This window comes from Lepus europaeus, chromosome 5 (genome assembly GCF_033115175.1).
Source record: "Lepus europaeus isolate LE1 chromosome 5, mLepTim1.pri, whole genome shotgun sequence".
NCBI lineage: Eukaryota > Metazoa > Chordata > Mammalia > Lagomorpha > Leporidae > Lepus > Lepus europaeus.
The window spans coordinates 6,175,424-6,452,667 of record NC_084831.1 but is presented as its reverse complement, the minus strand read 5'-3'; the positions used below and the strand labels follow the sequence as shown (position 1 = coordinate 6,452,667).

The following is a 277,244-nucleotide window of genomic DNA, read 5'->3' as shown; positions in this document are numbered from 1 at the left end:
AAGACCACGCTGAGCAAAGAAAAGTTTATTAGGACAAAGAACTGCTGGGAGCGGCCTCAGGAGCTTGGGGCTCATGTGTAGGGCTGGGGTTTTATAAGCAACTTGTGTCGAGGGAAGTGGGAGACAGGTGGGAGATGAATTGGAGCCGCGGAACAAAGGGTTGTGGGATGCGGCTGTCCCTGAGTCAGTCTCCGTGGCTGCCTGACTCGTAGCTGGGGCAGAGATAGGGACCGGAGGCACAGGATGTCTGCCTGATTTCGGGGCAGCTGTGGGAACCGTGAGGCACAGAAGGTCTCTCAGGCCTGATCTGCAGCTGGGACAAATTGTGGGAACAGTGAAGCCAGGCACCCCTGCTTTTGACGCCAGGAAAGTGTGGGGGAGATGTCTCGGACGCGTGTGGATTCAGGACTTTCACAGATACCATTCCACAGCCACACCTCCATTTACAGATGGAGAAACTGAGGCCGGGTGCGAGCCAACGGCGTGGGGCCAGCGCAGCCCCGGCCCTCATTTAGGCTGGGACTAAGGTAATCGGATCAGGGAGCTGGGGTGTGGGTGGGCAGCGAATCTGTGCGCGCACCTGAGGTCGCCTCGCGCCAACCTCTGAACCCACTGCGGGCAGGGGCCGGGTGGGCTCTCAGGGGTCCTCTCCCGCTCAGGACCCGGAGGGGAAGTCGGAAGCCGTCTGGAGAGTTAGATCGCCGCCTACCGCCGCCGCGCCCCTGGGCACCTGCGGGACCCGCCTCCGGCGCAGCTCGCCGGAGCCAATGCGCACCACCAGCCCCGAGCCCGCGCTGGAGGCGGCTGGGGCCAAGGGGTCCTGACAGTCCTGACGGCGGCTTCGGCCTGGGCTCCCCCTCTTTCCGGCTGACACCTCTCGGCCGCTGAGGGTCCTACCCACTGGCTCGCGCCTCCGCCTCCTTGGAGGTCTGCAGGGCGGACGGGCCGGCTGGGGCCCGAGGGACCCCGGGTGCGAAGGGATGGGCGCAGGCGCGAGGGCAGGCGCGGGGGTGGCCGGGCCGGGGGACAGGCGAGGACGACGGCGGCACCTGCGGGGACCGACGGGCCGGGCTCCCGCCCTCCCTGGGGCCGGCAGTGGCCCTTTAAGTCGTCGCTGCGGAGCAGGTTCCAGGCGCGGCCAAGGTCTCCAAGGCGTGGCCGGGGCCCTGGGCGATCTCCTGTGGTCAGCAGGGAGGGTCCGGGGCGGGGCAGGGAGCTGGGGGCGCGCGCCAGGGCTCCGCTTCCTCGGGGCCTCAGATCTGCGGGCCCAGACTGCGTTCTGTTTTGCACCACGCCGGGGTCTGAGTTCTTTTGTTCGTCTTTTTTTTTTTTTTTTTTTTTTTTTTTTTTTTTGACAGGCAGAGTGGACAGTGAGAGAGAGAGACAGAGAGAAAGGTCTTCCTTTTGCCGTTGGTTCACCCTCCAATGGCCGCCGCGGTAGCGCGCTGCGGCCGGCGCACCGCGCTGTTCCGATGGCAGGAGCCAGGTGCTTCTCCTGGTCTCCCATGGGGTGCAGGGCCCAAACACTTGGGCCATCCTCCACTGCACTCCCTGGCCACAGCAGAGAGCAGGACTGGAAGAGGGGCAACCGGGACAGGATCGGTGCCCCGACCGGGACTAGAACCCGGTGTGCCGGCGCCACAAGGCGGAGGATTAGCCTGTTGAGCCACGGCGCCGGCCCGTCTTTTTCCCTGCCTAGGTGCCAGTGGCCGAGGGATGGCCTGCAAACGCCTGGCAGGAAATACCTTGTCAATGATAGAGCGATAAGCCCGCTCCAGGGGCCCCCGGGGTAGGTGGTCTCTGGTGATGCTGGTGGCGCCTCTGTGGGCCTGGGGGCCTTTGATTCCTGCTCCTGTCGCGTTTCCAGTCAGGACGCCCAAGTTCAGAATCAGGGAAAAGCACCAGGGCCACTCCTGGGTCATCAGAACCCTCCCAGTGGACTGTGTTTGTGTCCCACTGGCGGAACCTGTGACACAGCCCACTGTGGGGACCTGGGGGGTTTAGTCTCTGGCATCTAGGGGAAAGGAGCGCGAGCACCACCTGTGTATGCCGCCCCCATGATCCGCGTCCATGTTTTTAAAAAAGATTTTATTTATTTATTGGAGAGGTAGAGTTACAGACAGAGAAAGGGAGAGACAGAGAAAGGGTCTTCCATCCGCTGGTTCACTCCCCAGATGGCCACAATGGCTGGAGATGAGCTGATCCGAAGCCAGGAGCCGGGAGCTTCATCCGGGTCTCTCACGCAGGTGCAGGGGCCCAAGCACCTGGTTGATCTTCCGCTGCTTTCCCAGGCCATAGCAGAGAGCTGGATCAGAAGAGGAGCAGCCGGGACTTGAACCGACGCCCATACGAGACGCCTGCAATGCGGGCGGAGGCTTAGCCTACTGTTCCACAGTGCCAGCCCCGCGTCCATTTCTGACCTCTCCCCTGAGCTGAGCCTGAATGTCTTCAAAGCCAACACGATTGAGACGTGGTCATTTGTCACAAAAGCCTGCTTCTCCAGTCTCTTGATTTTATTTGACAGAGATAAGAACTGAAGCATCCAGAAGTTAAGAAATTTGCCCAAGGCTGTGGGAGAGTCTGGCTCACGGCCTCTGAAACTTGACGCGTCCAACATAGACAGCATAAGAACGCGCTTTCCCCAGCTCTCATCTCCATAATGCCACCATGGGTCACCTGTGTGCCCAAGCCAGGAACCCAAAGTACACCATGGGTTTCTCCTTTTTCTGCTCACCCAAATCCACTCCATCCTAGGGCCTGGCAGCGTCGTGGTGCAGTGAGTTAAGCCACCACCTGTGTCGCAGCATCCCATGCAGGAGCACTGTTTGAGCTTTGGCTGCTCCACTTCCGATCCATCTTAGTCACTAGGCCAAAGGTCCAACTCAAAATAGACTCTGAACTTGAGACAGACAATGGTGACTCTAGGAGCTCCTCCAGGAACCCTTCCCCAGGGACAGTGCCTTGCTTGGGTGGATGCCTGCATGATTGGTCCTGGAGATCCCGTACCAGTGTCTAAAACCCAGCAGTTTTCTCCCTCTGTGGACTCAGCAACTTGGTGGCAGGGGCCACATCATTTTTTTTTTTTTTTATAGATTTATTTCATTTATTTGAAAGGCAGAGTTAGAGAGAGGGGAAGAGACAGAGAGAAAGGAAAAGAGAATCTTCCATCTGCTGGCTCACTTTCCAAATGGCCTCAATGGTCAGAGCTAAAATCAGGTGAAGCCAGGAGCCAGGAACCCCATCTGGGTCTCCCACGCGTGGGTCCAAGCACTTACGCCATCTCCTGCTGCCTTCCCAGGCACATTAGTAGGAAGCTGGATTAGAAGTGGAGCAGCTGGGACTCAAACCAGTGCTCTGATACAGGATGCTGGCATCACAGGTGGCGGCTTACCCCACTGCGCCACACCAGCCCCGAGGTGCGGCGTCTCGTGTGCCAGTGCTGCCCCAACAGATGCTCCCTGGGTAAGCAGAGGGGCTGCTCGGAGTGCTGGGAAGCCAGCCCCAGTGCCTGCCCTGCCACAGGATGGTGATGTTTCAGCGCTGACGGGGACCTCAGAGGTCCAGGGACCCCGGGGACAAGCAGCTCAGTGGCAGTTGTGCACAGGATCCCGGGGCGAGAGAAGAGAGCAGACAGAGCTGCCTCCCCTGCCTCCTTTTCCCCTCAGACCGCCTCCTCCCTCTGATGGGGCGTTCCCCACCCTGACTCAGAGGACCCTAACCTTGGGCAAGTCTCACGAAGTCCCCTTCTGTGTGGACAGAACACACGAGTGCTGAAAATTCAGTTTCGCACTCATTCACTTAGGGCTGATGGCAATGTGAAGCTTTGGCTAAAACTTTGTTCTTTGAGGAGTAAGGGTTTAAATATGGACCGGTAAGAGCACAGGCTCTGAGGACACTGCTCGGATGCAAGCCCCGGCTTCCCCGGTCACACCAGTCCCTTCGTCGTGCTCAGCAGGTGCTCAGCACACAGCGAGTGCTCGGGAGATGCTGGAGTCAGGGACCCAGGCAGCACCTGGTGAGCGAGGCCGATGCCGTGCTTGCGCCCTCACGGTTGAGTGGATGCGGTGGCAAACATTTTAAATTTTGAACTTATTTATTCATTTTTTTAAGACTGATTTATTTATTTGAAAGTCAGAGTTACACAGAGAGAGGAGAGGCAGAGAGAGAGAGAGAGAAAGAGAGAGAAGGAGAGAGAAAGAGAGAGAAAGAGAGAGATCTTCCATCCGCTGGTTCACTCCCCAGTTGGCTGCAACAGCCGGAGCTGCGCCGATCCAAAGCCAGGATCCAGGAGCTTCTTCCAGGTCTTCCAGGTGGGTGCAGGGGCCAAGGACTTGGGCCATCTTCTACTGCTTTCCCAGGCCATAGCAGAGAGCTAGATGGGAAGTGGAGCAGGCGGGACTAGAACCGGCGCCCATATGGGATGCTGGCACTTTAGGCCAGGGCGTTAACCCGCTGTGCCACAGCACCAGCCCTATTCATTTCTTTATTTGAAAGGCAGAGAGAAGAGAGAGAAAGAGATCTTCTCCCACACCAGCTGGGGCTGGGCTAGGCTCAAGCCAGGAGCTCCTACTTGGGCTGCAGGCACCCAAGCACTTGAGCCACCCACCCCCTGCTGCCTCCCAGGGTGCACACTCGCAGGAAGTTGGATCCAGAAGTGGGGCCAAGCCTTGAATCCAGACCCTGTGATACGGGATGCGGCCCTTAACCACAGCATCAAAAACCTGCCCCCGATCAAGAGGCCTTTGAGAACTGTGCTGACGGCAGGCGGATGGGCTGCCTGTGACCTCGACAGAAATGGGAAAGGAGCCCGTTTCCTAACACGGCAGCTTCCTGGCTCCCAGAGAAGCGAAGCAGAGAGGCTGGTAGTGAAGACAGGCACAGCAACCCAGGGCCACTTCCTGCCACTCTGGTCAGACCCTCCCATGTCCACAAAAGAGAAAGATTAACCAGTCGTTCTACACCCTCGTGACCAAGGACGGCCCATTTCTTCTTCTTTAAGAGTTCAACCAATGGTATTAAGTAGAAAAAGAAAATAGTAAAAAAAAAAAAAAAAAAAAAATAAGCTGTTTCTCCACGGTCAGGACAAGGGCTGATCAAGTCATTGCTTCCCACAGTGTCCATTTCACTTCTACAGGTTTCCTTTTAGGTGCTCTGTTAGTTGTCATGGATCAGGGAGAACATGTGGTCCCTTTGGGACTGGCTTATTTCAGTCAGTATGATGTTTTCCAGATTCCTCCATTTTGTTGCAAATTATAGGATTTCTTTCTTTCTTTTTTTTTTTTTTTTTTTACTGCTGTGTAGTATTCCATAGAGTACATGCCCCACAGTTTCTTCATCCAGGCTTCCGCTGTCGGGCATTTGGGTTGACTCCATGTCTTGGCTACTGTGAACTGAGCTGCAGTACACAAGGAGCTACATACAGCTCTTCTGTTTGCCGATTTCATTTCCCATGACAGCCCACTCCTAGCAGCCTTGCTGCTCGCACACCGCGTGCCGTCTGTCCATCACACAGACGGTGCCAGCCAGAGTTCACTGCGAGTCCACTTGCTGCCTTCAAATCATACAGTGCCAGGCACGGCACACCCAGACATCTGCTTCTAACAGAACACCAGCACCACGCACTCCTTGAGCTGAGTTCACATTATGAAAGCGAATTATGACAATGGCGTATTTTCTTCTTCATCCTTACACAAGGCACAACAGTAATGTATCATTCTAAAAACCATTTTCCAAAGAGGAAGCTCTGGGGCACTGAGACCCCCAGAGCTAAGTGACTATTACCTGTGGCACTAGCAGCACGGCCGGGAGGTGGGTTCTGTGCACCAGGCTGTTGACACAAGAGTGTAACAACAGTGTAACAGCAGGGTCAGTGCTTAGAGAACAGGGATCCTGGGAGGGTCCTCCCTGTCTCGCCCAGTGCAGGCTGAGCAGGGCACCGGCAATTGGAACAGGACAGCACAGTCATGTGACAGCCAGTACTGGAGCCTTAATACAGCTCACACAACACGCCAGGTGTAGGTGGCAGACAGCACTGGGGCACTATACAGCTCACACAACACGCCAGGTGTAGGTGGCAGACAGCACTGAGGATCTAATACAGCTCACACAACACGCCAGGTGTAGGTGGCAGACAGCACTGAGGATCTAATACAGCTCACACAACACGCCAGGTGTAGGTGACAGACAGCACTGGGGCACTATACAGGTCACACAACACACCAGGTGTAGGTGGCAGACAGCACTGGGGCACTATATAGCTCACACAACACGCCAGGTGTAGGTGGCAGACAGCACTGAGGATCTAATACAGCTCACACAACACGCCAGGTGTAGGTGACAGACAGCACTGGGGCACTATACAGGCCACACAACACACCAGGTGTAGGTGGCAGACAGCACTGGGGCACTATACAGGTCACACAACACGCCAGGTGTAGGTGACAGACAGCACTGCGGCCCTAATACAGCTCACACAACACGCCAGGTGTAGGTGACAGACACCACTGGGGCCCTAATACAGCTCACACAACAGGCCAGGTGTAGGTGACAGACAGCACTGGGGCACTATACAGCTCACACAACACGCCAGGTGTAGGTGGCAGACAGCACTGTGGCCCTAATACAGCTCACACAACATGCCAGGTGTAGGTGGCAGACAGCACTGAGGATCTAATACAGCTCACACAACACGCCAGGTGTAGGTGACAGACACCACTGGGGCCCTAATACAGCTCACACAACACGCCAGGTGTAGGTGACAGACAGCACTGGGGATCTAATACAGGTCACACAACACGCCAGGTGTAGGTGACAGACAGCACTGCGGCCCTAATACAGCTCACACAACACGCCAGGTGTAGGTGACAGACAGCACTGGGGCCCTAATACAGCTCACACAACACGCCAGGTGTAGGTGACAGACAGCACTGGGGCCCTAATACAGCTCACACAACACGCCAGGTGTAGGTGACAGACACCACTGGGGCCCTAATACAGGTCACACAACACGCCAGGTGTAGGTGACAGACAGCACTGGGGCACTATACAGCTCACACAACACGCCAGGTGTAGGTGACAGACACCACTGGGGCCCTAATACAGGTCACACAACACGCCAGGTGTAGGTGACAGACAGCACTGGGGCACTATACAGCTCACACAACAGGCCAGGTGTAGGTGACAGACAGCACTGGGGCACTATACAGGCCACACAACACGCCAGGTGTAGGTGACAGACAGCACTGCGGCCCTAATACAGCTCACACAACACGCCAGGTGTAGGTGACAGACAGCACTGGGGCACTATACAGCTCACACAACACGCCAGGTGTAGGTGACAGACAGCACTGGGGCCCTAATACAGCTCACACAACACACCAGGTGTAGGTGACAGACAGCACTGGGGCCCTAATACAGCTCACACAACACGCCAGGTGTAGGTGGCAGACAGCACTGGGGCCCTAATACAGCTCACACAACACGCCAGGTGTAGGTGACAGACAGCACTGGGGCCCTAATACAGCTCACACAACACGCCAGGTGTAGGTGGCAGACAGCACTGGGGCCCTAATACAGCTCACACAACAGGCCAGGTGTAGGTGACAGACAGCACTGGGGCACTATACAGCTCACACAACACGCCAGGTGTAGGTGACAGACAGCACTGGGGATCTAATACAGCTCACACAACACGCCAGGTGTAGGTGACAGACAGCACTGGGGATCTAATACAGGTCACACAACACGCCAGGTGTAGGTGGCAGACAGCACTGCGGCCCTAATACAGCTCACACAACACGCCAGGTGTAGGTGACAGACAGCACTGCGGCCCTAATACAGGCCACACAACACGCCAGGTGTAGGTGACAGACAGCACTGCGGCCCTAATACAGCTCACACAACACGCCAGGTGTAGGTGACAGACACCACTGGGGCACTATACAGCTCACACAACACGCCAGGTGTAGGTGACAGACAGCACTGGGGCACTATACAGCTCACACAACACGCCAGGTGTAGGTGACAGACAGCACTGGGGCCCTAATACAGCTCACACAACACGCCAGGTGTAGGTGACAGACACCACTGGGGCCCTAATACAGGTCACACAACACGCCAGGTGTAGGTGGCAGACAGCACTGGGGATCTAATACAGCTCACACAACACGCCAGGTGTAGGTGACAGACACCACTGGGGCACTATACAGCTCACACAACACGCCAGGTGTAGGTGACAGACAGCACTGGGGCACTATACAGGTCACACAACACGCCAGGTGTAGGTGGCAGACAGCACTGCGGCCCTAATACAGCTCACACAACACGCCAGGTGTAGGTGACAGACAGCACTGGGGCACTATACAGGCCACACAACACGCCAGGTGTAGGTGACAGACAGCACTGCGGCCCTAATACAGGTCACACAACACGCCAGGTGTAGGTGACAGACAGCACTGGGGCACTATACAGCTCACACAACACGCCAGGTGTAGGTGACAGACAGCACTGGGGCACTATACAGCTCACACAACACGCCAGGTGTAGGTGACAGACAGCACTGCGGCCCTAATACAGCTCACACAACACGCCAGGTGTAGTTTTCCGGAAGAAATCCAGGTTCCATCTGATAGCTCCCCTGCGTCTGATCGTAGACTCCAAAGGTGAAGGAGGAAGAACCCCCCTGTTTCTGTGACCTGAGCTCTACCTTTGCATCCACTCAGTGAAACAGGTGCCGGGACGCCTACCCTGCGCCAGGCTTTGAGAGTCGGCCGGAGGCTTCAGAATTAGAAGCTAGAGAAAACACATTTGTCAATTTTATTTAACGTCTTCCTTGACCATACTCTAGATTCAGATCCACTTATGCAACTGTGTAATTATAAGCAGTTTTTTCTTCTGCAGAGTTACAAACACATCAAGTGCGTGGTGTAGGTAGGAAATATAAATTGCAAAAAGGTAAAAGTTATATTTTCATTGGAAACCCAATTTTAGTGCTGTTTCTATCATAGAATGATCTTTGCAAACTATAAAACTATTCTGTAGGAAATTATCTTCTTTTACCACTGTGTGGTAGCAAATTTCTATGCAAGTTTAACCAGCAGCCAGTCATGCAATGAGTTTGTGTTTTTAATATAAAACTATGACTTTAATTATCTGAGTGTTCTGCTTTGTGAAACGTCACTAAAGAGGACAGGAAGGAAACCGTGTAGGCCACCAGAGCCTCCCCTGCTGAGAGCCACGAGGGGCGGTACAGTGTGCGGAGCAGCCAGGCAGGGAGCTGTAGAACTTGAGTTTTCCACGGAGCACGGGGTTTTACCCCACACGGCACCCATCAGTTCCCACAATTCTGGGCTGCAGGAAACCGGGCCAGCCCGGTGCGCTCCTTCTCTTGTCCTCTGGCTTCCCACTCATCTTGATTTTTCAGCTATCAATGAAGACTAAGAGCATTCAAACTTGTACGATCCTGAAATGGGACCGCTCACAGCCCTGTGCTCTCCTCACTCAAGGGAGTATGATGTCTGTGATGTCACCTCGAGCGGCCCCGCCCTGAACCCCACCCACAGCAACGCAGTGCTGGGCAGTGGCTGTCCACCTCAGGTGGGCATCAGAAATGTCTTTCCAGGCTGGCGCCGCGGCTCACTAGGTTAATCCTCCGCCTTGCGGCACCGGCACACCGGGTTCTAGTCCCGGTCGGGGCACCGGATTCTGTCCCAGTTGCCCCTCTTCCAGGCCAGCTCTCTGCTGTGGCCAGGGAGTGCAGTGGAGGATGGCCCAAGTCCTTGGGCCCTGCACCCCATGGGAGACCAGGAGAAGCACCTGGCTCCTGGCTTCGGATCAGTGCGGTGTGCCGGCCATAGTGCGCCAGCCGCGGCGGCCATTGGAGGGTGAACCAACAGCAAAGGAAGACCTTTCTCTCTGTCTCTCTCTCACTGTCCACTCTGCCTGTCAAAAAAAAAAAAAAAAATGTCTTTCCAGACATTCCAGGGCTTAGGCCTCACTCCCTACCTCCAAGGGTGGAGCTCCAGGCTGTCTCGGGAGGGCGTAGTCAGTCGTCCTGGTGTGCCCCGGAGGGAACCGACCGCTGCTGTAGTGTCTCTGCCAGCACTGGCACAGCTTTACTTTGTACAGCCAGGGATGACCAACCAGCGGCTCATTTTATGAGATCACCAACTTAAGAATCTCTTCCTAGGGCGAACGGTTCTTAAGCAGCCTGTGTGTCCGGACCTGAGCCCTGGCTCCTGACTCCGGCTTCCTGCTACTGCAGAGGGAAAAGGCAGCGGTGATGGCTCAGGGGACTGGGTCCCTGCCACCCACGTGGGAGACGTGGATCGGGTTCTTGCCTCCTGGTTTCAGCTACAGCCTCGCGCTGCCATTGTGGGCGCTGCAGAGCGACCCAGTGGACGGGAGCTGTCTATCTGTGTGTGTTTCCGTCTTTCAATGATTAAATAAAAATGAAAAACAAGAATCCCCTCCTTTGTGTGTCCAGCAACAGGAATACCTAACAACATCAGTCCCCCTCATCGCCACAGCAGGGCCCTGTGCTTCTCCTGGGAGGCAGAGCCGGGTTCTGTGCAACTCGCCTGTAGTTTCACCGAAAACCCTGCTGACTGTAGGGTGCTGCTAGTCCTTGTGTTAAAGGGGACTTGTATGGTCTTAAACAGTAAAGGCCACATTAAAACATCCACCTCAGCTACTTCTGATAAAAGAGGAAAACAGGACTTTAATTCACTCCTGATTTTCACTACATTTCTACTTTATGAAGCGGGACCACAGCTCCGTTCCCCAGTCACTAACACGCAGATCGCCCCGCTCCCTGAAGGAAGGGAGCTCCCGTGCAGACGCCCTACGATGGCGCCCCTGCAGTGTTTCTCTGCAGAGGCGCCAGGACGACCCCGACGTTCCTGTCTTCGCTCTCCGAGCTGTACAGATCGTGCCTTTCGATATATTCCCGGACGAGGTCCGGCACCAAGTAGCGAATGCTCTGGCCCCTCCTGAGCGCCCTCCGGATCTTCGTGGACGAGATGTCATTGGGGATCCACTCGTTCACCAGGTCAATGTTGCTCCGGTGCTTCCACAGCACGTCGGACTCGTAGATGAACCTCTGGGCGTCATTCCCCGCCCGGGCAACGCAGACGAGCCCGTAGTCGGACACAATGTGGGCGATGTCCTCACTCTTCCACAGATTGGGGACACCGAAGGACTCCAGCAAGTCTGCCCCGCACAGCAGCTTCACCTTTGGCACACCTGGGGAGAGGGAAACAGCCCTCAGGACCTGCTTTGTTCTTTAAAGATTGATTTGAAAGGCGGAGCATCAGCAGGATGGGAGGGTGTGGTGGGGAGACCTTCATCCACTGTTCACTTCCCACATGGCCACAATAGCTAGGGCTGGGCTAAAGCCAGGGGCCAGGAACCCCATCTGGGTCTCCCACACGGGTGGCAGGCGTCCAAGCACTTGGGCCATCTTGCTTCCCCATAGGCACGTTAGCAGGAAGCTGGATTGGAAGCAGAGCAGCCAGGCCTTGAACCAGTGCCCATGTGGGATGCCAGCTAAGAAGTGGTGGCTTAGCCCACTGCGCCACAATGCTGGCCCAGAGTCGGCTCTTCTAACAACCCCTGCATCAAAATATGTGTGTGCTAGGGAGGAAGACGTGCACTTTTTATCAGATTCACACTCCCAAAGGAAACCCACGATTAACTCAGAAGTTAAGGACCACTGCGGGAGAGAGAAGTTGGGGGCCAAGGGGGGTTTTCAGGCACCTCCAGGAAAGAAACTTGAACTGGAAAAGCCCAAAGGGGCCGGCCCACCTCCGAGTCCTACCAACTCCAGTTCGGGGATCCTGGTAAAACAGGCCAACCTTTTGTTTTCGGCTCCAGGGGTTTCTTCTGACCGGAATCTGGTCTCTGGTCTGCCCACTTCCTCTTCCGCCCAGGCCTCTCCAGCACAGGGGAGCTCTGCTGCTGATCGCAGTGGCTGGCCGCCAGCTTCTCTCGATGGTGTCTGTAAAACACCAGACCCCCGTTCCTGCTTCTCACAGCGCTCCTCGGAGCTGTCGGCCCTCTGGAGATGCTAAGAGCCTCTGCCCCAGGTTTCAGAAATGTTCAACCACACGAGTCCAAACAGTCGGAACGGCCACCCGTGGGAGTGCTCAGCTCTATCCAGAACAGAGAGGAAGGAGAATCCTGAGAAGTGGTGGCTCCCATTACCCGAAGCCCTGGGTGCCTGCCATCACCATCCTAACTACAGAGTTACCTTTCATTATTTACAACATACCACATACCACACTAAATTCTTTAGGTGGATTATCTCATTAAATCTTCTCGACATCCTGGCTCATCAATATTATTATCCCCATAATGGAGGGGAGTGGGTGCTGGAGTTGCAACCCCAGCTCCAAGCAGAGCCTCTGGAACACAGGAGGCAGCAGTCACCATTTGTTATTGTGACTGCTGATGACAAAGCAGCTACACTGGGGCAGTGCTGTGCAGCCGGTTAGGCTCCTGCTTGTAACACCAGCATCCCACATCGGAGAGCAGGTCTGAGTCCTGGCTGCTCTGCTTCTGATCCAGCTTCCTGCTCACGCACCTGGGAAGGCAATGCAGGGTGGCTCAAGTGCTTGCATACCTTTTTTTTTTTTAATTATTTTTGACAGGCAGAGTGGACAGTGAGAGAGAGAGACAGAGGGAAAGGTCTTCCTTTGCCGTTGGTTCACCCTCCAATGGCTGCCGCGGCCGGTGCGCTGCGGCTGGTGCACCGCGCTGATCTGAAGCCAGGAGCCAGGTGCTTCTCCTGGTCTCCCATGGGGTGCAGGGCCCAAGCACTTGGGCCATCCTCCACTGCCTTCCCGGGCCATAGCAGAGAGCTGGCCTGGAAGAGGGGCAACCGGGACAGAATCTGGCGCCCTGACCGGGACTAGAACCCGGTGTGCCGGCACCGCAGGCGAAGGATTAGCCTAGTGAGCTGCAGCACCAGCTTAAGTGCTTGCATACTTGACACCCATGTGGGAGACCAGGATGGAGTTCCTGGCCCTTGGCTTTAACCTGTCCCAGATCTGGCTGTTGCAGCCATTTGGGGAGTAAACCAGTAGTCAGAGGATCTGTTTTTCCCTCTCTCTGTCATTTTACCTTTCAAATAAAACAAAATAATAATAATAATAAAGGAGGGGCTGGCATTGTGACACAGCACGTTAAGCCACTGCCTGCAATGCTGGCATCCTTTATGGACACTGGTTCAAGTTCTGGCCACTCTACTTCCAATCCAGCTCCCTGCTAATGCACATGGGAAGGCAGTGGAAGACGGCCCAAGGCTTTGGGTCTCTGTACCCATGTGAGAGACCTGGATGGAGTCCTAGCTTCCTGGTTTTGGCTTGTCCCAGACCCAGCCTTTGTGGCCATGTGGGAAGTGAACCAGTGGATAGAAGATCTCTTTCTCTGTCTTTCCCTCTCTCTCAGTAACTGGTTTTCAAACAAATACATAAATTTTTTAAAAGATTTATTTATTTATTTGAAAATTCAGAGTTATACAGAGAGAGGAGAGGCAGAGAGACAAAGGTCTTCCATCTGCTGGTTCACTCCCCAATTGGCCACAACAGCCAGAGCTGCGCTGATCCAAAGCCAGGAGCCAGGAGCTTCTTCTGGGTCTCCCACTCTGGTGCAGGGGCCCAAGGACTTGGGCCATCTTCTACTGCTTTCCCAGGCTATAGCAGAGAGCTGGATCAGAAGTGGAGTAGCCGGGACTCAAACCGGCACCCATATGGGATGCTGGCACTGTAGGCGGCTACTTTACCTGCTATGCTACAGCGCCGGCCCCAAATACATAAATCTAAAAAAAAAAAAAACTAAAAAAAAAAAAAAGACTCTATGATGACTGACAACTGAAAAAGAAAAGAAATAACACAACTATATTACTGCCAGTTTTATAGCAGAATTGTTTCCTATCCCCGCTGAGAGAGGAGGACACTGACTACATTGCATAGGTCATTTAGCTTAGCAGGGGCAGGGCCAGGACTTGAACCCCAGCAGTCTGGTCCACAGCCCACACTGCTGACCACTGATGAGAGTGGCTGACCCAGTAACAAAGAGCCACAATAGCAAGGAGGACCCAGAGGCCTACAATGGAGGGACAAAGGGCAGGAGTCGTGCAGGACGCCCACTGCTCTGACCTGGGCAGCACCACCACGTGACATGCGCTACACTTGTGGGGGCCAACTGTGGGCCCTCTGTGCCCTCAGTCCCTTCTCTCCTGAAGAGCAGGGGTGTACGTGTCCTGTACATGGACACTATGGACCCTCAGAGACTTGGGCAAGACTGGGGCCCAGGAACCTGGTCTCTTTTGTAACAATCAGTAGGAGAAATTCTGCTCCCTGCCCAGCCTGAAAAGTCAGTCCTCTTGGCAAGTCACTATGCCATCTGCGCTCCAGGTTCAGGTTGTCCAGCCCTAAACACACTGCCCAGCAGTCCTCCGGGTGGACCCTGGATGGGACCGAGATTGTGTTGGTGAGATTCCCTTGTGAGAGGTAAGGGAGGCTACTCTGCTGCTGAGACCCTGGGGGCCAGACCCCACAGTCATTGTCAACCACCTTTAGGACTCTGAGCTGTCTAACAGCAGCAGAAGCAGTGTCAGGTTCCTGAACTCCAAGTACAGCTAAGAATCGTGACCCTGAAATGCCCTAGCTTCCACGTCTGCACTTTTAACACTTTGCCTAAGCACTCACACCCCTTCCTCTCCACTGGGAGCGGGTGTGGTGGTGGGAAGGGCAGGCATTTGCCTGGTGGGCAGGAGACCGTGTCCCCTATGGGAGTGTCTGGACTGGAGGGTCATCTCCATGCTGATCCCAGCTTCCTGCTAGTGCACACCCTGGGAGGCGGCGCTGACGGCTCAAGCAGTGGGAGACCCGGACTGAGCTGGCTTGTTCCTGGCTTCAGGCCCAGCCAGGGGTCGCAGTGGGCACTTGGGGATTGAACAGCGGTTAGGGCCTCTGTCTAGCTCTCTGCCTCTCAAATAAATTAAAGTTAGGGCTGACATGGCGCGCAGTGGGTTAAGCTGCCATTCGTGACACCATCCCATATGGGTGCCAGCTGGAGTCCTGGCTGCTCCACTCCTGATCCAGGTCCCTGCTAATGTGTGACTGGGAAGGCAACAGGAGGTGGCCCAAGTATTTGGGTCCCTGCCATCTACACGAGAGACCCAGATGGAGTTCCTGGCTCTTCACTTCAGCCTGGCCCAGAATTGGCTGTTGTGGCCGTTTGGAAAGTGAACTGGTAGATGGAAGACCTTTCTCTCTCTGCTGCTCTACTTTTCAAATAAATAAATAAATCTTTACAAATAAATAAATAAATAAATAATTTAAAAATACCCAAAGTGGCTTCTGTTTCCTACTCCAAACCCTGACCAACACACAGAGACAATAACTGGAAGGTTCGGAACTCTAACAAGAGACTTTGGACAGACATGTTTTTCAGAAGCCTTTTATACTCAAGATAATAATATGAAGACGTAATTAGATGTGATGTATTCTGGTTTCGGAATCCTTAACTGAGCTGTTTCAAAGCTATGAGCAGAGAGGGCCATGGTAACCCCCAAAGGTTGTCATGGCAGCGACACACAAATTCACAAAATCAGGCCTGTGCAAGCTTAAGCATCCCTGACCTTCTCTGGTTTACACGGAGGAGGACTGATGACAATAACACCCTCTCACAAGCCTGTCCTCGCCACCTGGAGCCCAGGCAGACCTGGTAGCGCCCTCCGTTTTCTTTTTTTTTTTTTTTGGACAGGCAGAGTTAGACAGTGAGAGAGAGAGACAGAGAGAGAGAGACAGAGAGAAAGGTCTTCCTTTCCATTGGTTCACCCCCCAAATGGCTGCTACGGCCGGCACACTGCACGATCTGAAGGCAGGAGCCAGGTGCTTCTCTTGGTCTCCCATGCGGGTGCAGGGCCCAAGCACTTGGGCCACAGCAGAGAGCTGGACTGGAAGAGGAGAAACCGGGACAGAATATGGCGCTCCAACTGGGACTAGAACCTGGGGTGCCGGTGCCGCAGGCAAAGGATTAGCCAAGTGAGCTGCGGCGCCAACCATGTCCTCCATTTTCTAACAGACACACCCCACAGCAGACATTCCAGCCTCACAAAACATGAGAGACACGAAGGCCACGGACACCTGCTCGGTCGCTGTGCTCTGCGTTCTAGGACTTCACCCCGGAGCGGCATAGCCGACACCCTCCAACCCTAGCGACGGTCTTGAGAGTCTGTGCGTTCATGCGAGCTGCACTGAAGCATGGAGCTCCCCAGGCCCTCCCGCAGCGGCAGAGCCAGCTTCGCTGTACGTACCTGAGCACCTTCACGGTCTCCACCCACTCCTTCTGAAGGCTCTCCCAGGTATCGACTTCCACCCATTCTGAGTGCTTGGTGGCCAGCTCCGCCATGACAACTCGGTGGTGGGCAGGGATGAGTCCTTTCTTCTTATATGCATCGCCCACCGGAGAAATGATGCCTTTGACAACCTTATATTTTCCTGGATAACAAGTCAGATTCGATATTAGGCATAACAGGTTAGATTTTATGCACAGATGTTATGATCAACACTGTTTTATAATCACAAATTATTTCTTTAAAATGAAGATTCAGACTTACTGATTACTTGAAGTTATGAGATATATATATATATGTATATGTAATTTATATATGTATATATATGCCATAAAATCAGCCACTTTTGGGTATTTGGCACACACACGCACACACTGTGGCATCCATCTCCAGAACTTTTCACCTCTCCAAGCGAGACTGCACCGTGCTCCAGTGTGGACAGGACTCGGCTTTAGACCCCAAAATCATGGGCTGATTCAGGTGCTGGAGGTCTGACTCAGTTGTGGTGTTCAGAGGTGGGCCTAGAGGGAGGCCCTTGGCAGGCAGGTCTCATGAGGTGACAAAAGCTGGGGGGGAGGGGCCGGGTGGCACTGTGGTGTAGTGGGTTAGTCCTCCACCTATGCCGGCATCCCATGTAAACACCAGTTCAAGTCCCAGCTACTCCTCTTCTGATCCAGCTCTCTGTTCACTGCCTGGGTGCTTGGGCCCCTGCACCCATGTGGGAGACGCAGAAGAAACTCCTGGCTCCTGGCTTCAGCCTGGCCCATCCGCAGTCATTACAACCATTTGGGAGTGAACCAGTGGATAGAACCTCTCTCTCTGTCTCCCCTTCTCTCTCTCTGTAACTCTGCCTTTGAAAATAAATAAATAAATAAGACTTTTTTAAGACTTATTTTTTATTTATTCAAAAGGCAGAGTTACAGAGAGGAAGGGACAGAGATCAGCCATCCGCTGGTTCACTCCCCAAATGGCCACAACGGTCAGGGCTGTGTCAGGATGAAGCCAGGAGCTCGGAGCTTCTTCCAGGTCTCCAGTGTGGGCACAAGGGCCCAAGGACTTGGGCCATCCTTCAATGCTGCTTTCCCAGGTACATTAGCAGGGAGCTGGAAGTAGAGTAGCCAGGACTTGAATGGGTGTCCATATTGGATGCCAGCATTGCAGGTGGTAGCTTAACCAGCTACGCCACAGTGCCAGCCCCTAAATAAAACTTAAAAAAAAAAAAAAAAGTACTTGGGTCCCTGCCACCCTCCCATATGGGAGACTTGGATGGAGTCCAGGCTCCTGGCTTCAGTCTGGCTGTTGGGAGCAAACTCTCTTTCTCTCTATGGTTCTACCTTTCAAATAAATAAAACTTAAAAAACTTGTTTTGAGGATTGCTGCTAAATCTTTATTATTCCTTATACTGCACCCTAAATCGATAAAACTTTTTTTTGACAGGCAGAGTGGACAGTGAGAGAGAGAGACAGGGAGAAAGGTCTTCCTTTGCTGTGGGTTCACCCTCCAATGGCCACCGCGGCTGGCGTGCTGTGGCTGGTGCACCACACTGATCCGAAGCCAGGAGCCAGGTGCTTCTCCTGGTCTCCCATGGGGTGCAGGGCCCAGGGACTTGGGCCATCCTCCACTGCACTCCCGGGCCACAGTAGAGAGCTGGCCTGGAAGAGGGGCAACCGGGACAGGATCGGCACCCCGACCGGGACTAGAACCCGGTGTGCCGGCGCCGCAAGGTAGAGGATTAGCCTATTGAGCCACGGTGCCGGCCTGATAAAACTTTTTTTTTTTTTTTAATATTTATTTATTTGAAAGGCAGAGTTAGAGAGAAAAGAGAGACAGAGAGACCTTTGATCTGCTGGTTTATTGCCCAAATGGCTGCAATGGCTAGCGCTGGAACAAGCTGAAGCCAGGAGCCAGGAGCTTCTTCCGGGTCTCCCACGTGGGTGCAGGGGCCCAATCACTTGGGCCATTCTCTGCTGCTTTCCCAGACAGATCAGCAGGGAGCTGGATTGGAAGTAGAACAGCTGGTACAGGAACCAGCACCCATATGGCATGCTGGCACCACAGGCAGCAGTTTAACCTGTTAGGCCATGATGCTGGCCCCGATAAATACACATTTTTATTTCAATGGGCCATTAGCTGGATGCTGAGTCCTTCCGGGGCACAGCTTACTCCTCTCACATCTGGGTGCCTGCACAGGGAAGTCAGGCTGCAGGTCTGTGCCCAGCTGATCACATATGTATTCTGAAACCCACCTAGCCACACAGGTCTCCAGCTTATGCTGCGTTTGGTTACTGAGCCTACCTGTCCCAGTCAGGTAGTCCTTGGCCAGCTCAAACAATCTGAGGTGCATGTTGGTTATCGGATTAAAGGAACCACAAGCAAGAAGAACCACTTCTGTCTTCTCTGAGTTGGCCATGGTAAGAACTTGAAGTTGTTGATCTAAATGGAAGACTCCAGAACCTCCCTTGTTGTCTACAAAAGAAAAGAAAACTAGTTATAAAAGATTTTTCAAATTTTTTTCTTAATAAAGGATTTATTTTATTTATTTGAAAGGCATAGTGATGGAGAGAGACTGAGATCTTCCATCTACTGGTTTACTCTCCAAATGGCTACAACAGCCAGGGCTAGACCAGATTGATGCCAGGAGCCTGGAAATCCACCCAGGTCTCTCACTTGGGTGGCAGGGGCCTGACCACTTACATCATCTTCCACTGCGTTCCTAGCACATTAGCAGGGAATTGAATTGGAGGCAGAACAGCTAGGACTCAAACCAGTGCCAGATGGAGTTCCCAGCTCCTGGCTTGGTCGTGGCCTGGCCTTGGCCGTTGTGGCCATTTGGGGAGTGAACCAGTGGAGGGAAGACCTCTCTGTCTCTGTAACTCTGTTCTTCAATAAATAAATAAACCTTTAAAAAAAGCATTTGATTTAAAGATTTTACTGAAGTCTGTACAGATTTAGAACAGCTCCCTAAAGGCAACCACCGTCGGCTTTCTCGCCATTTCCTCAGGTAGATCCTACCAGTAACTTGGTGCTTTCTTAAGTTACACAACTTGAGTGGTGCCTACTGACCTACAACAGTCAGCTCCCATGCTCCCTCACTGTCCTTTCCCATACTTCAAACTACAGTTATCTCTAGTTGTTGAAGTTTAGCTTTTCCCAGAATTCTTTTTTTTTTTTTTTTTTTTTTTTTTTTTTTTGACAGGCAGAGTGGACAGTGAGAGAGAGAGACAGAGAGGAAGGTCTTCCTTTTGCCGTTGGTTCACCCTCCAATGGCCGCTGCGGCTGGCGCGCTGTGGCCAGCGCACCGCGCTGATCTGATGGCAGAAGCCAGGTGCTTCTCCTGGTCTCCCATGGGGTGCAGGGCCCAAGCACTTGGGCCATCCTCCACTGCCTTCCCGGGCCACAGCAGAGAGCTGGCCTGGAAGAGGGGCAACCGGGACAGAATCCGGTGCCCCGACCGGGACTAGAACACGGTGTGCCGGCGCCACAAGGCGGAGGATTAGCCTAGTGAGCCGCAGTGCTGGCACTTTTCCCAGAATTCTGAAGCATTGCTTCTGGATGCCAGCATTAATGGTGACAAACCCAAAGTCACTTCTAATTCTGGAGTCTTTGAAATGATTTCTTCTCCCTTCTGGAGGCTGATAAGCCCTTCTCTTTGCTCGGTCTTCTGAAACTCTGCAATGGTGTCTCCTACTGCAGTTCTATTCCCACCCATTGTGCTGGGCGGCCAGCGAGCCCTTTCAGTGTTGACACTCATAAGCTCTGGTTCTGGAAAAGTCCTTGGATTGTTTCACTGAAGACTTCCTTCCTTCCAGCTTCCCTGAGGTCTTTGGAAATGCCAACGACTCGGAGTGGCAGCACACGGACTATCCTATGTTCTCGCATCTTCTACTTTCCAGCCCTGTCTTCACGCTGAGGTTTCTACACAGCCTCAGCATCATCCTCCAAGCTGCCTATTGAGTTTTTCACTGCTGCTTTCAAATTATTTTTTTCCCATTTTATTTGAAAGGCAGAGAGACAAAGAGAGACACACGGGGATCCATTCCATCTGCTGGTTCACTTTGCAAATGGCTGTACTAGCCGGGGCTGGGCATCCCAGATGGCAGCTTAACCTTCTGTACCACAACACCAGCACCCAAAGAAGTCTAGTCTCGAGTGCAGATGTCATTCTGAAATCTTGTGCACTTCTCTCCTGAGTTAGACCCCCTGTTTCTTGCTTTTCTTCCTAACTCCTCCACAGCACATCCTCAAGGAGCTTCCTAATAAAGGGTGCAGGAGAGAAAGTCTATGTCTTCATTCCTCCCACAGTGAGAGAATCCTTTTCAATTCAATAATCCCCAATAGTTTTTGAACTTATTTTCTCTTACAATACAGAGGTGCTTCTTTGTTGTTTCCTAGCATTCTACACCACCGTTTAATCTGTTGCCATTTGATTCTTTCCCTTGGCGTGTCACCTGGGTTTCCTCTCTGGAAGATGTGCAGAACGTTCGCTTCCCCTCAGCGCTCTGGAAGGACACTGTGGTGTGCTTCAGCGGAGGCCCCCTGCACTCATGTGCCAGGCCCTCAGAGAGCCTTTCCACCCCAAGCCAGATCGCTCGGTTCTGAATTATCTCTTTGAAAAGTGCTCCATAAATAAAATACTACTGCCATTATGAAGGTTTTTAAAAATAAATATTCATATGTGAACAAATCATGCTTCAAAATAATCTTTCTGAGAATTTATAACAGCAGCAATACAATTCTGCTCAAAGTATTTTAGGGAGTTCTGGAAGGAATTATTTGTAGAGCTTGAAGGATTTTTATAATTATTGTAGAAACATAACAAATGACAATAATTAATGATAGCATGCTTCTTTTCAGCTTTTAAAATACATTCATACACATTATCATTTAATCCTTACCACAAAAAATTTGACCAAAAGCATTCAACATGTTCCAATGATCTATATTATACTTAGATATTTAGATTCTCCTGTTAATCTTCTACCATTGAACATCTAACCTTTTTTAATTTTTCACTATTACCAACATCCCCCACCAAAAAAAAAAAAATAATGATTAAAGTGAATTGGAAACAAAGCTCAGAAGGCCAGCATCAAGGATTATGCATGGCCCAGCAGTTCTCGGGGCAACTGCTGGCCAGGCCAGCTTGCTTTAGCTCAGGTTTTGTGCTCTCAGTGGGCAAAGCTAGTGAGCAGCATAACCAGGGCCAGATTTTAGGTTTCCTTTTAAGCTCATTCACCAAGAAGAAAAAGGGAGATAAAGTGGGGCAGGACAGCCTGGGAAAGCACTCTGCAGCTAAGGAGTTGATGGACGTGAACTTCAACACCTTAGCATTGGGAACTTCTGAAGGCCTCTGAGCAATGGAGAGACAGCAGGGCTCTAGACACGATGTTCAAGCCCCTTATTTGGTTGTGTCTCCAGTTTCTTCAGCTGTAAAACAGGGTCATGACAGACCCCACCCCGGTGACGCTGAAGGTTGATTCTGAGGACAGTGCACGGCACCGCACCGTGCCTCTGTGCATCTGAGCACAGTGCTCGAAAGGATGGCAGCTGCTCTCTGGGAGGAGGGTGACGCCGATGGCGATGTCACAGGACTGACAGGCAGGTATCTGAGGCGGAGCATGGGGGAATCACAGGGATGCTGCCAAGTGTTGCGAGGGAACAAAGGAGAGCACAGGCCGTCATGCTCAGCGTGGCATCAAGAAACGAAGGGGAACAGTGACTCCAACATCAAACCTTTGGGCTGTCATTCTAAGGGTGATACCACAGTCGTGCGGGGCTCATACCCCTGCCTGACTCACCTCTCCCATCCCTACACCCCCCACCCGATTTCCATACGAGGTCCGTGTGGTGTTACCGGGAGGTGGTGAATCCCACACCCCCACAGTGCCTGGGGCCCTACGGGGAAATCAGGGCATCTGCCAGCCACTGGGCATCCTCTCAAGGACTGTGTTGGCGGGGCTGGGTCCCAATGATGCTTGATGACAGTCCTGACCCTGCCAGTCTCATTTTTCTGGCACCATTCTCCAAGAGACAGTGAGATGGGAGAAGGTTAAGGCCGGTAAGGCCGAGCAAGAGATGCCAGGCCTGCAGGGAGCAGCTGTGGTCCTGAAACAACACAGAGCTTTCAGCACCCCCTGTCCTCAGGGATATCGGGTTTCCAGGTTATCCTCTGAGGGATGCGGACGGGAGGGGGAGCTGATCACTCAGCACAAAGGAAGCTGTCTCAAATACCCAGCTCAGTTTCTTGGATTCACTGTGGACACAGCCAGCTTGAGCTCAGACTAGACACTCAACCCTCAATGCCTCAGGGAGTTAAGGTAGCAGCCGTGAGCTGCTGCAGCCCCGGGTGGGTTTAACAGAAGCAGGACCCAGCCCCACGCAAGCGAGAGCACTTCCTCTGCATCCCTGGGGGCGGTGGGTGCATGGGGGGGGGGCCAGCAGTTACGAATGGGAGCAGGAGCCCGGAGGCTCCAACAGGACCGCTCGGATCTCCCCTGCCTCGCTCCGGGTGCTCCAGGACCCGTGTCCCCATGATTCACTTCTGCCTGGCCCACACTGCCTATCACTTGCACTGCCGGCTGCCGAGATCTCACTGGCTCAGGCTGTAAGTGTCCCTCCCCTGCTCGTGGTGACCAAAGGGAGGTCATGTCTTGACGTTTAACTAAAATTTACTTTTAAGTTTAAAAGCACTGATCTTTCAAGTTTTAAAAACACTGAGATGTAAACATTAATATTTGGTAAACACCGAGCTAGTTTTTAAACATCAGCCTTTAAAAACAAAGACAATGGATTCTGTGTGGCTTTCCGCACCCCATCTCAGGATGCTCCGTTTAAGGACATCTACGCTGACTGTGGCCGTGGCTGTGGCTGTGACTGACTGTGGCTAGCCAGCCTGCCTCACCTCTAAAGGGATGCTGTCCCCTCCACCATAGCAACTTTAAGCTGTAGCTAGCTCTATGCTTGTTTTAACAATGCTGCCGTTGTTTTAAATACTCTTGAGTGTATATTTTGATATTATACATTCTTTTAAGTACCTTTATTGGGGATAAATCCTGGTCTTGCAGGGTATATCTGATTCCTACAAATACCTTAGTCATTTAGTGCTAAACCCAATTAATAAACAATCACGGTGAATAATAACAGTTTACAGTAAGGAAAAGAGATAGAACTATGGAAGGTTTTCTTATATGTCATGAAAACCATGTACATGTGAACTCAGGAAAACAAAATTTTCCATTGAGCAGCAAGAGCAAGCCACACTGGTTGTGTGAGCTGCAGGAGGTAGGTTACCTCTCAGATTATTACACTCAACGCAAATCACCTGGCTGGAGGCAGCGCTAGCAGAGCCCAGGGTATGGTTCAGACTCCCAGACCTGGGTTCAAATTCTAGCTGTACCACCTAGTTCCACCAGCTGTCTGTTCTTGGACAAGACACTTAAAACTTTCTGAGACTCAGTTTCCTTGTTTGTAAAATAAGGACCCACAGTCCCTACCTCACAGGATTTTGTGCATCTTAAATGAGACTATATAATAAAATATTAGCACATTTGCTCATGTATTATAATAACCATTACTTGTGGGTTGTCTTATAGCTTTACCTCACAGCCATGGTAAGGCAATCACCCTAGCGATTTCCCAGGGATCAGCATCAACAATGCCTGCTACCTGGCAGGGGCTCAACAGTGGTAGCTAGTTGTCAACACCCTCAATGAACTATTACCAGACATAACTCTGCCCTAAAAGGATGGACCTCAGGTTTAAAACTTTAGCTCCGTGGTTTAACGTCACATTATCACGAAACAGAAGCTGTACGAGACAAGGAACGAGAATGTAACCACTGTGTCCCATGCAGCCAGGTGACGGTGTTCTTGTTCGGGATCGCCACTCTGGCCCTCCAGTTCTACGTCCTGCTCAGGTGAGTTCCTACGCCCAGCGGCTTAGCATGCATGGCTTACCTGCGCAGGTGGTCGGGGAGCTCTCTGTGACTCCTCTCACCTGTTTAACTGCAGCCTGCCCCATGGTTTCTGTCCCTATTGTCAATGGCAGTCACTCCGCCTCTTTGAAAAGTCAAAAATCCTAACACGATGAGGCCAGCGGAGATCTGGGCAGATGGAGTCTCGCTTCTAATCCACACTTACTTCTTACGGTGGAAGAAGCCATTAAATGGGAGACAAAGAGGGCACGGATGTCTCAGTTTATGGGCTCCCCAGAGGCCAGTGCCAAACGTCTAGCACTGGCCAATGTCTGCAGTGGAGAAAGCAGCAGAGGCCCTCAGGGGAGAGGGCGGCACAGGCCCAGGCGACAGGCTGGGCTTCATAGGTTACTTCAGGTTCATGCTGGAAACAAAGTCTTGGTAGAAACAGTGTAACAACTGCCACTGAGTAAATAAAGCAAACACAACGTAATTCATTCAAAATGAAAACAGATGTGGAATTTCTAAAAAAAACGTGAGAACTGAGAGTCCACTTAAAGCGATGGGGAAGCTGGGGGGAGATGGGCCTCTGGGAACCAGCCTAACTCTAACTGGCCAGCTCCTGGCACAGGAGGTTTTGTCCAGTAAGCTGCCCTTCTTTACCCAAGAAGGCCTGAACTGCAGGGCCAGCACCGTGGTGCAGTGGTCAAGCCGCTGCTGGTGACATCAGCGTCCCATGTGAGTCCTGGCTGTTTCATTTCCAATCCAGCTCCCTGCTACTGTGCCTCGGAAAGCAGCAAATGATGACCTTAGCGCTTGGGTCCCTGCCACTCACGTGGGAGGTCCAGATGGAGTTCCAGGCTCCTAGCCTTGGCCTAGCCCAGCCCGGTCATTGCAGCCATTTGGGGAGTGAACCTGTGGATGGAAGCTCTCTCTATCCTTTCCTCTCTCTGACTCTGCCTTTCAAATACATAAATAAATCTTTAAAAAAAAGGTCAGAAATGTCACAAAACAGTTTCACCAAAATATCAAACTAGAACAAATTAGAAAAATGGTAAATATCACTTATCCATCAATTATGAGTCTTAGCAACGCTCCCTATCACTTGCAGACTTTTACAGTGTTAACTTGCAATCATGGTGATGGAAGCAAGGTTCTACGGTGACAGGAGTCACCCAGAGCCCAGTTAATGCTGAGTCAGAATTCAGATCAGAGTTCAGGGGCCAGTGCTCAGACTTCCTGTGATCAGTGCTAAAACAGGCTGTCACCCAGTGTGCTGATTTCTAGGCCCCGATCTTCCCGATACTGCAGCCAACCTCTCCTGACCAACCTGGTTGCTAACATCATCTTTACTTTCTTCACAATCGGTAAGTGTCCGGTCGTCTGGCACGCACGTACGAAGTGTCTGCTATTTGCCAAATCCCGCTAGGACAAAAATGTCTAAGATCGGGCTTTCTGGGCAGACGTCTGTCCTAGGGCCAAGACGTCAGTCAGGACATCTGCCTCCCGCGCCAGGGTACCTGGGTTCAGTAACCGGCTCTGACTCCTCAGTCCAGCGTCCTACTGATGCGGGCCCTGGGAGGCAGCAGTGTGGCTCAAGTTACTGGATTCCTGCCGCCCTTTGGGAGACCCCGACTGGGTTCCCGGCTTCCAGCTCAAGCTGATGCAGCCATCTGGGGAGCAGATGAGAGATCTTTAAAAAAAATTTTTTTTTAAAGATAAAGATTTCTGTTCTTCAGCTCACAGACTGAGCATACGAAAAAGTTCATATTTAAAATTCAGGTAAAAAGAATTTTTTAAAAAGTTCCTGAGGATTGGGGTAGGGGATGGGGAACAGGCATGTGCCTAGTGATTAAGATATCTGTGTCCCACACCTGAGAGCCTGGGTTGGAGCCCTAGTGCCTGACTACAGCTTGCTATTAATGCAGACCCTGGGAGGCAGCATGCTAGCCCAGGTGGCTGGGTCCCTGCCCTCCATGTGGGAGACCTGAACTGAGCTCCTGGGCTCCTGGGTTCCGGCTTCAGCCTGGCCTATCCAAGGACACTGTGGGCATCTGGGGGAGTGAACCTGTGCATGAGTGGTGTATCATGAATGGGAGGCATCTGCTTGTTGTCTTTATTTCATTTATCTATCTATCTATCTATTTATTTATTTTTGACAGGCAGAGTTAGACAGTGAGAGAGACAGAGACTTAATAATAAATAATATTATAAATAAATAATAAATAAATAGAACTGGCCTATTTATTTATTTATTTATTTTTATTTTACTTGAAAGTCAGCTACACAGAGAGAGGAGAGGCAGAGAGAAAGAGAGAGAGAGGTCTTCCATCTGTTGGTTCACTCCTCAGATGGCCGCAACAGCTGGAGCTGAGCTGATCTGAAACCAGGAGCCCTCGGGGTCTCCCACATGAGCCCAAGGACCTGGACCCTCCTCTACTGCTCTCCAAGGCCACAGCAGAGAGCCAGATCGGAAGTGAGGCAGCCAGGTCTCGAACCAGCGCCCACAGGGGACACCGGCACTGTAGGCGGAGGCCCTAACTGCCATGCCACAGCGCCAGCCCCTGTTTGTCTTCCTCTTCAAATAAATAGATAACAAATCAATAATGTTTAAAAGAATATGGGGGCCGGCCGGCGCTGTGGCTCACTAGGCTAATCCTCCGCCTGTGGCGCCGCCACCCCAGGTTCTAGTCCCAGTTGCTCCTCTTCCAGTCCAGCTCTCTGCTGTGGCCCAGGAGGGTAGTGGAGGATGGCCCAGGTGCTTGGGCCCTGCACCCGCATGGGAGACCAGGAGAAAGCACCTGGCTCCTGGCTTCGGATCGGCACAGCACGCCGGCCGTGGCAGCCATTTGGGGAGTGAACCAATGGAAGGAAGACCTTTATCTCTGTCTCACTGTCTAATCTGCCTGTCAAAAAAAAAAAAAAAAATATGGGGGCCAGTGTTGTGGCTCAGTGGGTTAAACTGTTGCTTGTGATGCCAGTACCACATGTCAGAGCGCCAATTTGCCTCCAATCCACCTGCTCTGCCTCCAATCCAGCTTCCTGCAAACACGCCTAGGAGGGCAGCAGATGATGGTGCAAGTGCTTGGGTCCCTGTTACCCACGTGGGAGAATAGGATGGAGTGCCTGGCTCCTGGCTTTGACAGGGCCCAGCTCTGGCTGTCAAGGGCATTTGGGGAGTGATCCAGCAGATGGAAGATGTCCCTGTCTTTCTCTCTGTGATGCTCTGCCTTACGAAGGGAGGGAGGGAGGGAGGGAGGGAGGGAGAGAGGAAAGAAGGAAGGGAGGGAGGGAGGGAGGGAGGAAAGAAGGAAGGGAGGGAGGGAGGGAGGGAGGGAGGGAGGGAGGGAGGGAGGAGAGTGTGCTTCTGAGATGACTGACCCAGGAACCAACGCCGTTCCCCGTCCCTGTCCATGTAGGTTTCACGGTGCTGCTTACTCACGTGGAGCTGGCCGCACAGGCACTAAAGGGGGTGTTCTCGGTCTTCGGTGTGGGCTCCTTCGGTGTGGGAGCCTGCACCGTGGTGCTGACGGGTTTGGCTGCTGACTGCGTACGTATTAACTGTAGCTACCTGAGGGCTCATCCTAATCTAAAAGCTGAGCTGTAAACAATGAATACACCATTAGTCTTCAGTATTTATTTGCCCCTTACACTAAAACTGGAGGGCTGTAGAAACAGAATTCCTAATCAAACACGTGTCCCAGGTAAAACACTTCTCTGGGGAAAGTTAAAAAAAAATCCACCAGAGATTTTGCTTTTGGAGGGTAAGTTCCATTGTTCTAGAATTTTTTTTTTTTTTTTTTTTTTTACAGGCAGAGTGGACAGTGAAAGAGAGAGATAGAGAGAAAGGTCTTCCTTTTGCCGTTGGTTCACCCTCCAATGGCCGCCGCGGTAGGCGCACTGCTGCCGGCGCACCGCGCTGATCCGATGGCAGGAGCCAGGTGCTTCTCCTGGTCTCCCATGGGGTGCAGGGCCCAAGCACTTGGGCCATCCTCCACTGCACTCCCTGGCCACAGCAGAGAGCTGGCCTGGAAGAGGGGCAACCGGGACAGGATCGGTGCCCCGACCGGGACTAGAACCCGGTGTGCCGGCACCGCAAAGCGGAGGATTAGCCTAGTGAGCCGCGGCGCCGGCCCATTGTTCTAGAATTTTACAAAGTAGTTAGGATGTTAATCGGGCAGCAGAGCACATTAAGCAGTGAGCGTTCCAGCTGGCACATTTACTTAAATCCTTGTGGCAAAAAACATTTTTAATACATGCTCTGATTATAAGGCAAAATATTCTTCATGGTTTTTTTTCTCTCAAATATAGGAAAAAACAACCCCTGAACTTTACTATTTGTCTGTGCTCCTGTCAGTCAGCAGCCTGGCTTCCACAGGTAAGCAAAAAACCTTCCCAAATAACCTGTCCTCGTCAAAGGTTTACCCGTCCTGCAAGGTGCACAACAAGCCATCATGGCTATTAGACGGCAAGGGGCAGCTTCAGGAGGGGAGCTGAGCGCCGAGCCTCCTTCAAAGCAAGAGGTCCAAGAAGCTAAGGAACACGAAAAGCAAAGGAGACACAGGGGAGGGGTCGGGCTGGCGGGAAGCAGCCCTTCTCGGGTTACCCCCAGCTGTTTAATCACCCCATTCTCCATCTCCCAGTGCTTTCCTCGGGCATGGGGCTGATGTGGCTGTCCAGGGTGACCTGTCCAAAGCCAGACGCCAAGCCAACAGTCTAAAGCTGGCCTGAGTCCTGCTGGTCCCCTGCCGCAGAGATGTGCCTTGGGCTGGCTGTCCCGGTCCCGCAGCATGACGACCCACCGCAAGCACACAATGGTCTCCTACCCTGCTATGCCTAGGGGATCTACAGCTGAAGCTGAATATAAGAGCAGACAACAGAGAGCACTTCAAGACCAGACATCTGGAACAGAGTTGCCTTTAAGGATTAACAAGCAGGGACAAAAGTTAAAGAGGAACTGAAAACACAGGATCCATACTAGAACCAAACTCACTGCAAATAAGGACTTCCTTTTTTTTTTTTTTTCTATTATAGTTTTCTGTTTAGATTTTATTTGAAATCAAGTTCAAATTTTCAAAGTTACAAAAGGGAAGAAGATAGTTATATTATTTTTGCTAAGTCTCAACATCCTAAAATGAAATATTACCACTGCTAGCAGAAAAGGATCCCCTATTAAATACTTTCAAAATCATTACTTGGACAGTGAAAGGCCCTGGAAGTAATTGTTAGGATTGGAAGAAACAAGGTAAAAACAATACACTCTTGCACTCTCTCGACCTCACCAACCAAGATGTTAACAAGTCAGATAGATTTCAGGTTATCTCAAGGCAGAGTTTCTATTGGAAGTTTCTTTTTCCCCTGAACTTTCTATCTTGCTCCCCACAACCTTAATCGACTTGAAGATCTTAGTCCACGAAAATTCCACCATCCCATTTGCTGAAGCCCAAATACCTCAAATTATGCTTTTTTTTTTTTTTTGACAGGCAGAGTGGACAGTGAGAGAGAGAGACAGAGAGAAAGGTCTTCCTTTTTCCGTTGGTTCACCTCCCCCAATGGCCGCTGAGGCTGGCGCGCTGCAGCTGGCACACCACGCTGATCTGAAGCCAGGAGCCAGGTGCTTCCTCCTGGTCTCCCATGGGGTGCAGGGCCCAAGCACTTGGGCCATCCTCCACTGCCTTCCTGGGCCACAGCAGAGAGCTGGACTGGAAGAGGGGCAACCGGGACAGAATCCAGCGCTTTGACCGGGACTAGAACCCGGAGTGCCGGTGCCACAGGCGAAGGATTAGCCTAGTGAGCCGTGGCGCCGGCCCTCAAATTATCCTTAACGTCTTTCTGTTTTTCCTCCACCCCTCATCAAGAAATTCTGATGGATCCACCTTCAAAATATATTCAAAATCCAACCAATATTTGCTCCTTGGAAATTTTTATGGCATTGTGGCACAGTGGGTTAAGCCACGTTTGCAATGCCTGCATCCATGTGGGAGTGCTGGTTCCAGTCCCAGCTACTCTGCTTCCAAGCAAGCTTCCTGCTAATGAGCCTGGGAGAGGACAGGATGGCTCAAGTGCCTGGGACTCCGCTACCTATGCAGGAGACAAGGATGGAGTTTCAGGCTCCTGGTTCCGATCTGGCCCAGCCTTGGCTGTTGCAGCCATTTGGGAAGTGAACCAGCAGATCTCTCTCTGTCTCTCTCTCTCTCTGTAGCTCTGCCTCTCAAATAAATAAATCTTTTTTAAAACAGCAGGGATGGGGATGGGGGCCAGTATTGTGGTGCAGTGGGCTAAGCTGCCACCTGCAATGCCGGCACCCCACATCGGAACACTGGTTCGAGTCCTGGCTGCTCCAATTCTAATCCAGCTCCCTGCAAATGCACCTGGGAAAGCAGCAGAAGGCCCAAGTACTTGGCTCCTGTCACTCATGTGGGAGACCTAGGAGTTCCAGGTTCTTGGCTTCAGCTTGGACCAGCCCTGGCCACTGTGGCCTTTTGGGAAGTGAACCAGAGATTGAAGATCTCTCTCTGTCTCTCTTTTAAATAAATAAATAAATCTTAAAGAAAAAAAGGTGTGGTGGGCTTTGTGACACAGCAGGTTAAGCCATTATTTGGGATGCCAGCATCTGAGTGCTTGGGGTTGCGTGCTGCCTCCACTTCCGATCCAGCTTCCTGCTGATGGGCACTCTGAATGGCAGCAGATGACGGCTCACGTACCTGGCTCCCTGCCGCACACACGGGAGACCTGGATGGAGTTCTAGTTCCTGGCTTCAGCCTGGCTCCGCCCCAGTCCCGGCCATTACTGCCATTTGGGGAGAAAACCAATGGATGGGAGATTTTTCTCTCTCTGTGTCTCTCCCTTTCTCTCTATAATTTTGCCTTTCAAATAAATCTTTTTTTTTTTTAATGATAGCTTAAAATAATAGAGAGAAATGAAAACATATACCCACACAAAGCAACAACTGGAAACTCAAATGCTGATCAGAAATGAATGGGGGTGAGTATGTGGTCTAGGCGTTCAGACCTGGGTTGGAATCCCATGTCCTGTATTTCAGTGCTTGTGCTGGAGTTCGGGACCTGCTCTGGATTCCAGCCTCCTGCTAATGCACACCGGAGGAGGCAGCAGTGCTGGCTCAAGTGGTGGAGTCCCTGCCACCCATGTGGGAGACATGGACTGGGGTCCTGGCTCCCAGATGCAACCTAGATGTGGGGAGTGAACCAGCAGATGCTATCACGCCTGGCAGGAAGCAGATGATGGTCCAAGCACTTGGGTTCCTGACACCCACATGGGAGACCGGGATGTAGTTCCTGGCTCCTGCTTTCAGCCTGGCCTAACCTTGGCTGTTGCATTTGGGGTGTGAACCTGCAGATGTAAGGTCTCTTCATCTCTGTCACTCTTCCTTTCATATAAATAAATAAATAAATAAATCTTTAAAAAGAAAATACAAGTTCATACTCTTACTCATCATGCAAGATTTACAATGGTATAAGCAATCCACTAGCAGGCATTAAAAAGAGGCCCAAGGGGCCAGCATTGTGGCACGGGGGGTTAACTGCTTGCAATGCTAGTATCCCAAACCAGAGTGCCAGTTTGAGCCCAGGCTACTCCACTTCTGACCCAACTTCCTGTTAATATACCTCAGAAGGCAACAGAAGATGGCCCAGGGGCTTGGGCCCCTGCTACCCATGCGGAAGACCTGATGGACCTCCTGGCTCCTGCTTCAACCTGTCCAGCATGGCTGGCTGTTGTTGCTCCTCGGGGAGCCAACCAGCAGATGGAAGATCGATCTCTCTCTCTCTCTCTCTCTCCCTCCCCCCCCCCCCCCGCCTTTCAAATCAATCAATCAATCTTAACAAAAACAACAGAGGTCCCAGAGTTCAGAGAGCCTTTGGCTAATAGTACTTCTTGTTAGCCTTGTTTCCCCTGCCCCAGCATTCTCTCTACCTAGTTACAACAGTCTGCATTCCCTGGGCTCCCATCCCAAGTCCAAGCAAGCTAAAGTGTCCTAAACTCCTCCAGCTGCCAAGCAGGATGTATCTGATTTCCTAGTAATGACTCCCAACTCTACTTGCATCTCTGCCACCCTCGTGGGAGAACCGGATGGAGTTCCTGGCTCCTCAGTCCTGCCTCCTATGACCACAGAACATATCATTCCTCATTCTCCAACTTCTTCTGTCTCTCATTTGAAGGCTTGGAAAATTGGAAACCAAACCGATTTCTTACTTAAGCACTGGAAATACTCATTATCCATTAAACCTTAAAAAAAGAACCCTGGTATGTAAGAACATCCAACAACACAGAACCACTGATCAGTTAAGAAAGAAGGTGAATACAGGGCGTACACGGTAAGGCCTCTCCTCCACAGCTTTCACGACTACAAACACTAAAGTGAGCACAAGGTGCCAGCTCTGGCGCAGCAGGTGATTTCCTGCTTGGGACGCCCCAACCCCGCATATGAGTACCTCGGCTTGAGACTTGGCTCTGCTTGAAATTCCAGCTTCCTGCCAACGTGCATCCTGGGAGGCAGCAAGCCAGAGTGACTGGGTTCCTGCTGCCCATGTGGGAGAGCTGGACTGAGCTCACAGCTCTGCTTCAGCCAGGCACAGCATCAGCCAGCATAGCATCAGCTGTTGTGGGCAGCTGGCGAGTGCACGAGTGGATAAAAGACCTCTGCCTTTCAAATAAATAAAGCTGAAAAACCAGCACAAATGCCTAAATCGAATGCTATATTATCATCATCAACATCAGAGAAGCACATGGTGACAAAGTGTTTACTCAGCAAATTCTTTCAATGTTTCCCGTATTTTCCAGTTCTGTTTGGCACTAGAGTCACTGAGTTCCATTTTACCGTCAACATTGATACTTTCCCTCATATTAACCTACCAAAATTTAAAGCTAATCACATTAATGTAACAGGCACTTACTTTTACAAAGGAATTCTTTGAATCTGAAGTGTTTTGTAAGGTAGGCTACTGGAATCATTCCAACCAGTGTGTCACCATTCTTCTCTAAGAAAGTAGCTTCGTGTCTAATTCTGAAAAACAATGCATAGTGATAAGAAATTCTGTGATCAGACACAAGTGACAGAACAACTCTTTCTGGTAGAGTTCTATGACGGTCAACTTTGGAAGTCTGTCCTGGGCAGCAGAAATCTAACTGCAGTGACCGGACCTCTGAAATGACGTCTTTGATGTCCCGTGGATTGCTGGTTTTTCAGAAGGGTGGGTGGGGAACAGAAGTTTCCACCCAGGACAGGAATTTGGCACAGTGGTTAGGATGAAACTTGGGATGCCTGTATCCCATAGCAGACTGCCTGGGTTAGAGTCCCGGCTCCACTTCTCTTTTCTTTCCTCCCCTCCCTTCTTTCTACTTTTCTTTCTCTTCCTTTCTTATTTTAAAATTTATTTATCTGAAAGACAGAGTTATAGAGGGGCAGAGGCAGAGAGATTAGTCTTCCATCTGCTGGTTGACTCCCCAAATGGCCACAACAGCCCAAGTTGGGCTCAGTCGGAACCTAGAAGCCAAGAGCTTCTTCCAGGTCTCCCATGTGAGTGGCCCAAGCACTTGGACCATCTTCCACTGCTTTCCCAGGCCACAGCAGAGAGCTGGATCGGAAGTGGAGCAGCGGGGACTCGAACCCGTGCCCATAGGGGCTCCACTTCTGATTCCAGCTTCCTGGGTGCTCCCGGGGGGCCCAGCAGGCTCCAGCACCAGAGTCCTTGTCACCCAGGAGGGAGAGCGGCGTTGAGTTCCCAGGCTCGTGGCTCCAGACTGGAAGACACGTTCCCAAACGCCTTCCCCTTCCCGAGAGGGGCCAACCGGCTTCCCGGAAGGTGGATCCACTCCTCCACGGACTCGGCAAAGGGCAGGCGTTGAAGACGAAGAATTCCCTCGGCCGCCTCATCGCCAACCCTCGAACCCCTCGCGTGACGTCAGAGGCAAATTTCCGAGGTTTTGGGTTCCACGGGAAGGAGGAAGGGTGACCACAGTGACCTTGCCTCAGGGCCGCAGTATCCGGCCCCAGAAGTCCACCCCAGCTCGGGCTGGCCAGCGAGTCCTGGGCTGACTGCCCCGCGAGCCGGCGTCTCAGGGGCCGCGGGCGGGGGCTCACCCCTGACTCACCCACTGCCACGGACGCCACGCGCGGCCCGGGCCCGGGCGGAGGCGGAACACCGCGGCCGCACCCTCGGTGGCTCCGGGGGACCGGAAGTGGGGGCGTCGGGCGGAAGTGCTCCTCGCGCGCGGTCGGGCCGGTGTGGCCCTCAGGTAGGCGGGGCTCGCGGCTCCGGGCTGGGATCGGAGGGGCCCGGCGGGAGGCGAGAGGGGACCCCGGGGGCCCGGGGAGGAGCTCTGGGGTCTCCTCAGAGAGGACCGGAAGGCGTGGCGGGGGCGGCGGGGGCGCGGCGACCTCCGGGGGCAGCCGGGGCCTGGTGCGGCCGGGCCGCCGCCGGAGCTCCGTGCCGGGCGGGGATGGGACCCGCGGCCTCACGGGCGTCGTCGGGAAGCCGCCGCTGCCCGCGGGGAAGAGCCGTGCCCTCCGCCCTCCCCTCTCCGTGCGTGTCCGGTTGCGGGGTCTTCCGCCGTGGAGGTCCGCGGGCCGTGTCCGGCCGGGTCCCCGGAGTGAATGAAGCTCCGAGCTGATGCTTCCCCTCTCCCCAGCCGCCGCCGGGCCTGCGTGGTTTGAACCTTGAGCCTCCCTGGTCCCGATGAGATTGCGCCTTCTCCAAGTGTCTGACGCTCGGAGCTGCGGCCGCCGGACGGTGGTGCGGACGGAGAGCGGTCAGCGGGGCGCTGAGAGGCAGGTGAGCGTGGACCGGACTCCAGGTTCCCGCCCAGGACCTGAGCCGCTGCTCCGTCTTCCGTGCACCTGCCTCACCGGCAGGGAATACTAGGTAAGACCGGCGAGTTAGTCTTTCCGGAGAAATCAGCGTTTAATGCCAGGGGTGTGAGCTTTTCTTTTCTTTTCTTTTCTTTTTTTTAAGATTTATTTACTTATTTGAAAGTCAGAGTTACACAGAGAGAGGAGAGGCAGAGAGAGAGGTCTGCCATTCACTGGTTCACTCCCGAGTTGGCTGCAGCGGCCGGAGCTGTGCCGATCCAAAGCCAGGAGAATCTTCCGTGTCTCCCACGCGGGTGCAGGGGCCCTATGTTCTGGGCCATCCCCTACTGCTTTCCCAGGCCATAGCAGAGAGCTGGATTGGAAATGGAACAGCCAGGACTCAAACCAGCACCCATATGGGATGCCGGCCCTGCAGGCGGTGGCCTTACCTGCTATGCCACAGTGCTGGCCCCCATGCTTTATTTTTTAAAAAGATTTATTTATTTATTTAAAAGAGTTAGAGGAAGAGACACAGAGATCTTCCATCCATTGGTTCACTCCCCAAATGGCCATAGCAGCCAGGGCTGGGCCAGGCTGAAGCCAGGAGCCAGGAGCTTCATCAGGGCCTCCCACGTGGGTGCTGGGGCCCGGGTACTTGAGCCATCTTCTGCTTCTCAGGCACGTTAGCAGGGAGCTGGATAGGGAGTGGAGCAGCTGGGACTTGAACCAGTGCCCATACTGGGTGCCAGTGTAGCAGGAGGTGGCTTACCCCCCTGCACCACAGCAGCAGCCCAAGCCTTTGTATGCTTGGAGTAGTTTTTGGAATGTCCCTTCTGTGTGAGGTGCTAAGAAGGCTAAGACAAGAATCAGACTCATTTTCAGCTCTCCAGACAACAAATAATATTTACAATAAAATTACATATAGTGCGTGCAGAAATCAGTGCTAAATAGAGAATAGCATGTGGTCTGCAGAGGAAGAGGCAAGCAAGTCTCATTATGCAGTTACAGTTATTTACCCAGTGCTTGTGGTCTGCTCAGGCGTGTACTACATGCTGATGTATAAATAAAAGATAAGGCCCCTGCTCGCAAGTAATCCACAAGCTCGTGACTGGCAGGAAATCGAGGAAGGCCTTAGGAAAAAGGTGACGCTTGAACTATACCTTGAAGAATGGACTTGATAGAAAGTGCAGGCTCGGAAGGGGAAGAACATGCCACGGTATCTTTTAGAATAGCAAGTAATCCATTATCTCTAGGAAATTAACTCTGAAAAGGTGTGTTCATCTTGGGTTTGCCTTGACTTTTACAGGGAATTTCAACAGACTTAAAATATTAATGGGAGGGGCCTGTGCTATGGCACAGTGGGCAGAGCCTCCGCCTGTGGCTCCTGCAACCTATAATGGCATCAGTTCTAGTCCCTGCTGCCCTATTTCCAATCCAGCTCTCTGCTATGGCCTGGGAAACCAGAGGATGGCCCAAGTGCTCGGGCCCCTGCACCTGCATGGGAGACTGGGAGGAAGCTCCTGGCTCCTCATGGTTTCGGATTGGCCCAGCTACAGCTATTGTGGCCGCTTGGAGAGTAAACCAGTGGATGAAAAACCTTTCTCTCTGTCTCTCATTCTGTAACCTCTCAAATAAATAAATAAAATCTTTAAACAAATATTAATAGGAAGAGACATTTTCAGGGGAAACTCACTAAACTTCCACATGAGCATAGCTACAATAAATCACATGTGAGGGGCAGGTGTTTGGCGTAGTGGTTAGGACATCACTCGGGGTGCCCACATCTGGTACTGGAGTGCCTGGACTTGAGTTCTGACTCTACTCCCCATTCCAGCTTCTTGCTAGTGTAGACCTTGGGAGGCACCAGGTGATGGCTCACATGGGATACCTGGATTGAGTTCCCAACTCCTGGCTTTAGCCTGGCCCAGCACCAGTTGTTGTGGATATTTGGGGAATAAACCAGTGGGTGAGAAATTTCTCTCTGTGGCCACCTGCTTCTGTCTCTTTTGCTATCTCTCTTACAAAATAAAAGAAATAACCCTTCCGGCTATAACGCAGCTTTTAAAATATTTGCATATTATTAATGATCATAGATGACTTAAGTCAATTTTAAAAGATAAGCTAGTAAGACAAGATTTTCACTTATTCGTTTTTTTTTTAATTCTTATTTATTTGAGAGACAGACACAAAGAGAAAGGGAGCAGTTTCATCCTCTCATTCACTCCCCCAAATGCCTGCAACAGCCAGAGGGCAAAGCCTACAGTGGGGAATCAGTCAGGGGCTCCCACTGTGTGGCAGGAAGGAGCCCAACCACATGAACCTCCCAGGGTGCTCATTAGCTGAACGCTGGGAATTAGACGCAGGGACTCTGTTGTGGGATGAGGATGTCCTGACTGGTGACTTCACGGCAAGGCCAATCTATTTTGAATAAACAGTCATACAGGAATCATTTCCATTGAAGTTCACGTGTGATATCAACGGGTAATGATTTCTTCATGTGCAGGAAGATAAAAATGCTTTAATAAGTGACCCTACAATTTGAATTTTGATGAGTGCCTGATGTTAGGTACTTCCTAAAGTAAATGTAAATTCAATTTTTGTAAATGGCAGACTTACTTGCTGTAAATGTTAAGGTATGAATACAATATCAGCAGCTTTCCTCTACACCAGAGGTAATCAGAAGTTATAGGGGCAGACATTTGGCACAGCCATTAAGAGACCACTTGAGGCCGGCGCCGTGGCTCAACAGGCTAATCCTCCGCCTTGCGGCGCCGGCACACCGGGTTCTAGTCCCGGTCGGGGCACCGATCCTGTCCCGGTTGCCCCTCTTCCAGGCCAGCTCTCTGCTGTGGCCAGGGAGTGCAGTGGAGGATGGCCCAAGTGTTTGGGCTCTGCACCCCATGGGAGACCAGGAGAAGCACCTGGCTCCTGCCATCGGAACAGCGCGGTGCGCCGGCCGCAGCGCGCTACCGCGGCGGCCATTAGAGGGTGAACCAACGGCAAAGGAAGACCTTTCTCTCTGTCTCTCTCTCTCACTGTCCACTCTGCCTGTCAAAAAAAAAAAAAAAAAAAAGAGACCACTTGAGACACCCACATCCCTCGTCAGAGTGCCTGGATTCAGTCTCCGCTCCACTTCCAGTTTCAGCTTTCGACTGATGTGGACCTGTGAGGCAGCAGGTGTCCTTGCAGCCAGCCAGGAGAGCTGGGTTGAATTCCTGGCTCCCAGGCATTTGGGGAGTGAACCAGCAGATGGAAGATCTTTGTCTTTCCAATAAAAATGCATTATTTAAAGGAAATTATAATAGCAAAAACCTTATTTCCAATAATAAAAAAGGCAAACACTGAAGAGTCAGTGTTTAAGACCTTTGTAAACGGGCAGGCATTGTGGGGCAGCAGGTTAAGACTGCTTGGGATGCCCACATCCAATCCCAGAGTGTCTGGGTTCCAGCCCCAGCGCTGCTCCCAATTTCAGCTTCCTGGGTTTTTTTTTGTTTTTTGTTTTTTTTGACAGGCAGAGTGGCCATAGGATTAGTGAGCCGCGGCGCCGGCTAATTTTTTTTTTGACAGGCAGAGTGGACAGTGAGAGAGAGAGAGACAGAGAGAAAGGTCTTCCTTTTTGTCGTTGGTTCACCCTCCATTGGCCGCTGCGGCCGGCGCATCGCGCTGATCCGATGCCAGGAGCCAGGGGCTTCTCCTGGTCTCCCATGCGGGTGCAGGGCCCAAGGACTTGGGCCATCCTCCACTGCACTCCCGGGCCATAGCAGAGAGCTGGCCTGGAAGAGGGGCAACCGGGATAGAATCCGGTGCCCCGACCGGGACTAGAACCCGGTGTGCCAGCGCCGCAAGGCGGAGGATTAGCCTGTTAAGCCATGGCGCCGGCCTCAGCTTCCTGTTAAAGCACACTTAGGGAGCAGCAGATATCGGCTCAAATGGTTGGGTCACTGCCATGCACCTGAATGACCTGGTTGGAGCTCCAGGCTCCTGGCTTTCCTTAAGCCTAACCTTGACTGTTGCAGGCATTTGGGAAGTGAACCAGCAAGTGGGAGATTCTCTGTTCTTCTTTGTTCCTCTGCCTTTCAAGGAAAGAAATACATCTTTAAAAAAATCTATGTAAATAAAACAATACATATTTATATATTTTTTAAAAGATTGATTTATTTAGGAGCTGGCACTAATGTGATGTATTGGGTAAAGCTGCTGCCTGTGGCACTAGCATCCCATATGAGTGGTGGTTCAAGTCCCAGCTGCTCCTCTTCTGATCCAGCTCTCTGCTATGGCCCGAGAAGGCAGTGGAGGATGACCCAAGTACTTGGGCCCTTGCGCCTGCGTGGGAGGCCCATAAGAAGCTCCTGACTCCTGGCTTCAGATTGGCTCAGCTTGTGGCCATTTGGGAAGTGAACCAGAAAATGGAAGACCTTTCTGTCTGTCTCTTCTTCTCTCTGGATATAGCTTTACCTCTCCAATTAATAAATAAATCTTAAAATAAATATTACTAGAAAAATAAAAAATAAAGATTTATTTAATTAGCCGGCGCCGCGGCTCACTAGGCTAATCCTCCGCCTTGCGGCGCCGGCACACCAGGTTCTAGTCCCGGTCGGGGCACCGGATTCTATCCCGGTTGCCCCTCTTCCAGGCCAGCTCTCTGCTGTGGCCAGGGAGTGCAGTGGAGGATGGCCCAAGTGCTTGTGCCCTGCACCCCATGGGAGACCAGGAGAAGCACCTGGCTCCTGCCATCGGATCAGCGCGGTGCGGCGGCCATTGGAGGGTGAACCAACGGCAAAGGAAGACCTTTCTCTCTGTCTCTCTCTCTCACTGTCCACTCTGCCTGTCAAAAAAAAAAAAAAAAAGATTTATTTAATTAATTGAGAGGCAGAGTTACAGAGAAAGAAGGAAAGACAGATTTACCATTCACTGGTTCATCACCCTAAATGACTGCAATGTCCGGGGCTGGTTCAAGCTGAAACCAGGAGCCAGGAATTCCTTCCGGGTCTCCTACGTGGTGTAGGGGCCCAAGCACTTGGGCCATCCTCCAGTGCTTTCCCACACACATTAGTAGGGAGCTGAATCACAAGTGGAGCAGCTGGGACTCGAACCAGCACCCATATGGGATGCTGGCATCACAGGTGGCAGCTTAACCCGCTATGCCACAATACCATCCCCAACAATACTTTTTTTTTTTTAACTAAAGATCATAAAAGAAATTTTTGCTCAGCATTGTGCTGCTTTTTGAGGGGAGAGGATAAGAGGAAGAAGGAGCAAAAACTGTGGAGCCTCTGACGCGTATGAGAATTCTGATGGTACTGGGATGGGATGGGATGGGACGGCTGGATAAATCAGAAGGGAGGCTTCTAGAATCTTTTCTTCTATGGATTCTTTAAAAATTTTTATTTATTTATTTGAAAGGCAGAATTACAGAGAGCAGAGACAGAGAGACAGGTCTTCCATTCGATGGTTTACTCCCCAAATGGCCCCAACGGCCACAGCTGTGCCAATCTGAAGCCAGGAGCCAGGAGCTTCTTCCAGGTCTCCCATATGGGTGCAGGGGCCCAAGGTCTTGGGCCACCTTCTGCTGCTTTCCCAGGCCATACCAGAGCTTGGATTGGAAGTGGAGCAGCCAGGACTCAAACTGGTGCCCATTTGGGATGCCGGCACTGCAAGTAGCAGCTTTACCTGCTGTGCCACAGTGTTGGCCCCTCTTCTACTGATTTTTATAGTTAAAATGATATGATGTGTCATGTTTAACACATCATGTCCTGTAAATGTCAGCTATCTTTTCTAACTCCTCACGGGCTGGGTTCTATCTAAACATCATCTTCGTTTCAGGGAATGAAGTTCACCTGGAAGGCTAGGGAACTGAGAATGCAGTATGGGGCCAGCATTGCGGCACAGCAGGTTAAGCCATGCTGGCATTCCACGTCAGAGTGCCAGTTTCAGTCCTGGCTGTTCTGCTTTTAATCCATCTTCCTGCTTATGTGCCTGGGAAAGCAGTGGATGATGGCCCAAGTACTTGTGTCTCTGCCACCCACATGGAGGACCTAGGTGGAGTTCCTGGCTCCTGGCTTTATCCTGACCTCGCCCTGGCTGTTGCAGGCATTTGGGGAGTAAACCAGTGGATGGAAGATCTCTGTCTTCCCCAGCCCCTCTCATTCTGCCTTTGTAATAAATAAATATTTTTTTTTAAAGCGCAGTACAGTTTGGGTAGCACAGTTGGCTGTCTTCTCGTCCTCCCTACTTTTCTATGCAAGGAGAGACAATAGAATTCCCCAGGTGGCTTCCCTGGGGTCTCTCCGGCTCATCCTGGCAGATTCCACATGGAGGATTGTGGCTGCAGCTCTAGGCCACAGTCTGCTTTGTGGTAATAATTGTAGAGACATGCACAGTGATTTCAGAAGCTGTCCTCAGGATCTCAGTAGCCTCACTGTGCTCAGTAACTTGGAGACCCCCATTGTCCACAGATAAACTTCGTCCCCTGCCTGAGTCCTGCTCAGGGCCTGTCAGTCAGGAATCACCCCCGAGGTGGTGCCTAGCGCTGGGGCCTTTCCTTCTCAGATGTTAACTCACAGCTGAGGGGCCAGGGCTGTGGCGCAGCAGATCAAAGCCACAGCCTGCAGTGCCGGCATCCCATATGGGCGCTGGTTTGAGTCCCGGCTGCTCTACTTCCCATCCAGCTCCCTGCTAATGTGCCTGGGAAAGCAGCGGAGGATGGCACAAGTCCTTGGGCCCCTGCACCCATGTGGGAGACCCAGAAGAAGCTCCCAGCTCCTGGCTTTGGCCTGGTCATTGGAGAATGAACCAGCGGATGGAAGATCTCTCTCTCTCTCTCCAACTCTGCCATTCAAACAAATAAATAAATCTCTTAAAAAAAAAAAAAAATCACAGCTGAGCTCCAGGAGGTGTCTTCAGTGTGATGATTCAGGGCAGAAAACTTGATTGACTGATTGTTGTGGATGGTTGTATCTCTCTCAGGAAGAGAATTCCGTGCTAGGGGAGTCTCACAGACAAGCAGGAAAACTACTGGAATGTGGCTGTCCATCTGGATAAGGTCCTGGAGAGGAGAGTGCATCAAAACCGAGAAAGTGGTTCAGAAGGCCAGCGGTCGGTGGGCCCAGGCACATCAGCAGGCAGGCCTCAACACTTCATTGTCTATATACAACGAATCAGGTCTCATTAAAGAAACTTTTAAATTAAAAAGCCAGAGCTGATGCAGTGGTATAGAGGTTAGGTCTCTACCTTCAATACCAGCATCCCATAAAGGCACCGGTTCAAGCCCTGGCTGCTCCACTTGTGATCCAGCTCCCTGCTAATGTGCCTGGGAAAGCAGCAGATGATGACCCAAGTACTTGGGTCCTTGCTACCCACGTGAGAGTCCCAGGTGAAGCTCCTGGCTTTGGCCTGGCCCAGCCTCAGCTGTTGCAGCCATCTGGGGAGTGAACCAATGGATGGAAGATCTCTCTCTGTCCTCTCTCTGTAGCTCTGCCTTTCAAATAAATAAATCTTTAAAAAAATTAAAAAGCCTAGGTAAGGAGAGCAGTGCATTCTTTGATAAGAAGATTCAAATTTCTCCCTTTTTGGTAATTTGTAAATCATTTTAATTGCATGTTTTTATTTTTTAAAAAAACTTTACTTGAAAGGCAGACTTAGAGAGGTAAAGACACAGAGAGAAAGGTCTTCCATCCGCTTGTTCACTCCCCAAATGGCCGCAACAGCTGGAACTGAACTGATCTAAAAGCCAGGAGCCAGGAGCTTCTTCTGGGTCTCCTGTGTGGTTGCAGGGCCCAAGCACTTGGGCCATCCTCTGCTCTCTCAGGCCATTGCAGAAAGCTGGATTGGAAGTAGAGCCTCCGGGTCATGAACTGGTGCCCATATGGGATGCTGGCACTGTAGGCGGCGACTTTACCCACTATGCCACAGTGAGGGCCCCTAGTTGCATGTTTTTATCAGGTAAGAAATTAGCTAGTTTCTCACATCTTAGTCTATTTGAGAGGCAGGGAGAGAGAAAAAAAAGCTCGCATTCTCTGGTTGCCTCCACAGATACTCAGGGCTGGGGCAGTCTGAAGCTGGGAACAATGACCTCAATCTAAGTCTCCCATGTACATGACATGTACAGCTTCCTAGGGAAGCTGGAGTAAGAAGTTGAGCTGGGGGGGCTGGTACCACGGTGCAGTGGGTTAATCCTCTGCCTGCGGCATTTGCATCCCATGTGGGCACCAGTTCTAGTCCCAGCTGCTCCTCTTCTAATCCAGCTCTCTGCTGTGGCCTGGGAAAGCAGTAGAGGATGGCCCAAGTGCTTGGGCTCCTGCACCCATGTGGGGTGCTGGGAAGAAGCTCCTGGCTCCTGGCTTTGGATTGGCGTAGCTCCGGCCGTTGCGGCCATTTGGGGAGTGAACCAATAAAGGGAAGACCTTTCTCTCTCTCTCTCTCTCTCTCTCTCCCTCTCACTGTCTGTGGCTCTACGTCTCAAATAAATAAATAAAATCTTTAAACAAAAAAAAAAAAAAAGAAGAAGAAGAAGAAGAAGCTGGAGCTGGGCACTGGACCCAGACAATCCGAAGTGGGACACAAGTGTCTCGTCTAGCATCTTTTTTTTTTTTTTTTTTTTTGACAGGCAGAGTGGACAGTGAGAGAGAGAGAGACAGAGAGAAAGGTCTTCCTTTGCCGTTGGTTCACCCTCTAATGGCCGCCGCGGTAGCGCGCTGCGGCCGGCGCACCGCGCTGTTCCGATGGCAGGAGCCAGGTGCTTATCCTGGTCTCCCATGGGGTGCAGAGCCCAAGCACTTGGGCCATCCTCCACTGCACTCCCTGGCCACAGCAGAGAGCTGGCCTGGAAGAGGGGCAACCGGGACAGGATCGGTGCCCCGACCGGGACTAGAACCCGGTGTGCCGGCGCCGCAAGGCGGAGGATTAGCCTGTTGAGCCACGGCGCCGGCCTCGTCTAGCATCTTAACCACTAGGCTGAACACCCACCCCTCAATAGAACTTTGTTTTTTATTTTCATTTACCTGAAAGAATAATAGAGAAAGACACAAAGAGGGAGGTTTCATCCACTGGTTCACTCCCCAGATGCCTGCAACTACCAGGACTGCCAGACCGAATCAGGAACCTAGAACTGCAGGTGACAGAGGGAGAGGAAGAGATCAGCCATTCAATGGTTCACTTCCCAAATGCCAAAGCCTGGAGCCAGGAACTCCATCTGCGTCTCCTAGGTGGCTGGGAGGAACCCAAGCATGTCAGCCATCGTCCCAGGCACATTAGCAAGGAGGTGGATGGGAGATGGAGATGGGCCTGGATCCCCAGCACTTTGATAAGGGATGTGGGTGTCCCTGTTGCACCGTTGTCTCTGCTCCATACAGCTACATCTGATATGATTTCCTTATATGTTTTCCACTATCAAATTTGGGTTTTTTTAATAGACTTATTTTTACTTATTTGAAAGGATGAGTGACAGAGACAGAGAAAGAAATCTTCCATCTGCTTATTCACTCCCCAAATGGGGCTGGGCCAGGCCAAAGCCAGGAGCCTAGAACTCTATTTGGGTTTCCTATGTGAGTGGCAGGGCCCAGCTATTTGGACCATCTTCTGCTGCTTTCCCAGACATGTTAGTAGGGAACTGCTTTTCCTAGATACATTAGCAGGAAGAGGAGCAGCTGGGACCTGAACTGGCTCTTTGACATGGGATGTCATAGACATCACAGGGGGCAACTTAGCCCATTGCACCCCAACACTGGCCCATCAAATTTGTTTAAAGTAAGATAAACCAAAAGTGAAAACATCTTATCTATTTGTTAGGCCAATTAAGAAGGTCATCAGGCATTTTTGTGGGGTGTTGTTCTTACATGAATTTAAACTTTTATATCCACATTGAGATTTTCTTCACATAACTGTCTCTACCTGTAGCTAAGAAATAGTATAGCTTATTTTTTATTGCATCGATATGTTGAATCTCTTAAAATGACAAATTATAATATACTATATGTGGGTTTATCGGTCTATCTAGAGATTAAAATGGCTTCCAGAGGAAAGACAGAGACAAGCAAATTAAAGCAGAATTTAGAAGAACAGTTGGACAGACTGATGCAGCAGTTACAAGATCTGGAGGAATGCAGGTAATAGTCTAATTGTGTGCTGTTGTGGTGTGATGGCTCTTCCCTGCAGCTACACTGAGAGCTCCCTGGGTGCAAGCCATGTGTGATTTTGGTTTCTCTTGCAGGGCTCCTCACAGTGCTTTGTCTGTTGGAGAGGTGACCTCAGTGCAGGCCTCACAGTCATAATGACTGGGATGTGAAAGTGTTCTGATTACTGAATAAGTGCATGTGAACTTGGGCAAAATATTTAACAACCATCAAGTGGAAATAAAAACACCTACCGTGTCTTTATTGCAGTATTTAAAACATCCCTGGAGCCGGTATTGTGGCACATTAAGGTTAAGCCACTGCCTAGGACTCCGGCATCCCAGATGGGAAGCAGTTCAAGTCCCAGCTGTTCCACTTCCAATCCAGCTCCCTGCTAATGCACCTGGGAAAGCAGCAGAAGTTGGCCCAAGTACTTGTGCCCCTTCAACCACATGGGAGACCTAGATGAATCTCCTGGCTTTGGCCTGACCCAGCCCTAGCTGTTGTGGCCATTTGGGGAGTGAACCAACAGATGGAAGATCGATCTCTATGTGTGTGTCTCTTCCTCTCTCTGTAACTCTGGCTTTCAAATAAATAAATCTCAATAAATAAAACATCCTCGCCTGGTGTGACGCTGAGAAGATGCTACTTGAACTTCTAGTGTGTGGTTTTAGCTTTTCCTGCTCGACAGACTAAGACTGTTCATTGCAGTTTTTTGGTTTACCTATTTTTATTCATTTGAAAGGTAGAAAGACAGAGATAATCTGCTGGTTCACTCTCCAAATACCTGTATAAGCCTGGGCTAAGCAGGCTGAAGCTAGGAGCGCAGAACTCAATCCAGGTCTTCCTGGTGGGCGGTAGGCCAGGTACTTGAGCCATCCCGTTACCTTCCAGGTGTGTATTGGCCGGAAGCTGAGATCAAACTCAGATCTGGGACTCAAACCCGAGTACTCATATATGGGATGCAGGCATCCCAAACAGCATCTGCATTGCTGCACCAATTGCCCACCTATTTTTTTGTAGTTTTTAAAAAGCTTGCAAGATTGTTGCAGTCTTATAAATCTATAAATGAAGGGGCCACACAATGCTTGACCTAGGGTAGGCATTCAATAAATGGTAGGTTGTTTGTAGTAAGGTTTTTTGTTTTGTTTTGTTTTGTTTTGTTTTTTTGACAGGCAGAGTGGATAGTGAGAGAGAGAGAGAGAAAGGTCTTCCTTTTTTGCCGTTGGTTCACCCTCCAATGGCCGCTACGGCCGGCACATCGCGCTGATCCGAAGCCAGGAGCCAGGTGCTTCTCCTGGTCTCCCATGCGGGTGCAGGGCCCAAGGACTTGGGCCGTCCTCCACTGCCTTCCCGGGCCATAGCAGAGAGCTGGCCTGGAAGAGGGGCAACCGGGATAGAATCCGGCGCCCCGACCGGGACTAGAACCCGGTGTGCCGGCGCCGCAAGGCGGAGGATTAACCTGTTAAGCCACGGCGCCGGCCTCTAGTAAGTTTTATAAATGACTTGTTCAGGGAATAAAAACGGCTTCTAATCTGGCAAGTACTGCATTACTGTTATATTGCAAGGAACACAAAATCTTTCCTACCATTGATGTGATGATGATTGTAACAACAGCCGTCTATCACATACCTGTTTGCCAAGCAGTTTCCGTCTCCTTTAATGTGCATAGCAACTGTTCGTTGGTGGCATCACTCTCCAAACCCTTATAGATAAAGGAACTAAGGCATTGCTATGTTCAGTATCTTGTCTAAAGCCATAGGCTGCATAAGGGAAGTCAGAAGTGTTTTGTTAAGTGTGCTTTCATTGTAGGAAAAGAAATATATGTAATTGTACATGGCAGGAATATGCCCCCACTACCTTGTGAACACATCTGTGATTAGCATTGTGACATTTCTGTCCAGCCTTTGTCTAGTGTGTAAGTGCTAAGATCTGCTTTTTTCACTTGGAACTGTGTATCTTTCTATGTTACAATGTTTACTGTACTTTAGGGAGGAACTTGACACTGATGAATATGAAGAAACCAAGAAGGAAACTCTGGAACAACTAAGTGAATTCAATGACTCGCTGAAGAAAATTATGTCTGGAAATATGACTTTGGTAGATGAACTAAGTGGGATGCAGCTGGTAAGCATGACTTACTTAGATCAGTGGCAAAGTTCAATTCTTGTTTTCTTTTGTAAGTGTATTTCATATAGAAAATGTGTCCTTTTGGGCTGTCACTTCTAGATGAGTGTCTGCTTATGTATAAAACAGCATATCCTTCCAGATCTTCATTGAGTTAAGTGTTGGCTCCTGTAACGTGCACAGAAATGTTTGCAAATGAAAATGGCAGACTGAGCATTAAAGACCGTCTGAGAGTTCCGGCCGTGCGGCGGCCGGCTTGTTGGAACGCTTTCCTTAGTTTCTGCCTTCTTCTGCGTCCAGGCTATTCAGGCCGCTATCAGCCAGGCCTTCAGAACCCCCGAGGTCATCAGATTGTTTGCAAAGAAACAGCCAGGTCAGCTTCGGACGCGGTTAGCAGAGGTAACGTTTCTTTAAATTGTTCTGGTTTCTGTGTGTGCTTTTTTTCCTAGCCTAATAATTTGCTGATTATGATAGTTTACAGTTTAAAAATTGGCCTCTTGATTTTTAAAGCCACAACCCACAATTTTCTGACAAAATGAGCACTTTGAGCAATTACAGTTGGTAATGAATGCAGAGGTAAACAGTCGCTGGCAGTTTCAATGGCCACTCACCACTTCTACTTAGACCGTTTCTTTGATGCTTTGCCGTTTACTTCTGCAGCTCTAACTTGAAGTCCCTTTGAGAATTCATTAGCACCATTGTTTCTATGCATGTGTGGCCTATCTCATCTGAGAATTTCAAGCATTTTTATAAATCTGATACTTCCACAAATGTCTTTATAGACTTGAATGTAATTAAGGATTAACAAATAAGGGGATGATGTTGTAGTGTAACAGGTGCAATGCTGACATCCAATATGGGTGCTGGTTTGAGTCCTGGCTGCTCTGCTTCCGATCCCGCTCCCTGCAAAGTGCCTGAGAAGGCTTTAGAAGATGGCTCCAGTGCTTGGGCCCCTGCACCCATGTGGGAGACCTGGACGAAGCTCCTGGCTCCTGGCTTCTGCCTGGCCCATCCCTGGCCATTGTGGCCATCTGGGGAGTCAACCAGCAAATGGAAGATATATATCTCTCTGTGTGTCCTTTTATGTATCTCTGAATTTCAAATAAATAAGTAAATCTTTTTTAAAAAAACATTAGTTGTACCTACATGTATTTCAGTAGCATAGTCTTTAAGGACATAAGGGATAGGTGTTTGGCCAGTGTTTAAGTCACGGTTTGTGATGCCTGCATCCCACGTTGGAGTGCCTGATTCGAGTCCTGCTTCCAGTTCCAGCTTCCTGCTAATGCCCATCCTGGGGATCAGCAGATGGTGACTGAATTACTTGGGTCTCTGCCACCCACATGGGGGACCTGCACTGAGTTCTGGGCTCCTGGCTTTGGCCTGGCCTGCCCCAGCTCTGTCTGTCGTGGACATCTGGGGAGTAACCAGAGGATAGACGTTCTATCTCTGCCTTTCAGATAAAATGAAAATAAATAAATAAAATTTTTTATAAATACAGGGTATAGATTTGGGTCAGGCTGACTGGATTTCAGTCCCTGTTCCACTTGCTAAAATACGTGACCCCAGGCAAGTTATTTTATTGAACCTCTTGTACCTCAGTTTTCCTGTCCAAAAATGATTATAAGGATCAAATGAAGTAATGTACAAAAACACTTAGAATAGTACCAATGTGTAGAATATGCTATTAGTGTTTTTTGGTGGCAGGAATAATTTACTAGTTTTTAAATTTATTTGCGAGACAGAGATAGATACAGCTCCCAAACACCTGTAGTGGCCTGGGCTGGGCCAGGCTGAAGCTGGGAGCCCAGGAGTCAATCCAGGTCTCCCATGTGGGTGACAGGAACCAGATCACTTGAGCCATCACCGCTGCCTCCAGCATTAGCAGGAAGCTGGAGTCTGGAGCTGGAGCCACATATTGAGCCCAGGTGCTCTGATGTGGGACACAGGGGTCATCACCAGTGCCTTAGATACTAGACTATGTACAAGCCCACGTATGGGTAAACCAGTTATGTCATTCACAGACCACATTTCTGTTTAAAAAATGTTTTTTAAAATAGATTTTTAAAATGTATTTGTAAGGCAGAGTGACCAGGAGAGTGGAGAGAGAGATATTCTCCATCCAGCACCCTGCTGAAGCCAGGATCTCCGTCCAGATCTCCCGTATGTGTGGCAGGGACCCAAGTCTTGGGCCATCATCTGCTGCCTCCTAGGCACATTGGCAGACAGCTGGTTGGGAAATGGAGGTGGGACTTGCTTGCATCCCAAGCAGCAGCTTAACCTGTGCTGCAGCACCTGCCCCAAGAAATGAGTTCTTAGAGGGTAGCTTCTCTAAAGGAAGCTACTGACCTGCCGACTCCAGGGGAGTTTATCACTAACACAGTAGTTATGATTAGCATTAAAATTCATTAGAACTGCATAAGAGCATTTCTATCATGCTTCCTTTGGGTTATTTTTGTAGTTCTTTATATTAATCAGCTAGAGGATTCTTTCTAAGGAATCTGAAAAGCTGATTTTGTGCACTGGATGTCTTTCACTGAAGTCACACATGTCTTGCTTTCATCTGTTGTAGATGGATAGAGACCTGATGGTAGGAAAGCTGGAAAGAGACCTGTACACACAACAGAAAGTGGAGATACTAACAGCCCTCAGGAAACTGGGAGAGAAGGTACCAGTATTTCATTTCATCATGGACTTGAAGAGACGCTGCTAAGTATCTGTGCAGAGGTTCTCCCTCCGTGATCACAGTGGTGGTCTTCAGACATTCTTGACTGTGGTTCCTAGAACCACTTCTGACATTTGAACCCTGTCTATGAGGCTTCGTTTCCTTTTCAGCTAACTGTAGAGGATGAGGCCTTCTTGTCAGCAAATGCAGGTGCTCTGCTTAGCCAGTTCGAGAGAGTCTCTGCGGACCTGGGTGAGTGCCCTTGTGTACTGCAAGGTGGACATGTGCTCGTGCTCCACATGGACACAGGTCATCGCTGGGCTGATGTGGTGACCTTGCTGGAGCCCACCAGTGAGGCCAAGATTGTTTCCTTATAAATCCATTGTGTTGCTTCTATTTCCCAACACTTTTTAATTATTTATTTACTATCTTTTTTTTTTTTTTTGACAGGCAGAGTGGATAGTGAGAGAGAGAGAGACAGAGAGAAAGATCTTCCTTTTTGCCGTTGGTTCACTCTCCAATGGCCACTGCGGCCAGTGCATGGTGCTGATCTGAAGCCAGGAGCCAGGTGCTTCTCCTGGTCTCCCATGGGGTGCAGGGCCCAAGGACTTGGGCCATCCTCCACTGCACTCCCGGGCCACAGCAGAGAGCTGGCCTGGAAGAGGGGCAACCGGGATAGAATCCGGCGCCCCAACCAGGACTAGAACCCAGTATGCCGGCACTGCAAGGTGGAGGATTAGCCTGTTAAGCCACAGCGCCGGCCTATTTAATATCTTTTTTAAAGATCTATTTATTTATTTGAAAGTCAGAATTAGAGGGAGGGAGAGACAAAGAGCCATTTGGTTCATTCTCCAAATGGCTGCAATGGCCAGGGCTGGGCCAAGCCAAAGCCAGGAGCCAGGAGCTTCATCCGGCTTTCCCATGTGGGTGCAGGGGCCCAGACTTGGGCCAACCTCTGCTGCTTTCCCAGGCCATAGCAGAGAGCTGGAACAGAAGTGGAGCAGCTAGGACTCAAACCAGTGCCCATGTGGGATGCTAGCACTGCAGATGGTGGCTTTACCCACGTGCCACAGTGCTGGCTCCCCCAAAATTTTTTAATTAAAAAATGTGGGGCCAACGCTGTGGTGCAGTGGGTCAAAGCCCTGGCCTGCCTGCATCCCATATGGGTGCCAGTTCAAGTCCCAGCTGCTCCTCTTCTGATCCAGCTCTCTGCTATGGCCTGGGAAAGCAAGTAGAAGATGGCCCAAGTCCTTGGGCCCCTGCACCCACATGGAAGACCCGGAAGAAGCTCCTGCCTTCGAATCAGCGCAGCTCCGGCCATTGCAGCCAACTGGGGAGTGAAGGAGCGGATGGAAGACCTTTCTCTCCCCACCCCCTCTCTGTCTCTGTCTCTGTCTCTGTCTCTTTGTAACTCTTTCAAATAAATAAAATAAATCTTGAAAAGAAATGCAGCCTAAAGTTTTCAAATGCTTGTCAGCAAAATATATCAGTGAACTAAAATTTTATTCTATTTTATAGAATTTTATAACTTTATATAATTTTATATAGAATTTTATAGTATTTTATAACTAGTGCCGGAGCAGGATTTGTAATCAGTCACCTCGTTGCTGGACTGTTTGTGCAGAGGAGAGGGAATCGAGGTGGCCGTGGGGCGTCTAGGGGTCAATGCACTGATCATGGCGGCAAATTCTAATTCCTGTTTTAGTGCCTGTGTGTCAGATTTTTCCATCTTTACCTGAGATTTCAAATAACCTTTTTGTTTATTATGTGTCTTTCTTCAGGCTCTGGAGATAAAGTCCTTGCACTGGCAAGTTTTGAAGTCGAAAAAACAAAAAAATGACATGGCATGGAAGCTCATGACATGGGTCACATCCTTATTAAACATTGTATTTTCTTCCTGAGGAGTTTGAGTCATTGCAAAGAAACAGATTCTCTAAATGCATTAATTGCCCAAGAAAAGGTGACATAAAAACACCCTTGTGACTTCTGCTTGTGCTTACTGTTGTGCTTCGTGTAGGGCTACCTGTTTAGGTGATCCCAGATTTGCTGGGACAGAGGGACCACTGGGCTTTATTTGTGATGGTTTTTCTGCTTAACAGAGACAACAAAAAAATGGACTTCCCGTTTTTATTTAGGCTTCTTGTTTTTCAGTGCTTTTAGTGGATGAAAAGATGTGAACTATGGATCCTTTGGTGGTCCTAGCTTACCCACTCATGGGAGTAAACAGCACGGAAGATGGGCCTCATGTGTGTTCATAGAATTTTAGAGCTCTGTTCCATCTTAGAAGTCATTTTCCTTTTACAAACAAGGAAACAGACTCAGAAAGCAAGCTGCTTCTTAAAGTCACTCTAGGAACGGAGCTGGAAGTCAAACTCAGGTGTCCCGACTAGTATCTATTGAGTTTTATTTCTTTATTCTGTACCATCATTTTTAAAAATAATTACATATTTGTGATTAGTGTTTCTGAAAACCCAATGTCCCAATCAAAAGTTGAGTCTACACTAACGGACCTTCTGCCTGTAAACTCTGAATGAATGGGGCCCATTGTGTCTGTGAATTTTGGAGTTTGGAACAATGGGAGCCCTGTTGAGTCTCCTGAAGTAGCTTAGCCTCCTGTGCTGTTTAACCAGAGAAGCAATAGGAAGTGGCAGGAGAGGAGAGGCCCCCCAGTGTGTGACCTCCTGCCAGACTCAGAGGGTGGTAACAGGCAGCTGCTATGTGCTCTTCAGTTTTTGGAGAAACACAAAGTAAGTTATTGAGGAAAAGCCGAGTTTCTCTCCCGAGCATTGTCCCTGCATGATGAAATCCATAGATAAGTCTGAATGCGTGTATATTCGCTTATTTCCTAGCTGTGGCCACTTTAGAGTCCTTCAGTGTTTCTCAATATTATTTGACTTTGTACAAATTAAAGACATTTTTAAAGTTTCTTAAATAATATAAGCTCTACTAGGTGCTTTGCCAACAGACCAAATTAGGGGACCTCAGCTACACTAATGCCTTATTTGGAACTTGGAATAGGTAAATTTTTTTTTTTTTTGAAATTTTTTTTGAATTTTTGACAGTGGACAGTGAGAGAGAGAGACAGAGAGAAAGGTCTTCCTTTTGCCATTGGTTCACCCTCCAATGGCCACTGCGGCCAGCGCATCGCGCTGATCCGAAGCCAGGAGCCAGGTGCTTCTCCTGGTCTCCCATGGGGTGCAGGGCCCAAGCACTTAGGCCATCCTCCACGGCACTGCCGGGCCATAGCAGAGGGCTGGCCTAGAAGAGGGGCAACCAGGACAGAATCTGGCGCCCCGACTGCGACTAGAACCCGGTGTGCCAGCACCACAGGCGGAGGATTAGCCTATTGAGCTGCGGTGCCGGCCAGAATAGATAATTTTTATGTGTTGGTTATGACCATCAAAAACTCACTGAAATTGTGACAAACTAAGAAAACTCAAATTACCTGCTTTTCATTTTTGACTTCATGGTAAAGCATCATTATTTTACTTATTACATTTTTAAATGGAAGTGAAACTCATGTAACACAAAACTCACTATTTTAAAGTATCTAAGTCAGGGCAGGCATGCTGTGGCAAGTTAAGCTGCTGCCTGCAATGCCCGCATTCCGTATCAGAGTGCCAGTTCCAATCCCAGCTCCTCTGCTTCCGATTCAGGTTCTTGCTAATGCGTCCTGGAAGGCAGTAGAGGACAGCTGCAGTCCAAGAGGCAAGAGAGACAAATTAGAGAGCTCACATTCACTCGTTCACTCCCCAGATACCTAGGTCAGCCATGGCTGCAGCCAAGGGAACTCATTTGATGTCTCCCTCATGGATGGGAGGAACCCAGTCACTTGGTCCATCAAGATTGCTTCCAAGGTCTGCATTTTCAGGAGACTGGAATCAGAAGCCAGAGATGGGTACCAGACCCACGCACTCTGACATCCCCCCGGGACCCCATACTTAAGAAAGCAGTTATTCCCCCGTCCTCCCTCAGCCTTCCAGCAACACCAATCTGCTCTCTGTCTCTGGATTTACTAACTGCAGATATTCATATAAATGGAATCATACCATACCTAGCTTTTTTGAGACCGACTTTTCACTAGTGTATTTTCAAAGTTGATCCATATTGTAGCATGTAATCCATTCCTTTACATGCTTGAATAATATTTCATCGTTTTGGATGCTACATTTTGTTTACCCATTTCATCTGTGGGTGAACATTTGAGTTGTTCCACCTTTTGGCTGTTGTGAAAAGTGCTGTTCATGAATAGTAGTGTACGTGTATGTGTTCTCAATAGCTGTTTTCAGTATTTTTGGGTATATACCTTGTAGTAGAATTGCTGTGTTTGTTTTTTAAACTATAGCAAGATTCTTCCTCCCCTAACTCCTGCTCTCCCCCTCACCCCCAGAAGTATACCAGGATATTCTGGATTATTTTGCATCTGAAAGGGGCCTATGAATCCGGAATCCTTAATCTTGGTTTCCCCTTAACCTTCCTATGAGATTTGCATCAGTGAAATACTTGGTCACTGGTGGATCACATTCATGCATTCAGTGTCAAGTTATCTTTCTTTCCAAGAGGCCCAGCTTGCAGTGCCCCGCGTGACACCGAGTCATGGCTGTGGCCTTTGAGAGGCTTCTTAGTGTATGAGCCTCGTTTTTCTTTTCTGCTCACTGGGGACATAAGACCTACCTCATAGGGCTGTTGTTCATTCCCCTTCCTTCCTTAGTACAGAAAAAAGTTCTGCATTGGAGCTAATCTATCACTAAGCGCCATAGAAAAACAAGTTGAAAAGTGAGTAAATTCTATGCAATTATAATTAGTATTAAATGACTTATAAACTGTGTTTCCTGTTCATATTTTGCTACATTAATCTTCTAGTTTTTATATCTTCAGAGACGGAAGGTTGCAGTAAAGCTAAGGCAGCTAACTGTTCAACAGGCTTGGGTCAATGCTTATTTTGGTGAAAAAAATTCCTGCATTTCTAAAAGAACTGGGGCTGAGACAGAAGTAGTTCCAATGGGCGAGTGTCCAAATTGGCTGTTTAATGAAAAACTAATAATTTGAAACAATTCCTGTGTTTGAGTGTTTTGTTTTTATCCTTTGAGTAGTAAAACAGCTATTCTGGGTGGTGGTTTTTCATGAAAAAGTTTAAATATAGAATGAGAAGTTACTCCTAGGAAAAAGCTGGAGATGGGACAAATGGACTGTTAACCTTTGTTAGATCTTTTATTGTGGACTTTTAGCCATGGAAAGATCATTTTTTAGCAAAATAAAAGGCTGTGCTATTAGCCATTGAAATGATATCTTATTACAGCGAATGATGGACAATTTGAAATTATTACAGAAAAAATAAACCAAGACCATGTTGCCTAGAATCAACCACCTTCCTGTCCATGTTTGTTTTTTCTTATTCTATTCATTGCTACCACCAAAAAATGCTCTTCTTTGCCTCTCAAAATATTTCCCAGCATTAGTATGTAAATTAAAACTGTCTGCATTCCCACAGACCCCTGTGAACAAGTTGCAGGATAAAATTGACTGCATTGTCTGGCCATGGAATTAAAAAGATTTTAGAAACTGGAGAAACTAGTATTTAATATTTCATCAAGTTGCAAAAAGAAGTAAAAATAAGGCTTTTGTAGATTCCCCTGGAATATGGCCTTTTGACTTCCTAACTCACCTTCTGACTCCCTGGTTACACTAATTGCAAAGTGGAGACTGTATCACAGGGGGCTGCAAACACACGGGGTTAGCAGTGTTCTCAAAGAGTTCACAGTGGAAGGTTCTGGAAGGTTTGTGCTGTTCCAGTCAGCCACGTTGAGAGATTTGAGGTTGTCCTTTGGAAGCTTCCTAATGTTTGATTGTTGCCTCAGACAGTTGACTGCAATGCAAAACAACTAAACACCAAAACAATTATTTTCTATAACTTTTTTTCAAAGTGAAGAAGTGAAGACGGCAGTGATACAGGGTTATTTCTAGTCTTATGTATCAGTCAGCAATTCTCTGACTCAGCTTCTGGCAGCTGTGACCAGGAACTTTTTTTTTTTTTCTTTTAAGATTTATGTATTAAAGTTAGGGAGAGAGAGATAAAGAAATATCTTCCATCTTCTGGTTCACTCCCCAAGATGGCCACAATGGCCAGGGTCGGGCCAGGCCAAAGCTAGAAGCCAGGAGCTTCTTCCAGTTTTCCCACATGGGTGGCAGGGGCCCAAAGATGGGCCAAACTTTCTCTGCTTTTCCCAGGCTATTAGCAGGGAGCTGTATGGGAAGTGGAGCAGCCAGCAGTTGAACTGGTACCCAAATGTGATGCCGGTGTCACAGGTGGCAGCTTTCACTGCTGCACCATAGTGCTGGCCCCAACCATGAACTTTTGAAGTTTTCCTACAAAATGCCACTGATAAAACTGTGTTTTGGTTATGATTTTTTTTTTTTTTATTTGACAGGTAGAGTTAGACAGAGAGACAGAGAGAAAGGTCTTCCTTCCGTTGGTTCACCCTCCAAATGGCCACTACGGCTGGAGCTATGCTGATCCGAAGCCAGGAGCCAGGTGCTTCCTCCTGGTCTCCCATGTGGGTACAGGGGCCCAAGCACTTGGGCCATCCTCCACTGCCTTCCCGGGCCACAGCAGAGAGCTGGACTCAAAGAGGAGCAGCCAGGACTAGAACCCGGTGCCCATATGGGATGCTGGTGCTGCAGGCAGAGGATTAGCCAAGTGAGCCATGGCGCTGGCCCCTTGGTTATGATTTTTAAAAAATATAAATGGTGGCCAGCGCTGTGGCACAGTAGGTTAAGCCTCCGCCTATAGTGCCAGCATCCTAAATGGATACCGGTTCTAGTCCCAGCTGCTCCTCTTCTGATCCAGCTCTCTGCTGTGGTCTGGGAAAGCAGTGAAAGATGATCTAGGAACTTGGGCCTCTGCATTGGCGTGGAAGACCTGGAGGAAGCTCCTGGCTCCTGGCTTCAGATTGGCACAACTCCAGCTTTGTGGCCAATTTGGGAGTGATCCAGCGGATGGAAGACCTTACTGTCTCTCCCTCTCACTGTCTGTAACACTACCTCTCAAATAAATAAATAAATCTTTTAAAATATTATAAATATTTGTTTTATTTTCATCTGCTTGAAAGGCAGAAAAGATATCTTCCATCTGGTAGTTCAGTCCCCAAATGCCTGCAACAGCCAGAGCCGGACCACACTGCAGCCAGGAGCCAGGAACTCCATCCAGGTATTGCCTGTGGTTGGCAGAGGCCCAAGCACTTGAGCTATCATCTGCTGCCTCCCAGCCTGCATTACAGGAAGTTTATTGAAAGCAGAGGAGGCTGGGCGTTAACCAGTGCTCCCACGTGGGATGTGAGTTCCCAAGCAGTGGTTTAACCTGCTATAATACCTTTCCATATGGTTTAAAATTTTATTTTTGGATTATTTGAAAGGCAGATGGACAGAGGAGGAGACACAGAGTGAAAGAGATCTTCTTTTCACCAGTTGACTCCCTAGATGGCTACACACAGTAGCCCAGAGCTCTGTCCAGGTCTCCCATGTCAAAAGCAGAGCAGCCAGTCCTCAAACTAGCACTCCCATATGGGTTGCCAGTCAAGATTTTAATGCATGGGTGGAGGGAATAAGTTGTCTTTTCTATCTACTCAAAAATGTTTTAGCAGGTTGAGTACTATTTTTTGTCACTGTTAAAATGCTACATTACATGAGATGGTTCTTTAAGAGGAGTTTATTTCATTTTATTATTATTTTGGCTCACAAAAAAAACTCCTTTAGGACTGGCATCATTCCTCTAATACTCATTAACCGGGCCAAATTGAAAACTGAGGCACCTAACCCTCAGTGATAATCAAGAAGATAGGTAGTAGTTTAAGTGCAAGCAAATATTTGGATGGATTAGATTGTAACTGATTCCCTTAACACTGTGGTTTGGCCATGATCTTAGAAAATGTGCTTTTATTATTTCAAATTAAAAAAAAAAAGCCTGTTAGCATGTCATTTTATTTTAGGTCTTGGCAAATTATAGCTTAGATTTGTTTTACAAAGCTCAGAACTTCTTTAAATATACTTTTTTGTGTTTACAGGCTCTCCTTTTTACAATTTATTTGTTTATTTGAAAAGCAGTTAGAGCAAGACCTTCCATCCACTGGTTCACTCCCCAAATGGCCGCAACAGCTGGAGCTGGGCCAGTCCAAAGCCAGGATCTAGGAGCCTCTCCTGGGTCTCCCAAATGGGTTCAGGGGCCCAAGTACTTGGGACATCCTTCACTGCTTTCCCAGGCCATTAGCAGGGAGCTGGGTCCAAAGTGGTGCAGCCGGGACTCCAACTGGCAGCTGTGTGGGATGCTGGCAGCACAGATGGCTGCTTTACCCACTACAGCACAGCGCCAGCCCGTACGCTAGGCTCTTTGGCCTTGAAAAACTCAAAATGTACCTTTCCCTGGTAGGAATTAGGTATTTAAATTGAAGAGATAAAAATGTGCTTTGGGGGACCAGTGCCAAGGCTCACTTGGTTAATCCTCTGCCTGCAGCGCCGTCATCCCATGTGGGAGCCAGGTTCTAGTCCCAGTTGCTCCTCTTCCAGTCCAGCTCTCTGTTGTGGCCCGAGAAGGCAGTGGAGGATGGCCCAAGTGCTTGGGTGCCTGCACCCACGTGGGAGACCAGGAGGAAGCACCTGGCTCCTGGCTTCGGATCGGCACAGTGCTGGCCGTGGTGGCCATTTGGGGGATGAACCAATCGAAGGAAAACCTTTCTCTCTCTCTGTCTCTCTCTGTCTAACTCTATCTGTCAAATAAAATAAAAAATAAAAATAAATGTGTTTTGGGAAAATCTTGATGGTGTTACTATGTGGGGGTGGGAGAAGTTTCTATTCGCCACCTCTTCTGATTGTGATTTTTTAAAAAAAGATTTATTTATTAGAAAGGTGAACATACACAGAGAGAGAGAGAGATTTTTCATACATTGGTTCACTCCCCAAATGGCTGCAGTGGCTAGGCTGGGTCAGGCCAAAGCCAGGAGCTAGAAGCTTCATCTGGTTCTCCCACATGGGTAGTAGGGGCCCACGTACTTGGGCCATCCTCTGCTACTGTCCCAGGTACATTAGCAGGGAATTGTATTGGAAGCTGAAACAGAGCAGCTAGGACTTGAACCAGCACTCCAGTCTGGGATGCATGTGCCAAGTGGGGTGTAAGCTTCTGTGCTATAATGCAGGCCCCCAGTTGTGATGTCATTTAACCCTTCATCAGAAATTTATTGAATGCTAATATGTGCCCCGCATTACTTGGCTGTTTTCTGTTAGATTTTCTAACATGTGGGCAGGCATTTGGTGCAGCACTCAAGGCGTCACTTGGAACAACCATGTCCCATTATCAGAGTCCCAGCTACTCTGCCTCAGATCCAACTTCCAGCTAATGTGCATTGGTTGAGGCAGATCATGGCTCAAGTTGTTGGGCCCCTGCCACCATGTGGGAGATCAGATTCCTGACTGTTGCAGGCATTTGCAAAGTGAACCAGCGAATGAACTATCTATTGGCCTCTCTGCTTTTCAAATAAAATAAAAATAAAAAATAATTTTTCCCCAGAAACCTTTTATTTAAGGAATACAAACTTCATGCTTTTCATATATACAACTTTAGGAATATAGTCCCACCCCTCTTCCTCTTCCCTCTCCTATTCCCATTCTTATTTTTTACTAAGATCTATTTTCAATTAACTTTACACACGTATGATTAACTTTACTAAGTAAAGAGTTTGACAAGTAGTAAAAAAAAAACCTGTTCTTCAACAGTCAAGATAAGGGCTATTTCAAAGACGTTGCATCTCAAAGTATCAATTTCACTTCTATAGATTACCTGTTAGGTACTCCATTAGTTATCACAAATCAGAGAGAACATATTGTATTTGTCCTTTTAGGACTGGCTTATTTCACTAAGTATGATGCTTTTTAGTTTCATCCATTTTGTTGCAAATGACAGGATTTCATTTTTTTTTTTTAATCTGGGTAGTATTCCATGGTGTACATATTCCATAATTTCTTTATCCAGTCTTCAGTTGATGGACATTTGGGTTGATTCCATATCTTAGCTATTGTGAATTGAGCTGCAGTAAACATGGGGATACAGATAACTCTTTCATATGTTTTTTTCATTTCCCTTGGGTAAATTCTCACGAGTGGGATGGCTGGGTCATATGTTAGGTCTACATTCAGATTTCTGAGGTACCTACATATTGTCTTCCGCAGTGTCTGTACATTCCCACCAACAGTGGATTAGGGTGCCTTTTCCCCCACATCCTCACCAGCATTTGTTGTTTGTTGATTTCTGTATGAAAGACAGTCTAACAGGGGGAGGTGAAGCCTCATTATGGTTTTGATTTGCATTTCCCTGATGGCTAGTGACCCTGAGCATTTTTTTTTTCAGCTGTCTGTTGGCCATTTGGATTTCCTCTTTTGAAAAATACCTGTTGGGGCCCGTGCTGTGGCATGCCGGTATCCCATATGGGCGCCAGTTCAAGTCCCGGCTGCTCCACTTCCAGTCTAGCTCTCTGCTGTGGCCTGGGAAAGCAGTGAAAGATGGCCCAAGTCCATCGGACCCTGCACCCACATGGGAGGCCCTGAGGAAGCTCCTGGCTCCTGCCTTCTGATCAGTGCAGCTCCAGCCATTGTGGCCAATTGGGGAGTGAACCAGCAGATGGAAGACCTCTCCCCCTCTCTCTGCCTCTCTCTCTGTGTAACTCTTTCAAATAAATAAATCAATCTTAAAAAAAAAAAAAAAGAAAGAAATGGACAAAGGATGTAAACAGGCATTTTTCTTTCTTTTTTTGCCAGGTGGTTGGAGAGAAACATGAGCCATTTTTTCCCCCCTTTAGGTTTGCAGGTACACTATCCCCCACAGGCTCCAAGCAGGACTCCCACCAAGCTCTTTCTGCAACTTTATTGCCTGGTCTCACCTCACTCCAAAGCTGGTGCAGGGCTCTCAGCTGCTGGGGTCCTGAGCTGTGTACGTCCACACCCTCCATGTAGATCCACAGTGTCCCTCTAATCTGCCCGGAGCTTCCTCTGCAGTTTTCTCTCTATCTCTTCCCTGAAACTGCACTCTCTCCACTTTTTTAAAACTTTCTTCTAGACTGGAGCAGTAAGCTCCCTCCCTATTCTGCCATCTTGACTCTCCATGTCCCCAATAAAAATTGTTTTAAAAGTTTTCTAAATGGGTGCAGTAGGTTAAGCCACCACTTGCCGTGCTGGTATCCTATATGGGTGCCGGTTCAAGTGCCAGCTGCTCCACTTCCAATTCAGCTCCCTGCTGATTAGCCTGGGTCCTTAGGCCCCTGCTGCTCATGTGGGAGACCCAGAAAAAGCTCCTGACTCCTGGCTTTGGCCTGGGCCAGCCCTGGCCATTGCAGCCATTTGGGGAATGAACCAGCAGATGGAAGATTTCTCTTTCTGTAGCTCAGTCTTTCAAATAAATAAATAGATCTTTTTAAAAAAAAAAGGATTTTTTTTTTTGACAGGCAGAGTAAACAGTGAGAGAGGGAGAGAAAGGTCTTCCTTTTTGCCGTTGGTTCACCCTCCAATGGCCGCCACAGCTGGCGCACCACGCTGATCCGAAGCCAGGAGCCAGGTGCTTCTCCTGGTCTCCCATGCGGGTGCAGGGCCCAAGAACCTGGGCCATCCTCCACTGCCTTCCCGAGCCGCAGCGCCGGCCTTAAAAAAAGATTTCTAAAATGTATATTGGGTAGAGTTCCCTTTTTTTCAAGTAAGGCTCTTACTTTTTTTTTTTTTTTTTTTTTTTTTTTTATTTGACAGAGTTATAGACAGTGAGAGAGAGACACACAGAGAGAAAGGTCTTCCTTCCGTTGGTTGACTTCCCAAATGGCTGCTACGGCCAGCACTGCGCCGATCTGAAACCAGGAGCCAGGTGCCCCTTCCCAGTCTCCCATGTGGGCATGGGAGCCCAAACACTTGGGCCATCCTTCACTGCCCTCCCGGGCTACAGCAGAGAGCTGGACTGGAAAAGGAACAACCGGGATTAGAACCCAGTGCCCATATAGTATGGCGGCGCCACAGGTTGAGGATTAACCATGTGAGCCACGGCGCCAACCCCATAAATGTTTTTATCAATAATACAGGTTTAGATATATAGAACTGTGTCACCATAGAGGTTCTTTTACAGCGATAAAATTTTGACTTACATAGACTTAACCATAGCTGGGTCCTTAGAAACATTTCAAAGACAGATCTGTGTATTAGAAAGAATAGCACACATGGAGATAGTCCTGACACTGTATACAGTGTAATTAAATGTTGCTGTATCTATAATTTCTACCTCATCTTAAAGTATATATCCTTCAGATATTTGTCTTATAAGTTGTTCCTTCTTACTTTTTCTTTCCTTCCTCTTTCCTTGCCATTTGAAAGCCAAGAGAGAGAGATCTTTCACAGGGTGGCTCACTCTCCAAATACAAGCAATAGCCAGGGCTGGGCCAAAGGGAGGAGCCTAAAAATCTCATTTTCCCACTGCAGCAGCAGAGACCCAAGCAGTCGAGCTGCCTCCCAGGGTGCACGTTAGCAGGAAGCTGACATCCGAGGCAGAAGCAGAGCCTGGACTTCAACCCAGGCCCTCTGATACAGGATGCCGACTGCTGCTCCACCAAACACCCACCCAGAATATTCCATGTCTAACCTTGTCTGCCACTCGCACATACCTACGTTTTGGCCCACTTTTTCAAGAAACCGTATTTACATTCATTACGTATTTTGTGAAGAACAGTTATTTAATGTGCAAATTGCTTTAAAACCACAGTATAAAGTTCAAGGTGTCCGGCTGGTAACAAATCTCCCCAGGCAGACAAATCAGTTAATTCACAAGCTTTTACTGGGATTCCGCTCCCAGGCGAGGTTCCCTGGTCCCAACAGAGCGGGGGCTGGGGAAGTCGCGTGTCAGAGATTGGGATGGCTCCTTTTATAGATTCAGGGCATGGGGGTTAAAGGTTGAGGTGGGTCTGATCCTCATTGGTTGACCTTTAGGCACCTGCGGGACCTTGACAAGGACTTTTCTTGAAAAGCAGGGACTCTGCATTCCCGGAAGTATAGGCCTTCTCTCCTTGCGGATCCCAAAGCTACCATAAAGACCTGTTGAAAGCAAAATCTCAGGCCAGTGCTGTGGCACCGCAGGTTAAAGCCCCAGCCTGCAGCACCAACATCCCATATGGGCGCCAGTTTGAGTCCTGGCTGCTGCTCCGCTTCCAATCCAGCTCCCTGTTGATGTACCTGGGAAAGCAGTGGGAAATGGCCCAAGTCCTTGGGCCCCTGCACCCATGTGGGAGACCCAGATGGGGTTCTAAGCTCCTGGCTTTGGTCTGGCCCAGCTGTGGCCATTGTGGCCATTTGGGGAGTGTACCTACTAGCAGATGAAAGATTCTCTGTCACTGCCTTTCAAATAAATACATTTTAAAAAAATCTCTACCTTCACTATCATAAAGTATACATTTTAATTTTTTTTAATTTTTTTTTTTTTTTTGGACAGGCAGAGTGGACAGTGAGAGAGAGAGACAGAGAGAGGTCTTCCTTTTGCTGTTGGTTCACCCTCCAGTGGCCGCCACGGCCGGCGCATCGCGCTGATCCGAAGCCAGGAGCCAGGTGCTTCTCCTGGTCTCCCATGGGGTGCAGGGCCCAAGCACTTGGGCCATCCTCCACTGCCTTCCCGGGCCACAGCAGAGAGCTGGCCTGGAAGAGGAGCAACCGGGACAGAATCCGACGCCCTGACCGGGACTAGAATCCAGTGTGCCGGCGCCGCAGGCGGAGGGTTAGCCTATTGAGCCGCAGCGCCGGTACTCCAGGTTCTAGTCCCGGTCGGGGTGCCGGATTCTATCCCGGTTGCTCCTCTTCCAGGGCAGCTCTCTGCTGTGGCCCGGGAAGGCAGTGGAGGATGGCCCAAGTGCTTGGGCCCTGCACCCCATGGGAGACCAGGAGAAGCACCTGGCTCCTGGCTTCGGATCAGCACGATGCGCCGGCTGCTGCGCGCCGGCCACGGCGGCCATTGGAGGGTGAACCAACGGTAAAGGAAGACCTTTCTCTCTGTATCTCTCACTGTCCACTCTGCCTGTCAAAAATAAAATAATAAAAATACTAAGTATAGGCCGGCACCGCGGCTCCCTTGGCTAATCCTCTGCCTGCAGCACCAGCACCCCGGGTTCTAGTCCCAGTTGGAGCGCCGGATTCTGTCCCGGTTGCCCCTCTTCCAGTCCAGCTCTCTGCTGTGGCCTGGGAGTGCAGAGGAGGATGGCCCAGGTCCTTGGGCCCTGCACCTGCATGGGAGACCAGAAGTAAGCACCTGGCTCCTGGCTTCAGATCAGCGTGGTGCGAGGGCCACAGTGGCCATTGGGGGGGGGGGGGTGAACCAATGGAAAAGGAGGACCTTTCTCTCTCTCTCTCACTGTCCACTCTGCCTGTCCAAAAAAAAAAAAAAAAATACTAAGTATAGTGGAGGGACTGTATTTGGTTTGACTAAGGGAAGTTCGTATGTTTCCAGTCGAGGTGTTTGTCATGGGAAATGATCATAAAATAAAATTAACTGGGAGTATCTAACGTAGGGGAAAAGCCAGTAGTTCTGTTACTCCTGTCTTTTCCTTTCTTGGAGGGGAGGTAAATTGCTTTTCTGGTGTATTGCCTTTTAATGGTGCAAGTTGGGCTAAAGGGATTGTATAATAGCTGGAGACATCCCAATGAGAGAATGCTACTGAGTTTGTGGGAATTCACGTGTTAACACTGCAAGTCTGTCTCAGCAGGGTGTCATTAGCAGCAGAAATGGGAAGCAAATTAAAACCAGTCCCTTTATCTTCTCCAGACACTGCAGCCCCTGTAGCACACCACTTCTGAGTGTCTCCAACTCTGGAAAGAAATTAGATGGAAATTGCTCGCTCAGTTATTTCTAAAAACCCTAAGTGTCACCTGTATGCAAGCTTGAGGACTCCCTGCCCCCTCCTCTCTGAGAGCCTGTCTGCTTCTTCCTAAGCTTTTCTGCTTGTTAGTGAAATAGCGTCCTTTTCTCTTCTGTCCATACTTAGCCACCAATTAACAAGATGAGCAGAAATGCTCCCATGCTGAGCACAGTGCTTGGGGCAGGGAAGTAGCTGACGGGTTTCAGGATGGGAGCTTTGTAAGCGCCTTTTTATCTCCCAGGAGAGGCCCTCAATAGGTTTGCTCTACCCCCTGGAGCCTGTAGCTATTTCAGGCTAACTACTCATTAAAGTCAATTTAAGATATTGCTAAAGCCTTTGGATTCCTTAAGTGAATTGCCTCCACTTGAATTCAGCTAAAAATGGTCCACTTTCACTTCCTAGGGCTGCCCCCAGGTTCCAGGCACCACCCCCCACCTCTGCCTCACCACAGCACAAACATCGTCGTCCCTGGCAAGCCTGGCTTCCTGTTACAGCCAGGCGACTGGACAGTGCTGCGCATGCTCCTCAGGTTTCACAGTTTATTACTTAAGGGAAGAGAAAATCTGTGCTCCCCTGAAGTCCATAGGAGGCAGCAGAGGATGGCTCAAGTACTTGGGTGCCTGCCACCAACATGAGAGACCTCGTTCTTTCAAAATCCATCAATAAATATGTTTAAAGTGTATATTAATTGGGGCCGGCGCTGTGGCACAGTGGGTTAACACCCTGGCCTGAAGTGCCAGCATCCCATAAGGGCTCCAGTTCGAGACTCGGCTGTTCCACTTCCGATCCAGCTCTCTACTGTGGCCTGGGAAAGCAGTGGAAGATGGCCCAAGTCCTTGGGCCCTGCACCCACGTGGGAGATGGGGAAGAAGCTCCGGCCTCTGGCTTCAGATCGGCGCAGCTCTGGCCATTGCAGCCAATTGGGGAGTAAACCACCGGATGGAAGACCTCTCTCTCTCTCTGTGTGTGTAACTCTTTCAAATAAATAAATATGATATCGGACAAGACCCCCTAAAATTCACACTAAAACGTGACCCCTTAAAGTTCCATAGAAATGCTAGCCGGGGTGCCACATGTACTACCAGAATTTGGGGTGCCTTACGATTTTACCACGGGCTTATTACTAAATACCCGATATTAATAAGCCCAAGAGGGTTCTTGCCTAATATTTAGAGAAGAATTCTAAATACCGGCACAGATAAACGAGGCAGCATGGTACGTTTTAAGCTTTTATTTAGTAAGAAAGGTGCATAGGAGAGTGAGAGCTTTATTTAAGAGAGAGGGGTAATTAGGGGTTCATACCGAGCACCAGGAACCAGCCCCGTGGAAGAGCATCTAGGCCAGGAAGCCTAGAGCACATGGCCCGAAGGCCATGCGCCCTGGAGGCGTGGGGCTACAGCAAGCCCCTTCCTAGCAAGAGGTCAGGGAAAAAGCTCAGGCTGGGCACACTGTGCCCCAGGCTTTTAACCCACTCCAAAGGGGAGTGGTCAATAACCTGATTGGCTGGTGGGCACCCCGGTACGGCCAGGTAGGGGAATGAGGCCACACAAGGGCGTGGCCAAGGCATCAGGTAGGCGCATGAGGTCACACAGGGGCGTGGTCTTCCAGTTGACAAATCCGATCAACTCCAACCTGTATGCCTGCCTACTTCAAATATATCTTTTAAAAGGTTGTATATTAATTTGAGAGGCAGAACTTTCATTTGCTGTTTCACTCCCCAAATGCCCACCATGGCCAGAGCTGGGCCAATCTGAAGCTGGGAACAGGGGCTCTCAATCTGGGTCTCCCATGTGAGTTGACAAGAACCCAGTTACTTGAACCATCACCACTGCCTACCAGGGTTTGCATTAGTAGGAAGCAAGAAACAGGAGCAGAAGCTGGGTGTCAAACTCAGGTACTCTGATATAAGACCCATATTAGACAACTTTAAAAAAAAAAATTTATTTGAAACAGAGAGAGATTTTCAATCTTCTGGCTCACTCCCCAAATGGGTGCAACAGCTGGGGCTGAGCCAGACCGAAGCCAGGAGCCAGGAGCTTCTTCTGGGTCTCCCACGTGGGTGCAGGGGCCCAAGGACTTGGGTCATCTGCTGCTTTCCCAGGCATATCAGCAAGGAGCTGGATTGGAAGAGGAGCAGCTGGGTCTCGAACTGGTGCCCATATGGGATGCCAGCGCTTCAGGCCAGGTGTTAACCCACTGTGCCACAGTGCCGGCCCCTAAAAACAAATTTTTAAAACAGTTTGTGTGAGAAATGGAATTAAAAGATAAATTTGCTGGCGCCGCGGCTCACTAGGCTAATCCTCCGCCTTGCAGCGCTGGCACACCGGGTTCTAGTCCCGGTTGGGGCCACCGATCCTGTCCCGGTTGCCCCTCTTCCAGGCCAGCTCTCTGCTGTGCCCAGGGAGTGCAGTGGAGGATGGCCCAAGTCCTTGGACCCTGCACCCCATGGGAGACCAGGATTAGCACTTGGCTCCTGCCATCGGATCAGCGCGGTGCGCCGGCCACAGCGCGCCTACCGCGGCGGCCATTGGAGGGTGAACCAACGGCAAAAGGAAGACCTTTCTTTCTGTCTCTCACTGTCCACTCTGCCTGTCAAAAATAAAAAAAAAAATTAAAAAAAGATAAATTTATTTTAGTGTAAAAAATTGAAATCCATGGGGCCAGTGCTATGGCACAGTGGGTTAACACCCTGGCCTGAAGCACTGGCATCCATATAGACGCTGGTTCTAGTCCTAGCTGCTCCTCTTTCAATCCAGCTCTCTGCTATGGCCTGGGAAAGCAGTAGAAGATGGCCCAAGTCCTTGGGCCCTTGCACCCACGTGGGAGACCCGGAAGAAGCTCCTGGCTCCTGGCTTCGGATCAGCACAGCTCCGGCCGTTGTGGTCATCTGGGGAGTGAACCATAGGATGGAAGACCTCTCTCTGCCTCTCTTTTCTCTGTGTAGCTCTTTCAAATTAATAAAGTAAATCTTTAAAAAAAATTGAAATCCATGCATAATTTTTTTCATAATACACCATTTCCATGAACTTTTTGAGGTAACCTCATATTCTCCAACTGTGTCACTCATTAATATCTGTCTTACTAGCTATTAGGGCAAGGACAGTATGTTTCTGATTTGCTGATACATATGTAAATTGCTTCATTATTTTTTAGTTTATTTATTTGAAGGCAGAGTAATAGACATGCACAGAAAGAGCTCTTCCATGTGGTGGTTCACTCCCCAAATACCCACAACAGCCAGAGTTGGGCCAGGCTAGGAGGCTGGATCTCCAAGTCTCCCATGTGGGTAGCAGGGACCAAGCACTTGAGCCGTCATCTGCTGCCTCCCAGGATGCACTAGTAGAAAGCTGGACCAGAAGTGGAGTGACTGGAACTGACCTGTGATGCAGGAATCTCAAGCAGCCGCTTCACTTGTATAGCACAGTGCACACCCATATTCTACTGCTTTAGCCTCTGCCAAGCACGGCACGACACACCTGCAAAGTGCTCCATGAGTATTCTTGAGTAAGCATAGGATGTTGCTCAAGACGGGTCCCATGAGGACTTAGTGCAAGGTAGTTTGACTGCTGGAACCAGGTCAGGAAAGAGACACACAGAAAACATGTTCTCTTGTTTGTCACGGAGCCAGGTCAGCTAGAACGATGGGATTTAGATTTCTAAATACCGATGAATCAGAAATGAAAACCGCGATAACAGGAGGAGATGCCATCAGCTGCAGGGAGGTCGGACGTCTGGGAAGATGGGACTGGGATAGAACTAATGGTGTACAAACAGGTGACAGTAATCCCAGAATTTGAGAGTAAGATAAAAACTGCCTTTTTTGGTTATTTAAATAGCATCACAGCTTACCTAGTAGGAAGAACGGATCTGCGTCATGACATAAGCAGGGAAAAGGAAAAACATGCCAGGAGGGGGTCAGCATTGTGGTATAGTGGGTAAAGCCACGGCCTACAGTGCCAGCATCCCATATGGGCATCGGTTCAAGTCCCGGCTGCTCTACTTCCGATCCAACTCTCTGCTATGGCCTGGAGAAGCAGTAGAGGATGGCCCAAGTCCTTGGGCCTCTGTACCCGCATGGGAGACCCAGAAGAAGCTCCTGGCTCCTGACTTCAGATTGGCCTAACTCTGGCCATGGCGGCCATTTGGGGAGTGAACCAGATGATGGAAGACCACTCTCTCTGGCTCTGCCTCTCTGTAACTCTGCCTTTCAAATAAATAAATAAATCTTAAAAAGAAAAGAGAAATGTGCCAGGAATGACACCAGATTTGAGACTGAGATTAAAAATCTCATGAAGGTGTCACCCCCTTCTTTTGAAATGGCGTCACAGTGGGGAGCCCACGGCAGCAAATTCATATTCAAATTCCATTTTGTCAGCAGTGTATAGGAGTAAACCTGTTTTTGTTTTTTTTTTTTTTTTTAGGGGAAAGTGGTGGGAAAAAAATTTAAAAACTTGCTACTAAGTATCTTGGTCTCTTTCCCTTGGCTCCAATAGCTTGTGCTAATTAAAGGGATTTCAACAGAGGATTCTGGGGTGTGCTTCCTTTATTCTGCCTTTTAACTGCCTGTGTTGGCGCTCATGTTCTTTGCTTAAATAATTAATAATCATTACTATCTGTGGTGCAGCGTGTGGAGAGGAGTGAGTCATCTTAGATCCCAGGGCATATGCACCAGGCCCGTCCCCTTTGCCTCTGCTTTCATGTGAGGGGCTTCATTAGCTTGCACCAGTGTGTAAATCTGCCACCCTCAGCCTTTGGTGTTTATTAACCATAAAAAAGAGCCCCCTCCAACTCACCAGCAGGGGGCAGACTGCTGATGGGAAGTAATCTGGAAGCATGAGAAGAAGAAAATTAGGTGACGGTAGGGGTGGAGGAAACAGAAGGACAAAGTTCATTTAGACTGAGCAGTCTCTGCTGGACTGGGTGGAAAAACCTAAGCGCCTGTCACTCCATGGCAAAGTCACAGCTGAGTCTTAAACAAACAGCAAAGCATCTCAGAAAAGCCCTGGCTAATGCATGTCCAACAGGAGGGTCGTGTGTTGCAGTGGTGAAGTGAAGGGTAGGAGCTAAGGAGTAGCCACTAGGAACAGGCTCTGCTACTTGTTTGCAACAGCGAACTACGGAGCAGTGTGTGGCTCAGCAGGATGGAGAAGGACCTGCTTGTCTGAGATGGTCTTTCCAGTCCCACCCGGATACACTGAGAGCATTGCAGCTGCACTTATGAGACGCGGCGGGGCAGGACAGCCAGTTTATCACTCCTAGCCAGTGAGGGCTGTTTGCTTTTGGGGACAGTCATTTTCTCTGTCCTTAGTTGGGCAATAACCAGCAGGAAGAAGATGATAAATAGACTGCTATGCTTAATGGCTGACAGGCTAAATATCTGGACTCCTGTTGCTTTGTCTTTACTCTGTGATGAGAACACAAAGATAAAATACACTGATGAGACACGTCGGTCAGTGAGAACGCTTGGCCATGGGGCTGGCGTTGTCGCATAGCAGGTTAAACCATCACCTGCAACGCCAGCATCCCATATGGGCGCTGGTTCATGTTCCAGATGCTCCACTTCCAACCCAGCTCCCTGCGAATACACCAGGGAAAGCAGTGGGAGATTAGGCTAAGTATTTGGGACCCTGCATCCACATGGGAGACCTGGATGAAACTCCTGGCTTCAGCCCAGCATAGCCCCAGCCATTGTGACTGTTTAGGGAGTGAACCAATGAATGGAAAATCTCTCTCTCTCTCTCTCTCTTGCTTGCTCTAACTCTTTCAAATAAATAAATAAATCTTTAAAAAAAAAAAAACTGGCGACAGAAATTAATAACTTTTACACTACTCCCAAGTTCATGCAGCAGGGTTCTTTTTTTTTTTTTTTTTAAGATTTATTCAAATACAGTTGTTGAAAGTCAGAGTTACACAGAGAGAGGAGAGGCAGAGAGAGAGAGGTCTTCCATCCACTGGTTCACTCCCCAAGTGGCCACAATGGCCGGAGCTGTGCCGACATGAAGCCAGGAGCCAGGAGCTTCCTCCAGGTCTCCCACATGGGTGCAGGGGCCCAAGGACTTGGGCCATCTTCTACTGCTTTCCCAGGCCATAGCAGAGAGCTGGATTGAAAGAGGAGCAGCCAGGACTTGAACCAGTGCCCATATGGAATGCTGGCACTGCAGGCAGTGGCTTTACCCGCTGTGCCATAGCGCTGGCCCCAGCAGGGTTCTGTGCCGTCAGGAGAATCAACCTGAGGCTGCAGAGACTAGCGTGCCAGGGGCAGGCTGGCAGGGAGCCCAATGTTCCCAGCTGCACATAGACCACTCATGATGCACAATATGCATAGTCCCTGGTCTACAAAACACTCATCGCCGTGAGTAATAATTCCTTATTATCTCCGAAGTACAATTAGATGACAGGTACTTGGCCAGGGCCCAGCACACAAGGACGGCAAGTGACGGGGGCCCCAGCCTCCTACTGTCTGTCTGTCCTCAGAGACCTTAGAGCCGCACCGGATGCAAACAGGATGACATACAGGAACCGAAGCAAATGAATTATTTCTCTTCTTATATTACTGGAAATTATTGATTCATGTTTAAAATTTGGTTTTCAGAAAACAAAAGGAATTTTTTTAAAAAATAAAAGACATTTTATTTGAAAAGCAGAATGAAAGACAGCAGGAAGAGAGGGAGAGACAGAGAGCGAGGTCGGTCTTCCATCCACTGGTTTACCCCTCAGGTCTGAGCCAGGCCCAAGCCAGGAGCCTGGAGCTCCATCCTGGTCTCCTATTTGGGTATTAGGGGTTCACGTACTTGAGCTGTCTCCCGCTGCCTTCCCAGGTGCATTAGCCAGAAGCTGGATCAGAAGTGGAGCAGCCAGGACTCAAACCAGCACCCCAGTACGGGTTGCTGGCATTGCAAGAAGCAGTGTAACCTGCTGCCCCGTGTGGCTAGCCCCGGCTTCTTTTTACTAAAAACAAAAAGACTCTAAAGTCCCTTCCTTTCTCTCCCACTCTCACTTCTCACCTGGCACCTGCTCAGCTCACGAGCAGGACGGCTCAGAGGGGGTAAACTCCCAGGACCACGTTGCCATCGGGCCGCACCAGCTGGAAGTAGCTCTCACTCCCTGCAGCCTACTCCCCGTTGTTTCATATTCAGCCCGAAAATATTCCTGTCATACTTATCCCTTTGATCTAGAAACAGCTGTTTTTGCTTCAAAAAGCAACTATCTAAAGATACATGTGCATTCTGGGCCCAGGGAGGCCCTCCCCAAAGTTAAAAGGAAGAAATGTGGAATAAATGTAGTTAGGGAGGTTTGAGAGCAATGGAGCTGGCGGGAACAGACAGTAGAAGGGGATGGCAGTAGCAGTGGCAGTCCTGGGTGAGAATTCACACATTTACTTATTCATGCAATATTTGTTAAGCCAGGGACTACTGTGCTCGGTGGAAGTGGGCCAGGGTGACGTGGTCCTTGCCCTTCTCGAGGTGTGGCCATGCTGTAGGACTGGGACCAGTATACACCGGGAAGTCTCCTTGAAGACCAAGTATTCAGGCAGGTGAAGGGGCCACCGAGGCCCAGAGAGTACCACACTTGTTCTAACAAGAAGCTCCTGGCGATGATGGCTGGGCAGATGGCCAGGGCGTGGCTGGAACCCAGCTGGCAAAAGTGGCTAAAGATCAGGCTGGATAGAAAATGGCCTTGCTACCTATGCGTGGCACCCAGATGGGGTTCTAGGCTCCTGGCTTCAACCTGGCCTACCCCTGCCATTGCAGTCATTTGGGGTGTGACTAATCGATGGAGGATCTCTCTGTCCCTCCCTTTCTTCCTGTTAACTGTTTCAGATAAGTAAATCAATTTTTTTTTTTTTTTTTGACAGGCAGAGTGGATAGTGAGAGAGAGACAGAGAGAAAGGTCTTCCTTTTTGCCGTTGGTTCACCCTCCAATGGCCGCTGCGGATGGCGCATCACGCTGATCCGAAGGCAGGAGCCAGGTGCTTCTCCTGGTCTCCCATGGGGTGCAGGGCCCAAGGACTTGAGCCATCCTCCACTGCCTTCCCGGGCCATAGCAGAGAGCTGGCCTGGAAGAGGGGCAACCGGGATAGAATCCGGCACCCCAACCGGGACTAGAACCCGGTGTGCCGGCGCTGCAAGGCGGAGGATTAGCCTGTTAAGCCACGGCGCCGGCCTCAATTTTTTTTTTTTTTTTTAAAGATCAGGCTGGAGGGGTGAGTGGTTGGTACAGAGGCCCACCACCATATATTTATTTATTTAGACAGGCAGAGTGGACAGTGAGAGAGAGAGATAAGAGAGAAAGGTCTTCCTTTTTTCCGTTGGTTCACCCTCCAATGGCCGCTGCGGCCAGCGTGCTATGGCCGGCGCACCACGCTGATCTGAAGCCAGGAGCCAGGTGCTTCCTCCTGGTCTCCCATGCGGGTGCAGGGCCCAAGCACCTGGGCCATCCTCCACTGCACTCCCGGGCCACAGTAGAGAGCTGGACTGGAAGAGGAGCAACTGGAACAGAATCTGGCGCCCCGACCGGGACTAGAACCTGGTGTGGTGGCACCACAGGCAGAGGATTAGCCTATTGAGCCGCAGCGCCGGCTAACACCATCATATCTTTAAAAACACATCATTTGGAGCAGGCAATGTGGCACAGTGGCTTAAGCCACTGGTGTCCTGTCAGGATGCCTGGGAGCCAGTTCGGCCTCCGCTTCCTGCTAATATACACGCTGGGAGGCAGCAGACGATGGCCCAAGGACTTGGTTCTTGCCACCCACATGGGAGCCTGGGATGGAGCTCCTGGCTCCTGGCTTTCAACATGGCTCAGCAGGCATTTGCGAAGTGAACCAGTGGACGGAAGAATCCTGTTGGTCTGCCTTTCAAATATGTAAATATAACTTTGGAAATTAAAAAAAATCATTTATACACTATGTCTTGAAAAACCAAGCAACATACTCGTTTTTTAAAAATTTTATTTACTTGAAAGGCACAGTCACAGAGGCAGAGAGCCATCTTCTGATCGCTGGTTCACTCCTCAAATGTCTGCAAGGGCCAGAGCTGGGCTGATCCGAAGCCAGGAGCCAGGAACCTCCTCTGGGTTTCCCACGCGGGTGCAGGGGCCCAGGGACTTGGGCCATCCTCCACTGCTTTCCCAGGCCATAACAGAGAGCTGGATCGGAAGTGGAGCAGCTGGGACTTGAACCTGCGCCCATATGGGATGCCGGCACTGCAGGAGGCAGCTTCACCACCACACCATAGCGCCGGCCTCCAACGTACTCAGTTTTGATTTGTTCAAACATCAGCATTTACAAAGAACACCGTGAATGAGTGCTCTCCTTGCACCGGCGCTCTTCACTCTGGGAGGCTTGCAGGCCGGCGCCTGCCCTGTGCGTGGGACCTCTCTGGGCACGGATGGGGACACAGACATGGCTGCGGAACACTGCTGGCCTTTCAGAGTGAACAATATCATGATTTTGATTAAAAACGAAAATATTCCTCAAATAACTCAAACACAGTTGTTGAAAGAGTAAAGCGTTATATGGAAATTTCAGAAGATAAACAGAAAAAAAAAAAAGTATTTCCTATTCTTGCCCCAGGAAGGGGAGAGGTGTAGGGGTGGGGGGCAGACACGCGGCGGGGGGCTCAGGGCAGCAGGCTGGGCCACATTACGCAACCGGCACGTCTGCGTGCTGAAAACGAGGCCACACCTGGAGAAACGCGTCCCTTTAAAAGGACGGCGGATGTCAGCGGCAGCTCCGCAGAGCCGGGCCCGCACGGGAACGCCCTGCGCGCCGACCCCCGCCCCCGGAAACGCGCCCGGCGCCAGGACCCTGCGCTCCGAGCGCCCCGGCGCGGCCCTGACCGCCGCCCGGGCAGCAAGGCCCCAGGCCCGCGACGCCGCAGGGAGGAAGGAGCCCACGCCCGCACCGCTCGGGGCCACGTCCGTGCGGGGGCGTCCGGAGGCGCGGGCTACACCGGTCCGTGGCGGATTCCGTCGCCTCGGGCCGCAGCCGGTTGGCTATACAGATGGTGCGTGGGAGAGGCCATTATCTCCACGGCTTCACCGGGCTCCTGGAGCAGCTGAGCCCGGGGAGAGTCGCTCACCGCAGAGCCAGCTCCATCCAAACCCGCGCTCCTCCCTCGGGCCGCCTCCCCGCCCACCGCGCCCGCTCCGCCCCTTTGCTCTTCGCGCGGACTCGGTCTCTACCGGGACTTCGTTCGGCCCGCCCACCTCCTGACCCCCCCCACCGCCCCAAGGAGCCCAATCAGTGTCTCCGCCTGCCGATAGGGCCCCGCCCCTCCTCGGGAAGACCCCGCCTCGCAGGCTGCGTCAGCCAATGCGCGGCCCCGGGCCCCGCCCCTCCCTCAGGCCCCGCCCCCGGCGCCCGGCCCTCCGCGGCCTGCCTCCCTCCGGGGCGTTGCCGTCGCCGCGCCTCCGCCGCCCGCGCGGAGCCGATGCCGCCCCCTCCGCCGGGCCCTCCTCCGGCGGCCTGGCGCCTCCCTCCCTCCCCGCCGCGGTGACTCACGGAGCGGGAGGCGGAGGCTGAGGCGGCCGCTCCCGCTGCTGCTGCTGCTACCGCCGCCGCGGCTGCTCGGGCTGAGCGCGCCCCGGAACAGGCCGCCGCGCGCCGCGCTCCGGACCCCCAGCCCCCGCCGGCCCGGCCGGGTCGGGCGGCCCAGGTAAGCGCGAGGCCGGCCCATGCTCGCAGTGCCCGGGCCCGCGCCGCGCCGGAGCCCGGGGCAGCCGCCGGCCCTTTGTCTCCCGGGGAGGGGCCGCGCAGGGCGCCCCCGACCCCGCTCGGACCCAGCGGCCTGGCCTGGGCCTCCCCGCCCCCGCCCGGGGGTCGCCTCCACAGGTGTCCGAGCCCCCGGCCCGGCTCACCCCTCTGCGCCCGCGGGGCTGTCGCCGTCTGGCCCCTGGTCTCTTCCCTCACCTGCGCGCGGCTCCCAGCATCCTGACTCCAGGTTTCCCCAAACTAAATGCAGCCGGGGTCTGATTGGGGTGCGTCCCAGTGCCAGCCCTCCCCGGTGGGTGTTCCTGGAAGGGACACCTTGGAGGCGCAGGTCTCACCTGGATGGCGGGGGCGTGTGTACGTGAACCTGCAAAATTAACCGCTTGGAGCCCGGAACTCCACTTCTCACCTCTGCCTCGTCCCTCTCACCGCAGCCGCCTTCCTCGTTAAACCTGGGAACCAAGACCCGCAGGTGTGGACGCCCGGGCTCTGTTAGGCCCTACGTCCCCGCGTGTCTTTTGGGTGCTGAACTTGACCCAGCCGTACCTGCTGTCTGGTTGGCCCCTGGGGAGGCCTGAGGGGCCCGGGTTGGCATCAATCAAGAGTTTTAGGAATAATGAGACGTGCGACTAGCAGCACCTCCTATCTGAGTGTGCCCCAGCTGCTAATTGTTTTGTCTCCTGTCACTCACAGTACTCAGGGAGGCCTGTCTGGCCGGCTGCTGGGGAAACTGAGGCACGGGGTGTGTTGGTGAGGGACCCGGAGCAAGTTCAGAGTTTGTCTTGCGGTTCCGTTCTCAGGTTCCTTGGCTCCTAGCTCCCTGCTACAACCGCTGGGCTCTCGTTCCTGGCTTCAGACCCTAGGTGATAACTGATCTCTTGGGCCATTAAAGTGTCCAGGATGCCAACAGCTCCCACTGATTTAAATCAGGGCACTGAATCATAAGTAGAGGTGGCAGCTGGTAGATGCCCGTGCGTCACTGATGGTTTCCTGGGGACTTCAGTGGTCCTTGTAAGTACCTCCGTTGGCTGCAGACTCACCCCTTCGAGGGTGAGCACCTACTGTGTGCCAGGACCGTTCCAGGCACGGGAGCTTCTGTGGGGCAGACAGACAGGACGGTCCCTGGCCACCTGTGGGTGAATTCTAAAGAGGAAGGAGGAATAGGCAAGGGGACAATTTCAGGAGTGGTAGGGGCCAGAACAGGAAGCATCTGTCGGTGGTGGTGGGTGAAGCTGCGTGCCTGGCACACCCACATCCCATGGTGTTAGGCTGGGTCAAGTCCTGGCTACTCCACTTCCAATCCGGTTTCCTGCTGATGCATCCCAGAGGAAAGATATGACAGCTCAAATGCTTGGGCCTCTGCCTCCCACATGGGAGACCCAGGTGGAGTTCCTGCCTCCTGGCTTTGACCTGGTCCAGCCTGGCTGTTCATTTATGGAATGAACAAGTGGAGGGAAGGTTCTCTCTCTCTCTCGCTCTCGCTCTCTCTCTCTCGCTCTGCCTTTCAAGTAGATGAAAAATAAACATTAATTTTTTTTTTTATATCTGTAGAACAACAAAAGATTTTTTAGGTCGTAGTGAAGAGTTTGGATTTTATTCCAAGTGCAGGTAGAAACCACTGGAGTGTTTTAAGCAGAGACGTGATAAGATCTGATTCAAGTTCTATAAGGTGTTGTGGCTGCTGCCTAGACTGGGTGGGGGGAACAGGAGTGCAGGCAGGGGTATTAGTCAGGAAAGCTCCCGGTGGGCGGGAGCCGCAGGGCAGCAGCAGAACTGAAGCCGTGGAGTCTGCGTGCTCCCCAGGAGAGGCTGAGAGCCGTAAAGCGAACCTTTGGGGAGCACCGACTGGGGGTTCTGTGTCTAGTCAAGGATCCCTGGAGTTGATCGCGCTCAGGTGTAGTTCAGGAAGTCTCATCCAGACTCTTCGGTGACTCAGACACCGTGCTGGGGTCTAGGACCAGGTCAGACACCTGTCTGAGCCCACACACAGTCTGGCGGACCTGAAGGTTTAACTCAGAGCAGTGTCCACCTTGTAACCATGTGCACTCAGCGATGGGAGAGGTCTGTGGGTCTCGGCCGCGGTCAGAGGCGGAGGAGGAGGGCAGAACACACCAGACTTCATTCCTGCGTTGCTTGCGTGGAGGCGTTATGCCCTGTCTGAATGGGAAGACGCTCACTAAGAACCAAGAGTTGAAACGGTCCTCGGGGGAGGTGGAGAACAGCTCCGTGGCTGTGAACTTGAACTGTTAAGCAGAACAAAACTTGATTTCTGTATTGCTCCAAATGTGTGCTGTCCAAGCATGTCAGAATGAGGGGACCTTGGGCGTTGCATAGCTAGCCCCCTCCTCTGTGGTGGAGTAGACATGGACGACTCCTTGGAAGACCCACTGTGGTGTGGACATTTTCCTAGGCTGCCCATCCTGCTTGTGTTTCTGCTCCCTGTGTATGGGTAGGCGGCTGGGATCGCCACGGGATTCGTCTGTGTTCCCCGTGGCGTCTGGACCCGCACCTGCACGATGTGTACGCTCAATCACATACATGCTGGGTGTCTGTCTCATTGACCTAAAGCTAGAAGCAAGGAGTCCTGGCCCTGGCCCTGTGTTTTCCTCACTCCACTCCCTTGCAGACTGCCCTCCAGGGTCCGAGTTGGGGGTCAACCCGCAGTCTCGGGTCCCTATGCTCATGGTACAGGATGGCTGTGCCTTGGTGGGGCTGCTCCCTTCCCATCGCTGCCTACAGGGAACAGCTGCAGAGGGTGCTGACCGAGGAGTTATTTGACACTCAGCAAATGTGAGGTGCAGCTCTTACCGAGAGCACGGACTTTGTACCAAGAGCGTCTGGGTTTGGATCTTGGTTCTGCCGTCATGAGCTGCAGGATCTCCGCCGAGTAACTTGACCTGTCCGTGTCTGACTTCCCCATCTGTAAGAGAGTAGTACTTCCCCCGAGGCGTTGTTGGAAGCGTGAACGTAACCCTTACCTGTTAGATGCTTAGAACAGAACCTTTGTTGAAGCATTCATTGTTTCACCTTTTTAGTCAAGGCTTGGTGCCTTTCACCAGAATTTAAGCTCCTTGGGAGCAGAGATAATGTCTTTTGTTTTTATTTTAAATATTTTTATTTATTTATTTATTTATTTGCAAAGCAGAATTACAGAGAGAGTCTTCCATCTGCTGGTTCATTCCCCAAATGGCCGTGATGGCTGGAGGTGGGCCGATCCAAAGCCAGGGGCTTCTCTGGGCCTTCCACGTGGGTGCAGGTTGGGCCATTCTCCACTGCTTTCCCAGGTACATTAACAGGGAGCTGGATTGGAAGTGGAGCAGCTGGGACTCGAACCAGCGTCCATGTGGGATGCAGGAGGAGGTTTAACCTACTACACCATAGCACCAACCTCAATAATGTCTTTTTACTTTGTCTACTATTACGGTCCAGTGCCTCAACTTTGTTGGTACTCAGTAGACATTTGTCAACTTGAATGACTTTTTGAGTACTCAGTATGTGTCAGGCACTGTTGTAGACCCTGGGGATCCAGCCAAGAACTTGGGGGTCAAGGTGCGTGGTCTTATGACGTTTCTCTCCCAGTGGGAGGGAACAGGCAAACAGCTGCACACAGAAGGTACGATGTGGCAGACTTTCGGTACACAGCTAAGATGCCACTTGGGACGCCTGTAGCCCATAAGGGCGCCTCTGAATTTGAGTGCCAGCTCCACTACTGCTACTTCCTCCTTTTTTGTTTTTAAAGATTTATTTTATTTATTTGGAAGGCAGAGTTACAGAGAGAGGGAGAGAGAGAGAGAGATCTTCCATCTGCTGGTTCACTCCCTAAATGGCTACAAAGTCCAGAGCTGGGCCAGTCTGAAGCCAGGAGCCAGGAGCTTCTTCTGGATCTCCCACGTGGGTACAGGGGCCCAAGCACTTGGGCCAGCTTTTATTGCTTTTCCAGGCACATTAGCAGGGAGCTGGAACAGAAGTGGAGCAGCTGGGACTTGAACCAGCACCCATTTGGGATGCCAGCATCACAGGCAGTGGCTTTACCTGCTGTGCCACAATGCACACCCCCCCCACTCTGCTTCTGATCCAGTTTCCTGCCAGTGCGCACCTGGAAGGCAGCAGACGCTGGCTTAGGGCCTGACTCCCTGCCACCCAGATGGGAGACCTGGAGTGGTTACCAGGCTCCTGGCTTGGGCCTGGCCCAGTCCTGGCTGTTGCAGACATTTGGAGAGTGAAAGCAGAAAGGCAGATAGGAGATCTCTTTCTGTCTCTCTGGTTTTAAGATAAATAATTTTTTTTTAATGTAGGATAGTGGAGAGACCCCGGGGGAAGAAACAGCCGGGGTGGCCCGGCTGAGGGTTATGGTAATGACATTGGGCTTCCAGGAATGACTTTGGTTTGAGACCTGGGTGATGATCAGAGATGACAGTGAGAGGTGAGCCCAGTGGGACTGAAGTGTGAACGAGGGGACCCCCGGGGCCAGATCTGCAGCCGAGGTGGGGATCTGGATTTTACTCTCCAGTTCTGAACAGTGGGGGTCACTGCTTGGAAAGTCCCCTGGGGGTCTCAGAGAATGTAGAGCAGGAAGCCAGGGAGAAGCGGGAGCTGGCTGTCCTTGTTCTGGGAAGGCTCTGGGGGCCAGCAGGCCTGAGCTGATTCCTGTCTGGTCACTCGTTTCCTGGGCTGGCGAGAGCCAGGTCGCACCTGCACGCAGCTTACGTTGGGCTCGCTCTCCTGCCTGAGTCCGAAAGCCATCACCAGACATTCTTGAGCAAGTGAGTGCTGCGGTCTCTTGAGCACCTTGTCCTCCTTGGAGGGATGTCCCATGGTCTGTGCGCCTCCCTGCAAGGGCTAAAGCCACTTCTATTAAGAAAAACTAATAAACACAACAATTTTATTTTATTTATTTGAAAGGCAGAATTAGGGAGATGTGTGTGTGTGTGTGTGTGTGTGTGGAGAGAGAGATTTTTCATCCACTCGTTAGCATCTTCTAATAACAGTCAGGGCTGGGCCAGGCTGAAGCTAGGATTCTGCAGCTCTGTCCAAATCTCCCACGTGGGTGCAGGCAACCAAGCACTCAGATCATCTTCTGCTGCTTTCCCAGGTGCATTAGCAGGGAGCTGGGTTGGAAGTGGAGCAGTCGGGACTAGAACCTATGCCCATATGGGATGCCAGTATCACAGGTGGCGACTTTACCCCACCTCGGAGTTTTGCTGCTGCTGTTCTGTGTGTGTTGAGGTTGTGTGGGATCAGAGCTTCTTTGCTTGGAGTATACCAAGGTTGCCCAGACAGCTTCCATACTTCTGCTTCTCTCCCAGGTTCTCCATAGAGCATTGGACCACACTGCCACCTCTTAACACCTCCTGATTGATCACTTGATAGAAATGAGATGCTACCTGGAAAGCATTGCTGTCTTTGGTGTGGGCCGAGTGGGGTCAGGAAGCTCAGTAGAGCCCCAGAGACCCAGGATGGCAGAGGCGGCCACTTTGGCAGCTTTTTCCGTTGTCACCTCCCCCAAGGCCGGCTGCTCCACCGGGAGTTAATGGGAGCCAAACAGGACTTTTTTGCAAGTTGCATTCAGGGTCCTGGGGCATTCGGTGGCAGAATCCTAAACACCTGTTGGTCCCAGGTCCTGCAGCTTTGTAAAGCTGAAGTGCAGAGAGGGCGCAGCCTTTCCTCTGCGACTGGCTTTCTCGCCACGGAAGTGATGTGTGCCCTCTAAACGATGAGAGTGACCGTGGCCTTTTGCGTGCGTGGTCTCAACCACGCTGTAGCTTCTGGGCCGTGATTACTGTTGTACACGTTCAGAAGCTGAGGCCTGGCAGGGGCCGAGGTCCAGCTGGCTGGGAAAAGTCAGAGTTCAAACCCAGGCAGCGTGGCTCTCTAGGAGCTCTGAGCACCGTGTTATGGTGGTTTCTCGGCAGACGATTGGGAAGAAAACAAAAATGTGCCTGAAGCCCCGTGGAGGCGATGAACGTTCCTGTAGTCGCCGGGGTGAACGTGTCGGCTGCTGCAAAGGGCTTGCATCTTAGGCCTTTCCCTGCCTTTTCTGACCTTGGGCAAACTAATTAACCTCCCTTTTGCCTCGCTTTCCCTGGCCGTAAATGGGGATAATGATACTGGTACCTCCCTAGTTCCCAGGGGCGCTATGATGTTTGAGCCAAAGTGCTTTTGAACTTCTTTTATGAAAAGGGAACTGGGCACCAACTGCTGTTGTACTCAGTCATTAAAGACCCATTAGGCCCCGGTCCTCCTCGGAGCCTTGGCTGAGGTGGCAGTCCCCGGAGGGGAGGGGTCCTCCTTGGTGGGCACGGCCCAGTCAAACCACTGCCTTTCCCTTCTGGGCTTCTTTAAGGGTTGACGATCAGGAAAGTGTCTCCGCTTTCCTTGGCTGCATTGCACGGGGTAAGCTCCCGTGCGCAGGCGTGTACGTGAGAACAGGGCCGAGGGCCACCAGTGGCAGGGCTTGGCTTCTCGTCCTCGTGCTGAGGTCACGTCGAGAAGTGTTGGCTGGCTCCGTCTGCACTCTGTCCCTTGCCCTCCTGTCTTCCAGTGGCTCATTCAGTCGATTAAGATGTCATTATTGAGGCCTTACTACAGTGCGGGCACCGTCACGGGTCCTGGGAATCCTGACGGTGGTGAGCAAGTCAGACCCTTTCTGCCCCCTCCCGCCCCCCACACAGCCTGCGTCCTCCAGCCGAGAGGCTTGTCATCCAGCCAGGTCGTGTGAGTGAGGAGAACATGCCGGCCAGGGTGTCCCAGCTCTCAGGAGAGCCAGCACACAGTCCACCTCCAGATGTGTGCTTGGTCCAGCGCGTCCCTGCCCAGCGTGGCCGTGCAGGGGTGGGGTGAGGGCTGCGTTGGCTTCCCTGGAATGCAAGGGAAGATTTCATAGACTGGAGCCGCTTGGTGCCGCATGTGACGAAGCTGCACGTGGTACAAGCATCTTTTTTTTCAAGATTCATTTATTTATTTGAAAGGCAGAGATACAGAGAGGGAGGGAGTGAGAGAGATCTACCATCCGCTTATTCACTCCCCAAATGACTGCAGTGGCTGGAGCTGGGCAAGGCCGGAGCCAGGAGCTTCTTCTGGTCCCCCATGTGACTGCAGGGGCCCATCTTCTGCTGCTTGTCCAGGCACATTAGCAGGGAGCTGGATGGGAAGTGGAGCAGCTGGGACTCGAATTGGTGCCCATATGGGATGCTGGCACCGCAGGTGGAGGTTTAACCATCTATACCACAGCACAATCATCTTTATTTATTTATTTATTTTTTGACAGGCAGAGTGGACAGTGAGAGAGAGAGACAGAGAGAAAGGTCTTCCTTTTGCCGTTGGTTCACCCTCCAATGGCCGCCACGGCCAGCGCGCTGTGCTGCTCCGATGGCAGGAGCCAGGTGCTTATCCTGGTCTCCCATGGGGTGCAGGACCCAACCACTTGGGCCATCCTCCACTGCACTCCTGGGCCACAGCAGAAAGCTGGCCTGGAAGAGGGGCGACCGGGACAGAATCCGGCGCCCCGACCGGGACTAGAACCCGGTGTGCCGGCGCCGCAAGGCGGAGGATTAGCCTAGTGAGCCGCGGCGCCGGCCTAAGCACAATCATCTTTAAACAGGGAGCATCCTGGGGTAGGCCTTTGGCTCAGCGGGCAGGTTGCTGCTTAGGACACCTGTATCCTGGCGTCCACTTCCTGGCCCGTCCACTTCCCATCCAGCTTCCTGCTAATGCACCCTGGGAAGCAACAGATGGCCCAAATACTTGAGTCCCCCTGCCCACGTGGGAGACCCAGATAGAATTCTGGGCTTTTGAGTTTGGCCTGGCCCCGCCTTGGTTTTACGGCCATTGGGAGTGTCAGCCAGCAGATGGAAGGCCTCTGTCTCTCTGCCTTTCAGATAAAATAATAAAAAAAAAAGTTAAACGATGAACACCCAGCAGCTGAGAGCCCCTCCCTTTGCCTGTTACTGAGTTCAGGGAGGGAAGAGTGATCGCACTGAGCGTCTGTTTGCAGAGTTTGTGCTTGGAGGACTGTGATGCCACCAAACTGGTGCGTAGCTTACGTAACAGCTGCCAGACCTTGCCTCTGCAGAATTCTCTTCCTGCCGGTCAGGCCTCCCCCGCCAACTGTGGGCAGCAGGTGAGGGGCGGCTGGCGGGCTGTGGGGCTGACTGCCCTCTGCTGTGTCCACAGGGCTCCCCAAAGGGCTGAGGCCTGTGGACACCCGTGTTCTTGAGCCCTCATGTGGGGTCAGTACTTGCAGAATGGGGTGGGGGCAGGTTCTCTGTTCCATGTCTGCCCAGCACCAGGCCTGCAGTGTCTGCAAAGGCCAAGGTCACGGAGGCCCAGTGCAATTCATGTGGAAGCACACGTGTCCTTCCTGTCTTCCTCTGGGGGGCTGGAGAAGCCCAAGGCCGCCGAGCTGGCTGCCCACCTGCGGAGGGAGGAGCAGAGCTGGGGCCTCGCCTGTCCCTGGGGATGTCACCTTCCCCCAGCCCCAGACACGTCCTGCGTGTGGTGCCCCTCGTGCTGATGGGCCACCCTTCATTCTGGGCGGCGGAGCAGGGTCCCTCGGGCTGAGCGAGAGGAAGCCTGGCTCCGCAGTGCTCCTGGACTAGCTCAAGTGTGCCGGAGCCCGCGTGAGGCCGTTTTGGGGGGGGATGTGACCCACTTCCATCTCCTCCCCAGCGTGGACGGCTGGGTGGGAGGCTTTGAGACCAGCTCCAATTAAGCTTCTCTCAGGCCTGCATGTTACCCAAGTGTGCAGCCCACGTGTTTCCTGCTGCTGGAACCCCGTGGTCCACGGCCTGGCTGTGTGGCAGTCCTGCTTCTGCCGGCGGGCTTCGTGCCAGATCAGGGTCCTGGGCAGATCAACAAACGCCTCTCACAGCGCGGGCCCCACCCCTCTCTTCCTGCTGAACCGCTGGGCAAACCAGGGACCCGTTTCCAAGGAGATGGGTTAGCTCTGACCAGCCAGGCTGCCCTGGCTCCTCCCAGAGACCGTCCTGACCCTGGCTTCACCCTCCCGGAATCCTTTCCTGCAGGGACAGGAAATAAAACCTGTTGTGGACCCTCTAGGTTTCTTGCAGGTGGAGGACATTTTAGTAATATCCGGTTTTATGATTTTTTGTTTCTTCGTGGGTCCGTGGGGACTGATGTATGCCACGAAGCCGTACGTGCTGCTGGGGGAACCAGGGTGTTCACTGTGTGCTTTAGGTAAAGGGACAGTTCCAAGCCCCGGAAGGATACAGTTGTGTTGATGAAGGAGGGGGCGGGGTGGGAAGGCCGTGTGAGCCAAGGTTGGCTCTGGGGAAGCTGTGTGAGCATGTTCCCGACCCCGCACTCCACACTCAGCTTCTGGACCAAGGCAGGGGCCCCACCCCGGGTGTGTCAGCACCGCAGCACATGGCCTGCCTTGGCTGACCGCCAGCGCGGTGGGCAGGTGGGGGGTACAGGCAGGCATGCTGGCTTTGGGGCGTCTCTCCCAGGCCTGCTTCCTGCTGAGAGCTTGTGGTGGGTGCTGCCGAGTGCAGCCGGCTGGAACCCGGCACACTCCCTCCTGCCCTCCCTGCCGCTCCACCTGGGGGGTGGCGTCTGCCCGTCCGCCCTGTGCTGGCCGCGCTCTCCTTGCTGGTGGCCTCTGCAGAGGCCAGGTCTTGCAGGCCCGTGAGCCTCAGAGCAGGTGAGGAGTGAATTGCCCAGACAGACTCTGCACGGGGCTGGCCCAGCCCCCCGAAGACCCTTCTTTTCTTCCGAGCTTCTGGCCCCATCCCTTTCCCTACTCCACCCTGTAGGCAAAAGACAGCGCAGAACCAAAAGGCGGCCTGGTCTGCATGGTGACGGCTACATCCCTCCCTGGACTCACAGCCATTCAGCTCCTCCGAAGTGCTGCTGTTAGCAGGGCCCCTCAGATCTCAGGCAGGGCCGCTCTGCGTTTCTGTGAGCACGGTTTTCCACAGGCGTGACCGCGTGTGTCTCCATGCGCATACCCTCTGGATACGGTATTTTTTATTTACTTTTTAAAGATTTATTTATGTCATTTTGAAAGAGTTACAGAGAGAGCCCATCCTCTGGTTCACTCCCCAGGTGGCTGCAACACCCAGCACCACTCCAGGCCGAAGCCTGGAGCCAGGAGCCAGGAGCCAGGAGCTTCATCAGGGTCTCCCATGCGGGTGGTGGGGGCCCAAGCACTTGGCCATCAGCAGTGAACTGGATTTGAAGTGGAGCAGCTGGGACATGAACCAGCTCCCATATGGGCTGCCGGTGTCACAGGCTGCGGCTTTACCTGCTACGCCACAGCGCTGGCCCCTACCCTGTTTTTAAGTCAGAGACACTGCGTTATGTGAGCACAGTTTCCACAGGCATGACACACACGTGTCTCCGTGGACACACACTGGAGACGGTACTCTGCTCAGTACAGTGCTCTGCACTGCAGTTTTTCCACTGGTTAAACACCAGGCCATCGTCATTGTCCTTCTGCTGCCATGTGGCTGATGGCGTGAGTGTTCACTGTGTGCTGACGTTCACCTCGCTATCCACACAACAGCCCTGCAGATTCAGTACTTTTTTTTTTTTTTTTAAGATTTATTTATTTGAAAGAGTTACAAAGAGACAGACAGAGAGAGAGACAGAGAGGTCTTCCATCCACTGGTTCACTTCCCAATTGGCTGCAATGGCCGGAGCTGTGCTGATCCGAAGCCAGGAGCCAGGAGCTTCTTCTGGGTCTCCCATGCGGGTACAGGGGCCCAAGGACTTGGGCCATCTTCTACTGCTTTCCCAGGCCATAGCAGAGAGCTGGATCGGAAGTGGAGCAGCTGGGACTTGAACCTGCGCCCATAGGGGATGCTGGCCCTGCAGGTTGCAGCTTTTCCCACTATGCCACAGCGCTGGCCCCCAGTACTGTTCGTGTACAGTTTGTAATGAGTCAGCTGAGGCACAGAGATCCAGTCATTTTTCTAAGGTCATCTGGAACCACCTCACTTGTTGTAATGGCTCCATGGCATTCTACTGATTGGCTGTGTTTTAATTATTTTTTTAGCCAATCCTGAATTGGTAAACATTTAAGTTTGGTCTTTTCCTCTCATTTATTTCCATGGACTGGCATTGTGGCATAGCAGATTGAACCACTACTTGGGACACTAGCATCCTTTGCTAGGGTGCCTGGGTTCAAATCCCACCTCTGCTTCTGATCCAGCTCCCTGTTAACGTGAACCCTAGGAATCAGGTGATAGCTCAAGTATTTGAGTCCCTACCAACCACTGAGAGACCCAGTTGGAGCTCCTGGCTCCTGTCTTTGGTCTGACCCAGCCCCAGCTGTTGCCAGCATTTGGGGAGTGAACCAATGTTGGAAGATATCTCTTTCTCTCTCCTTTTCTCTCTCCTTTCTCTCTCTCTCCCCCTCCCTCCATCACTTTGCATTTTAAATAAATAGGGGCCAGCATTATGGCATAGTGGGTAGGTTGCCACCTATGACACCCATATGGGTGCTGGTTGGTATCTCGGCTGCTCCACTTCCAATCCAGCTCCCTGCTGATGTTCCTGGGCAAGTAGTGGAAGATGGCCCAAGTGCTTGACCCCCTGCCACCTACGTGGAAGACCCTGATGACGCTACTGGCTCCTGGCTTCAGCCTGGCTCAGCCCTGGACATTGGGCAGTGAAACAGCAGATGAAAAATATGTCTCTCTCACTCTCCTTGTCTCTCTGTCTCTATTTATAACTCTGACTTTCAAATAAATAAATAAATCTTAAGAAAGGACAAACAAATGAACAGACTTGGATAATAAACAATAAAAACATACTTTAAAATCTTTTTTTTTTCCTTTTTTTGGATTTGAAAGGCAGAGAGGCAGAAACAGAGATCTTCCATCTGCTGGCTCACTCCCCAGATTCCCGCACAGCCAGGGTGGGTCTGGCCAAAGCCAGGAGCCCGTTGCCCAGTTGGGGTCTCCCATGTGAACGGCAGTGACCCAAGCACCTGAGCCTTTACCTGTCGCCTTGTGGGCTGTGCCCAGCGGAAACCAGAAGAGGAAGCAGAGCCGAGATTGAGCCCAGGAACCAGTACCTGGAACGTCCGTGTCCCAGGCAGAGGCCTGACATGCTGTGCCACAACACCCACTCCAGATCTAACCCTCTCTGTGCGCGCAGGCGCTGTATGAGGAGGCCTGTTTCCCCGTGTCTCGGCCCAGCCTTGCCAAGCTCTGTGGCTGGGAAGTGGTTGTGAGCAGTTTTTATTTGCATTCTCCTCGTTTGGGGGTGAAGCATCACCTCCTGTCTTTACAGATCACGCATGAACAGGCTGTTGTGTCCCTCGCCCACTTCCTTCTTACTCTGGAAGTCTTTTTCTTACTGATCCATGGGTGTTCTTTTTTTGTTTTTATGTAATCAAAATTTTTTTGTTTCCGTTTTATTTGAAAGACAGAGTCAGAGAGATAGATGGAGCGAGATCTTCCGTCCGCTGGTTCACTCTCCAGGTGCCCGTGACAGCCAGGGCTGGGCCAGGTGGGACCCAGGGACCCAGATCTCCATCCAAGTCTCCCCCCGGAGCCTTCATCTGCTTCCCCCCAGGGTGCGCACCTGCAGGAAGCCGGATTGGAAGTGGAGGAGCTGGGACTTGAGCCCACACTCCAGTATGGGATGCAGGAACCACGGAGTCAAACGCCTGCCCCATGGATTCTCTTTTTGTATTGAGGAAGTTTGTCCTGTGGCTGTGATGTGTCACGCATGTTTCTCCCCAGTTGTCATTACATTTTGATTATATTGTTTTTCTCATGCACAGTTTTGATTTTGTCTATGACTTTCAGGTTTTATTCCATATTATTTTCTTCTTCCGCTGGTCTTTTCTTCTGTTTTTCCTCTAATATATTTAATGCATTTTCTATCTGTGGAACGTTGACCCATAACCTAGGTATCAGAGAAATCACCAGGAAATGGGGCAGACCGGTCCATGCCTCCAGTAGATCTTGGATGTCATCAGCTCGCCAAAATGTTCAAAATTAACCCAGTTCTAAGCCATGATTGGACACATGGAGGCTGTGGGAATCCCAGAGGCGGTGCTGTGGCTCTGACGGTTAGAGCTGTGATAGGCCAGCAGCTGGCGAACGATGGCACGGCGCTGCGTGCAGCCGAGACCCTCGGTGAGGCCCCGTGCTAGCAGCCAGCACGGCTGGATTGAGAGGTAGGCACAGGTTGGGCTGTACATCAGAGGCATTTGGAGTCAGAATTAAATTCCTGGGGGCAGACGGGGTTTGGCCCAGCAGTTAAGACATCGGTTAGGATGCCCGCATCCCGTGCCGCAGAGCCTAGGTGCAGATTCCCGCCTCCAGCTTCCCAGCAGTGCAGACCCTGGGAGGCAGTGGTGATGGCCCGAGTGAGGGGGCTCCTGCCGCCTGCGTGGGAGGCTTGGATCGAGTTCCCAGCTCATGTCGACATTTAAGCAGTGAACCAGCAGCAGATGGAAGATGGATCTCTGTCTCTGCCTCTCCCTCTCTGTAACTCTGCCTTTTAAATAAATAAGTAAATATTTTAAAACTATATATTAGGGGCCAGCACTGTGGCATAGTGGGTAAAGCTGCTGCCTGCAGTTCCGGCATCCCATATGGGCGCTGGTTCAAGTCCCAGCTGCTCCACTTCCAATCCAGCTCTCTGCTATGGCCTGGGAAAGCAGTAGAGGATGGCCCAAGACCTTGGAAGAAGCTCCTGGAAGAGGCTCCTGGCTCCTGGCTCCTGGCTTCGGATCGGTGCAGCTCAGGCCACTGCAGCCAATTGGGGAGTGAACCAGTGGATTGAAAACTTCTCTCTCTCTCTCCCCCTCCCCGCCTCCTCTGCCTCTCTGTAACTTTGACTTTCAAATAAATAAATAAATCTTAAAATAAAAATAAATGTACAAATTTAAAAAAGAACTATCTATTAGAAGACAAGCGAGTTCCGTGAGTGGGATGACACTGGTTATGGGAGATTGGCTCTAGGTTAGGAGACTCATGGTAGGAGAGGCATGTTGGGGGGAGCCTACGTCTGCAGCTTTCAAATGTCTCCGGAAAACAGGCAGCGTCTGTACCCCCGGGAGCAGCCCCGGGCACAGGCGAGCCTAGGTGGCTGCTCTCCCCAGGGACGACTGCAGGGGCCTCCGTGTGGGAACTCTTCAGACCACCAGTGGTGGAAATGCTTTCAGTGAAAACATCACCCATGGATCGCACACTTTTCACCAAAAATCAACTTTTAATTCCACTTTTCCATGTACTGCCTCTAGTGTTTCTGTGGCTTCGTAATTTCTCGGAAAAAAGGTGAAGAGGAGCAGAGTCACTTGGTTCCGTCTGGCGTTTGGTTTGGTGGTGGGCCCCTGGCCTCGCCCGGCCCTCGGGCTTTTGTCCTGGCTTGCTGTGGGGCGCTGGGGCACCTGTTTCCCTCTCCTCCCGGGAATGTTGATGGGTAAGCCGTCCTGTGTGCGGACTCGGGCGTTTCTAGGATGAAACACCTTCCTGGCAGGTGTGAGTTTTCTGAAGCAGGTGAGAGCCAGCGTGCTTTCTCCTGCCCACTAGAGCTTGTGCCTTTTGTTTGTTTGTTTTTTAAGCTTTGCGTTATGTGCTCCAAGTACGTTTGTACATTTTCAAGGAAGTTGAGTTTCCATCCTCAGGATAATGGTCGCGCTCAGTGAGCCTTGGTGGAAGCTGTTGGCTCTCGGCTGAGTTTTGCAGGAGGTCTGGTCTTGCCTGCACTCTGTGGCCATGGGCTACAGCCCCTGGGTGTCATTTTGTGAAACGTGACAGTCGGATGAGTCGCTGGCCTGTAAAACCGGAGTCTCTGCCAGGGGAGTCTCACCAGGCCAGCTCTGCCCCGTGGCCTGCTGACTAATGGTTTTGTGGCTTTGGGAATGGAGGTGCCATCTGGCTCCTGGATTGCCAGGGTGTGCCTGGTTCTGGGTGTTTGTGCCTACACCCGCTGGGAAGAAGGGGGACAGCTTCTCTCTTGGAGCCTCCAAGGTGGCCCCTGGGCCTCTGCGCCCACTCCTCTGCTCTCCTGAGCGCCTCCCTGGTGGCCCCAGCCTTGAGCCAGCCTTCCAGGGCCAGCGCAGGGTTCCTGCTGGGCCAGGTGCTGTCTGCTGGTCACTCGCCTCAGCTCAGCCGCCAGCCTCCTTGTCCAGAAACTGGACAAGGCCTTGTGACCCAGCGGCTCTCTTCTTGCTGCTTCCTCCTTCAAGTTCATGAGATACACAGGTGGGAGACGCCAATGGTGTCTGTTGAAAACATCTTGATTTTGATCGTCAGCTCGGCACATGTTTGGGGAGGAAGGAAACAGTCCTCAGCGCGTCCAGGGGAGGCTTCCTCCTTCCTGGGGTTATGCTTTGTTGCGAGGCAGCTGCCCACGCAAACAACAGTGTGGCTTGGTGCTGAGTGGTGCTCGGAACGAGCGTGCGTCCTTTGAGTAAACAGGCACACCTGTGGCTGTGTGCAGACTGGCTCATGCCTGTGTGCAAAGCGCTTGTTGCAGAGTTTGGAAAGAATTCCCCCAGAAGACTGCGCCCGGTGCCCAGCAGGGTTCCAGGTGGCCTTTGCCAGTGCTGGGCAGCGAGGAGGGGGGACTCAGGAGGGGACACTGATTGGCTAAATGACCCCGTCCTCTCAGCAGGAGGGCTCCCCTGCCCTAGGACTTGGCAGGAGGCTGGTTTAGTTGAACCAGTTATAGGGAAAGTAGTGGAGGGAACAGGAGAGGTCTTGGCGAGAGCAGTGGTTCGCTCTATTTTTTTTTTTTTTTTAAATTTTTGACAGGCAGAGTGGACAGTGAGAGAGACAGAGAGAAAGGTCTTCCTTTTGCCGTTGGTTCACCCTCCAATGGCCGCCGTGGCCGGCGCAGCGTGCTGATCCAAAGCCAGGAGCCAGGTGCTTCTCCTGGTCTCCCATGGGGTGCAGGGCCCAAGGACTTGTGCCATCCTCCACTGCACTCCCGGGCCATAGCAGAGAGTTGGCCTGGAAGAAGGGCAACCGGGACAGAATCCGGTGCCCCAACCGGGACTAGAACCCGGGGTGCCGGCGCCGCTAGGCAGAGGATTAGCCTATTAAGCCACGGCGCCGGCTCTCTCTCTATTTTTAAGATTTATTTTATTTATTTGAAAGGTGGAGTGACAGAGAGGGAGAGACAGAGACAGAAAGAGAAAGAGATCTTCCATCTGCTGGTTCACTCCCAAGAGAGCTGCAACGGTTGGGGCAGGGCCAGTGCGAAGCCAGGAGCCCAGAACTCTGTCCGGGTCTCCCATGTACAGTGGCAGGAGCCCATGCTCTGGGCCACCTGCTGCTGCTGTCGCAGGCGCGTTAGCAGGGAGCGGGATCAGAAGCCGAGCAGCCGGGACTCCAGCAGCTTCACCCACTGCACCACAGCGCCAGCCCTGGGGCCTCTGGGTGGCTTGGGGCCAGGCCTGCCTCTGGGAAGCAGGTGGTGTCCGGAGAGCCGGGTCCTGTGGGCCTGTCGTGTGGTGCAGAGTCGGGTGACCCTGTGACCCTGTGATCCTGTGCAGGTGTAGAGGAATATGAATGACCTCCTCGGGATAAACGGATAACAGCGTCAGTGAGTCGTGACCCTGCGAGAGCTGACAGGGCTGTCCACGTCGGGTTGAGGAGCTTTTGTGGTCTGATTGCCCTCTGTCCTTCTCTGGAGGTCACTCCCGGTCTGCGGGGCCTCCTCCCAGCTGCTTCCCTGGGCTCACTGGGCCTGAGCTGGTTCTTCCTCCCTGAAGTTGACCCCACAGAAACGCTCCTTGTGGGGGCTTCAGCAGCCAGCAGGGGTCCCGGGAGAGGAAAGCCCCCCCCCCCCCCCCGCCTGTGTGGAGTTTTTGCTGCCCTCCTGCAGGAAGCTTCCTGGCGGGTACGCAGCCTATGGGGAAGTGGCTGGGGCCGGAGACTCCTGTCCGGGCGTGAGGGACACTTGGGCCCGCAGGGAGCTGGGGATTCCCGGCCCTACAGGACTTGGTGTAGCAGGGGCTCTGGGTTCTGCATTACCCGCCCCTCTGGAGTCTTCCAGAGCCCCAGGGTCCTGAGCCCGGCTAAATGAGAGGAAGGTCTGGAGCCGGAGTCTGTAGGCGTGCTGGTTCCTGACTTCAGGTCCCAGGGCTCCGACTGCTCCCTGGGAAGAAAGAAAAAAATCCTTTTTAAAGCCAAAAGATGCTGTTCTCGCCTGTTGTCCCGGTTCCGCTCCTGGGTGGGGATGAAGCCTCCACCACAGGTCTCCTCGCTCAGAACCGTGGTGCCCGAGGGCCCAGTCCAGGGTGTTCTGGCGCCGCTGAGGGGTGCCTCAGCTCAGCCGCCGCGTCCTGTGTCGGAGCAGGCCCGCCAGGTGCCCCTGCCTCGCCATCACCCAAGTCAGGGCCAGAGACGCAGCGCGTTCTGGGGGTTGTTTCACCGGCTGGGCCAGAAGCACAGGATAAATGGTTACCTTGTAAGGTCTCTGCAGCTTGTGAAAGGCTGCTCGGATTCCCTGATGTTTTAGGATTATCTGAGATGTTAAATAAAAATTACAGGAGGCCGTTCCTTGGACCAAGCTCCTGCACGAGGCCCCGGCTGACCGGAAGAAAAAATCAAAATGGAGTCACTCGCACTAAAGTTGTCACTGAGCTGAAACCAAGCTGTGAGGGGACTTCCCAGGAGATCAGGATTGGAGATGACAACCGCATTTCCTAGGCAGGCCAGCTTGTCTCCTTCAGCTCCTTCAGGAGCCGGCACCGTGGGGCAGAGGGAGCGGCCTTCAGCTCATCTAGGGAGCCGGCACCATGGGGCAGAGGGAGCGGCCGCTGCCTGGGATGCCCACATGCCGTAGCAGGTGCCTGGTTCGAGTCCCAGCTGCCCTGCTGCTTCTTCTTCTTCCTTTGCTTTAAAGATTTATTTATTTATTTGGAAGTCAGAGTTACACAGAGAGAGGAGAGGCAGAGAGAGAGAGGTCATCCATTGCCTGATTTACTCCCCAATTGGCCACAATTGCCTTCGCTGATCCGAAGGCAGGAGCCAGGAGTCAGAAGCTTCTCCTGTTCTCCCACGTGGGTGCAGGGGCCCAAGAACTTGGGCCATCCTCCACTTCTATCCCAGGACATAGCAGAGAGCTGGATCGGAAGAGGAGCAGCCGGGACTAGAACCGGCACCCATATGGGGTGCCGGCACTTCAGGCCAGGGTGTTAACTTGATGCGCTAAAGCGCTGGCCCCTGCCCTGTTCTGATCCAGCTCCCTGCGGGTATGTGAGCAGCCTGTGAGGTAGCAGATGATGGTTCAGGTCCCTGAGTACCTGACGCCTGTGTGGGAGACCCCGCTGGAGTCCAGGCTCCTGGCCTTGGCTCGACAGCCCTGAGTGTTGCGGGCATTTGGAGAGTGTCTCTCTCTCTCTCTCTCTCTCTCTCTCTCACTGACTTTCAAATGCATGTCTACATAAATCTGTGTTTTTAGAAAAAGGTTACCTAGAGTAACGTGATAACCAATCAGTTACTTTTCTTTTGTTCTGTCTCCTTGTCTTACAAGGATAGTAACTTTGAAATGACCCATCTACTTGTTTGTTGTCCTTCTATTATGAGTTTATGAGAATTATGTTTAATGAGAGATCCAGTCCATTTTAATGCCTCTGAGAATAAGGCTGCGTGGGGCCTGCGAGGGCCACAACCCCGCCTCTGGCCTGTGCTCAGAGAGCATCCTGTGTCTGATGGTGAAAACAGGCAGCCGCCGTTGAGGTGTGCAAACACGGGCCTTAGGGCAGCCCAGGGCAGGTGTTGGGAGAGCAGAGAGCAGTCAGGAGGGCTTGGGCTGGTGATCAGGCGGGGAGCGGCGCTCCAGGCTGAAGGAACGGCAGATGCAGGGGTGCCGAAGGAGCCTGGTGCAGTCGACAACACCCAGTGGGGTCTCCTGCCCCCCGCACCATGCACAGGGGCAGGTAATTCTTCATGGTGGGCACGGACCTGTGGTCACTACCCGGTTTGTCCTCCTAGTCATGACTATGAAAAGTGGCTCCAGATGTCGCCAGAAGTTGCCAGCTGTCGGGGGGGGGGGGGGGGAGAGGACGAGGAGTTGCCCTATCACGAGCCACCACTGCGGAGGTCAGCTTGGATCTGACTGGCCGTCTCCGTCTGCCTCTGGCGGGGTGGAAGCAGCATCTCTTCTCGCTTCCTGTCCAGCACGCAGGTCCCGCTGTGCTGGACTCCTGTGTTTGCTCCAGCCGGGGGCTCGGCGTGGCGGCTGTGCGCTGGCCATTCTGCAGCTGATCTGAACCAGGTCGTGGACTTGATGCAGTGTTGCCAGGGCCTTGGCGGGGTGCCTCATGCCTGGGGCAGAATGGGGGACGCTGCAGAGGGCAGACATGGAGTCACCTGTGCCTGCAGAGGCCTCCGTCTGGCTTCGCAGCTGCTCCCCAGGGGAGAAGGCCCCGCTGTGGCCAGTGTGGGGCAGTCGGGCTGGGATACAGACAGGGTTCTAAATAGCCAGGGGCCTTCTAGACCAACTGCCCATTGTGGGACATCCCCGTTTCCATGGGACTTTTTAATGTTTTCCCAACTTCTAATTTTTGTTTCTTTTTTATTTATTTAAAAGGCAGAGTTACAGAGAGCCAGAGGCAGAGAGAGAGGTCTTCCATCTGCTGGTTCACTCCCCAGATGGCCGGAACAGCCCAAGCAGGGCTTATCTGAATCCAGGAGCTTCTTCTGGGTTTCTCATGTGGGTTCAGGGGCCCAAGGACTTTCTACTGCTTTCCCAGGCCACAGCAGAGAGCTGGATCAGAAGTGGAGCAGGCCGGCGCCACGGCTCAATAGGCTAATCCTTCACTTGCGGCACCGGCACACCGGGTTTAGTCCCGGTCGGGGCACCGGATTCTATCGCGGTTGCCCCTCTTCCAGGCCAGCTCTCTGCTGTGGCCCGGGAGTGCAGTGGAGGATGGCCCAAGTGCTTGGGCCCTGCACCCCATGGGAGACCAGGAGAAGCACCTGGCTCCTGCCTTCGGATCAGCGCGGTGCGCCGGCCATGGCGGCCATTGGAGGGTGAACCAACGGCAAAAGGAAGACCTTTCTCTCTCTCTCTCTGTCTCTCTCACTGTCTACTCTGCCTGTCAAAAAAAAAGAAAAAAAAAAAAAAGAAGTGGAGCAGCCGGGACTCGAACCGGCGCCCATATGGGATGCTGGCACTGCAGGTGGTGGCTTTACCCACTACACCACAGAACCGGCCCCTTAATTTTTTTCTCAAGCCTACAGGGAGTTGAACTAGGACAGCGAGCACCCACGTTCCCTTCACCTGGACTCACTCGGGGTAGTTCATGTGCGGCCGTCTTCACGCTGTGCTCTGTCTCTGCATCCACAGATCCATGCACGGCCACACATGTACATGGTTACACACATGCACACATGTGCACAGCCACACACATGTACATGGTTACACAATGCACACACGTGCATGGTTACACACACGTACATGGTCACACACAGCACACATGTGCACGGTCACACACGTACATGGTTACACACATGCATACATGTGCATGGTCACACACATGTACATGGTCTCACAGTGCACACATGTGCACGGCCACACACATGTACATGGTTACGCACATGCACACATGTGCACGGTCACACAGTGCATGGTTACACACATGCACACATGTGCACGCTCACACACATGTACATGACTACACAATGCACACATTTGCACGCTCACACACATGTACATGGTTACACACATGCACACGTGTGCATGGTCACACACATGCACATGGCCACACAGTGCACACATGTGCACGGTCACACAGTACATGGCTACACACATGTGCATGGTCACACACATGTACATGGTCACACATGCACACAGGTGCATGACCACACACATGTGCACGGCCACACACATGTACATGGTTACACACATGCACACATATGCACAGTCACACACATGTACATGGTTACACAATGCACACACGTGCATGGTTACACACATGCACACAATCACATGTGATCACACATGCACACAGTCACACATGTGCTCTCATGCACACGCACACACACACGCACACACACATTTGGCTTTTTCCTGAACCATTTGAGGGTAGCGTGCAGGCGTGGAGAGTTCACCGTTCAGCAGTGAACTCCCGCCGTGTCACTGAGGAGCCAGGTGCCTCGGGTGCGGGGCTGCAGGGCTGCTGGGCTGCCGGTGTCTCAGCACGGCTCCCTGCTGGGTCTTCCCACAGCCGTTGGCTCCTCCCTTGCTGCTGCCCGTCCTGCCTGGCTCCCCCCGGCCCCTCCCTCCCCCACGTGCTCCGGTGCCCATCCCATTTTCCCGTTGGTCTCCAGTGGCAGGAGGCGTGGCTTCTGGCTTCCTTGTTTGCCCTACCAGCTGGATTCCCATTTTACCTAACTGAAGACAGGTGGCGCTCTGTCAGCCCTGGGGTGGGAGAGGGAGAGCCTGCACGCACACCCGGCCATGGCCTTGGGCAGCTCTGCCTCCATGAGCCTCGGTAGTTTCATCTGTGAAATGGGAAGAATTCCTACCTTGAGGGCTTGTGAGGTTGAAAATTAAACGAGACCACGTGCTCACCATGACTGGCTCGGCCCCCGGCCTCCAGGAAGTGCCGGGCGGCATGGCCTCATGGCTGCTGCCCTGCAGCCTCTCCCAGCTTCCTGGGCCGGGGAGGAGCTCCAAGCAGGTTTGCCTCTGGGCTGGCGCCTTGGGACACATTCCTCAGCCCAAGGTCAGCCCCCAGGAGTGGTGCCGCGTCCCGCGGTTGAGGAGGCCGCGTGTGGGATTTGCTCCCAGGCCCGGAGTCCTGCGTTGGTTTGTCACTGAGCGTGGGGCGTCTGGGAATTCTCTGTGTCACCACCTGCAGTTCTGATGTCGCCAGGGGACCTGAGCTGCCAGCCAGGGTGCGTCTCTGGCAGCAACCTGCGGGTTGGCCTCAGCACCGCCCCTGCCCCTGGCTCAGAGCGAGTTTTTTTTTTTTTTTCCCCCCACAGGCAGAGTGGACAGTGAGAGAGACAGAGAGAAAGGTCTTCCTTTTTGCCGTTGGTTCACCCTCCAATGGCCGCTGCGGCCGGTGCATCATGCTGATCCGAAGCCAGGAGCCAGGTGCTTCTCCTGGTCTCTCCCATGGGGTGCAGGGCCCAAGCTCTTGGGTCATCCTCCACTGCACTCCCGGGCCATAGCAGAGAGCTGGCCTGGAAGAGGGGCAACCGGGACAGAATCCGGCGCCCCAACCAGGACTAGAACCTGGTGTGCCGGCACCGTAAGGTGGAGGATTAGCCTATTGAGCCACGGCGCCGGCCTCAGAGCGAGTTTTTGTCCAGTTGCTTCTGCAGCGAGAGCCGTGGGTTCCGATCCTGCTGCAGGGTGGCCCAGCTGGGTGACTGCAGCCAGCTCTGCCCCATGCTGTACTCACTCACCTGCAGGACAAGCTGTGAGCCCAGGGTGGGGGGTGCTCCTCCCCTCCCCCAGCACCTGGCAATGGCTGGCTGAGGACACTCTGGGTACAGCTGAGGAGCTGCTGCTGGCATCTGGCCTGTGAAATGTGCCGCAAGCACGGGACAGCCCCTTGGCAGGGACCGCCTGGTCCTGCTGTGGTGGCCCTGGGGACGGGCAGGCCGTGGAACATGGGAGTGGGTGGGCCCCACCCTCTGCAGCTCTTCCCTCCACGTTCCCTCGAGCCAGTGTCGGAGGAGATGCTGGGGGTATTTTAATCCTTGGAATTCCTTTTAAAAATGTGTGTTTTTGCTTTTGTTTATTTGAAAGGCAGAGCAATAGAGACAGAGACTTTTTTTTTTTTTTTTTGACAGAGTGGATAGTGAGAGAGAGAGAGAGAGGTCTTCCTTTTTGCCCTCCAATGGCCGCTGTGGCCAGCGCATTGCGCTGATCCGAAGCAAGGAGCCAGGTGCTTCTCCCGGTGCAGGGCCCAAGGACTTGGGCCATCCTCCACTGCCTTCCTGGGCCATAGCAGAGAGCTGGCCTTGGAAGAGGGGCAACCAGGATAGAATCCGGCGTCCCAACCGGGACTAGGACCTGGTGTGCCAGCGCCGCAAGGCGGAGGATTAGCCTGTTAAGCCACGGCGCCGGCCAAGAGAGACATCTTCTATCCACTAGTTCCCTCCCCCAGATGCCCGCAACAGCCAGGGCTGGGCCAGGCTGAAGTCAGGAGCCTGGAACTCCATCTGGGTCTCTCATGGGTGGCAGGGACCCAAGTGATGACATAGCATCTGCTGCCTCCCAGGAAACTGAATCAGAAGTGGGGCAGCCAGGACTCAAACCAGACACTCCGGTATCGGACGTGGGCGCCCCAAGCTGCCACTTAGCCCCTGCGCCACAACACGCGCCCTGGTTGGTTGTTTTTGCCCACCCCTGGCTGTGATGAAAGACACCAAGTCCTATCATCTCATTGCCCATGACAGCCGCTGGTGGTTACGGAGCTCTCACTGTGCCCAGCGCTGTCTGTAAATGCTGTTTCCTGACTCCCCCAGCCCACCCTTGGCGCAGCTGCCGTTCCCACCCCCAGGGCAGATGGGAAGCTGAAGCCTGGGGATGGGAACTGCTGTGGACGTCTGAGATACAGCTCCTCCTCTTCCCCACGGCGCCCACTCCGGGCCGCCACCGCCTACCCTCCCTCTATGCCTGCCCTCGTCACCGTGCTTGCACTGTGCCGTGGCCTTGGCTCTCGCCCCCTCTGCCTCGTCTCCATGGGAGCAGTCAGGTGGCCCTGCCGGCCTTTGGCTGCCAGCTGCCGCCCCATCCCCCCGCGGCTGCCCTGGGCATGTGGGTCACGGTCAGGTTTTCATGGAGGCTTCCCTGGCCCTGGTGATCAGCTCCTGTTCCTGCCTCGGCCCACACACGCCCCGCACAGGCCCTGTCCAGCTCTGCCCCAGGCTCGCTCCCTGACCTCTGAAGACCTGGCTGCGGGAGGCCGGCCTGACCACCGGGGTTCATCAGAGCACCTGCCTTCCTCCAAGCCTTGTTACTCACCCACTGCCATCTGCGGAGGGAGATTTGGCTTTTGGTTGTCTTAACTGATGTATCCCAGTCCATAGTAGGTGCTTAATAAATTTGGTGGTGGGAGATGAACACATGCCTGCAAGGGGGCATGGCTGTACTCGGGCCCCTCCCCCGTGTACTCCGGCCCCCCCTCCCCAGGCGGCCGCTGCATCCAGCCCTCCCTGGTTCATTTACTTCTGCGCATGTCTGTTTCTGAATGTGGTGTGTTTTGTGTCTTTGTATTTTGACTTAACCTGACTCAGTGCCATATTTCTTAAGAAAAAGGATTTATGGCCGGTGCCGCGGCTCACTAGGCTAATCCTCCGCCTTGCGGCGCCGGCACACAGGGTTCTAGTCCTGGTCGGGGCACCGATCCTGTCCCGGTTGCCCCTCTTCCAGGCCAGCTCTCTGCTGTGGCCAGGGAGTGCAGTGGAGGATGGCCCAAGTCCTTGGGCCCTGCACCCCATGGGAGACCAGGAGAAGCACCTGGCTCCTGCCATCGGATCAGTGCGGTGCGCCGGCCGCAGCGCGCCTACCACGGCGGCCATTGGAGGGTGAACCAACGACAAAAGGAAGACCTTTCTCTCTGTCTCTCTCTTACTGTCCACTCTGCCTGTAAAAAAAAAAAAAAAAAAAAAAAAAAAAGGATTTATTATTTATTTTATTTATTTGAAAGGCAGAGTGACAGGGAGAGAGTAACCACAACAGCTGGGGTTGGGCCAGGGCTAGACCGAAGCCATGAGCTGGGAGCTCGATCCAGGTCTCCCACATGGGTGGCAGGGGCCTGAGTAGTTGGCCGTCTTCTGCTCCTTCCCAGGCACAACAACAGGAAGGTGGGTTGGAGGCAGAGTGGCCGAGACTCAAGCCTGCGTTATCACATGGGGTATGATAATGGCATCTCAAGGGGTGGCTTCACCTCTGTGCCACAGCGCCGGCCCGTGCCGTGTTCCTGTGCATCGCAGTTCGAGGTAGAGGACAAGAAGCAGGTCTTTGTGGGCTCACCTGTGTGGAATGGTCAGCTCCGTGCATGGAGGGGGAGCAGGCGTCCTGTGTCCCCTCTTCTTCCTGCTGAGGCCCCGGTGTGGGTGCCTGCGCCGTGACCAGGCCCCTCGGCCGTGCTGGAGACCTGTGGGTGCGGAGGCTGTGGGCCCGAGCGGCCCTGGGCAGCGCTGAATGGTCAGGGTTTGGTCCATGCTTGTGCTTTCGCCCTCCGCAGCCCTCTTGCCTGACGACTGCCGTTGTCCCCGGGGACAGCCCTGTGCTGGCGCCCTGCTGCAGGCCGACCGCTGCTTCCTGTCTGTCCTGCACCGCAGCAGCAGCCGGACTCTCCGGAGAGGTGTTCTTGTGGTTTTGCTTTTGTTTTTGACAGGCAGAGTGGACAGTGAGAGAGAGAGAGAGAGAGAGACAGAGAGAAAGGTCCTCCCTCCGTTGGTTCACCCCCCCAATGGCCACCACGGCTGACGTGCTGTGGCCGGTGCACCGCGCTGATCCAAAGCCAGGAGCCAGGGGCTTCCTCCTGGTCTCCCATGCGGGTGCAGGGCCCAAGCACTTGGGCCATCCTCCACTGCCTTCCTGGGCCACAGCAGAGAGCTGGCCTGGAAGAGGGGCAACCGGGACAGAATCTGGCGCCCCGACCGGGACTAGAACCCGGTGTGCCGGCGCCGCAACGCGGAGGATTAGCCTAGTGAGCCGTGGCGCCGCCTGGAGAGGTGTTCTTGTTCATGTATCTGAGCCGTGGCCTCCACACTGGTCCCCATCCCGTCCCGCCAGCCCCTACCACAGCAGCCAGGGGTGGGGTCCCGCCAGCCCCTGCCACAGCAACCAGGGGTGGGGTCCTCCTGCACCCCTCCTCTTCCCTGCAGGCCCTGCAGCTACGAGCAGTTCGCTGTCAGGTCACCCTGGCTTCTTCCTGGCCTGAGCCTTTCCCACGTTGCTGCTGGCTCTCCACTCCTTCCTCCTACTCTGCACCCTCCTCTTCCTCTGTGGTGTGACCTCCCCCACCTCCCTCTTCCTCTGTGGTGTGACCTCCCCCACCTCCCTCTTCCTCTGTGGTGTGACCTCCCCCGCCCCCCTCCTCCTCTGTGATGTGATCTCCTCCACCCTCCTCTTCCTCTGTGGTGTGATCTCCTCCACCCTCCTCTTCCTCTGTGGTGTGACCTCCCCCGCCCCCCTCCTCCTCTGTGGTGTGATCTCCACCCTCCTCTTCCTCTGTGGTGTGATCTCCACCCTCCTCTTCCTCTGTGGTGTGACCTCCCCCGCCCCCTCTTTCTCTGTGGTGTGATCTCCTCCACCCTCCTCTTCCTCTGTGGTGTGACCTCCCCCACCTCCCTCTTCCTCTGTGGTGTGGCCTCCCCCGCCCTCCCCTTACTCTGTAGTGTGACCTCCCCCGCCCCCTTCTTCCTCTGTGGTGTGACCTCCCCTGCCCTCCTCCTTCTCTGTGGTGTGACCTCCCCCACCCCCCTCCTCCTCTGTGGTGTGACCTCCCCCGCCCCCCTCCTCTGTGGTGTGACCTCCCCCGCCCCCCTCTTTCTCTGTGGTGTGATCTCCTCCACCCTCCTCTTCCTCTGTGGTGTGACCTCCCCCGCCCCCCTCCTCCTCTGTGGTGTGATCTCCACCCTCCTCTTCCTCTGTGGTGTGACCTCCCCCGCCCCCCTCTTTCTCTGTGGTGTGACCCTCCTCCTCCTCTGGTGTGACCTCCCCCGCCCCCCTCCTCCTCTGTGGTGTGACCTCCCCCGCCCCCCTCCTCCTCTGTGGTGTGATCTCCTCCACCCTCCTCTTCCTCTGTGGTGTGATCTCCTCCACCCTCCTCTTCCTCTGTGGTGTGACCTCCCCCGCCCCCCTCCTCCTCTGTGGTGTGATCTCCACCCTCCTCTTCCTCTGTGGTGTGATCTCCACCCTCCTCTTCCTCTGTGGTGTGACCTCCCCCGCCCCCTCTTTCTCTGTGGTGTGATCTCCTCCACCCTCCTCTTCCTCTGTGGTGTGACCTCCCCCACCTCCCTCTTCCTCTGTGGTGTGGCCTCCCCCGCCCTCCCCTTACTCTGTAGTGTGACCTCCCCCGCCCCCTTCTTCCTCTGTGGTGTGACCTCCCCTGCCCTCCTCCTTCTCTGTGGTGTGACCTCCCCCACCCCCCTCCTCCTCTGTGGTGTGACCTCCCCCGCCCCCCTCCTCTGTGGTGTGACCTCCCCCGCCCCCCTCTTTCTCTGTGGTGTGATCTCCTCCACCCTCCTCTTCCTCTGTGGTGTGACCTCCCCCGCCCCCCTCCTCCTCTGTGGTGTGATCTCCACCCTCCTCTTCCTCTGTGGTGTGACCTCCCCCGCCCCCCTCTTTCTCTGTGGTGTGACCCTCCTCCTCCTCTGGTGTGACCTCCCCCGCCCCCCTCCTCCTCTGTGGTGTGACCTCCCCCGCCCCCCTCCTCCTCTGTGGTGTGATCTCCACCCTCCTCTTCCTCTGTGGTGTGACCTCCCCTGCCCCCCTCTTTCTCTGTGGTGTGATCTCCTCCACCCTCCTCTTCCTCTGTGGTATGACCTCCCCCGCCCCCCTCTTTCTCTATGGTGTGATCTCCTCCACCCTCCTCTTCCTCTGTGGTGTGACCTCCCCCACCTCCCTCTTCCTCTGTGGTGTGGCCTCCCCCGCCCTCCCCTTACTCTGTAGTGTGACCTCCCCCGCCCCCTTCTTTCTCTGTGGTGTGACCTCCCCTGCCCTCCTCCTTCTCTGTGGTGTGACCTCCCCCACCCCCCTCCTCCTCTGTGGTGTGACCTCCCCCGCCCCCTCCTCTGTGGTGTGACCTCCCCCGCCCCCCTCTTTCTCTGTGGTGTGATCTCTTCCACCCTCCTCCTCCTCTGGTGTGACCTCCCCCGCCCCCCTCCTCCTCTGTGGTGTGATCTCCACCCTCCTCTTCCTCTGTGGTGTGACCTCCCCCACCTCCCTCTTCCTCTGTGGTGTGGCCTCCCCTGCCCTCCCCTTACTCTGTAGTGTGACCTCCCCCGCCCCCTTCTTTCTCTGTGGTGTGACCTCCCCTGCCCTCCTCCTTCTCTGTGGTGTGACCTCCCCCACCCCCCTCCTCCTCTGTGGTGTGACCTCCCCCGCCCCCCTCCTCTGTGGTGTGACCTCCCCCGCCCCCCTCTTTCTCTGGTGTGATCTCCTCCACCCTCTTCCTCCTCTGGTGTGACCTCCCCCGCCCCCCTCCTCCTCTGTGGTGTGACCTCCCCCGCCCCTCTCCTCCTCTGTGGTGTGACCTCCCCCGCCCTCCTCCTCCTCTGTGGTGTGACCTCCCCCGCCCCTCTCCTCCTCTGTGGTGTGATCTCCCCCCCCCCCAGCATCTCCAGCTCTGCCTCTTCTAGTCCTTGAGCCTGTGGTGACCTGAAGAGACCCTCCCATGAGCCCCCACGCCGTCAGCTGTCCGTTCCTCCAGCACTGGTGAGCTGTGGGCCCAGGCCCCTCCCTGCCTGACCTGCTGCTGTCTCCCCTCCCACAGGTGTCTGCCCCGCCCCCATTCTGGTCCAGGTGCCACCCGGAGGCCCCAGGGCAGCCTTCAGCTCCAGACCCCCTGCGGCGCTCACGCAGAGCCGGTGCTGCCACAGGCACGTCCGCCGGCATTCTCCCTGTGTCCGAGCTGGGATACTGCATCCCATCTCAGTCCTGGGGCTGTCACCATCTGGGCCCTGCCCACAGTCCCCTCCGGGTGGCACATCCTCAGGGCTTCGTGCCCTTGTCCTCATGCCGTTTGTCAGTGTCTGAGACGCAGTGGCCTGCATGTGAGCATCTGGGGCCTCACAGCATGGTGGCCGTGGCTGGCTGTGGCTGTCCGTGGCTGTCCTGCTCACGCGGGCTGTGCTTTGGGTGCTCGGGGTCGCTCAGTGGCTCACAGTCCCTGGGCCTCCCCACTTCTGCAGAGAGCTCCTGCCTGCCCACTTCCGTGCCCCTCCCCACCTCCTAAAGCCTTGCTCGGGGCCGTGTCCACCCGGAGGGCTCTCGGCCAATCCTCCCTGAGACCGTGTAGCATCTGCTTGCTGGGGTAGGGCCGGCTTGGCACTGTGAGGGACATGTTGACCTCTTGATCTTTTGCTTCTTTTCAAGATTTCTCTGTGTTTATTTGAAAGGCAAAGCAATGAGACGGGGAGGGAGGGGGGAGCCCGGGAGCCCTCTTCCTCTGCTGTTCATACCCTACATGGCTGCAGTAGCCAGGGCTGGGCCAGGCTGAAACCAGGAGTCAGGATCTCCATCCGGGTGTCTCATGTGAGTGGCAGGAGCCCAAGCCCTTTCCAGGCGCGTTAGCAGGAGCTGGACTGGAGGTGGACAAACTGACACTGAGACCCAGGAAACTGAGCAGTGACTTAAGCCACTTTGCCACGATGCCCACCCCTCTTCATTTAAATTAACCATTTTATTATCTATTTATCGTATTTGATAGAGTGACAGAGACAGGCAGACAGATTTCCCGTCACTCACCAAATGCACGCAACACCCGGGGCTGGGCCAGACTGAAGTCAAGAGGCAGAGCTCAGTCTGGGTCTCCCACGCTGGAGGCAGGGACCTAAGCCATCGCCACGGCCTCCCAGCATGCACTTTAACAGGAAGCTGGAATGGGAGCCGAGGAGGGACTCAACTCCAGGTGTTCTGATGTGGGATGCGACCGCCCCGAGCAGCATCGTGCCCGCTGGTCCAAATGTCTGCCTCGCCGCTTTTCTTCTCCCCGGACCAGCTGTACAATTTGTGGGACTCAAGAATTTCAGGACGGTGACAGCAGATCATTAAACCAAGTGTGGGGGCCGGGGGTAGGGTTGTAGCACAGGGAGTTAGGCCTCTGATCGGATGCCTGCGTCCCCTGTCATCAGAGTTCAAGCCCCAGCTCCTCAATTTCTTTCTTTTTGAATTGAACGGCAGAGTTAGAGAGAGGGAGGGTGGGAGATACAGACAGATCTTCCAGTCTCTGGTTCACTCCCCAAATGGCCACAGTGGCTTGGGCCATCTTCCACGACTCTGCCAGGTGCATTATTAGGAGGGAGTTGGATTGGAAAGTGGAGCAGCCAGGACTCTAACCTGCGCCTGTGTGAGATGCCGGCATTGCAAGCGGTGGCTTAACCTGTTACGTGGGCCCCAGATCCTCGGTTTCTGACCCAGCTCCCTGCTAATGCACCTGGTAGGTGCAGTGATGGCACGAGTACTTGGGTCCCTGCCACCCATGTGGGAGACCCAGCTGGAGTTCCCAGCTTCCGGCTTCAACCTAGTCAGGCGTGGGCTGTGTGCAGACATGTGGGACATGAACCAGCAGGTAGACAACCTCTGTCTCTCTCCCTGTCACTCTGCCTTTCAACTAAATCTTAAACCAACACGGGGCCTGTGGGCCTGGCCAAGCCTCATTGCCTGTGTCCGCTGGAGGCTGTGGTGGAGGCTGAAGTACACAGCGGGCAGCCACCGGCCGCAGCTTGCACAGCCGGTCAGGGGCAGAGCAGAACCAGGAGTGGAACGCAGCAGCCCCTGCCTTGCTCAGGCCCAGGGCCCCAGGACCTCGGGCCTGGGTGTCTCCATCTGTGGACTGTTTATGAAGTGACCGACAGGACAGGCGGCTGTGAATCCTGGACACACGGGGCCTTTTGACCCCTCCCCCTAAAGCAGTGAGTGCAGAGCTCTCTGCTGCTTGGAAGCCCAGAGCCTTGTGTGTACAGCGATAATTGGCCGACACGGTGGCCCTTCAGCAATGGGAGAGGGCGCCTCTCCATGCGTGTGGGGAGGGACGTGGGGGCGTGGGTGGGAAGCTCCGCGGGGCTCCTTGGTGTTTCGGTGCTCTGAAATCTGTGGGTATGAAGGAGCAGTTAATTGTCTAAGTGGCCTGTTTCCCTCAGGTTAGTGTGGTGGAGCAGGTGGCAGTGGTGGGTGACAGCTCTGCCATCGCAGGGCTGGAGAGTCTGTGCCCAAGTTCAGTGGAGGCTTTGGAAGTCTGCCTTTTTCTGGAAAACACGTGACCCCAGCAGCAGAATCCACTGCAGTGTGGCAGCAGCAGGATGATGGCACTCTTTGATTCGTGGAGGAGGAGTGCCCGGGGCAGGTGGACTCGTGGCCAGGCCGGCAGGGGTGTCAGCGGCTGCGTCTGTTAGTCAGTGTCCACACACACAGCCGCAGGTGCTCCCTGGGCACACATGGGAACGTGAATGCCCTGCCTGAGCGCAGGGGAGGCAGGTGCCCGGAGGCCCGAGCGCAGGGAGGCAGGTGCCCGGAGGCCCGAGCGCAGGGGAGGAGGTGCCCGGAGGCCCGAGCGCAGGGGAGGCAAGTGCCCGGAGGCCCGAGCCCTGTTCGTCTCATCCTCCCAGTGAGGGAGCGTCATTTCGTGCAAGTGTGGGACTTGCCCGTCTTGTGTCCCAGCGTGATTCATTCTGGTCCGTGATGTTTCTAGACGTGGTGACTAACCCAGGGGAGGGAGGCGTGTGGCATGGAGCAGACTGACCTGCTTTGGCCGGAAATGACAGGCTGGGGCGCCGCAGTCAGCACCCCGTCCTGGGCTTGCCTGGCGCACGGATATTTCTGGGCTGCGGCAGAGCCTGTCTGGGAGCTCCCTGCCGGTCCTGGGGCCTTCCTGGCTCCTCCCATGACCCGTGTTCTGTGTTTCTGTAGGGCGGCGCCTGCTGTGCTCCCTGGCCACAGCCCTCTCCTCACAGTTGAGCACCTGTTGGCCTGAAGCTAATCTCCAGGAGCAGGTAAGGACCCAAGGGAAGACGCTGACCTGTGGCCATAGAATGGGGGTGGGGGTCCTGGGCCGCAGGTGCAAGGCTGACCACGAAGCCCACTCTTCTCGTGACTTCCGTTCCTTTCTTCAGGCATGTGGACGCTGGTCGTGGGTCTTGTGGAACTGCTGGTTTCTCTTAGGCTTGTGTAGACTCTGAATTAACACTTTATATAAACCAGGAGTCGCAGTTATGGGGTGTGGTATTTTTGTGTAGTGAAAATGTGAAAATACATGTGTGCATTTTAGAGTGGGAACATTTAAAATCTAGCATAGTGTTTTTTTTTTTTTAAGATTTTTTTTTTTAATTTTTTTTTTTTTATTTTTGACAGGCAGAGTGGACAGTGAGAGAGAGAGAGAGACAGAGAGAAAGGTCTTCCTTTGCCGTTGGTTCACCCTCCAATGGCCGCCGCGGTAGCGCGCTGCGGCCGGCGCACCGCGCTGTTCCGATGGCAGGAGCCAGGTGCTTCTCCTGGTCTCCCATGGGGTGCAGAGCCCAAACACTTGGGCCATCCTCCACTGCACTCCCTGGCCACAGCAGAGAGCTGGCCTGGAAGAGGGGCAACCGGGACAGGATCGGTGCCCCGACCGGGACTAGAACCCGGTGTGCCGGCGCCGCAAGGCGGAGGATTAGCCTGTTGAGCCACGGCGCCGGCCGATTTATTTTTTGAAAGGTAGAATTACAGAGAGGCAGAGAAAGAGAGAGAGACAGAGAGAAATCTTCCATCTGCTGGTTCACTACCCAAATGGCTGCAACGGCCAGAGCTGGGCTGATCCAAAGCCAGGAGCCAGGAGCTTCCTCTGGGTCTCCCACATGGGTGCAGGGGCCCAAGGACTTGGGCCACCTGCTGCTGCTTTCCCAGGCCACAGCAGAGAGCAGGATTGGAAGTGGAGCAGCCAGGACGTAAACTGGCACCCATATGGGATGCCAGCACTGCAGGCGGTGGCTTTTCCCACTATGCCACAGCATCGGCCCCACACAGTGTGTTTTAAAAAGGACAAAAGCAGCAACAAGTGCCCAGGGGTCAGAGGTGGCTTGTGGGCCTGAAGGTCCCACCTTGCTGTCCAGCCCAGCCCGAGTCAGCTCCGTGTCCCCCAGCAGGTGCAAGACTCCTCTGGCTATAAATGGACACTAATTTCTACAGCTGTGTGTATTCAAACAGCATTGACCACACGTTTATAAATACAAGCGAATGCCAATGGCTGTGTGCATGTGGGGCCACTTGTGCCTGTCAGAGGGAGGCCAGCTCCCCCAACTCTTGATTAGAATGGCCTGCGTTTCCCAGCTGGCCTGCCACGCCTCCGCCTGCGGCATGACACACGCAGCTGTCTTGCCACCTGGGCCGCTGCTGCACCACCTCCTGATTCTTCTGAAGTGAGGTCAACTTTCTGGAGCTGGAGATCGCGTGACGGCCGCCACGGCTGGGCAGGAGCGCGGCGGCTGGGGCGCCTCTCACAGAGGAGAAGCGCGTGGCTTCTCGGTCGCATGTGGTAGGATAGGTCCTTCGTGGTGGCCATGAGCCACTACCTCGCCATCCCTTCCCGACCAGAGGCAGGCCCAACACTGGCAGTGGGATTGCGCTTGTGCACGCATGTGCGTGTGCGTGCTGTGCACACACGCTTCTGGCTGAGGCAGGCTGCGTACCTGGGCTTCTTGTCACTGCTTCGGTCAGAGCTGGTTTTCTGGAGTAACGCCCACTTGGCCTGTGATTGACAGGTGGCCGTCCCCTGCCTGGTGTTGTCCACAGGTTTCTTCCATCGCTTTCATCCCAAGGCTGACAGCTTCCCAGTGTTTCTTCCCCATCCCTCTGTCCTGGGCAGCTGGCACCAAGGGACGTCCTTAGGGTCTGGCATGGAAGCGCTGCCCCTGTGTAGGTGCTGGGACGAATGTGGGGGGACCTGGGGGAGCAGGACGGACAGGCGCCCTCATCCCTGGCTCTGACAGCCAAGGCTGGGCTGTCATTCATAACTGGAATACGTGTTAATGGAGACCAGTTCTCCATCCCTTGGAGGGGGCGGACTAAGAGTTCGCAGGTGAAGTTAATCTGATGCTTGTCAGTGTTGTAATGAAAATTTAATAGCATGTTTGCTCAGACAACGCCGAGCTCACTCAAATAAACACTTGCAGCACCCCCGCGACAGCCGTGGCTGTTTGGGTGACAATGATTTATTCTCTTCAATTATTCATTTTCTTCCCACTGCCACCCTTGCTGCCAGTGAGGGCACAATTGTGTAAACCAGTCCCAACGTGTCCCGTGTGTTTGAACTGGGGGTGAAGGGTGGGCCGTGTGCTCCTGGCCACCACCTGCCCCACATAAGCCCTGGCATTCCTCCCTGCCAGGCAGCCGGGCGGGGTCGGCTCAGACCAGGGCTTGAGGAACCCTGGGTCACCAGAGCCTTGAGGAGTGGCAAGTGGAGAGTCTTCCCCAGAGCCGGAGTCGCGACAGCAGTGGCTCTGTGGGGGAGGCTACCACGTGGGAATCGCCTGGTTGCAAGGGCCCACCCAGGCCCACAGCTGTGGCCAAAAGCCCCAGTGGTCACCAGTACGGGTGGGACCGGGGAGGCTGGGACAGTAGGGACAGTGGGATGTGGGTCTGCTGACTAGGGGTGTGGAGGTTGGGATCTTTGGACTGAGCAAAAGCCTGTGAGATAGGTCCCGTGCAGACACCTGCTGTGCGCCAGGACCCCTGGGACAGAAACCTGACACCTCTCCTTGCCGGGGCTGGAGTGGCCCTGACACATGTCCAGTTCTCCTTTGCTCAGAGAGCCACTCTGCCAGGGACAGCCCACTGGTCCAGGGCTTGCTGGCTCCGGCTCCCTCCCGGAGTGGAGTAAACCTTTCGCTGGAACCCGGCACTGGAGTGTGGGTTGTGGCCCTGGGCCGGGACTGAGGGCAGCCTGACGCCGTCAGGAGCCCTAGGGAATCTTTCCAGGGAGGACGCTGGGGCCGTGCTGCATGTGTGTGTGGCGACACCTAGTGGCCAGCCCCATGCATGCCACGTGTCTTACCAGGAGGGCCCCCTGCAACCTGGACCGGACGCAGGACAGAGCGGAGGTTTTCTGTGCTGGGAGCCCTCGCTCCTCGGGTGAGGACTGTGGGGAGCAGCCCAGGTCTCTCTGGAAAGCAAGGAGCCGGGACACACCGAGTACTTTAGAAATGAGAGCCCTTTGCAGAAGCTAAGGGAAATGGGGTCTGTGCCTCAGTCTCTTTTAACAGAGGCGTCTGCCCCGAACTGATGAGAGGGGTGGGGGAGTGGGGGAGTGGTGCAGCCGAGACACCAGGGGCCATTGTGCTCCTCCACCCCCACACCGGGCAGAGTTTATGATGTCCTGGGCAGGTGCTAGGTTGCAGGAGGACAGGGTCAGCAAGGCAGACACAGGCCTGGCCACCCAGCAGGGTCGGGAGAGACACCGGCCGGGGGCCTGTTCAGAAACTCAGGACAAGACAACAGCGCTGTGGGACCCAGAGGGGCCTGGGCCATGTGCTGGGGAAGGCATCTTCAAGCCAAGATGCAGGACGAGGAATGAGGTCTAGGCTAGTGCGGAGGTGGCCAGAGCTCGTTGGCACATTCTAGAAACGGCCCAGGGGCCAGGAAGGCAAAGCACGGGCGTGGAGGGAGGGGTGGGGCTGGTTTGCAGGTAGGTTTAAGCAGGCAGTGATGTCACCTGCTCTGTTTGCTTGAAGACAGCTCTGGCTGCTTTGTAAGAACAGGGTGTGAAGGATGGGAGGGGCGTGAGGACCTGGGCTGTGCTGGGGCCCAGGCGGAGGTGGCTGCCCGGAGAGGGAGGCCGCCCCACTCGTGCCTGAGACCGTGCTGCGTGGCTGTGAGGGAGGAGGGGTCAGAGGTTGATGGGCAAGCAGTGCCCAGCACCAGGCTTTCCCACCCGGCCGTGCCACCATGCACTGAGCCGTGGCCCGAGTGCTTCTCCTTGGGGCTGACCACTCCTTTTCCCTGTCCTCAGCTGTTCCTCGGGCTCTTTTTTTTTTTTTTTTTTTTTTTTTTTTGACAGGCAGAGTTAGAGAGAGAGAGACAAAGGTCTTCCTTCCGTTGGTTCACCCCCCAAATGGCTGCTACGGCTGGCGCTGCGCTGATCCGAAGCCAGGAGCCAGGTGCTTCCTCCTGGTCTCCCATGCGGGTGCAGGGCCTCGGGCCCTTTTCTGAGGAGGTGCAAGGGGAGCAGAGGAAGAGAGCCTAGAGCCCTGGGAGTCGGCAGGAAGGTTCTAGAAGGAGCCCCATGCTGTACCCTGTGTACAGCTGTGACATCAGCCCCAGCTGACCAGGGTTTTGGTCGTTGTGTGAGCTTTCAGGGCCTAAGCTGTGGACAAGTACCCTCAGGGAGCTGCTGCCCTGGCCCTGACACGTGTCAGTTCTCCTTTGCTCAGAGAGCCACTCTGCCAGGGACAGCCCACTGGTCCAGGGCTTGCTGGCCCCTGGGGGTGGACCGTGTGGAGTGTCCTTGGCCCGCCAGCCTGGTCCCTGGTTCTCTGAGCACAGCTCCTTGGCACTGGGAGTGCCGAGGCTCCACCCCCCCAGCTGCCGCGTTATTTCTGACTCATCCAGGAGCGATAGCGTGTAACCTAAGCCCCTCCACGCCCGCTGCCTCGCCCCCAGGGCCTCCTGGCCTTCTCTCCTGGGGCCTTGCGGCAGCTCAGGTCCCAGCGACACCTGGGCGCAGCTGCTGGCCTTCCCAGCTGCCTGCAGGAGCTGCCCTTCCACAGGTGGGCTGGGCTAGGGAGGGTGGTGGCGGCGGCCCCACAGCCCTATGCGTCGCGCACTCGCAGGGGCGTTTGCCCGGGGAGTGGTCTTGGTGTCTGGGGACTGAGCACCAGCCAGCTGCCGTGGTTCGTGTCGCTTCTGCCCCTCCTGGAGGTTGCTTGCTTCAGGCCCCCAGGACACGCGAGGCATGGCTTACAGCAGGAGACGTGGTGCAGGGTGGAGCTGGCTGGGCACAGAGCGGCAGGCAGGCCCCCCTGCACTGGGTTGTGGGCTGGAGCTGCTCAGTGTGGCCGAGCCAGGCTGGCAAGGCAGGAACCGGGCCCTGGGTGGGAAGAGTGTGGGTCACCCTGCAGGGGTCTGAGCCCCTCCCCCCATGCTGCCTCTCACCCTGCAGGAGTCCCCGGAGCTGGGCCAGGGGGATGAACCGCGAGGGAGCTCCCGGGAAGAGTCCGGAGGAGGTGTATATTCAGCAGAAGGTGCGAGTGCTGCTCATGCTGAGGAAGATGGGCTCCAACGTGAGTGCCTGGGCTGCCGGGGGTGGGGCACCTGCTGGGGGGGGCTGCAGAGACCTGGGCTGGAACGTGAGTGCCTGGGCTGCCGGGGGTGGGGCACCTGCTGGGGGGGGCTGCAGAGACCTGGGCTGGAACGTGAGTGCCTGGGCTGCCGGGGGTGGGGCACCTGCTGGGGGGGGCTGCAGAGACCTGGGCTGGAACGTGAGTGCCTGGACTGCCGGGGGTGGGGCACCTGCTGGGGGGGGCTGCAGAGACCTGGGCTGAAACGTGAGTGCCTGGACTGCTGTGTGGCGGGGAGCACCTACCAGGGGGGTGGGCTGCAGTGACCTCCTGGGCTCACACACGAGTGCCTGGGCTGCTGTGTGGCGGGGGGGGGGGCACCTGCCGAGGGTGGAGGGGGCTGCAGAGACCTGGGCTCAAACATGGCGGTGGGGGGGCACCTGCTGAGGGTGGAGGGAGCTGCAGTGACTTGGGCTCACATGTGAGTGCCTGGGCTGCTGTGTGGCGGGGGGGGCACCTGCCGAGAGTAGAGGGGGCTGCAGTGACCTGGGCTCAAACATGAGTGCCTGGGCTGCTGTGTGGCGGGGGGCACCTGCTGAGTGGGGGGGCTGCAGTGACCTGGGTTGCCAGGGCCCCGGCGGGGTCGGCGGGGTTGCTGCTGGGCCTGTGGCTTGGTGTTCAGGCCCCAGATACTGAGCCTCGCACGTCCAGCTCTGGGAGCGCTGCATTGGGGCCAGGAGGGTGAAGGCTATTCTGGATCCCCGAGGGTTCTCTCCTGAGGGCAGCTGAGGGGCTGGGCAGGGCAGGCATCGGGAGGAGCAGCAGACACGCGGGTGTGGGGCTGTGTTTCAGGAGAGGGGAGGATTTGGAATTGCTGTCGGCTCACTGGGCAGGGCCCGTCTTCCCACCGCCCTGTGCTAGCTGAGATTCTGGTCTCAGATTCCATCTGAGTGACAAGGCCTGTGGGCCCCTTGGACCACGTTCCAGGGGTGGGAGGGGGCTGTGCTTGCTCTGAAACCAAAGGGTCAGAGCTCAGGAATAGAGGGAGCAGAGGAGGGGGCCCCCGGGGATCAGGCAGGCCTGGGCGGGGCCTTTGGGGAGCAGGTGCACGCCGCCCTCACCCTCTGCTCTCTCACCCTGCAGCTGACAGCCAGTGAAGAGGAGTTCCTGCGCACCTATGCAGGGGTGGTCAACAGCCAGCTCAGCCAGCTGCCGCAGCACTCTATCGACCAGGGTGAGTCAAGACCCTTCCCGGGGCACGAGTTCTGCTTCCTTTAGGTAGCTGGGTGGGTGATCTGTGGGACTTGGAGCAGGCAAGAAGGCCACAGCTCCTTGTCACCCACAGAGTGCTTCCCTGGGAGCCTCCTGTTTGGTCCCACCCCAGGGACCCTCCAAGGCAGAGTGGGGAATCCCTGGAGACCCTCCTGATTGCAGGGGTGCTGGCTGTTGCATTTCCTTAAACTTTGGCCTGGCCCCTGCCCACAGGGGCAGAACTGCCCTGGTGTGCTGGCACAGCGCCATCTCTCTGTTGGCTCGGATGCAGGCTACGCTGCGGCTGATGTGGTCTGGGCTGCGGCCAGGAGGGATGCCCCAGAGGCCCAGGAACTCTGCTCTTCGTGTGCCTGGGGAGTTCTGCCTGTTCTGGGGGGACCCAGCCAGTCATAGGCAACATTGGAGTGCTCCGTGTAGCTGGCACTGTACCCAGGCGCGGTCGCCTCTCACACATTCACTTGACTGTGGGTAGCACTGTTTGTATCACCTCCACTCAGCAGGCGAGGACACTGGGCACGAGGTCGGTCCTGCCGGGGCCCTGGGAGACAGACCTGCAGCCCGGCTCCCAGAGCTGCTGCGGCCACTCAGGGTGGAGGCTCGGTCACCCTGACCACAGCCCAGGGTTCTGAGCAGCCCTCTCCCTCTATTCTGTCCATGCTTTGTTAGAATTACTGGCTGCGGGATGTTCCAGCCCCTGGCATGTCAGGACGTGAGCGGGCTCCCCGGACAGAGTGCTGACAGGTGTGCTGAGTGCTGCCGCCCTCGTTTCCCCGCGGTGATGCGGCCTCTGCCCTGGCGCAGGGGCCGGTTCCCAGGCTCTGGCGCTGGGTGCGCCCCGGCTTGTGCACCCGACTCAGCAGAAACCTTGCAGGGCCACCGAGCTGCCCTGGAACAGCATTTGCCATGCACAGCTTCCCCGGTGTGTTGCCCAGGCATGCCCACCCCGCTGCACCGCCTTGGCATCCTGTTGCCTGTGGAGTCGGCCCCAACCCTTTCCAGGGCCTCTTGGGAGAGGCCTGTCACCTTCCAGGGCTAGCCTGGGCCCTCACTGAGGTCTTCCTGGCTCCGGAGCCTGGTCTAGCCCCGAAAGCTTCAGGCCTCTAAGTCCCCGGGGGTCTCACCCTCCTCCCTGCTTGGCAGTTGGTCCCCGGGCTGACCGGAGTCCGGGCTGGGTTGGTAAGGATGCCTCGTGTGGATGCTGTTAAGGAAAAACTTGAAGTAAGCTGTAGAACTCTTTGTCAGCACAGAACACAAACCCCCCACATGTGCATTTGTGTAAGACTGGTTTTCTAACATTGTGTACACCTTTGTATTAGGGGGAGGCTAAGGGTATTTCTAAGAGAACAGTCTTTATCTCACCAAGCTGAACCTGCAGTTAAGAATCAAAGTGAGGTCTACTGACTTGTTCAGCAAGGCCGCAGAGGCCGCTGCTGGGGCGCAGTGGGTGGGGCCTCTGCCTGCAGCGCCGACATCACACATGGGCGACGAGTCCCGGCCGCTCCACTTCCCATCCAGCTCCCTGCTAGTGCACCTAGGAAAGCAGCCGGGGGTGGTCCAAGTGCTGGGCCCCTGTGCCCATGTGGGAGACCCAGAAGAAGCTTCTGGCTTCAAATAAGCCCAGCTCTGGCTGTTGCAGCCATTTGGGGAGTGAACCAATAGATGGATCTCTTCCTCTGTCTCTGTTTCTCTGTAACTCTGCCTTGCAAGTAAAACAAATCTAAAAAAAAAAAAAAAAAAGTGTGTGTGTGTGTGTGTAAATATAAAAGAAGGCCATGGTGACCTGTCCTAACTTTTTTTTATCTTCATTTATTTGAGAGGCAGAGTTCCCACCTGCTGGTTTCTGGGGTAGATGGGGCTGAGCCCAGGGCCAAGGTCTGTCTCCGTGTGGGCAGCAGGAACCCACGTACTTGAACTGTCACCACAGCCTGTGCCATCTGACTGCGTCAGCAGGAAGCTGGAGGTGGGGGCCAGAGCTGGGTGTAGAACCCAGACCCTCCGGTGGGGATCCAGGTGTCTTACCTGCTAGGCCGCATGCCTGCCCCCAACACCTGTCTTTGACCTGGTCTCACAACTGCAGAGTGGTCAGGAGTAAGCTGTGGGCTGTGGGTGTGACCAGCCTACAGCCCTGAATCCTCTGCAGGTAGTGTCCGCAAGGGATCCTGTGCAGGGCAGGGGCTCCCAGAGCTGAACTGGGATCCCAGGGGAATCTGGAGAGGGAGTGGCATGGGTGGGTCTCTGCTGCTGGAGCGCCTCGCACAGTCGCCTCTGACCTGCTGAGGCCTGAGCTGAGATTTCCCACGGGCTGAGCTGGGGGGGGGGGGGCGGGGGGCAGCTGTGCCTGGAGCAGCCTCTCAAGTGACCGAACAGTCCAGTCCCCCACTGGGGCTTGCAATCTGGGGACAGCACCCTGCATTTCTTTCTATTTATTTGAGAGGCAGAGTGATGGGGATGGAGGGGGGAGACAGAGCGAGATCTTCCATCTTCTAGGTCACTCCCCAGATGATCACAATGGCTGGGGCTGGGCCAGGCTGATGTCGGGAGCCTGGAACTCCAGCTGGGTCTCCCACGTGGGTGTTAGGGGCCCAGGTACTTGGGCCATCCACCACTGCCTTCCCAGGCGATAGCAGAAACTGGATCGGAAGTGGAGCAGCCGGCACCCCAGCCAGCGCTCCGACATGGGGTGGCGGCATCACAGGGAGCGGCTTAACCTGCTGCGCCACGACACCAGCCCCAGCCCCAGCATTTCTGCCCAGGCCATGGGTCCAAGGGGTCCCCGCTCAATCCTAACCTCCCCTCTCCCTGTCGGCATCTCAGCTGACGGTGCAGTGTGTCCTGTCACAGGCACAGGTGCTGCTCAGGTGCCCAAGACCCGGAATGTCGCCTGTACAGGATGGGGATCAGGGACCCTGGATCAGGCCTGGAGCCTGGCATGAGTGCCTCCTCCCGCTAGGTGGTGCTGTCTCTCAGCAGATTTTCCAGGGTGCTCCTCCCTATGCCTGAGACCCAGGAGACGCCCAGCTCTCCTGGCCTCAGCCAGGCAAGGCCCTGGAGTGGATCACCCACAGGGCAGCACCCTCTGCAGGTCCTGGGGGCTGGCTGCCACCTTTAAGCCACACGCACTTCCCCTCAGGCTGGGGAGGGGTCCTGGGCATCCCTCAGCCATGGCAGTCCAGCCTTAACCTGGGAGAGCTGTGGCATGGGCCTGCGCCCTGGGCTGGCACAGGTTCCAGCCGAGGCCCAGTGGCCCCCAGCACGAACGCTGGTTCCTCTCCGTTTTCAGCCTGCCTGGCCTCTGCCTGTTCCCTCTGTTTCGCTGTGTCTCCCGGATTCTATCCTGTAAGCCCCGTCTCTCACATTCTCCTGTCCTCCTGGGCGATCCCCTGTGCCCCAGTGAGCTCAGATCCAGTCCTGCCAGACACGCACCCTTGGCTCAGAGCACTTTGCTGTGGACACGCCTGGGCCGGCGGATCTAGCTTCCCCTTTCCACATGGGTGCAGGGGCCCAGGCACTTGGACCATCATCCGTTGCCTGCCCAGGTGCATTAGCAGGGAGCTGGGTGGGAAGCAGAGCGGCCGGGATTTGAACCTGCACTCCCAGCTGGGGTGCTGGCGTTGCAAGCAGTGGCTTAACCCGTTACACTGCAATGCTGGTGCCTGTATTTTAATTTTTAATGGACCTATAGTAATTATAGGGTTCAGCATGCTGTTTCAGTACGTGTGTATATCGTGAGAAGTGGGCAGATCAGGGGAGTACCAAATCTGTACCTCCGGTCTGTCATTTCTTTCTGTTGGGATCATGACAGTCCTTGCTACTAGCTATCTTGAAATAATTCAGTTAATTCTCATTGAACTCAGAGTAGTTCTTGTATGATTGCTGCAAAGCCCTCCTGAATGGCTTCTCATCTTGCCCCACTGTGGCCCACCATCCACCCCATAACCAGAGTGGCTTTGCAAGGCTCACGGTGACAATGGCACATCTTGCCCCACTTACAGTCTTCTGGTGGCTCCCTGCTGCCTCCTAGGTAACACCCAGCCCCCTAGCAGGACAAGCAGGATCCCCTGGCTGTTGCTGCACCAGGACTCACGGTTATGGCCACGGTGGCGGCTGTCGGCGCTGACCCAGCCTTTCTGCCCTGCTCTTGTCTCCGCTGCCAGGCGCCCAGCCCTAATGCTCTGTTCCCTTCCTGCCTCCCACAGCCTGGACAAGGCTTGAGGTTGGGATCGTGGCGTCCTCCCACCCTCCCATTCCTGTATCCGGCAGCTGCTCGGCCCCCAGTGCATGCTGGGAGGAATGAATGTGCTAGGGTCTGGGTCCAAGCCCACGGTCTGCCAGGAAGGCAGTGATCCTCTGAGTGCGACACTGGATTCCCAGGCTGGGGGGCAGACCTGGCAGCCAGGCAGGGCTCAGCTTTGAGCACAGGGAATCAATAGTCCTCTGCGAAGGTCGCCTTGCAGGCCTGGGCAGAGCTGTGGTTTCGAGAAGCAGGCAGAATGCTGAGCTCAGCCCTTCCTTCTCCCCAGTGCTCCCCCCCCCCAACAAGGATCGATTGGTTTTCCTGGTTGTAAAGCAATGCGTAGTCATCATGGTCACGGTAGGAGGCCTGCGAGCCCGGGACGGCAGGCAGTTTCCGGGATGGAGCCCTGCTCCGTGGACAGGGTCACCGCTGCCTCTTCACCTGGGTTTCCCAGCAGCCTTTTGACAGCTCGCTCACATTTCTGCCCCCAAATTGGGCCCGTGCTGTACAATGACCTGATCATACTGTAACTTAGAGTCGCTCTACTGCGATCCTTAACGACCACCGAGGAAGCGTTGGAGCGATTGCGCAATAGGCAGCCGCGTGGCTGGGCTGCAGGGTATCGCCCAGTGCCTTCCCACGGGTCGTCTCTTCCCCATTCTGTTGTTAACTGTGGCCGTGCTCCTTGCCAGGCAACACACGAGCTTCATCCCAGGGAATCCACGGCAGAGCCCTGGGAGGGAGGTGCTGGCATGGACCCCAAGTTCAAGATGAGAGAGCAACCCAGAGAGGTTAAGGTGGTGAAGCCTGGGGCCAGCGTTGTGGTGCAGCAGGTGAAGCTGCCGTTGGCAGCAACCGTGTCCCACGTGGGAGCTCGAGTTCGAGTCCCAGCTGCTCCACTTCCAATTCAGCTTCCCACTAATGCACCTGGTGGGAGGGGGTGATGGTCCAAGTACGTCAGTCCCTGCCACCTACACAGGACACTGGGTAGTCAGCTCCTGGCTGCAGCCTGGCCTGGCCCCAGCTGCTGTGGGCGTTTGGGGAGTGAACGAGCCCAGCAGATGAAAGATTCTCTCACTTTTTCTCTCTGTCTCTCTCCCTGTGTCTTTCAAATAAATAAATCCTTAAAAAAAAAAAAAAGAGAGAGAGAGAGCGAGCTCAAGGCCCCACAGCTGGTCAGCGCGGGCCCAGGTTGGCTGAGCCCACCTCCGGATGTTTCAGACGAATCCCAGCAGTGGCTCGGAAGCCCCGTGCCGAGATCTGGTCTGCCCGACGCCGTGTCGGGGCGCTTCCTTCCTGCCCTCTCATCCTAGGCCCTCCCTGCAGCCGCTCTCTGGGGGCACCCGGCCAGCGCCAGTTCCAGGCCCCCAGTTTGCAGAGGCCGCCCTGCACCTGGGCACCCGAGGCTGTCCTCACACGGCGCCCAGGGTGGGTGCTTGTCCGAGAGGCCTAGTGCGGCCGCTCCCCCACTCCAGGCGGGGCTCCTCTTGTCAAGGAAGCCCCTTGTTCCCTCTCTGCCCTGGTGCCCCCCAAGGACGCGCCCTGGGCTGTGTCTGCTCGTGCACCTGGGAGCTGCGCACTGGCACTGCGGCTCCTCAGGCCGGCCCAGCCTCCGTGCGCTCACACCGTCTGCAACAGACTCTCAGGGCCCTGCCGGCCTCTGCCCATGAGGGACCCAGGCTGCTGATTCAGGGTTTGCTGCCAGGGAGCTTAAAATGGACCTCACGGTCTCCAGATTGCACTGGGAACCTTCTTAGAACTGCTGGAGCCAGCTCGTCACAGTGGACCCAGCTCCCAGCTCATCACCCCCTGGGGCCCTCTCCACGGCCCAGGGTGCGCCAGGTGTATGTGGGGGGCTGAGCTCCTCCCAGCCTCTGTTCTTCACTCCTCCCAGCCTCTGTTCTTCATGCCCTCGTGGAGCCGTTGCCCATCTTCCCCCCCAGGGAGCCTTCATCACCTTCCATGGGGGCCCTGGGCCAGGGTCTGTGCTGTGTTTCTGCCCACTCAGCCTCTGGGCCCGAGTGGGCACGTTTGCTGGATGACGTGGACACTGCCTTTCCCAAGGGCTGAGCTGCTATAAGCAGCTCCTCCTCCTCGGCACCTGCCGTGCTGCGCGTGGATGATCCGGCCGGTTTCTGGGTCTCCTGGCCCCGTGTGTGGCCTCGAGGCTTCTCCCGGAAGCTCCAGGCCATCGCGGCAGACTCTGCCCTGAGACTGCGGGAGGCCCAGGAGACGCAGCTGCGGGAGGGAGCGCTCATCTCTCTGTAATCAACACTTGCGTGAGAATTACCTGTAACCTAGTAATGACAGTCACATACACAGGGACTCGGCAGCGGCGCGCTGGGAGGTTTGGTCTGTAATTTGTGTCAATGAGAAACGGGAAAAATCCCAGAAAAGAGGACCGTGCTGACCCACGGAGACCGGGAGGCCTGCCCCCCATCCCCCGCAGCGTGGAGGGTCTGTCGTTTGGAACAGCACCCCTCATGCCACTGGCTGTACCCGAATCTCCTGACACCATGACGAGAGGGGGACCCCTGCCAAAGAGGGCTGTGTTGAGGGGCCCTCAGTCCAGTGGTCAGAGGTTCTGTTCTTGTGGATGTCCATGCCCTTGGGCCGCTGGCACAGCAGGGCAGGTGGACAGATGGACGAATGCCTAAGAGCTTTGAGGCACAGGTCAGAGTTGAGTCCTTGTGAGAGAGGGGGCCCTGGGGGAGCCTGGGACAAGCTGTAGGGAGGGAGCCGCAGCGGGGCCCGGCCCAGCCTAGCAGAGTGCGAGGTGGCTGCACAGCCCTGAGAGCCCCACTGCTGGGTGGGCCCTGAGGGCCTACAGAGGCGAAATTTGTGACAAAGACTGCAGGGACCCAGGGGGAGGAGTGGCCAGCGCTGGGGAGAGAGGCCCAGCAGAGGCCCAGGGAGGTCACAGGGACAACCAGTGAGATGAATGGATGCATTTCAGCATTTCAGAGTTGGACACTTAGGACTGGACCAAGGGCCAGTGGGAAGGGTGTGGGAGGTGCTTGTGGATGTCACATGGGGGAGGAGCAAAAGTCACGGTCTCGGACAGCGTGGGCGCAAGGGTGAAGCATGGAATCAGGAGGTCACGAGGAGGGCAGGCCGAGCGCGGGGCCGGGGACAGCCTGGGGGCTGCACAGAGCGCTGGGGCAGGGGAGGGACGACCTCCCCCAAGACTGCTGGCGGCAGGGAGCACGGCCATGCCTTTCACGCCCGTGGGCCAAGAAGGGATGAGGGCTCCGGGTTGGGGGTTGGAGGTCAAGGACATCCGCAGTGCTGGGTTCTCAGGGTGTGGTCCACAGACCATGGCCCCTGGGACCTGTTGAGAGTGCAGGCTCCTGGCTCTGCCCTAGCCTCAGAACACTTTCCCAATGAGCCCGCAAATGTGGTTTTTTGGGGGGTGGGGTGGGGATGTGTATTTTACGTAAGTCCTCAAGGTGACTCTGATGCCCAGAATCCAGAATTAGACCGTGCCAGGAAGGTGGGTGGAGCTCTGGTCATTCCTGCCCCTGGAGGCCTGCCCCATCTCTCCCCGGGGCTCTGTGTCTTTGTAGCACAGGCAAGCTCTGTGTTGTGGGAGAGCTTATGTTTTGGGAGCCAGGGAACTCCTGTGGAGAACATGAACACTTCCGCCGGGAGAGCAAGCCATGGAGGTGGTGTGTGCTGGGCGCCGTGGGGCGGGGGCGGATGGGGCGAGGTGGGCTTAGAGCAGAGCCCCACGCTGGGACCCCTGGGGTGGTGTTTATGATGCCGTCTGTGGCCAGTGCAGTCGGCTGAGCCACTGCCGTTCATTTTGGAGATGGGTAAACTGAGGCTGTGCAGGGATTTCCCATGGGAGATACCACTAGTCAAGGCCAGGCCCTGGCCTGCGTCCCAGCGACTGGGTCTGGGTGCTGAGGGAGCCCAGTCCCGGGGGGTGGGGCTTCAGCGGGTCCGGCAGACTCAGGGCCTCCGCAGGGAGCAGCCTCGTGGGCTCGTGACGTGGCTGTCAGCCTGGAACGCAGCAGGTGTCTCCAGCCTGCTGCTGCTTTGGCATCTGAGCCCTGATGGATCAGTAGCCGCTGTTCCCATGGCAACCGGAGTGTCCTGCTGTCTCTGGTGAAGGCCATCCCCCTGGGAACGTTGGGACATCAGAGCTGAGCTACACAGAACACCCAGCACGCAGCCCTGGCTGCTAAAAACAGCACAGGCCACCCAGCGGAGGTGCCTGAGCCTTGTCCCCTCGGAAACCTTTCCCTTTGGAAGAGCGTCTGGGACCTGTTTTTCCAGGCAGCGTCTCCCCAGAGTTGTTGGCTGAGCTGCTGCAGGTTTGGGGCCAGGGAGCTGACGCTAGTGGTGCTCACAGCAAGATAACGAGCTCATGGGAAGGGCTGTGCCGTGGGTGCTCAGGAGCACGCAGCCATGTCTTCTAGCCTGGTCCTCCACCCTGACCCACCCATGCGGGTGGGCCCTCGGCCCTGGACGAATCAGAAGCACTTGGTCACAGTGGATGCCCTACGCTGATGGTGACCTGCCTGGGGGGTGGGGGTGGGAGTCCTCCCTCCAGCCACCAGGATCGAGCGTTTCTGGGGCTCCAGGGTCATATTTCTGAGGTTCTCAGGTTCCGCTCATGAGGAAGGCGTAAGGTTCCTTAGTTCAGGAGGTCACTGGCTGGCTGAGCCCAGAATGACTTACATGGAAGCAGTCCCGGGGAGCCGGGCTCGCTGGGGGTGCCAGGGAGTCAGTGGTCCTGGGTGACTCGGAGGGGCCCCTGCTCAGCGTCTGTGACGTCTGACGCGAGCGTGTCCACCTGTGGCTGAAGCCGCCCGGAGCCGCCTTTTCTATGAAAGTGCTGTCTGTGGGACCTCGGGGCCTGCAGGTGGGGAGCTGAGCCAGGCCTTTTGCTCCAGGTCACTTTTTTGGGGGGGGGGTTCCCTTCCAGGCCACCTGGGGAGGGCACCCAACTCTGAGCTGGATTTTGCAGATCTCAGAGAGCTGGGAGAACTCGGGTGAGCTTGACCCTCCTGTACTGGGCCAGAGCTCTGCTTACAGCCATGAAAGCAGAGCCCACCTGTGTCACCGGGGAGGTGGGGGCAGAGCCAAAGATGGGGGCCACAGGCCTGCCCGCACCTGGCTCCGTCCACTGGCCTGGGACTGGCTTGGACCCTGCTATGCCAATGAGAGAGGCTACAGCAGGGAGTTCCCTGTAAAGGGCCGGGGGCTCCGCTAGATTGCCGGCTGGGACTCTGTGGCCCTGGCTCTGCGCCTCGGCCTTCAGGGCTGGGGCAGCTCCACCTTCTTCGCTGCTCTTTGTCACTCACTGCCTCAGCCTGTGTGGCCAGTGGGCACCTGGACTCGCAGGTGCTTCTCAGCAGACCAGCGGCCCTCTCCAAACCACGCAGCTCCCTGTGCTGAGCTGGCTCTGGCCTGGAGTGAGTGCTGGCTGGAGCCCGAGCTGGACTTCCACCACTGCTGTAGACCAGTGACCCCATTGTCTGTTGCCCAGGGGCCAGCTTCCCTTTTGTAAGCTCCTGCATATTTGTCATTTTTCTCTCCCCAGTCACTTCATGGGCTTGTTACAGAGTTTGCAAAGCTGGCATTGGCTGGCACTGGGTGTTGGGCGGGAGGACCTGCTGGGCGCCCTGCCTGTTTCAGAGAGCTGTGCCCTTGCCAGTCGCTTGTTCCTGGTTCCGGGCAGGAGGCACCCAGCAGAGCCTAGGCAGCAGGAGGGCAGGTGCAGGGCAGGGCTCCTCCCAGGTTGGCCCTCTTGATTCTGTGTTGAATTGTATTTGTTTGTTTGCTTTAAGGGTTGTTTACTTATTTGAAAATCAGAGTTACATAGAGAGGCCAATCTTCCATCCCTGGTTCACTCCTCAAATGGCCACAATGGCCAGGACTGGGCCAGGCTGAAGCTGGTGAAGCCAGGAGTTTCCTTGGGGTCTCCCACATGGGTGGCAGGGCCCAGACACTTGGGCCATCTCCTGCTGCTTTCCCAGGCTATTAACAGGAAGCTGGAGCAGAAGTGGAGCAGCCGGGACGTGAACTGGGATGCCAGCTGTGCGCACAACACCGACTGCTCCCCCCACCCCCACCGTGTTGGATTTCCTCCAGGGCTCCTTGGACTGCTGTGGTGTCTAAATCTGGGTGTTGGTTCCATTCTGGTGGGGACAGAGGGATCGGTGCAGTCTGTGCCGGGGGCCTGACAAACCTCAGTGCTCAGTGGCGGGCAGGGTAGGAAGAAACAGCAGAGAGCCCAGGAGTAGGGAGGGTCCGGTTTGTCGTGTGTCAAACAAGGGCTCCGGTGTGCTGCGAATGCCAGTGAAAGACTCCTGGTGGTGAGGGACACACGTTCCCGCAGGAGACAGCAGACCGCGGGTGACCCGAGGGTTACCAGGGGCCTCCGGGCAGCACGAGGTCTGTGAGCCAAACAGCAAATGCAAAGGCTCTGAGGTCCAAGTTACTTGGGCCTGAAGGGCGGCCAGGAGGCCCATGTGGCCAGAGCAGAGAGGGCAGCCAGACTTATAAAAGGCAAACCAGCAGCCACAGGTGAGATCCCTTGGGGTCTTGTGGGCCACAGCATGGTGGTCGGCGTTTACTCTGGTTAATGCATTAAGCAGCTTTTTGTTACCACAGCAAAGTATCCTTTCGAGAATCTGGGAAAGTAGTTCCTTTTGGCTCCTGGTCCGAGCTCGGGCAGCTGCATTCTGGGTAGATGGCAGGGGTGGAGGTGCACGCGCAGAGGGAGGCTCACACGGAGATCCAGGCAGCAGAGGGAGAGAGGGCAAGAGGGGTGGGGGGCTGGACTCTGGTCAGGCTTTGTCACCAGCCCTGTGGAGAGAATTACCTTCCAAAGGCAGGCTCCCACTGGGCCCAACTGCTAAGCACCATAATTGGGTGAAGTTTATACTCTGTTAGTTCCGTTGACGTAGGATTTTGGGGTTTAATTCCTCCATGAGTTCGGGGGCCACATCCAGTTCAGACTACAGCAGGTGTGATGAAAGCCCCCGCAGTGAGAAGCCCCTGGAGGGTTTGGAGCCAAGGAGCTGACCAAGATCTTTAAATCTTGCTCTGGCTGCTGTGTGCAGAGCGTGGGAGGTCAAGGAAACCGGGATCCGAGAGTCCAGTGAGGACGACGAGGTGTGGCCAAGAGCAGGGTGGTGGAGAAACAGCGAGAGTCCAGGCTGTCCTGTCCCATGCAGTGCCCAGAGGGGCAGCGCTGGGCTGTCGCTGCGCGGAGCTGCTGAGAGGGCTTCCAGTTGGAGCCCGGGGCTTTCGGCCTGAGCAGGGGGTGGGGGTGCAGGTGCACTGGGCGCGGAGGGGAAGGCTGTGGGTGCCGCTGGTCCCTCTCCCTGACCAGGCCTTCATGGTGAGTGTGCAGTGGTGTCTCTGTGGTTCTGATTTGCATTTCCATAACGCCAGGAGAAGGCGGGCATCTTACCGTGTGCTCATTGGCCATTTGCATATCCTCCTTGGAGAAGTGTCTTCGCGGGGTCTCTTGCCCATTTTATTATTACAGATTTATTTATTTACTGCAAAGGTAGAGTGACAGAGAGAGAGGGAAAGACAGAGAGATCTATCCACTGGTTCACTCCCCAGATGGCCACAATGGCTATGGCTGGGCAAGACCAAAACCAGGAACCAGGAACTCAGTCTAGGTCTCCCACGTGGGTGCAGGGGCCAAAGCACTTGGGCCATCCTACGCTGCTTTTCCAGGTGCATTAGCAGGGAGCTGGACTGGAAGTGGAGCAGCCGGCAATCAAACCAGCACTCAGATATGGGATATCTGTGTTGTAAGTGGCATCTTAACCCATTGTGCCACAGCACCAGCACCTTGCCTGTTTTTTAAGAACTAGGTTATTGGACTTTTTTTTTTTTGATAGGTAGAGTGGATAGTGAGAGAGAGAGACAGAGAGAAAGGTCTTCCTTTTTGCTGCTGGTTCACCCTCCAATGGCCGCTGCGGCCGGTGCTTCTCGCTGATCCGAAGCCAGGAGCCAGGTGCTTCTCCTGGTCTCCCATGGGGTGCAGGGCCCAAGGACTTGGGCCATCCTCCACTGCCTTCCCGAGCCATAGCAGAGAGCTGGCCTGGAAGAGGGGCAACCGGGATAGAATCCGGCGCCCCAACCGGGACTAGAACCCGGTGTGCCGGCGCCACAAGGCAGAGGATTAGCCTGTTAAGCCACGGCGCCAGCTAATTGTTTTTATTTATATGATTTGAGAGGCAGAGAGAACTTCCATCTGCTTGCTCACTCCCCAGATGCCCATAGCAGCCAGGACTGAGCCAGGGAGCCGATCCAGTCTCCCTCATGGCAGCAGAAACGCCTTCTCTTGAGCCATCCCCACAGCATCCCAGGTTCTGTGTTAGCGGGGAGCCAGAGTCGGGAGCGGGGACCAGGGCGGAACCAGGTCCTCTGATGTGGGCTCCGGTGTCAACCACTAAGGCCAAATGAGAGTTCTTTCTGTATTCCAGGTAGCATTCCACAGCCAGATTTATGATTTACAAATATTTCCTTCTTGGGTGGTCTTTCCACTTTGTTGATGGTGCCCAGTGAAGCACAGTGGTCTGGTTTTGATAAGCCCACCTTGTCTGTTTTTGTTGTTGCTGTCGCCTGTGCTCTGGGTATCTGTCATATGTAGGAATCATTTCCGAACCCTCAGTCGTGAAGATTTACTTTCTTGTGTTTTGTTAGAAGATTTTTATATTTTTATCACTTTTGTGTAGGTCATTGATCCATTTTGAGTTTGTTTCTGTATATGGTTTAAGGGTAAGGGTCCATTGTCATCCATAGCCTTAGAATCTGACCGTCCCAGCACCGCCTGTTTGGTTTTTCCCATTGACAGGTCTTGGCACTGGGGTTGGAGATCGACTGACCAGAGCTGGGAAGGTTTGCTGCTGGACTCACTGGTCTGTGTGTCTGTGCGCTGTGGTCGCTCACTGTTGCTCTCTAAGAAAGTTTGAAATCAGAGTACAAATTTTGAACTTTGTGAAATTCATTGCTAGGTGTCTGTCATCAATACTGTTGTAAATGGAGCTATATTTTTTTTTTTTTTTTGACAGGCAGAGTGGACAGTGAGAGAGAGAGACAGAGAGAAAGGTCTTCCCTTTGCCGTTGGTTCACCCTCCAATGGCCGCCGCGGTAGCGCGCTGCGGCCGGCGCACCGCGCTGTTCCGATGGCAGGAGCCAGGTGCTTCTCCTGGTCTCCCATGGGGTGCAGAGCCCAAACACTTGGGCTATCCTCCACTGCACTCCCTGGCCACAGCAGAGAGCTGGCCTGGAAGAGGGGCAACCGGGACAGGATCGGTGCCCCGACCGGGACTAGAACCCGGTGTGCCGGCGCCGCAAGGCGGAGGATTAGCCTGTTGAGCCACGGCGCCGGCCTATTTTTTTTTTTTTTTTAAGATTTATTTTATTTATTTGAAAGTTACAGAGAGAAGTAGAGACAGAGAGGTCTTCCATCTGCTGGTTCACTCCCCAGATGGCCGCAATGGCCAGAGCTGCGCCGATCCGAAGCCAGGAGCCAGGAGCTTCTTCCGGGTCTCCCACGTGGGTGCAGGGACCCAAGGACTTGGGCCATCCTCTACTGCTTTCCTAGACCATAGCTGAGAGCTGGAGCAGCCGGGACTTGAACCGGCGCCCATATGGAATACCAGCGCTTCAGGCCACAGTGCCAGCCCCTGGAGCTATTTTCTTAATATCACTTTCAGATTATTTATTGCAAGTGTGTAGAAGTAGAATTAATTTTTGAATGTTGATCTGATACCCTGCAGCTTTAACTCGTTTATTGGTTCCAGTAGTTTTTGTGTGTTCCTTAGGGTTTTGTAGACGCAGGATCGTGGCATGCACAGAGAGAGTTTTCCATCTTCCCTTCCACCTGAATGCCTTGTCTGTCTTCTTGGCTAATTGCCTGCGAAGGAAGAGCAATCTTTTTCTTGCTCCTGTCCTTGGTGGGGAAAATTCTCACCTTGAGTTTTTTTTGTTTGTTTTTAAGATTTATTTATTTGAAAGGTGGAGTTACAAAGCGGGAGAGGCAGAGGCAGAGAGAGATCTCACATCCATTGGTTCACTCTCCAAATGGCTGCAATGGCCAGGGCTGGGCTAGACTGAAGCCAGGAGCTTTATCCAGGTCTCCTATGTGGGTGCAGGAGCCCAAGCACTTGGGCCATCTGCTGCCTTCCCAGGTGCATTAACAGGGAGCTGGATTGGAGGTGGAGCAGCTGGGACTCAAACTGGTGTCCATATGGGATGCTGATGCTGCAGGCTGCGGCTTAACCCACTGCACCACAGCGCTGGTCCCCTTACTTTGAGATTTTTGATGATACCTGTGAGGTTTTCGTTTTCATTTGCACTGCTTATCCCATTGAAGAAATTCTTTTTATTCCTAGTTTATTGGGAGGCTTTATTTTTTTTTTTAACTATGAAAGGACTTTGGATTTTGTCAAGTGCCTTGTTCCTATCAAGATGACTGTTGGGGTTTTATACTTTATTCTGTTGACAGGTGTATTACACAAATTGACTTCAGATGCTAAACCAACCTTGCATTCCTGGGATAAGTCTCACTTGTCTGAGTCTAATCCTTTTTATGTACAGCTTGCTGGCATGTTATTGAGTTTTCACATCTATATTTGTAAGAGATGCTGCTTTCTTGTGATCTCGGCACCTGGTTCTCACTGTCCTTGTCTCTTAGTGTGTCCCACGGTGTGGGACGGGAGAGACTGACCTCCCCCTCCTTCCCGTGTGCACCGGCAGCTCCAAGCTCAAGCGTAGCAGAGACTGGCCAGCGGGAGGCAAGGGAGGACAGCGCAGCCCGGTGGGACAGACAGATGCTTACGGAGAGGTGTGGAGGGCAGAGCAGCCCGGGGGGGGCAGACGGATGCTTACGGAGAGGTGTGGAGGGCAGAGCAGCCCGGGGGGGCAGACGGATGCTTACGGAGAGGTGTGGAGGGCAGAGCAGCCCGGGGGGGCAGACGGATGCTTACGGAGAGGTGTGGAGGGCAGAGCAGCCCTCTAGTGTCAGAGCAGGGCACAGGAGGGACAGGCAGTGGCTCCGGGGGCGCCGTCCACACCTGGCCGCAACTGCGTGTGTGATGGCTGCAGGTTCCTAGCCAGGGCGGGGGCGGCCAGCTGGCAGATGGACATGTGGGACTCCTGCAGATCCTTCACTCTGGGTGTCTTGTTGGGCAGTCACCAGAGGCCCTTGTGACCCGAGGGGACTTCCGTCCTGCCTCAGGGTGCAGGCCAGGCGCTCGTCCTGGGCAGGCAGCAGCAGGCTGGGTCCCAAGCCCCTGGGTCGGGGTTCCCTGCAGCGGCAGCCAGCGCTGTCCTCGTGTCTGCGGCTCACTCCAGAGGCCCAGGGGCCCTGCGAGAAAGCCCCTGAGGCGGGCGAGGAAGGAAGCAAGTGGGCTGCGCCGAGGTGCCGACTCTGTCCCCAGCCTCCTCCGCTCGGCGAGCTGGGGCGGCACCCTGGGACAGTCGCGTCTGTTAGGTAACGGGCTCAGCTGCCGTGCAGGCTCTGATGTAATCTTGGATTCCGTGGTTGCTAGGAAAATTCTGCCTGCAGTGATACTGCGTGGTCCCAGGCCTGGGCGAGAACAGAATGTTCCCGCGAAGATGGGGAGGGTTTCTAGGGCTTCCTGAGCGTCCTGAGAAGCTGGCCGACGTGAGCTGCCTTCCAGGGCGCAGTTCCCTCGACGGGGGCGCAAGCTCGTGCTGGCTGGGGCAGAGCCGTGACGGCAGGGGCTGGGCGGCGAGGTCAGCTCCCGCAGCAGCACCGGGGTGGCCCAGGGTCAGCCTGACGGCGCCTCCCCACGCTCGGTCCTTGTCACGGGGCGCTCCGCCCCCAGCAGCTCCTTGGCTGGCGCGCGCTCTCCTCCGTGTGGCAGGGCAGCGGGAGGCAGGCGCCCTTGTGGTGTGGAGGAGACAGCAACACCACCGACTGTGACACATGCAGAAGCCTGTCCTCACACCACGCCCGCCAGCCCACCTCTGCTGGCCTTTGCCATCTGCCGTCCGGGTCCGCCCGGCTCGGGAGCTTTCTGCAGTAGCACAGTGTGTGTCAGAGAGGCCATGGCCACAGGCCACTGTTCCTGTCCAGGCACAACCAAGAGCTGGGCTTTACCAAAAGGCAAGACAGCAGCAGGACCCAGGGCCAGGGAAGTGGGGGTACCTGCCGGTCACCTCACTCGCCCCACAGGGCCTCTCCCTTCCCGGGCAGCTGCCGGTGGGGGCGGCGGGGTTAGCATTTAGCTCTCTCCCTCCTCCCTGCAGCCGTTCCTGGCTGCGTGTCAGAGTCTGTGTGTTCTGTGGAAAACAAGACAAAGGAAGCAAATGTGGAGCTGCTGGGCCACACGCACACTCGGGATTGAGAAAATGAATGACAAGCGACGTGGACGTTATGTGTGTCTGCTGAGGCAGGCAGGCAGCAGTCTGGAAGTGGGTCTGGCCAGGTCCCTCTGGCCAGGTGTTGGGCCTGGGCAAAGAGGAATGGCTATGGCAAGTCCAACTGATGGACAGGTGCTGTGGCACCGTGGGCTGGGATTCCCACATCCCGTTCTGGAGTGCCAGTGGGAGCTGGCACCTCTGCTTCCAACCTAGCTTCCTGATGGTGCACCCTGGGAGGATGGCCCAAGTACTCGGGCCCCTGCCACCGTGTGAGAGGGTCCTGGAGTGAGGTCTGGGCTCCTGGCTGCAGGAGTTGTGGGCACTTAGGGAGTGAACCAGTGGATAGAAGATCTTTCTTTCTCTCCGCCTTTCAAGTTAGATGAAAGTAAATACATAAGTAACGAACAGAGAAAGAGCCCCCAGGAGGATCAACATTGGGGTCTTGAGAAGGAGGAGGTGGCTCCCAGGGCCCCTGGGTGTTTGGTGGCATTGGAGCAGCCGCTGTGAGCAGGCAGCCTGGATCCTGTCCTGGCTCGTGGGAGCCGTGTGGCCTTGAGCAGCAGCCCTGCCACCCCATGCCGTCTGGCCGCAGCAAAGGCTGGAAGGGCTCTGTGCTCCGCAGGCACCCACCCTGGTGGGCCGGTGCCCCGCCTGGGGGCCCGCAGCCTCCTGGCCGCGTCCCGGTTGTCCGGTTGTCCCGGTTGTCCGGTCATCCCAGTTGTCCCGGTTGCCCGGTTGTCCCGGAAACCCCCATCCGGTTGTCCTGGAAACCCCTGTCCGGTTGTCCCGGAAACCCCTCAGCAATTCTTGTCCCTGGTCTGCAGGTGCAGAGGATGTGGTGACGGCGTTTTCCAGGTCGGAGACGGAAGACCGGAGGCAGTAGCTGCAACCCCCTTGGAACACCCTGGAAGCCGTCAAGGGCCAAGATCAGTGTGGCTCCTCGGCCAGCTGAGTGACAGGAGACCACCTTCCCCACCTCCCCCGCCCTCCTGCCCCTCCCCTACTCCCCGCCCCACGGCCACTCAGCGGGGCTGGCATCCGGGGAGACACCAGTGGTGCATTTAGGATGGGCTAAGGACTCGTGATTGGCTGCAGGAAGAAACCTTTTTATTTTTAAACCTTGACCAATGGAAACCTTCCATTTTTATTTCTGACTCTTATTTAAAAAAGAAAAAATTTGTGCCTCGGTATCTGGCTTCCCAGGAAGCTCTCCGAGCTCCGGTGCTTTATTTCGGTCGTTTTTAGGAATGTGAAGAGGTCTGATTGGCTGCTTGAACAGGAGCAGGGTTACGATTGGCTGGGTCGTGGGAAGTCGCTTTTTCTGTCATTGGCTGCAGGTGTTCTGATAGCAGCAGCTTCTCTATTTTGAATGCAGAAAACAGGGTCTAGGACATTGCTTGTTATATTTGACTTGAAAAAAAAAAACAAAAAAACAGAAAACCAAGTGCGCTGTGCAATGTTTATTACACAGTTTGCTGCTGCCTTCACGGGACGGGTTTGTGTCTGAACTTGATCAGCCTTTTGGTTTCCCATCGGCTCTCCCATGACTCCCGTTGCTGCAGATTCACCCCCCGAGCCTGGGGGCTCCCCCCGGAGAGTGCATTTGCTTTAGTGACCACGCCTGCCTCCGCCAGCAAAGGGGCCCTCCAGGAGCTCAGCATTGCTCTGATCCAGCTGCCCAGGGTGTAGAGCTGGCCATGGGGCAGGATTCACAGGCTTTGCCGCCATGAGCCGGCAACCCGCCAGCTGCCCTCCATGACAACAGGGTCACCCAGACACCGTCCAGGCCTCTACAGAGGAGCTCTGGGCTGGGCAGGTCTGTCCTCTTGTCTGCCCCTGCTCATCCCACTCTGAGAGGTCTTGTCCTCTAAAGAGAAGCCGCTGCCCTGCACCATGAGGCTGCACACACCCTGGAGGGCGTGGAGCAGGGGTCTCTTCCCTGGAGCCCCAAACCCCCATAAAAGCCCCAGCCCCGGGAGACCGTGGTCCCGAACACCAACCTCTGACCTACCCAGCCAGCCTCCTCCAGTGTCTACCGCTGGGCCGGTGGGTCCCGGGGAGCACTGGAGCTCCCCACCGTGCACTGTGCTGCCTACGGAAGGGTCCCTCTACATGTCAGCCTGCAAGGGAAGTGCGAGCTTTACGGAGTGTGCACCAGGCCTTCACCGAGGGACCCCTCCTGGAGGTGGCCTCCCCCTTACCTCTCTCCATCACTCATGGGCTGGGGGGGCTGGAGAAAGGTGTGGGCTCGAGGTGGTGGGTGGCCGAGCCCCCTTGTTGGCCCAGCTAGCAGAGCCAGGAGGACACTCTGAGCATCGCGTGTTGTCCCCCTTCACACAGCCTGGGGCTGCGGGCCTCTGTGGTTCCCGTGTGCCGGCGTGTCCTGGGCCACTGCCCTGGCCAGCCTCCCCATCCGTGGGAGCTACCCCCTGCTCCCACATCGTCAGTCTTGCTCCAGACAGAGCTAAGACCCTGTCGTGTACCACACGTGGGCCCCCGGTTCTCAGGAGTAAGCGGTTAACTGCCAGTCCCTAGGGGACGAGGAGTTAGGGGCACAGGGGCAGCACCAGGCTAGGACCCTGGCAGGGTGCTGACAGCCTGTTCCTCCTGGGCAGTGCATGTGAGCACACGCCCACACGTGTGCAAGGACACATGCCCAGCTCGAGGCCTGGTGCTGCAGCTGAGCCCCAGGGAAAGATGGTTTTTCTCGGTCTCCCCCTCCCTGGGCCGTGGTGTCTGGAGTCAGGCATTGCTGGCTGCTCCCTCTCTACCTGTAGCTGCTGAACAGTGTGTTCTCTGCCCCAGCCTGTCCTTGTCACGGTCACGGGTACCGCTCTTCTAACAGTAACAACCCCGGGCTGTCTGCCGTTCTGGAGGGGACAAGCTCAAGTGTCACCGTGGCTTCAGATTTCAACTAAAAACCTGATGTTGGGGGAAAGTTAGCAATAAAGATTTTTCATAGCTCGGGTGTGCGCTGGGCTGGTTCTCCCTCCATGTCACACCCTGGCGATGTCCCCGTGCCCTCGGCTGCCACTGGGGCCACCCTTTCAGCAGCGACTTTGCTGAGTGTGCAGCCTGGATTGCAGCTCAGGGGCCACGCTCCATGTCTGCAGTGCCCTGTGCACGGCTCCTTGGAGGGCGGAGCCCCTGTGAGGCCTGGAGATTGCCAGTGTTGTCCTCCATGGGACAGGCTGCCCTGCACCCCCGCCCCCCGTCCTCCCACGCTGGCGCTGGTCCCAGCACGCCTGTCCCCGCAGTCCCACCAGCCCGGAAGCAGAGGGGCCGGCCGTGTGCAGGTCCTGGGTTTGGGAGCTGAGATCATCTCTGCTTCCGGAAGTTTTTGCTTTGGGAGCATTTTCTAGAAATCTTCGTTTCTACCCAACCCAATCCCATGTTATTTTTTTCCTGTTTACACAGACTCACTGCTTCTGTTTCCCTTTCAAGAACTCCCCTGGGTTACAGCACCATCGGCATCACCACACCTGGGTGTTGGAAGAGGTGTCGGGGGGTCCCCGCCCTGCAGAACCCCCCAGTCCCCTTTGGAGCATCTCTGCCAGGGGCCTGTCTCGCCTCGAGCACCGCCCCCCCCCCCCCCGGGAATTCATACCCTCACGGGTTAGGGCATCTGGTGACTTTCCCACATCCCCAACCCCGTATTGAGGTGGTCGGCCTTTCTCTGTAACTTTCTTGTTCAGGAGAAGGACTGGAGTCCCTGAGAGTAAGGCAAAAGCCGTGTTGGGCAAAAGGGACGCAGGGACACACGCTCAAGGCCTTCGTGGGGCTCCGCCCCCTCCCCGTGTTCTGAGTGACACCGGCAACCTTGAGTTAATCTTCTCTTCTAAGCTGGCTCAGCTGAGGGAGGGACTGGCTGGCTCTGGTCCCCCCCTGTTCGGCCGCCCACAGAGAGCTGGGAACCCGAGCCTGGGAGCCGTCCGACCTGTCAGGTCTGTGACAGCAACTGGGCCACGTAAAACGAACCCAGGGGAACACCAGGGACAGCGTCAGCTCTCCCAGGGTCCCTCAGCCTTCGAGGTCTGCCTTCCTGGGCGCAGGTGCACACAGCTGGCAGTGACCCCAAAGGGCAGGATTCCCGAGGCTGGAGACAGCTGGGGGCCAGGCTGAGCCTGGGGGCGGCCTGGGACGCACAGAACGCCTCGTCTCTTGTCTGCGTTTCCCAGGCCTGAGGGAGGCTGTCAATGAATGAAGCGCTCTGTTTCCCACAGGTGAACAGCAGCTGTGAGAATCCAGGCTGCTCCCAGCCTTTGAACAGGGGCCTTTGTCCCAGCGAAAAGTGATCCCCTCCACAGCACCTGGTCCATGGGTGGGGGCAGGAGTCAGCTTCCGGAGTCAGGGAGCTCTGCGGGCCCCAGGGACCCCAGCACTACCCAGCTGCCCCTCCTGTGCCCGTGGGTCCCTCCCCTCCCTCTCTGGGTTGCTCGCTGCACCTGCTGGAACCGGGCCAACCTGAAGTCGCCATTAGCAAGCAAATGTTCACAGCCCTCCGCAAAACCTGCCCTTCTGGGAGACAGCGGGATGTTTAGGAGCCCCCGCGGGGGTTAGGGCCCTCATTTAAAGATAGGTCTCTCTGAAAGACAAAGAGCAGTGGAGTAAAAGGCCTGATGTCAGCCAGAATCTTGCCTTTGCCTCTCTTTCTCAGAGCTGCCCCCTCCTGGGAGTCACCTGCCCCACCCTGCCCTGCCCTGCCCTGCCCTGCCCCGCCCCACCCCGCCCCTTGGGAATCTCAGGAGAGTCACTGACTCAGAGCCCCGGGGAGGGAGGAGGGCTCAGGGAGGGGTTGGGGAGAGGTGACTTCAGACCCAGAACCTCAGTTTCCCCTTCCTGGCCCTTGACTCTGCAGCCCCTGGTGGAAGGAGGTGGGTTTTCGCCAGCACCTTTTGTAAGGGTGCTGTGCTCTGTGTGTCCCGAAAGCTTCAGGCTGGAGGTGGGAGCCCCACACTCGCACGTCAGTGGGGCGTCCAAGAGGTGATGGGGCTTAGACAAGATCGGAGGGTGGCCCCTGTGGTGGCATGAGTGGCTGTGCCCGAGTCCGACCCGAGTCTGCACACAGAACCTCCGCCGTGGGACGGCGTGGCGTGGAGGCCTCACCAGACGCGACTCCAGCACTGCGCTCCTCCCGGGCCCCAGAACCATGAGCCAAATAAACTGCTGTGCTTTATCAATTACCTGGTCTCAGATACTTTGTTACAGCAACAGATTAAGACAGTGCTGCCCATGTCCCAGTCTTTAAAAAAAAGATTAATTCATTTGAGAGGCAGAGTTACAGACAGAAAGAGGGGGAGACAGAAAGAAAGGTCTTCCATCTGCTGGTTCACTCCCCAAATGGCCGAAACGTCTGGAGCTTGGCTGATCCAAAGCCAGGAGCCAGGAGCTTCTTCCGGGTCTCTCATGTGGGTGCAGGGGCCCAAGGACTTGGGCCATCTTCTACTGCTTTCCCAGGCCATAGCAGAGAGCTGGATCGGAAGAGGAGCAGCCGGGACTCAAACCGGCACCCATGTGGGATGCCAGTGTCACAGACAGACGATTAACCCACCACACCACAGCACCAGCCCCCCAGATTATTTATTGGACAGACAGAGCCTACATCCATCAGTCCAGTCCCAAAATGTCCTCAGTAGCGGGGGCTGGGCCTGGCCGAAGCTGGGAACCAGGAACTCAACGTGGGCCCGGTGTTGGGCCCCGGTGTTGGGCCCTCACTTGCTGCCCCCAGGATGCACAGTGGCAGGGAGCTGGCGTCGGGATTGGAGCTGTGACTCGACCAGGCACTGCAACTCCAGATGTGGGTTCCCAACCAGTGTGTTCCTGGATGTGCACCTGCCCGCGCTCGGCCCAGTGTTGATGGCGGTGTTCACTGGCTGCCCTCTGCGTTCAAGGGCGTGGCGCCTTAGCCCCCACTCACCAGGGCGCTCACCTTTCACCCCGTCAGACGTCAAGACTGGTGGCTCCCCTGCAGGCTAAGCTGATTTTTCTAGAAGTTCCTCTTGCACTGGGCAATCTCCCAGCTCTATACCACTTGCTCCCATGGTCTAAATCCGTCTGTGCTGGTAGCCGGAGTCCGGGCGACTTCATGCCCTATTTCGAGAACTCCAGAGGCCGGCAGGCAGGTCTGAAGCCTGGGTCTGCCCCTTGGCAGCCGTGTGCCGTGGGCGGGGGATCTAACTTACGGAAAAAATAGGAGCATCTATCCCATGAAGCTGTTGTTGAGAAAGCATGAGATCATACCTAGGACAAGCTTAGCCCAGTGCCCTGTGCACGGTGGGTGGGCAGGACAGATGGTCACCGTCCCCACGGCGGGTGTCCCTCCGCCTCCACCCTCTGCTCCTACGTCACTCCCAGGAAGGGCTGTGTGCAGCTCTTGCCGTGGGGAGTGGCGCAGCCCCAGGTCCAATTAGGTGCTTATTAGATGTTTTGACTGGGATGGAAGAGCTGAGATGATCCCTTGGTAGAAGCCAGGCCAGCTGCCTCCTGCTCCCCACCCTGAGCCCCTCCCTCTGCTAAGGAGCTTTGCGGGGTGGGGAGGGGGGGATGTTAATTGGGGCAGAGTCCCTCAGCCATCCCCACACCTGAGGCCCTGGGGAGGGGTTCCCCCATGAGAACAGCCAGGGCGGGGCCTGGGCAGAGCCCCGGGGTGGGAGTCCTGTCTTCCTAGGGCCGCTTCTGCTCTGTTCGCCTTGTGCTTAAACTCCAGACGGAGTCACAACCAGGCAGGGAAGGAGATAAAATTAAATCCTCAATCATGATCAAGTGGTTAAAAAAAACATCCCTGCCAGAGGCTGCTTCCCACCACAGCCGGCTGGGCTCCGTTTCAGAGCGAAAAGGAGGAGGGGGAAGATAGGGGAGCCGTGAGAGCCCAGCACCCCGCGCTGCCGTCCCAGCCTGCAATGGCCAGGCTCCTGCGTGTCCCCTCCGCCAGCTGGGGAGGCTGATGCTTGCAGAGGCTGGGAAGGTATCCAGAGGGCAATTGCCAAGGGGCACGCGCACGCTTTGCAGAAAGTGGCGGGGTCTGGGTTCCAGCACTGCACATCTGGGTTCGAATCCAGCCTCTGCCAGTCACCAGCGTTGTGGGCAAGTCACCCAGTGTTTCCAAGCCCCTGTTTCCTAATCGGGAACATGGAAGCAACAGTGGTGCCCACAGCACTGGCAGTTGTGGATGCAATGTGTGAGCCCTAGCAGTGGGGTGCCAGGGAGCGGGGCTCAGGCGGGGGAAGGGGGTGCAGCTCCAGGGAGGGGGTGTCGGGAGGGAATCCCAAGCTGCTCCAAGCTGGAGCTGTGGAGATGGCCCTTCCTCTGCCTCTGCACACGGAAGCTGGGCTTAGGGGGCTGGGGCTGGGTGTGGGACAGGGAGACGTTGGCGGAGACACCCTGTGTGACGCCTGCACCCAGGTGGCCCCTGAGAGGGGGGACTGTGGCTGGAGCTGCAGGCACCTGGCTGGGCAGAGCGCGCGGTACCCTGGAGGGAGCGCTGGGTGTACCCTGGCCGCAGAGGTAGGAAGCTGAGAGGAAATAATGAGGTGGTAAAAATAGCCCTTTGTTTACCGGAGGCTCACATCCCTGTGTGTCCTGGGTGGAGGAGGAGCCGGAGCCAGCGAGACGGGCTTGGTGGAAGGAGCCGGGCGACCTGTGGACACTGTCCTGGCTGAGCCAGGGAGGGGAGGGGGCCAGGGCCGCCTACCCCTGTAGTCCCCAGGCAGCCCCTCTCGCCTTTTCCTCAGGAGGCCTCTGCCCCCAGCCCCCAGCCCCCAGGCCAGAGGAGGCCTGGGGTGCCTGGGGAGGGGGCGCTGGCTGTCTTGCCCACACTCCCCTTTCCTGTCCCCCTGGGTGTCGGCCTCCAGGGCTGGTCCAGCGGAGCCATTGCCACATACCCTGAGAAGAGCCAGGGTGCAGGGGGGGCCGGACCCTGGGAGGGGCAGCCTGGACTCTGCCCTCAGGGATTCTGTCCAGAACCTACCTTCGAAGCTCCCTCAGCTCCTGCAGCTGGCTTCAGAGGGGAGCCCTGGGCCATCTGGCTGGCACCCAGGACTCCTCCAGGCTCCTCGAGAGTTAATCCAGCCCAGCCCATGCCAGCTGGGCCCCTGCCAGGCACTGGGCCCGTCCGGAACTGCTGAGTGCGGGCCCAGGGCATGCTGGGCGGGGAGGCAGAGGTGGAGCGCCCAGCCCTGTTTGGGCATCAGGGGCAGTGCTGGAAGGTCCTTTTCACCCAAGGAGGCCAGGCCAAGCCAGCAGTCCCAGGCTTCCTTGCTCCCTGCTGAGACAGCCAGGAGGAGCTGTTACTCCTGCACCTGCCCACGGGGGCATCCTTCTCCCTGTCTGGGCATGTGGCTCTCGGGGCTGGCCGGGCCAGGGCAGGGGATGGCAGAGTCACGTGTGTCTGCTGGGAGCCGCTGGCAGCCGGACCCGGAGAGGGAAGTGGGGGATGGTGATTTGTTGGGACAGGCCCGGGAGTTTGGGCTGGAGCCTGGCAGATGCCCCAGGGCCCACTGGGCACCGTCACCCTCCCCAGCCCTAGTGGGGTTCTGCCGCTGCCTGCCCCGGGCTGTGTGGCCTGGCAAGAGCCCCACACATTTGTCTTGGGGGGGGAGCGAGGAGGGGGTTCACCGTGCCCCTCCTCCGAGCTGCTGCTTGCATGCACAGGGCAGAGGGGTGTAGGAGATTAGGCTCTGAAAGATCTGTAGGCAGAAGAGGAGGCTGGGCAGGGTGGCAGGGGACAGACGTGCAGAGCAAACCGGACCAGGGCGGGGGCTGGGTCTGTCCCCGAACTCTGCTGCCACGCACCTTGGGCAACTGCACTACGTGGGTCTGAGCCTCCGGGGGATGTGGGGGTCTTCAGTGCTGTGCCCTAGGTGTGCCCAGCTCTCTTCCTGGCAAATGACAGGCTTGTGTTTCCCCACTCCTTTCATTAACAAAGGCCCTCGCCTGCTTTGGCCAGCGAAACCAGGGCACACCTGCTAGGTCGTGGCACAGGGAGCCGAGCCAGTCACTTCGTGCTGTCTCCGCCAGCCTGTGTCCTGGCAGAGCCCCTCTGCTGCTGCACAGGAGAGGAAGGTGGGGCTCCCCAGCATGAGCCAGGCTCCCCGACCCCTGAGCCCGTCAGAGATCTCGCGAGACTTTGCAGACCGTGGTGCCAACACCCGCCACATCAGAGAGCTGTCTGTTCTGGCTTTCCAGAGAGGCTGTGTCTCAGAGCCTCGAGCTTGGCCTGGTCCCCACCCTGGGCTGCAGGCAGTGGCTGCCTGTTGCACTGTGGACTTGGCCTCCCCTCCTGGACTGCAGCCCAAGGCCTTAGGTCTGGCCCCTGCCAACCCCGACCCCTCTCCTACCGATCCTTGCTCTTCATGCTCCAGCCACAGCCTCCCTTTGCTCCTCAGACCAAGGTCACTGCCACCACACGGGCAGTCCCACACATGATTTTTTTAGATTTATTTTTATTTGAAAGAGTTAGAGAAAGAGGTAGAGACAGAGAGAGGTCTCCATCCACTGGTTCACTCCACAAATGGCTGAAATGGTCAGAGCTGAGCTGATCTGCAGCCAGGAGCCAGGAGCTTCTTCTGGGTCTCCCACGTGGGTGCAGGGGCCCAAGGACTTGGGCCATCTTCCACTGCTCTCCCAGGCACATTAACAGGGAGTTGGCTGGAAAGTGGAACAGCTGGGACTTGAATTGGCACCCATTTGGGATGCCGGCCCTGTAGGCCAGGGCTGTAACCTGCCACACCACAGTGCTGGTTCCCAGGATCTTAAAGCCTGCACCAAATGCCTGCTCCTATGGAGACCTTGTTTGGCCATTCAGGAGTGGCACCGTGGTGGCATGTGGCCCTGCCTGGAGTGGCAGGTGTTCGGCAAAACGAAAAGAAGACCTGGACCTGCTGCACACTGTGCAGTGAGTGTCAGGGCGTGGTGAGGGTTTGCAGGTGCTTTTCCCCAGGGAGACCTGTTTCATTGAGACTTTCCCTCGACTGCGTGACCACAGACCTCTCTCTAGCTTTTCTGAACTGGTTCACGGAATTCCCTCTTGCTGCTGTGGCAAGAGCACGTCTCAGTCTCCCACGTGGGTGGCAGTGACACCTGCTGCCTCCCGGGGTGCACATTGTCAGGAACAGGAACGTGCATGGGATGCCTAGACAGTGGGCTCCAACCAGCCGCTCTGACGGTGCGACGCGGGCATCCCAATCGGTGACTTCACCGCCGCCTGGCAGGCATACCCGCCCCCGATAAGAATCTTATAAGCTGTAAAGTCCTCTCCAGATGCTTGAACTCCTAATTGGTTTAACCTGGAAAATAACCTGCAGCGTGTTTACCTTACAAGGTAGGCGGCCCTCTGGCACTGGCCTCAGGACGACAAAGGGAGAGGGAGAGATGGCCCCGGGGTTGGCAGAGCCAGGTGACTAATAGGGGACTACAGAGGAGACAGAAACAGGAGCCCGGGAGAACAGAGGCGGCATTGACGGACAGACCCCGGGGGCGGGGGCGGGGGCGGCCTGAGAGCTGTGGTTCTAGCAGCAGAGCCTTCTGGCAGCTTCCACACAGGCAGCAGAGCCGGTGCCCCCCCCCCCCCAGCATTCCTTGTCCCACCTGGTGGACTCTGCCGGGCGCAGAGGTGGCTCTGTCGCCTGCTGTGGCTGCCATGGCAAAGTCCCACGGGCTGAGCCCAAACAGCAGCAAGCTCAGGAGGCTGGAAGTCAGGGACCACGGTGTTTCCAGGGTGGGGTCCCTGGGCGGCAGGGAGGGACCTGTGCCAGGCCTCTCGCCTTGGCTTGTGATGGCCAGCTCCCCTCACGTGGCCTCCCGTCCCCGTGTCTGTCCGAACACCTTCTGTCACTCTGGGTTAGGGCCCCCAGTGACCTCATCGTAAGTGACCTCATCGTAGCTGGATGACCTCCGACTCCGGAGAAGGGGCTGGGGGTCAGGTCTTCAACACCTAAATATTGCGGGGGGTACACGTCAATCACGAACAGGGGCACCCCCTTGATCCTTGGCCACAAACCCGTGGCTGTGGCCTGCCGGATGAGAAAGAGAGCCCGTGATTGTGTTAATTGCCACAACCCCAAACCTGCAATTAATAACCGCGGGAACAAAGCACCTGGGATTGGACGCAGAGCCCCCCACCCCCACCCCTCTGAGCCGCACCCCTGAGCTCACTGCTGCTCCTTTTCAAATTAGCAAAGAGGAAAACGTTAGCATCTGTCTTGCCTTCACCGAGCTCAGAGCTGAGCCGTGGTGCAGCCTCAGGACGGGGGTGCCGGGGGGCACCCTGTTTGTATCCTGTCCAGAGCCAGGCACCCCGCTCTGGCCATGGGGCACGGAAGAGCCTCTAGCTCCTGCAAGAGGGAGGGTCCAGATTCTCGCACAAGTCCTGGCGGGGGCCCCGTGCATTCAGCAATGCGGGCAGGCAGACTGCACGGCACGGGGCTTGGGAGCTGGTCCTCTAACTCACACCTGGCGCAGGGGGTGGCTGGGACCCTGGGCTGCGCTGCACTGCCACCTTCCCTCCATGCCATGGGGGCTGCCAGCTCTGGGCAGATGGCCAATGCTGGTACACGGCGGCCCCGTCCCTTGTCTCTGCTCCTCTGGAGACTGCCCCGCCCACGGTCGCCTCCTGTGGCTGGGGGGTGCCCTGCTCAGGCCTGGGGTTGGCACGAGCTTTAGTCTCTACATGCAGCCTCCCTGCCCTGCGCTGGGCCTGGGAAAGCCTCCCCGGCCCCCTCTGTGTGTCCCCTCTGTGTGTCCCCTCTGCCATCCCCCGGGCCTCCCCTTCTGCCTCCTGCAGCCAACCAAGGACAAACAACCGAGGACAAACGGGGCTTCTAGCCTCAGGCTCTGGCTTTCCCAGCCGTCCCAGCTCCCAGCTGCTCCAGTGCTGCCCGGGGAGTCGGGGTCTGGGGGGTAGGATGCGAGTGGGACTCCCCTCCTGGCCACTAGGTCATCCCTGCCTCCCACGGCCTGGGCAGAGGGCGAGCGCCTGGCTGGCTCTGGTGCCCTTTTGTGATTTGCCTCCCTGCCTTTCCCAGGCCTCTCTGGGCCTCCTCCCTGGCTGGGAGACGCAGTGAGAATTCCGGGCCCTCTGTGCAGGGTTGGGAGGGGGGGGTCTTCCTTGGACAGCAGCTTCTCGTTTGCATCCCTAAATCAATGGGCTCCAATGATCAAAGTCCCTGCACTCGACTTCAATGAGGCCAGCAGTGGGGCCCAGAGGATGGGGGAGGGTACCATGGTGGCTATCGGCTATCGCCCTCCCTCCCTGCTGCCCCCCTGGCTGGCTGCACACAAAGGAATTGGAGTAGAGGTAGCTCTCTCCAGCACGAGGTCCCTTCCCCTGACTTCCCCCCAGAGGGCAACCCGGGTAGGACCATGGTGGGTGGGAGAGGCAGCAGGATTTGGCCAGGTGGAGAGAAGAGGAGGGTCAGCACCCTTTCCCCACCCCACGCCTGTCGGGGGCCCTGCGGACCCAGCCAGAATAGCAGCCGCATTTCTTGAGCTCTCAGGTCCAAAGAGCTGAGCACTTCCCAGGCGTGTCCAGGGCTGGGGCACGCGTGATCCCTGTGAGGTGCAAGTCTTCGTTCTCCCCACTCCGGGCACGAGGATGTAGCACGCGGAGGCCGCAGAGCTGGGCAGCGTCGCGGCTTGGGGGCCTGAAAAGAGCTCTGTTCAGGAGTGGAGGCCGAGTGTGCGCTTTGTGTGGGAGCCTGACCTGGCCCGGGAGGTCAGGACGCCCCGCCTGTGTTCTGGCTGGATCCTCGCCCCCAGCATTGGGGGTGGAGGTGGTGGGGTGGGGGTGGGGAAGGGCAGGTGCCCGCGAAGCCTGCCTCAGTGCCTCTGCGGCTTTTCCTGGCCTTGCAGAAACTCTCACCAACGTTGTGCGCGAAAGCCTCAGCGTTAGAGCCAGACAGATCCGAGTTTGAATCCCAGCTTTGCCACTTGGCTGTGTGGCTTTGGCCAGATCGCTTAACCTCTCTGAGCCCCCGCGTCCTCATCTGGAAAGGAAGGTGATAACTGTGCTCGTGGCACGGGCCTGCCACCAGCAAGAAGTCGGTCCACAGCATGCCAAGTGTGAGCTATGCTTGGGACTTCTCCATCTCTGGGGGCTGATGAATCCCTGCTATGTGGATGAGGGAGGAGAACCAGGAGGGGTCCCCAGCACTCTTGGGGGGCAGAAGCCCTGCAGTCTGGCTCGGGAATTATCTTGGGGTTTGCTGGCTCGGGGGGCTTCGAGGTGGAGGAAAAAGCAAACACAAAAACACCAGAGAAGCCTCATGCGAGAGCTGGCTTTGCTACTCCAAACTGAGTGGTCTTTCCTCTTTTACAGTTTGTCTACTTGTATTTGAAAGGCAGAGAGAGAGAGAGAGAGAGAGAGAGAGAGAGAGAGAGAGCTCTCCATCCATTGGTTCACTCTCCAAATGATTACAACAGCCAGGATTGGGCCAGGCTGAAGCCAGGAGCCAGGAGCTTCATCTTGGTCTCCCACGTGGGTGCAGGGACCCAGGCACTTGGGCCATCACCTGCTGCCTCCCAGGAAGCTGGCTCAGAAGCAGAGGCGGGACTTGAACCCCGTGCTGTGATATGGGATGCAGGTGTCCCAAGCGGCGACTTTACTGATAGGCAAGTGCCTGCCCCAGGCCTGAGGGTCTTGTGGAGTTGCTCAGCGCCCCCCAACTCCTGCTTGCCATCAGTTAGATGGGATGGAGAAACCTCTTCCTGGGAGACGACCATGAGCCCAAAGCACACAGACACCCTTTGGCAAAGGGAGAGCCCAAGCCCCACGCGCCCCCTCCGGTGCCGTGAGAAAGTTGTTGCCGTCGGCGCCTCCTCACACCTCCCACGTACGCTCCCGCGTGTCCCCGCCGGCCGGGCGAGGGCAGTCGGCACCAGGTGAGCACCTGTGCTGTGCTTGCCCCACACTGCACGCTCTCACGTTTCCCGCACTGCCATCGAAAGCGGTTTTTATGATTACTGTCTTACAGGGGAGGAGACTGCGGCTCACGGGAACTAGGCTGCCTGCTCTTTTCGGCTAGTAACTGGAACCCGGCCTGGCTGCATCAGAACCGTGTAAGACATTCCTCTTTTGTTCCATTAACCCCTTTAACCCGCAGTCTGGCTGCAGTGCGGGAGGTCTGGCGAGCCCCCGGGAGGACCTAGGGGTCCCAACTCCTCCGAGGTTGTGTCATTTCCACCCACTGTGCTCACAGGCGGCTTCTCCCCTGCAGGGCTGGGGCGCTGTGCCCGCTTCGGCCCTGGCCTTTGCCTCCTCTCTGCCCTGTTGGGTTCGGGCGCGTGTCCTCACAGTGGGGAGCACACGTGCGCTGCGTGGCACACTGCAGAAGGAGGCAGCCGCCCCTGTGCCCCACACACAGGCGAGCGGTCCTTGTGCCTCCCCAGAGCTGGCAAGCGAGCGTGCTGGGTGGTGCCTTTGGTTTTTCAGTGGGAAGGGATTTATGTAGGAAGCCCCAGTCCTCATCCCAGCTTTGGGGTGCGCAGGGGAGGGGCCTGGCTCCCGTGGGAGGGAAGGGTTTTGCTTTCCTGGAAATGTTCACTGGCGTGGGAATCCTTTGTTCTTTTCCAAACGGAGAGTCATAGAAAGTGCCAGAAGGTCCCAGCCCAGTGCCCTGGACTCCGTGGGAATGGCCTCTTGCCACCCACCAGGACATCTTAGCACTCCGGGCTGGGAATAACAGGGCGTCACCGTAACGGCAGACGGCTGCTGACACTGGCTTCTAGGGATGGCCCCTACTTCTGTTCTGTGGCCGTTGGCTCCACTGCCTTGTGCCCATTCTTCAGATGGACATGCTGAGGTTGAGAGGTCCAGGACCTCCCCGGAGGCTGCAGAGGCAGGACGTGGCACAGATGGCCACGCACACACCGACGTTCACCACGGAGCTCTCGCACAACAAACGACTGGAGGGAAACACCCCCAACAGAGACTAGAGAAAGCCACGGCAGCGGATTACCATGCAACTGGGAGACGGCAGGAAACCCATGTCTGTGTGCGGCGAGGGGCAGCAGCCCCACCGTGTCCCACTAAGTGGCAAAGCGGCCATGGGCTTTAACAGCTGGACAAGAACAGTGCGTGGAACATTGGCTTGGATTTGGGAAGACAAGCCAAACACAGGCGGAAGGCTAACCGGGGAGGGGAGGAGGACATAGGGGTGGAGCTAGGGTTTTCCGAACTCCTTGCTTTCTAGACGAACCTGAAACCTTGCACGACTTACGTAACTGGAGAGCGAAAATAAGTGGAGGCTTCAAGGGAAGGAAATGGGTAGAAAAGGACTCGAACCCAGGTCCGTCCAACCAGAGTCCTTGCTCCTGGGCACAGGTTTTGCCTCTTGTTAATTATCCCTTCTAACAGCAATGGAGTGGCCCAGCCAGGCCACCAGAAGGCAGAGACGGGGTCACACCTTCCACCTGCTAAGCGGCAGGGGAGGAGGGGGTTGGTCCTGGGGGCCACGGTTGTGGTGCCCTTAGGGGTCTGTGATCAGCCTGTCAGCGGGACATCAGCTGGGAGGGTCGATTTCCTGCCTCGGGTCTGCTGTGCAAAGCCCTCACGACACACTGGCAGGCCCCGCCCACTCGTGAGCACTTCATCTTCCCGGCCGCCATGGACCTGGGTGAGGAACCTGCAGCTCGGTGGGCTCTGCCTCCCACGGCCCTGGCACAGCCGGGGGTGGCACAGCCAAGGCTTGCAGTCCTGCTTTCTGGCTCCAAGCTGTGGGAGCCTGAGCAGGGCTTTTTTTGGTGTCTGTGGGGTATTTTCACAGATGGGCAGAGGCACCGTTTTGGGCTCACACAGGCATGAAGCAGAGCCCAGGAGTCCTACTTTCTAGCAACGCGCGCGAGCAGATTTGACATTTGTCTCCTCCGTGAGCCAGGGAGGATGAGAAAAGCCTCAGCAGAGGGGGCTGGAGGCACAAAGGCTGCGTCACGTGTGGGTGCAAAGCTTCGGCCGGGGGCTCTCCGAAGGCGCAGCTCCTGGGACAATCTCACATCCTCCCACCTCTGCCCCTTGCTGGGCTCACATGGCCTCCGGAAGTTCAGGTCTTCCCTGGCCAGCTAACTAAGCCGTCCCCCTACCATCAAGTCTATGTTCCCTGCAAAGGACCCTTGGGGGATATCTCACTGCCATTGCTCCTGGACGCTAGACGCTGCCGCTCTGCCAGTGGCTGGCTCAGCCAGGGCAAGCCCCCGCCCCTCAGCTAACCATAACCTAAGTCCTGATGGATCCCCACCCCAGGGCCACTTTGAGGACAAATTAATCCATCACAAAGGAGACCTTTGATAAGTACCAATATGGCCGGGGCCATCGTCCGGCGAAGCAGAAATGAAATTGATCAGTGTCCTTTGCTTCCACCGCGCTCCGGCTGAGCTCGGCAGGTGCACGGGCTCAGGTGGGCAAAGCCTCAGCCGTGCAGGTGGCACGGAGCTCCCCAGCCGTCTGGCCGCCCCACCTGTCTCCGGGCCTTTTTCATCTCTTTGTTTCTTTGAGGGACAGCAAGGGTGAGAAGATAAAGGGATCGGGACTCCAGACACTGAAGAGCTTTTGTTTGTGTTTTTAACAGAGCTGAGTTCATTACATTTTCCCTCTCAGCTTCAGCCTCCTAATTCCAAACGCGGCTTTGAGACTCTGCCTTTCTGGTTTAATGTTTTGTAAATCGCAACGGTGCCTGGGGAAGCTTCCGGATGCGGTTCTTACCCTCTGAGGTGTGAGCTGTGCAGTGATAATAATAAAAACCCCTCACCCAACAGTCCCTTCAGGTCATCACTGAGCACTTAGGAGTACCCAGCACGAACTCAGTCCCAGCTTAGCTGCACCCCGCCCCGCGGGAAAAGAGAGATGATCGCGTGCCGCTTGGTTGATTCTGTGTTATTTGGACATGTGGCATGCCAGGCTCTAGGGGGCATTTTAATCGCATCACCTCATTTAATCTCTCAACTCTAGGCAGTGGGTGTGGAGACCCAGGCCCCTCCCAGGGCCCCTGGTGACTGGCTCAGTCGGGTGAGAGGACTGGAGATGTTGTATAACGGGTTTTTATTCCATTTCACGGGTGGAGACTCGGTTCCCTAACTCCGTCCAAGGGCATTTGTAGCAGTCGGAGCCAGAAGTCCAGTCCAGTCCCATCTGACTGTACCATCTGGGTCCTTCCCGTTAGAACACAGTAGGGAGGAGGAAAAGACACAAATGCATTAGGGAATTGGTCCCACAGGGCAGCAGATTCCAAAGCTTGGATTGTCTGGTCAGACCTGTCAGGAGGACTTCCTGGGGGAGACAGCCTGGATTTGTAGGCAGGGGTCCGGGAGGATATGCTAGGTGAGGCGGCCCTGGGCTGAAATGATCCTGAGTGAAGACAGAGGCAGACCGAGCCCTGGGCCCACTGGTGGGGAGGGGCAGAGCGCTGGGACCTCATGGGCTGGCAGCAGGGAGGGACAGGCGGCCTGGGAGGCGGTGGTGACTCAAAGCGGTGGCTGGAAGCAGTGGTGAGTGGGGCGTGGCCTTGGGAGGGGCCCTCCTCATGGGAGGGGGGCAGGGGAAGGGCAGCACCATCGGGGTGGGCTCTGCAGATCTCAGTGCCTGGGGTGACACAGCACAGGGGCATTTTCCATTAAGGGTTGCTCAGCTCCCTGCTGGCTGTGGGATCAAGTCCAGACCCCTCCACGCGTCACTGTGGGCTCCTCCCGCAGCCCCACAAAGCCCACCAGCAGCAGGACCCCCTTGGAGAACCTGGCCCTTGGTCCCACTGGGTGTTCTTTTATTTATTTGAAGGAGTTTAGAGACAGAGAAAGGCCCTCCCTCTGCTATTTCACTCCTCAGATGGTAGCAACAGCCAGGGTTGGCCAGGGCTGATGCCAGGAGCCAGGAGCTTCAGGGCCCAAGCACCTGGGTCACCTTCCGCTGCTTGGAGCTGGATGGGAAATGGAGCTGCCGGGACTCGAACTGGCACCCATACAGGATGCCGGCTGCACAGGCAGCGGCTTTATCTGCTGGGTCACAGCACCGGCTCATCTTTGGCACAGGCTTGAATACAGCTGGTGGCTCCTTATGGGACCATCTGTCCCGGGGGGGGAGGTTCTCTTGAGGGTGGTCTCCCCAGTGGAGAGGCCCTTTCTCCTTCCTGACTTGGTTTCCCCAACTGCACAGTGGAGCCCACGATGCTGTCTCGGGGTCGCAGCGCCTGGCACACGGGGTGTGCACGGCTGTCCTGGTGTGGGTTTGCCTCCGGCTCCAGCTGAGAGAAGGTGAGGGCCCCCGACACAAGGAAGAGGGGAGAACCGCAGAGACCCCTGTGAGATTCGCCGGACCCTCGTCCACTCGGACGGGCCTCTGCATCTCTGGGGGACTTGGGCATCCCACTAAGGTCGTGCAGACCAAGCCGGCTCCGAGAGGCCACAGCCGAAGTCTCCAGGGCGGACTCCCGAGGACAGGCGCCCTCCTCCCCGCCGCGCGCGGCGAGCAGAGGCTGGGGCCGGCAGGTGCAGCTCGCTCCCGCAGCCCCGACTCGGCCCGAGAGGACATCGCGACTCGCCCAAGGGACTAGGTGCTGGGGGCGCGACGGCCCCCCGGCGGCCGCCTCCCGGGTGGGGGCTGGGAAGGTCAAGTCCTTGACGTTGGCGGTGGCGCGCGCGTGGGGGACGAGGAGCCGGCGCCCGGGGGCCGGGGCCGGGGCCGGGGGTGCGGTCCCGGGCGCCTCCCCGCCGCCGGGAGCCAACCCGCGCGCGCGCGCGCGCATCCCCGCGGACGCGCGCCCCGCCCCCGCGCGCGCGCGCGCGCATCCCCGCGGACGCGCGCCCCGCCCCCGCCCGCCCGCGCGCGCATCCCCGCGGACGCGCGCCCCGCCCCCGCCCGCGCGCGCGCCCGGCGTCGCTCCCCTCCCCGCCCCTCCCGTCGCCACCCCGCCCCCGGCCGGGTACCCTCGCCGGACCCGAGAGAGAGCGGCGCCGCCATCTTAGCCGCCGCCGCAGCCTCCAGCGAGGCGCTGCTGCGAGCGGAGGAGGCGCCCGCGGCCGAGCGCGCGGCCCCAGCGTCACGGCGGCTCCTGCCTGGACCCCGGTGCTCGCCGAGCTGCCAGAGCCCCGCGCAGCGTCCCCGCGCGCCTCCCTGCCGCTCCCGCGTCGGGCCGGCCGCGGCGCCGGGAGCCCGAGCGATGCTGCGCCGCCGCCCTGCGCCCGCGCTGGCCCCGGCCGCCCGGCTGCTGCTGGCCGGGCTGCTGTGCGGCGGCGGCGTCTGGGCCTCGCGAGGTAAGGGGGTGCGGGAGAGCGGGCGCGGTCCCCCCGGCGCCGGGCCTCGGTCCCGGGCGGGGCTCTGGGCCTTGGCCGCCCCCGGTGCAGCCCCGCCTGGGGGCCGCGGGGGTCCAGGCCGCCTCGCTGCACGCCCGGGGGCGGGGGCTTACATAAGAGCCCACTCCCCCGCGCCCTCCCGGGACCCGCCGCGGACGCCCGCTCCGGGGGTCTCGGACCCGCCGGCGAGCTCCTGGCGCTGGGAGACGGACGCTGCTTGCTCGCCTCGCACCTTCGCGCCCCCAGGTGAGACCGGGGCGAGGGCTGCGGCCACGCTCGCGCGGGGAGAGCCGACGTCCCCGGCCGCTGCGGGTTTCCCGGCGGCGGCGCGGGGGGCCCCTCGGATGCCTGCGCCTCGTGGGTCCGGGGTCGTCTCGCGCTTAGGCGGCAGTTAGCCCGCCTCGGCGAATGGGTGACTCGGTGTGTCCCTGAACCTGGATGTCCGTAGCCCCTGGGCAGCGGCTCGCGCGCCCGGGGACGGAGCGGTCTCGCCCGGGAGCAGCTTACGCATTGCGGATGTTCGCTTCCCCGCGGGTCCCGACGGCCTGCCCGCAGCGAGCTGACCCCGCTCGGGGGCTTCCCGTCGGGAAGCAGTGACGGGGAGCAGGGCTGGGGGGCGTGAGGGGGACCGGGGCGTCTTCCCGAGCAGCGAGACCTTGAAGCCCCCTGCTCTGCTCCTGGCGATGGTGGGGGGCGTGCGGTTCGCACCTGTGCGGGCGGGCGGGCGGGGCGCGTGCGAGCCTGGCCCCGCGCCCGCTCCCGCACCCGCAGGGAGGTGCGCGCTGCGTGCTCTGGTTGCTGCGATGCGGGCTTGGTGGCCGAGGGTCCCGGCCGCGTCTCAGAAAGTTACCGAGAACTTGCAGTCCTTGGCGGACGCGGGGTGGAGGGTCCCCCATAGCCCCGGGGGTGGGGGGAGGTCAGAGTTCTGCCACGCGTCTGGAAGCCGGGGGCGTGGATTGGACACTGCGTGTGCTCGGCGCTCGGGTTCCCGCCTCGCCCAGCAGCTCGCGGTGCAGCGGCCTGGGCTGCCCGGCGCCCCTGGTGACGGCCCGCTGACGTCCGTGCGCGGGCTGCCCGCCGCCTCCAGGCTGTCCTCGGTGCAGTTGCGGCTCCTCGCATTTCCCAATAAAAAACCTTCAGCACCGGTTCGTCGGTTTCCTTTTTTTTTTTTTTTTTTTGGCCAACCTCCAGATCAGAAAATGACTCACGAGTATTGCATGAAGTGGGAACAAAACGACTTCGTTGTGAAATACTGCAGGTGCAGTTTGTGGGGACGCCGTTTCAGGGCTCGTTTTAAAGGAGATGCTCATTCAGCCCCTGCCCGAGCGTGTTTTCATCGCGGTCCGCACGAGGGAACTGTTGGCTGTTCCTGCTCCAGCCGCGTCCAGTAGCAGCCGCAGGATGCACACCCGTGTGAGCCGCTGGGCTAACGAAAGTTCGCCTTTGGCTGCCGGCTGTTTCCCGAGTTCACCTTATTCGTAGCTGCAGGTCGCAAGCAAACAAAAAAGAACCAAGAAAACTGAAATATGAGGAAGGCGCCGTGGCTCACCCCCAGGCCCGTGTCTGCAGGCCCTGCCCTCTGCAGGGACCGGGGTTGGCAAATGCCCAGAAGTGGGGAGCTGACGTGGAGGAGGTCGGAGGCTTGTAGGAGCACCCCTTAGAAAGGCTGTCAGGTGATGCATTCCCAAACCCTGTTAGTAACACAGTCGTTCACAGTACTCACTGCCAATACTGTCATTAATACTCACTGTCATTAATACTGTCGTTAATGGTACTGTCGTTGGTCCCTTTGCACACAGACTTCCGGGAGCCTTGTCCTCACTGCGCTGTGTGAGATTCATTTCTGTCCAGTGCCTCCGAATGCCCCTTGCGTGCGTCACTTCCTCCGCTCTCCGCGGCTGCCGTCCTGACTCGCCCGCCGTGCGCTGGCTCGTGGTGTTGTCCCCCCTGTTCACCCCGGCAGCACGTCTGCCCCAGGAGGAAACGCGCTCTGTTGGTGTGGGCGCCGGTCAGCGCATGCAGTGGGCACGCAGCGTTTGTTACGTGATTGAAAGAAGGGTGACGGCTATATTTCAGCACGGGTGTGTGTGTGTGTTTTAAACAAATCCATTTTTATTTATTTACTTTTCCGTAGTTTAAATCCTCGAGGGGCTCAGCATCACGTGGCTCTGTGTTCAGTGGCCTTCGGAATTGGGCATGAACTGTGCCGCTGCTCCCCTGAGCAGGCGCCGCCTTTGCCCCGATCCCTCTGGGTGTCCTTAGGTTTGCCGCCAGGAGCCCCTGTGTTCTTTGCATTGTGCACATCAGCGCCTCTCTTGCCCCAAACCAGAACATAAACAGTTGTGAGTCTGAAACAGCGCGGCGTGTTCCCGTTGGTCCGGGAGGCCTCGCTCCAGAGTCTCCCAGACACAGCTGCCTTCTAGAAGTCCTGTCCCCAGCAAGCCCCAGGGAGGAGCCAGCGTGGCTTCAGGTGCTCGGTTCACCTGCCAGGTGAATGTCGCTTGGCCCTCAGGTGCTCCCTCAAGGACCTGTGCTGCTGACGGCAGCGGTGGGGGCGCCATGTGGGCGCCGCGCCGTGAGAAAAGGACCCTGGAATGCTGTTGGTGGGGAGCTGCTTTTCTCATTTGCTGCCTTGTTTTTCAGAAGCTGCCTTTAGGAACAGCGTCCTCTGTGGGCTGCAGTGTGGCCCTCAGACAAGTGTCCTGGGAGCTAAGAGTGAAAGACGTTGATGTCACAGAGAAGATCTGGAGACATAAGATGGTCGCACTGATCCTGAGTGCATGCCAGTTGAAGCACCCTTTAAGCTGAAGCCTGCCAGTTCGTCCTTTGCCTACATATTCTTTTTTTCCTAAGATTTCATTTTATTTGAAAGAGTTACAGAGAGAGGTAGAGACAGAAGAGAAGGGTCTTCCATCCGCTGGTTCACCCCCAGATGGCCGCAAAGACCGGAGCTGGGCTGATTTGAAGGAGCTTCTGCCAGGTCGCCCACACAGGTGCAGGGGCCAAGCACTTGGGCCATCTTGCGCTGCTTTCCCAGGCCATAACAGAGAGCTGGGTCGGAAGTGGAGCAGCCAGGACCCGAACTGGTGCCCGTATGTGATGCTGGTGCTGCAGGTCAGGGCTTTAATCTGCTCCGCCACAGCACTGGCCCCTTCAACTATTTGTATTTGAAAGGCAGAGTGGGAGAGGCAGGGAGAGGTCTTCCATCCACTGGTTCACTCCTCCAAAATGGCCACAACAGCTGGGGCTGGGCCAGGCCAAAGCCAGGAGCCAGGAGCTCCACCCAGGTCTCCCCGGGGGTGGCAGGAACTCTTGCACTCGGGTCATTCCCCACTGCCTCCCAGGAGCACCGGCGGGAGGCCGGCGTGGGAGCGTGGTTTGGGAGTTGTAAGTGGTATCACTACCCCCCCCCAAGCCGCATATTTCTTTGGGAGAAAAAGCATAAAAACAAGCAGTTTCTTTCTTTCTTTTTTTTTTTTTTTACAGGCAGAGTGGACAGTGAGAGAGAGAGACAGAGAGAAAGGTCTTCCTTTGCCATTGGTTCACCCTCCAATGGCTGCCGCAGCTGGCACGCTGCAGCCGGCGCACCGTGCTGATCCGAAGCCAGGAGCCAGGTGCTTATCCTGGTCTCCCGTGGGGTGCAGGGACCAAGCACTTGGGCCATCCTCCACTGCACTCCCTGGCCATAGCAGAGAACTGGCCTGGAATAGGGGCAACCAGGACAGAATCCGGCGCCCCGACCGGGACTAGAACCTGGTGTGCTGGCACCGCAAGGTGGAGGATTAGCCTAGTGAGCCGCAGCGCCGGCCTAAAACCAAGCAGTTTCAAAGGAGTTCTTTTTTCAGAAGGTAGATTTAGGAGCTCATACACGTATGCTTTTTGGTGCTGTTTGATTTTTAAGCCAAGAAGAGCAAGTGCCATTTCAGATTTGGTTATTGAAGATGATGACCTAAGTGAAATTTTTATGGGATATGTTATTTTTACATTGAAACTAGAAAATGCCATGATTCCATAAAAGTAGCTTCAGGACTTGATTAAATATATGAAACCAAGTCTGAGTATTTCCAGTGCAATCTAGGACTGGCATTTGGCCTAGGGTTTAAGGTTCCCCTGTCCTATTTTAGAATGCCTGGGTTCGATTCCTGGCTCTGGCTCCCGACACCGGGTTTCTGCGAATGCTTATGTTGTGGGGTCCCTGCCACTCACGGGGGACACTGCATTGAGTTCCCAGCTCTCCTGACTTTTGCCTGGCTGAGCTTCTGCTCTCGCAGGCATTTGGGGCTTAAACCAGCAGGTGGGAGACTCGCTTTCTCTCTCTGCCTCTCACATGAAGATAGATGCAGTGAGGAACGCACTGCTTCCTGCCACAGGAGAATGGAGGGTTTGGAGCGAAGTCTTCCCTGGTCCCGCTGGAAACCCTGGGGAGGCCGCGGCTGCGGGCTCCGCTGCTGACCGAGGTTTTAGGTCATCGCAGCGAGGTGTTGCTGGGTCTTGGTTTGGTACAACCAAACCAAGGAGGAATCTTGTGACTTCATAAATGAAGCTAAAAATGTCCATTGCTGGAAAACTCAGATTGAGTAGAGCTCAGGACCACGGGTCCAGGGTTGGTGGCAGTGACGAGTGCAGGGTCACGTTGCCGCATTGTTTAAAGAGCCCCGCGGACGTGGCCTGTGATGCCCAAGGAAGGGCCCTGGCCAGGAGTCCCCACGCCCTGGCCTGCCACCTCCTGGGAGGTAGAATTCTGCACTCGGTCATCCCCGAATTTAGGCATATTTTTGCTCATTTAGCTTTAGGATGCAATTATTTAGATCAAAAATCCTCACACGATCCGTTGCCAAGGCATTTTTATTTTTAAAGGCTCTCGGCAGAGATTCAGCTGAGTCTGAAACATCCTAGAAGCCTGCAGAACACATCTGAACGTCCTTCCTTCCGATCAGGGCCCGCGGGCGGTGCGGAGGCGGCCTCGGGGAGCTGCGGTTTTCTCCATCACCTCTGTGGTCACGCATGAATGTTAATCGCTCAGCCATCTGTTTCGAGTTGCCTGATTCTCCGATACTAAGAGCATCTACTGAGTCTGCTGCTTTGCAAGTCGACCTTGATCTGAACTTTCGCTGGCTCTTTAGGGCGAAAGATCACCTTTCCTGACATCCATTCTTTTTTTTTTTTTTTTTCAAAGCAAAACAAAAACACAGCGGCTTTCGAGGCTGGTGTGCTGGCGGTGCGGCAGGTTAAGCCGCTGTCTATGGGCCTGCTGGTTTGAGTCCTTCTCCACTTCCAGTCGTGTGTGCTGCTGATGTGCCTGGGAAAGCATGGATGGTGACCCACGTATTTGAGCCCCTGCACCTGTGTGGGAAACCCAAACAACACCAGTCTCTGTCTCTGTCTCTCTTTTTTCTAAAGATTTATTTGAAAAAGCGACAGAGACAGAGGGGAAGATCTTCCTCTGCTGGTTCACTCCCCAGATGAGCCAGGAACTGTGTCTGGGTCTCCACATGGGTGCCAGGGGCCCAATTACTGGGGCTGCCATCTGCCGCCTTCCCAGGAGCATTAGCGGAAGTTGAATCGGAAGCAGGGGATAGCGGGGACTTGAACCAGAGCTTTGATACGGATGCCGGTGTCGCAGGTGGTGGCTTTCCCTGCTGAGCCACGTCGCTGGCTCCCAGGCTGGCCCTTACCTTCCTGCCCGGACCTGCAGACCTTGTCGGGCCTTTCCTGCCAGCCGGTGCCGCGGTCGTTCAGCCTGGGTTTGGACTTGGCGGCGCGGGCACCTGCTGGTCACCCAGCTGCTCTTCCCCGACCTCACTCTTACCCCTGCTTCGTGCCTGTGCCGCACCCAGCCCTGGTGGCCGCTTCTGCTCCAACTCAGAGACAGGCCGGGAGCACTTCCTGCTCATGCCCCGCAGACCCTCGACTGACTGCCGGTCCCCACCTGAGCCTGAGCTGTGGCCGCACCCTCGGGTGGGGACCTGGCCCAGTCGCAGGCAGAGCCAACCTCTGAGCTCCAGGGGCAGCGTTGAAAGGGGCTGGAAGAAGCCCTGCGGTTCTTAAAGCTACAGCTAGTTTAGAAAGCTCACTAACGTTTTTTGTGCTGGTGATGGACTACAGAGTGTGCTCTGTTAGAAAGCAGATTGCTCTGTCTGGTCTTCGATTCTGTTCCTTGACTATGTGTTTCCCCAGTCTTCAGTCACTGCGTGAAACTCTCAGGAGCACAGCTCCAGATCCAAGTGCATTTTAAAATCCGTGGCGCCGAGCTCGTGTGTGTGTGATACCCACCGAAAGCCCAGGGGGCATTTATTCTGAGTTCGTTCTCATCCTTAGATAGTTTCTCTTATATTTCATCGTGCTTTATTCCCAAGGCTACCTGAGAGGTTGATGTTTTGGGGGTTGGAGGTCGTCTCCAGGGGCTGTGATGCCATGAGGTCGGGTTTGGCCCTTGTCCCGCTCTCTGGCAGGCTGTCCCTGAATTCCTTGGAATCCTCTGAGCCATACGTGTCTGGTGTGCCTGGGAGGTGACTGGGCAGCATCAGGATGGGGCTGGGCACCCACACACCAGGGCAGGGCCCCAGGGTGAGGACTCTGAGCCCCCTCCCTGCCCTCTGGGGCAGGGGGAGGAACTGAAAGGTCAGTTGGTCACCGTGGTCAATGCTATCCTCTGTCTGAAGCCTCCATGAAACCCCAAAAGGATGTGGCTTGGGGAACGCCTGGACAGCTGAGTGGGTGTTGGTCCCCGGGGTGGCCGCTGACTAGGGCGCAGCAGCTCCCTGCCCCTTCCCTGCACCTCACCCAGGGCGGCTCTTTGGGTGCCGTGTGATGAGCCGGAGCTGCTCAGGATTGGGAGGGAGGTGGGGGTGGACCGATGGCTGGTGGGTCAGAGCACAGGTTAAACAACCAGGGACAGGACTGGCATCTTGGGGACTGAGCCCCTCAACCTCTGGGGTCGGATGCTGTCTCCTGGTCCGAAGCAGAGGACATGGAGCTGGCGCCCGTGGCAGGGTTGATTGGCTGATGGGTCGTCGGTGGGGAGAAAGCCTGGGGCATAAAAGACTCCTGGTGTTGATTGTTGAGTGAAAGAATTTAAAAAAAAAAAAAAAACAAAAAAAAACACAAACACTGATTTGTTCCTAATATTTTTAAAGTCTCTTTAAAATTTTTATCTATTTGGGAGGTGGAGAGAATCAGAGAACTCCCGTCTGCTGGCTTACTCCTCAAATGTCCACAAGGGCCAGGGTGGACCAAACCGAAGCCAGGAGCTGGGAACCCAGCCCAGTCTCCCATGTGAGCGACAGGGACACGGGTACTTGAGCGGTCACTGCTCTCCCAGAATGCACGTTAGCAGGAGGCTGGAGTTGGGAGTGGAGCCCAGAACTCAGACCCAGGCACCTGATATGGACATGTGAGTCCCAGCCAACAGCTGAGTGCTGTTAACTGTTGCCCCCAGAGTGGCTTTTTTTTTTTTTTTTTTTTTTTTAATTTGGAAAGACAAACTGCCAGGGAGGGTAGAGACAGAGAGAGATCCTCCATCTGTTGGTTCACTCCCCAAATAGCCTCAGTGTCCAGGGCTGAAGCTGGGAGCCGGGAACTCCATCTGGGTCTCCCGTGTGGGTGGCAGGGCCGTCACCTACTGCCTTCCCAGGTGGATTAGCAGGAAGCTGGACCAGGAGCGGTGCCGCCGTGGGCTGCGGGTGTCTCCCTGCACCTGCCCCGGCAGCTCTGTGTGCAGAAGGCTGTCGGGTTTAGTGTTGGCTTCTTGCAGCTGCAGCTGATGAACGCAGGTAGGGTCAGCCACATGACATAGGAACCTGTGGGCTCTTTAACTGCTAAGGATTTCAGGATGTTAACAGTATTAAACCTAGCCTGGGGCCCTTGTGAGTGTGGGGTCCCAGCACATGCAGGAAACTGGCTGTGATGCTCACGAGCCAGCACAGCTGAGCCGTAGCGGCCAGAATGCCGGAGCCTCTGCTCGCTGGGGACCTCTTGATGGGGCAGCCGGACAAGGCCCCGCTCAGCTGCCCCTGCCGGCTGGTGCTCCCTCCCAACCCGTGATTGTCCAGTGGCCTCTCTGCCCCAGCTCTGAGCGAGGGGCTGAGCCTCCTGGGTTCACAGTGGGCAGTGAGGAACAGGGTTGCTAAGGACTGGGGGGATCAAGCAGATTATGTTTACCTTTAGAATACCTTGATGGGGGTGGGTGTGTGGCCGAGCGGTTAAGATGCCCGGACCTCATGTAGGAGCACCTGAGTCCTCTCCCTGGCTCGGGTTCCCCGCTCTCAGCTTCCTGCCCGTGGAGACCTGGGAGGCAGCGGGTCAAGTAGTTGGAGTCCTATCCCCCAGGGGGGAGACCTGGTCATTGAGTTCCTGCCTCCCGACTTCAGCCCCACCCAGTCCTGGCTGTGTGGCCATTTGGGGAGTGAACCAGCACAGTTGGTCTCTGTCGCTCCCTCTCTCTCAGCCTCTCCCAAAAAAACAAAACCAAAACCCCTGACTAATGGATGCCAGCTTCCTGTTACTTATGGAATTAGTAGCAAACATGACAGAAATAATGAATATGCCTGGATAACCCCTTATCTTTTTTTCTCCATGCATTTCAGATGTTTGTCAGAGTGGATAATGAGTAGCAAAACACACTGATTGGAATTAATTTTCTCCACAGGTCCTGTTCACTCTGGGATGAAATTATGGGAACACTGGGGGGTCCAGCAGGTGGGCTACAGCCATTTTCAGTTTTTTTTTTTTTTTAAGATTTGTTTATTTATTTGAGAGGTAGAGTTATAGACAGAGAAGGGGAGAGACAGATCTCACATTTGCTGGTTCACTCCCCAAGTGGGTACAGTGGCCACAGCTGGGCCTATCCAAAGCCAGGAGCCAGGAGCTTCCTCCAGGTCTCCCACGCAGGTGCAGGGGCCCAAGTTCTTGGGCCATCTTCCACTGCTTTCCCAGCCCAAAACAGCTGGATCAGAAGAGGAGCAGCTGGGACACGAACCGGTGCCCATATGGGATGCTGGCACTGCAGGTGGAACCTTAGCCCACTACGCCACAGTGCTGCCAGCCCCTCCCCCCTTTTAATATATATTGATTTATTTGAAAAGTAGACTGGTAGGGAGAGAGACCTTCCGTCCATTGCTTCACTCCCTAAGTGCTGCAGCAGCTGGGGCTGGTCCAGGCTGAAGCCAGGAGCACTATCCGAGTCTCCACATGGGTGCGGGGTCCAAGTACTTGGCAGTCATCTGCTGCCTTCCCAGGTGCATCCGCAGGGAGCTGGATCGGAGTCAGAGCAGCAGGAACTGGGAGCAGCGCCCCGGTGTGGGTGCTGGCACTGCAGGCTGTGGCTCACACCGGCCGTGTTCCGAGTATTGAGCTCCGCGGATGCTAAGCAGGCTGGTTCCTGGTGGGGAACTGGATCACCACGCCCTGAGGTAGCCGGCTGGTGGAGGTGTCCGTGGCCGCCTGCGTGGTGTGCGTGGGTGACGTCCTCGTTTGGGTGGGGTTGAGAAAGCCCATGTCACGCTGATGAGACTGTCTTGCTTGGCTGAGCACAGCTAATACTCATCTTTAAACATCCAAAGCGAATATTGCCATGAATGCTTTTTATGTGAAATCTGACATTCTTTTTAAAAAGATGTACTTTTAAAAATTTATTTGAAAGGAAGAGTTACGGAGAAAGAGGGCGCAAGTGTGAGGTCTTCCATCCTCTGGCTCACTCCCCAAATGGCCACACAGCCAGAGCAGGGCTGATTTGAAGCCAGGAGCTTCTTCTGGGTCTCCCACGAGGGTGCAGGGGCCCAAGCTCTTGGGCCATCTTCTCTGCTTTCCTAGGCCTTTAGCAGAGAGATGGATACAAAGTGGAGCAGTTGGGACTCGACCTGGCGCCCACGTGCGATGCAGGTCTCAGCTTACCCGCTCTGCCACAGCGCTGGCCCGTGGTTCATTTTATTTTCTGTAGGTTTTTACGGGATGCAGTGCAGTAGTTCCTCACATAGACACGGTGAAGACCCAGGCCGCCCTTTTCCTTGTCTTTGTGCTTGGAGTCCTCGCTGCCTGTCTCGTCCTTTGCACAGGGCCTGCTGCACTGTTGTGAGCTGTGGCCTCCGGCTGGCTGTGCATTGGTGCCCGCTGCCCGGCCTCCCTCCGTCCCCAGCCTCCACGGTGGCAGCGCCCAGCGCAGGTGGACCCTGCTGGCTGCACTGATGACCACAGCATTCACGTTTTCCTGATGGGACGTGGTTTGAGAGTGGTCACTCATGGTTTGAGAGTGGTCACTCGTGGTTTGAGAGTGGTCACTTGTGCCAGCGACCGTGACATATGTTTGCTTATTCAACTGGTAACACCTGTTAACACCATTTTTCCCCAGAAGTATTCTATATTTAAAAGGTCTTCAGTTTATTATTGTTATTTTTAGCCCTACTTTAAAGAGGAATGCAGTGGCAAAAGTGTCGGGACAGATTGTATCGTTGTTCTATTCTGTTGTCTCATGGGGAGTGGATCTTGGGCTGTTGTTGGGGTCCTGGGAGTGGGGGGGGGGGGCAGAGGATGGGGCAGAGCCTGCGGGGGTGTGGCTGAGCCACTCCCCGCCACTGCGGCTGGCCGGCCTCCATCCGGATGGAGGAGGTCAGTGAGGACGGGGAAGGGCACGCTCTTCGGGAAGGCACAGTGTGGACAGAGCTGTCGGCTACAGAGACCGCAGGCGTGGCTGCCCAGGGCCCGTACTGACCCAGGCAAGCCCTGGTTTTGGGGGGCTGCCGGGGGAGCCAGTGCTGGCTGGAGCGCGTCCTGCATCTTCTCAGGGAAGGCGCTGGAGGGCTTGGGGGGTGGTGTGCAGGGACCACACCCCCAGGTCTGAGCCCAGCAGAGGACGAGAGCGGAGCCCGAAGGCTGCTGTGTCCCCTCAGCCTGGGCTGTGGGAGCCCCTGCTCGCTGGCTTTGAGCCCTGGGGACAGAGGGCAGCTGGTGCCGGGGGAACCAGCCCCTAAATAGCAGTTCTTAAATCCTGGATAAAAACATGAAGGGCATCTGACCACCACCCTCCACACAGGGCTCATCAGTGAGGCTCCCGGCAGGCCACGCGGCTTCCTTGTGTACACACACGCCCCCCGCCCGCCCTGCCGCTCCCCACCTCCAGCGCCAGGGTGCTTCTTGGCCGTCTCCTTCCAGGGACCGTGATGGGCACCACCCCCTGTCTTCCTGTCCCTGGCTCAGCTGCGTGGCTCCCGCTCCCGCCTTTCCACCTCCCTTCCATGTGGAGCAGGGGAGTGCTGCTGGAATCTTCCAGAGCCACCCGGCCCTGCTCCACACCCTCCTGCCGGGCTCTTCCCGCCTCAGCCTCACTGCAGAATCGATGACCCGTGCTGGGCGGGTGGGGGTGCGCTGGGGGTGCCTCCTGCAGGTGCGGGGTTCTGCAGGTCACTCCGGAGCTGAAACAGCTTCCTGGAGGGAGACGCGCTGAGCTCTGCCTTGAACCAACAGAGCCGCCTGAGGGCCTTCCCGTCAGAGCTGCCTGGGTCCCCGCTGCAGGTGCCACACCTGGGGCAGGCAGAGGCCCCCGGGGACGCCACAGGAAAACTCAGGAGGGAAGGTCTCCAGCTCAGCAGAGCCGGGCTGCACTGACCTCTGCTCCAGCCTGCCTCAGTTTACCTGCCTGTGCTCTCCGGGCCGCTCTGCTACAAGCCAAGACGTTTGTCCCCGGCCTCCCCTGCTCTCCTGCTCCACCGAGGACATTTTTGGGTGGGGAAGCAGTGGAGGATGATCCAGGTGCTAGTGCCCTGCACCCATGTGGGAAACCTGGATGGAGCTCCTGGTTCCTGGCTTTGGCCTGGCCCAGCCCTGGCCAGTGCGGCCATTTGGGGAGTGAGCCAGCAGATAGATCTCCCTCCTCCCACCCTGCAACTCTACCTTTGGAATAAACCAATCCCCTGGATCACTGCCCAGATGCCCACAGCAGCCAGGGCTGGACCAGGCCGAAGCCAGGATCTAGAAACTCCAGCCTGGTCTCCCACGTGGGTGGTGGAGACCCAGGTACTTAGGACACCACCCCCTACCTTCCGACACACTAAGAGGGAGCTGGACTGGAAGTGGAGCGGCCAGGACTCGAAGCAGGCCTAACCCACGGTGCCACGCTGCCTGCTGCCGGGAACTCCTCCCTGGGTGTGTGTGCCTGCACAAGTCCTGGCGGTCAGCTTCCTCCTCGATCGTCAGCTGCGTTCCCCTAAGGGCGCCGTGGGGATGGATGTTGCTGCTCGGGGGAAGGGTCTGGTGATGGTCAGCGCTGGGCAGATGCTGTCAACAGGCCTCGCTGCTGCGGGACTTATCAAACTTTTACTGTGCTTCCGCGTACTGAGTACCTGCACGCGGGTAAAGTCCGTGTTTACCCAACCAACCCGACCGCGGTCTCTCCCTGGAGCACCTTGTGGCTCCTGGTCCCACAGAACACACTCAGGAGGGGCTTCTCCAGGCTCCCCTGCCCCCTCTTTAGCAAAGGAAAATACGCGTCCTGTATTGAAGAGTAGACGGAAGTGGCTGGGCGGGGGCAGCTGGCACAGTGGTTGGCATGGCTGCATCTCATCACAGAGGGCCTGGGTTCAAGTCCCGGCTCTGCCTCCGATGCTGTCTTCTTGCTGATGTGCACCGTGGCAGGCAGCAGGCAGCTGCGATGGATGGGTCCCTGCCACTCAGCTGGGAGACCTGGATTACGGTCTGGCTTCGGCCTGGTCCAGCCCTGGCTACTGCAAGCATTTGGGGAGTGAACCAGTAGATGGAAGATCTCTCTCTGTCTCTGTCTGTCTGTCTTTCAATAAATAGTATTTAAAGTGACCTAAAGTACTGTTTAAGACCATTAATATTAACATTTTGTATATATCTTTCTAGATTTTTTTCCTGTAAATATTTGTCTATAGTTAGTTTTTTTTTTTTTAAATAAAAGATGTATTTATTTATTTGAAAGACAGAGTTAAAGGAACAGAGAGATGGATCTTCCATCTGCTGGTTCACTCGCCAGATGGCTACAACGGCCAGAGCTGTGCCTATCTGAGGCCAGGAGCCAGAATCTTCATCCAGGTCTCCCACATGAGTGGCAGGGGCCCAAGCACTTGGGCCATCCTCCGCCGCTTTCCCAGACCATTAGCTGGGAGCTGGATTGGAAGAGGAGCAGCCGGGACTAGAACTGGTACCCATATGGGATGCCGGCGCTTCAGGTCAGGGCTTTAGCCAACTACACCACAGCGCTGGCCTCAACATTAAGTTTTTTAAAATTTGTTTTTCTTTGAAAAGGAAGACCCACGTACAGATCGCCCATCTGCTGGTTTGCTCATCAGATGCCTGCAGCAGCTGGGCCTGGGCCAGGATGGTCAGGAGCCTGGAACTCGAGCCGTCACCTGCTGCCTCCCGGGGTGTGCAGTTGGCAGGAAGCTGGACTGGAAGTGGAGCTGGGATACAAACACAGGCTCTGACGTGGGCTCCGGGTGCCTTCCACTGGCCAAATGCTCATCCCTTGGAGTTACTTTTTTTTTTTAGTGGAAATAACAATGTTTTCCAAAGCAAAAAGATAATTCCGTAGGAAAAGCAGCCTTGTTTGCGTTTTTTTGCCAACGTGCTATGGACTGGAGAGGTCAGCCGGATTCCACATCCTTTTGTCCTCTGTTGTCTGGTTGAAGTGGAGGGAGAATTGTTCTGCCTCACACGAGCACGGCTGATGAAGAGGGCATTGTGGCATTGTGAATGGCAGGCTGCTGGGCACCGGGGAGTCCTCGGCCCACATCTGCTAACTGCTGTGCTCCTGAGGGGCGGTGGCCATGGCCGTGGAAGTGACAAGGCAGGACGTGCAGAAGACTTGCTTAAAAAGGAATTTGGGGTTAATTCACCTGCTCCTTACAGTCACTGCCCCTGCCTCATTGTGGGAGGGGGTCCAGGCTCCCAGGCTTGGAACTGCCAGGTGCCCACTGCCCAGTGAAGCCAGGATCTTGTGAACTCCAGGGTTTGTACTTGGTTTCCTTTTTAATTTCATTCTAAGGACTTTTTTTTAAAAAAATATTTTTATTTGAAATGCAGTTAGAGAAGAAGAGAGCGAGAGAGCGAGATAGAGAGAGAGATCTTCCGTTTGCTGGTTCACTTACTGAGTGAGTGCAGTGGCTGTGGTTGGGCCAGGCTGCAGCCAGGAGCCAGGAGCTCCATCCACGTCTCCCCTGTGGGTGGCAAGGGCTCAGGTACGTAGGCCATCTTCTGCTGCTTTCCAAGGCGCATCAGCAGGGAGGCGGATCAGAAGTGGAGCAGGGGCCAGCGCTGTGGTGTAGTGGGTTAAGCTGCTGCCTGCAGTGGGCCATCCCATATGAGCACAGGTTCAAATCCCGGTTGCTCCACTTCCAAATCCAGCTCCCTGCTGATGCACCTGGGAAAGCAGCGGAGGATGGCGCCAGGTGTTTGGGCCCCTGCACGCTTGTGGGAAACTTGGAGGAAGCTCCTGGCTCCAGGCTTCAGATCTGCACAGCTCAGGCCACTTGCGACCATTTGGGGAGTGACCCAGTGGATGGAAGATCTCTCTCTGTCTCTGTAACTCTTCCAAATAAATAAATCCTGGGGGGAATAAAGTGGAGCAGCCGGGTCCCAAAACCAGCACCCACTTTGCTACAACACCGACTCCAAGGACACATTTTTAGTAAGGAAGAAGGCAAGAATACATGGAAAATACATGTAAATGTCAAAATCAGGTTTAATTGGCCTTTTCCTTTGGTAATATTCACTTTCCTGGTATCTTAATGAGATTTTAAAATCTTGATTTTTAATGAGAGAAAAGAAGGTTTTAAAAACTAAATCTCATTTTATTTGAAAGGCAGAGAAAGAGAGGATCTTCCATCCACTGTTTGGCTTCCAAATCCTTGCAACACTCAGGACTGGACCAGGTAGAAGCCAGGAGCCCAGAATTCCATCCGCGTGGCAGGGCCCAGGTACCTGAGCCAGTACTGCTGCCTGCCGGGTGCGCACGGGCAGGCAGCTGGGTTGGAAGCCGGACAGCCTGGGGTGGAGCCCAGTCTGATATGGGGTGGGTGTCCCACTGCCTATGCCAAGGGCTGCCCCTAGCTCCCTGAAAGCTGAACTATTAAAAAGACCACTGGTTCTGTTTTTGCTCATTTCATGGTCTTTCAGAGGCTTTAAATTTAAATGGCTGATTTCATTGTAGACAATGCTTTTGTTAACTACCAGGATAAGAAGTCTGTGCTGCTGTTAGCTTTATTTTCTTGAAAATTCTTTTGTAGTTTTCCTCAGAATCTGCTTTTTGTCTTTTTTTTTTTTTTTTTTTTTTTTTTGGACAAGCAGAGTGGATAGTGAGAGAGAGAGAGAGAGACAGAGAGAAAGGTCTTCCTTTTTGCTGTTGTTCACCCTCCAATGGCTGCCGTAGCTGGCACGCTGCGGCCGGCGCACCGCGCTGATCCGATGGCAGGAGCCAGGTGCTTCTCCTGGTCTCCCATGGGGTGCAGGACCCAAGGACTTGGGCCATCCTCCACTGCCTTCCCGGGCCACAGCAGAGAGCTGTCCTGGAAGAGGGGCAACAGGGACAGAATCCGGCGCCCCAACCGGGACTAGAACCCGGTGTGCTGGCACCACTAGGTGGAGGATTAGCCTGTTGAGCCACGGCACCAGCCTGGAATTTGATTTTTTAAAAAGTTTTATTGATTTGCTTATTTATTTGAAAGGCCAGGAACTCCATCCAGGTCTCTCACGTGGGTGCAGGGGCCCAGGCACCTGGGCCATCTTCTGTGCTTTCCCAGGCCACAGCAGGGAGCTGGGTTGGGAGCAGAGCAGCAGGGACCTGAACCGCACTCAGATAAGGGACACCAGCTTTGCAGGCGGCTGTGCCACGATGCTGGCGCTTTAAGTCCTTTTGTAAATCTAGAGTTAAAAACACAGACACACAAAACCTGCCAAGCCGTTGCCAGAATTGGGTTCTAGGGCTGGAATTCTGGACCTGGAAGGGGCAGACTGAGCTGCCAGCCGCCGTAGCTGTGGTGCAGGCTTCCTAGCCCAGCCCGGTCCCTGCAGGCTGTGACTTCCTGCTGTCCGTCTGTCCGTCCGTCCGTCCAGTGTGGGCGGCGGCTGCCGTGTGACCTCACTTCCCTGATGAGTCAGATTCCTTGATGTTCAGCTGATCGTTGTTTACCTCGTTAGGATGAGTGGTGACCTGTAGGCTCCTTACACCCTGCACTGGGACCCGGAAGTTTCCCGCGTGACATTTTAAACTGTGCAATTCAATGGCGTTTAGTACGTCCACGAGACGTGCAGCCCCCGCCTCTGTCTGATTCCAGAACGTTTCCATCATCCCAAGGAAAAAAACCTCATACTCTTTTTTTTTAAAACAATATGCTTTACAAAAAGTTTTATTTATTTATTTTTTGACAGGCAGGGTTAGACAATGAGAGAGAGAGAGAGAGAGAGAGAGAGAGATAAAGGTCTTCCTTCCATTGGTTCACCCCCCAAATGGCCGCCATGGCCAGCGGGCTGTGCCGATCTGAAGCCAGGAGCCAGGTGCTTCTCCTGGTCTCCCATGCGGGTGCAAGGCCCAAGGACTTGGGCCATCCTCCACTGCCTTCCTGGGCCATAGCAGAGAGCTGCCTGGAAGAGGAGCAACCCGGACAGAATCCATACCCCAATCGGAACTAGAACCTGGGGTGCCAGTGCTGCAGGTGGAGGATTAGCCAAGTGAGCCACGGCGCCGGCCGAAAAGTTTTATTTTTACATATTTTTTTGGTGTTCTGCAGTGTAATAGTTGGGTGACCTTGGGTAACAGTGTTTCCAAATCTCAATTTCCTTTCCTTTTTTTTTTTTTTTAAAGATTTATTTATTTATTTTTAAAGATTTACTTATTTATTTTGAAGGCATAGTTACAGAGAGGCAAGGGGGCGGGGAGGGGTGTCTTCCATCTGCTGGTTCACTCCCCAGGTAACATCAACGGCTGGAGCTGCGCTGATCCAAAGCCAGGAGCCAGGTGCTTCTTCTGGGTCTCCCATGCGGGTGCAGGGGCCCAAGGACTTGGGCCATCTTTATTGCTTTCCCAGGTCATAGCACAGAGCTGGATCAGAAGTGGAACAGCTGGGTCTCGAACCAGCGCCCGTATGGGATGCTGGCACTGCAGGTGGCAGCTTTACCTGCTATGCCACAGTGCCAGGCCCTAAGGTTTATTTTTATTTGAAAGAGTTACAGAGAGAGGAAGAGAAAGGGAGGGAGGGTGGGAGGGGTCTTCCATCCCCTGGTTCACTCCCCAGATGGCATCAATGGCTGGAGCTGAGCTGATCCGAAGCCAGGACTCAGGAGCTTCTTCTGGGTTCCCATGCATGGGTGCAAGGGCCCAGTTGCTTGGGCCATCTTCCACTGCTTTCCCAGACCATAGCAGAGAGCTGGATCGGAAGAGGAGCAGCTGGGACTCGAACCGATGCCCTCTGGGACGTCGGCACTCTAAGCTGGGGCTTTAAGCAGCGCTGGCGCCTCAATTTCCTTTTCTATAATAATAAAAAAAAAGTCTGAAAATGCCATGAAAGCTATAAATCTTTATTAATCTGTAAGGTTTTATTAGGAAAGTTTTTATTTTAAAGGCAGAGAGACAGAGGGAGAGAGATCTTCCATCCACTGGTTCACTGCACAAATGCCTGCGATAGCCGGTACCGAGCCAGGCCAAAGCCAGGAGCCAAAACCCCACCTGGGTCTCCTGTATGCGTGGCAAGGACCCAGATCCCTGGGCCGTCATCTGCTGCTGTCCAGAGTTGCACCTGAGCAGGAAACGGGGTTGGAAGTTGGGCAGCGGGCACTTGATGCAGGTGCTTGGACAGGGCCGCGGGTGTACTCATCCCGGGCAGTGAAACAGCGCCCGCACAGGTGCCGCCTGCCTCGGGTCTCTGCTCCCCTCACCCGGCGACTGCCTGCGGCCTGGGTCTCCGTGGAGTTGCTTATCCACATGGTTCCTGTACGTGAGGTCATGGGCCCGAGAGCTTGGTGGCTGCTGCCCTCACTCTGCGTGGCATCCTGGGGGGCTTCCTGTTTGAGGCTCATCCATCCTGCCTGGCGGTGTTGTATGGAGACTGCGGTGTGTGTTGCTTGGTCGGCGGGTGCCCTGCCTTGTGGACGGTGCCATCGGGAGCCGGTCTCGGAGCCTGTTTTCCGCTCTTTTCCACTGTGCCCCTGGGAGGGGCGTCCTGGTTCCGGCGGTGATTCTGTGCCTCGTCCACCTGCCCCGCTCGGGGTCTCCGTGCTGGAGCTGCTGCTCTGGAGACAGGCCGGGGCGGGGTCCCTGCACACAGGGCTCCAGCGCCTGCTCGCTGGGGTCCGGCTGCCTCTCAGGGTTGGTCCTCCTGCAGCCTTTTGGCGTTTCCCTCTCACGTTTCCTCCAGCCGCTCCATTTGGTTGGAGTTCCGACTCCTGATGCTGTCCGGTCTCGCTTCACATCATACTCCCACCTCTGTAGTGGCCATGGGGGCTGCGGCTGGGCCCCGCGGCTTTCTTGTCCGGGTACTGCCGGGCAGGGCTGTCGGACGTGCTGTCCAGCCGGCTGTCTCTGTTTTATCCGGTTCCCAGCTTGCTGTCTCGTTCTACATCCCATGCGGACAGGAGGTGCCTCTTCGTGAGCCCGGCCACTGCCTCGAACCCTGCTGCCCGAGAGTGGGGGAGGCCAAGGGTGCTGTCAGCCCTGCGGCTCTGCCCAGCTTCGCCCACAGCCCTCTCGGGAGAAAATGCTGAGATAGTCTGTGCTGCCGAGTGATGTCATAGGTCCCTGTGACTTTCTGTCCTCTGAGGGCACGCGCGCAGGTGTGGCCTTGGCCCTGACCCGAGTCACACTCACTGGGTGCTCCTCCCCGACCCCAGTCACGCTCACTGGGTGCTCCTCCCCTGACCCCAGTCACGCTCACTGGGCGCTCCTCCCCTGACCCCAGTCACGCTCACTGGGTGCTCCTCCCCGACCCCAGTCACGCTCACTGGGTGCTCCTCCCTGACCCGAGTCTCACTCACTGGGTGCTCCTCCCCGGCCCCAGTCACGCTCACTGGGTGCTCCTCCCCCGACCCCAGTCACGCTCACTGGGTGCTCCTCCCCGGCCCCAGTCACGCTCACTGGGTGCTCCTCCCCGGCCCCAGTCACGCTCACTGGGTGCTCCTCCCCGGCCCCAGTCACGCTCACTGGGTGCTCCTCCCCCGACCCCAGTCACGCTCACTGGGCGCTCCTCCCCTAACCCCAGTCACGCTCACTGGGTGCTCCTCCCCGACCCCAGTCACGCTCACTGGGTGCTCCTCCCCTGACCCCAGTCACGCTCACTGGGCGCTCCTCCCCTGACCCCAGTCACGCTCACTGGGTGCTCCTCCCCCGACCACAGTCACGCTCACTGGGTGCTCCTCCCCGACTCCAGTCACGCTCACTGGGTGCTCCTCCCCGGCCCCAGTCAGGCTCACTGGATGCTCCTCCCCCGTCGTGGTGGCAGATCCCAGAGGGCACCCTGGCGTCTGTCAGCGGCCTCGGCGTCCCCTTGTCTGGGACGTGCACGGATTCTGGTCTTTCCGATCAACACCTATGTGTTTCTCGAGAGACTCGGTGTCAAATGAGTGGTTACATTTTCTGTGTTTAGCATAAAGATGTGCCGTTTATTTTTAAGCAAGAACGCGGGGTACCAGCGTAGACCTTTCCGTCGTTGGTATTGTAAGCGTGCAAGAAGCGTAGGGGCCGGGACAGAGCCTGGCTTCTCTGATGAGCTCCGGTGGGTGACACAGCCCTGGTGCAGTCAGGACCGCCCTCTGGGCCACCGCTGGCGGGATGTGGCGCTGTCGAGGACGAACGCCAGCGGGTGGCTTCTCTGAACTAAATAGCTCAGGAGACCGAAGACACGAAGACACGCGCGACTTGGAGGTCACCGCTTGGCTGGGGACGGCACCCTGTGCTTTCTGAAGTCAGGACAGATGTGGTCGTGATAAAGGAGAAAGGAGGGGCGGGCCTGCTCTGCGCTTTCCGATGCTTCCCAAAGTGGGAATGGCAAGGAAGCTTGGCGTGGGGTTTCTGATGGACGGGCGTCGTGAGCGTTAACTGGCGTGGGGTTTCTGATGGACCGGCGTCGTGAGCGTTAACTGGCGTGAGGTTTCTGATGGACGGGCGTCGTGAGCGTTAACTGGCGTGGGGTTTCTGATGGACCGGCGTAGTGAGCGTTAACTGGCGTGGGGTTTCTGATGGACCGGCGTCGTGAGCGTTAACTGGCGTGGGGTTTCTGATGGACCGGCGTCGTGAGCATTAACTGGCGTGGGGTTTCTGATGGACCGGCGTCGTGAGCGTTAACTGGCGTGGGGTTTCTGATGGACCGGCGTAGTGAGCGTTAACTGGCGTGGGGTTTCTGATGGACCGGCGTCGTGAGCATTAACTGGCGTGGGGTTTCTGATGGACCGGCGTCGTGAGCGTTAACTGGCGTGGGGTTTCTGGTGGACCGGCGTCGTGAGCGTTAACTGGCGTGGGGTTTCTGATGGACCGGCGTCGTGAGCGTTAACTGGCGTGGGGTTTCTGATGGACCGACGTCGAGTGTTAACTGGCGTGAGGTTTCTGGTGGACCGGCGTAGTGAGCGTTAACTGGCGTGAGGTTTCTGATGGACCGGCGTCGTGAGCGTTAACTGGCGTGGGGTTTCTGATGGACCGGCGTCGTGAGCGTTAACTGGCGTGGGGTTTCTGATGGACCGGCGTCGTGAGCGTTAACTGGCGTGGGGTTTCTGATGGACCGGCGTCGTGAGCATTAACTGGCGTGGGGTTTCTGGTGGACCGGCGTAGTGAGCGTTAACTGGCGTGAGGTTTCTGATGGACCGGCGTCGTGAGCGTTAACTGGCGTGGGGTTTCTGATGGACCGGCGTCGTGAGCGTTAACTGGCAGACTGTGTAGATCCGAGACGTTGTAGGGGTGGCTCGATGGTGGATTTGTTCCTGTTGTGCAACGCATGATTTAATTCTCTAGAAGACATGAGAACATGTATTGTGAATAATTCGCACAGCTGGCTTTTTCTTTTTTCTTTTTTTTTCTTTTTTCTTTTTTTTTTGGACAGGCAGAGTGGATAGTGAGAGAGAGAGACAGAGAGAAAGGTCTTCCTTTTTGCCGTTGGTTCACCCTCCAATGGCCGCTGCGGCCGACGCATCACACTGATCCGAAGCCAGGAGCCAGGTGCTTCTCCTAACTCTGCCTTTCAAATAAATAAAATAAATTTAAAGAAAAAGCCAGCTGTGGCCGGCACCGTGGCTTAACAGGCTAATCCTCCGCCTTGTGGCGCCGGCACACCGGGTTCTAGTCCCGGTTGGGGCACCGGATTCTATCCCTGTTGCCCCTCTTCCAGGCCAGCTCTCTGCTGTGGCCTGGGAGTGCAGTGGAGGATGGCCCAAGTCCTTGGGCCCTACACCCCACGGGAGACCAGGAGAAGCACCTGGCTCCTGGCTTTGGATCAGCGCGGTGCGCCGGCCGCAGTGGCCATTGGAGGGTGAACCAACGGCAAAAGGAAGACCTTTCTCTCTGTCTCTCTCTCTCTCACTGTCCACTCTGCCTGTCACAAAAAAAAAAAAAAAAAAAAAAAGGCAGAGTTAGAGAGAGAGCAAGCGAGCGAGCTCCTCCATCTGCTGGTTCACTCCCCAGATGGCCACAATGGCTGGGACTGGGCCAGGTCCGAGCCAGGAGCCCGGCGCCCCATCCAGGTCCCTGTGTAGTGGCAGGGTCCCTGCCTTCTCAGTGGCAGGGAGCTGGGCTGCAGGTGGAACAGCCGGGTCTTGAGCAGCGCTCGTGTGGGATGCAGGCATTGCAGGCTACACCCAGCACAGGCCTGAGGCGGGATCTTGGATGGGACTGGAGCCACAGGATGAGGACTGAGGGGTGTTCAAGGGCTGAGTTCCGGGAGTGCTTGCCTCTGCCAGCAAGCAGTGCACCTGCGTTTCTTGGTTTAGTTTCTACATTGTAGGAGATCCGTGAAGTTCTTTGCTGCCCAGATCGCTATTGGGCATCAGCACCAGCTCCAGTGAGGTGTCAGACCAGCTGGCCTGTCGCGGCAGGGCCAGCGGCATTGGGGCAGGTCAGTTTTGTTTGGAGTCTGGTGAAGCAGTCGGGGAGAGTCTGGAAGCATCTGTGTGGGAAAGCTTGGGGGCTCCAGGAAGCCGGCAGCAGCCATGCTGAGAGGAGCAGCTGACACCCAGGAGGACGTGCGGTTTGATTGACTGATGGACGGACTGTCTGGGTCAGCCTGTGGGGGGGGGGGGGGGTCTGTGCGTTGCCTCCGGAGGACTCAGAGTCACATGCGAGCTGGTTTTGCTGAAGGTTGGGTTTTGTGTTAAAACAAAAGCAAGGAGCAGTGGTGAGTACCCCAGAGGGGTTCGACTGGAGACAGGTCAGCGGGGATGCTGGGGGCGGCAGCACGAGAGGGTGCGGGCGAGAACCGCGCACTATGGCTGACGATGCCCACACAGCTGGGGACCCTGACATGGCTGGTGACCCTAGACGGCTGGGGACCCCTACATGGCTGGGGACCCTGGCACAGCTTGTGACCCCGACACCCACATGGTTGGGGACCCCCTCATAGCTGGGGACCCCCACATGGCTGGGGAACACCCACACGGCTGGGGACCCCCTCATGGCCTGGGGACCCTGACACGCCTGGGGACCCACATGGCTGGGGACCCCGATGTGGCTGGGGACCCGTGCTCCCTTGCCAGAGCACTCGTCCTCTGTAGGGAGTGTGTCAGAATCTCCTCCAGGAGGTTCCAAACCAAACCCCAGGTCACACTGACAGCCTCGGATTCGGGGGTGGGCGGGCCACGCTGCAGGGGCTGGTGGGAGGTGGAACCTTGGCACTCTGGCTGTTCTCTCCTCCCGTTAGGGTAAATGATTCTGCAGTCTCCCAAATGCTTGAGTGAGAAAGGTCCGTTCTCCACCTCCAACCCCTCCTTTAAAGCTTTATTATTCATTCATTTGAGAAGCAGAGAGAGAGGGAGGGAGGGAGGGGCCGAAACAGAGATCTTCCGTCCTCTGGTTCACTCCCCAAATGCCTGCATCAGTCAGGGCTGGGCCAGGCTGAACCCGGGAGCCTGGGGCTCCTCCGCGTGGGTGGCAGGGGCCCCAGCGTTGGAGCTGTGGCTGCTACTGCATTAGCAGGAAGGTGGAATTGGAAGTGGAGTGAGGGCTTGAACACAGCCACCCTGATACAGGATGTGGGCGTCTTAACCTCTGTGCCCAGCACCCACTCCAAAGATGCCACAGCTCAGTGGTTGGGGGAGAATTTGAACAGTTGGTGACAAATGGAATTAAAGGATAGGTTTGAGGCCGGCGCTGCAGCGCAGCGGGTAAATCCTGCAGTACCAGCATCCCATGTGGGCACCAGTTCGAGTCCCAGCTGCTCCACTTCCGATCCAGCTCTCTTGCTATGGCCTGGGAAGGCAGCAGAAGATGGCCCAAGTCCTTGGGCCCCTGCACCTGCGTGGAAGACCCAGCTTTGGCCATTGCAGCCATTTGAGAAGTGAACCAGGGCATGGAAGACTCTCTCTCTCTCTCTCTCTTTCTCTACCTCTCTGTAACTCTGCCTTTCAAATAAGTAAATAATCCTTTTTTAAAAAAGTAAAGGATAGGTTTGTCTTGCTGCAGTTCTTCGAAATCTGTGCCACTTTTTCACGATGCGCATTTTCCATGAACTTTCCGAAGACCTTGTGTCCATCAGCAGCTGCTGCCTGAGGGTGCAGAGCTCCAGAGAATTCCCAGGAGCCCTGAACCTGACCCCGACGCCCGCCCCAGCCGCCGCCTTTCGCCAGGCGTTTGTCTTCATGCCTCACTCCTGGGTGTTCTGGGATTGGGCCCTGCACCTGCTGTTTCCGGAGAGGCACCTAACCCAGGGCCGGAGTCCAGGTCCCGGTCAGCGGCCAGGATGGCTGCTGGTGTGAATCACTGGGGCCCCAGGCAGCCTGTGACCCCGGGAGCACTGCCCCCCCCCCCCCGCCATCTCCCCGGCACGCCCCGCCTGTCACGTGTGGGACTTCCGGCAGAGTCGGGCGTGAGTGGCTGCCACCGAGCATCTGTGACATTGTACGGGGCTGCGGGGACGCAGCGGGTTAAACCTCCATCTGCAGCGCCCACGTCCCATGTGAGCACTGGTTCGAGTCCTGGCTGCTCCACTTCTGATCCAGCTCCCTGCTGACGTGCCAGGGAAAGCAGCGGAAGATGGCCCAAGTATAATAAAATCTGCCAGAAGAAGAGGCTGCTGTGGGTGCGTGGGGGGTGGCTGGTGAAGCTCAGGAGTGGGCATCAGCGCATCGCGGCTTCTGCTGGTCCTGGCCCGGGAGTTTTCCGGGGGTCAATCTGCATTCTGTAAAGAAGTGCTGGATTCGAGGGGTGGTTGACTTCCACACTAAACACCCCAGAATGTTTTTATGTGCTTGCTAGAAATTTTCTGCATATGATGTTAAGGTAATTGGAAACTTAAGTATGATCTTATGACAAGCTGAGTGATATATGTATTTTTTTTAATTTGTTGGTGACGTCTTTGAAATAGACAGATTTCCTGACTATGACAGCCGGGGGACAAACTCCCTCTCTCCTGAGGTGCTGCTCCTGCGCGGCTTCCTGGCCCCCTGCCCTGTGATTCTTCCTCCTGCTCTCCCCAGGTGGCACGAGAGGAAGTGAGGCTTCCCCTGCTGTGTGCGGGGCTGGGGTGCTGGAGGAGCACGCGGGTCTCTGAGCCCACTGAGGGGCTTCCACCTGCACCCTCCTGCCCGGGGCTCTGTGCTTTTGCACTTTCTACATCTTTTTTTTTTTGGAGGGGGGAGAGTTCCTGGAGTCTCAGAAGAACCCTTGATCTAGAAAGGTCACGACCTTGGCTTTGGAAGGTCCTGTCTGTTTAATAACAGCCCTCTGTCTCTCAGGGCTGGGGCTGCTATATTTAAGCCACAGTTACCAACATTCCACTTGGCTTTTTTTACCCTAATTTTTAAAAGCACGTCATCACAGCCTGATGTTTCAGAAATAGCCCCGTGACTGCTGCCTCTGCCTGACCCTGCAGCTGAGCCCTTCTGCTCGGCCTCAGTGGCGATGGAGAAGCCACGCACAGAGCGCCTGACGAGGGCCCTGGGCTCGCCACGCATGCGTTACCCTCAATGCTAAAAATACAAAATCGGACGTATTCAAACCAGTAGAGTTTTTGGATCAAGAGTGAAGTGAGTTGAAATATACTGACAAGAATTTATTGAGAGAGAGAGAATCAAAGTTCTCTCTGCTGGTTCACTTCTCAGCTGCCTGCAGCAGCCAGGGCTGGGCCGGGATGAAGCCAAGACCTGGAAGTCCATCCTGCACTGACAGAAACTCCCACTTTTCAAATAGAAATAGCAATAAAGTTGTTTCAAAGAAGCTCTCAGGCCGGCGCCACGGCTCAATAGGCTAATCCTCCGCCTAGCGGCGCCAGCACACCGGGTTCTAGTCCCGATCGGGGCGCCTGATTCTGTCCCGGTTGCCCCTCTTCCAGGCCAGCTCTCTGCTATGGCCCGGGAGTGCAGTGGAGGATGGCCCAAGTGCTTGGGCCCTGCACCCCATGGGAGACCAGGAGAAGCACCTGGCTCCTGGCTTCGGATCAGCGCGCTGCGCCGGCTGCAGCGCACCGGCCGTGGCGGCCATTGGAGGGTGAACCAACGACAAAGGAAGACCTTTCTGTCTGTCTGTCTCTCTCTCACTGTCCACTCTGCCTGTCAAAAAAATAAATAATTAATTAATTAAAAAAATTTAAAAAAAAAGAAAAAAGAGTCAAAAAGCTCTCAAGGGAACGTGAGCAAATCAGAGGCAGCGCTGTGTTGTGCTGTGCTGTGCTGTGCCTGTGCCGTGATCAGAGGGGATTTGCCCCCGTACCCAGGCTGGCTGAACAATCGGAACTCAGTAACCCCCCTCATCAGCTGGCTAACAGGAGTCGCCGGGGCCAGGAGCTGTGGCACAGCAGCTAAGATGCCGCATGGGACGCCCATTTCCCATTATTTTGAGTCCTGGGTTCAAGTCCCCCCCTCTGCTGTCAGTCCAGCTTCCTGCTACCACACATCCTGGGAGGTAGCAGGTGGTGGCCCAAACACTGGGACTCCTGTCACTTAGAAGACCTGGGCGGAGCTCCTGTCACTTAGATAGAAGACCTGGGCGGAGCTCCTGGCTCCTGGCTTCAGCCTCACCCAGCCCTAACTGTTGTAGGCATTTGGGGAATGAACCAGCAAATGGAAGATCTCACTCTGTCTCTCTGCCTGCCTTTCAAATAGATAAAAAATAAATAAAGAGAATAATTACCCCTTGATCACATTTGTTAATGCAGAAATAGCATTTGATAAAGTTCTGTTCATTCATCCAAGACAAAAACTCAGCACGATGGGAGTAGACAGGAGCCACCTCAACTTGTAACACCTGTACAATTCCTGCTTAGAAAAGACCTGCACCTGATGAACAGTGACGGGAAAAGAATTGGCGAGGTCATTGTTGAAGCATTGTCAGCGGCTTGGTCTTTCTAATTCATAGCAGTGGAAATGACAAATGACACAGCCTTAGCTGTATAGAAATACGTCTGTCTAATGTATAGAAATATGAAATATGATATCTAATATATATTATATATCAAATCGTATATCAAATATATAGACACGATATAATGTCTGTATAGAAATAGACATATAGAAATATGTCTATCTAATGTCTTAAGTCATTAGGTATACTGAAACAGTTAATTGTGACTAGATTTTTGATGATGTTAAATAACAAGTGTGATTTTTTAAAAAGATTTTTATGTATTTATTTGAAAGAGTTACAGAGAGGAGAGTGCGCGAGCGCTCTCCTCTCTGTAACTCTTTCAAATAAATTCCATCCGCTGGTTCACTCCCCAAATGGCCACAGTGGCCAGGGCTGGGCCCGGCAGGGTCAGAAGCCAGGAGCTCCATCCAGGTCTCCCATGTGGGCGCAGAGGTCCAAGCACTTTCCCAGGTGATCAGCAAGGAGCTAGATCAGAAGTGGAGCAGCTGGGACTCGAACTGGTGCCCATACTGGATGCCAGCGCTGCAGATGGCGGCTTAACCCTCTGTGCCACAGCACCGGCCCCACCTTATGAACTTTGGGGATGATAAACTGGGGGGTTGGAGAAGAGTTATCGTATCTTTTAGAGCTGAGCCGTGCTGTGGGTTGAAGTGTGAGGAGTGGGATTTGCTCTAGGGCAGCTGCTGTTGGTGGTGGGGAGGGGAGCATCTGCAGTGTGGCTGAGTGCTGGGTTCCGTGGGGGTCCTGAGTCTGCTCTACCTGCGTCTGGGGACCTCCCTGCCCCTGATCACCCCCAGAGGCCAGTGCAGGGACTGGGCGTTGTCCCCTGGGCTCCCTGGGTCTTGTCATCCTTGCTGGGCTTTGGTCCCATCCTGTGCCCAGGAACCCTGACCCCACGCTGCAGTCGAGACCCAGCCCTCGCCTCTCCTGGCCCCGAAGCCTGTCTGTCTTGTCCTGTTCCGTCTGTCCTTGCAGCCCAGGGCCAAAGCCGAGGGTCTCCCCTCACAGGTGGGACCGGCGCCCTTCCTGCTTCCTCCCTGCTGCACCCCCCTTTGTAGCTAGCGTGGGGTTTGTGCCAGGGAGACCCCCGGGTGCCTCTTGATCCTGCTCTTGCCGCTCCCCCTATCCCATCTTATGACACCCTGCCCCCGGTCGTGTCCCCACCAGGAACTGCGGTAGCTCCCCAGCTCTGAGCTGAGCGACATCGCCAGGCTCGGATCTGCAGTGCACGATCCACTCACCTTTCAGAAGGTGACCACGCTGAACACGCATCACACAGAGTTTCATGGGACATGGGGGGGGGGGTCCCTTGTTGTTGAAAACATTGCTGTTAGCTGCGCGTAGGTTCAGTGTTCTTGTTTAAAGATTGACTTTGCTTGACCTGATGTGCAGGAATTAGAAAGCTGTTTGCAAATGTATGAGAGGTTTGCCTTGGCCAGGGGCTTCTAAGCCAGTGGCTCTCAGGGCAGGGCACCAGCAGGGTTGGAGACGACCTGGTGGGGCCTGCGCTGGTGCTTAGAGGCCAGGGATGTGCGGCACCCATGCCCTGACCCGTCCTGGGCCCGCAGAGCCCTTGTTGCCTTCCGTGAACACAGAGTTCATGGAAGATGCAATTATGAAAAAACTAGCCCTGGATTTCAAAAGTTGTTTGCACTAAAGTAAACTTTTAATTCCATTGTCCTACAAGCTCTAATAGAAGTTTTTTTTTGGTTTTGTTTTGTTTGTTTTTATTTATTTGAAATGCAGGCCGGTGCTGCGGCTCAATAGGCTAATCCTCCGCCTAGTGGCGCCGGCACACTGGGTTCTAGTCCCGGTTGGGGCACCGGATTCTGTCCCGGCTGCCCCTCTTCCAGGCCAGCTCTCTGCTGTGGCCCAGGAGTGCAGTGGAGGATGGCCCAAGTCCTTGGGCCCTGCACCCCATGGGAGACCAGGAGAAGCACCTGGCTCCTGCCATCGGATCAGCGCAGTGCGCCGGCCGCAGCAGCCATTGGAGGGTGAACCAATGGCAAAGGAAGACCTTTCTGTCTGTCTCTCTCTCTCACTGTCCACTCTGACTGTCAAAAATAAAGGAAAAAAAGGAAAAAAAAAAAAAAAAAAAAGAAAGGCAAAGCAACAGAGAAAAATGGGGAAGGAGGATCCCTTCCTTGTGCTGGTTCCCTCCCCCGATGCCTGCATTGGCCAGGGCTGGGCCAGGCCAAAGCCAGGAGCCAGGAGCTTCACCTGGGTGCAGGGGCACCCGTACACGGGCCGTCCTCTGCTACCCCCCCAGGGGCGCCCGTACATGGGCCATCCTCTGCTGCCCCCCCCAGGGGCGCCTGTACATGGGCCGTCCTCTGCTGCCCCCCCCCCCCAGGGGCACCCGTACACGGGCCTTCCTCTGCTGCCCTCCACAGGGGCGCCCGTACTGGGCCGTCCTCTGCTGCCCCCCCCCCAGGGGGCGCCTGTACTGGGCCGTCCTCTGCTGCCCCCCACAGGGGGCGCCTGTACTGGGCCGTCCTCTGCTGCCCCCCCCCAGGGGGCACCTGTACATAGGCCGTCCTCTGCTGCTCCCCATGGCGCCTGCTTGCAGGAAGCTGGTGGAGGCAGGACTCGAGAAACCGGGCACGTGATGAGTTGCGTGTGTCCCGGGTGGTGGCTCCGCCTGCCCCTGGGAAAGCTCTCATTGACAGAACTCCCCCCTGCTGGTTCACTGCCCAGGTGCCCTCAGTGGCCGGGGTTGGGCTGAGCCGGGCCAGGCGTGCGTGCGTGCGTGTGTGTGTGTGTGTGTGTGGTGGGTAGGTTTTTCAAACACTTTAAAATGGTCTATTTGGGATTGTGATGAATGAGCCCTTAAACCAGAGTTTGGAGATTCTTTGGAAGTTTTCTGTTTTAGAAAAAAATCTTACAGTCCAGTTTACAAAGCAAGACGAAACTAGTGCTGTGCTTGTGTAAGGGAACCCGGTGCTCGGTGTGAGTAGGAGAGTCGTAGGGGGCGCGTCCTGCCACAGGGCGTGTCCTGTCATGGGGGCGTGTCCTGCCACAGGGCGTGTCCTGTCGTAGGGGCATGTCCTGTCGTGGGGGCGTGTCCTGTCGTGCAGGCGTATCTTGTCATGGGAGGGCACGTCCTGCCACGTTGGGGGGCGCGTCCTGCCACAGGGGCCACATCCTGCCACAGGGGCGTGTCCTGTCATGGGGGCGTGTCCTGGGGGTGTGTCCTGGCTGCTGCTCTGGTGGATACAATGTTTCCTCTTTGCTATACACAAGTGCCAGGACTTTGCTGGTTTTGTTTTGCACCCACAGGATAGCTGGGAGAGGATTCTTTGCTTCTGCTAAGAAAGGATAAGCCAGGCCTCTAGACGGTCAGGTTTGTGGGGCCTTAGGTGGGGGCTGTGGGGCCTCAGGTTGGCGTTTGGGACGATGCTGCCTGGTGGGGGGGAAGCGTGGAGCGCTGGTCTTTCTGCCCTCACCACCCCGCTTTTTGTTTTAGATGTTTACTTATTTATTTTGAAATCTCAGTCCACAATTGATGACTCTGATAGGTCTAAGAGTCAAAGGGATCACACAAACAAGACCAGTGTCTGCTAATACTAACTGATAGAATCAAAAAGGGAGAGAAGGATCCAACATGGGAAGCGGGATACACAGCAGACTCATAGAATGGCAGATGTCCTAAACAACACTCTGGCCTCAGAATCAGCCCTTAAGGCATTCAGATCTGGGTGAAGAGCCCATGAGAGTATTGTAGGCATGGAAAGCCAAGACACCCTGGGGAAAAAAAAAAAAAAAAGAAGCCCTAAATGCAAGATCTCTGAGGTCCCAGTGGAAAGAACGGGGCCATCAAAGAAGGAGGTACCTTTCTCTGAAGGGAGGAGAGAACTTCCACCTTGACTATGACCCTATCGGAATCAGATCGAAGTTGGCGAACCCTAAAGGCTTTCATAGCCTCGGCAACTCATGACTAGAGCCTAGGGAGATTACTGATGCCATAAACAAGAGTGTCAAATTGTTAAGTCAACAACAGGAGTCACTGTGTACTTACATCTCATGTGGGATCTGTCCTTAATGTGTTGTCTAATGTGAAGTGATGCTATAACTAGTACTAAAACAGTATTTTTACACTTTGTGTTTCTGTGTGGGTGCAAACTGATGAAATCTTTACTTAGTATATACTGAATCGATCTTCTGTATATAAAGATAATTCAAAAAGAAAAAAAAAACCTGGTGTTAAATTGGAAATTGCATAGAAAATTAATTTAAAAAAATATATCATGTAGGATCTCTGTCATTAATGTGCCGTACACTGTTATTTAATGCTATAACTAGTACTCCAACAGTATTTTTCAATTTGTGTTGCTATGTGGGGGCAAACTGTTGAAATCTTTGCTTAATATATACTGAACTGATCTTCTGTATATAAAGAGAATTGAAAATGAATCTTGATGTGAACGGAAGGGGAGAGGGAGCGGGAAAGGGGAGGGTTGCGGGTGGGAGGAAAGTTACGGCGGGGGGAAGCCATTGTAATCCATAAGCTGTACTTCGGAAATTTATATTCATTAAATAAAAGTTAAAAAAAAAAAAGAAAAGGAAAAGAAAGTCAGAGTTGCAGAGACCGAGAGACAGATCTTCTGTCCACTGCTTCACTCCCCAGATGGCCACAACAGCCAGTGCTAGGCCAGGCTGGAGCCAGGAACCAGGAGCTTCTTCCAGGTCTCCGACGTGGGTGCAGGGGCCCAGGCACTCGGGCCATTCTCACTGCTCTCCCAGGCCATTTGCAGGGAGCTGGATCAGAAGTGGAGCAGCCAGGACGTGAACGGGCGCCCATATGGGATGCGGGCATCATAGGGGGTGGCTTTACCCACTACACCAGGACGCCGGCCCCTCCCCGCCCCTTCTGAAGCAGCTCTGATGAATTTACCAAGAAACTGGTGTTGCGTGGCGGTGCTGTGGGCGTCCAATGGGCCCCTCCCCGGGGCCTGTGTCTGCTGACCGGTGCCATTCCTGACCTGGACACCAGGGCGGGATGGGACTGCGGCATGCGCGTTCTCGGGGCAGAAGCCACGCCGTCACCTCACTCCTCCGATCCCCAGGTTCCTGCCTTTCCCACCGTGCAGCCTGGAGAGCGCCGGGCTGGCCGCAGCCCTGCACCCGTGGGGCACACCTTGTCCTGGCCGAGGCTTTCCTGCCCTGGTGCCTCCCACCCGAAGCCCCGTGGGCACGCTGGAGGAGCAGGCCTCTGTCCTGCTGGTCCCTTGGTGACCTGTGCTTACCGAGTCGCCTCTCTCGCACACCCCTGCACCCTCCGTGCTTTATCCCAGCCGCTTCATCGTGGAGCACATGCGTTGTCTGGGTGCCTGGGGGGTGTTGGTGTGCATGCGTTGTCTGGGTGCCTGGGGGGTGTTGGTGCACATGTGTTTGGGGTTCCTTGGGGGTGTTGTGTGCATGTGTTGTCTGGGGTGCCTGGGGGTGTTGGTGTGCGTGTGTTGTCTGGGATGCTTGGGAGCTGAGGGTGCACAAGGGTTGTCTGGGGTGCCTGGGGGTGTTGGTGCACATGCATTGTCTGGGGGTGCCTGGGGGTGTTGGTGTGCGTGTGTTGTCTGGGGTGCCTGGGGGTGTTGGTGTGCGTGTGTTGTCTGGGGTGCCTGGGGGTGTTGGTGCACATGTGTTGTCTGGGGGTGCCTGGGAGATGTTGGTGCACATGCATTGTCTGGGGGTGTTGGTGGGGGTGTGTTGTCTGGGGTGCCTGGGGGGTGTCGGTGCACATGCATTGTCTGGGGCTGTTGGTGCGCGTGTGTTTGGGGGTGCCTGGGGGTGTTGGTGCGCGTGTGTTTGGGGGTGCCTGGGGGTGTTGGTGCACGTGTGTTGTCTGGGGTGCCTGGGGGGTGTCGGTGCACATGCATTGTCTGGGGGTGTTGGTGCGCGTGTGTTGTCTGGGGTGCCTGGGAGTGTTGGTGCACATGCATTGTCTGGGGGTGCCTGGGGGTGTTGGCGTGCGTGTGTTGGGGAAGGATCTGGAACAGGCACAGTGCCGGTGCTGTGAGAGGCGGAAGGGACCCTGCTCTGTGCTGGTTTGGAGGACCAGGGATGGAGTGACTCAGACTCGGACTCGGACTGTGGTTTTGGAGTTGTGTGCGCCTGTTCCAGAGGTTCGCTGAGGAAGGAGAGTAAGCTGGGGCCAGCCTGTGCTGTAGCAGGCTGGGCCACCTGCGGTGCCGGCGTGCCCTGTGGACCCCAGCGGCTCCGCTCCCAATCCAGCTCCCTGCTAATGTGCCTGGGGAAGCAGTGGAAGATGGTAGGAGTCCCTGGGCCCCTGCACCCACGTGGGAGACCTCAGCTCCTGGCTCCTGGCTCCTGGCTTTGGCCCAGCCCCAACCTTTGCAGCCTTTGGGGAGTGAATCAGTGGATGGAAGACCTCTCTCTCCATCTCTCTCTCTCTGACTCTGCTTTTCAAGTAACTAACAAATCTTTAAAATAAGTTGGAGATTTAAAAGATAATAGTTTGTGGCTGGCATTGTACCGCAGCAGGTCAAGCCACTGAATATCGTCTTTAACATAGGGCCTTCTGGCATTCCTTTAGTAAAGTAGCAGAATTCTTAAAATATTTATTTATGTATTTATTTGGTAGAACCTTCATCTGCTGGTTCACTCCCCAAGGGTGTGCAGCAGTTGGGGCTGGGCCAGGCTGAAGCCAGGAGCCAGGAGCCCAGCCAGGGTCACCTGCTGCTTCCTCGGATCTGCGTTAGCGGGAAGGTGGGGTCGGGAATGGAGTCAGGACTTGAACCCAGGATGCTGACCTCCCACACTGGGTCTCAGCCTCTGTGCGGAGCCCATGCCCTCTAGTGGAACTTAGAAAAATCAATGCCTGGTGCTTGGGAGCGTGCACGCCGTGGCACCCGTCGCCACCTGGTGGCAGTACTCCCCAATTGCAGACCCCTTTGATGGAGCAGGTTAAAAGTTGGCCCTAGCGTGGTCTAGGGGCGGTGCAGGTACTCAAGGGCTGACTCACCCAGGTGTGGGGAGGATGAGGCTCACATCATGCTCCTGTTGGAGGGTGAATCGGAAGAGAACGGTTGGTGGCCTCGTGTTGCCGACAGAGCCCCTGTGTCACGGCTTAGCACACAGGGTCGGGGCCAGAGGCAAAGCAAAGCCAGCCCCGCACTCCGCCCCAGGCTGTGCTGGGGAGGTGGCCCTTTTGTGCTACAGGTAACCCCGGTGTTGACTGTTGTCAAAGCCTGCGTCAACTCCTGGTGATTCAAGTCTGCTACAGCCACAGAAGGCTGGTTACGTGCCCCAGCCGCGCCCTGTGCTCACTCCCTTAAGTTCCTGCCATCCCATTGAAACGGATGTTGGTTCTTAATGATCCAGGAAGTGACAGGCGAATGGGGCGCACTCAGCCAGGCGACCCCGGGGAGATGTGCGCCTGTGGTCTCTCCTCCGTGGGATGATCACAGAGACATCAGTCGCTTGGTTCTATAAATCTCTCATAATGCAAATTGAATGTGATGAAATATTAAAAATACCATTCATTAAAAATTGAAAAGTTCAGCCTTTGGAACTGCCGGCTTTGTTAAAGGAGCAGTTTAGAGGTTGTGAATGATAACATTAGGATTCTGGGGGAGAATGGAAGACAGCCATGGAGCTGTTTCCCCCTCGGGCCGCTCGCCGGCTTCCCACGGCGGCTGCGCCCCGGCCTCCCTGCCCTGTGTGCTCACGGGAGGCCACGCTGCCTCTAGGTCTCCAGGTCCACAGACTCCAGGTGGTCTTTAGTGCTTATCATACGGCACGTTTTATTAACCGCACCTTAAACCATGGTGACAGGTCGGGCCAAGAGTCGCTGCCCCGGCAGTGGCCTGGCTGGAGTCCTTGCCCAGCTGGGTTGCGGCAGGGCCCAGCCCTGTGGCACAGTTGGGGTGCAGCAGCATCCGGGAGGCTGGGTCCTGCAGGGGGCACGTCTGACCTGGCCGCAGAGTGGAGTCACCCGTGTGTCCTGTGTGGTCCTGAGGCCAACAGGCGCCTCCCCCAGGGCACCCGTGCTGCGGACACGTTCTCTTCCTTACCAGACCTCTCGTCCAGGGTGGCCATGGGCCAGAAGGCGACTTCAGAGGCCACCAGGATTTCTGGACTTCATGGTCTATCCAGTGTCGCGTCAGCTGCTCCGTGACATCCCCTGCTGGCCCTTGGCCTCTGGGTCTCGGGGCCACCTTGCTCACCGTCCGCCTGCTGGAGGGTCACAGGGTGCGCACCCCTTCCCCAGCCCCAAGGCTGCCTTCTCTGTGGGAGAATTTACAAACCGGGCCCCGCGTGTCCTCTCGTGCCTGCTCATGCGCCAGGCGGTGCCCAGCACGGGGAGCTTGCAGGCCGCGCCTCACGGAGTCCGGGCTGCTTTGTGGATTTAGTGGGCAGGGAAGAGAAGTAACAGCGCGGTATTGTGACGTCTGCGGAGTTGGGAGGGTTCCTCACGGTATGCGGGCAAGGAAGCTGTTACCAGGCAGGTGGAGTGAGTGGTGGTCCCGACGGGAACTGGAGAGAGGCGGCCGCTGTCCACGGGCCGGGCCGGGCCTCCTGGGAGGCGGGGGTCCCCAGTTCAGGGAGAGAGTTGTGGTGAGGAGAGTGTGACGGGCTCCTTGATTTATTTAGATTTTATTTGAGGGAGAGGGAGAGGGAGAGAGTGAGCATGCTCTTCCATCTGCTGGTTCACTCCCCAGATGTCTGTAAAATGTGGGGCTGGGCCAGGCTAAAGCCAGGAGCTAATCCAGGTCTCGCAGGGGTGGGTGGCAAAGGCCAAGTACTTGGGGCCTCACTGCTGCCCCCGCCCTGGGGTGCAGATCCGCACCCTGGGTCAGAAGTACAGCGGCCAGGACGGGACCCCGGAAGGGGTCATTGTTTCAAACATTTTTGTCTTCAGTCCTGTTTTCTCCAAGAAATCTTGTCTTGTTTTATTACTTATAGTCATAACTCTATTTTCATAAAGATGTCTATCTGGCCTCTTCAGTGTACGTGTTTGTTCCTAGTGCTGGTTTTAAGTGTGGTCGATCCTGATAAAGAAATGGAACTGTGGTGGCTTCCCTGCGGTAGGCTGAATGTGGCGTGCGCCCGGGTCCCCCTGCCTGACTTCCAGAGCAGCCCAGGCCAGCCTGCCTTTTAAAGATTTGTTCATTAGAGAGAGAGAGAGAGATTGATCTTCCATCCTCTGGTTCATTCCCCAAATGCCTGTTTAGCCAGGCCAAAGCCAGGAGCCAGGAACGCCATCCGGGTCTCCCACATGGGTGGCAGGGCCCAAGCTCTTGGACTGCTGTCTCCCAGGTGTGTTAGAAAACTGGCTCAGAAGTGGAGTTAGGATTTGAACCGGGCCCTCGGGTGCGGGGCATGGGCGCCAAGCACCTGCCCAGGAGCGCTGTATTATGTGTGGTTGCTGCTTGGGCCCCGAGAAGTTTCCCTCTAGAATGGAGTCTTGATACCAAGCTTTGCGCCAAACATCGGTGTTGCCAGGCAGCCTGGGGAGCCTCCCTGTTCCGCAACGGGTGTGGGTCTTCAGAGGCGGTGTGTTTCACAGTACCGACTGACCTCGGCTGTTCTCTCTCCCCTTCCTTTTGTGTCATCGCAGTGAACAAACACAAGCCGTGGCTGGAGCCCACCTACCATGGCATCGTCACTGAGAATGACAACACGGTGCTGCTGGACCCGCCCCTGATCGCCCTGGACAAGGACGCGCCTCTGCGCTTCGCAGGTACGCCCGCGGCGGGGCCGGCAGGGGGCGCCCCACAGCCCTGCCAGGGTCTCTGGGCCTGCCTGGAACCGGCTGGAAAGCTGAGGGCTGTTTGGGGCTCCCTGGTCCGGCGGTTTTCCGTCTTAACTGTGGGCGTAGCTGTTTGTGTACTTTAAAACAAGATGTTTAATTAAACTGCGCCATTATGCTCCTTATCTTGATGTAACCAAATAACAGCTGGAGAGTGTGCGAGCAGAGTCCCCGAGGAGGTGTGGCCCCGAACGTAGCAGGTGTGGGCCCAAGCTTCTGCCGCTCACCTGCCCCAGGTGCTGCTGGCCTCGGAGTCTGCTCGCCCGCCTGGGCGTCCGTTCCCTGAAGAGTGGTCTTTGTAGAGAACACTTTGGCATTAATTTTACTTTTCAGTGCATTCTTTTTTAAAAAAAATATTTATTTTTATTTATTTGGAACTTAGTGCCACGCAGAGGCAGAGAGAGAGAGAGAGAGAGAGGTCTTCCATCTACTGGCTCAGTCCCCAAATGGCCGCAAGGCCAGAGCTGAGCTGATCCGAAGCCAGGAACCAGGAGCTCTTTTCTGAGTCTCCCACGCAGGTGCAGGGGCCCAAGCTCTTGGGTCATCTGCTGCTTTCCCAGGCCATAGCAGAGAGCTGAATTGGAAGTGGGGCAGCGGCTCTTGAACCGGTGCCCCATGGATGCCGGCACTGCAGGCGGCGGCTTTACCTGCTACACTTCAGCGCTGGCCCCTCAGTTCATGTATTTTTTTTTTTTTAAATAAAGTAAGTTATTAAAGCAAGGGAGAGTCAGAGATCTTGCACCTACTGGTTCACTCTGCAAATGCCCACAACAGCAGAGGTTGGGCCAGGATGAAGCCAGGAGACGGGAGCTCCATCTGGGTCTCCCACAAGGGTGGCAGCGACCCAAGCACGTGGGCCATCGTCTGCTGCCTGCAGGTGCATTAGCAGGGAGCTGGACAGGAGTGGAGGTGGGCAGCATCTCGGCACTCCCGAGCTCAACTCACGGCACCGCACCATGCGCCCCAGGTCACGTTGTTGAGAAGTGACGCCGTCCAGGGTTCTGGGTTCACTGCCCTGGGCCTCTCTTTGCCCGATGGAGTGTGCCCTGCAGCCCCATCACATTGTTAGCAGATCAGTGTGGCACGGCGGGTTAAGCCTCTGCCTGTAACACCAGCGTCCCACATGAGCACCGGCTCAAGTCCCGGCTGCTCCACTTCTGATCCAGCTGCCTGCTAACAATCCTGAGAAAGCAGTAGAAAGTGGCCCAAGTGCTTGGGCCCTGCACCCACATGGGAGACCCGGAAGACACTGCTGGCTCCTGGCTTCAGCTTGACCCAGCACCAGCCGTTGCTGCCATCTGGGGAGTGAACCAGTGGATGGAAGACCTCCCTCTGTGTGTCTCCCCCTTCTCCTCCTCTCTGTAAGTCTTTCAAATAAATAAAAAATAAATCTCTAAAAACAAATGTGCTCATTTGCACTGCAGCTGGGTGCAGTCCTGTTGTCTGTGTTTGAGCCCCAGCAGCCCCAAGGGAGCGCGGTGTCCGCTGGGTTCCCTGGAGCCGGGCCTGGAGGAAGCAGGGGTGGGATGCTCGTCCAGCAGTTCGGGGGAAAAGCAACATCAGTAAACAGCGCCTGATTTTTCCTCATTGGATTTAACTTTGTATCATTAACCAGATGTACTGGGAGTGAACTAATGCTTACGAAGTTCGGTGTTTCTGGGGATTCTTGGGCATTTTTATGAATGTACTAGGATTCTCCTTTTTTTTTTTTTTTTTTGACAGGCAGAGTTAGACAGTGAGAGAGAGAGTTATAGTCAGTGAGAGAGAGACAGAAAGGAAGGTGTTCCTTCCGTTGGTTCACTCCCCCAATGGCCGCCACGGCTGGCGCTGCACTGATCCGAAGTCAGGAGCCAGGTGCTTCTCTTGGTCTCCCATGCGGGCGCAGGGGCCCAAGTGCTTGGGCCATCCTCCACTGCCTTCCCGGGCCACAGCAGAGAGCTGGACTGGAAGAGGAGTAACCAAGACAGAATCTGGTGCCCCAACTGGGACTAGAACCTGGAGTGCCAGCGCCTCAGGAGAGGATTAGCCAAGTGAGCTGTGGCACTGGCCAGGATTCTCTTTAAAACAACACAGAGAGCGGTTCAGGTGCAGGCCTTTCACAGCTAAGTCAGGGTTTTCCTTCTGGAAGTTTGCACGGGGGGTACGAGGGGGTGCAGTTACTCTTGCATCTTGCTTTGCTTCTTGGTGATAGAGTTCACACACCAGGAAGATCAGCCTCGTAAAGTGTCGCGTTCGCTGTGCTCACAGAGCTCAGCAGGTGTCCACCACTGCCTCGCGGCAGCGTCCTGTCCCCTCACCCCCACCTGGGAAGAAGCCCTTGGCCGGCTGGCAACGCCCCCAGCCCCTGCCGCCTGGCCCTTCCTGGACCTGTGCAGCGAGGCCTCACGTGGCCGGCCGCTCCCACTCAGCCGGATGGGTTCGGGGGTGCCCTCGCAGTAGCATCTCTCCGCCCGTCCACCCTTGCCCCATGATGTGCCGTTGATCTTAAATTGGTTTGGGTGATAACTTACTTTTTAATTTTTAGCAAATTTATTGTTTTTTGATTTTATATATTTATGTGAGAGGGAGAGTCACAGAGAGAGGGAGAGACAGAGAGATCTTCCATCCTCTGGTTCACTCCCCAGATGTCTACAACAGCCAGGGCTGGGCCAGGTGGAAACTGGGGGCCAGGAACTCATTCCGGTTCCCCTGCGTAGGTGGCAAGGACCCCTTGGCATCACTGTCTGTCTTCCGGGTGTGTCTGCAGGAAGCTGGACTCGGAAGCAGAGCTGGGATGGAACCTGAGCACCGATGTGGGATGTGGCGGCCGGATGCTGCCTGTGTAGTTAGGTTTCGCTTGAGGTGGTGAGGGCGGCGGCTGATGCTGACCAAGAGCTCCCAGGGTGCAGCTGTTCTCGGGGCTCTGTGTGGATTCCCCGTCCTGATTGTTCCCGGCAGTCTCACGCAGTGGGCTCTCTCACCCGGCTCCGAGCGTGCTGTCAGCTTGCTCCCGCTCTGTTCTTGGGTCCTGGGTCAGTGCCTGGCATGGGTGGATGCTCCATACATGTGTGCGGAGGAGCGAATGAGTTCGCCCAAAACCACACAGCTCATCGGCCCAGCAGCGCCACGCCTGCCTGTGCCCGGTCTCCGAGCACCGGGCAAGCCGTCGCGGACAGGTGTTCCGCTGAGCAGTCCCGCTCCGACTGCCTCGTGGGGTGAAACCAAGGGTGCAAGCATCTCGGTGTTTGACAGGTGTTTTAGGAATTTTAAATGATGCAATTTCTTACTCCCCCTTTCTAACCTAAAGTCCTCAGTACACAGAGCAAGCAGAGGGGGTGGCGCATTGAAGGTGTGACCCTTGTCTGGGAGCTGCTTGCAGTGAGTGCCTCTGTTCCGCCCGTGTCAGCAGCCGGCACCTGCCTGCCCGCCCCCTCCTTCCTGCCTTCCTGTCTTCCCAGGGCAGAATGGGATTTCTCAAGGTTGGTTGAATAACAGCCTTGTAAACAGAATCCAGAAGGAATTTGCGGGCGAGGACGGGAACCTGATTGTCCTTTGTGGTCACTTGGAGCTCGCTCAGTAGGCCTTGGGTCCTCGCACCCGTGATTGGTGCGCGCTGAGGATGGCTGGCGGGGTCAAGGGGGGGGTCCACCCCGCGCTCCTGGCCTCGTTGCCGAGTGCCCTGGGCGGGCGCTGTCTGCCGCGCCACGCCTTGTGGAGAACCACAGAAGCCATCGTAGCTGGTCCCTGTACCCAAAGCCGCTGCTGATGCTCCTAGCGGGAGGACAAAGCCCACGTGGGCAGGGGTGAGCCGGGGTGAGCCAGGGCGCTGGAACGTTTGGTCCAGGGCTATGTGAGAGGGTGAGAAGGTGAGGCAGGGCTTGCGCCCCCACAAGGGATGGTGGCGTCTGCTCGGGCAGCTGAGCTGGGACCGGCAGGGCTTCCCGGGGGAGGTGACTGGTCAGCCTGGGGGGCGCGGTGACAGTGGGCCGGAGTCAGCTCGAATCCTTGTGGTTTCTGGGCTGGGCAGGTGGGTGTTCTTGGGCAGTCAATTTTCCTCTCTCCCTTGCTCCCTATTTGAAAGGCAGAGCGACAGAGAGAGAGGGGCCGCGGGGAGGGTCTTGCCTCTGCTAGTTCCCTCCCCAGTTAGATGCAGCAGCTAGGGCTGGGCCGGGAACTGCACCCACGTTTCCCACGTGGGTGACAGGGGCCCGAGGACTTGGGCCATCTTCTGCTTTCCCAGTCCACTAAGCAGAGAGCTGGATGGAAAGTGGAGCAGTCCGGACTCGAGCCGTTGCTTTGATGTGGACGCCGGTGCTGGCCCTGGGCATGCAACTAGATCCCTCGTTCCCTGTGTTGGTGCAGCCCACCGAGCCCGCACCTCCAGTGGGGAGTGAGGAGCGCGTCCCAGCCAGCCAGGCGCCGGAGCCTGCACCTCCAGCAGAGGAGTTGGGAGCTTGTCCCAGCCAGCTAGGCACTGGAGCCCACACCTCCAGTGGGGAGCAGAGAGCTTGTCCCAGCCAGCCAGGCGCCGGAGTCTGGCAGTGCTCCTTGAACGTCCAGATGGCAGGGCCCAGCCCCTCGAGCTGCGACCTCAGGATTTTTGGGCTGGGGCCTGGGGACCGCATGTGGAGCCAGCTTCCCAGACAGCTCGGCCGCGCCCGAGGCTCGCTCACGGGACAGCCTCGCCCTTGCAGTGAGTGCGGGGTTGTTGCTGCTGTCCATTTAGGGTTCCCAGAAGGCTGTACTGGTTAGAGCCCCACGTGAGCTTGTTCCAGAAACTGGCCTGGACCAGTCAGCCAGGAAGTCAGAGGTCTCCCAGACTGAGGGGCAGCCCAGATTCCTGACCGGTGGGCGTGGGCACCAGAGCCCAGGAGAGCCGAGGCAGGTGGGAGAGGGAACTTAGTGGGTGGCAGGGACGTTGCGGTGGGCACCTGCTGCCTGGGCAGTGCGCGTTCCCCATCTTTATCTGCCCCCCCACCCCGGTCGCTGTCCCCCTCTGTCTGGCGACACGCATGCCCCACCCAGGCTGGGATGCACGTGGGCGCCCTCCTGGAGGTGTGAATGTGGAGCAGAGCCGCAGAGGCCGGGGGCGGTGGGGGCTCCATTTCCTCCTTGCAGGTGGGACTGCTGTGTTTCCTGTGTCTCGGAGCGGCCTGGGCTGCTGGCTGTTTCCAGGTCCCTGTCTGTAGCCTGCAGGCAGTTCTGTGAGATCCCAGCCGCGTTCCAGTGAAGTCCCTTTGCCCGAGTAGCCTGGCATGGACTTCTGTTGCTTGCAACCAGAGCACCTTATGTGTCAGAGCCGGCACGCACGCCTTTGCGAGGAGTGAATGAGGGCAGGGACCCTGAGGGCTGGGAGAGGCCCCTGCTCGGGGTGGGCGAGGGAGACGTGGGCAGAGCAGCAGGGCTGCCTCCACGGGACGGTCCAGGTGGAGGAGCGTGAGGCCCAGGCCCTCCCTGGCTTTGGTTGTGGCGAGGTCAGCTCTGGACTGCTTGGGTTCACCCGTTGTTTCTGTATTTACGTCTTGCTTTTTAGGACTTCCTCGGTGAAGTTCCTTTAGCTGTTTGATTTTCTGTTAGGAGAGGGTGGTGGGGGAGGGGAAGGCGAGCCCTGGTCCTGAGCGGCCCTTGGCCCTCGCTGGGGTGAGAGGCAGAGAGAAGGCGGAGTTCAGCTGGCCGGGGCCAGGGAGAGCGGCTCCTGTGGTGCTGTGTTGCGTGTGACTTCCGTGCCGTGGGCAGGAGGGGGAGGGGCTGGCAGACACGGGTGGGGCTGGTTGGGGGAGGACGCTCGCCGGCTGTGCGTGGACTCTGAGGCAGGGGGCCTCACTGACAGAACACCTGGGGAGTGGCTGTGGGTGGCCGTGGTCGGTCACTGCAGTTCTGATAAACTCGCTCTGCAGCGGGCGCGTGAGCAGGAAGTTGACGGGGCCTTCGTTCTGCACGTGGCCCCATCAGAACCCGGGAGGGGGCCAGACCTCCTCGCCCAGCCTTGCCGTCCCGAAGTCCCCGCCTGCGTCTGGAGTCCCCGCTGGGCTGGCTCGTCACCTCTCCTGCATGACGCCGCCGTGTGCACGCGCACCTGCCCCACCTCACTCATCCTCATCTTTAAACTCCACGCCAGGGCTGCAGGAATCCACGGACCCACGAAGTGGCTGCACCGGTGGGTTCTGCGTGCAGGTCGCGCAGCTGCCACAGGAAGCCCTCGGGGGGCTGGAGGCAGTGGACCCAGTGGACGGCGAGCAGCCCAGTGAGGGCCAGGGGGTGAGACGCACCGCAGCCCGACTCGAGTGCTCGGAATCGGGGGACGTGGGAAGACACACGTAATTGCTCTTCTCGTTATAAACCAGTTGGACCCAGTCTTCGGGAGAGCAGCCTGGGGATACATAACGAGTTTCTAAATACTTTATATCTGTGTGTTTGATAATCACACCTTGGAGACGCTGTGCCAAGGCCTCCCCGTGACAGATCGCAGCGCAGGTGCACGCGCAAGGCTGGGTCCTGGTTGCCGCCCCGCTGCACACCTGCCCGCCGGCCTTCCCGCCACAGCGGCTTCATCCTCACAGCTTCTCCCTCACGGGCAGGCTGGCCTTGCTCGCAGAGCCCCGGAGCCCACCCCCAGCGCCCCACCCCCCATCCCACCCCGGTGCTGGTCAGAAGCCGCCTTTGTGCTCTGATGGACGCATTTGAGCACAGAAGTCAGATGGGGCTTTCCAGAATATGGCGCATCAGATGGGCCCAGCGCGGTGGTCTAGCAGGTAAAGCCTCTACCTGCAATGCCGGCATCCCATGTGGGCGCTGGTTCGAGTCCCAGCTCCCGTCCCAGCTCCTTGCTGATGGCCTGGGAAAGCAATAGAAGCAAGTGCTTGGGCCCCTGCACCTGAGTGGGAGACCCAGAAGAAGCTCCTGGCTCCTGGCTTCAGATCAGCCCAGCTCTGGCCTTTGTGGGCATTTGGGGAGTGAACCGGCAGATGGAGACTTCTCTCTCTGTCTCTCCACCTCTCCCTCTCTCTGTCTGTAATTATGCCTCTCAAGTAAATAAATAAAGCTTTAAAAAATACATAACACACACAAAGGTATTTCTAAAAATTTGTGGAGAATTGAATTAAAAGTGTTTTATTTTTAAAAATTGACCTATTTGGCCGGCGCCGTGGCTCAACAGGCTAATCCTCCGCCTTGCGGCGCCGGCACACCGGGTTCTAGTCCCTGTCGGGGCGCCGGATTCTGTCCCGGTTGCCCCTCTTCCAGGCCAGCTCTCTGCTGTGGCCAGGGAGTGCAGTGGAGGATGGCCCAAGTGCTTGGGCCCTGCACCCCATGGGAGACCAGGAGAAGCACCTGGCTCCTGCCATCGGAACAGCGCGGTGCGCCGGCCGCAGCGCGCCAGCCGTGGCGGCCATTGGAGGGTGAACCAACGGCAAAAAGGAAGACCTTTCTCTCTGTCTCTCTCTCTCACTATCCACTCTGCCTGTCAAAAAAAAAAAAAAAAGTTAAAAAAAATTGACATATTTGAGAGAATGCCCACCTGCTGGTTCCCTCCCCAGATGCCCACAATGGCCAGGGGTCCAAAGCCAGGAGCCAGGACCTCCATGCAGGTCTCCCTCCCCTGTGGGTGGCAGGGACCCAGTCCCTCAAGGCATCACCACTGCCCCCTTGTGGAGGCTGGAGTCAGACACCTGAACCCAGGTCCTCCGGGGTAGAAGTGAGCGTCTGCACTGCTGGGCCAGATGCCTGCCTCAGATTAGTTTATTTTCACACTCGCACACACGCATGAATTTCTTTCTTTCTTTTTTTTTTTTTAAGATTCTATTTATTTGAGTGGTAGAGTCACAGTGAGAGAGACAGAGAGAAAGGTCTTCCGTTGGTTCACTCCCCAAATGGCCACTATGGCCGACGCTGCGCCGATCCGAAGCCAGGAGCCAGGTGCTTCTCCTGGTCTCCCATGCGGGTGCAGGGCCCAAGCACTTGGGCCATCCTCCACTGCACTCCCGGGGCACAGCAGAGAGCTGGACTGGAAGAGGAGCAACCAGGACTAGAACCCGGTGCCCATATGGGATGCCAACACCGCAGGCGGAAGATTAACCTAGTGCACCACAGCGCCAGCCCCACGCATGAATTTCAATTTAAGATTGATTTATTTGAAAGGCAGAGTGATTGGGGGCAGGTTCACTCCCAAATGGCCATGACACCAGGGCTGGGCCGGGCTAAAGCCAGGAGCCTGGAACTCCATCCAGGTTTCCTGTGTGGGAGACAGCACCCAAGTGCTTGGGCCATCCTCTCTGCTGCCCGGGCGCATTAGCAGGGAGCTGAGTCAGAAGCGGAGCAGCCAGGGCTCGAACTGGCACTCAAGAGACGCTGGCGTCACAAGTGGCGGCTTAACCTGCTGCACCCCATGCTCGCCCCTTGCCTGACCCTCTTAGAGCCTTTTATTTACCTTTTTCTCTTCTCAAAACCCTCCAGTTGTTTCCTTCTCATTTGGAGGAAAACCCTAGGAGGCCGGACACCGGTGACGTGGGGCTGCTTGTCTTTGTCATTTGACTTTGTCCGCTTTTCCTCCCCTGTGCTCAGCCATTCTGGTGGCGTAGGGCTCCCCACTCCTGCCTCAGGGCCTTTGCACCTGCTGCTCCTGCTGTTGGGCAGTGACTCACCCCCTTGGTAGCCTCCGGTCTCCGTTCAGACATTATCTCATCCACGGAGCCTTCCCTGCACACCGGAAGTCTAAAATGGGAAGCCCCAGTGCCCCCCGCTCTCCACACTGCCCTCCTGCTGTCCCAGCCCGACACCCCAGAAAAGAGCTGCTCGCCTCTGCAGACCCTTGCCCTCCTCCCAGTCAGCTCGTGTCAGACGCAGTCTCAGCACGCGGGCTGACCCTCAGGGGTCTTTGACCCCTCCCCTGGCCGTTCCCAGCGCCTCAACCCGCACTTCACTCGCAGTGGAAGCGGCCGCCGTCCCTGTCGGTGTCAGTGCCTACGGTGTTCTTCTTTCCTTTTGTTGGAGGAGGGCTTTTTTTTTTTTTTTAAGACTTATTTTATTTACTTGAAAGGCAGAGTTAGAGAGGAAGGGAGGCGGGGGGCGGGGGGAGATACAGAGAGGTCTTCCATCCACTGGTTCGCTCCTCAAATGGCTGCAATGGCTGGAGCCATGCTGATCTGAAGCCAGGAGCCAGGAGCTTCTTCCGGGTATCCCAAGTCCCTCTGTGTTCTTGAGAATAGTAACCTCCAAGTTTCCCCTGAGCCGAAGCGTGCACTGCTCCGCGTGTGTTAGGAAGTGCGAGCACACGCCGAGGCAGGGCAGAAAGCGAGCAGGCCCTCGGGTGGCGCAGCGGCTCCCAGCGGGGACCAGCAGGCCTCCCGCGTCCGGAAAGCAGCTGTGGACCGCGCCTGTGTAGTAAGCCTCTGCCGTGGGCCGCGGACCCACTCACGGGCGGTCCAGGTGCTGCCTGCCGCGAGGGGACGGCGCCCAGCAGAGACCAGTGTCCGGTGCAGACAGGACAGGCTCTCTTCAGCCCTGAGGGGTAAACATACATTCACACGTGAGTGTGGGCCGCCCCACGCTGAGAACACCCATCATGCGTGGGCCACAGAGCTGCCCGGGGAAAACGAGCCGGCGCCCCCAGATGAGGCCGGGAGACACCCATCTGAGAGCCAGCGCTGTGGATGGAGAGAAACCGAGAGCCGGCCGTCCGAGTGCTCAGTGGGAAGGGGCTCTTTCCTGCCTTCACCTCTTCCTGTGAGGGAGGGGGCGGTGGCCCAGTTGGATGTGCAGCCAAGCTGGGGTCTGGGCATGGCCCTGCCCCTGAGGGTCCCACGGTGATGACAAGAGACCGGTCCAGCGCTGTGGCATGGCCAGCGTGAGGACGTGGACCTGGCGGCGATGGTCAGTTTGAACTGGGATGTCCTCACGTGGCTGCTGCCTACGTACTGAGCAGTGCGGATCTGTGGGGAGTGTGGGCAGGTGACAGCCAGAGTTAGGGCGTGGCCGTGAAATGCACCTGCGGGGTAGGGGAGGGGGATCTCCGCCCAGGTAACTCAACACTGCTTCGGGCCTCAGCTCGGTGGAGTCTCAGCGCTGGGTAGCAGTGCCGAGGAAGCGACCACAGCTGCACGTGTGGGCAAGGGTGAGTGCGTCCTAGACACGGGGGCTGTGAGAGAACGCCGAGGCCACAGATGGCGCGAAGCCACCTTCAAAGCCCTAACAGCAGCAGGCAGAACGGAACGGCACAGCTGAGGGCGGATCCTGAACTCAGCACAGGAGCCCAGGCGCTGCTCCTCTGGGGGCAGAGGAGCCTCCACGAGCGTCCGCGCACGCGTGGCCGTGGCGCTGGCAGGGTTGCTGTCGGCTGGGAGTTTCCTGTGCCGAGAACAGTGACCATGGTAGCTTCGCTCCGGCTCGTGCTGGACCCGGTTCCCGAGCGCCCATGGGCGGAGTCGGTTTGCGGTGTTGCCCTGCCCGGGTACCTTCGATTGGAGACTGTTGCCGTTTATTGAGCTCCAGGACAAGGGGCTGGAACGCTGTGGTCCGAGTTTTCCTTTCCCTCCGTCCAGGGACGGGGTGAATGCCACCAGGAGAGTGGAAACCTGGAAACTGCAGTGATAGATAGGGTCACGCGCGGGTGGTGATCGTCTGTCTGTGAGTGGAGAGATGCTGGTGATGCCTGCAGGCGTTAGGCAGCTTCTAGGGGCGGTTCACCCCAACCAGAATAACGCGGGAATGAGGCAGCAGGTGCGGGCGTTGGCTCCCGAGCGGCGCTGTGCCGCCCACGCCCCAGTTGCGCGGGGCTGGTGGCTGGCTGCTGGGTTTGCTGTTAAATCACAAGTGGAGCTTCCCGGTGTGATGTGTGCACCTTGTGTGTTCCATGCTCGTTCTCTCCTGTATTACTGACACGGGTTTATCTTTTCTCCCTTCAGAGAGTTTTGAGGTGACATTCACCAAAGAAGGTGATAAAGGGTTCTTTGTACCCCCTTCCGAATATTAACCCACTAACGCTCATGATATGGGGAATCAGCCCTACCTGAGAGCTGCGTGCTCTGGCCCTGTCCCTCTCCTACTCTGTTTCTGTTTTAAACGCGTTGATGGAGATCGTATGTAACGAGACCCTCGGTTAGAAATATCCGGGCATCAGACATCCATTTGAACCTGGGGGGCACACGTGGCGCCTCGCCGTGGGCTGCGGGCCCGGGCGAGTCCCGGCTGGGTCTGCTGCCCACCGGCCAGCGAGACCAGGGCCCACCGCAATGCAGTCCCCTCCCGGCCGGCGTCGCCAGGGCTGCGAGCCGAAGGGAAGCCCGGCGGCTCCGTCCCCGCGGCGGCTGTTGAAATGGATGCCTGAGGAGTTGGTATTTCTACCGCTCTCATCAGTGGTCTGTTCGATTCCCTGATTTTAGCCAGGCTCATTGCACAGGAAGACTTGCTGCTTTTGATTTTTCTCTTTGGACAGAATTTCTGTAATTACGGTGCTGATCTCATAGCTCACGCTTCTTCCTCTCAACACTTAATGTGCCTGTAGCCTCTCTCTGGTCCAGACCCGAAGAGCTGCCTCTCCGGGCGCCGGGGCGGCTCTGGGGTGCTCGGGCCTTGGCTGTTTGCTAACGGGACTCCTGGCCCCCGAGCTGTCTCAAGTGCTCCTGTGGAATGCCTGCCCACGTGCCCTCTCTCGTATTTATTCCTGCATGCATGCAAAGTGAACAAGCTGCTTGGAAAGCCAGAACTGCTTTTTTTTTTTTTTTTTTTTAACTAAAGCCCAGAACTTACCGTGTCCAAGCACAGCGCCCCTGCTTTGTCCACGGGCCCCCACCCCACCCCTGGCTGCCGAATTGTCCTTTATTTCCTGTGGGGAGGGCTCCGGGAGGGGGCAGCGCGCGGGGCCGCGGGCAGCCGCCCTCACCTGTCTGCCCTTGACCCCACAGGTGAGATTTGTGGGTTCAAGATCCACGGGCAGGACGTGCCCTTTGACGCGGTGGTGGTGGACCCGGCCACGGGCGAGGGGCTGATTCGCTCCAAACAGAAGCTGGACTGCGAGCTGCGGAAGGACTACAGCTTCACCCTCCAGGCCTACGACTGCGGGCAGGGGCCCGACGGCGGCCACGCCAAGAAGTCTCACAAGTAAGCGGGGGCGCGTGTGCCCGGCCCCGGGCTGCCTGCGATGCTGAAGCGAGAGGCGAAGGCTGTGCTCGGGTCGGCTTGCAAGTGCTCTGGGGGCAGGGAGCGCCTGTGTGTCCTTGCAACGGCTGCTGGCACGGGCCGGGGTTGGAACTGTGCACCCTCGTACCCCACCAAGGTCTGCGTTAGTGAAGCGGCCAGCAAGGCCCCTTTGCCCAAGGGGATTGTTCAGGTGTCACAGCTGTCTTCTGCTGTCCATGCCGAGGGCCTCGGCGGGGAACCCAGGCATGGTCCAGCCTGGGAACCACAGAGGCGCAGGCTTCGAGGTCTAGCCTCTGCTCCACTTGCTGGCCTTGGGGCGTGAGGCAAATTTAATTTTGTGGGGGTCTCCCTTTCTCCCCTGGCCATCTACTGAGGCAAGAGGGGTGTGTGGGTGGAATGTGTTGCTTAACCCGCTGAGAGGGTCGCACCGGCTGGTGCTGGGATGTGGAGGCCCGTGGGCAGCAGCCGGCTGCCCGGTGCCCAGCACTGCCCGCCCTGTGGCACGGTGTGACCTGGTTCCCTTTGGGAAGAGGCACGTTTTGCCATAGACCTTGTTTGATTCAGAAACGCCCTGATCAGCCGCCCCGGAACCTGTGGTTTTCTTTATTTGTCGCCTGCTCCGATGGCCTTGACTTTTCTTGATCATCAGGCTGGGGAGGTGGTGGGAGGGGGGAGGGGTTGCCCCTCCCCAGAGTCCCAGTGTGGTGGGGGGAGGATTCCCCCCGCTCGTGGCCTCTCCCCTGTTCCTTAGAAGGTGGACAGTCTCCCAGCCCTGCCTTTGCGTACTGCCCACGCTTCCTTCTCGGGCAGTTAATTTTTTGTGGCGTTTGCATGAAAATATCGTCTTGGTCTCTGATTAGAGAGCGGCCAGGTGCCATACGCGGCCTCGCCGGCTGCCCCTCCTGTGGCCCGAAAGCAGCCCCGCGCACCGTGTGGTCTCTGCCGTCTTTGTGCCGAGACCACGCAGAGGGAGATGGGCTGCAGTTTCTGTCTTCACTGTGGACATCCTGGAACCAGGACTCAGAACGGAGAGGCGCGGTGTCCTTCGGGCACAGAGAGCAGCGGGAACCACAGCCGCTTCCCTCCCTTTGCAGGGCGGCCGTGCACATCCAGGTGAGCGACGTGAACGAGTTCGCGCCCCTGTTCAAGGAGAAGTCCTACAAGGCCACGGTGGTCGAGGGCAAGCAGCCCGACAGCATCCTGCGCGTGGAGGCTGTGGACGCCGACTGCTCCCCCCAGTTCAGCCAGATCTGCAGCTACGAGATCCTCACCCCGGATGTCCCGTTCACGGTGGACAAGGATGGTGAGAGCAGGGGCGGGGTGGCCCGGCGCACCGAGTGCCTGCGGTTTACAGAGTAGAGGCCGCGTCTGCTCAGCATCCAGCGAGGGCCTGCTCGCCGAGTCCTGTCCTGGTTGGGGCTCAGATGGCGAGACGGCAGGTGCACCTGCTCGGGCTTTCTCTCTCTCTCTTTTTTTATTTATTTATTTAATTTTTTTTTTTTTTTTTGACAGGCAGAGTGGACAGTGAGAGAGAGAGAGAGACAGAGAGAAAGGTCTTCCTTTTGCCGTTGGTTCACCCTCCAATGGCCACCGTGGTAGGCGTGCTGCGGCCGGTGCACCGCGCTAATCCGATGGCAGGAGCCAGGTGCTTCTCCTGGTCTCCCATGGGGTGCAGGGCCCAAGCACTTGGGCCATCCTCCACTGCACTCCCTGGCCACAGCAGAGAGCTGGCCTGGAAGAGGGGCAACCGGGACAGGATCAGTGCCCCGACCGGGACTAGAACCTGGTGTGCCGGCGCCGCAAGGCAGAGGATTAGCCTAGTGAGCTGAGGCGCTGGCCTCTCTCTCTCTTTTTTTAAGATTGATTTATTTATTTGAAAGAGTTACACAGAGTGGAAGAGACGGAGTGAGAGAGAGTGAGACAGTCTTCCATTTGCTGGTTTACTCCACAGATGGCCACAATGGCCAGAACTGAACCAGTCTGAAGCCAGGAGCCAGGAGCTTCTTCCAGGTCTCCCACGTGGGTACAGGGGCCCAAGCACTTGGGCCATTTTCCACTGCTTTCCCAGGCCATAGCAGAAAGCTGGATCAGAAGTGGAACAGCTGGGTGTCAAACTGGCACCCATATGAGATGCCCGTGCCGCAGGCAGAGGCTTTACCGGATATGCCACAGCGCCGGCCCCAGGTCTCCTCTTCCTGGAGAGCCAGTGATGCCATCTAGGTGTTGCGACACCGGAGCTTTCGAGGGGCACAGAGTCTAGAGGGAGGAGCACAGCCCTGGCCAGAGCCCGTCGGGCCCCCGGGTGTAAGTGCAGGGCTCCCGCGGGCCCCCAGGCTGGACACCGCCCTGGGCGTGTGTGTCACACGGAGGTTGTCCTTTGTCCCTGACCGCTCCCTCTCTGGGACTTGAGAGTCTCGCGTTCCTCGCGGGGCTCCCTCCCTTCTCCTTCCCACCAGGATCGAGGAGCAGTCTCCACTCGGCATCGTTTTATTTCTTTTTCCTTTGATCTTCTCAGCCTTCAGTTGGTCTCGTTCCGTTCTGTCCATCTGCAATCTTGAGTCTCATCTCGGGGACGGGGTTTTGTGCCTCTGCCCTGCCAGGCCGCCTGTGCCCTCAGCAGTGGACAGAGCTGCCTCGAGGCGAGGCGGCGTGTCTGTCGCTCCCTGGCGCACAGCCGAGGCCTCTGATGGGATCGTGGCCATCGTGACACCTGGCACTGTCTGCACCCCTGCACTCTACAAAGTGTGTTCCTGTTCTTAGAGGGTGGGCCTGCAGAACGCTCGCACGCGCGCGCTCTCTCTCGCTCGCTCGCTCGCTCTATCACACACACACAGTAAATCTTTGAGCAGGAAGCATTTAGTGGCCGGCACCGTGGCTTAACAGGCTAATCCTCCGCCTTGCGGCGCTAGCACACCAGGTTCTAGTCCCGGTTGGGGCGCCGGTTCTGTCCTGGCTGCCCCTCTTCCAGGCCAGCTCTCTGCTGTGGCCCGGGAGTGCAGTGGAGGATGGCCCAAATGCTTGGGCCCTGCACCCCATGGGAGACCAGGAGAAGCACCTGGCTCCTGGCTTTGGATCAGCGCGATGTGCCGGCCGCAGCGGCCATTGGAGGGTGAACCAACGGCAAAAAAAAAGGAAGACCTTTCTCTCTGTCTCTCTCTCACTATCCACTCTGCCTGTCAAAAAAAAAAAACAAAACAAACAAAAAAAACCATTTAGTACAGCTCCATCCTGTGTTTCATAGTCGAAGCATTTGAATCCTTTGTGGTTTCTATTCCCGTGCATCGACGTTCAGTCTGCAAGTTAGCACAGAGTGAGAAGCGGCCGCACTGTGTGGCTGAGCACCCGGCCTCGTCCCCGTGCTCGGCGCCTGCGCGTGCGTCCGGACTCGCCGAGCTGGCTCGGAGTCAGCACTTGCGGTGCTGAAAGCACCACTCGGTGTCCCAGCAGCGGGCCAGCCGGTTGTCACGCTGTTGTCTTCCGCCCGTCAGGTTACATCAGGAGCACGGAGCAGCTGAGCGCCGGCAAGGAGCGCCAGTACAAGCTGACGGTCACCGCCTACGACTGCGGCAAGAAGCGGGCCGCGGAGGACGTTGTGGTCAAGGTCAGCGTCAAGCCCGCCTGCACCCCGGGCTGGCAAGGTGAGCGCCGCGGCTGCCCTGGTCCCGGTGCCTGGAGTGCATGGGGGCCGCAGGCCCCGAGGGTGAGCTCTCCCGCTTGGCTGCAGGCTGGAGCGACAGGCTGGAGTATGAGCCCGGCACAGGCGCCCTGGCCGTCTTCCCGAATCTGCACCTGGAGACGTGCGGCGAGCCGATTGCCTCGGTGCAGGCCACGGTGGAGCTGGAGACCAGCCACATTGGGAAGGGCTGCGACCGAGACACCTACTCCGAGAAGGCCCTCCACCGGCTCTGCGGTAAGGAGCCGGGCTAGTGCGTGTGCCTGCGTGTGCATGTGCACATGCGTGTCTATTGTGTGTGCATGTGTACCTGCGTGTGTGCGTACACGTGTACTGGTGTGTCTGTGTGCACATGTGTGCATGTATACATGTGTGTTCATGTGCACACGCATGCCTCTCTGCACTTGAGCCATGTGCACATGTGTGCCTGCGTGTGCATGTGAGCTTGTGTGTAGACGCGTGCACATGTGTACCTGTGTGATGTGTGCCTGCACGTACATGTGTACCTGCGTGTAGACACGTGTGTCCACATGTGCACATGTATGCCTGTGTGTAGATGTGTGTCTGCGTGTCCATGTATGCCTGTGTAGATGTGTGTCTGCACGCACATACGTGCCTGTGTGTATATGAACATGCGTCTAGATGTATGTCCACGTGTGCTGTGTACTTGTATGTAGATGTGCATGCATAGGTGTGCCTGTGTGTGTGCACATGTGAGCCATGTGCACGTGTGTGCCTGCGTGGCCGTTCCTGGTGCTGACCCCACTCTGCATCTCTGGGAGGGCGTCAGCAGTTTCCTAGCTCTTGGGCCTTTCGGGGTGCTTGGCCCGTGGGCGTCTGCTGGACGCGTCGTGGGCCATGTTTGAGACCCGCTTGGCTCGTGGGCATCTGATGGACGTGTCGTGGGCAGAGTTTGAGAGCCGCTGGTCGGGAGAAAGTGGCGTGCGTTGAGTCATCTAAGCGGATTCCTTAGGAATGAGTGCAGTGAGTTCCGTGTGAAACGCGCTGTTCACGCAGGGACTGAAGGAAACGCACGCAAGCTTCCGCAGACACCAAGCACAGACCTGGAACCAGGGCCGTCCCGTCGGCAGGGACCTCGTGAGGGACGGGGCTGCAGGAAACCCGGCCCACAGGCCGCTCGCGCTCTCGTCAGCTGCGGTGTCTGCTGGTCCGAGGAAGAGCGAGGGAAGCAGCTTTTCCTTGGCCATGCTCAGTCGTGGGCAGGGGCCTCGGGTCTCGAGCTGCGTGGAACAGCTTGGCAGGGGCGAACCCTGGGACGACCTCTCCTGTGCGGAGAGCAGCCGCGGGGACAGGCGCTGGGGTTCTGTGCAGGTGCAAACCGTGTGCGAATCAGCAAAGGGAGAACAGCGTTGTGCTGGCTTCTTCCTGGGACAGTTCCGGGGCCTCTGTGACTCGGACGCCACACACTCATCCCAGTGCCCGTGTGTGTGTGCACGTGTGTTAGAGTCCACACACTCATCCCAGTGCCCGTGTGTGAGTGTGTGTGTGTGGCAGTCCAGACACTTATCCCTGTGCATGTGTGTGAGTGTGCACGTGTGTTACAGTCCAGACACTCATCCCAGTGCCCGTGTGTGTGTGCACGTGTGTGTTAGAGTCCACACGCCCATCCCAGTGCACGTGTGTGAATGTGCATGTGTGTGGCAGTCCAGACACTTATCCCTGTGCATGTGTGTGAGTGTGCATGTGTGTGGCAGTCCAGACAGTTATCCCTGTGCACGTGTATGAGTGTGTACGTGTGTGTGCACGTGTGTTACAGTCCAGACGCTCATCCCAGTGCATGTGTGTGTGAGTGTGCACGTGTGTTACACAGTCCAGACGCTCATCCCTGTGCACGTGTGTGAGTGTGCACGTGTGTTACAGTCCAGACGCTCATCCCTGTATGTGTGTGAATGTGCACGTGTGTTACAGTCCAGACGCTCATCCCTGTGCATGTGTGAGTGTGCACGTGTGTTACAGTCCAGACGCTCATCCCTGTATGTGTGTGAGTGTGCACGTGTGTTACAGTCCAGACGCTCATCCCTGTATGTGTGTGAGTGTGCACGTGTGTTACAGTCCAGACGCTCATCCCTGTATGTGTGTGTGTGCACGTGTGTTACAGTCCAGACGCTCATCCCTGTATGTGTGTGAGTGTGCACGTGTGTTACAGTCCAGACGCTCATCCCAGTGCACGTGTGTGAGTGTGTATGTGTGTTACAGTCCAGACGCTCATCCCTGTACGTGTGTGAGTGTGTACGTGTGTTACAGTCCAGACGCTCATCCCAGTGCATGTGTGTGTGCACGTGTGTTACAGTCCAGACGCTCATCCCTGTGCACGTGTGTGAGTGTGCACGTGTGTTACAGTCCAGACGCTCATCCCTGTATGTGAGTGTGCACGTGTGTTACAGTCCAGACGCTCATCCCAGTGCATGTGTGTGTGCACGTGTGTTACACAGACGCTCATTATGTGCACTTGTGTGTGTGCACATTGAGAGATTTCGTACATGCTCAGTTTTAATTTCTCGCCCTCCTGATGTCGCTGTTTTTTATGGATTTCGCGAACATTTTCTCAGCAGGAAGTTAAAGTTAGGAAGAAAAGACGAATCTGGCACTCGAGTGCTGGCTCAGAGCTCCGCGGCAGGCCCAGGGCGGCGGCTGTCGACCTCGCTCTCCAGTGGAGCTGAGCCCGAGGGGCATTTAGAGAGGGTGGTGCAGGGTTTGGGCCCGGGCCTGGCTGTGACTGGGTGGCCCGGCTGTCAGTCAGATGCCCGGGACCAAGCAGCAGCGCTGCACCGTCCTTGTGCACAACCTTGGCCAGAGGGAGCAGGGGTTGTAGTGTCCTCGACCCCAGAATTCGGCCCCTGGGAGTCTACCCTGAGAGTGATCGCGGAGCCTACCGAGGGCACCCGTCCCGGCGAGGTCTGTAGAACTCGGGGGACGACCGGGAGTCTGGGGGGATGGGTCAGGTGAGTGACCGTGCGTCTGTGCAGGAAGTGGGTGTCAGACATTTAAATTGGGCCACGAGGGACTGGAGGCGTCCGGTGTGTGTGGTGTGGGTGTAGAGGACGCTCCCTCTTCACGAGAAATACATCTGTGTGTTCGTAAGGAGAGGAGCGAAGTGCTGACCCCAAGGGGTACCATATGTATTTCGGTGAAATGTAGGAAATGCTGCTTTTTTTCCCATTCTTGTATCTTCCTTAAAAAGGAAATTACATTTGGGATTTTTTTTTTTGTAACAAAAATGCTTGTTTTTGAGGGAAAGTAATCCAGAACCAGCCAATTTTGTATCTGGAAGATGCAGGCAGCCCCTGGGGTGGTTTCTAGGTGCCCGTGGCCCTGTCTGCCCTCCCACGTGCCACGCTGAGCCTGACTCTGGTTCCAGGGGCCGCCGCCGGCACCGCCGAGCTGCTTCCAACCCCGAGCAGCAGCCTGAACTGGACCCTCGGCCTCCCCACCGACAACGGCCACGACAGCGAGCAGGTGTTTGAGTTCAACGGCACCCAGGCGGTGCGGGTCCCGGACGGCGTCGTGTCCGTCAACCCCAGGGAGCCCTTCACGGTGTCAGTGTGGATGCGGCACGGGCCCTTCGGCCGCAAGAAGGAGACGATTTTGTGCAGTTCAGACAAAACAGGTGCGCGAATTTCTGGTGAATGGCCCGTCCTGTGTCCCATGGGGTGGTTGCTGGGGACAGGCGCCCTTCCCTCCCCATGGCCTCCCGCTGGGCAGGCTGCTCTTACATGCACCCCGGTTTGTGGCTTGTGCCAAGGGCACTTCGTGCTCCAAGGCCCACGGCCTTAGCGCTTGGCTGAGCGTCCGTGTTGCTCCGGAGTTGTCGGTGTGAAACCCTACCTCGGCCCCCCGGGGTGGGTTGTGTGTGCAGACGAAACCATGTCTTTGAAGTCCGTTAAAGGCGCAGCTCCCCCCCCCCCCCATGGTGGCGCCGGCCCAGTGCCCATGGAAACTGTCTTTGCAGACATGAACCGGCACCATTACTCTCTCTACCTCCACGGGTGCCGGCTGATCTTCCTCCTCCGCCAGGACCCTTCTGGGGAGAAGAAGTACAGCCCTGCGGAGTTCCACTGGAAACTGAGCCAGGTGAGCCTGTGGCTGCTGCGCAGAGCCGGCCTGGTGCCGGCCTGGTGCTGGGGGGCGGGGGGGGGCCCGTGTCGCCCAGGCGGCGTGGTTTCTGTGGCTGGGACGAAGCAAAGTCCGGTGAACTTCCCACTGAAACCCTCGCTCATTTTGCATTCTGTGTGTGAAATGTGGGTACAAAAAACGGTGTGTTTTGTGTTTGAAACACTGTTCACAGTTTGTCAGAATACGCACCATGCACTCGGAAGTCAGGGTTGAGACCCGTGGGTTTGCTTACTCCTTAGTCAGGGCTGTGGCTCCCGGCCTGTGACTCAGCGGTTCAGGGGTGACTCAGCAGGTGCGGATTCCATGTCTTGGCGTCTTCCGGATGCCACACGCGCCGTTAGCTCAGAGCAGTTCATGGTCCTGCGGTCAGCACGTCATGTCCTTCCTGGTGATGTCATGTGTTTGCAAAGCTAATTTTCCAGCAGTTGCTCTGATAAAGTCAGGCATGGAGGGAAGATCTGTGTTGTCCAGGAGGCAGCGCACTCTCTTACCTGGGATCCTCACTCTTGTTCAGGGCCGGGGGCACAAGAAGAAAGCCTTCAGCCTTGGTGTGACGTGATTTGGCTCAGGGAGTGAGTGGGTGGAAACTGACCGGTGGTTCGGAGCCTGGAATTGCTAAAACGCAGCACTGCCTAAAGCAGCCACAAGGCTGGCGAGAGCGGCAGCCCCTGGATGGGGAGGGCGAGCGTGTGACTGCACAGGGTGACGTCAGGGTCCAGCTGGCGGGTTTCACCTTCCCTGATGTCCTTTTATTTTTATAAATAGTTCCTTCTCAGAGCCTTTTATTGCACTCATTCTCAAAAAGTCTGGTCAGGGAAAATAGTTAACAACGTGGATGGCTTTAGATACAGTTCTGTTACAGTAACCCTAGTCTGTAGTTACATGCTTAGTTTCTTCCCATTACGTGATTTTATTTTTTATTTTATTTTATTTATTTATTTATTTTTTGACAGGCAGAGTGGATAGTGAGAGAGAGAGACAGAGAGAAAGGTCTTCCTTTTTTTTGCCGTTGGTTCACCCTCCAATGGCCGCTGCGGCCGGCGCATCGCGCTGATCCGAAGCCAGGAGCCAGGTGCTTCTCCTGGTCTCCCATGCGGGTGCAGGGCCCAAGCACTTGGGCCATCCTCCACTGCACTCCTGGGCCATAGCAGAGAGCTGGCCTAGAAGAGGGGCAACCGGGACAGAATCCGGCGCCCCAACCGGGACTAGAACCCGGTGTGCCAGTGCCGCAAGGCAGAGGATTAGCCTGTTAAGCCACGGCGCCGGCCCCATTACATGATTTTTAAAAAATGTGATGGTTGTGGCGTAGTGGGTAAAGCGGCCGCCTGTGACACCGGAATGCCACGTGGGCGCTGGCTCAAGTCCCAGCCGCTTCACTTCCGATCCAGCTCCCTGCTGCTGCTCCTGGGAAAGCAGCAGCAGATGGCCCACGTGCTTGTGCCCCTCTGACCCCCATGGGGGTCCTGGATGGAGCTCCAGGCTCCTGACTTCAGCCTAGCCCAGCCCTGGCTGTTGTGGCCAGCTGGGGAGTGAGCCAGCAGATGGAAGATCTCTCTATCTCTTCTCCCTCTCCTCCCTGTGCAATTCTGCCTTTAAAAAAACCTTGATTATGGAAAATTTCAGGCAGTCGAAACATAGACTAGTGTAGAGCACAGCCCTGAGCACCCTGCACCCGGCTCGGCAGGCGTCAGTGCCGGCTCAGTCCTTGTCTGTGACAGCCACCTGCCACCAGTGCCGGCTCGGTCCTCATCTGTGACGGCCGCCTGCCGTGGTTCTCATTGTGCCCTCAAAAATGGGTTTTTATTTTTTTTAGATTTGTTTATTTGAGAGGAGGAGTTACAGAGATCTTCCATCCACTGGTTCACTCCTCAACTGACTGCAAAGGCCAGAGCTGGGCTGATCTGAAGTCAGGAGTCGGGAGCTTCCTCTGGGTCTCCCATGTGGGTGCAGGGGCCCAATCACCTGGGCCATCTTCTGCTGCTTTCTCAGAACACAGCAGGGAGCTGGATCAGAAGAGGAACTGGGACTCGAACCGGCGCCCATATAGAATGCTGGCACTGTGGGCAGCGGCTTAACCTGTTGCTCCACAGCGCAGGCCGCTAAAACATTTCTTAATAACTTTCCAGAAGTCCCAGCTAGAGCACCTCATTCTCTGTGGATCTAAGTATTTCATTATTACCTCTGAGATCAGCGTAGTCATATAACCTTTTTTAAAAATTTTTTTAAAGATTTATTTATCTGGGGCCGGCGCTGTGACACAATGGGTTAACGTCTCGGCGTGCAGCGCCAGCATCCCATATGGGTGCTAGTTTGAGTTCCAGCTGCTCCGCTTCTGATCCAGCTCCCTGCCAATAGCCTGAGAATGTAGTGAAAGATGGTCCAGGGGCTTGGGCCCCTGCACCCACGTGGGAGACCCAGAGGAAGCTCCTGGCTCCTGGCTTTGGATCAGCTCAGGTCTGGCCATTGCTGCCATTTAGGGAGTGAACCAGAGGATGGAAGACCTCTCTCTCTCTCTCTCTCTCTGTGTCTCTACCTTTCTCTGTAACTCTTTCAAATAAAATAAATGAATCTTTTAAAAAAACAAAGATCTGCTTAATAACATTGGAAAGGCAGAGATACAGGAAAAAGGACAGAGAGAGAGCAGTTGGCCATCTGCTGGATAACTCCCCAAGTGGCTGCAACCGCTAGGGCTGGGCCCGGGCAAAGCCAGGAGCCAGGGGCCCATGCACCTGAGCCATCGTCCACTGCTCTCCCAGGTGCATTAGCAGAGAGCTGGATCAGAAGTGGAGCAGCTGGGACTCAAACTGATGCCCAAATGGGATGCCAGCACTGCAGGTAGAGGCTTAACCTTCTGTGCCACAGGGCTGGCCCCGCGATACCTTCGTTTACAGGTTAAAAGAAACCACAGCTCCTGTTACCAGCATTCAGTCATCATTGGCTTTTCAGCTTGGCTCGTTTGTGTGTTGCCTTTGCCGCCTGTGAACCAGGATCCACAGGAGGGGAGGGGTGGCGTGTGCTGATCGCACGGGGGATCCCGGCCGGGGAGGAGCTGTGTGTTCACTCTGTTTCCCTCAGCTCTCATTGAAATACAAAACACGCGCAATGCACCTTACTCTGGGCTGGGGGTTCTCTTTATTGTGGTCGGGAAAGCCGGCAGGCCCAGTGCGCCCCCTGGCGGGCTGATCTCCCGCCCGCTGGCACACAGCGCCCCGGAGCAGGAACGTTGCCTGGGACTCGCGGCCAGGATTCCCCCGTTGGTGATGTTAGTCGCTGTCTCTGCAGGAAGACAGGTGCTCCTCCTGGGGACCCTTCCCGCGTGCGGCTGCGCGGCTCTGGGTAATCGATGTTTCGCGCCTCCTTGCATTCGGCAGGTTTGTGATGAGCAGTGGCACCACTACGTCCTCAATGTGGAGTTCCCGAGCGTGACTCTGTACGTGGACGGGGCTGCCCACGAGCCCTTCTCCGTGACCGAGGACTCCCCGCTGCACCCCTCCAAGCTCGACACACAGCTCGTTGTGGGCGCCTGCTGGCAAGGTAGCGGCATGGGCGGCATGGGCGGTGTGGGCAGCGTGGGCGAGCTCCCTGGAGCTGCTGGTGCCGCCCTCCAGGGCAGCTCCGTGTCTGGCACTCAGGAATCGGGGTGTTTGGGGCTGAACCACAGCATCGCCTGTCCCGGCCCCCAGGAGCGGCCATTGCGTGAGGTCCTCAGCCGTCCAGGACGGGGGCAAGTGCTTGGAGCTTAGTGCTTGCTAAGGTGGCAGGAGCGCCCTGGAGAGGCTGGGGAGGGGCCTTGTGCCCCCTGCATCACAGACTTGGTCTCGCTGAATCCTTCTGTTTCGAAGCTGAAGAAACAGCGGGAGTGAGCCCGAGGCTGTCTGGGCTTTGAACCTGAGAAGCAGGTGCCCTCGGGCCCAGCTCTGAGTCTTCAGACCCAGCCAGGTTTGGGGCCCTCTGGTGGTCGGCTGAGGCCTGTGGCCCCGTTCTCAGAATAATTTCTTAACTTCTGTAAAACGAAATGCACAGGACTCAGAGGTCACCCCGGGGGAGGACGGTTCCCAGCGGCTGGGGACAAGCTCTGTGGAGCGCTGCAGGGTCGGCAGCCGCGGTGCGGCCAGGATTTCTGATCATGAGCGCTTTTCTGATGGGACCTTGTTATCTGCAATGTCCTGACGTGATCTGAGAATTCCAGGGATTTCTGCTGGGGACAGAGACACAGTTTGGCAGTTGCTGTGGGCACTGCTAATAGGTTTGTAGCCTACATTTGCTTTTTTTTTTTTCTTTTTAAAGATTTATTCATTTGAGAGGTAGAGCCATAGAAAGAGAGAGGGAGACCGGCGCCGCGGCTCAACAGGCTAATCCTCCGCCTAGCGGCGCCGGCACACCGGGTTCTAGTCCTGGTCGGGGCACCGATCCTGTCCCGGTTGCCCCTCTTCCAGGCCAGCTCTCTGCTGTGGCCAGGGAGTGCAGTGGAGGATGGCCCAAGTGCTTGGGCCCTGCACCCCATGGGAGACCAGGAGAAGCACCTGGCTCCTGCCATCGGATCAGCGCGGTGCACCGGCCGCAGCGGCCATTGGAAGGTGAACCAACGGCAGAGGAAGACCTTTCTCTCTGTCTCTGTCTCTCGCTGTCCACTCTGCCTGTCAAAAAAAATAAAAATAAAATAAAATAAAAAAATAAAATAAAAAAAGAGAGAGGGAGAAACAGAGAGAGGTCTTCCATCTGCTGGTTCACTCCCCTAATGACTGCAGTGGCCAGAGCTGGGCCAATCCAAAGCCAGGAGCCAGGAGCTTCTTCTGGGTCTCCCACAAGGGTGCAGGGGCCCAAGGACTTGGGCCATCTTCCACTGCTTTCCCAGGTACATTAGCAGGAAGCTGGATTGGAAGAGGAGCAGCCAGGACACAAGCAGGTGCCCACATGGGATGCTGGCACCGCAGGCGGAGGCTCAGCCCACTACGCCCCAGCGCCGGCCCTGACACGTACTTATTTTATTATTTAAAATGTTGCTGTTGAGAGGCAAAGAGGCCTGTACACACCCCACGCGTATATACACACAGGGTGAAGAGGTGAGAGACAGAGCCGCCATCTCTGAGTCACTCTCCAAGTGCCCCTAGCGGCTGGGCTGCACCAGGCCAGACCAGGAGCTGAGAACTGGGGGGCGGGGCAGGGACCCAGCTGCCGCCAGGAAACCGGAGTCGGACCCGGGCCCTTCAGTGTGAGCCATGGGTGCTCTCGTCGCTGGGCCAGACGCCTGCTTCCCATGGCCTTCGTGTCTGCCGTGGCAGGGCCGGGCTGTGGGAGGCGGTGCGCCCCAGCCTCCTGCGCGCCGCCTTAACCCTTGCCCTCGCCTGTGCGCTGTCCTGCCAGGCCACCGCCGTCACTCGTGGGCCTGTGGGACGTGGAGCTGGGTCGGAGGTCTGAGAGCCCAGTTCCCAGGACAGATCGCTCGTTTGAGGAGGTCACGGTTCTCCTGCTACTGCTTCCAGATGGGAGGGAGGGAGACGGTGTTCCCGAGTGGCCCCCTCAGCGGTGCCCGCGGTTTAATTTTGGTGACAGTCCACCCGCGAGAAACTGGAACACGGGACCCTGGGATGGGAAGTAATTACTAGAGACATGGGGACAGTCCAGTTGATAAGAGTTTAGCTCAGACCCGCTTCCCCGGTGAGCCAGTGACTTCTGAGTATTGCGAGAGTGACAACGTGAGTGCAGACCTCAGTGCTGCTTGTCCTTGGGGAGCCTCGTCGCCGCGGGCCACGTAAGCCACCACGCCCCAGCCTGCTGCTTTGGCTCCTGCCGGTCTCACGGTGTCTTGGCCGCCAAATAGCAGTTGCTTTTCGTCCTGTTTCCTCTGTCTGCTTCAGCCTTTCCCACAGCCTTAGCCAAACAAGCCCACACAGACACTCAGTTAACAGGGACGAGGCGCCCCCCTCTGCTTCCAGTGGGCAGTGCACGGGAGAGCTGGGCCGTGGGTCCTGGTGTCCACCACGGTGTGCTGTGGACACAGCTTGGAAGGTGGGGGCGACAGGTGCACCTGCAGGATGCTACCCTGTGCTTTTGCCGGTGCTGGGCAAAGGGCAGTGAGCCCTTCCCCTCCACGTGACCCGGGAAGTGTGCACCTGTCCCGAGCCATGGGAGCCGTGGGTGGTTCTGGCCCCCAGGCCACCCTGGAGGAGTGAGCTCCGTAGCCTCTGGGTCTCCATGTTGAGAACAGGTAGAGGTGCCTTGTCTGTCACACAGAGGTTGACGTCCAGACAGATGGCAAGCTTGCCTTGAGCTCCCGTGAAGTAGGGAGGTTTTTTTTGTTTTGTTTTGTTTTTAAGGTTTTAGCATTTACTTAGAGAAATACACAGGAAAGCGAGGGCTTTGTTGAAGGGAGAAAGCAGTGTAGGCGCATAAGCGGGGTCCAGACCAGGCAGAAGCCCGCGTGCCCCCAGGCACAGGACAAGGGCAGGGCCCAGCTCACCCACGCCTTTTTCTCCCCACTTCCAAGGGGAGCGGTTACAGGTGAGATCAGGGAGGGCAGGAGGTCACGGAGGGGGCAGGACGAAGGCGTGGTCTCCAGCTCTGAGTCTCACTGGTCCAGTCTGATCCGCTTGCCCTGTCCTGCCCTCAGGGGTTCCAGACCTTAGTCTCAAGCATGCTGAAGGGCCTCGTCCTGTCTCCCAGCTGCTGCCTGCTGGCCGGGGCGCAGCCCGGCCTGTCCTAGGCCTGGAAGTCTCTCCCTAGCTCCTCTAATGAGTTTGCTCTGTGAGCTGGAGTCGTCTCAGTTACCGCCAGTGGCCGCGGCCCCTGCATGGTCAATGATCCTGGAAGTCGTTGAGTTCTGAGAGTACAAGTTTATCAGCATGAGCAAAACTGGAACAAACCAGTTGCGAGTGGAGAACCCTTAAGACGGACAGAACAGAGTTTGTAGACTCCCAGATGGTGGGGGCGACAGGCTGGCCTTCTGCAGATCACGGCACCGTGGGGCCTAAGCGTAGAGGATTCTCACAGAACCCACGGGGGAGTCCTGTCAGTACAGCTCCCGAGATCAGAAGAGGCAGGTGGGGCTCACCTGTCCTAAGGTGCAGCAGTCTCCAGGCGACAGAGCAGGAGCTTTGCTGGTCTTCAGAAACGGGGCTTTGATGTGTGTCCCATACCCGGGCCCGGGGCCCTCCGTGTGCTCCCCAGCGTCCGAGGCGGGACGATGCCCGCCTGGCACCCGGCCGTGGGGTGCGGCCTTCCCGGAGCGTCCCGCCCAGCAGCCCGTTGGCGGTCAGTGGACCCGATGTGTGCTCTTGCCTTGTTTGAGTGTGACCTGTGATTTGGCCAGGAGGGCGCGGGAAGCGGTGCAGGGGGTGGCGTCTGGGACATGGTGACCAAGCCCCAGCTCGTGTCCGTGGCAGCGGCGGCGGGGGGCCTTCTCTCCGTCTCCCGTCCGGCCGCCCGGTCCTGTTTGCAGCCCTAACTGCCTGGTCGTCCTCTTGTCTCTGTCTTGCTTCTCCACAGAGTATTCAGGAGTTGAAAATGACACTGACACTGAGCCCGTGACTTTGGCCTCTGCAGGTTGCTGGATTTTTGTTCCCTACAGTTCATCACCGTGTTCCATTCCAAGATGAGACGTGACTCTTCCCACATGTCGCATGAACCGCCGCGGTCGCTCGGGGCCAGGCCCCTTCGGGCTGCGTCCCTGCATCGCGCTTCCCCATCGCTTCGTGGGGTTTGCCTCTGCTGCCCACCCCAGCTGGGCCCCAGTGAGGCCAGAGGACTCACCCGTGCCGCGCGCTCACGGGTCCTGCCCGATCCCACCGCACACGGCCCCTCGCCTCTGTCTTGTGTGGTTGAACCGCAGGGACAGGCAAAGACCCGTGTCCGGATGTGGTGTCCTGGTTGAAGCGGGGTTCTGTCTCATCTTCGTCTGCGTCGCGTTTTCCCATCACACCTCCGGGGGAGGCAGGGGCGCCTCCATGGAGGGACGGTGCTCGGCGTCGCCGCCTGCCCAGCCACCCCCATGCGAGTGTCCCCAGGGCGTGTCCTTGGGGGGACACGGCAATGCTGGCAGGGTGGGGGGCACCGGCAAGGCCAGCTGCACCGGGGCATGGCTGGGCGCGTGGGCACTCTGCTGGTGCCGCTGGCTCCTGGTCGGGAACCCCAGCCCCTCATTTCTGCAGGCCACATGCATGATCATCCATGACTCACCGTCCGCATCGCCCTCCCATGTAGATCGCAAGGCTAACAGGGTTTGGCGTGAACTAACCTGCATGTCCATCCACCGAGCTGCACCGCCAGTAACCGTGCCCGCAGACGCCGCCCGGCGCTCGCTCACGCCCCCTCTTCTCCCCTGCTCCACAGGGGGGGAACTGCGCATGACTCAGTTTTTCCGAGGAAACCTGGCCGGCCTAACAATCCGTTCCGGGAAGCTCGCGGACAAGAAGGTGATCGACTGTCTGTACACCTGCAAAGAGGGGCTGGAGCTGCAGCTCCCCGAAGACAGCGGCCGCGGCGTGCAGGTAGCGCTGGGCGTTGCTGGGCTGCTGGGCTGCGGGAGGGGACGGCGAGGGCTGTGTCTGCGCCGTGCACGCCACCGCTGGCGCCGGGGGAGCTCTGCCTCCGCAGGTCCCCGAGCAGATCCATCCCAGGCCCGTCCCCTTCGCCGGGGCCATCCGGTGTCCACTCCTGCCCTAGAACCTGTTCTCCTCTCTCTCTGTCGGCGGTGACTTCAGATCCAAGCAAACCCCGGCCAGTCCGTGCTGACCGTGGCGGGGGACGTCGGGGAGCTGGAGAAGGCCCTGCAGCACGTGTCCTACGTGAACTCGCGGCAGTTCCCCACGCCCGGCGTCCGGAGGCTCACCGTCACCAGCTCCGTCAAGTAGGTCCCCTGTGGTGCTGCGTGGGAGGAGGCGGCGCTGGTGTGGGTCTTGGAGACAACCCAGCAGCCCCCCTCCCGCAGAGGAAGGGCGTGAGCGAGAGGCGCCGGTGTGTGCCCGCCATGCTGGGGGCTGCTGCCCGTGCCATGCCATGTGTGTGTGGACGCCGCCTCTGCGGCTGGTGTGCGTGGGCTCCCGGAACCCGTCACCCTTCCTTTCCTGCCGGCAGGTGCTTTAACGAGGCCGCCTGCATCTCCCTGCCCCCCGTGGACGGCTACGTGATGGTTCTGCAGCCCGAGGAGCCCAAGATCAGCCTGAGCGGTGTCCACCACTTTGCCCGTGCGGCTTCGGAGTTTGAAAGTGCGGAAGGCGTCTCCCTCTTCCCCGAGCTCCGGATTGTCAGCACCATCACGCGGGAGGTGGAGCCCGAGGGCAACGGGGCCGAGGACCCTACAGGTGAGACCCCCCCACACCCTCCTGCCGCCCCTCGCCCACCGGGCACTTTCTGTGTGCGGGCTCTGGGGGCATTTTCTCACTGTATTGTGGTTCCTCGGTCACTTCCAGGATTGATCTGTGGGCTGGGGGTCGTTCCCTGTGAAAACCCACCCAGAGAGGGCCCTTTCTTCTTTGTCTGGCTCTCCGAGGTGTGTGGCTTGAGGCTGCTCGGCCCCCGAGGCCGGTGGCCCTGCTGTTCTTGGTGGGGGTCCTTAGGGACCCGCAGGTGGTGAACGCGACTCCCCGACATCCGCCACGGGGCCTTAACGGAGCCGTGGGAGTCGCTGCCAATGCCGGGCCTCACAGCCGCCGCGGTCACTTCTGGTTGGGCCGCTTTTGCAGTTCAAGAGTCCTTGGTGTCGGAGGAGATAGTGCACGACCTGGACACCTGTGAGGTCACGGTGGAGGGGGAGGAGCTGAACCCGGACCAGGAAAGCCTGGAGGTGGACGTCGCCCGCCTGCAGCAGAAGGGCATCGAAGTGAGCCACTCAAACCTGGGCGTGGTCTTCACAGGTGAGGGGCTGGGCGGGGCCTCCCGCAGGGAGGGCGTCCCCCGGGGTGTGCACTCGGCCCTGCCCCGGCCCTGGTCCTGCCCGGGCTCCTGGTTGAAGCTGCCAGCAGGCTTCTCGCTTTCTCCCTGCAGGCGTGGACGCCATGGCCAGCTACGAGGAGGTCCTGCACCTCCTGCGCTATCGAAACTGGCACACCAGGTCCTTGCTTGACCGGAAGTTCAAGCTCATCTGCTCGGAGCTGAATGGCCGCTACATGAGCAATGAGTTTAAGGTGGAGGTGAGTACAGCGCCCCCGCGAGAGGAGCCAGCAGCAGGGACACGGGGCTCCGGGGCCCCCAGTGTCTGAGGACACTGCCGTGTAGAGCGGCGGTGGAGGCGGCGGTGCGGGGGGCAGGCCGGGTGGAGCGGCCCCTGGCGTCCTCAGGCCCGGAGCTGTTTGGACAGCGGGCGGCGATGACCGCCCCCGGCTGCACCTGCGAGAGGGACTGGGGGGTGTGGTTCTAGAAGGAGCAGCAGCCAGGGACCCTGAGTCTTTGCAGCCGGGCCAGACCACCGACCACCATCCTGGGCCTGGTGAGAGGTGCTGATGCAGGGACGAGGGGCGCCCGGGTCCCCCTCTTCCGAGCAGGCGAGCACCCACACTGTGACCTTGGGGCAGCAGCGTGCTGAGCTCCCCGTGCTGCAGAACCCTGTGTGAGCTGCGGGTAGCCGGCTTGAGGGGTGCAGGTGGCTATGACTTGTGCTGTCTTGGGGGCTGGGCCCGGGGCCATACCGTGCCCCCGGCCGCCCAGGAAGGACTGGCGGTTGGTTGTCCCCTCCGTGTGGGTGGGTTCTCAGGAGATGCAGGGAACAGAGTGGCTAGTGGAGCAGTGTGCTGCGGGTGTCTGGCGGGCCCTGGTGCCTGCTGGCTGCTCTGGGTTTGTCCTGTTGGTTCTCCTCGCACACAGCCGCACCGGTCCGGGGAGCACCCGGAGTGGCACTGCTCGTGCCCGGTGCTGGCTCCACCCCCTGGTAACCCCCACTTGCTGCCGCAGGTGAACGTGATCCACACGGCCAGCCCCATGGAGCACGCCAGTCACATGGCCGCCCAGCCACAGTTCGTTCACCCCGAGCATCGCTCCTTCGTTGACCTATCGGGTCACAACCTGGCCAATCCTCACCCGTTCGCAGGTAGGGGTGGGGGGAGAGCGCTGGGCTGAGCCGCCCAAGGCCAAGGCGCATCGCCAAAGCCCCGTGTCGCCTCTGCCCCCACAGTGGTCCCCAGCACGGCCACCGTGGTGATCGTGGTGTGCGTCAGCTTCCTGGTCTTCATGATCATCTTGGGGGTGTTTCGCATCCGGGCTGCGCATCAGCGGACCATGCGGGACCAGGATGCCGGGAAGGAGAACGAAATGGACTGGGACGACTCTGCCTTGACCATCACCGTGAACCCCATGGAGGTAGGCACAGATGGGGATGCCGGAGCTGAGTGAGACTCCCCTCAGAGCAGAGGCCCGTGCTGTGCAGTGCACACAGCGGTTGTGCGAGGCGATGTCCCCATCCTCCGGGTGGGTAAGCTGAGGCTCGGAGGGGTCGTCTCGAAGCTCATCCTGCCTAGCAGATACAGCCGTGAGCTCAGGCCAGAGCTCCGTGCACCTGAGAACGGAGGCACCCCCTGCACCGGGAGCGCGAGGCTCCATGGGAGGTGGCCAGAGCTCACAGGGACTCCGGGGACGTCTCGGCCCCTCACTGGGGTGGATTCCCCTCTGCCTGCAGCTCCTAGAGCCTTGAGTCAGGAGCTGGACTCAAACTGCCGTCTCTTTGCCAGACATACGAAGACCAGCACAGCAGTGAGGAGGAGGAGGAGGAAGAGGAGGAGGAGGAGGAGAGTGAGGACGGGGAGGAGGAGGAGGACATCACCAGCGCGGAGTCCGAGAGCAGTGAGGAGGAAGGGGGCGGCCCCGGGGATGCCCAGGGCGCCAGCCGGCAGCAGCAGCTGGAGTGGGACGACTCCACGCTCAGCTACTGAAGCCCGCGGCCGCTGGCCGCCCGGCCCCGCCCCTCCGCCCGTGCCGCGGGTCCATGGTGTACAAAGTCATTCCAGCCAGTAGGTCTGCAGACCCCTCCCTTTGCCGATCGCCGCCTGTGCTTGATGTCTAGGACCGTAGGCCCCCGCCCGCCCGCCCGCCTGCCCGCCGCTGCCTGGACGCTCCCCAGGGAGCGTGGAGCCCGCGCCCAGCAGGGGCCAGGGGACCAGGCTTGTTGACAAAGGGTAGAAATCGCTCGCTCCCACCTGGTAATCATGTTTTCTTTTTTTAAAAAAAGTTTTTATTTTTTTCCAGACTAGTGCATGTACAAAATGGCAAAACGGGGGATTAATATGTAGATGATTAACTGACTTTTTAATATTTTGTAAATAAACTGGGATTCTTTGTGTCCTTTGTGCTGACGTAACCCAGGACTGGAATGTAAAGTGAGGTTCAGGACCGAGCCCGCGGGAAGCCAGGCCCCTGCCCAGCTGTGGGGGCCCCGGGGGCCGGGGCGGGGACCTCCGGAGGCTGGAAGCAGCCCGCAGGTCTCGCCTTGGGGATTCCACCTGCTTCCGGCGTGGCTACTGGGGTCGGGGCTGAGGGTCCCGGCCCCTCACTCCCTGGAGGCCAGCAGCCCTGATGCACCTGTGCTCAGCATCGTGGTTTGCACTTAGCCCGCGTGTCGCCCTGCCGTGCTGGTGAACGGATGCGCAGGGGGTGCCAGCCACCGGCCACTTGGTGTGGGGCGGGAACAGGCCCGAGGGACCCTGACTCAGAAGACGCCCCGTGGCCTGAAGCAAAGTGTCATAAATGCCCCCTCCACTCCCCAGAGCCCCGTGGGGGGCCCCCGCCCTGGGGGCCGGAATCCACGCCCAGCAGCCGAGAACACACGTGCTTCCCGAGTGCAGGTCACGCCGTCGACAGCTGAGCCCGGGACGGGTCCCCGCTGCCGGGTGCTGCGTGTGGCCGCCTCCCGCGTCCTGCCCCGTAGCTGCTCTGTGTAGGACAGACGCCCGTGCTGTTGCTGTGTGTGGAATAGGTCGGAAAGTGTATCCGCTACAATAAAGCTCCGGTTCTAACTCCAGCTGCAGTGCGCTCCGTTGTCTGTCTGTGGTTCTAACCTGCGTTCCCGTGTTTCTTTTGGAGCCCAAAACATAAGAACGTAAAAAGGCCTTTATTTCTGTTACCTGCTTTTACCTCATTTCAAGGTTTCACAGAGTGCTGGTCTCAGCCTACATCAGCGATCATGAACTCGCCCTCCCCATACAGTAACGTGAAATATTGTAAAAAAAAAAAAAAAGAGAAAATGGCCTTTTTACCAGGCACGCAGAGCACAGACCGAGGCAGGGGTTGCTGAGGTGGTGCAAAGCCTGCAGCTCGGGTCCAATAAATAACAAATCCATCCGGGCGCCAGAGCCCACGGCCCGGCCAGTGCGTTCCAGCGCTTAGCTGGTGGCCACTGGCCACTGCAGGCAAGGCGGGTGCTCCGTGGCAGCCCCTACTGCCACAGAGCCCCTAACACGGACACAGGGCTGGCACCGGTCTCCGGCCATGCACCCGCTCTGCCATGTTGGAGGGCCCCTGAGAGCCCGGGAGTGTCTCCTGGCAGGTCTGCGTCAGCCATTCATGGGGGAGGGTCCCAGCCTCAGAGCCAGAGTTGGCTTCCAAAGGCTCAGAGTGGCCCAGATCCAGGCCTGTGGGAGGCCTGGGGCTCAGCTTGGACCCTTCCCAGCTGAGCACGGTCAGAGGAGAGATCCTGCCTCCCCCCAGCACTCACTCAGGCACCTGATGAACCTCGAGAAACGCTGGGGGGCGGGGGAGTGGGTCCGGTCCCTCCCTCCACGCGTGTTTTCAGAGGCAGCTGATGGAGCAGTGCACAAGACCTGACCTGCCGCCGCCCGATCCGTGGCCAGCATGGGCCAGCCACGCTCAGCCGTTGGGGCTGAGCCCTGGAGGTTCAGTAAGTGGTCGGGCTGTTAACTTCGTTACCCGCAACCAATTCCTGCGGCAGAGAGGGAGGGAACCCCCATACCCAGGCATCACTCTAACACTGAGGGACCCCGCCCCCACCTGGCTCCCCAGTGGCCTGCGACTTGGTCAGGGCAGGGTGCACGGGGCGGGCTGCACTGAGGGGTGAGACGTCCTGTGCAGATCGTAGGCACCAGGGGGCTGCTAGGTCCCCGAGACCCAGGCAGTCGGGCGGGGAGCCTGGCAAGGGGCCCCCCCCCAGGAAAGTGTCAGGCCAAGGCCCAGCATCTGGAAGACTTGATGTGACCATCAGCAAGGTGCAGCCCCCTGGGCTGTGGCCAGGGGCACTGGGGGCACGGCAGATGCATTTCCCGTTATGGCTGTTGAGTTCCTGTCACGTTGTGAAATAAATAACCCGTGTAAACAAAGGCAGTGGGGAGGCTCTGCCACGGAGCACAGTGCGGGCTCCCAGGTGCTGGGCCCGGGACAGACGGACAGAGCGGCCACTACTGCCGGTTGTCTTTGGACACGTTGTGGGCCAGCCAGTTCACTTTGGTCTTCCAGCTCTCCCGCAGGGCTTCGTTAAACTTCACCCGGAAGTGCTTCAGTGCCTCCTCCTCTGTCTTCCCCAGGGCCAGGGAGTCCTGAGGACACAGGCAGGGTGGGGTCTTGTGGCCCCTGGGGCCCTTAAACTAGCCCCCCCACCATCAGCGCTTCGGGCGGGCAGTTGAGATGGCCGCTTGACATGTACTGTGGCAAAGTTCCTCTGGTCCCAGTCAGGCCCCCGCACCGCCCCCAGAGACAGACCCCAGGAGAGAGCCCTGGCAGGTGTTGGCAGCTCCACCTTCCAAAGACGAAGGAAGGAAAAACAAAACCAAGAGGGAATGGAGTGGCCTGGTCCTCAGGGTGAGGCCACATAGGCAGAACAGGGAGTGGCACCTGCTGAGGCAGCCCAGGAGGGCCACTGCCCACAGACCCCGCCGCTGGCTCCCAGGCCAGCCTGAGTGGCCCCCAGGGTCCTGCTGCTCTATGAGCCTGGGCAAGTCCTAGGTGGCCCCTGGCCTCTGGCCTGCCCTGGTGCCTACCTTGAGATACTGGATGTCTTTGGGGCAGCTGAGCTCGGGGAGGCCCGCTGCCCGCATCAGAGCAAAGAGGTGGAGGAAGAGGAGCCCGTGGCGCCGCAGGATGGTGTACGCTCTCTCACAGTAGCCTCGGAACCTGCAGCATTGGGGGCAGCACAGAAGGCTTTTGGGGTCCCCAGCCACGCCCAGCCTGAAGCCAGCGGGTCAGTCTGCATCTGGCTGCACCTTCCCTCTGACCACCCACCCTTGCCCTGGAAACAGGTGCACAGGAAGCCCTTGTTCCTGGCCCTTGAGCCTCTCCCCTCCCCCACACCACCCCGTGGAGCCCATGGCATCAAAGGGCACTCCTGCTCAGAACCCAGACACGCTCCCCATCCCCCACCAACGCAGGGCTGAGGGACCTGGGACCTGTGCCCCTCACCTGGGGACCCCCCGGGCACTGAGGGGGCATTGGGTGGGGCTAAGGCAGTCTCACCTCTCAAACTTCTCACTGTTGTTGGTCTTCCCCTGCTGAATCACGTGGACAAAGTCGTAGGTGAGGATGAAGGGGACTCGCTCACGGTTGATTCCGAACTTGGTCTTGAAATTCCCCAGGAAGTGACCGAAGTCCACATGGAACAGCTGGGGAGGGGGGTAAGGTAAGGGCTGAAATGGCATCAGAAAGGGGAGCCGCTGGGCCCAGGAAGGCAGCAGGGCCCGGGGGAGGGGAGAGTCTGGAGCCGTGTGCCTAGCGGACGGGTTGGCAGGCCCTGCGAGAAGGCACGTCCACTGCCAGCTGCCCGGGCCACCCCTACCTGTCCACTCTCACGGATCATGATGTTGTCACTGTGCCGGTCGCCGATGCCCAGCACGTATGTGGCCACACAGTAGCCAGCACAGGAAAGGGTGAACTCCTCAATGGCACGGTCCAGGGCCTCCCTGGTTGGGGGGAGGGTTAGGTTGAAAGCCACGGCCACACCACTGTGCAGCTCCCTGCCTAAGAGGTGGAGTCCATTTGCCTTCCCTTTGGACCTGGCCCCTGACTTGCTTTGACCAACAGAACGTGAGGACACTGCTTCAGGCCATAAGACATTTCATGGATTTTGAACACCCCTGAATGTGCCAAGGCTCACCTACTAACGGAGAGGCCACAGGGACCGAGGCACAGGTGATGGCTAAAGCCAAGGCCCACGCGTGTGACCATGGCCAGCTTAGACCCTCCAGGTTCAGGCAGGCGAACTCAGCACTCTAAGCAAGGCCAGCAGAAGAACCAGCCAGCTGAGCCCAGCTCAAGTGGCAGATTCATGAGCTGATGTGCTAAGGCCCTGAGCGGTGGTCAACACAGCCACAGACAACTGATACATATGTAGCAGAGACCCACCCCGCAGTCCTCAGGGACGTGTGCTGGGACCTCAGGCCCTCGCTTCCTGTGTGATGCGGGCTCTCTGCCTTTTGCTTTGACTGTAGACATCGTGAAGACATCCACCTTTAGGCCCCCACCAGAGGCCAGCTCAGGGAAGTGGGCGGAACTGGACATTCAGTCTCCAAAACTGTGAGCCACACAGAGCTCTCTTCTTCCTAAGTCACCCGGCCTCAGGCACTTGGTTACAGTATCAGGAAACCCTGAGGAACCCTGCACCCTGCCCTGCTCAGAAAGGGGAGGGCAACCATCACTCCCGGCCTCAAACCTACCCAGGGTTCTTGGACTTGAGCCAGTTGAGCAGAGCGTCCTTGTTGAAGGCAGCCGTGGCCGCCATGTTACTCTTGTTCAGCTGGATGTTGGCAATGGTGTCCGAGTGGAGAACTACTTCGATCAGGCCTGTGCGGTCCCCCGTGGGGAGGCAGCCATAGGGGGTCATCCTGGGCAAATGGGGGGGGGGGAGAGGTGGGCCGCTTGGTCCCCAGGAGCACGGGGCACCCACAAGGGCTTCAGGGGCTGCAGCTGCCCAAGCTCGCGCAGGAAGGGAGGCTGTAGGCTCGAGCTCCTGTATACTCAGCGCACCAGCCAGGGGGCCGCTGCCCAAGTCGGAGCGGGAAGCCAGGGACAGAGGGCAGCGGGGGGGCCGGCGCTCCAGCCGGGAGTGGCCTCCTCCCGCCCTCACCTCAAGTCCAGGCCCTCCTGCTTCCACAGGACGTCCATGAGCTGGATCATCTGCAGGGTCAGCATGTCCTGGCGGAGGTCTGCGCAGCCGCCGGGCACAAGGAAAAGGCACAAGTGTCCGGGGGCGTTCTCAGGGCCCCGGGACCCTGCACCCCAGGACCGCGGGGGAGCTGGCCTGGCTCACCGTCCCCATTCTTGAAGATGATGCCCACGCTGCCCTCGCTGCCCGCCTCCTCGTTGCTGTACACGATCCACAGGGGCTTCATCTTGGAGTCCATGAAGGTGCACTGCTCCACGCTGCCGGGCCAGAGCGCTCCGTCAGCCAGGCCCCTGCGCTGGTCCCCCCCAGAGCAGGCGCGGGGCCGTGGCTCACCAGACTTCGGCCAGCAGGGTGCTGGGGTCGAGCGGGGACTGCAGGTGCGAGAGGGCCTCCAGGTAGGCCTCCTGGCGCATACACAGATGCATCAGCTCCTTGGTCTGCGGCTTGGTGGTCTTCTGAGAGCTCACCTTGACGAAGTCGTTCAGGGCCTTCAGCTTGCTCAGTGCTTCCCCCTGGCGGCGGGGAGAGAGCGAGGGTGGCGGTGGGCCCAGAGATCCCAGCAGGACGCCGAGCCCCGTGGCCCTGGGCCTCACCTGCTTCATCAGCACCTTCATGTGATGGGTGCTGCCCCTGCAGTAGGCCTCCATGATGAGGCCGAAGCGCAAAGCCACGGAGGGCACGTGCATCTCGGAGCTGGACGGAGGAGGTGGCGCTGAGTGTCACGGGCAGGGCCGCCCGCCCCTCCCCCACCCAGGGCTGGCCCGAGGGAGTCCAGCTACCGGAGGTGCCAGAAGAGGAAGTGGCCGATCTTGCGGTTGGCCAGGGCCCGGCCCAGCAAGAACTTGGTGAGCTCGCAGTCCAGGTAGGATTCATACTTGAGCACCTGCACCAGCTGCAGCAGGTACTGGAAGAGCTCGTCGTCCCTGGGGGGGTAAGGGGGGGGAAGGACCGGCTACAGGTGACCGAGCAGGATGGGGAGGGCAGGCCACAGGGCGGGCTCAGTGTCCGCCCCCGTGCCCGTGGCCGGCAAAGCCACCAACCCGAGGGGCCCCTGGCAGGGACTCACGTCAGCTTCCGCAGGGACTTGATGGCAAAGGAACCCACGTGGCAGTCGGGGAAGCTGAAGTCCAGCAGCTCCAGGGCACTCAGCACGGGCAGCTCGGGCCAGGAGCACAGCAGATGCAGCATCTGCGGGGCCAGCGGTCAGGGCGGCAGGTGGGTGGTGGCCGCCCCGCTGCCCCCGGCCCGGCCCCAGCGCCCTCTCCACCCACCTGGGCCACATCCTCATGTTTGTTCCACTTGGTGACCAGCAGCAGCCGGGCCAGCGCCTCCGGGAAGCGCTCCTGGACTTCGTGTCGCATTTTCCACACCAGGTCCTTCTCGTGCTCGTACAGCTCCCCAGACCCCCGTCGCTCCAGGATCTCCCGCAGCTGCAGCTGCTGAGGCGCCCATGGGGGTGAGCTCGGGCAGCCACGCCAACCCCATGTCCCCCCCACACACACACCCACTACACTCACCTCCTCCTCCGAGATGGGCGCTCGCTCCCCGTGCCGCCCTAGCTCCAGGATCTGCAAGGAGTGGTCCTGCTGTCAGGGCCCCCGGCCTGGACCGGCCCTGGCAGAGCCCTGGGCGGGCATCTGCACCCCAGGTAACTGCCCGTTGGTGGGGGCTGCCCCGTGCACCACAGGGCACATAACAGCATCGCCGGCCTCCACCCCCAAGATGCCAGGAGCACCTCCCCTCCAATCGTGACCACCAAAAATGTCAAGACATTTCTCAAGGTGCCCTGGTGGGCAGCATGGTCCCCTATGACGGCCATGGCTCGGGCACAGGAAGACACCAGACCCAAGGCAGGCACTGACCGTTCCTGGTGACCAGTCCCCCCACCATGTGGTCAACCTCAGCACAGCCCAGGACCATGCTCAGCCTCCGGGCGGGGCTCCCGGCTGACCTTCTCCAGGGGCGGGTAGTACACAGGGTGGGGAGCCACCTCGGGCAGGCAGATGACCAGGGCGGCGGCGCTCTCAGTGTTGGGGTTACCGCGCACGGTCCCCGTGGGGTTCAGCAGCTCCCCTTTCTCATCTGGAAGCAGGGACAGATGGAGTTGCATGGGGGAGGCCTGCCACCGTGGGACCCCCACCCCTCCAAGGCCTCTGCCCCCCGGGCGGGGCCCACCTGGGACAGAGGGCCACATGTAGAGGCAGCGCTCCCCAGTCTTGAGCTGGTCCTTGTAGTCGAACAGCATGAGGTTGGCCCAGGCGATGGGGCAGTCCTGAGGGAGGCAGCGGCAGGTCGGGGCCAGCCACCCACGCACCTCCACTTGCTCATCTGTGCAATGGGACCAGACTCCAAGCCAAACTCTCCTGGCCACCCCACATCCCACCAGCGGTCACCAGGCCCCATGGGAGCCCTGGCAGGGGACGGGGAGGCCCCACCGTTTCCTCTGTCCTGTTGGGGATTCCAGTGATGCAGCCAGCAAGGCCCACGGCCCCCCTGCCCCTTTCTGCTCCTGCCTGCATCCCCACTCCAGGCTTCCTGACAGACACACAGCAACCACACAAGCCCCCAGAGCAGGCCCAGCACAGCTGCAAGATAGCAGGGCCAGGGCGGGGGGGGGGGGGGCCACGCCCTGGGCCTGGTGACCCAGGGCCCAGCGGTCATCCCCGGCTGGTCGCTGACTCAAGCCCTTCCAGCCCAGCAAGGACACTGCGTTCCCCCTTCCAGCCCTGTCAGGCCTGGCTCAGGGGGCAGGACCCAGGGCTGGCTGCCAGGCTGGGCCGGCAGGGGCTGGGGGCTGGGCCGGCAGGGCCTGGGGTCCCCCCCAGTGCTCAGAGGCCGGGAGCCGCCCCGGGTGGCGGCCACCCACCGCCTTCTTGGACTTCTTCTTGGTGGAGCGCGCCTTCTTGGCCTTCTCGACCACGGCGTAGAGCGCAAAGCAGAGCCGGGCCATGCGCGGCAGGTCGCAGATGCTGATGTCGAACTCCAGCCGCTGCTTCCACACGGGCTCGGAGCTCACGCTCACCTCCGCGCTGGACACCGTCTTGCACAGCGTCTCGTTGCCATGGAAGAGCCCGGCCTGCACCACCAGCTGGGGGAGGCGCGTGTGCAGGTGAGGGGCCCCGCCCAGCCCCCAGCCCCCCGCCCCCTCCCGGGCTCCCTCTTCCCCATGTAAAGACCCCATCTCCTGTCCTCATTTTCACAGGGCTCTGAACCCCGCCTCCCCCGTGGAGAAAGGGGGTCCAGCAGAGGGAAGGCCAAGGGGGAGGGGAGGGCACCCTGGGCATGCGTGAGTCCCCCTGCCTTGGTTTCCCCTCAGCGCTCAGGATCCTAAGGGCCCCTCTGGCTGGAACCTCCTGTGGCTCCCTTCTCCTCTGGGAGTCTTCTGGGGTGGAGCAGGAATTTGTACCTGAACAGGCCCTGGCCTGGTCTCCCCTACCTGCCCATCCGCCTACCCTGCCTTGCTTGTAAATGACCCCAGGCCCCGTGGACCCAGGTCCCTGTCCCAGCAACGGGACAATGAGACCTGCAGCTCCCACACTGCTCTGAGGAGGGCGGGGCCGGGGCAGCAGGTGTGGGAACGTGTTTAAGGGTCGAGGCACCTGCAGCACCCGGGCCGGGAGCTCCCCCAGCCCAGCTGCAGCTGCTCCTCCTCCGGCCTGGCCCCGCCCCCAACTGCCTCTGCGGCTCTGGGGTCCCTGCACCGAGCCCAGCCCCGCAGCCTCCACCAAAGCCCAGTACCCAGAAGCCAGCCCGCCTGGGGTTTCTGCGAACGGCCACCCCCCTTCCTGTTTTGAAGCAGCAGCTCTGGGTAGTGCGGTCAGGTGGCTTTCGTGTGTCCTCCCTCTTCCTCTGCCCCACCCCCACCCCAGGCCACAGCCACCTTGTTTGTGCAAACAACAGGGCTCCCCCGCCCGGCCCACGGCCCACGGCCCACGGGCCCTACCTTCATCCGCTCGTCGGCGTTCACCTTGCTACCCTGGACCAGCTCAAGGCAGAAGGGCTGCTCCAGGGACCACAGCGACACAGAGGAGGGCTGGGGACCAAAGGGGCACAGCTCACGCCCCTGGCCGAAGGCAAGGCCCATGGGCGCGTGGGGGCAGGGTGAGACGTCACAGGTGGCAGACGCTTGGGGACCTGGCCCCAAGGCTGCCCTGTACCAGAGTCACTGTGCAGGCACCCAGGGCCCCAGCACCCGGGCCCTGCAGAGGAGAAGGGCGCCCTGGGCCCACTGCACAACACGCTGGCTTCTCGATGCACAGCCCAGTCCCCGACAGTGACCCACGGCCGGGGAGGTGCCCACAGGGAGGCAGGGGTGGGCGCCACCTCACCTTCTTCATGGGAACGGGGGGCGGCTTGGTGCGAGGTTTCTGGACCTGGGGGGCGGGGCTGCTCTGCTCGTCCCGCATGGCCAAGATGGAGGAGGAGTGCACCATGGTCAGGTGCGGGGTGAGCCCGCTGTGCAGGCAGCTGCGGATGTACTGAGGTGGGGGGCAGCGTGAGCACCCCGTCCCAGCCACGCCCACACGGTCTCCCCCGGGCTGGCCCCTGACTAGCCAGGCCGTGGTGACACAGTGGGGGGGGGGGGTATCATGGCTGCTGGGTTGTCCTGCCCCTCCCCCCTCCCGATACGCACCAATGAGGCCACCCCTGCAAGGGGGCGTGCTCTGGGGGGGACCCCAAGGGCCTGGGTTGCCCTGCCCAGGAGGGGCCGTGGGAAGCCCCCCAGCGGAGGGCCCGGCAGGCCTCACCTGGAACTGGCAGAGGGCGTAGCTGCCGTACAGGTACTCGTGCCGCCCGTTCACCTGCAGCGTGTAGTCTTCCGGCTGTTCAGCCAGGGGCTGCCGGAACACCGTGGCCTTCTTCCGGAGGGCGCAGGCCATCAGTGCCAGGGGCATGTCCTTGGTGGACACCTGGAAGGTAAAGCTCTCCTGCAGGGGAGGAGAGCGGGCGGCCTTTGGCCTTGAGGCCCCTCACGTGGTTCTGGGGCTCCGGGGGCGGCCCATGCCCTGAGCAGACGCCGCATGAGGGCAGGGCCCTGGGTGTCCACCGCTGAAGGCACCGGCAGGTGTCTGTTCAACAGAGAATGGCCCACTGACCGCCGCGGCCCGTGGAGCTTGCCCTGGTGCCATGCATGGGCGCCTGGCAAAGCCCACGTGAGGCTCTGGAGGGCAGGGCGGCTCGTGATGACCGTGGAGTGTCGCGGGGAGGGCCCCCAGGGCTCACCTCACTGCCCTCGAACTTGACGTTGACCAGCAGGGCCCGGTTGGGGGCATGCGGGGCGCCGGCTCCCCAGCTGCGCGCCGAGGGCTCCAGCTGCAGGGGGAAGCTGTACTGCAGCCAGGCCTCCCAGCCCAGCTGCTGCCTGCGCACGGCCACCTCCTCGCAGAACTGGCGCATCTTGGCGCGGAAGTCGTTGACCTCTGGGTCGCGCAGGGAGTCGAACTCATGGAGGCCTGCGGGGCGGGAGCGGCGGGGTGAGCGGGGGTCCGCGGGGTCCCCAGCCGGCCGCGCGGGCAGGGTCGCTACCTTTGCCGATGAGCAGGCTGATCTGCGAGTTGATGAGCTTTTTCACGCGGTCGCCCTCGCGGGCCACCAGGCGCAGCACGGGCAGGAAGGGCTGCACGTCGCACAGCCGCCGCTGCTCGTCCTCCAGCTCCTGCGGCTCAGCCGTCTGGCTGATGCACGTGAACACGTAGGCCTCGGGGTCGCTGAGCATGTGGAAGAGCGGCTCGTACTGCGCGCGGTGCCACAGCACCTGCAGGGATGGTGGCCGTCAGCCCTCACAGGAAGCCACGGCAGGTCCCGGAAGCAGCACCCACCAGGGCGCCCCGGGCCCTCATGCATGGAGAGCTGAGGCTGGGCGGTGGGTCCCACAGCCCCCACTCCAGAACACGGCAACCACCCTTACACCAGCCGGCAAGAGACAGGCAGACACGGCCGCCAGCAATGCCCGCGCCCCAGCTCTGTCCTGGGGTTCATCACCCTGACCTTTCAGGGTTGGTGATTAATTCAGAAATGTGTCACTCATTGAGGACCAGACGGAGCTCTCCACGGCCATGTGCAGCCACGCCCCCACGAGTGCTGGGGGCATGAGGCATCCTGGACCCCTGATGGCGTCGGGGAGGGGCGGCGAGCAGCCCCACTCCCTGCTCATCACACAGCTGCCATCGTGGGGAACGGCTGGTCCTGGTCTGTCCCTAGTCTGGGACACGGGACCCAGGGACTGTGTGGACCAGCGCGGAGGGGTCCCGGGGGGGGGGTCACTAAATGTGGGAAGTCCTCGCGCTGTGGAGCAGCAGACCATTTCCATGGAAACAGCCGTCACCAGCACATTAACGAAGCGATCCCGTGGCACGGGCACGCCTACTCACGCACACGCACCTGCGGCCCCTGAGGAGTGGATCATTGTGACAGATAACAGATGGGCATCAAGTATTTACCAGGGGGTCCCTGGTATACGAGATAGAGGGCAGTATTGGGGGCAGCAGTTTTGGGATGCCCACGGCCCCTGGCAGAGCGCCCAGCTTTGAGCCCCTGCTCCACTTCCACTTCCCGCTTCTTTCCAATGTGCACCCTGGCGGCCGCGGCTCAGGGCTCAAGCGGTTGGGCCCAGGTCACCCACGTGGGAGACCTGGGTTGAAATCTGGGCTCCTGGCTTCAGCCTGGCCCAGCCCTGGCCGTCGCAGGCAGGTGGGGAGTGAAGCAGCAGATGGAAGATCTCTCTTTGTGTCTCTCTCTCTCTGCCCTTCACATAGATAAAAATAAATACAAAATAAAAAATACGAAGAAACTGAAGCCAAATGGAGGTGCGAGGGGAGATGACAGAGTGACCATGTTTTGGGGCCCTGGGGCCGCCTCCAGCTGTGGCATCCATTACCGCCTTCCTCTACCTTTGCTTCCTTCTCAGTGTGTGTCCTGCATTCCCGTGGCACGGGGCAGTGGACGGGAGGACCCAAGTTTGGAAGGAATCTCCCGGGAAGGTGAGGGAGGAAACCTCGAGGGGCGTTTGCTTCTGCTCCCAGGTCCAGCTTGCGGGCTCCCGACATCGAAGCCCTGCGCCGAGAAGCCCCTCACTGGGGAAGTGGCCCCGAGGCTGCAGGTCTGACTCAGCAATCCATCCTGACATTGCTGACTCAGCAATGCAACCTGACAGCGGCTGTGTCAAAACCAAACCTGGCCGGCGCCGTGGCTCACTAGGCTAATCCTCCGCCTAGCGGCGCCGGCACACCGGGTTCTAGTCCCGGTCGGGGCGCCGGATTCTATCCCGGTTGCCCCTCTTCCAGGCCAGCTCTCTGCTGTGGCCCGGGAGTGCAGTGGAGGATGGCCCAAGTGCTTGGGCCCTGCACCCGCATGGGAGACCAGGAGGAAGCACCTGGCTCCTGGCTTCGGATCAGCACAGTGCCAACCATGGCGGCCATTGGGGGGTGAACCAACGGAAGGAAGACCTTTCTCTCTGTCTCTCTCTCTCTCACTGTCTAACTCTTTATTTAATAAATAAATTAAAAAAAACCAAAAACCCGGAGCCTCACCGAGGATGATGGCAGCCATGGCAACAGCCCTGAAGGCAAAAGATTTGGAAAAGCCTCCAATGGCGTGGCTCCGACATGATGGCCCAATCCGGAACGGAATGCACGTCCAGCCTTGGCAACAGCCCTGCGAAGCCGCTCTGCTATATTAACTAGTCAACTAGTTAATAATCCAGTAACCTAGTCAAACCTACGTTAAAGGGGGGGAAGCTGGGGCCAGCGTGGGGTGCCATGGGTTAAGCCAGCACCTGGGACACAGGAGCACTGGTTCCGGTCCCCACTGCTCCACTTCTCATCCATGTCCCTCACACTGCACCTGGGAGAGCAGCGAAGATGGCCCAAGTGCTTAGGCTCCTGCCACCCACGTAGGTGAGACCTGGATGGAGCTCCAGGCTGCTGGTTTCAGTCTGGCCATTTGGGGAGTGAACCAGTGGATGGTAGACCTCTCTCTCTCTCTCTCTCTCTCTCTCTCTCTCTCTCTCTCGTTCTCTCTCTGGCACCCTGCCTTTCAAATAAATAAAAAATAGATCTTAATTTTTTTAAAAAAGTAGTGGGGAGCTGGTTTCAGAATAGCAAGTGACCGCTGACCGCAAGGTCTGGACACAGTTTGTGTCTCGCAGAATTTGCGTCTGAGAACCCCAAGCCTAAGAAACCAGCCTGTGTCCGTGCGTCTGTGTCCCCCGGGGCTCCGAGCTCAGAGGCTGTACCTGCTTGATGGTGCTGAGGTTGGCGTTGCGGGACACGGGGAAGTTGAGGTAGATGCCCGTGGGCAGCAGGAAGTCCACCGCCACATTCTGATTCTCTTCCTTGGTCCAGAATTCCATGGGGCAGTCAACCCCAGGGGGCATTCTGCTCCGTCACTTCTCGGGTGCCCACTGTTCTGCAAAGGAGGCAAAGGCAGACGGGAGATCAACACATCCGGCTCCTGGACACCTGACACTCTGCCCCTCGGGCCTCAGCCTGCCCCGGGGGGCTGGTGGCCCCTCGCCCCAGGCCCCCATATGGGCTGAGCTGTGTGTCCTCCCAGGTGGGCAGGGTCTTGGCAGTGCCAATAGACCCACAGCAAGTCACTTCCCCCCAGGACACACACGCTGGCCACCCCATCACAGCTGCCAGCAGGCACAACGGGAGGTGGCAGGGTCTCTAATCACCCACCCCAGACCTGCCAAAGACCAAGGCTGCAGTTCTCTGAAACCTCTTCTCTCGTTTTCTAAAAAGATGTTTTTATTCATTTGAAAAGCAGAGTTAGAGGAAGAGACAGGCAGAGAGAGAGAGAGAGAGAGAGGTCTTCCATCTGCTGGTTCACTCCCCAGATGGCTGCATCAGCCGCGGCCGGGCTCAAGCACTTGGCCATCTTCCCATGCCTCCCCAGGCACCTCAGCAGGCAGCTGGGTTGGAAGCTGAGAAGTGGAGCACCAAATGGCCCAACAGTGGCTCAGGCACCTAGCAATGTTAAAATGTCTGAATCCCACAGAATCCCGGTCACACCCACCCCCGTGGGTAACGCGGCCTCAGAGGCTGCAGGGCTTCAAGTAATCTGCCTGCCTCCACCCCTCCGCCTCCGCAGCTGTTTACAATGTCCGTGCAGGGGCCGGCGCTGGGGCGTGGCAGGCTAAGCCTCCACCTCTGGCTCCAGCATCCCATATGGGTGCCAGTTCTAGTCCCGGCTGCTCCTCTTCCGATCCAGCTCTCTGCTATGGCCTGGGAAAAGCAGTGGAAGGTGGCCCAAGCATTTGGGCCCCTGCACCTGCGTTGGAGATCCAGAGGAGGCTCCTGGGTCCTGGCTTTGGATCAGCTCAGCTCCGGCTGTTCCAGCCGTTTGGGGAGTGAAGCAGCAGATGGAAGACCTCTCTCTCTCTGTCCCTCTCTCTCCCTCTGTCTGTAACTCAGCCTGTCAAATACATAAATAAATAATTTCTTAAAGATTTATTTATTTATTTGAAAGAGTTACACAGAGAGAGGAGAAGCAGAGAGAGAAAGAGAGAGAGAGAGAGAGAGGTCTTCCATCCACTGGTTCACTCCCCAATTGGCCACAATGGCCAGAGCTGTGCTGATCTGAAGCCTGGAGCCAGGAGCTTCTTCCAGGTCTCCCACACAAGTGCAGGGACCCAAGGACCTGGGCCATCTTCCACTGCTCTCCCAGGACATAGCAGAGAGCTGGATCGGAAGTGGAGCAGCCAGGTCTCCAACCAGCGCCCATATGGGATGCCGGCGCATCAGGCCAGGGTGTTAACCCGCTGAGCCACAGCGCCAGCCCCTTAAATCTTTAAAAAAAAAAAAAAAAAGAGCATCCATACGCATTTTCACACATTCCCTTGGCCACTATGCAGCCACAAACACTTCCTAATATCTCTGCTGCTTTCAAACTTTGTACCTAGTGAGGCCTCGCAAGGCGCTCAGCCTGGCAGTGCTGAAGTTTGCCTGAGGATGGACACGCCCATTCACACGCCCACGTGGGAGTTCCCTTGGTGGAGAAACCTCCTATTAGAATTGGCGTTACTACAAACACTGCTACAACGGACAGGTGGCCCACACCTCCCACTGTGTGTACAATGAACGCTGTCCACGAGGAACACCATGAGCCACAGAGCTGTGACAAGACAAAAAGTTCACGGAAATGCATCTTGGGAAAAACCACGCATTTTGCACCCAAAGAAACTTATTCCACTTTCCATGAACCTTTCAAAGTCTCCTTGTATCTTGTTGAACTCAATATATCCCCCCAAATGGTCAGATCAACATTTAATCCGTATAGAAAACTTACTAATGAGTTTTTTAAAAGATTTATTCCATTTATTCAAAAGTCAGAGTTACAGAGAGAGAGGAGTGAGCGAGAGAGAGAGAGAGAGAGGAGAGAGAGAGAGAGAGAGAGAGAGAGAGAGAGAGAGAGAGAGAGATCTTCCATCTGCTGATTCACTCCCCCAAATGGCTACAATGGCCAGGGCTGGGCCAGATCTGGGCCAAGCTGAAGTCAGGAGCCAGGACCTTCCTCCCGGTCTCCCATATGGGTGCAGGGGCCAAAGGACCCGAGCCATCTTCTGCTGCTTTCCCAGGCATGTTAGCAGGGAGCTGGACGGGAAGTGGAGAAGCCAGGACCCAAATTGGTGCCCATGTGGGATGCCAGCACTGGAGGTGGTGGCTTAACCTGCTACGCCACAACACCTGCCCCACGAATGAGACATTTTGCATTCCTGTCGTTGGTATGCAGCCTTTGGAATCTGGCGTGTATGTTACACCCAGGGTCACCACAATTTCATTTCTAGATTGGCTTCAGAAACACCTGGCCTGCATGCAGACGTCATACAGTCTGCAGGTGAAAGGCGGGTTCACAGACTCAGCTTGCCCCAAACACACTAGAAACTTTTTCAATAAATGAGACACGGATCAACTGTAAAATTTAAGTGAACGTACACTGAAGGTTCGGAAAAGCCACTCCTCGGTGACACCGCGCGCACCTCGAGGACCATAACCTGTGACAGCTACAACCGTGGCACCAACCGTACTGTCATCCGACTGATCCCAAAGCATCAGTACCACCCGGCCCAGCAGGTGACTGGCACTCGTTTCTTCTTCTTCTTTTTTATTTTTAAAGATTTATTTATTTATTTATTTATTTGAAAGGCATAGAGTTACAGAGAGGCAGAGAGAGAGAGAGATCTTCCACCTGCTGGTTCACTCCCCAGATAGCCACAATGGCTGGAGCTGCACCAGTCCGAAGTCAGGAGCCAGGAGCTTCTTCCAGGTCTCCCACGCAGGTGCAGGGGCCCAAGGACTTGGGCCATCTTTTGCTGCTTTCCCAGGCCATAGCAGAGAGCTGGATTGGAAGTGGAGCAGCCAGGACTCGAACTGGCGCCCTCATGAGGTGCCAGCACTGCAGGTGGTGGCTTTACCCGCTATACCACAGTGCCAGCCCCAAGGTACTCATTTCTGCCAATCGGATGAGTAGAAATGCCTGTAGGCTTTGTGTGTTTTCCCGGCGGCTGGGGGCGCTATTTACTGGGTTCTTATTGGTTTGTTATGTTTCTTTATATATTCTAGATTCCATTCCTTTGCCAATTAAACAAGCTGGAAATATCTACTAGTCTGAGTCATTTTTGCACTGTTTAAGATATCTTTTGGAGGAGCAGGAGTTTTCAATATTGATGTAGTCAACTTTATCAATCTCTTAAATTTTTAAAAAAATATTTCCCTATCTAGCCTAGGTTACTTTCTCCTAGATTTAAAATGAGTTCTGAAAATTGCTGAAAGGCAGGGTGCGTGTTATGGTGCAGGTCGCTGCTTGGGGCCTGCACTACACCCCATGGTTCAGGTCTCAGCTGCTCCGCTTCTGATCCAGCTCCCTGCTAATGCACCTGGGAAGCAGCAAGGAGGGCCCGAGTGCTTGGGCCCCTGCCACCCATACGGGAGGCCCAGATGGAGTTTCTGGCTCCTGGCTCTGGCCGGGCCCAGCTATTGCAGGCACTGGGGGAGTGCACCAGCAGATGGAAGACCTCCCTCTTTCTGTCATTCTGAGTTTCAGATAAATAAATTTTGAAAACATGACAGAGTCAGGCCTTCTCCTCGGTGGGCGCAGAGGCTGCTGGGAGCAGCAGGAGCCACGCTTCCCCCAGAGCGAGCCAGGCCACCACTACTGGCCGCCACTTCCTGCTGGCGAAACCACACCCACTTCAGGTTCCTCTTCCTGAGCATGGCCAGGCCAAAGCCTTCCTTGTCCTGTTTTTTTTTTGTTTGTTTTTTTCCCCTTAAGATTTGTTTATTTATTTGAAAGGTGGAGTGACACGGAGAGGGAGAGAGAGGTTTCCAGCTGCTGGCTCACTCCCCGAGCTGGGAAGCAGAGCAGCCAGGACTCGAACCAGCACTCTGACGTGGGGTGCTGGGAAAAGCCTTCCTTTTGATTCAAAACTTGGGGGACAGTCGGGAATCCTGGAGAATCTGTTTACGATGCTAATCATACTTTGGGGCCCGGCGCTGTGGTGCAGTGGGTAAAGCTGCTGCTTGCAGGGCCAGCATTCCATATGGGCGCCTGTTTGAGTCCTGGCTGCTCCACTTCCATCCAGCTCTCTGCTGTGGCCTGGGAAAGCAATAGAAGGTGGCCCAAGTGCTTCGGCCGCTTCCACCCATGTGGAAGAAGCTCCTGGCTCCTGGCTTCAGATTGGTGCAGCTCTGGCCATTGTGGCCAATTGGGGAGTGAACCAGTGGATGGAAGACCTCTCTCTGTCTCTCTGTAGCTCTGCCTTTCAAATAAATAAATAAATCTTTAAAAAAGTTAGTTTGGCTAAACTCCGAAGTCAACAGTTGCATTTGGCCACCAACTCAAGGCGCGCTCACGAGGCAGTGCTAACCAAGGGCCTGGCTCCTCTGCCTCCTCTTTTTTTATTCATTTTTTAAAGATTTATTTTATTTGAAAGGCAGAGTTAGAGAGAGACAGCGACAGGCAGAGAACTCTTTTCCATCCACTTGTTCACTCCCTAAATGGTTGCAATGGCCAGGGGCTGGGCCAGGCTGAAGCCAGGAACCTGGAGCTTCATCTGGTTCTCCTACATGGGTAGTAGAGACTCAAGCACTTGGACCATCCTTCGCTGCCTTCCCAGGCCATTAGCAGGGAGCTGGATCAGAAGAGGGACTGCCGGGATTGGAACCAGCGCCCAAATGAGATGCTGGCATCGCAGGTGGTGGCTCTATCCACTGTGCCACAGCGCTGCCCGTTCCCCCTTCTGTCTACTGAAGACTCTGATTGGCTTCATTTTCCGTCCTAGAACCGGCAGCATTTCGTCCCACAAAACAGAGCGAACGTCCCTACAAGGCTCTTCCCGGGAGTCGCCTGCCTCTACGAGCCGAGCCTGGTCCTGTGGGCCACCTCCACTGGGCCACTCTGGGCTGGACGGTGGCACCGTCAGGCCCCAGGGGTTTCTCCTGTTCAGGCCAAGCACTGCTGGTACTGCTGGCTGCTCTCCATACCCCAGTTTTCAGATCCTTTGGCCAGAGTTTGGAACTCTGAACCAACAAGATGCTCAGATGATGCGACAGGTCTAGCCACAGAATGTTCTCCAGGCTCCTATGTGCTTGCCCTAGCATGCTCACCCTAAGGAAGCTTCTTGTGTCCGCAGCACTGAGCTCACCTGCCGCCCTCTCTCCAGGTGTTCTGCATGGCAAGCCCAGGGCTGCTCGCCTGTCCAAGAAGCCGTTTTCTGAATCTGACCGCGAGGATTCCCGTTTGTCTTTTTTTTTTTTTTTTTTTTTTTTAATTTTTTGACAGGCAGAGTGGACAGTGAGAGAGAGAGACAGAGAGAAAGGTCTTCCTTTGCCGTTGGTTCACCCTCCAATGGCCGCCGTGGTAGGCGCGCTGCGGCCAGCGTACCGCGCTGATCCGAAGCCAGGAGCCAGGTGCTTCTCCTGGTCTCCCATGGGGTGCAGGGCACAAGCACTTGGGCCATCCTCCACTGCACTCCTGGGCCATAGCAGAGAGCTGGCCTGGAAGAGGGGCAACTGGGACAGGATCGGTGCCCTGACAGGGACTAGAACCCGGTGTGCCGGCGCCGCAAGGCGGAGGATTAGCCTACTGAGCCGCGGCGCCGGCCTCCCGTTTGTCTTTGCTCGTTTCCCCTCGTGGACATAACTGGCACCCAAGTATTTTCGTACTGAGGTTCTGTGTCCATCACTCATCTGAGATATGCTGATTCCTCTGGTATTTATGGAGCCTGAGTAACAGCCAGGAGCTGTGTGATGTGTGGGGAATGAGACCAGGTGAGCGGCCGGCGTCCCAGCAGGGGACACAGATCTGCAGGTGCATAGGTAGGAGGGTGGGGGGACCACGCCCAGAGGGTGCAGTGAGCCCAGTGATGTTGCAATGGAGGACAGAGCCTGGCATGGGCCTCTGCCGAGGACACAGGAACCAGTCATGGCCACAGCACCCCATGGGACAGCAGCAAGAGCTGGGGGGGGGGGGGGGGGGAAGGGGCAGCATAGTCCAGAACTGACCCCTGTTGGCCACAGCAGAGGGGTGGGGGGGTGGGGCAGGTGGAAGAGGTCAGCATAGGGCCTTTTGTTTTTTAAGATTATTTATTTATTTATTTGAAAGGCAGAGTTATAGGGGAGGGAGAGAAAAGAGAGAGAAAGAAAGAGAGAGGAGAGGGAGAGAGAGAGAGAGAGATATTCCAACTCACTTCCAAATGGGTGCAATAGCCAGGGCTGGACCAGACTGAAGCCAGGAGCCTGGAACTCCATCTGGTGCCCCACATGGGTGGCAGCAGCCAAGCACTTGGGCCATCTTCTGCTGCCTTCCCAGGCTCATTAGCAGGGAGCTGCATAAGGTGTAGAGCAGCCAGGACTCAAACAGGAGCCCATATCAGATGTCAGTGTTGCAGGCCATGGCTTCACCCACTACACCACAACGCTGGCCCCCAATATACTGATATTTTTCAACTTTTAACATACTTTATAAAATGAACTTGTGTCCGGCCGGCGCCGTGGCTCAACAGGCTAATCCTCCGCCTTGCGGCGCCAGCACACCGGGTTCTAGTCCTGGTCGGGGCGCTGGATTCTGTCCTGATTGCCACTCTTCCAGGCCAGCTCTCTGCTATGGCCAGGGAGTGCAGTGGAGGATGGCCCAAGTCCTTGGGCCCCGCACCCCATGGGAGACCAGGATAAGCAACTGGCTCCTGCCTTTGGAACAGCGCGGTGCACCAGCCACAGTGCGCCAGCTGCGGCAGCCATTGGAGGGTGAAGGAAGACCTTTCTCTCTGTCTCTCTCTCTCACTGTCCACTCTGCCTGTCAAAAAGTAAAAAAAAAAAAAAAAAAATTAACTTGTGTCTCCTGCACACACACACACGCACGCACGCACACACACGCACTCACGCACATATCCCCCATCTTCCCAATATCGCTATGTGATCATTTTTCTTAAATCATTCTTTAGTGCTACATTATTATGACTATGTAAATATTCAAAGCTGAGCCACAGTGTACTATGACTTGCTTTTTGTTTTTCAATATTTTTTTTTGATAGGCAGACTGGACAGTGAGAGAGAGAGACAGAGAGAAAGGTCTTCCTTCCATTGGTTCACCCCCCAATGGCCGCTGCAGCCGGCGCACTGTGGCCGGTGCACCATGCTGATCTGAAGCCAGGAGCCAGGTGTCTCCTGGTCTCCCATGCGGGTACAGGACCCAAGGACCTGGGCCATCCTCCACTGCACTTCTGGGCCACAGCAGAGAGCTGGACTGGAAGAGGGGCAACCGGGACAGAATCCGGCGCCCCAACCAGGACTAGAACCTGGTGTGCTGGCGCCACAGGCGGAGGATTAGCCTATTAAGCCACGGCGCCGGCCCTGATTTGCTTTTACTGTTTAACTTTTTGTTTTTCCTGTAGTTGATAGTTGCCTAAGTTTTCATTTCCTTTGTTTTCTGTGTATGAGTCACCATCTCTACTCCAAACTCCCCAAGAGAACCACACAACTCCTCAATATTCAGCAAACTGAGTGCTAATGTATCAACTCCATCCATTTCCTTACAGATATCCTTCTTAGCTGACTTGCTTTGAATCGGACTGGTTGCTCTGTAGACTGCACACCTGTTGTACGGTTGGATCTTCTCTTCATCATTATTATGGGATTCCCTTCACTACTCCCTCAGCCAGTCAGAGCCCTTGGCTACAAGTAGAGAAGCTAGGGCCAGCGCCGTGGCTCACTTAGTTAATCCTCTGCCTGCGGCACCGGCATTCCATATGGGCGCCGGGTTCTAGTCCTGGTTGCTCCTCTTCCAGTCCAGCTCTCTGATGTGGTCCGGGAGGGCAGTGGAGGATGGCCCAAGTGCTTGGGCCCTGCACCCACATGGGAGACCAGGAGGAAGCACCTGGCTCCTGGCTTCAGATCAGCGCAGCACCGGCCGTAGCGGCCATTTGGGGGGTGAACCAACGTAAGGAAGACCTTTCTCTCTCTCTCTCTCACTCTCTATCTGTCAAATAAATACAAAAATTTTTTAAAAAGTAACAAGTAGAGAAGCTGACTCTCCCTGGGTCAGCAGGGAGGGGACCACACGTCACCTGACATGTTTCGTCAACTGGGAGACTTTTCAAAGGTCAGCGAGAGTTTGAGAAAGAATTAGCAGTTAGTACACTGAAAACAGCAAATACAAAGATGAGGGAATTGTGTTTTTTTATTTAAAAATTATTTTAATTTTTTGGGCCGGCGCTGCGGCTCACTAGGCTAATCCTCCGCCTAGCGGCGCTGGCACACCGGGTTCTAGTCCCGGTCGGGGCACCGATCCTGTCCCGGTTGCCCCTCTTCCAGGCCAGCTCTCTGCTGTGGTCAGGGAAGTGCAGTGGAGGATGGCCCAAGTGCTTGGGCCCTGCACCCACATGGGAGACCAAGAGAAGCACCTGGCTCCTGGCTTCGGATCAGCGCGGTGTGCCAGCCGCAGCGCGCCTACCGCGGCGGCCATTGGAGGGTGAACCAACGGCAAAAGGAAGACCTTTCTCTCTGTCTCTCTCTCACTGTCCACTCTGCCTGTCAAAAATAAAAATAAATAAATAAATAAATAAGAAATGAGTCTTTGTTAAAAAAATATTTTAATTTTATTTGGAAGGTAAATAAACAGAGAGGCAGGCAGACAGACACACGTCTTCCATATGCTAATTCACTCTCCAAATGCCAGCCTGCAGCCAGGAGCCCAGTACTCAATCTGGGGTTCCCACATGGGTGCCCGGACCCAACTACTTGGTCTGGGCCCTGCTGCTCCCAAGGTTGTGCAGTAGCAGGGGACTGGAATCAGAGGCAGAGCCGGGGCTTGAACCCTGGAACTCTGACATGGATGCAGGCATCCTAAGCAGTAGCTCAGCCACTCTGCCAAACCCCATTCCAAGATGAGGTCATTTTTAACTCCAGAAAAAACAAACAACTGAACAAGAAAAAAAATAATTCTCTACTATGTGGAAACCACAATGCAGAAGCATGTCTATGATAAAACTGCTACGACCACCAACCCCAGGGGCCAGTTTGTGCCCTGCACCTTCTATCCAGAGACCCCACCTTGCTGCCAGCACCACAGCCACGCACAGAGTGCCCCCTTCCTCCTCGAGTCCCTCAGACGTGGCCTCAGGATCAGACAGTGATGGAAATTCTAGACCCACTGCGAGACACGCTCTGGACAGCAACCTACAGCCTGGGCACTGGGCCGGCACCCCCAGGCTCCACAGGCCTACCTGCTCTTTGGCCTCCAAGGGTGCACAGCTGGCTGCTTGCTTGTACCTCCGCACATTCGGTTCTTCCTGCACGTGGGGTGCACGGTGCAGAGGTTGCTAAGGACGTGGCACTGGGTAAGACCAAGAGAATTCCTTCAAGGCTTTTGGTTCTACTTTCTGGAAATCCTTTTTCCCTTCTAATTCTTCTGCTGAAATGTTCACGTTTGCTATCATGGCTGTGATATCTAAGAGCCTGGCGGTTACGATGCCTGCGTTCTGGAGTGGGTGTTGGGTACGTGGTTAAGACGCCACTTGGACACCTGTATCCCACACTGGTTTGGGCCCCGGCTCCTCTGCTTCTGACCCAGCTGCCTGCTGATACAGGAGGCCATGGGTGACGGCTCAGCATGTGGGCCCTGCTACCCACATGGGAGGCCCCAACAGAGCTCTGTGCTCCTGGCTTCAGCCTGGCCCAGCCCTGGCCGTTGCAAGCATTTGATGAGTAGTGAACCCGCAGACTGAGGCTCTCTTGGTTGTTCTCTCTCTTTCTGATTCTGCTATTTAAATAAAGTGAAAATAAATAAACAATTTTAAAAATATGCTCACGTCCCATATCGGAGTACCTGAGTACCTGGGTTGGATTCCCAGCTCCCACACCTGACTCCAGCTCCAGCGCCAGCCCAGCCCTGGCCATTACGGGCTTTGGGGAGTGAACCAGCAGATGGGAAGCTCTCTCTCTCTCTCTCCCTCTCCCCCCCCCCCTTCCCGTCTTTCGTTCTATCTCTCAGGAGGCAGGACTTTGGCACAGCAGTCAAGAGCTTACTGCTTTGTCAGTGAGCTTTGATAACAACCACCACCACGTTGATCACTTCTGAATTCTTTCGTTTTTTGGCCTGTGTCTATGTCTTTCACACCTGCCGGCCTCATTCTTAGCGGGACAATCAAGTTCTAGAGACACTAAACCTGCTGTGCACAGGACGTTCCACTGGATGCTTGGCGGGAACAAAGCATCAAGCACCTGTCAGAAGCCCGGAGCCACTCTTCCCTCCAGGCCAGTTTCCCCAGGGAAGTTCTTCAAGGCTGTGCCTGGAGGCTGAGTTTAGGCCAGGATGCTAAGTTTGGGGAGTCCGCCGGGACAGGCCCTGCTGTTGCTTTGTAAACATTTTATTTGGGGACAGGAGTTGTGGCATAATGGATTAAACTACCGCTTGGGACGGTCACATCCCATATTGGAGTCCTGGTTACTCTGTTTCTGATCCAGCTCCCTGCTAATGCACCTGGGAGGTCAGCAGATGGCCCACGTGCCTGGGCCCCTGCCACTCACGAGGGAGACCTGGATGGCGCTCCAGGCTCCTGGCTTCCGCCTGGCCCAGCCCTGGCTGTTGCAGCCATTTGGGGAGTGAACCAGCAGAAAGAAGATATGTCTGTCTCCCTCTCTGTCACTCTGTCTTCCAATTAAATTAGCAAATCCTTAGAATCTTTATTTTATTTTGAGTATTTGACAGGTAGGGGTTGCATGGGGGGAGAGCTCCTATGCACGTTTTCACTCCCCAGATGCCTGTAACAGCCAGCACTGGGCCAGGCTGCAGCTACTGGGGCCACCACCACTCCCTCCCAGAGTCTGTATTAGCAGGACGCTGGAGTCAAGAGCTGGAGAGGAAACTGGAACCCAGGCGCTCCAACACGGGTTGCAGGTGTCCGAACCAGCGTCTTAACCCCAGGCCAGCCGTGCGTCCACCCCCACTGTGGAGTCTACAAACTTTCCCTTAGTCCTCCTGTTCTCCCTCCCTGGCCTGAGACCACAACACCGCCTCCAGGAAGTCTGCCATCTTCCGCCAGGTGGGCTGAAGTAGAGTCTGTTGCTCTCACACAAACTTCCAACCACTCTTCCTGCTCCCGGCCCTCCCAGCCCCCATCTTGGGAACTCTCCAGAACCCCCCTCCCGAGCCCCCACAGCCCAGGACCCTCGAAGTTCTCTGCTCAGCTCCCCTCTCCCCTCGCTGCGTGGATGGTCCAAGTGTTTGCTCTCTTCGCCCTGCTCTATCCTCTACTTTTCTGCTCTCTTACGGATTTGTGTTTTCAATTCTTTATTTTCCTTTAAAGATGCATTTGTTCACTTGAAAGGCAGAGCCACAGGGAGGAGAGACAGAGTCACAAACAGCAAAGCCGTCTACAAAGCTCTGGCAGAGTTGGGAGGACGCCTGGTTGAGGTTGAGGATAGCCTGCAAGGATGACCCCGCCCCACCCCGGCCCCTCTGCACCCGGCAGCGACAGCAGCCGCCCCAGCAGAACCCTCGGCCTATGCAGACAGCACGCCATGCACCAGACAGCACACCATGCAACCACAGAGCGTGCAAGGGACGGCGCCAGGACCCCAGAGTGGGCCACATGGCCAGGGCCCGGCCAGAGCCAGTCTCTCCTCTGTGCCTTTATCTGCACAATGACAGAGCAAACTGATCTTCCAGGCCAGCATCCCAGGTGCTGGCCAGAGCACCTGTCACAGGTGCAGGGACTGTCACCCCCCCACACACACACCCCAGAACGAACTCACAGAAACCTCCCAGTGGAAAGTGTTTCTTCTCTCCCAGACAGGCCGGCCCGGGCCTGCAGCAGCCAGATGTCAAAGGCCACGGCTTGTAAGTGGGCTCCGGGCTCCTGGGGCCAAGCAGCAGGCCCCCCCCCCCCCCGGAAGCCCAGGTCTGGCTCGCCTCGCCCACCCCTCCCTCTGAGTGCAAATTTGTGTCAGTCTCTTCCTCTGGGCACACTCGTCCCACATCCAGGTCCTGCTCTGGCTCAGTCGGGAGGGCGGGTCTGGTGGGAATTCTTAGCCTCTCCACGAAGCATCTCGGCCCCCCCCCTCACCTGGCCCCTTCCCTCAACCTACCTCTCCGGGATGGCGCAAGGAAGACCCCCAGCAAAGGCCCCTCTGCCCGGCAGGTGAGGGGAACTCCTCGGCCAGCGAGGCTCATCCCGCCCTCATCCGACTCTGAGCTCCTTATCTGTCGGAAAGAAAAGGAAAGAAAACCGTTTGACAATGAGGAGTCTGAAACCTCTGGATGGGCCCTCCACCACGGGCATCAATGCCACCTGCAGCTCCCTTGGCGGGGGGGGGGGGGGGGGGGTCCTGAAGCCAATCCCAGGAGCCCCTGCAGTGCCTGGGCAGCAATGCACGTTCGGAGGGCTCAGTCCCCTTCTGGAGCTGTTCGTTGATTTTGAAAGCAAACTAGATGCTCTGAGCCCGGCCTGGGCACGAGTTCCCTTCCCCGGCTGCAAAGACAGGTTCTCGAACTTGAGTCTGGATTTCCCAACCAGACCTATTTTCAAGGCCCAGGTGGAGAGGTAAATTCCTTGCTGTAGGTTGCAGGGGAGGGGAGGGGCTGCCTCCTCCCTGTGCCTCTGGTGGCTCCTGGAACTGACCGGACCCCACAGAGAGCACCAGCGGGGTGTGTGTGTGTGTGTGTGTGTGTGTGAGAGAGACACCCTCCCTTCTCCCAGCCCCAGGCACTCAATCTGGAACCCACTAGGCGGGCTGGGAGGGAAACAGCAGAGCGGCGGTGTGCATTCCAGGAACCCATCTCCCAGGGTCCGAGCTGGCGTCCACCTGGCTGCTGGCCCAAACCCTGGAAGGAGGCAGGAGCCCAGGGCTGCAGGGTTCGGGGTAGGGGGGTAGTCTCTTCCTCAGCAGCCAGGGGTCTTCGGAAGGCAAAGACAGTCACTCCCACTGCTGGCCACACTGCTGGCGCCGAGGTCACTATCAGCAGTCAAAGGAGACAGGACCGTAGGGAACGCGCTCCCAAAACAGGAGGGACAAAGCAAGAGGCGGGGGGGGGGGCACAGCAGCCCAGAGACGAGGGGCCCACGGGGAGCCCGCCCGCAGAAACTCAGGGCAGGAGCCAGGGAGCCAGGACGGGGCTCCCCAGGGGCGCCCAGGAGCAGGTGCCTGCTCCGGAGGAAGCTGACCGGGCCTCCGGGTTCAAGGGCAAGGCCGAGGGTGCCCAGCGAGGGCGGCTGCCCAGACACCCAGCGTCCCCGCCCCTGCTGCACGCACAAAAGGATGCGCTCAGGTGGAGCGGGAGGCGAGGTCGCGCGGCCGGTACCCGGGAATCACAGCGCCCCCGCCGCCCCCAGCCCCACGCCCTACACCCCCGACCGCCTCGATCGACCCTGCCCACCCCGTCCCGGTGGACAAAGCCCGGCGCGGGACGGGACGTCGTGGGGGGAGGGGAGACGGACACTGGGACCCCGCAGACGCCCGCACAGGTGGGCTCCGTACCGGGTGCCGGGGGCGGGGCGCGGTCTCCCTGGAGACGGTTGCCCAGGGGACACGGCAGGCGGTTCTCGGAGTGACAGGAGGGCGCGGGCCTGCGGGCGGCGGCGCGGAGCCCACCCGGGCCCGAGGGCAGGCGCGCCGGAGTGCGGGCGACCCGGGCATCCGCGCAGGGGCGCGGCCCGGGGCGGGGCCGGGACGCCGGGCGGCGCGGGTGGGCCCGGGGGGCGGGGCGCCGTCCGGGGGCGGGGCGTCCCGGGGCCGGGGCGGGGTCGGGGGGAGGGGATGAGGAGGGCCGGCCGCGCGGCGCGGGCACCATCGGCAAATTCTCGCACGCTCGGCCAGGCGAAGCGCCAGAGCGCTAACGGCCGCAGGGCGCGATGGAGACACGGCACCTGCTCCGCGACCCCCGCGACCGCCGGGCGCACGCTGGCCTCCACCCGGGCCTCCTCCCACCGCCGGCCGGTGGTCGGTGCTGTCTGCACCGTCCGCGCAGCCGGAAGGGACCCGGAGCTGGGCGCAGGCTCCTCTTACAGTCGGACTTGGAAAATAACTGGGTTTCCCAGGACCGTCAGCAGCGGGTCCGTGGCTGACCGCGAGCTGCGTGCGCGCGGCGAGGTCCGCAGGCCTGACGCGGTGGTCCCTACCGCACACTGGCGCGGGGACTCCGTTTTTCTGCAGCCTTCCATGCTGCGGGTCGGGCGTTGTTCTCCCTGGAGTCCTCAACGTGGAGCCGGTGCTCCCGTCCCGCACGCGCCCTCTGCAGACCCACGCGCCGGCCAGTCTCCAGGCCGCGCCATTAGCACCGGGCCGGTTTGGGCTGGCACGGAGCCCGGGCCCTTTGGGCTCTGTTAGGGCCCATGTCGCCTTAGGACAGTCTTTGGGGCCCACGGCCAGAGGGGGCAGGGGATGTGAGGACCGAAGCATGTCCCCAGGATGGGGACCCTCTTGAGTAAGATCCACTCTCGGATAAGCAAAAGAGTTCTGGCCCTCTGGGCTAACCTGCCCCTCCCCTCCCCACCGTGGGGGCTTCTTCCCCACCAGCCAGGTCCTGCCATAGCCTCCAGCTTGGAAGCCTCCTGTTTTCTCCAGCGTGGGCCCCTGAGCCAAAGTCAAGTTCAAGAACAAGGTCCCAGTTAGCAATGGAACCCAGTGACCTGGCCTGGGGCTGCACATGGGGGCGTCCCTCTGGAAGGCAGGTAAAGAAACAACACTAGGAGAGCAGAGGCCAGAGAGCTACAGCAGAAACCAGCCTCCTGGCTCCTTGGTGCCGGCTCGCTGTTATGAAAGACCATGGGTTTTCGTCTTGGGCTCTCCCTCTCCCTCCCATCTCTTGCCCTGGGGTCAAGCAATGGCTGTGTTGCAAGGGCACTGGAGCAGCCCTGGGAAGACGCTCCCAGGGAGAGGGACTGAGAGCCGCGAGCCGCCGAGGCCTGCCCACAGGGCAACTCTTTAGCCCCAGACACCTGCAGCCCAGGAGGGACCCTGCCCCAGAACCCCCCAGCCCCCCACCAGGCACGTTGCACCTGAATTCCTGATGCTCAGAAACTGGGAGATGAGACATGTTTGGGGTTTAAGCTGCCACATTTTCGGGTAATTTGTTACACAGCAGTAAGTAACTAATGAGATAGTAATAGCATCAAAAAGTACCCGGAAGGGGCTGGCCCTGCGGAACAGCCGGTTACACGGCCCACAGCACTGGCATCCCGTATTGGATTCAAGTCTAAGCTGATCCACTTCCAATTCAGCTCCCTGTTAATGCACCGGGGAAGCAGCAGAAGGTGGTCCAAGTGCTTGGGCCCTGCCACCCATGTGGGAGACCTGGATGGAGTTCCGGGTTCCTGGATTCAGTCTGCCCGACCCCAGCTGTGCAGCCATTTGAGGAGTGAACCGGCAGATGGGAGGTCTCTCCCTCTCTCTCCCTCCCTCTCTCTGTGTTGTGCTGCCTTCAAAAGTGAATCAATCTCTCTCTTTAAAATTTACTTATTTATTTGAAAGAGTTACACAGAGAAAAAAACAGAGAGGCAGAGAGAGAGAGCGAGAGAGCGAGCTCTTCCATCCGCTGGTTCACTCCCCAAATGGCCACAATAGCCAGGGCTAGGCCCAGCCAAAGCCAGGAGCCAGGAGCTTCTTCCAGGTCTCCCTTTGGGTGCAGGGGCCCAGGCACTTGGGCCATCTTCTGCTGCATCAGAAGTGGAGCACCCGGGACTCAAACCGGTCTCTCTGTCTGGCTACCTTTCAGATAAATAAAAATGTTTTTAAAAGAAAGAAAATCTGAAAAGGTTAGGATCCTCTGGGATTCTAAGGTAGGCAGGTGATGGATTTTTTTTTCCTTCTTTGGTAAATCTGTATCTTACAAGTCTCTTATAACTAACCTGTCTGAACTCCATAATCAGAAATCACAGTGTACACGCGCAGCACATTAGTGAGACACGGAGCGGACGCTGGTATGTTCCCTACGGCCGCTGTATCACTTGGAGGACATCGACTGCAGTCCCCAGCTCAGGAGCCCCAGGCGGTTCCTGGCTTCTGAGGCTGTCGGCCTGGTTCCCCTCTCCCGCCCTCACCTCAGCCCCCTTCAGGGAGGCAGGGGGTGCCAGTGTCTGCTGAAGGGCAGGTTCACCCCACTCTCTTGGGGTCTGGCTCACGTGTCCCCCCGACCCCAGCTCTGCAGGCAGAGCACACCGGGCTAAAGGGAGGAGAATCCTGGAGACACCTCTGTCTCTCCTCGGCGGGGCCCCACCACCTCCTCCCACTCCCAGAGCAGGTGCCAGGGCCACTTCTGCCTCTCGGATCGGCTCAGACCCTATCTCTAAACAAGAGCGCCCTCATCGTGGACTGCATTTGTCCCCAGAGCCACAGCGGCAGCCCCGTCCCTGGGGCCTGCTGTGCGCTTTCTCAGGGCCTTGTCGTGCCAGGGCCCCAGGCAGGGCTCATGGAGGTTACAGCTGCACCGAGAGAGGTCGGGGAGGCAAGGCTTGAACCTGAGTTAACTCCGGAGCCTCGCTCTTACCACCGTGCCACACTACCTCTCCCGGGGCCAATGCAGGGGGCTGGATGTGCCACCAGCCCGCCCGAGACTCCTAGTCCAACTTCCAAAAATAGACAAGTTGGGCAAGGAGGCCAGGCCCTGTGTCCTCTGGGAGAGGACACAGGTAGACCAAGGCAGGGAGGGTACCCAAAGACGTGTGCTCCTGGCCATTCACTGTACAGGACCAGGGCCCAGGAAGCCAACTGCACCCGGGACCACCCAGAGCAAGGACACTGGGGCCGACATCGCAGTGTAGCAGGTAAAGCTGCCACGTGCAACACTGACATCCCATATGGGAACCGGTTCGAGTCCAGCTGCTCTACTTCCCATCCAGTGCCCTGCTACTGCACCTGGGAAAGCAATGGAAGATGGCCCAAGTCCTTGAGCCCCTGCCATGCACATAGAGGCCTGGAGGAAGCTCTGGCTCCTGGCTTCAGCCTGGCCCAGCTCCAGCCATTGCGGCCATTTGGGGAGTGAACCAGTGGATGGAAGACCTTTCTTTCCCTCTGTCTCTGTAACTCTGCCTTTCAAATAATAAAATAAATCTTTATTAAAAAAAAAAAAAAGAGCAAGGACTTTGCCCAGGAGCCAAGCACGTCCTGGTGAGGAGTTGGGTACAGACAGAGGAGAAAGGAGCCGGAAGCCCCTTCTGCGGTGGGGACCAGCACTCAGTGGGTCTCCACAGATCTCCTGCCTAGGACACAGACTCCCCTGCCCCAGCTAAGCGCTTCGTCTGGAAACAAGCACAGGGCAGGGTTGAGAGCAGCTGTGCCACTCTCTACGTGGCACCGCTTAGGAAAGCGACATGCCTTTTCTGTACAGTAGGTGTCACAATAGTTCCTATCACACAAGTGTCGTGAGAAAGAATGGGCTTGGTACAAGGGCACTTCAAAAAGGTCTTGGAAACGGAAGTAAAAGATACGTTTATCTTGGAACATAAGAGAGGTCTCCAAGAAGTTCACGGGGAATGTGCGTTATGCAAAAACTTTGCCCGGATTTCAAACATTTTGTGCACCAAAATACACCCATCAATTAACCGCATGTTTTCACAAATGTCTATATTGCATTGCATTTCACAGTAGCCTCTGTGTATCCCCAGTGACCAGATACTGCTAGCGTGGAGCAAGTACTACAAGTGCTGTCCGGAGGTAAGGACACGGGTGATGGGGATTAAGCACAAGCCCGGATGCTGCCAGTGGGACACGCCCACACCGCTTGCCCCACAGCGTTCCCTGCTCATCCTTGAAGCAGGGAGCTCCTGGGGTTTATCTGGGAGCTCTAAGTGGAGCCCCAGCTCCAGCCAGGCTCTGTGACTCCGAGGGCTCACCCCAGTCTCCCTAGCAGCATCCGGGAGGCTTGTGACCATGCTGCCCTCTCTGAACCGCTGGACCCACTGGTCAGCAGCAGCCCACATGGGACCGACTGTGGTGCCAGGCGTCAGGCCCAGCCTCTGGCCTCCTCATGTCCCCGTGTCAGTGCCAGTCTGGTGCCTTTATAATTACATCATGCGATTCTCGCACAAATAGATGTGAGATGGGTGTGAAAAGAAAGATCTATCTCTGTAAAACCAAAGCTGAACGTCCTAGGAACCCAGGAGAGAAAAATCCTGAAGCAAACTTTCTATCTATTGAATTAGACTGAGCCAGGCAGTGTGAACGGTTGGCAGGAATTACAAACACACACACACACACACAAAAAAAAAAACACAGGTGACCACTTGTGTGGTGTGGGGGCACACCTGGTAAAGTCGCTGCCTAGGGCGCCGGAATCCCATATGGGCGCTGGATTTGAGTCCCAGCAGCTCCACTTCTGATTCAGCTCCCTGCTATGGCCTGGGAAAGCAGCAGAGGATGGCCCAAGTCCTTGGGCCCCTGCACCCATGTGGGAGACCTGAAAGAAGTTCCTGGCTTCGGCACAGGCCATTGCAGCCATTTGGGGGAATGAATTCTCTCTCTCTCTCTCTCTCTCTCTCTCTGTAACTCTGCCTTTCAAAATCAATAAATAAATCTTTAAAAGGAAAAAGAAAACCCTACACATTTCTCATGTTTGTTCATCCCATGATGTTGTCCTAATCCCCATCTCTCCCACTAAGGTTGGAGTTGCTGCTGGGAGTAGCGGAAGCCACAGAACAAACATAAACAGTTCCCAGAGCATCCAGGGGGGCCCATCTTTACAGGAAAATAAACATGGATATAGCATGGCCGGAGCCGGACAGTAATGCTGGTGCTAAAAATAGAAGGCGAGGCTTCAAAGCAAGGTCACAGCTCGGGTGGGCGATGGGGGCCAGGGTCGCACAGTTCCCCTCCTGTGGCTGGGAAAGTTGGAGAAGCGTGGCCTGTCAGGGTCAAGGCTACTGCTGGCCTGACCATCTCCCAGCCACGCCCCCTGTGAACCCACAGCCCGAGGGCCCCCCAGGATGGCTGCCTCCCGAATGGCTTATCCAAGCGAGAGCTTGCTGTGCGGCACCTGGCTGACAGAGCCAGCTCGGAGTCCAGGGCCAGAACCAGGGTCACCTGCGGCGGTGACCACCCTGCGGGGAGGAAGGAACCAGCCTGGCCAAGACCTCCCCTCCAACAGCTCTCCCCTCTGACATCTCAAGCTCCTTGCAACCCCAAAGGGCTAGAAAAATCCAGAAACACTGAAACCCTTGGAACAGGTTACTAAGGAACAGAGAAATTATAACTATTATTATTTTTTTAGTCATTCATTTGAGAGGCTGAGACAGAGAGAGAGACAGCGCTCCCATACACCTGTTCCCTTCCCAAATGCCTGCAACAGCCAGGGCTGGGCCAGGCTAAAGCTCGAAGCCCAGAGCTCAGTCTGGGTCTGCCATGTGGGTGGCAGGGGCCCAAGCACTTGCGTCACCACCTGTTGACTCTCGGGGCACACGTTGGCAGGAAGCTGGGCTCAAGAGCGGAGCCAGGACTCAAACTCAGCTTCTCCCGTATGGTGCACGAGTGTCGTAATGGCTAGGCCAAGCGTCCGCCCCAGCAGTTATCAATCAAAAGGGGGTACACCTTGATCTACGCTCCACACATTGCACATGAGCCATTCCTGGAGGGGCAAAGAAGGGAATGGCAGAGCCAGCCCCACCGCTCCTGCAGAACTCCATGACTTGGGACACACACCTGTCACTGAGGGTGCATCCCCTCCCATGGTGTGGGCCTCAACAGACATTCACCCGAGGGCAAAACCTGCCCTGTTTTAAGTGTGCAGCACCTACCACGGGCCAGAGAAAGGCACTGTGATGCCAATATTCAGCTGAGAACACAGAGGCTGAAGCAATCGTCCTGGGCACCCACGTGTTAAGCGTCAAAGCATCCAAGGTTTTCTTAATTTGAGAGGCAGAGAGAGAGAGAAAGTGAGACAGAAAGAGAGAAAGTTAGAGAGAGACAGAGACAGAGACAGAGACAGAGTCAGCACTCCCATCTTCTCGTTCACTCTCCAAATGCTCACAATGGCTGGGCTGGGCCAGGGCTGCAGCCGGGAGCCAGGAACTCAATGCTGATCTCCCACAGGCTGGCAGGAACCCGGTCCCTTGGGCGTCTCCGCTTGTGTAAGAAGCTGGAGTCCGCGGCCAGGGCGCTGATGAGATGCGCGCATCCTCACGCTGAATGCCCACTCCTGACCCGCCTCACTCTGGCCTTTTGCTTCGACAGGAACACAAAGCTAGCTGTCTATTCATTCAGGCACAGGGCTGCTGGCAACACAAAGCCACGGGCAGCTTCAGAAACCGCCACGTGTCCGTGCAGGGCGTTCTACGAGGCCACACTTCATCACCGGTTTCCAAATGACAGTGAGTGAGCTCCCGCGGCACGGGGACAGGACTCAAGTGATTTGGCTCCCGGACTCTCGGAACCAGTGGGCGTGGTCTTTGAGGTCATCCTGTCGCTGGTTTTGAACGTGAGAAACACCTTGAATGGAGATGGTTGAGAGGGCGGGGAAGGGGGAAAGCTGGGGGTTTTTGGTGGTTTTCCCCTAGAAGAACTTTCTCATCGGGACGTTCATCTGAGACCCAGATCCTGGCTGGGTGAGCTCCCTGCTCAGCCGCTGGCCGGCAGTGAGGAGGAAGACGTGCGCGGAGCGCAGCCTGGGCCCCGACTTGAGGCTGCCTGGGGCCCACTGGGGAGGGAAGGGGAGGGTTTCACGAGCAGACATCCTGGGACCCCAGCCAGTGCCCAAGTCCCAGGTCGTTCCCCCTGCAATGCCTGGGCTGCCTCAGTTTCCCCAATTGCATGAAGGAACAGCTGGGTGTAGACAGCTCGAGTCACCAAGATGGATTCGGGACTTGGAGGAAACCACCAATCAGCCTCTGGATCCCCAGTTTCCAAACGACAGAGGCTGCAGGGCACAGGGGACCCAGGGCCCTGGAGAGCACCCCTGCCAGGGCCGCCGGCCCCTCCTCCCCCGCTCAGTGGAGTCCCTGGAGAACAGTCCATTTGCTTGCTCCTGGAGGCTCACTGCCACACCCAGCCACACGCACGTGGGCCACTGGACGGAGAGCAGGGGTCAGCTCCCCTTCCAGGGTCCTCTGCCCCTGTGGCAGCAAAACGGATCCCTACGATTGACCGAATCCCTGCGGCTCCAGTGTAGACCATCGCTCCTTGTTGAGACAGGATGAGGGGCAGGCGTTTGGCATAGCGGTTAAGACGAGCTTGGGACACCTGCTTCCCGCATCGGAATGCCTGGGTTCTCTCCGCAACCCTGGCTCCCTGTTACATCCGATGAGCACCCTGGGAGGCAGCGGCGATGGCCCCAGTACTTGGGTCCCTGCCACCCACGTGGGAGACCTGGACTGAGTCCTGGGGTCCCGGCTTCAGCCTGGCCCAGCTCCAGCTGTCGTGGGCTTTCGAGAAGTGAAAGGGCAGATGTCTGTCTGTCTCTTTTTCTCTCGGCCTTTCAGATAAATTTTAAAAGTTTAAATACCTTTTTGAAAGAATCTTTAATAGTAAAAAGGATGAATATTGAGGGGAACAGAGACGTGGCCTTATTTTAAAGCAGTGATCAGAAGAGCTAACGTTCACTGAGCATCAGCTTTGTGCTTAGTGGCGTTCATTACCCAGCTCATCTCATTTGAACATTCAGACGAACCAGGAATGGATCCCACTCGCTTCATTCTACAACAAGGAGGTGGAAGCTCAGAGACCTCCAGTGATCTCTCCGCGTCACACAGCAGGAAAGCAGGAGCTGCGGTTTGTGTCTGCATCCAGTTCCAGGGGTCAAAGGTTAAAGTGCAGCAAACCAGCCGACAGCCAGAAAGCTATTTAACTTCACGGGCATTAGGAGAAAAGCACTGAAGGGATTGCTTTGGGGCCCTACTTGCAAAACATTTCTGTTACTACTGATCAACGCTGGGTGAGACCCTCCGGTGTCACTGGAATAAGTGGGTCCAGTCTTAGCAAACCATTTCCCTCCAAGAGCCACAAACGTGTTCGATGTCTTTGACATGCTAATTCCCGCAGTGGGGGGGGGGCATCAAATACAGTAATTTTTTTTTTTTTTTTTTTGAGAGCAGAGAGACAGAGTTTTCATTTACTGCTTCACTCCCCAAATTCCCACAAAGGCCAGGGCTAGGGCTGCGCCAGGTCAAAGCTGGGAGCTGGGAACCCAGTCCAGGTCTTGCTTCAGCCATCAGCGCTACCTCCCAGGGTGCGCGCTTCCAGGATCTGGAACTGGGAGCGGAGTCGGGACATGGACGCGGGCACTCCAGTGCGGGGCCATCCCAGCCAGCCGCTTAAGCGCAGGCCCATCCCTGCTAACGGCGCTTGGAGGCGGTGTTTGTCTGGAAGCAACAGGCCGCACGGCCGTCTGTGCACGTGGTGTCCCCGCCGGCCCTCAGAGGATGCATAGCTTGTGGCCCAACGTGGGAAATTGCTAGCGAGACGCTGGCGGGTGAGAGACAGCAGAGCACAACCATCCGCGCCGACTTCCTCAGAAAATGAAAAATACAACGAGCGTGCCCCCCAGGGGCTCAGCTTCTGCACACAAGCCAGCAAGGACCAGGGCAGGGCCGGGGTCGCTACCGCACACGCCTGTTCAGAGAGCCCCAGCGCCCACCAGCGGACGGACGGGTAATCAGAAGCGCGCAGCACACACAACTGAAGGTTCAGGCTTAAAAACGGAAAGAAATTCCAGTCCACGGCACAATGCGATTGCGTCTTCAAGACACCAAATACGCCGGCCCCGGGGCAGCCATGTGGCGCTGCTCCGGACACCTGTATCCCACACCAGAGCGCCGGTTCCAGTCCTGGCCACTCCACTTCTTTTTTCAAACGATGTGAACATTTTTGCTTCTTTTTTTTAAAAAAAGATTTGTTTATTTATTTGAAAGAGTTATATATAGAGAGGGAGAGATGGGGAGTCAGAGAGGTCTTGCATCCTCTGGTTCACTCCCCAGATGGCCGCAACGGCTGGAGCTGCACCGATCCGAAGCCAGGAGCCAGGAGCGTCATGCTTGGGTGCAGGGGCCCAAGCACTTGGGCCATCTTTTGATGCTTTCCCCAGGCTATTAGCAGGGAACTGGATCAGAAATGGAGCAGCTGGGGCTGGAACCAGCGCCCACATGGGATGCTGGCACTGCGGACATGGCTTAACCTGCTATGCCACAGCGCCAGCCCCTGCTCCACCTCTGATCCAGCTTCCTGCTAACACATCCTGGGAGGCAGCAGAGGACGGCTCAAATGCTTGAGACCCGGATGGAGTTCCAGGCCTGGCTCCTGGGGGCATTTGGGGAGCGAATCAGTGGATGGAAGATCTCTCTGTCTCTGTCCCTTTCTCTGTAGCTCTGCCTTTCAAGCAGACAAAAATAAATAAAATAAACATTCAAAAAATGAGCCAGGCATACAAGGGCAAACACACTGAGGCGGGGAGGGGAGGGGGTTCTACTTCTGCGAAGGCCCTGGAGCCACCAAACTCCTCGAGCCGGAGGACAGGAAGGGGAGTGGGTGTTTAGTGGGGAAAGGATTTCAGTTTTGCAAACTGAAAGAAATCCCTGGGGATGGGTGGTGGTGATGACCGCACAGCTGGGTGAACGCACCACACGCCAGCAAACTTCGCTTTCCCAGGGTGAAAACAGCAACTTTGATGCTTTGTAGCTTTTGCTGCAATTAAAACATGAACATGGGGATTTAAAAAGCATATGCTCACTAAGGGCACTAAATTAAAATGGGTCTATAAAAAGTAAAAGGCGGGGCTGGCGCTGTGGCCTAGCAGGTAAAGCTGCCACCTGCAGTCCCGGCATCCCATACGGGCACCGGTTCGAGTCCCGGCAGCTTCACTTCTGATCCAGCTCCCTGCTGTGTCCTGGGAAAGCAGTGGAAGATGGCTCAAGTCCTCGGGCCCCTGCACCCACGTGGGAGACCCAGATGGCATGCCAGGTTCTTGTCTTCAGCCTGGCTGTTTTGGCTATTTGGGGAGTGAACCAGCCAATGGAAGATCTCTCTCTGTGTGTCTCTCTCTCTGTCTCTGTCTCTGTCTCTCTCTCTCTCCCTCTCTCTGTCTCTCTCTCTCTGTAACTCTGCCTTTCAAATAAAATAAACAAATCTTTAATTTAAAGAAGGGGCTCCCATCTCCCACTTCATCCCAGCTCCTCCACAGACACCGCTGGGGGCCCTGTGTCTGGCACTGGACACGGGAGATACCTGAGCTCCCACAGACGCCCAGGGCGGGCACTGCTGGTGCGGTTTTGCTGGACGCCGAGGCTCAGAGGGGAAAGGGTTTGCCCGAGGTGCCCCCGCACAGACAGAGCAGCTGAGAGCAGCGGGTGTTGAGAACAACTTGTGAAGTTTCGGTACTGGCTATGATTCTGCTTCCCTGTTGATGAGGAAGCATTGTTCCCCGATTTCACAACCCCAGTGAAAACAGCCAGGCTCGCCCAGCCCCCAGAGGCCAGAGAAGGGTCCAGTGTGCCCAGAGAATCCCGGAGCCCCCTCCTCATCCCATCTCACTCCTACAAGTTTCCATGATGGGGAAGGGGCCACTCAAAGCCCTCCCAGCACCACCAGCTCCATCCCAGGAAAGTGTGCAGGCAAGCTGGGTGATTCCGGTTCCCGGGGAAGGACGTGGGGACACAGCAGGGGCAGGGCAGGTGGCCAGAGCCTGGGAGAGCAGAGAAGAGGCTGGGGCCAGTGAGCACCCCCTTGTGGAAGACAAGGAGGGAGGAACAGAAAAGGACGGGGATCGAAGCTTCAGTTTGTTTCCCTGCTCCTAGGTCCCCAGGGGCCTTGGAGAGGGAGGGAGGGAGGGCACGGTCAGCAGAGCTGACAGCTAAGGTGGCTGTCAGTCCACCACAATGGGGAAAGAGAAGCAGCGGGCAGGCTCCGGACGATGGGACAGCAGAGACCACTGGGTGGGGACTGAAATACTCGCCTCGGGTCACCCAGGGGAAAGTGGCAGAACAGGGTGAGGACACCTGACATCTGCCCTGGGAAATGCAGAAGAAACAGCCCCGTGCACCTGCTGTGGGCTGGAGGGTGGCGGGAGAGAGGCGCCCCAGTCTCGACCCCAAAACCTGTGGGTTATTTGGAGAAATGATTATATAGAAAAAGGGTCTTTGCAGATGTCATTAACTCAAGGATCTCGATGACTTCATCCTGGGTGACCCCAGTGGGCCTGCAATCCAGTGACAAATGTCCTTAATAAGAGACAAAGCCCCTGCCACCCGTGTGGGGCCCAGACTGCATGCCTGGCTTTGGCCCTGGCCTAGCCCCTGGTATGGTGGGCATTTGGGGAATGAACCGGCAAATAGGAGCTGTCTTTACATCTGTCTGTCTGTCTGTCTGTCTCTGTCTTTCAAATGAAAAAATAAAAGGAAGCACCAGAAGAGGAAAGAGAGCGCGCACGCGCGCACACACACACACACACAGGCGGAGGCCCCGGAGAGAGGGAGGCAGAGGCTGGAGGGAGCAGGCCACAAACCCAGGCGTGGCAGAGCCGCCAGGGGCTGGGAGGGGCCAGGCCTCACTGACACCTGGATCAGGGACTTCAGCCTCCACAGCGCAAGAATAAGCTTCCATTGTTTTACGCCACCAAGAGTCTGGTGGTTTGTTCCAGGGCCAGGTGTGCCCTCCATGGCTTCCCCCACTCCAGCACCTTCTCTAAGTGGAAGCAAGGTCTCCCAGCCGCACCCTGAGGGAAGGGCAGGCCCAGGGGTCTGCCTGCACGTGGGATCAGCAGGCAGTCCTGTGCAGCGCAGCCAGCCTGCAGCCCCCGCGGACACTGGCGCAGGCCCCAGGGGCTGGGCTGGCCCCTGGGGAGGGAGGGAGGGAGAGGGGCCACACTTTGTGCCCCCACGGACAGCCGTAGTGTTTGTCGCAGAGAAAGAGGAGGGAGGTTCCCTGGTTTTTAATTTTGTTCCACCTCGAAACTGACAGCTTTTCTGCTATGATTGCTGGGGATTTCCATCCAGAAAATGCCAGACGGTTCAGGCTGTATCCACGGCGAGGAGGCAGGTGGAGGCCTCGGCTGTGCACGAAACTGGCGATGGCCAACCTGCCGGGCCCCTGCCGTCCCCTGGGCTGGCCATGGGTTCAGCACCTGCCTTCCTGGCCATGTCCTCCAGCAGTGACCCACGGCTGTCCCTCGTGGGGTGCCGGGAGTCTTCCTGGCTGGGGGCCACCAGCTTCTGCCATCAGACCCACAGCAGCAGCTGGTCCGAAGAGGGAGGGAGATGCTCTCTACACAAAATGGTCTTGACAAATAAGCCAGCCGAGGGGGATTGCTTCATAAGTTGCACGTTCACTTCTCCCTTTAATTGTGCACTTGAAGAAAAACAGGGTCAGGAACTGACCCTTTGCCGCCGCCGCCCCCCCTCCCCCCACTCTCCGGACACAGCAGTACTGGGTGCAAACGCTCAGGTCGATGTGTGGACTATGCGTCCAGCCAGCCCCCCAGGGCTGGCGCCCTTCCTGTCTGACCACCTTGTTCCCAGCACAACCCCTGGCTCCCAGTGAGATCTCCTCAGAGCCTTGCTCAACACAGCAAATGGGCGAGAAGACAAGGCCGCAGCCCCCAGCACAGCCCCAGCCATGCCTCCTGGGCCCTTCCCTCCTCAGCGTGGCCTGCTGGTCCCTTGGGAAGCAGAGACGGGTGTGGCTGGGAGCGCCCCCAGGCAGGCACCCTAACTCCACACGTATCTGGGGGGCCATGCAGCCTCTGCTCGGTTGAACACCAGCATGGAGGGCGGGAGGTGTTCAGACATCTCTACAGCCGGCAACTGGGTTCTAAGCACACTCCCCCATCGCCCCCCAGGGTGTCTTCCAGCCCAGACAGACACATCCCGATATCAAGAAATCAAACTCCGGCAGGCCGCGGAAATGCTGGGGGGCTAGCATGTGCGCCCCAGGGCTTGCAAAAGCGAAACCTCTAGTTCCAGCTCCCGGGTTTGCTGCAGCCTCGCACGCCAGAGGAGCTGTGTCCCCAGATCTCACAGGCCTGTGGAGGGCAGGGGCAGGGGCAGGGGCAGGGGCTGGCTTTCCAGGTGAGCACCAGGCCCTCCCGATGGCCCAAACACTTGGGGGCTGAAAGCCAGGATTCTGGGTCAGCTACTGGTAAACTGTGTGGGTCCCTGGGGTACTGCGTTTGCCTCGACTGTAATTGGGAGACATCCACTCGGCTCCTACAGGCGTTTAGCCGAAAACACGACTGCACGAAACGATCAAGATCAAGTCTTTGGGGCGGGGGCGGGGCGGGGTCCCTACAGGACCGCTGACAGCAGCACCAGGTGGAGTCCAGCTCTCCTGGAAGTCGCTGAGCCCTGGGCTCCAAATCCCTGGGATGCTGAGACAGGACAAACACCCCTTCCCCAAAGGCACGGGGGACCCCCCCCCGTGCCCCAGTCTTGGAGGTGTTGCAGGTTGGGGCGTCTCAGAAGCGCTGGCGAAGCGGCTTGGCGGGGTTCAAGACCCACAGGCCCCTCCTCAAAGGTGCACCTGAGCCAGCAAAAGCTACTCCATCAGCTCTAGGAGCAAACGTGCCCGAGGGTGCGGCTCCAGGACCCAGGAGGCAGCCGCTCAGGGCGCCCCCACCCCGGCCTCCGAAGTCCCACCCTCTCTTTTTCCCGTCCATCAGGGCCTCTACAGGTGCTTGGCTGACGCTCTAGGTAGGGCAGAGCGGGGCCGGCTGCGCAAGACCCCTCGCCTGGGAGCCCACGAAGGGTCACCCTGGTGCCCCTGTCCAGCTCAAAGAAGCAGGCAGAGAGGAGAAAAATCTAAATTAAAAAAAAAAAAATCCAAGAAACACGACTTAAAAAAAAAAAAAAAAGCCCCATTCAGGCTGAATTACGGGTAAGAGTATTTAAAAAAAAACAAAGTCCGGAAATGCAGAGCTGGAGGCGGTTTTGCCGCGTAACCCCGGCTCGGCCGCAGATCTGGGGGCTGATCTCGCCCGCGCCGCTCTCGTGAACCAGGGGGGCAGCGCGGGCGGGCTGGCGGGTCCCCGCACCGGGGCACGGCGCCCGGAAACTCCGAGCCCCGCTCGCCCGCGCAGGGCCAGGGCGCAGGCGGAGCGGTGTGCGATGCTCTCCGCGCGCCACGCGGGGCGCGCTTAGCGCGGGTGGGACGCGGCCGCCGGGCTGGGGCGCTCCTTCCGACCGCCTCGCCTGTGCTCCGAGCCGAGCGCACTCTGAGGAGTGCTTCCCGTTTACCCGCACCGCCGTAGGTGCACGGGAGTCCGTCCGCACCGCCGCCGGGAGCGCACCCCGGACCCCTGTTCCGGCTCAGCGGCGCCCGCAGTCCCGGCGCAGGGGAGCTGTGCGCTTCTCCCTGGACGGGGGCGCAGGGGCCGGCCGCGGTCTCCAAGTGTAGCCCGGACCCAGTTCCCGGCGGCCCGGCCCCGGGGGCGCCCTATGCCGCGCTCGCTCAACCCGGAAGGCCCCTAGGCTCAGGGCGCTCGGGGATTCTGTACCCGAGCCTGCCAGGACCCGAGCGCCGCCCCCGCTCCCCGGAGCCCCTGGCCCTGGCCGCCTCCCACCACCCTAGACGGCGCCGGGGCGAGCGCTTACCGGTCCGGGCGCGGCAGGCAGGGGCTGGGGCGGCCGCTCAGGGCGAAGGCGCTGGGTGCGAGTGCACCCCGAGGGAGAGAGGCGGCGCTGACAGCCGGCACCCTGCGCTGCCCACTTTGTTTCCTTTTCGCTCGCGACAGGAAAAACAACAGTGCCTCTGCGCCTGCCCCGCCCCCCTCGCGCGCGGCCGGGGTGCAGCATCCCCGTGGGGCCCTGGGAGCTGCACCTTGCCCTGCTTCTAAACAAGTTTTCAGTTCATCCAAAGGCAAACACCCCAACGGAGGCCCTAACAGCCCACAAACCTCCGCATTCCCTCGCCCTGGAGTTTGTACAGGGGCCTGAGTAGGGGACGGGCAGGAACCAGGGCGAACCCGAGGCCAGGGCGAGGCGCCCGCTCCAAGGCCCTAAGGAGCGGAGCAGGGCTACCGCAGAGGCTTCGTATCCTCATGCGATGAGCTGGGGGAGGAGCCCTCCCCAGCTTAGCTGGACAGCGGCGCAAATGCCCCTCTTAGGGGAGACTGAGGCTTGGAGAGGGACCACTTGGGGCCCAGCGGTGCCTCCGAGGCCGCAGCAGGAGAGGGCTAGATGCTGTCCCGTTTCCAGAAAGAGAAGTGGGCTGGGCAAGATCCAATAATAAAGATATAATAATGCAAGACCCAATAATAAAACAGGCAGCTCGCACATGGTGCCCGTTTTCTCAGACCTCGGCTGCAGCTCTGGACTCTGAGCTGGATAGTTATGGAGGACCCAGGAGGGACCAGAGTTGGATCTGTTAACAGCCTTCCCTGTGGGCGGGCTGAAGCCCCCAGCCTGTCTCCTATGCCAGACTCAGGTTACTGGGCCTGGGTAGGGGTGCCCAGCTCCCGCTGCCCTGACCCTGCCAAAAGCTAGGACAGAAGCCTGTCCGAAGGTTTCCTAAGAGTCCCTCGCACTGCTTTTGCTGGCCTGTGGTTTAACCACCACTCTCTGGTCTCAGCGTTGGTATAAGAAATAACGGGGGGTGGGGGGCAGTGCTGTGGCGTAGCAGGTAAAGCCGCCACCTGTGGTGCTGGTATCCCATATGGGCAACGGTTCGAGTCCTGGCTGCTCCACTTCCGATCCTGGGAAAGCAGTAGAAGATGGCCCAAGCCCTTGGGCCCCTGCACCCACGTGGGAGACCTGGAAGAAGCTCCTGGCTCCTAGCTTTGGATGGGCACAGTTCAGGCCATTGCGGTCATCTGGGGAGTGAACCAGTGGATGGAAGATCTCTCTCTCTCCCTCTGCCTCTCTGTAACTCTGCATTTTAAATAAATAAATAAAAATCTTTAAAAAAAAATGATGGGGGCTGGCACTGTGGTGCAGTGGGCTAAGCCTCTCTGTCTGTGGTGCCAGCATCCCATATGTGTGCCAGTTCGAGTCCCAACTACTCCTCTTCCAATCTAGCTCTCTGCTGTGGCCTAGGAAAGCATTGGAGGATGACCTAGGTGCTTGGGCCCCTGCACCCGTGTGGGAGACCTGGAAGAAGCTCCTGACTCCTGGCTTCAGATCAAATGGCCCAGCTCCACTGCAGCCATTTGGGGAGTGAACCAGCAGATATTACACCTTTTTCTGTGTCCTTCTCTCTGTCTGTAACTCTACCTCTCAAATAAATAATATAGTTTTTAAAGATTTTATTTATTTATTTGAGAGGTAGAGTTATAGACAGTGAGAGGGAGAGACAGAGAGAAAGGTCTTCCATCCACTGGTTCACTCCCCAAATGGCTGCAACGGCCAAGCTGAGCCAACCTGAAGCCAGGAGCCAGGAGCTTCTTCCGAGTCTCCCATGCAGGTGCAGGGGCCCAAGCACCTAGGTCATCCTCCAATGCTTTCCCAGGCCACAGCAGAGAGCTGGATGGGAAGAGGAGCAGCTGGGACTTGAACCAGCGCCCATATGGGATGCCGGCACTGCAGGCAGAGGATTAACCTACTGCGCCACAGCGCCAGCCCCTCAAATAAATGATATCTTAAAAGAAAAGAAACGCAGCACTCATTACGAAAGAAAGAAAAGAAATGATGGACAGGTGAAGAATCCTTTTGCGTCCTTGGAAAGAAGTCTTTGTTGAGCACGTGTTTGCTGACGGCGCTGAAGCCACGCTGTGCGCTCTGCAAGAGGAGGCCGTCCGGGAAGGGAGGCGTGGCTCAGCACTGAGACGCGCCTCTGCCTTCTCCTTGCTTCTCACAACGGCCCAATGCACAGATAGGAAGACTGAGGCCCAGGAAGGCGGAATCGTCTTGGGCAGCACAGTGAGTGAGCGTCCAGCTTCTTCCTTATCCATACCAGGCCTCCCTAAGAGCAAGTTCCACTTTCCCACAAGCCCCGCTCTGCTTTGGAGCAAAGTTCCTAGCCGCAGGGACTTGTCCTGTCGCTCCCTTTGGCTTGGGGCCGCAGGAAGCTCCAGCTACGTGCAACAGTCAAGTGCGCGAGTCCCGGGTCTCCGAGTTCCTGGCACAATTGTCTCTTCCTGCCTCTCTGGCCGCCGCTCTCTCTTGCTTTATTTTTAACTGATGTCATGTGTGTTTTGGAGGAAGCTACCTCAGCTCCTTTGAACTGTAAATAAAATGAACGAGTTACAAACAGCCTCCGAGCAGAACGCACCACCACGCTTCGGGAAGTCAGCTCGTCCGACTCCCTCCCGCGCGCTCCGGGGCCCTCTGGGAATCAGTCCAGATGGGGAGGCCCGGGGTGGGGATGGGGAAGGAGATCTCAGGCATTACTGGGTGAGGCTGGTCAGCAGGCTGAGGGCCACGCCCCCCAAGCGCGCACTGGCCCACGGACCTCCCGCCTCCTAGAACCCTGTGCTGCACGACTTTCCCTGCAAGGCTGACCCAGCTTGCCACGTCTCACAGCGGTCCTTGCTCTGTTCCACCCTGGGCACGTCACCCACCCCCACACCTGCCCACAAGCCGGGTTATCTCAGGACAGCCACGCTGAGCTCCCTGCACAGGGACCGCAAATGTGAGACACCCACTTCCTCCGCCCCTGCATGCAGACCCCTGTCTCCTTGCCCCCGGCTGGCAGGAAGCCCACCCCCTTTGCTGTGGCTCTGTTTCTTCAAGGGGGGGCTGACACCGCCAGAGCCAGCTCTCACCCATGTGTTTTGGCCAACAGGAGTGTGGCAAGGTTAGAGGTGAAGCGTGAGCGCCTTCCTCGGAGCCAAACTGCCTGGTGCCGCCGCTGCGGAGCTGTGACCTCAGGCCTCGATTTTCCCACCTGTAGCATGGGCACGCTCTTGCCTTTTAGAACTGTTACTAGGATCCAGAGAGCTAGTCCAAGCTCCCAACACAGGTTAAGCCGCTGTCTGCAACACCTGGTTCAAGTCTGGGTTATACCGCACTTCCTATCCAGCTCCCTGCTCATGCACCTGGCTGGCAGTAGATGATGGCCCAAGGCTCAGGTCCTGGCCACCCATGTGGGCGACCGGGATGGAGTTCCTGGCTCCTGGCTTCAGCCCGACCACGGCCCTGGCCAGCTGTTGCAGGCATTGGAGGAGTGAACCAGTAGATGGCAGGTCTCTATCTCTCCCCCTGTCTCTGTGCCTTTCAAACAAATAAACAGATCTAAAAGAAAGAAAGAAAGAAAGAAAGGAGCAACAACCCATTTTTAGAAAAGTTCTATAATAATCTTCCTGGCTGGGGCTAGGGAGGAGAGAATTGTGGCAGGGTGGGAAGGGGGGAGGGGGGGAGCTGTGGAGTTTGGCACCCGGGTGCTGAGTCTGACCCGGTGTCTGCTGTAGCCTGGGAGTGACCTAGGCTTTGCAACACTGACTCATTCAGCAAGTATCTATTGTGCACCCAAGCTCAAGGTGTTACAGTCAAGCAGGGGACACAGCCCAGCAGCAGCCACAGGCCACCCCCCCCCCCGGAGTTTCCATGCCAGTGGGGAAGAGAAACTTTGAAGAATAAAATAAGATACAGTGTCGGGAAGCAGTAAGGCCTGCAGAGAACCAGAGTAGTTAGCAGGGGCGAGCCTGGGGAGGAGGGTGGACCATAGGGTCGAGAAGGTCTTTCTGGGGTCAGGACATCTGGGCAGAGCTAGGACCCCAAGGAGCAGAGGGAGGTGCCAGGAGGGGATCCAAGGCCAGAGCAGCCCAGATGCAAAGGAGGGGCTCGTGCAAAGGCCCTGGACAGAGAGGAGGCCAGAGAGGAGGCAGAGAGGCTGAGGGTGGGGTGTGCTGGAAAGAGCAAGGAGGGTGGGGGAGGCAAGCAACTGGGACTCGGCCCCAGGAGCGAGGAGAAGCAGAGGGAATGTTCTAGCTGGGCTGGTAGTAGCAGGGGCTGTAATCTGTGTGTTACAAAGTCTGCGGTAGTGTGGCCCAGAGTCAAGCCCCTGCCTGCGAAGCCGACGTGCCTTTGCAGAGCCAGTTCAAGTCACAGCTGATTTGCTTCCAGTCCAGCTCTCTGCTAATGCACCTGGAGAGGTAGCGGAAGATGGCCCAGGTACTTGGTGCTTGGGCCCCTGCCACCCACGGGGGAGGCCTGGGTGGAGTTCCTGGCTCCTGGCTTCTCTCCTGTGGGTGGCAAGGACCCAGCCTCTCGAGCCGTCACCTGCTGCCTCCCAGGGTGTGCATTAGCGGGAAACTGGAATTGGGAGTGCAGTCCGGTCTTGAACCCAGACACTCCAAAATGGATGCCGACATCCATGGAGAGGCTTAACGTTGCCTGACCCCTATCACCGGGTTTTTAAAGATTGATTTTTTTATTTATTTGAAAGGCTGAGAGAGACAGAGAGAGGGAGATTTTTCCGTTCACTGGCTCACTCCCCAGATGGCTGCAGCTCTCAGGGCAGGCCAGGTGCTGTGAGGGAGCTCTGTGATGCTCTAACAGCCGCGCTCTCAGGGTGCTCCCCGGCGACTGTGCCCCCAGGGGCTGTACCTGGAGGTCTTGGCTCCGTGAACTAAAAGGCAACAACACCGTCGGCATCAGGGCACACCCTTGGCACCTGCGTCAGAGGAGACCGTCGCCGTATCTGGGTCTTGGCCCCTCACAGGGTCCCCGAGGGCTGCTTGGGGAAGCGGCCGATCCTAGGGCTGGGCCAGGAAAGCTTCCCACTGTTCCGGGAGGTCGGGAAGTGCTCCCGGGCACGAACCAACAAGCAAACTTCTCCTTCTCGGGGGAGTGTTGATCCGCAGTGGGTTAAACCGCAGCCCGGGGCACCGCACCCCCTGTGGGAGCACTGATTGGTGTCCTAGCTCCTCTGCTTCCGGTCCAGCTCCCTGCTACCACACTGAGCAAGGCAGCCCTGACAGCCCAGGTACCTGGACCTGGGGTGGAGCTCCTGGCTCCTGGCTTCAGTCTGGCCCAGCCCTGGCTGTTGTGGCCATTTGGGGAGTGAGGCAGCAGATGGAAGACCATTCTCTCCAGCTCTCCCGCTTTCTCTGTCACTCTAATTTGCAAGTAAATACATATTTTTAAAAGTTCCCTGGCTACAAGGGGGTGGGGGGGTATAACTTCAATTAGGATACCATGGCGGTTTGGGGGGCAGATTTTAGGAGGTTTGGGGGGCAGATTTTAGGGGGTTTGGGGGGCAGATTTTAGGGGGTTTGGGGGGGCAGATTTTAGGAAGAGGCAGAAGCCCTGCCCTGGAGCTGCAGTCCTAGGAGTCCCAGCGGTTGGGGGTCCTTTTTAGCCTCTGCCTCTGAGGACGCTGAGATGAGGGCCCCCTATGTCCTCCACTCTGGTTCCTCCTGGGGGGAGTGACCCCACGGAGCTGCAGCGTCAGGCAGGCTGTGGGGCCCCCGAATGAGGAGGGACTGGAAGGAGGCACGGATGATGGGGAGACAGCCAGCGTTTGAGGACAGAGCGAGGGCCACCCCCAGTGGAACCCTGCACCATGCACACCCGTGTGAGCCCCCACACGGCCCCATGAATGTGCCCGCTTTTGTGCATCAACTAAATTTGGAGACAAGGGAGAGTTTGTAAACAGGGTACCCCCCGGAGGGGGCGGGGCAGGTGGCGCTGCCAGCGCCCCTGTTGCAGAAGCCTCTGTCTACGTCAGCGTCCCCCGGACAGACACCCTCTGCCTGGAGAAGCACCTGGTAGGAGCAGCACCCTGACACGAAACCCCAGCAGCCTCCTGAGAAGGGACACAGTGGTTCACGTTGGCTCCAGACAGAAAACGTGAACGACAGTGTCACTGTGTGAGAGGCAGAGGTTTGGGGGAGAAGCAAAGCCCTGGCTCACCGCCGAGCAGGTGGCCCAGCCCTGCGACCTGCGAATGGGGCTGGATCTGGGAGTCTGTAGCTGTGATAAACAAGGATCCCAACACAAGGAAATCGCCCCTCATTATCTGGGGGGGGGTGCAGGGAGGGCACAGATCCAATGATGAATATCCTGGCTGCTCCTCTTCCCATCCAGCTCTCTGCTGTGGCCTGGGAAAGCAGCCGAAGATGGCCCAAGTCCCTGGACCCCTGTGCCTGCGTGGGAGACCCAGAAGAAGCTCCTGGCTCCTGGCTTCATATTGGCTGAGCTCTGGCCATTACGGTCATTTGGGGAGTGAGTGGATGGAAGCCCTCCCCTCCACCCCCGTGTGTGTAACTCTGCCTCTCAAATAAATATTTTAAAAAAAATCTGAAAAGAGATAGAATAAAAACTAAATAAATAAATGAAAGTGAGGAGATGTGGCCTCAGGGACAGGGGTGGGCCGCACAGCCAGGAGGAAACAGACAGAAATGCCAAGGGGTCAGCATGAGTGCTGGCTGAGCTCTCCGGGTCTCATCCTCCAACATCCACGTGGTGGGGCTGTCTACCCCAGCTCACCATCCAGACACCGCATCCCACGTCCTCTCTCTCAGTACTCTGCCTTTCAAATAAATAAAATAAATATTTTTAAAAACATAAATTGGCCCATAAATCAAAAATGGGAAGAAGAGGGGGCTGGTGTGGTACAGCGGGATAAGCCAGCAGTGGCAACACGGGCATCCCGTATCAGAGTGCCAGTTAGAATCATAGCTGCTCTGCTTCTGATCCAGCTCCCTGCTGATGCGCCTGGGAAAGCAGCAGAGGGTGGTCCAAGTGCTTGGGCCCCTGCACCCACTTGGGAGACCCGGATGGAGCTCTTGGCTCCTGGCTTTGGCCTGGCCCAGCCTTGATTACTGCGGCCGTCTGGGAGTGAATCAGCAGATGGAAGACCTCTCTATACCGCTCTCTCTGCCTGTCTTTCAAATAAAGTGCAACTGTAAAAAAATTAATAAAATTAAATAGAAAGCTGAAAAATACAAGACAGTGAGCCCCTGTTTCCTCTCTCCAGGTCTGAGGGCGGCCTCGGCAGACCCTTGTTTGCTCTGTTCAGTTCAGCCATGTCACGTCACCCCCACGTCTGGGTGAGAAGAGAACCGGGGAGAAGGGCCCCTTTGGGGATACAGATGGCCTCAGGGAAGTCTGTCCCTGGACGGCAGGACCACAGCCCGCGGGAGCTCCCATCCAGGCCGACAACGGATGGCAGGAGCTCAGTGCTGTGGGACACAGGCCTGCCCCACCTCAGGGGCGCCCCACCTCTGTCAGATGCTTGCCCAACGCGCCCTTGGTTGGTTGGACCAGGGGTGGCTGCCTGACCCAAGGTGAACCAACCAGAGGTCTCCCCAGAAGGCAGATTCAGCCTGAAGGGAGGAGAGTTGGTCCCTGGCGTCCCAGAGCGCGGAGGCCAAGGCACACGGGACGGCCATCCAAGGACTAAAGCGCCCAGAGAAGCAGCGGCGCCGAGAGGAAGAGAGAAGCTCCCGAGGCGTCAGGGCGTCCACCCTGGGGAACCCCGCACCGGACACCACATCTCTCAGCTCCGGGTTTGCTTCCTGGGGCTGCTGTCGTGACTCATGGCAAATGGGCAGGCAGGATCCTGGCGCGGCTCTGGGAGTGGAAGCAGGGACCAGACTGGTGAGCTGGGATGGCGCCATCTAGAGGGCGTGGAGGGGGGACATCCGCCCCGCGCCTCTCTCCCGGGTTCTGGGGGCTGCTGGGGACCCTTGGTGCTCCCTGACCTGTGGACACCTTGCTCTGTCTCTCCTGCCTGCACCTGGGGTCCTCTGAGTGTCTCTGTTTCTCCTTTCTTAATTTTTAAAAAGATTTATTTATTTATTTGAAAGGCAGAGTTACAGAGAAGCAGAGAGAGAGAGAGAGAATCTTCCTTCCACTGGTTCACTCTCCAAAATGGCCACAATGGCCAGGCCAAAGCCAGGAGCCAGGAGCTTCTTCTGGGTCTCCCACATGGGCAAGCACTTGGGCCATCTTCGGCTGCTTTCCCAGGCCCGCTAGCAGGGAGCTGGATTGGAAGCAGAGCAGCTGGGAAGCTGGTGTTGCAGGCTGTGGCTTTATCTGTTATGCCACAGCACTGCCCCCCTCTCTGCTGTTTTTAGATTTATTTGTTTGAAAGACAGAGCAACACACAGAGGGCGAGGCAGACAACAGATACACACACACACACAGAGCCTCCATCTGCTGGTTCACTCCCCACATGGCTGCAACAGCCAGGGCTGAGCCAGGCTGAAGCCAGGAGCCTGGAGCTCCACCCAGGTGCGGGGCCCCGAGTGCCTAGGCCATGATCTTCTGCCGCCCAGGATGTACACGAGCAGGCAGCTGGAGCAGAAGCGGACGTGCCAGGACTTGTGCCGGTGCTCCGATGCGGGAAGCCAGCGTCCCAGGCGTAACCCACGACACCACCAACGCCAGTCCCTCTGTGGCTTTGACCGGATGTCTTTTTTTTTTTTTTAAGATTTATTTATTTATCTGAGAGGCAAAGTTACAGACACAAAGAAGGAGAGACAGAGAGGTCTTCCATCTGCTGGTTCACTCCCCAAATGGCTGCAATGGCTGGAGCTGGGCCAATCTGAAACCCAGGAGCTGCTTTGGGGTCTCCCATGCGGGTGCAGGAGCCCAAGTGCTTGGGCCATCTTCCGCTGTTTTCCCAGGCCTAGTAGGGAGCTGGATCGGAAGTGGAGCAGCTGGGACTAGAACCAGTGCCCATCTGGGATGCCAGCACTAAAGGCGGCGGTTTTACCCATACGCTCTAGGGCCGGTCCAGACCGGATTTCCTGTCCTTTGAAAGACCTCCAGCAGGACCTCATCTCAACAAGGACAGGGAGGGTCTCACCCTCCGCCCAGGCTCCGGTGAGCGGTGAGCGTGGATCCAGGTGGGCGGGGACACCTCCAGGTGGGCGGGGACACCGTTCAGCTCAGTACACACTCCCGGAGTCACCTGCTGTTGTCTGAAAACCAGCACGTCCCGCTGAATGCAGGCATCAGACAGGAGGTGCGGAAGGGCTCGTTTTCACAGGAAGCAGGAAACCGAGGGACGCGGGCGGCGTGGAGGGCAACGAGGACTCGTTAGCTGGAACCAGCTCAGTTAAACTCTCGCACCCCGAGGCTCGAAGTTCTAGGAGCAGAATGTCCAAGATGTCAGGTGAGAGTTTCTTCCAGCAAACTCCCTCATCCTGAGCTTCAGTTCAGTTCTGCTCAAGGCTGGGAAAAAGAAAGGCCTCCGTGGGCCTGTGGCACAGCAGGCTGGGCTGCCGTGTGTGGACAACAACAGCGCCCCCTACAGGGCTCCAGGCTGAGTCCACACTGCTCTGCGCTTCCAATCCAGCCTCCTGCTAGTGCTCCTGGGAGGCAGCTGGGGACGGCTCACGTGCCCCAGTCCCTGTCACCCACAGGGAGGACTCAGGTGGAGCCCCAGGCTCCTGGCTTCAGCCGGGCCCAGAGCGGGAGTCAGTGATAACCACGGGATGTACACTTGCTGTGTCAAGGTGGCCGCTCTGTGCTACACCTGCCCGTCACACTGGAGCGGGACTCTGCAAATGTCTCTGAGCCTCGTGGTGGGAACGGGGTGTCTGGGAGGAGCCACAGACAGGAGCAACACCGCCTTTGCCAAACACGATGCCGCCACTGGTCTCGGTGGCAGGAGGGCAGCCGGACAGCCTTACAAGAGGAAATCGCATGGAAAAAAACCTTCTGCCCACGCCAAGCTGGACTATGATGTCCGTCCCCCCCTACCCCACAGGCTGAAGGCAGCAACTAACCACCACGCCTACTGCGATCAAGCAAAAACAAAAACCCTAAGCCCAGGGCATGGCCCACTCTGAGGCTGAATCTTCAACTGGACGGGGCTTCATGGCATTCCCTGTTGGCAAACGGAATGACCCAAAACAGAATTGAAAGGCCATCCATCAGCCAGGGCTGTACGAGGGTCCAACATCCAGGAAACCAAACCTGGCAAATCGGGGGCTGTGAGCCCTCAGGGCCCTGAGTCCAACCTCCAGCCCCTTCGAGAAAGCCCTCGCAGGACGCTCACAGGAGGGCCTGAAAGACTCTGGGCAGGGGTACCTTCCCAGCAGAACCTGCGGCGGCCACGGTTGCCAAGAGCGGAGGACGGTGACCAGCGACGCCCCTGCAATTGGCTCGTTCCTCACGCTGAATTCTCTCTACCTGTCTAGACCACCAACGGCTGTGCTCCGTGTGGTGCACACCTCGCTCTCCAGCAGGTTTGGTAGGAGAGAGGAAACAGATCACCCAGTCCATCCACTGCGGGGGACCTCTGGGGAGCCACCATGGTGGAGGCTCAGAGAAATAGATGGGAACGGAGAGCGGGAGGAGCTGGCAGCTCTGAGAAGGGAGCATTGGGTGTGGCGCTTGGACGCAACCTGTGTCACCCCTCGTGGCATGGGGCAGAGCTGCCTGTGATGCGCTTTGTGGGCTGGCCAGCCGAGCTAAGCAAAGGCGACTGGAATAAGATGCCTGGGAGAAGCCGGCAGATGCGAGCAAGGGTGGGCGTGCTGGGCAGGACCAGGGTGGGACAAACTAGAAGAGACTCCACGGGCTTTTAGGCTATGAGGGTGGCCGACTGCTCCCTTTTGTGGACACTCTTGCTCATGTACCCACGGACACAGGTGTTCTGCCAACAAATTTGACCACTGTCCAAAACAGAGCAGGCCAGAGGGAGGCCCCGATCCAAGACAGGCTAAGAAGGTGGGCTTGGGATCAGGACATAGTTCTCCGGGTGGAAGAACCCAGGACGCATCACCTGGGCAGGTAGGGTACAGGTGGGCAGTAGGAACAGGCGTCCTGGGGTGTCCCTCCAGGCCCCATGAGAGCGCCTTGTATCTGTGGTACTGCGAAGTCTTTCTTCCCATTCTGTGGCAGACAGCTCCTAAAACCCTGGAGTTCTCCCAAGTGGTAAGTGTCTATTTGGATGCTATGGACTTGACTGACAGCCTGAGGTTCCGGCTGGTTGCCAGGGGAACCAACAGTGTGGTTATAGGGCTGGAACGCTCAGTCCCACCCCCCAACCTCTGGGGAGGGGGAGAGGGGCTGCAGGATAGGTTGGCCATGGTCAAGGCTCCCATCAGTCCTGCCTGTGGAGTGATGCTGCGTCAGATCCAGAGCTTCTACAGATTTGACGGGTGGCGCTCCAGAGCGTGGTGCCCAGAGAGGGCCCGGGGGCCGCGGCCCCTTCCTCACGCTTTCCTGTGTGCCCCTTTATCTGGTGCTGTGGTTTGGACGTTAGGCCAGATGCAGAATGTGCCCCCGAAGTCTGTGTGTCCGTGCGACTGGAGGGGTGGACGCTTGATTCAGTGACGGGATTGGGAGCCAGGCTTTGGGAAGTGACCGGGGTGGACCGGGTTGTTAGGTGGGATCCTGGCGGCGTCGCAGGAGAGATGGAGGCTCGACTGCTCCCGGGAGCAGGACCCCCTGTGGTGGGGCCCCTCCATGGCCATCAGCCCTGGGGCTGGCCCCAGAGTGTGTTCCAATGAGCGCACAGGGGCTGAGTGAGTGAAGCAGTCACGCATGGTCACGCTTGGCCCAAGGATGTGCTGGGGGCTGGGGGCAGGGGAGACGGGGGAGCCTGACACCAGGGGAGGGAGGGGTCCCTGTGTGTGCCCCTCAGGCTCCTGGGAGGGAGGGGGTCAGCCTGGATCTGCCCAGCCTCAGTTGCTTCTCAAACCTAGGGAAAAACACCGCATCTACACGCAGGCCCGGAAGTGAGGCCCCATCTGCCCCTCCCAGGCGGCCTCCCAAGCTCACTACCTCCTGGTCTCCTCCGAGCAGGGGCTCCCGGCTCCCCGGGGCTCATCTTGCCCAGGAGACCTCCCCAGGCAGCCACCCCCCCACCCCCGCCCCCAGCTCAGCCTGGTGAAAGCGAAATGGTGCAAAATCCGTTGGGGGAGAAAAACAGGAAGTGGAGGCCAGAGCGAGACTGCAGGGCATGACCCAGGCGCTGTGGCAGCCCCCCGGCCACCGAAGCCCGACAGGAGCGGGGTTGGGGCAGCCCCAGGCCGAGTGCAGGACAGCAGGGGGTGGGGGTGGGGGAGTCCGGCGGGACCCTGCCGTCAGGGGCTTTATTTTTAGGCCCCACATCACACCTGTGCTCTGTGTCTCGCGCAGCTCCCCTGGGTTGAGGAAATCACCCCATTTTCCAGATGAGCAGACGCACAGAAGTTAGGGGACCCGGCCAGGGCCACACGGCCGTTCCCACGGCTGGGTCATGGCTCCCTGACTCCTTCTCAGGCTTTGGCTGCTATCTGGGGTGTTTTTGTTCTAGGTCTGTGAGCACACAGCGGATGGGGGCAGGGACGCTGGGTCCTTCGCGTCTGCACACCTAGGCTGCGGTCAGGTGGGAGAGTCCGGCCCGCTGCTGCCGAGGAGCCACCCCTGGTGCATGCTGGGAGAGACGAGGTGCCCTGGGGTTTTTACTGGAGCCGTGGAGGAGGTCACCCAGCTGGCCGCACCGTTCATGACCTTGATCTTCCCGAAACGTTGAGCTCTGAGCCCTGTCTCCCGCCCAGGCCTGCCAGCCTTGGGGGTGTCATCCATGGGACAGCTCGGGGGGCGTGTCTGTACGGAGTGACCGGGGACAGAGAAGCCCCTAAAGCCACTCCTCACTCCCCCGTGGGTCCCGAGACCGACTCCCTCTCAGACCTCACCGCAGGAGCGACCACGCCAGCAACCTGGGCCTCGGGGGACCCCAGACCCCAGGGCAGGGCGGGGATCGTCCTTGCTGCCTGGTGCCCCCACTTCTGCATCCTGGCCCCAACCTCTGTGGCTCCAGCTGCCCCCGCATCTCCCCAGCCTTCCTCGCACCCTCACCTGCACCTCCACGCCTCCTCTCACAGGAGGACACGGCTGTTGTCACCGTGAATGGCCTTCTTCCACTTACCACAGTCCTGCCTGCCTCCCTGCCCGGGCAGCTTTCCCAGAAGCCTCTGGGGCTGCTCGGGCTGCAGCGGGAGCCAGGTGGGGGCAGGACAGGAGCGCCGGTTGCCTCACTGCTTCCTCTGTGTTCTCAGCACGGCCGGGCCGCAGCGCCGGAACCCTCGGCGTCGGGCACCGCCCCTCTTTGGGCTGCAGCACTGGGCAGTGCCTGGGGCCGGTGGGGAAAGTGGGCGTTACAGGGAGGCCTGGCCTCCTCTCCTGGCTGGAAGTCTCCTCTCCTGGCTGGAAGTCCCCAGCCAGTCCCAGGTAAAAGGAAGCTGTAATGAACGGTTCATCTGTGTACAGGGCTTAGACTATGGCCTGGGCCGGGCCCTGGCGCAGGGGGTGAAGCCGCCGCCTGCACCCCGGCTCCCCTTAGGAACGCTCCTTCCAGTCCTGGCTGCTCCACTTCCCATCCAGCTCCCTGCTAATGCACCTGGGAAAGCAGCGGAAGATGGCCCGAGTGCTTGGGCCCCTGCACCCATGTGGGAGACCCAAATGGTCTGGCTCCTGGCTTCCACCTGGCCCAGCCACGGCCCTCATGGACACTTGGGGAGTGAACCAACAGACGGAAAATCTCTCTCTTGTCTCTGTCTCTCTCCTCTCTCTGTGTCTTTCAAATAAATACATGCATCTTAAAATAAAAAATAACCCTATTGTAAAAGAACAATTAAAAAAAAAAAAAAACAGCACCACTGTGGGACCCTTGTGAGAACTTGTCTGCCGCGTTACCGCCGTCGGGGTCGCCGGCATCACCCTCGGATTCACGCCTCACAGCAGCCCCGGGAGGCCACAGGCCCCACCGCACCGGCAGGCAGGCAGTGCACCAGCTGCCGGGGCCAGGACGCGAACCTGCGCCCAGAGGAAGCTCTGGCCAACCTGAAGGTTTCCAGGCTCCTGAGGCTCGGGGCCAGCTCCGGACGTCCGCGCGCCTCGCGTGAGGACAGGGGGAGGGAGAAGGCCGCCCTGGGACCGAAAGAGCGGGTGGAGCTCCGTGCGCGGGGCTCTGCGTGCGGCTGCAGGGAGTCGCGGGGCGCCACCTACTGGAGGCGCAGGGCAACGCGACCCGCTGGCCGGAGCTGGGCGCCCGCGCTCAGGTGCGTGGTGAGCTCCGCTTAAATTCCTGCAGTGCACGGAGCAGGCTGCTCCAGAGCTACCCCACCCACACCTCCTGCTCGAACCTTCTTCCCCAGCTCTGCGGGCTCCCGCACCTGGCCACTGGCAGGCTCCCTCCGGCCCGCCACACCTGCCCTGGCTGGGTGCCCACCCCACGCAGCGGAAGTTGTCCTTCCTGCCCTCTGTGGCGACGTGGCGGGGGCTCACTTCTCTCTGGACTGTTTGGAAAGGGGAGAGGGGAAGCAGTTCTCACCCGGTAGGTAAGGCCACCCCTTGGCATTCCCCAGCCTGGGGTTGTGCTGATGCGAATCATTTAGAGAGGCTACTTCAGAAATCGCCCCTGGTGTTAAAAGGAGGAGTTACATTTGTCTAAAGAACGAATTTCTGGGGGTTGGTGCTGTGGTGCAGCGGGTTAAAGCTCTGGCCTGCAGCGCCGGCATCCCATATGGCACCAGATCCAATCCTGGCTGCTCGTCTTCCAATCCCACTCTCTGCTATGGCCTGGGAAAGCTGTAGAAGATGGCCCAAGTCCTTGGGCCCCTGTGCCTGTATGGGAGACCCGGAAGAAGCTCCTGACTCCTGGCTTTGGATCAGCTCAGCTCTTGGCAGTGTGGCCATTTGGGGGGAGTGAACCAGCAGATGGAAGACCTCTCTCTCTCTGGCTCTACCTCTCTCTGTAACTCAAATAAAATCTTTAAAGAAAAATTATTTCTCGGGGGTTGGCATTGTGACCTGACAGGTTGAGCTATCGCCTGTGGGCCCGCATCCCATACGGAGGTGGTTCAAGTCCCGTGGCTGCTCCACTTCCAATCCAGCTCCCACTGATGGCTTGGAAAAGTCAGTGGAAGATGGCCCAAGTGTTGGTACCCCTGCCACCCACGTGGGAGACCAAGATGGAGCTCCTGGCTGCGGCCTGGCTCAGCCCTGACAGTTGTGGCCATGTGGGCAGTGAACCAATGGATAGAAACTCTTTTTCAAATAAATAAATCTTTTTTTTTTTTTTTTGACAAGCAGAGTGGACAGTGAGAGAGAGACAGAGAGAAAGGTCTTCCTTTTTGCCGTTGGTTCACCCTCCAATGGCCGCTGTGGCCGGCGCATCACGCTGATCCGAAGCCAGGAGCCAGGTGCTTCTCCTGGTCTCCCATGTGGGTGCAGGGCCCAAGGACTTGGGCCATCCTCCACTGCCTTCCCGGGCCACAGCAGAGAGCTGGCCTGGAAGAGGGGCAACCGGGACAGAATCCGGTGCCCCGACCGGGATTAGAACCCGGTGTGCTGGCGCCACAAGGCGGAGGATTAGCCTAGTGAGCCACGGCGCCGGCCCAAATAAATAAATCTTAACAAGTGTCTTGAGGAGCCACCTGTAAGAGCCATCGTATTTCTGCCCAAAGAGATTTTTTCCTGGACTTGGCATTGAGTTTTCCCAGCAGCAAGGGCATGGCCTGCACCTTGGCATCGGGTCGGGGCTCTCCCCGTGAGACACTGGCGACCTTGGCTGTGAATCGCACTTCCTGGGCAGCCCCCAAGTACCAGCAGCATGATAGAGTAACGTATGTATTCATAAAGTAAAGGCCAGAGTCCCTGCTGACAGCTGTCCCCTTAGGGGCAGGGAGATGGCCCTGGCGTTGTAGCAGCTCCACGCCTGGCTCTGTCCTGGTCCAAAGCCGTGGGGCTCGGCCTTTGTGTCTCCAGAGGTCAGAGGCTCTGGCGGGTCCTGGGTGGCCCAGGCGGTGATCTGCGATGGCCCCAGCTGCTTCTGGCTGCTGGTGCACTGGACAGTGGTGCTACTGTCCCCATGAGGCTCCTCCTTGGCCTGTTGACCCCATTCCCGCCTCCCTGCGGCCCCCACACCCAGGCTGGCACCTTTCCCTTGCCCTCAGTGGCTCCAGCTTTTTGCAAATGTCCGTTTCCTTCTCGCTCTGTGTTCCCCAGAGGTAAGCCCCCCGGGCTCCCTTGGGTGTGAGCAGCATAGCATCCACCTGCGTCAGATTCAGGGGCTTCCGGTGTGAGACTGGTGTGACCCCGTGGGCATCCTGGTTCAGCTCATGGGAGATGGGAGCTGGGGTCACTCAGGCCTTTGGCACCTAAAGCTCCTCACCCTGCAGGGATCCTTCCCAGTGGCTGCCGCCACTCCCAGCCCCACCCCTGCAGGGATCCTTCCCAGTGGCTGCCGCCACTCCCAGCCCCACCCCTGCAGCCAGGCCGGGCTCCCCCCACCCCGCTGTCTCTGAAGACGTCTGTGGCTCACTGTGTGCGACGTCTTTCGTCCCTTCTGCCAGCCCCGTGAGCCCGGGGGCCACCCCTGTGTGCCCCTGCCTGGACACCAATGGGTGGGAGGGCTCTGCCTTTCAAACAAATAAAATAAATACACCTTAACTGACACACACACACACACAGATACACAAACAGAGATACACACACACACAGATACACACATACACACACAGATACAGAGACACACACAGATACACACACAGACATACATAGACATAGATACAGACACACACACACGGATACACACATACACACACAGATACACAGACACATACACCCAGAGATATACATATACATATACAGACACAGATACACAGACACACACACACGGATACACACATACACACAGAGATACAGACACACACAGATACATACACACACAGATACACACAGAGATACACAGACACACATACACACATACACACAGAGATACAGACACAGATACAGACACAGATACATACATACACACAGATACACACACAGAGATACACAGACACACACAGAGATACACAGACACACATAGACACAGATACACACAGACACACACACATACATACACAGCACCTGAGGAAGAAACCAACTCCTTGCAGAAACAGCACTGGGGCAGGGGGTCTCCCAGTGGCTCCCTCCACCTGGGACCCCTCCCAGCACAGGGAGGCAGGAGCCCTGGTAAGGGGCTACTTGCGTCTCCTTTGAGCCTCAGAGTCTCTGGGTCCTGGACGTCTCAGGGGACATTATGGGGACCCCCTGGGCAGCCTGCGGGGCGGCTCCACCCCGTGCCCTGGGGTCTGACTTAGATGGCCTGGCCCCTTAGGTAACACTGGCCAT

At 56.6% G+C, this 277,244-nt stretch overlaps 5 protein-coding genes across 23 annotated transcripts; 3 read left to right on the top strand and 2 right to left on the bottom strand.

Moving 5' to 3' along the window:
• Positions 1-10,697: 10,697 nt before the first annotated feature.
• On the bottom strand, positions 10,698-34,454 carry NMNAT1 (nicotinamide nucleotide adenylyltransferase 1). 4 transcript variants are annotated; one of them, XM_062190403.1, is made up of 6 exons: positions 34,383-34,454; positions 33,185-33,294; positions 18,656-18,826; positions 16,322-16,505; positions 11,853-11,995; positions 10,698-11,241 (listed from the first exon to the last, which is right to left on the bottom strand). In XM_062190403.1, the coding sequence occupies exons 2-6, from the start codon at positions 33,240-33,242 to the stop codon at positions 10,841-10,843; spliced, it is 957 nt and encodes a 318-aa protein (XP_062046387.1). In that variant the 5' UTR covers positions 33,243-33,294; positions 34,383-34,454; the 3' UTR covers positions 10,698-10,840. The 4 variants fall into 4 exon arrangements, with proteins under 4 accessions (XP_062046387.1, XP_062046388.1, XP_062046389.1 ...); XM_062190404.1 differs by lacking the exon at positions 34,383-34,454 and adding an exon at positions 34,259-34,337; XM_062190405.1 differs by lacking the exon at positions 34,383-34,454 and adding an exon at positions 25,793-25,945 and having other exon boundaries at positions 33,185-33,269.
• A 2-nt stretch (positions 34,455-34,456) lies between these two features.
• LZIC (leucine zipper and CTNNBIP1 domain containing) lies at positions 34,457-51,878 on the top strand. 5 transcript variants are annotated; one of them, XM_062190408.1, is made up of 9 exons: positions 34,457-34,526; positions 34,920-35,152; positions 42,046-42,240; positions 45,074-45,182; positions 47,180-47,315; positions 47,616-47,714; positions 49,885-49,980; positions 50,148-50,229; positions 51,759-51,878. In XM_062190408.1, exons 3-9 carry the CDS (start codon positions 42,099-42,101, stop codon positions 51,815-51,817), a joined length of 723 nt encoding a protein of 240 aa, XP_062046392.1. In that variant the 5' UTR covers positions 34,457-34,526; positions 34,920-35,152; positions 42,046-42,098; the 3' UTR covers positions 51,818-51,878. The 5 variants fall into 5 exon arrangements, with proteins under 5 accessions (XP_062046392.1, XP_062046391.1, XP_062046394.1 ...); XM_062190407.1 differs by lacking the exon at positions 34,457-34,526 and having other exon boundaries at positions 34,886-35,152; XM_062190410.1 differs by lacking the exons at positions 34,457-34,526; positions 42,046-42,240 and having other exon boundaries at positions 34,886-35,062.
• A 23,611-nt stretch (positions 51,879-75,489) lies between these two features.
• Positions 75,490-131,827, top strand: CTNNBIP1 (catenin beta interacting protein 1). Of its 2 annotated transcripts, XM_062190401.1 has the most exons (5): positions 75,490-75,547; positions 107,140-107,222; positions 112,361-112,481; positions 113,622-113,712; positions 131,178-131,827. In XM_062190401.1, the coding sequence occupies exons 3-5, from the start codon at positions 112,386-112,388 to the stop codon at positions 131,234-131,236; spliced, it is 246 nt and encodes an 81-aa protein (XP_062046385.1). In that variant the 5' UTR covers positions 75,490-75,547; positions 107,140-107,222; positions 112,361-112,385; the 3' UTR covers positions 131,237-131,827. The 2 variants fall into 2 exon arrangements, with proteins under 2 accessions (XP_062046385.1, XP_062046386.1); XM_062190402.1 differs by lacking the exon at positions 107,140-107,222 and having other exon boundaries at positions 75,525-75,547.
• Positions 131,828-149,310: 17,483 nt separating this feature from the next.
• On the top strand, positions 149,311-218,752 carry CLSTN1 (calsyntenin 1). Of its 6 annotated transcripts, XR_009865891.1 has the most exons (20): positions 184,193-184,330; positions 185,700-185,822; positions 196,769-196,798; positions 197,768-197,963; positions 199,097-199,305; positions 201,491-201,640; positions 201,727-201,912; positions 205,055-205,303; positions 205,646-205,767; positions 209,181-209,343; positions 213,295-213,351; positions 214,138-214,295; positions 214,509-214,654; positions 214,882-215,108; positions 215,490-215,660; positions 215,791-215,936; positions 216,694-216,829; positions 216,914-217,098; positions 217,467-217,934; positions 218,499-218,752. XR_009865891.1 is itself a non-coding variant. In XM_062190400.1 (19 exons), the coding sequence occupies exons 1-19, from the start codon at positions 149,490-149,492 to the stop codon at positions 217,665-217,667; spliced, it is 2,949 nt and encodes a 982-aa protein (XP_062046384.1). In that variant the 5' UTR covers positions 149,311-149,489; the 3' UTR covers positions 217,668-218,752. The 6 variants fall into 6 exon arrangements, 5 of the variants coding, with proteins under 5 accessions (XP_062046384.1, XP_062046379.1, XP_062046380.1 ...); XM_062190400.1 differs by lacking the exon at positions 184,193-184,330 and adding an exon at positions 149,311-149,583 and having other exon boundaries at positions 217,467-218,752; XM_062190395.1 differs by having other exon boundaries at positions 217,467-218,752.
• Positions 218,753-218,823: 71 nt separating this feature from the next.
• On the bottom strand, positions 218,824-259,952 carry PIK3CD (phosphatidylinositol-4,5-bisphosphate 3-kinase catalytic subunit delta). Of its 6 annotated transcripts, none has more exons than XM_062190389.1 (24): positions 259,836-259,952; positions 243,424-243,538; positions 231,072-231,244; positions 228,365-228,593; positions 228,062-228,291; positions 227,587-227,766; positions 227,167-227,316; positions 226,782-226,871; positions 225,705-225,926; positions 225,014-225,110; positions 224,790-224,920; positions 224,356-224,406; positions 224,110-224,277; positions 223,905-224,026; positions 223,618-223,761; positions 223,432-223,531; positions 223,172-223,350; positions 222,983-223,095; positions 222,800-222,878; positions 222,390-222,557; positions 221,513-221,636; positions 221,194-221,339; positions 220,722-220,854; positions 218,824-220,280 (listed from the first exon to the last, which is right to left on the bottom strand). In XM_062190389.1, the coding sequence occupies exons 3-24, from the start codon at positions 231,210-231,212 to the stop codon at positions 220,143-220,145; spliced, it is 3,135 nt and encodes a 1,044-aa protein (XP_062046373.1). In that variant the 5' UTR covers positions 231,213-231,244; positions 243,424-243,538; positions 259,836-259,952; the 3' UTR covers positions 218,824-220,142. The 6 variants fall into 6 exon arrangements, with proteins under 6 accessions (XP_062046373.1, XP_062046377.1, XP_062046374.1 ...); XM_062190393.1 differs by having other exon boundaries at positions 224,110-224,274; XM_062190390.1 differs by lacking the exon at positions 259,836-259,952 and adding an exon at positions 244,813-244,893.
• Between the last annotated feature and the right edge of the window lie 17,292 nt (positions 259,953-277,244).

Excerpts from the sequence above, each read along its gene's own strand:
- PIK3CD (XM_062190389.1), bottom strand. The coding sequence starts at position 231,212 with ATGCCCCCTGGGGTTGACTGCCCCATGGAATTCTGGACCAAGGAAGAG. Across the intron at positions 224,407-224,789 it reads ACTACCCGCCCCTGGAGAAG|ATCCTGGAGCTAGGGCGGCA; the intron begins GTCAGCCGGGAG and ends CACTCCTTGCAG. Across the intron at positions 221,340-221,512 it reads TGATCCGTGAGAGTGGACAG|CTGTTCCATGTGGACTTCGG; the intron begins GTAGGGGTGGCC and ends CCCCCTCCCCAG.
- LZIC (XM_062190408.1), top strand. The coding sequence starts at position 42,099 with ATGTGGCTGTCCATCTGGATAAGGTCCTGGAGAGGAGAGTGCATCAAA. Across the intron at positions 47,715-49,884 it reads TTCGGACGCGGTTAGCAGAG|ATGGATAGAGACCTGATGGT; the intron begins GTAACGTTTCTT and ends CATCTGTTGTAG. Across the intron at positions 50,230-51,758 it reads GAGAGTCTCTGCGGACCTGG|GCTCTGGAGATAAAGTCCTT; the intron begins GTGAGTGCCCTT and ends GTCTTTCTTCAG.
- NMNAT1 (XM_062190403.1), bottom strand. The coding sequence starts at position 33,242 with ATGATTCCAGTAGCCTACCTTACAAAACACTTCAGATTCAAAGAATTC. Across the intron at positions 16,506-18,655 it reads GGACTACCTGACTGGGACAG|GAAAATATAAGGTTGTCAAA; the intron begins GTAGGCTCAGTA and ends CTTGTTATCCAG. Across the intron at positions 11,996-16,321 it reads GAGACCGTGAAGGTGCTCAG|ACACCATCGAGAGAAGCTGG; the intron begins GTACGTACAGCG and ends GGTGTTTTACAG.
- CTNNBIP1 (XM_062190401.1), top strand. The coding sequence starts at position 112,386 with ATGAACCGCGAGGGAGCTCCCGGGAAGAGTCCGGAGGAGGTGTATATT. Across the intron at positions 112,482-113,621 it reads TGAGGAAGATGGGCTCCAAC|CTGACAGCCAGTGAAGAGGA; the intron begins GTGAGTGCCTGG and ends CTCACCCTGCAG. Across the intron at positions 113,713-131,177 it reads GCAGCACTCTATCGACCAGG|GTGCAGAGGATGTGGTGACG; the intron begins GTGAGTCAAGAC and ends CCTGGTCTGCAG.
- CLSTN1 (XM_062190395.1), top strand. The coding sequence starts at position 184,222 with ATGGTCTATCCAGTGTCGCGTCAGCTGCTCCGTGACATCCCCTGCTGG. Across the intron at positions 184,331-185,699 it reads GCCTGCTGGAGGGTCACAGG|TGAACAAACACAAGCCGTGG; the intron begins GTGCGCACCCCT and ends GTGTCATCGCAG. Across the intron at positions 215,661-215,790 it reads CCTGGGCGTGGTCTTCACAG|GCGTGGACGCCATGGCCAGC; the intron begins GTGAGGGGCTGG and ends TTCTCCCTGCAG.